Below are 288,358 nucleotides of genomic sequence, written 5' to 3'. Positions count from 1 at the left end.
CAGCAAGTAATCCGCGTGGTGGTGCAGTAATATCAAAAATAAAACAGAAACCCAAGTCCATACTGTCATTACCAACATTTTATTTGGGCACACAAATTTTCGAGCGATTTGAGCGACTTGAGAAAATTTGTGTGCCGTAATGAACTGTTGGTATTGACAGCATGAACTTGGTTTTTGTTTTATGTATGTATGTATGTATGAATGTATATATATTGTAACAAAATGATATTTATTTTACGGAGATGTAAAGTGCACATTAGTTGGAATTCATACGGTTCTTGTAAAGAGCGAAATTTGTTCATATCAATTCAGTAACACAATGTGGTTGTGGTTACTTTGTGCTGATATATACATGTAATAAGCTATGCAGTGTAAAAGAGTATCTGAACTGTTCCTTTAAGTCAGTCTTCTGTATTGATTATTATGTGTTAATTACTGTCTTTTGTGAAGATTCAGATGATAAAAAGTATGGATGATAAGTGCAGCGATAATTCCTACAGTTAGTTCAAAGTTGTGTTACAGAGGTTTGATACATACATTTAGCATTGTGTGTGTAAACGTGTGGATACAGGTTGGCCATATGACACATTTTAGACAATTAAGGATAATTAATTAGTAAACCTGATCAGTTATGGGACTGAATATGGTATTGATGTTTGGTTTAAATGATTTTAATCAAATTGTGAAGAGTTTAAAGGGACAGCTTAATTTTGTGTAAAAATAAAGCAATTATAAGGAGATTTTAGGGGAAATTAATAACTATGCCTATAATAATTCAGCGCAGGTACCAATAGCTACCTCATCCTCGTGCATCTCACGTATAATTTACGCGCTCAAAAACGCTGTCATACCCTTAGTGCTAAGCAGTTGAGAAGAGAGGCTGATCCTCGGGAAAGTATTGTCTGTCTAGTGCTCGGTACGAGTTCTGAACGTGAATTTGTACACATTTATACCTGTGTAAACACAAAGTTGGTGTTCCGGTACATCGCTTCTGAAGTATGATGCATTCGTGTTCAGTATAAGATAAGGGAATGAATGCTGATGGGACTAGGATGGTAACCGGTGGCTCTGCACTAGGAGACAATTCGTCCAGCAGCCTTTGCGAGCATTCTCGAGCGGGCTTTGCTGCACCGTGGGATGACTGAGTGTCTGGACGGACGTCGGAGAACGAAGTTCAGTACTTTGGAAAGGACAAGTACATATACGTCCGACGTACTTCCAGAACGGACGTCGGAGAACGAAGTTCAGTACTTTGGAAAGGACAAGTACGTCTGACGTACTTCCAGAACTGACGTCGGAGAACGAAGTACAGTAGTTTGGAAATGAAAAGTACAAACAACGTACTTCCAGGGCGAACGTCGGAGGACGACGTAGTCCTGGACTAAGGTGCAGAACGACGAAGTACAAAGGCGGACATCGGGAAACGACGTACTTTCTAAATGACGTCAAAGAACGACGCACTCTAGAAACGACGTCGGGAGTGAGAGTGAAAATTCACTTGTCAGTGTGTTGGGTGAATTAGATATGAGAGTGAGAATGTGCCTTTGAATCAGATGGTGTGAAGTGCAAGGTGGAGACTGGTGACGTACAAGTAGTGGAAAACATAAGGTTTTATCCTCTTCATAGAGTGATCGTATATTTCGATCAAACGGACGGTCGGCTCGGTCTGCATAAGTGCCAAGGCCCCGTTGTTCGCTACAATATATATATATATAATATATATATATATATATATATATATATATATATATATATATGCACATAATAGTTGTGTAATAATGTACAGCTATTCGTTTGTCTCTAGCAATTCTATCAACAACAGACGATGCTCATTGCAAGTGCTTGAACAAAGAGGTGTAAGAGAATGTACCTGCAGCTAGTTGCTGTTACTGGACAATCAGTTAAGATCGCAATCATATATTATAACGACGTATAAAAAAGCTGAAACAAACAATCAACAATCAATTTCACATAATCTTTCTGATTTACCGCTTCCATGTTTTATTGTCTTTTCTATAATACGTGCAAATGTGATTCTGTACACGTATCACTATCATAGACAAGTCGTTTTACCACCGCTGCTGTTGACATTGAAAAGTGACATTGAAAAGCGACATTTTCTCTCTCTCTCTTCTTTCGTTTTTTTAAAAAAAAGCGACTATCAGCATCTTTGAACGCAAACATAGTATCATGTCATCGCATGTTAAGTTTGGTCAAAAGGCAATTTTCTCGACACACCATACCCTCCTTTCTTGTATCTGTCATATATTATAATCAACGCAAGCATTCCCATGCATCAGACGGAATAAATACTACAAAAGTTTCTGCGTGAAATGTCTATAGAGTCACAATGACAAAAGGATTTATTGCTCAAGGATGTCTATTAAAGTTACATCAATAACAAACATGTTAGTACGTATATCAATACATGTTAAGACACAAGTATTGCGCGTTTGATTATATATATATATATATATATATATATATATATATATATATATATATATATATATATATATATATATATATATATATATATATATATATATATATATATATATATATATAGGGCCTATATAATATTGACACAAATGTCGTGATTGCTAGTCATTGTTCTTTCATTACGCATGTCGTCGCTTAGATAACACGTACACTCTCAGACCTATCAGAACGAATCTACTTTCTTCTCATTAAACACTGGTGAAAAATTTTTGAGCTATTAAAGACGTTTTGTAGACGTTGCGGACACTGCGTACAGAGCGTTGCCGAAGTTGTTTCTTTGGCCACCTATATTTTGTATGATTTAATTATGGCTCTTCGCTCCTCGAGGCTGAATGATGAAATATGTAGCCTCTTCATGCTACTCTCTAGATCCTGTTCATATCGTACGAACCTACAGCGTAGAAACAAGACGCTAAGTACTATTTCAACTGAGGAGTTCTCTACATGCAGAATATACCACAGGTCGAGTATGATCCTCAATTGCTCCATCCCTTTGGCAAGGCTTTATAGCTATTAAGTATGGTGAAAAAAGGTCATACTACAAAAGAATGACATTTCAACTGAGGGCGGTATCATCGGTATTTTTCAAAATTATAGTAGCCTTTAAAGGAGAACTCTAGATGATTTTAGACTTTTGCGTTTGAACATTAATAAATTGGTTACACTGGGTACTGGGTTTCAAATGTCTATTGTGATTGAGATGAGAAATAAGGATGTTTTCAATATTTATAACAAATCACAATGAACGAGGATGATGCCATGGCAGCTTCACCATAAGAATGCATGATAGGGTGCTCAAGGAAGCAAAACAAAAGAAGAAAGCATACTTTAAGTATACACTGGGGAACTTGTAATTGCAAGTGGTATTGTACAATGGAATTACATAGCTATAATACTGGAATATGTGAGACTCCTGTATATCATGCATTTTCCTCATTCAGTGTATTATTATTGTTATTATTACCATTATTATTGTTATTATTATATATATATGTATATATATATATGTGTGTATATATATATATATATATATATATATATATATATATATATATATATGAGTATTGGGTTATCTGCTCGGGGACCACAATAAATTCCACAAATCTATACATGACACTATTGATGTATGTATTACATGATATGAAATTATATAATTAATTTCGACTGTCCCTTTCAACCAAGTCACAAGTCTACGACAACCCATGCCTCTCTCCGCTCTGCGTTGTTGTTGTTGGTTCTTTTTTCTTGCTTTTCAGTACATGGTGTACGGGCGAGATTTTATATACGGCGTGAGTTGGGACTCGTCCATGATGGACTTGCAGTACTTCAGCAGCACCGGATAGGAGTCAAGGTATCCCTTGGCAACCAGAACGCTGTCCAGAAAGAAGTCCAGTATATTGAAGACCACCAAGTCCGCGAGTGTTATCTGTGTTTGTGTGTGTGTGTGTGTGTGTGTGTGTGTGTGTGTGTATGAATATGTATGTGTGTGTAGAGTAACGTGAGAATGATAGAGGAAAATAAGAGAGCGGAGAATGTATTAAGGCAACAAATACAAGCAAATACCAGGTCGTTTAAAGGCATTTAGTATACAGAGGTCATGCACCTTGACAAAATGTAAAATGCCTCATCGCCTGAATACTTAGTTCATTCAAAGGATGAACGAGCAGTGGCGACCGTTCAGGGTTGATGACTGATTCTGATGTGTAATTACACACTACGTCATTCTTCTTTGATGCTGACGTATACAAAAAGAAAATCGTATCTAAATGATGATAATAACAACTGCACTTTTAGTTCACTTACATGATGAAACTACAATAGGAGATCTTGCAGACATTTATACTTTTTAGGAAATTAAACACTTGATACTATAGAGTAAGAGTGAAAATCAAGAACACGCAGCATTTAGATTATCTTTGCCTGATATCTTTCAAATGAACAAGTATGATAATAGCCTGGATGGAAGTTTATTGTGATAGTATGGTACTTTCCTTTAAAGTAGTAAATTCCAAGGATCACGTAAGAATTTAATCTAATCTCATCAATATAATCGATGTGTACTCAGTAACTGAAAAGAAGAGAAGTGATAAAAGTCTTGATAGGATTTTTCCCTCGCCCTCTCCGCTTCCTATTAAAGCAAAGTACCTGCAAGACACGCTTACCCGATTTCCGATGAGATAGATCCCGTCCGACTTCTGTATATGGTCCGATAGGAACTCGAAGAACTTGTTCAGATTTGTGTCTCTGGACTTGATAAGGGCTGCTTCCTACAATCACACGAGGTTGAAAAATAAATCGTTTTGGTTGCCAATAATGTAAGTGCAACCTGTACTTATGTTCGTCAAATTTCTTTTTGTAAGTGTACATGACACAAACTTTGCATGCGCCTACAACCACGACAAAACACATATGTAGTTAAAATATAATAAACTCGGGCAACAAAATTATCTGAAACAAAGGGGTAAACGCGGCACGTCAACATACACGGTAGCTTTCCGATGTTCATGCTCTAATATCAAACAAGTTGCACATTATGTGAAATGATAGGAATGTTTCGACATTGTTCGATGATATCTCAACTTATCCTAAGAATCCGTCAGTTTATATCACGCCTTTGTTTCTGTACTCCTGTTAATCAGAATGATATAGCAACCTCATTGCTACACTGGTTCCCCTAAAGGAAAGGATAAGCGATCATTTCTTAATGAGATTGAAAAATCCGTTCATGATATCACAGCCTTCCCTAAAAAGACAAAACTACACACACACACACACACACACACACACACACACACACACACACACACACACACACACAAGCAAACAACAAGCAAACAAAATTGACTAAAAAGAGAACTCAGGAGAAAATCTCTCACTCTCTTTTCTGCGTCTTCTTCGTCAAACAAGGGCGCTATTTCGTTCTCGATGTCAGTCGCTATCTCACAGAGGACATCGATGTCCCTGTCTTCCTCGGCGTTGTTGCCATAGTAACCTGATCCCCATGAAGACACAAGAGTGAAACATATTACATAACTCTAGATTCCTTAGATTGGAAATCAATCAATAATATTGTGCAGGGGCGGTCCAGGAATTTCGTAAAAGGGGAGGGGGGGGGGGGCAAATCAATTTATTTACCACTCCCGGGTTTAGTTAGCTGACGAACAAAAAAAAAAGTGCCTTCTTCAATTTTTTCCTTTTTTTATTACTTTGACAAACACACACACACACACACACACACACACGCACGCACACACACACACACACACAACAAAATAAAAGGGGGGGGGGCGCTCGGTGGATCCGCCACTGTTGTCGTGAGAGACCAATCTAATATTAGATTGAGAGAGAAAAAAATGACTTCTGAATCTGTTAGATTAAGATTTTCAGTCTAATTTTGGATTGGTCCCCCATCTCAATACTCCCTCAATTCCTCAGATTAAACTCAATCCATAAGATTATACTAATTTTGAAAAATTTAACAAACTCAGTTATAGATTAAGCAATAAAGAGGCTTCTGAACATTCCGCAACAGAACCGAACAGCTATCTATGAACAACAAGGGGCTCAGAATAATTCAAAGTATAATAATTTTCAAAGTTGTCCTTGTCGACATGTCCAAGTCAACATGGATTCGATTATCCCCTTTAAGTTCTCATACCGAACTTCCTGGCCAGGTATCGATAGATGGCTCGGCTCTGGGGGATCACAGTGCCGTCGACTGCAAGTGTAGGGACCTGACCAAAGGGAAATCCTGAAGGGAAAGAAAAGAAGGGGAAAAAAGGAGGGAAATAAAGGTACAGTGTATTATGATCCCAGCTCACAGCTTGTCACCTTGAGGCGAGAAAAATTCAAACTGCAAATGATAGCAAACATGCACAATATATGCTATACACACATATATATATACAAACACAAACACACGCACACACACACACTCACACACACACACACATACATATATATATATGTATATATATATATATACACAACATATAAACATATACGTATAAATGTTATATAATTAATATCCTTGTTATATGACAAGTTGGATGAGGTATTACTGGAAAGCTATCTGAGATGATGGATTAATTTCAAATTGTTTAAAAATGACGCTTAACCTGTTTTACGATTAAAGTCTTCATGTACTCGTATGCTATAAATGTATTATAATAAGAGTCATACACATGACCTTTATACAAGAGAGAATACAGCCCTAATGGCATTGTGATGACGACCCAATTTTGAAGGAAACCAGGTAAACTTTACCTTTTCTGCTTACCGGTACACTATACCCCCCCCCCTTTCCCTCCCCGGCTGCTTTTCCTGTTATTTTTCGACGTTTGAGTGACAGAAAAACAACGTCACGTCTGCACTAAATGTAGCACGCTATCCCATGAAATGAACTAATAATAGAAGGCAAGGAGTAATCAACAAATCCTCAAATTGTTTTTCAGACTATCTGAGTAGTCAACTAAGTAAATCAGTATCATTTTTCCCCCGCTGACGAAAATGAAATTGTCAAGGTTGTTCAACGTTTGAAAAATACTTAATCTGACGTTGGACATGACGATATAAGTGTTGTATTCATTAAGAAAATCATTTTTCGCAATTGCTAAACCTCTCTGCATTATATCTAATTTGTCATTAACTACAGGTAATGCACCAGGAGCATTTAAGATAGCTAAAGTAATCTCGCTTTTGAAGAAAGGCGACTAACACAAATTAGAAAATTATCCTCCTATCTCTCTTTTACATGCATTTTCCAAAACCTATTATGGAACGAATTATCTAGAATAGATTGTACGATCATTTTGCTCCAGATCAAAATACTTGCTAAAGAATAGTTTGGATTTCGACTTTTTTTACTCAAGTGAATTAGCTCTTTTATATACCCCCGAACAAATTCTTGCTTCACTTGACAATAAAGAAACCGTAATTGTCTTGTATATTGATCTAATTAAAGCCTTTGATTTGCTCGACGGCAGCATTTTTCTGCCCAAACTGGAACACTGCATGCGGTGTTAGAGGTGTACACCAAAGTTGGTTCAGGGATTATCTTACAGATCGTAAACAGTTCACATGTGTTTGTGACACAAACTCTAATGCTTTATACCTTTAACAAGTGGGGTGCCTCAAGACAGTATTTTGGGTCCTCTTCTTTTCTTGATATACGTAAATTATATTCTAAATACATCCATTTTTTTTTGCGATTCATTCTGTATGCAGATGATATAAATATATTGTTCTCACATAAAGATGTAAATATTTTGTATAATACTGTCAACACTGAAAATGATGTACGTTCGTGACTAACTTCGAACCAATGAGCTACAGATGAATATATATTAATGAGAAAATATCGTTCTAACAGGAGTTTTCGACAAGGGGTTCCACTGACTTCGTTGCACACATTTCTTTATGTTATATAATGCCTTTATCTTGCCTCAGTTTGATTACTGTAGTCTGGTACGGTCTGGAATCTGCATTGCTTATTCGTTTTACAGAAAAAGGCAATTCGATTTTCTTGAAACGCCAACCATTCTGACCACACCGCTCCATTTTTAACAAGAATTGAATTACTCTCACACTGTTTGACGGTGTCTCAGTCAAATTTGGTCTTTTTATATGTAAATATTTGAATGTAGTTTTACCTGATATTTTTGATGGTTGTTTTACAATGAATAGTAAATTACATCACATCGAAACTTAAAATAAGGATAATATTGTATTGCTATTTTGTCGCCTGAGTATGAAACAAGAAAATAATAATCATCTATTTTCTACAAAGTGCTAAGTTCTGGTATGATTTAGACTCAGTTTTTAAGAATGTGTCCACTCAAAGTGCTTGTAAGTCTAGATATAAAAAAGCCCTTTTAAATGCCTATTAAGTTATATTAATGAAACTTATCCGTCAATCTTTGTTAATTTTGTTTTGTCTGTTTATCTTATTTGTATAGTGTAGTAGCATATGTTTCATATTTCATTTTATTTGTGTATGTAATTTGTAACTGTCATTAAGTACTCTGAATTCAACTCCGAATCTGTATTTGTATATATATATATATATATATATATATATATATATATATATATACATATATATTGTACTCAACTCTAAAAAGGGGATCACATTTATCACAAGCCTTTGGCTTTCTGTGTGACCTCCCCGACACATTTTACACTGTATATATTTCTGTAATTATGATTATCAATAAAGTGAATAAACTAGAAATGTCGCTTTGGCGACTGGTATGCCTCCGCCATAATGCATGATTTTCCCAATAGGTCTAGATAGTACATGTGGACAATGTGTGATTACATTTTCACAAAATTGGCAAAATATTGAAATGACAAGTTTGTCACAAATGTGTTGAATGTTCACCTTCCTCGACCTAGGTTTAATTGGATGAATAGGAGAGCATGTATCTAGGGATTTAAGGACTTTAACTCGACTTTGACCCATTCATACAGTTAGGCATTGAGTAATTTTCAAGGTACAGGTGTGGAGAAAAAGTGCAATATCTGAATTGAATAGTAAATTGTTACCATTTTCATCTGGCCCTTGACCCTAAAATTCATAAGATAATCACTTTCAGGTAGAACATGCATAATATGTACTAAGTTTCAAGATAACTTGAGCCACTTGCGTGATATGGAGGAAAAAGTTAGTTCAGCGCTTTCACTTGATCTTTGACCTTTTGACCTTTGAGGCAAAAAAAGAAGAAAAAAAAAAACTTTCCAGAGAATTTCGATCAGGTTACACATGTATGCATACACCAAGTGTAAAAAAAAATAACCCTGCTGGCATTGCATGATAGGAGGGAAATATTAAAATTTTGAAGTGTTGCACTTGACCTTTGACCCCTGACCTTTGACCCCATGAACCCTACATTCTCTAGATAATCACTTCCAGTCAGTATATGTATATACTATGTTCCATGAAGATACCTTGAACAATTTTCCAAGGTATGGAGAAAAAAAAAGTTTTAATATTTTTACTTGACCTTTTGGCCTTTGACCTTTTACCTCATGACCCAAACTTTCACCAGAGAATCTTAATTGGGTATTAAATACATGTATACACTAAGTTTCAAGAAAATATCTTCAGGCATTCAATAGATATGGTGGAAATAGTGAAATTTTATGTATTTGACCCTGACCTTTTGACCTTTGACCTTTGACGTCATGACCCCAAACTTTCACCAGAGAATCTTAATTGGGTAATACATGTATGCACTAAGTTTCAAGAAAATATCTTCAGGCACTGCATGCGTATGGTAGAAATAGTGAAATTTTACATATTTGACCTTGACCTTTTGACCTTTGACCTTGAGCATGTGCACCCAAAAGTTGATAGGCACAACTTCACCCCCTAATACACATACATGCCAAGTTTCATTAGGATACCTCAAAAGGTTTTGGTAGTTACCCTGTCCACAAAATTCATTACGGACGGACGGAAGGACGGACGGACAACCCGAAAACATAATGCCTCCGGCACCACTTCGTGGCGGAGGCATAAAAAATCATAAATAGAATACTATTCCAATCTTTCACTCTATCTCTCCTTCGGTCTGCCTGTCTGTCTGTCTGTCTGTCTGTCATTTCATACATCTTTCCTCCTCCCTGATCATACATGCATACATTATCATCTATACATATATTATGAAATACAATATATTTAAAACAAATATGATCGGATATTATTATGTCTGGGGATTATACAAGGAAAAAAAAAAAAGAGTAGTATACTTATAGACAGGATATCAAATATGTAGTTGTACAATGAAATACGAGAAATAGGAAGCCTGACGAGAAGCAGATGATTTGTTTTTGTTTTGTTTTGGTAACATACTTTCGGGGTTCTTTTTTTTTTTTTAATTATACTCAGATTTATTCACAGACATTCTTCAATATTCTGAGGTTATGTCCTGCTCAATTATAGGCTACAAAGCCAAACTGCAATTGTCCATAATGAGAAGAGAATGAACAGAGCCGGGTAAGGGAGAGAGGAGACTTTTTGAAAGTATAATATGGAGGAAAATGTGAAAAATAGGCCTATAAAGCGTCTATATTGATATTAGCAATTTTGACAATAGTACTGCTAGTAGACTAAGTTAAGAAAACGTTTCCATTAGATTTGGCGGTGGGAAATCACCGTAACCTCGAACTTTGAGCGGCTATTCAGTCAAATTGATTTGCATTGGCAGAAAAAAAAAAAGATAAAGGAGCAATCGCACGCTATTTTTTGAATCTTGATACGGTTGAGCCATTCTTCACGTCCGGGAGATAATAGTCCAGGATTGGGGGTTCGAGCTTGTGCAGTTTAGGAATACATACACAGTACGTTGTACATGCATACAACATTTTGTAGGTTCACAACAGTAGTAGGCCGAATTAAGGAAACTCCGCGAAAGACGTAAAGAAATTTCGCCCATCGGGCGTTGTCAAGTTAACGGCCCTATGGGCAAAATTCACTCAAACAACGTCTTTCCACGGAGTTCCCTTACTGTAACTGTATTTGTAACCAACATATTGTGAACCAACGTACGTAGGGCCTACACACACACATATGGACATACACAAATACATACATACACGCAATTATTTCATACATAATGTAATTGATCATTATCAATCTCTTTGAACAATTAAGTAATATGTAAATACAGCTGTGTGTTTGTATCGGGGACCTCAAGCAAAGCAAAGAAATATTGGCAAATGTCATTGTCAGGCAATAAAACAAAGGTCTATAATCACTCATTATTCTTCAAGGGAAAGACATATGTTTCGTCAGAATTGATAGGTTGTTCTCTATTTCGATCCGTGCTCATTATCCATCATACTGGGAGATGGAAGGGGTTACGAGAAAAGGCAGATTGGAAAGAAGGAACAGTTGCGAACTAACGTTGCTTAGGAAAAAAAAAGTGCAATCATATCTCATTGATGAAAATTATACATTGAAAATGTTGCTGCAGGAATACCGTAGAAATCGAATCGACTTATCCTCTCAGCATATTTCATCGCAATATTCTACAGAAGCTGTTACTTCTGAAAATACTGATCCAAAGAGCTCCCTTCTACCATTCATTTCAAGCGTCAAGACTAAAATTGAATTGTTCACCCCATGAGACCAACTTACACCTCTCTTTTCAAAGCGTAATTGATAAGGGATCACGATTAGAAGAACACTGCGTAGTTTGAAAATGCTGTATGGCTTTACATTGAAATATAGTCGGGTATAGTGCTCAACGTCTTTACATCACACACAAACGCATTTTACTTCACAATATTTCGTATGACCATCACATCATTGATTTCAGAGTGCTTCAAATACAATGTTATCACAAGATCGGTATGGCGTGCTTACGCGACTTGTCGTTCTTCATCTTGGGCCATTCCTCGCCTCCATACTTGAAGCGGATATCCTCGTACTTCTGTCCTTTCAGCGCAAAGAGCATTCGAGCAGGCTCTCCACGCGAGCGAGCGTCGAAATAATACAACTTGTAGGTCGCCATTTTCTTCTTGTCCCAGTCCAATATTCTCTTCACCAAGAATGAGAGACTCCAATACACTCTGCCGATAACTGATCCTGCTAGCAGCCAGCGACTGAACTTTGTAAGCGCTTCCGTGAAAAGCCAGGCCCTTCCAGTACGAGACTGCCTTTGCGGGGCATTTCCGGGAACAATGGGTCTGCAAATACTAGAAAAAATATGCAAAATTCCGTTTGTTATCTTTTTATTGGCACCAAACAAACTGCGAGGGCTAGCCCCCACATAGTCTGCGGTCCAGATATGAATTTTCTTCGATGTTTCCCGTCCTTTTGTGAATGAAATCAAGAACTATGTCTGGAAGAGAGTTAATGTAAATTAAAGTTATGTGCTAAAAGTTATGTTCTTGTGGGGGTAAATTAATTTCCTACAAACTTATACGCAATCAAGAACTATGTCTGAAAGAGAGTTGTTACAAACTATCGAGTCATAATATGCTAAATGTTACTGGTACTGAATAAAGAACACTTCAAAGAATCCGCTATCACTATAAATAAGTAGGTATACAGTAGTTCAAGACCTAATCTCGACCTAATGGCATTTATAGGGACTTACGTTGGTGTTTGCACAAACCATGGCAACTCGCAATTTTACGCTCATTGCCAGTAGATGACCTACACATTTTCGTCTGTCAAATTAAATATAAAAGCGATAACACTTTCCTAAATGAAATTCTTTCTTTGAATTTCATTCTATATCAGGCTCATTTTCACAATTAAATCAATGTGAACAAAAATAAGCAGCTGTATTCTTTTTGTTGGTGCTGCTCAATCGACATTTTTTTTTTTCTCAAACATAAATACAGTTAGTACCTACTAGATATATTTTTCTTTTGCAAGTCATACCCAGTAATAAAAAAATTGATATAAGATGTTGCATTAATCTCAGATAAAGCTATATTGATCAAACTAACCTCGCTTACCCAATCAAGCTAATCAATATCTGCTTCATAAACACACAAACACACACACACACACGCACACACACACACACACACACAGACTCATGCGCGCGCACACACACATACACACACACATCCTGCGAACGATGCTAGTACAGTGCAGCACACAGCAGAACTACTCTTCTATACATCATGACGATGTTATGATAATGAGGGACTGCGTCATCTTTTTATTTTCTCGCGGAACCAGAAAGAGAGAAAAAAAGTACCCTGCAAGTCTCTCATTGGTCAATAATTTGTTCTGTCGGACCAGTACGTGACGACATACAGAGCATGTTTGCTCTTCCCGCTGCCTTCAACACTTAATTCTATGATAGTATCCCCCTTCTACCCCCTCTTAATCTTAAAAGAATATAATACTTGTGTATCATAATTCTTATTCCACGATTAAGAAAATATATCTACCAAGCACCCCATCGACTGATGAAAAACAAATGGACAATAAAACTAAAAATCGACTATATATATATATATATATATATATATATATATATATATATATATATATATATATATAAATTATATTATTACTATTAAAGATAGAGAAAGGACGAGTAACAGAGAGAGAGATAGTCAATAGAAACCATTATAATGCTCTGTCTCATGTTCCTAAGTTTAGTTTGTTTAAAGTGGGTTTTTTTTTTTTACTTCAATCAGCACAACTTTGACAATAATTTCTGGCTTTATATTGTCAGACGGGGAAAGCATAGAGTAAAAAAAATAAAATCTGAAATCGAACAAAGGGTCGGAGGCTGAACTCATTATAAAGCAACAACCAGATGTTCGCAAGTGCGAAACAACATCTGTGTGTGCTCAATTGGATTATATTTTTAATTATGTTTAATTCGAACGTTCAGAACAAAAAAAACCAACAAAACAGACAAAAACAACAAAATAAATAAAAAAATAGCGGAACGGGGGAGAATCACAGTTCAGCCCGAGTCTGTTTATTCAGCAATGATTACTGTCATATAATTGGTCCATTATAATTAATCATGTTTTAGTCTAGTACGGAGACTAGCAAGAAAGGTTATAGGGTGATTTTCCTATTTGTCAATGTCAAGCGATCTTGACCCCGACCTTTCTCGGTGCTTGGTTGGTGACGTCCAGTCCTGACAGACTTACCACTGCAAACACGTTTTTCTATTTGAATGCAGGTTGGTGTGTGTGTGTATGTGTGTGTGTGTGTGTGTGTGTGTGTGTTTCTCCAGCGTGGCAAATTCTTGATAAATGCTAAATTTAAAAAGACGACTCTTCATACTATATTTTACTCACACTGCAGGGGGTGGGGGGGGGGGGGTGGCATGCTAAATACCGATTACATACGTAGAAGGTGACGACGCCCCGACGACGCTCGACTGTGATGACCGCCAGCACTACATGTACGTCCTATATACTATATCCAACAGTAAATGCTGTAGACAAACCGGGATTTGCTATCAAATAACCCTTCCGATAAGGAAATGAAATCATTCTGATTTTCTTTAAGGATTTGTTAAATCCTTTTAAGTAAAAATAAATTTGAATCTGAATATGAAATAAGGTTCGTTAGATTTGAAAACACACATCATGCCTAGATGTTCGTAAAATGAAATAGGATTTATTAATCCGAATATTTGAGGCGTTATTCGGAAGGTTTGTTGATCCGAAAATGAAAAAAAAAAAAGGTTACTTATTGCGAAAATGAAATAAGACTCGTTATTCCGAATACAAAAATAGGTGCGTTCTAGCGAACTTTCGAAAGAACGAACTGTAAGCGAAGTTTATCGCACTTAATCGGAGTTCCCGATTCCCGATTATGGGGTGAGCACCGTAAGAGGAGCGATTTTCTCTTCATGGAGCCTCATTTATAGAATACTGTGATCACAAATAATGACATTATTCTTTGTCTATTTTTCCTCTCTCTGCATACACACACTCAAACACATCTACACCCCTACACATACACACATACATACATACACGCATGTCTATCTAAGCTACATGTGTGTGGGTCTTCATGGTATGATTTAATTTGCGAATGAATGAATTCAAATTCGTAGCGGAAGTCAATGTTTTTCGCATGTTTCATTGAATCTCAAATATATCAGGTGTCAGTGTTTTCGACTATCCCGGCAGACATACACTTCACACATATAAAAAGCCCTCGTGAAAATTATATTTCGCAGCCCCTTTCAGCCTCAGTATAAGAAAACTGCTGAATTGTCGAGCATTTTTGTGGAGTGTCAACATAAAAAGAGCATAAATAAATCTGCACATATTCAAATCATATGCAATCAGATTCTTCAAGAGCATACACAACAAAACGTACGCACACTCTTGACAAAACTGAATCCAGCATAAATCACAAAATAAACGAAATATGTTAATGCCTTTATTACAGAAAAAAACATCAAACTACAAAAAGTGGGACTGTAATTGCAGCACAGTAATGAAAGTCTGTTTACAAATGATTAGCAATCTGATAATCTGAAAAAAAAAATACAGGTGATAGAGTTGTACATGAGACTTTCTTGCCGAAAGACAGCAAAAGTAAAACCTTTGGTCCACTTAAATGACGACAAATGATGATAATTGCTAGTTCGTCATGTATGACTTTTTTTTTTTTCGTCAAATAACAACACAAATATATTGAAGCATGCTAGATATAAAAAGATTAACATGATATAATACTCTGACTGCTATTACAAGCATTTATTCAGCCAAAAAAAAACAACACAAAAAACCAACAACAAACAAACATATATATTGCTAATGAAGCACAGAACAACAACAAAGCATTTTTGTTTACATCACTCAAGATTTGTGCGGCAAAACCTCTTCCGTTACAGGATAAGTACACATGAAAGGTTAGACAGAAAATGAATATACAAATTCAAAAGGCACAGCCATGTGGCAGATGACACAAACAAGATTTCACATACAGTACATGCTCTGAAGCTTTGAGCTGTATACATGGGGTTGTTCATACATGTATGTATAATTATCCATATACATATAACCAAAAATAAACTTTCATGGAATGTACAGCCCACTACCACTCTTCCAATAATATTTTTTCTTTTGTCAAACACACCAAGGTTTACATAAATGCAGCAAAAAAAAAAAGTTGCTCGTCAGCATTGAATACAAGGTTTTAAAACCACACCCTACAAACAGACATTTTGTTGATATCTATAATATAGTGAAAACATTATAGCAGGGCTCTACCTGAAACATACTGCAAAAACACACAAGGCATAGATTCCAATGCATCATTAGAGTAGTAGGAGTATCCTACATTCATATGCACATCTTTTCCGAAATGTTCTTTACGTGTCTGCTCTGCTTCCTGAGTCAAAGTCCCCCGCACTAAAATTCTTTGGTCATTATCAGCATGTACCTTCTGTTGTCTACCAGAAACTATATATATTATTATATATATATATATATATATATATATATATATATATATATATATATATATATATATATATATATATATATATATATATATATATATATATATATATATATATGTATATATAGGGGGAAAAAAAGGGACAGGAAGCATGTGTAAATGGATCACAATCATTTAGGGGCTGCCTGTCACTGCAGACGGTACATATCTGGGGAAGCCAGTGCAGGGGCGATTCGTTTTAACCCTTGACCTGCCACACGGATTACCTGTCCAAAGGTTTGTGTGTGAAATTTGTGCACATTTGGCTCATTGGCATGGAAACGGTTAGCCTTTAAAGGGATGGTATATACAGTTTGAGCTGAGATGGGGCTTTAGGTTTCCAACATTTTTTTTTTTTTGGGGGGGGGGATGATGATGATTTTTTTAGATACTGGTACTGGGAAACCTATCACAAAATGTGAAAAAGCATACAATTCTAGGAGGAATTCAAAATTTATTTGACGAAAACTGGTTTTGAAATGGCTGAGATATTCAAAACAGAGCGATCCTAATAAAAGGTGGGAAGCATACCTTTGTTCAACTTTGTTTTTGGACATCTTAGCCATTTCAAAACAGATTGTCATTGAATTAACCTTGAATTCCTCTAGTCTTAGAATTGTATGCTCTTAACATTTAAGAAAGTAGTTCCCAAGTATCTCGCAAAAATTTAAAAGGTGAATATTCACCTTAACCAATACAATAATAATACCATCCCTTTTACTAATGCCGTCTGGGCTTTAATATCCCCACGTGTCTGAATTAAGACTAATCGCGTTACAACAAAGATCCACATCGGAAAGTTCCCAGAAGTTCATATTTCTGGCTTTACAGTAATCAAATTAATTTTGCTGGTGCTATTTTGTCATTATCATTATCAAGCCATTGAGGACAAGCTGATTTTAATACAGTATAACACATATTTCCTGTAGACACTTGTCCTAGTATATGTATAACTAAACTTCAAGGAGCTAACTACTGTTACTATTACCACCATTACAATCACTTCTATCATCATCATAATCACTATTACTTTTATTTCTATTCTAATTATCACTATTATTATTACTATTCAAATTAATGACATTCATGCATTGAGTTCAGTTGTTTTCTTTGCAGCTGATATACCACTTGCCCTTCACTGACATAAATAAACATCAAATTCGTTTTTGTAGTAGCCATGATAAAAAAAAAAAAAAAAAAATCATGGCCATACATACTTGGGCTGGATTTGAAGCAACGACCTCCTGACAGACAACTAGTCTAGTCCCTCTTGACAGCTAGTGCTGGTTCTTTTTTGAATCATCAAACAATGAATTTGCCAATTACCTGCATTATCATTATTATTATTATTATTATTATTATTATTACCTCCACCAAGGAGGGAGGAAGTTAAAGTGATCATCAGTGTTGGTTTATCTGTTTGCAAAATAACTCGAAAAATTGTGTACGGATTAAAATGAAACTTGCATAGAATGTTGATATTGACACAAGGAACACCTCATTCAATTTTGGTAATGATTCAGGAATTTTTATGGATTTTTGAAGGATTTTTCATCTTTTGGCATATAAGGTCAACGAACTTGGGGTTCAAGTTGCGTGTAATGGAGGTTTAGATATGCGCACTAAAGCATGCGCTCTGCGCGGGCAAGGCACCGTGCAATGACGTAAACAAAAGGCTTCTATTTTGGGATATTGCATGCATGTAAGAGTGAAAAGGAGTTGCTGTATTATCATTTTCAGCTCTATGGGCATTGCACATTCTCTGATACACGTACTCACAATCTACTTGAACAGACATGAACCACATATCACAACTTTCAAATTCAGCCAAAAAAAAAAAAGAGGGACCAGCAATTAAAGACACAGAATACATGAACATACAGTATGTACCTAATCTAATACATAAGAGTGACGACTGCATAATACACACACACACAGACATGCACTGAAACACAAACATCCTCAAATCTACACAGCTAGGAATGAGTTATATTATATATGGCAGACAATTGGGAACTTGATGTTACAGTATTACTCATCATAGAGTATTGATGCTGATATCAGTTGCTGAAACTACATTTGTATATCCTGTTAATTAAATCATATATATTATACTATTATATAGATATATTTATCTCACAAATTTTATAAGCTGAAAGTATGCATTGCACAGAGATGTACAGCACTGAGTAGAAATGCAGTTCATGTAGTGACATACATGCATTCATTTTTTTTTTTTTATAGTTTTGAGTCAATTTTGACTATTCGTCACAAACCACAAAAAATTTGGTCACAGCTATGGTCACTTCAAATTTGATTTCCCGAGCTATCATCAGCGACACTCGATCTCATCCTGAGTGAATGTATATTGTTCGATGTCTCTACTTTACGCGTGCTGTAGAGTGAACTCTAATTAACCAAAGTCACTAGCAGCACTCATCAATCCTACAGGGCTGCCAAAATTCATCCATCAAAATCAGAAAGACTCCAAAGAGTAATCAAGGGCATACTTGCATGTTACACGCATCTCAATTGACATAAGTAAGCCTAAACCGATAAATCTGCCTCTTGTTAACTATATGGTCGGTAAAACAGTCAGCCCCTCACAGCAGGCAAATATCTTTCATTCACTCTTCCTTGCCGATTAGGAAACGCGGTACAAATTTCCCTTTTTTCGTTATAAGACATTACAAAACTTGGCATACATACCTTCATATCATACTCAAACAAGTCTAGCTCGCCAATTTCATGATTGATTCTTCTTATACACCATTTTGCGTGCTTTATCGGGTAACACCACCTTCAAACTCTGCTAGCCGTAGCCGCATTCAAACCACTGAACTCACGCTGTCTGCACAGCAGAGCGCACAGCAGAGCGAATGAAAGATATCTGTCTGTTATGAGGGGCCAAACATATTACTGACTGCACGGTTAACAAGAGGCCAGCAAACAAGAGGCAGATTAATCATTCTAATATGAGTCCTGAACCAGGGAAATTTTTATAATCCGTTACCTGGACATACCGAGATATCTAAGTTTTTACGGAAACCACCTGCAGAATCAGGGAGTCTTGGTGGTTCTGATTCTATATAAACATGATCGACTAATGCACGCTACACCAAGGCTCACAGACGGATTCTGGAATAGGAGATGAATGTCTCCCAAATAGGCTTAGTCATGTACACCTCTGAGGAAGAGACAAGAACTATCTTATAAGCTCCACATAACAAGAAGTTGGCAATGACCACATCAAAGATATTTTTGTTTTGAAACCACAATAATGACATATTACTAGTACATCAAGAAGAATAGGGAGGAGAAAAAATTTTCTTAATCATTACATAGACTGTTTTTTATTTTTTTATTTTTTTATTGTTGTTGTTGTTGCATAGCTGTTAGAGATGCACTACAGTCCACAGTGCCCAAAGCATGTCTCACAGGAGTTAACAATAAGTAGGTAAGAAGATGGTGTACCTTTACAAACATCTTCTGAGTATTTCAGTCTGATTTTTAAAAAATCAGTAAGTCTGATATTTTCCAGAATATAATGTTCCAAAACTTCAGTGCCAAGTGTTTTTATATGTTGCACAAAAACATAACTGAAGCCAGACTTCTGTTTTATATCTAAAGTTAGGAATAAGCATGTACTGTCTGGAGAGAAGATTGATAAAATGAGGAGTTTCACAGCAGCCAGCTGCTATTCAAGGTCACACAGCACTGAAACAGGAAATCCTGTTGTGTTTTGTTTTTTCTGCAAACACAGAGTCATATATCAACTAAACTAATGTCAAGTGTTTTGGTGGTCATGGCATACAAGCCCTCGATGGTGGCAGATACAATTTTTGTTTGAGACTTTAAACAAGAAAGCTCAGTACATACATAATTTTTTGCCAACACCAGCTGAGCAGTGAAAAGGAACATCTACATAAATACACCACATTAAATAAAAAACAAGAACAGCATTGTACAAATCAAAACCTGTACAGGAAAGAAATTCCGACACTACATCTAATTCAATTCAGACTGCCAACAGCCATTATATAATTATGCACTTGGAGGGAACTGTATATCCATTTTATCTCACCTGAAGAGAAGCGGGTCATCACATTTAGAAGTGAGCAAAATCCATCAACTGGCATCCATGGACCCACTGAGGAATACGTTTCAGCGCTCTCCTAAAGGGTACCATACCATACCATGCAAAAAGAGGACCACTTCCCGATGTGCTGCAAAAGCGTACCGTAGCAGCTGTTGACATGAGAAGCATGCATGTAATTTTCACAACGTCATAATAAAAAGAGCCCATTCTTTGTCAAGGATACCTTTGTGCATAGCGAAAGTGCACCAGGTGTAGGACCCTGTTGCTACATTAAGTGTGCATCTGACCCCTCTGACCCTGAGTAAAAAACAAAAACAAAAAACTCAGGAGGTACAATATCTCCACAAAGCACTCTAACACTCTCAATCTTGAATAGTACGGTGTGGTGCAGTATGGTCTGGTTTGGTTTTGCTTTCGAGTGCTCAAATACGGCCTATGCCTATGTGTGGCGGGGTACCCGAAGCAGCTGTATGTAGCAGAGGAAGAAGAGCCCAACGATGAAACACGCCATGGCAACGTGATTTTGCCACAAATCCCATTCCGTGTGGCCAATGTCCAAATCTGAGAGATACTCCTCTCCTGTGATGCTGAAAGATGAAAGAGAAAAAGAATCACATTCGAGAATCATATTTTAGTCATATAGCTAGTTTATAGGTTTCTATGGAGTTTTAATAGTAAGTCTGCTTTTTATGTATGAAAACATATCAATCATGCAATTTGTATTACTACATTTGGGGGAATGCACCCTACAAGCAATGCTCTTTTTTTTTTAGCATTCTCCTGTTTACATTTCTATATACTCAAAATATTTTGCTAACTTACAAATTGTGTTTATTGCACATTATAATGCCTTGCACTCGATTGCTGTAAAAAGGTATATGTTTCTGTAGGAAAGAGAATGCATGAATGAATAGTGGTTATATTTTAAGTGATTCTTAGTATCACTTATACACCATGGTAAAATTGTTTCAAAGGCATAGTGTACATATATATATATATATATATATATATATATATATATATATATATATATATATTGCATATACACACAATTTCCTCTTATAATTTAAGAGTTTATAACTGAACAAAATATGAGTTAATTACAGCACTTTCTCCATCAAAATATCACTCTTAGCATCTGAAAATGACTGGATGGTCCATGGCTATTGATATACTGTCATGACGTCCCAGCACCACCAACCCCCCCCCCCCAAAAAAAGAAGAAGAATAAAACAACAACAACAAAACAAAGGAGATGAATTTCAAAGACTTTGTTTAATCCTCAGTACTTTCTCACTTCATAGCCTTTGGCAATACCTCATGAAATCCTGCACTGCAAAGCAACTCATTTTTACTGTCTGTTGCACCCATCGTAGAGTAATATAGATTTTCACTGTCATTCCTGAAGAACATATTTCAAATACTGTATGACATGACGTAAAATGAAAGTAATAGGATGAGCTAAAGAGCATGAAAGAATGTGTATTTCCAACCGCCTGCAGGTCTCTCTCCACAAACTAGAGTGTGGGATACAAGATCTCCTTCCCTATTCATGCATATATATTCTTGTTGATACAATCAGCTGGCTATACACAGGAGACTTCACCCATCTCGTGATCCCAACTTTCTTTTCCTACATAGACTGAGGACACTGAAATATATTGTGTATTCTTTGTGTCTACAAACTCACCAGAATGTGGAATTTGCTCGGCAGAATGTCAGTCCCCTGAATTCATTGATACTCAGAGCCTGTGGGGGGGGGGGGGGGGAAATAAAATTGTGGCAATAATTGTAATGAATGCAAAAAAAAAAAAAAAAAAGAGAAAGAAATAATAAACATAAATACACTTTGTGATTGCATATTTGCCAAGAAGACAACAGTTTATGCGTTTTCAATGGGATTTTCACTGTCATTCCGGAAGAACATATTTCAAATATTGTACGACAAGACGTAAAAAAAAAAAAAAAGCCACAAAACAGGCCTCATTCTGTGAGAGCTACTGGATGTAAAATTATTATACATTTGCATCTGTATCTATTTTTACATGACCTGCCGTTTCGCATAATTTTTCACCTTAATTATTCAACTTGAACAGTGCAATTAGTCCTGGTATAATCACACCTTTTACAAGCTACCACATACTTCTTTGGTCTATACTGACAAACACTGGACAGATTTAGTACGTCCGGAATGCTGGTATGCAGTACTGTACAGCGCTGCAGTGGTGATGCAGACAAAATTTTCCTGTATGAGACACACACATTATCTTCATATAGCTTTCCCCTTCTTATATTTCACAACTAATTTTTCATCTGACACACAATCCAACATACTTTTTAATTGTATGGCCAAGACTGTAAGAAAGGTCTAAAATACATGATATGTCCATGTCAAAAAGGTGGTAGAGCATATATTTCATATGTGACTTACATTGAAAGCATATCTGATGACACTGAAGTACTTCAGCCACTCGATCCAGTCACCGACGGATGCAGTGTTGACCAACACGCCTCCAAACACCTTTTACAAACAAGGGATATGAATACGGAATATATGTTACTATGTGGAAATTCTTAGTGATGTCAGCCAAATTCCATGTGATTATCCAACACACACAATCATTTATTTTCTTGAAAGGCAGTTCATGGTAGTGTCAGAAAGATTAAATCCCTACCATATGCACACAATTTTGTTTAAAAAAGAAGAAGAAAAGAAACAACATTTTCCATGAATTTGAATCTTTGTACTGCAAAAGTAATTGTGACCGTGCATCACAAAACAAACAAAAAGTCGCAGCCCTTGATTTTATGTGAGGACTCAAAAAAGGTGAAATGTTTCAACCGAGTCAATGTTGAGTTTTTCATATTTTCTGAAAGAGCTGTCCTTCTAAATTATTCTTTAGTTTGGGATCAAGATATGAATGTGAAAGTGTGTTTTCAGCTTTTTTGGGGGGAGAGTAGAATGATCAGGTATATCTTAGAGGCCCCTTTTCACTTCTTGAAATCCTTTGCACACTCTTCACTTTCAAGTCTAATAACTTTTGAATGGATAATGCTACTGCTTTGAAAGTTGGCATTTATCATGGACAGAATGTGTTAATAAAGCGTGCCCAATTTCAGCTTAATCTTATAATCCCTTCATTGTTATTGCTCTAGTGGTTTACATTATGTGTTTTGTCCCTTTCATCACACAGCTAGCACAGCTTGGTAAAGATTAAGCACATGAATAGACCCTGTACTTCAGAGCCTCTTTTCTCAGTTCACACTTTTAGAGAGTGTGTGCTTTCTTTCCAGTATTTAGATAGGTTAGGGGAGTCCATCTGAGTTGAGCTATACATCATTTTAAAGCTTAGAGTCTGCTCTTTCAGAATCTGCCCTTAACTAAAAATCCATGTATGGCGACTTTTTGTTGGTTTTGTGATGCAGGGTCACAGGAGTTGACTCACAAACATGATGATATTGATGGCTGTTACAAAGACGGTGGCAATGCTAATGATTCCGATGGTGATTGCCAACAGGAACACGAGACCTGTACCACAAAATGTGGCCATCAGGAGGGTCAGGAGGAAAGTGAAGAAGGCAGCAGCATCGTGACGTAATCCTGCAGAAGGGGCAGAATAGGAGAAAGGTTGAATAACATCTGCATAGATTCTCCTTCATTAGCATGCAGTACCACTACTACCACCACCACCACCATCACCATCACCATCACCACCACCACCACCACCACCACCAACAACAACAAAAACAACAACCCTAAAATCAAATATTCATTATACAATGCATATCCGCCGATACAAACATTGATGAGAACATACACTATTTTCTTTAAAATCTTTTGAACATTAGCAACTCAAATGTACTTCCACCTGTGCTTGTTTCAAAAGTGAGTGGAAAAACAACTTAAAGGTGCATAGTCCCGGTAGTGTAGAAGGCGTTGTTGATGATACTGCCGATCATCGTTAGCATTGATACAAAGATTGCCGAAATTGAGCTGTCATCAGGAGTAAAGCATGTAGGTGTTGCTAAGTAACGTTGCCTTTGTTGTCTTCTCTGCGCATCATGCAGTCTGTAGTAATGCCAGGGTGCGTGCATATGTGTTTCTTATTATGACATCACAAAAGAAGTTTGCTAAAACTGTCATCCCCTCAGCTGAATCATGAGCCGAACTGTGATCGGACCACTGGCTACAGTGGATCGGACTTCTTTGGACTCGGGGAAGTGGGCCACAGCGTAAGCGCTAAAGAGGAGTCGATAGCGTAGGTCTCTACAGGAAACTTGCGCCTTGCGCCCGCGTACCCATTTTACTAAACCACCGGGACCAATGTACCTTTAAATGAGCAGCTCCCTCCCTGTCTTATACATGTAGAATGAGATATGAAAGAAATGCCGGAGAAATAGGGAGTGACTCAGTATGAGAATACTCTCAAAAGATAATTAGACCTTCACATTCAAGCAAGGATCATCATCATTTAACCCGTTGAGGACGGGCTGATTTTGCCACAACACACATTTCCCATAGACACCTGCCCGAGTATACTCGGGACTCGTCCTCAGTGGATTAAGGGTTTCTGATATCAGCAAGGCTTGTGGGGTTGTAGGGGGTTCTGAGCTCACCAATCATGAAGTAGTAGATGACAGAGAAGAGAACAGTGGGCACGATTCTCATCGGCACGAGGTCGCATGTCACCTTGGCAATGAAGTATGCAATGGTTCGGTAGAAGCCACTGTTTGTTTCGTGTCTGTGGTATAATTAAAACGAGTGGACAAAGGAGGCACGCTTTAATCAAAAAGACTTGCCATGCTTGCAACATTACATTTCATGGGAAAATGTTTAAATGTTGTAACTCAGGCACATGTGCTCTTTTATAGAAATAATAAAGATTATTAAGAAATGATCAAACACTGCAAAGTGTGATGTGTGTATATTTGAGATTTGGATACACACAATAAAGCGCCTGCTCTGTTCGTAGCACTGCGCAGCATGCAGGAAGCTGATGAGGTGAACACAAGGCTTCTTTATCATTAGTGGGATTCACACTTTTGCAAATCTCAAGATTTGGTTCATGACTGTTTTCTCGCTATTTTATATGTGTGAATGCGGTTATAGGGAAATTGGGCGATTCTTAGAATGCATGTATGGGTGGAAATTAGCTGCTTGGCATAGGTATGTGTTCTCCAAGTGCTTTCCTTATTTGTCAATGTGTACGACTCAACACTGGCTCGATCTCGTCAGATGATCATATGTTTCAATGAAAATATCAGAGCATAGTCCCTCTCACCAACTGCCATGGCAATATTTCATATGGTCTTCAAGAGCCATGAAGTTACTGATGGAAATAATACAATCAATAATCCTGTAGTGATAATCATTACATTTGAGTAGGTACTAATCGTTACAGACACAAACCCTGTCGCATTTCATTCTGATACTTGCTTTCATTTTGATTGTCCAGCAGTCCAACACACTGAACAATGTATCACTTTCAGTGGAGTACATGTATCACATCTGAGGAACTTTGGGATGAACTGGACTACTACAGTACAAATCTTATGTAAGACAGGTAAAATGAGACATTGAAAAACATTCTGTAGAGGCAGTGCCTCTACGGTTTCATAAAACTGCTGGGATTAATTGAAGGACTCACATGAATATTCTGCGTTCTTCAATGAACAGCTCCATTGCGGCCATGTTGCTGAAAATCATGAAAATGCAGCTGAAGAACATGGCCCCAGTCCTGAATTCATGCACAGAGAAGGATATAGCAAGACCGAGAGAAAAAGAAGAGATGGGGTGAAAATGCAATTAAGAGCAAAAAACATTAGTCCTGATGTTAGTGAGTGAAAGTGTGCATGACTATCTATCGATGGATATAACAAATCTCTAACATCAGAACTGACTTCACACAGGGCTAATCTCTGACTCGATCTAGGGTGCTTTGAGTGTTCACGGAGTGAACATACAGCTCGACAGTAAAAATGAAGAGAACGTATACCTTGGTACATTAACCCGTTGAGGACGGACTGACTTTGCTACAACACACATTTTCCATAGACCCCTGCCCTAGTATACCCGAGACTCGTCCTCAACGGGTAAATTGTTTGAAGAAAAATGTTCGAAAACATTTGCAAATATCTTCAACTGATGACTCTGAGGTATGATTAATACTACAGCTTGCCTGCTCCACCTCCCCCCCCCCCCCCCCACCCCTCATGCTCAGTGCAACCTGTTATCTTGGTCATATTACTTCTGAGAAAAAAAAATTATCTGTGGAAAAGGGCATGTTGTATGTGCAGTTAAAATGCTCAATGCTGAAATGCATTTCGGATCAATAAGACTAATGTTTTTCGGCTACTAAAGTGCATACATAATATAATATGGACTGGTCTTGAGGGGGATATGACATCTGTTGCCTGAACTATATTGCCAGAGTCAAAGACTCAGGCAATATAGTTCTAGTGAGGCCATTTATTTAATGTTGCATCCTCCAAAAGAAGCCAGTTCATATCATTATCAACAAAGTAAGACATCTAGACTGAAATTGGAAATAGCGATCGACAATTTATGTAATCACATCTTTACAACAATACTATCCACATTAAATAAATCATCATCAAGAGAAGTAACAGAAGGCTGTAAGGAGCAGATACTAGAATTTTGAAGAAGACTCTGCAATACATTGTGACTTGCATTTGCAGCAGGAGCTCGTACAGGTAGCAAGAGTAGGCAAGTTACTTCCGAGTGAACAATTTGCAGTAAATTACTACTTCACTTTATTGCCCTCTATTCTACACCCAAAATCTCACTGGCTTTTGTGAGCAGGCGATGAACAATTTTTCGTCCTGCAAAGTCGTTGTAAGTGGGGTAACAAATGAACAAATTGCATCGCTCAGATGTCTGCTATGGTTAAAAATCAAAATAATCTTGATTATTACCTGTTCTGGGTTCCACTGGGGAAGTCGTCACCAACATCCAGATACACGAGACCCATGATGGTTGCAAAGAAGACTGCCATGATGGGCTATGGGAAAATTAAGGGAGTGAAGAGAAGCAAAGCAAACACGGAGTGATTTCATATCATTTCATGTTTTGGCGAAAAACACCACATCAACTTGTTTTTGTTTGTTTTTTTTCCAAAAACCAGTACTTTCTAACCACACATTTCCTCTTTTTGGTCTTCACCCTTTTTAAAATGATTTGCATATCATATTTGTGTGAATTGATATGCATAATGAAAGGTTTGTATCCTTCAGTGTTGCCAGAATGGTATCATCGTTTTGACTTGGATCAACCCACAGTGCATTATGTGCACACACCCTTTTAATACCAACTGCAGGTGGGGAAAATCTATGTATACATGTGTTGATTTATTGCACACAAACAGATGCCAAATGATTGAAACAGCATGATTGGATGAAAAAAGAAAAAAGAAGTAAAAAAAGACAATAAATTCCTATCAAATAGGCAGTGCTGTCTGGAAAAAAGAAATGGAAATAAGAAATGTGTATATCTACAGTATTACCACTCACTGAACTTCACAAGCTCAGAACACCCCTACTGATGTATATGAGGTCCAACAGTAATACAGGGAAGGGAAACTGAAATAGATGCATACTATATTAGTACTTGACAAGACACAGTGAATTGCCTGTACACCACAAATTGAAACTATCTTAGTTCATACTCTGCAAGGAAACCTTTTACAGGTTCTGTGCTAAGTTTCCGTAAAAATAGTCAATGTTTTGCTCTGATAGCGCATCTGGTCATAGCAATCAGGTAGTAATAGAGTGGTTTAAGTTACAACACCTGTTATGCAATGTGAAATACATTTTAGTACATTGAGTTTTTTTCCGTCTCAACACTGCCTTCGTGTATAATGGAAAAGCTACTTCCACAGCCCTGGGGATCACACCACTGATCCTCACCTGGACGATAGAAACTTGAATATTCCGTTTGTAGTTCAGAAGAGCTCTTCGAGCAATCACAGCAACCTGAAATATGAGAGAAAAAACAAAGGAGGAAGAGTGTAAGTGACATGTGAAAGTGAAGGTTGCAATGTCAATTTTTAAAGAGGCCTTGCCATCTAAAGGTTGCACTGTCTTTCTGCAGGTCCCACGACTTTCCTATATTACATCAAACTTTTGATAAAACTTCTACAGTTATATTCTTTTGAACACTATATTTGCTACAATACAGTCTCACATGGGATTATGTCGCACTGCACTTTTGGAAAGTCAATTGTACAATGATATTGACCTGGGTGAAGAATCCGGTGGGGTATCCTGGGTTCTCCACCGACGTGGAATCTGCATTCTCACTCTCGTGGAGCTTCAGGATGTTGGCAGATTTCTCTTCCAGGTCGCGGTGGAGCTGCGACCGTCTGAACTTGTCGGCGAAGCTGCTAGCAGTCGGCTTAACGTCTGCCATGATGACGCTCTTTCCCTCTTCTGTAAAGGTGAAACAGAATTCTGTAAAACCCGGAGAGGGAACGGACAGATATGATGCGTACAGATTGCACAAATACTCGCAGTGGCCCAGGGCCACTAAATATTGATGCCGGGCCACCAAATGTCCAAAAAGGTGCAATTGGACAACAAAGATTCAAAATGGATTGTTATGTTACTTTTTATTTCTGGCCAATTAACTGTTATTTTTCAGGCCACCAGGGAAAAAAGTTAGTGTCGAACCCAGTTTAAAAATACAGAAATATGTCTATGATTATGTATATGTATATTTACATGTAAATCTACATCTACAATTGTATATTTATTTATCTATCTATTTATCTCTATCTCTCTCTTTCTCTCTGTTTTTATGTTTATGTTTATATATATATATATATATATATATATATATATATATATATATATATATATATATATATAGACAGAGAGAGAGAGAGAGAGAGATATGTGTGTATGAGTGTGTAGATACTTTATTTCTTTATTTGATACTATGAAGAAACAAAAAAAAAATGTTAGGAAAACTATATAGCTCATTGAATATGACAAGAATTTGTTTTTGAAAATACTGTGCACATTGGCCAAGATTGCAAACCTCTGCTTTACCTGCCTGCAGAGCTCCATCGGAGAGCTCGACCTGGTCATCAGAAGCATCAGCACTGCCAGCGCTCTTAAGTACATCCAGGAAGAAGTCTGGGGGGTTGTTGTGGGCCTCACATTCGTATCCTAGAGTGATCGATAAACAAATGTTTTATAGCATTGTTACAAATTTCCATCCATCTGCTTTATCAATCCCCTGTGTCTTTGGCACCTCTATCCAAAACCATCCAAAACAAAACAAGATGCAAACAAAACAAAACAAAAACAAAACAAAACAAATCAAAACAAAACAAAACAAAACAAAACAAAACAAAACAAAACAAAACAAAACAAAACAAAACAAAACAAAACAAAACAAAACAAACTACCTGATGCACATTAAAGAATTAACAAGTTGATTGCATAATGCAATTTCTAAATTGATTACGCTTTCCGAATAAAAACTTTTTTGTTTTGGTGAAAATTGCTACAAACACAAGTAAAAATTAAAAAAAAAAACATTCATATGGTCAATAACTGTCTGTTGCACAGCTTTTGTAACAAAATACTCTGACTTTGACAGTCAACTTTTCTATGACTGATAGCATGCCTACATCAGGAGAAAGACAACATACGCTGTCATTATTTGACCCTGTATCACAGAACGACCCGACAAATTTTTCAATTACCGTCAGACCACAAAATAGAAGATTTTCAGTTTTCAAATTACATGTACCTGTAATTCATCGATTTGATTGACTACAGCCTTCTAAAATAAATACAGAATGCAGTTAGGAAGGCCATTTCCTTCATGCGTTCCATTAAAGGGACTTTGCTGTCTATTCAAGTGCACTGAGTCACTTATAGCAAAGGTAAATCATCAGAAAGAGGATTTATATCTCTATGGCAACCACTGTAAAGGATCATCAGTTTGACCCCAAACCTGGTACATTCAGCAACAACCATCTGTTCATTATTAATGTCACAATAGCAACTCTACTGCAAACTGTTTTTGAAAAGACTCTGTGAGCTTTATATGCATGCATGCACGCTTTCATGTATTCCATGGGTGCGAAGTGAAAGAAAAGGACTTGATACATACAGGACAAAAACAAATAGGTGTATAAAGACTGGTGAACACACTATTCATACACAATTTCGTGTTCTACACTATGAATTTAGACAGACAAAGGTACATTATTAGGCAAAAAAAAAAAAATCTGCATTGCAAAATTCAGCTCAAGGGAACCAAACTGCACTTTTTCAGGCCTTCTGAACCATGAACCTGTGCAACTTTGATTTGCTTATGTGGTGACTCAAAGCAGGGTTACTATTACATCCTACACATCTTTGTCTAAGGGTTAGGGCAATCTTTAAAGAGACAGCTGAGCTACGGTGAACTTGCCGATGGATGCGAAGTAATTGAGCGAGTCCTGGGATGGCCCGTGGTACACCGTCTCCCCCTTGGCAAGCAGGTGCAGAGTGTCAAAGAGTTTGAAGATGGAAAAGCGAGGCTGATGGATGGATAAGATCACCGTCCTGCCCTTTTTGGCCAGTCTGAAAATCAGAACATAATCAAATAGCATCTTAATGTCTACTATATGCTTATCTGAAACAGAGCAGAGTCAACATGACATAGATGATGATTTTTGAAAGTGATTTAAACACGTGCTGTGAAAATGGAGACTAAGAGAGGAAAAAAATGTGTTATTGATCATCACATGGCATGACTTGCCATTTTTTCAGTAAATTAAACCAGATTTTCTCTGAAACCTTGCTGAAAATCAGATCAATCTAGGGGAATGTTTATGAAGTACTGCTCTTCTAACGTCAGAGGCATTTTTTCAAACCTCACTAAAACTTTACATCCTTCTGAAGTGTCTATACATTTTGGGTTCAACCAAATTCTATTCTTGGAAAGCGACTGTGTAAGGAATGACAAAATTGTAGTCACCAAAACTGAGTAAACCATTTGACCACAACCTGTAAGTGCATTTATGAATGACGCTTTTAATATAATGCGGACAACTAGACCATACCATGGTCAAGCTTTTCTAACATCAGAGGCATTTTTTCAAACGTCACTAAAACTTTACATCCTTCTGAAGTGTCTATACATTTTGGGTGCAACGAAATTCTATTCTTGGAAAGCGATTGTGTAAGGAATGACAAAATTGTAGTCACCAAAACTGAGTAAACCATTTGACCACAACCTGTAAGTACATTTATGAATGATGCTTTCAATGTGGACAACTAGACCACACCATGGTCAAGTGCTTCAGAAAGGACGGCATTAACGCTAGCTAGACAGCAATGAATGGGCAGTATTTTGACACTGCCTGTGGCCATGTGTGCCTGGCACCAGTATACATTTTTCAAGGATTCTCACTAATTCTCTAATCCTTGCTATAAAAGGAGAGAGAGTTTCTGGGGTCCAGCTCAAATGGGCTATTAGAGAAGAGCATTATCAGCTTCACCTCATCCAGCTAATCTGGAGGGATAATCCATGCTTGATGACACCTTGCTGGGAAAGCAAGAATGCTCAGTGGCCAAATACCAGGATATTTTGGTAGTGGAGCGTGCGTGCCCGATCCGAGGTTATTCCACGTGAGCTCTCAATCATCATCATGTTACATACCATGCAGCCAAATGTATACTGTTCCTATAGTTCATGTTATGAAATGGGTTCAAGAATGTAGCCAATTGGAAGCGCTGAAATGAGTCACGTATGCGTGCATTAATTTCTTCAGGTATGCACTAAGAAGAGCCTCTCTTCCACCACCTCCCTGGCCTGACGTACGTCACAATGTTTACACTAGCAGTGCGCACTCAATCAGTTGTTACAAGTGCGTCACGCGCTACTATACGCACTGTCAATCCTGTAAACAACTTCTAGTTCGGGCCGCGGGCTGCCACAACAGCCGGCGGCCTTTCTTGTGCATAACAGTACGTGGCGTACGTATACTCTTATACGTACGTACAGTACATATGTGCGGGATTTCCGAGTGCGACGTGCGTAAATGTTTGGGACGAACATCTTCGGACATCTTGACTTTTGAGCGAGTGCTACATGTAGCTGACTGGTATTGACCCACAAAGGTACGTAAATAATGCTGTTAGTTTTCGACCCATTTTATAAAACAAATGATGCACAGGATTATTTCGTGGCGTTAGTGAAGGTGCGGCCCACTCTCGAGTATTGACAACAGTTGCAAACATGCACTCGGCTGCGCCTCGTGCATGTCGCACCATTGTCAATACTCTCGAGCGCGCCGCACCTTCACTAACACACTCTATCCTGTGCATCATTTGTATAATACAGAACCACCTTGAGTATCATGAATGGTGTACATAATGAGTGCATGAAGTTTGTGCTCTTCCCACTATACATTGATATATAACCATATACACTGTACCAGTCTTTCCTCTGCAATATTTCCTTAATGTAGACAGCATGCACATGGATATGAATAGGATGTCAAAATCAGGGTTGGTCCTATGATGCATGACAACTTCTACTGAGTCTTATCAAGAATATCCTTTTATTCTTATGAATAGAATATCAAAATAAGGGTATAATTATAGTCCTGTGATAGATGATTATTAAACAATGTTTACGTAAATGTTGTTTAATAATCATTTATCACAGGACTATAATTTATACCCTTATTTTGATATTCTATTCATAAGAATAATAGAATAGTACCACAGAATGCAAGTTGACTTTCCTTCTATAAAAGTTCACATCAGAATGAACAGGCCCTCAAAATGGACTGCCACAATCACGTCAAAAGTACATAGCAATTGGAGGAGGAGGGTGGAGTGGCCGCGGGAAGGGGAAACTTCAAGGAATACTAGGTTTGTGTGCAATTGGTATGAGCCGATCGCTAATAGCGTCAACAAAGCCAGTATTAGAAAGTTTGACTGTTGCATCTTTTGGAATAGAGGAAAACAAGGCAATGTTGCATAACGCTTTTTACTGTAAATACAATGTGGGAGAGGGGGGCACTTTTTATTCAACAGTGGCACTGTCTTATCTGATTCCAGTGGCCTTTTCTGAGCAGAAAGAGTCAGGTCACAATAATCGGTCAGTTCAGCATAAAAGAAGGATTATTCTACTGTATCTTCAGGTGAGCACTAGCTGCTGGAACTTTGTCCCCGAGCCACTGGAATTCTTTACAGACGGTTCAATAGATGCTGCTATAGACTGAATGGGCAGAAACTTCTCGGCAAAGTGGCGAGTTGTGACTGAGAACAACAGCTCTCAGTAATAATGATCACCCATGCTCCAACTGCTCTTAACTTGTGAATGTGAAAGGGTCTCTGGGAAAGAGAGTTGGAAGTACTTACGCAGCGAGTCTGCTGACCACTGTGAAGGCCGTATTGGCATCTAGTCCTGTCGTCGGCTCGTCCAGGAACAAGACGGATGGTCTGATTATGAGCTCCATGCCTATGTTTGTGCGCTTGCGTTCACCACCGGAGACTCCCCTGAGAAACTCTGTCCCTACCTGCTCACGCACAAGAGGTATTGAAACACGTTTGCCGTGGAGAATGGTACAAATCACACCAATTTTAAAAAAAGTTTGGTCCCTACTCATACTGCAAACATAAAGTTTAAAATATGAGTTTGTAGAGGGACTTGTACACTCTGTATGTGAATAGCCGGTATATACACATGCGAAGGTGGGAATTATTTTCAAAGTTTAAATTCACACCATCATGCCAAATATTTCAAAAGTTTCATTAGGCGCGGTCAGACTGGCAAAAGATCAAGAAGTTTAAGATCCCGAAGTCTTCCCGATCTTTTATTGTGCGGTCACACTGGCAGCCAAACTTCTCTATCCTTGGATCGAGAAGTTTGGGTCATCAGTGCGTGCGGGCAAGAAAGAAGAAAGTGCGCGCCTTCTAATGGCTGGTGATTGTGCCATAATAATGCACATCTGTACATGACAGTGGCTTCACGCTTCGTGACAAAGATCGCAAAGTTTCAGTTTCTTGCGGTCATACTGGCAAAAGATCGAGAAGTTTGGAGGGGGTGGGGGAAAAACCCCTAGTTGATGTGGTAGGTTCGAGAGAAGTTTTGCGGGAAGTTTTGCGGGAAGTTTGCGGTCACACTGGCAAAACTTGGAGATCATAAAGACCACGATCTTAAACTTCTCAATCTTTTGCCAGTCTGAACGCGCCTATAGAGACATTCATCAGAATTACAGGGCATGAATGTAACTGAAACAAATGAATTAAGAGCATGAAAGTCAGAATTTTCTCACATGAACTACGTAGAACATAAGGCAACTGGATTCAAAGCATATAATTACCCCGTCATCTTTGTGCATATACCTTTGTATCTTTGCAGTCATCGAGACCAAGCTCAGTTATAATCTCGTCCACTCTAGCCCTCTTCTCTTTGCTGGAGATGTTGCTGGGCAACCGCAGGGCGGCCGAGAAGGCCAGATTTTCCCTCACAGTCAGCGTTCCCATTATGACATCATCCTGAAATACAACAATAAAATACAATATCAAATACAAGACATCACTTTCTTGCTTGCTAAAAAGATATCCCAATATATATACTGTATACGCCATACATATCTAACGAGTTCAATTCTTTCTTTTTTTGTGAATGACTCCCAACAAATTTGTCAATGATCAAAATCACAATTGTGGAGTGTACTCACATCACATATTTGTCAGGACTATAGTTAATATTTTTCTCATTCTTAAAATTTGCAAACATGCAGCACCTGGCTGGCGATAATTGCGAAAATAACAATCTGGTGAAATAAATGTATGTGGCCTATACAGTAGTTAGTCATTGTATTTCCAGCTAAGAACATTGATAAATTTCAAAAAGCACACTAAAATACCCAAACAGGAGTTCATTACACACAAGTTATCCCATTTTCACAAAGGTGCATGCCATTATCAGTATTTCTGTATTGTGTCCGTTTCATAATGGAGGCCTAGAAACAACCACCACACTGATGAAACCTGGTGTATTTTGAAGTTGGCACTGATTTAGAACCTAACACATGATATCTTGAGGGAAAAACTATACAGGGATAACATGCTGGGACAATCCGTTCTCCCTTTATATATTATATATATATAGTGTATGAGGCTGAATGCACTATAACAATATAAGCACCGACAAATTCTGAATTTGCCCCGAAGGTATGTTATATTCAATGAGGCCGCAGGCCCAACTGAATATGACTGCCTGAGGGCAAATTCAGAATTTGGAGGTGCTTGGTACTTGTTATAGTGCAATAAGATGTCATGCACTATGTGTTATATAAAGTAGCATACATACCCAGGTAAGGTAAAATAAATTGAAACTAGAAATGTCGCTTTGGCGACTGGTATGCCTCCGCCATAATGCATGATTTTCCCAATAGGTCTAGATAGTACATGTGGACAATGTGTGATTACATTTTCACAAAATTGGCAAAATATTGAAATGACAAGTTTGTCACAAATGTCTTGAATGTTCACCTTCCTTGACCTAGGTTTAATTGGATGAATAGGAGAGCATGTATCTAGGGATCTAAGGACTTTAACTTGACTTTGACCCATTCATACATTTAGGCATTGAGTAATTTTCAAGGTACAGGTGTGGAGAAAAAGTGCAATTTCTGAATTGAATAGTAAATTGTTACCATTTTCATCTGGCCCTTAACCCTAAAATTCATAAGACAATCACTTTCAGGTAGGACATGCATAATATGTACTAAGTTTCAAGATAACTTGAGCCACTTCGAGAGATACGGAGGAAAAAGTTAGTTCAGCACTTTCACTTGATCTTTGACCTTTTGACCTTTGAGGCAAAAAAAGAAGAAAAAAAAAACTTTCCAGAGAATTTCTATTAGGTTACACATGCATACACCAAGTGTAAAAAAATAATAACCCTGCTGGCATTGCATAAATATGAGGGAAATAGTAAAATTTTGAAGTGTTGCACTTGACCTTTGACCCCTGACCTTTGACCCCATGAACCCTACATTCTCTAGATAATCACTTCCAGTCAGTACATGTATATACTATGTTCCATGAAGATACCTTGAACAATTTTCCAAGGCATGGAGAAAAAAAGAAGTTGTAATATTTTTACTTGACCTTTTGACCTTTGACCTTTGACCTCATGACCCAAACTTTCACCAGAGAATCTTAATTGGGTAATACATGTATACACTAAGTTTCAAGAAAATATCTTCAGGCATTCAATAGATATGGCGAAAATAGTGAAATTTCATGTATTTGACCCTGACCTTTTGACCTTTGACCTTTGACCTCATGACCCAAACTTTCACCAGAGAATCTTAATTGCGTAATACATGTATACACTAAGTTTCAAGAAAATATCTTCAGGCATTCAATAGATATGGTGGAAAAAGTGAAATTTTATGTATTTGACCTTGACCTTTTGACCTTTGACCTTGAGCATGTGCACCCAAAAGTTGATAGGCACAACTTCACCCCCTAATACACATACATGCCAAGTTTCATTAGGATACCTCAACAGGTTTTGATAGTTACCTTGTCCACAAAATTCATTACGGACGGACGGAAGGACGGACGGACGGACGGACGGACGGACGGACGGACGGACGGACGGACGGACGGACGGAAGGACGGACGGACGGACGGAAGGACGGACGGACGGACGGACGGACGGACAACCCGAAAACATAATGCCTCCGGCACCACTTCGTGGCGGAGGCATAAAAAAAAATACGAAAGCTTAGATCAATTAAGACTTTACACGTGTCTAGACAATACCAGTTTCTCTGAACCTGTGTAGACAAAATCCTGAAGATCCAAATTCAACTATCGAGTCTAGGGTCTACATCTAGATCTAGATCTAACAGTGCAAGTAACAGTACGATTGGTTTGGACTAACGTTTGTAGATCTACGAGCGACAGAGCTACATGTAGTTAACACTAGACCCTAATGTTATAGGTCTATGGACGTTAGATGCCCTACACTGCACTGGGTCCAGGACCAGGACTAGATGATGTATTGTAGGATTAGGGATCTACTGGATTTAAACACAAGGCTCGTGCCAGGCATTGTATATGTAGGCGTTGACTTTCACTTTGTATAGCAAGTCACCATCATTGAAGTCACCATTGCTGCAAATGTGGATGCCGAGAGTGTGTTATAAATGTCGTTGTAAAAGTTCATAGCGTAGCGTGATCAAAGAGCGCTTAGCGTATACCGTACATACGCTGCCCATTTTTTAACGGCGCACTTCTGCGTAGAATGTACGGTGAAAGCGGCATGAATCTTGGTTGACTTAATTGCTCAATAACCATCGGATTGATTCCTTTTTCAGAACAGTAGGAGTGCAAAATTCATAGGGCGTACACATGTATTTGATGACATCCTTTGTTTTCTTTGTGTCCTTATCGTCTATAAAGATGCTGTTTATATAGAGCAGTCTCTGTAAAAGTAGCGAACCTGTTGTTTTCAGCTTCCATGTTTAAATCTACCGCTGAAAGTCTAGTCCCACACAGCTAAATTGCTGGCATAGCTAGCGAGAATCGAGAATAACGATTATATCGAGCAAAGCATATCGCGGTTGTGGCGCAACTGCGTCGATAAGATGCGGGATTCAAGTACTCGATGATTAAAGTGAGGGAGCAAAAACCGATAGTCACATCGACAGTGGGTTATCGTTTGCAATCATTACATTTTGTGTGCACTATAACTTTTGTAATGCACTGCCAGCCTGTATCATAAGTATGTATGCTATTTTGATTATATACAACAATATCTATATATATATATATATATATATATACATATATATATATATATATATATATATATATATATATATATACATATACATGCATATATATATATATATACATATCAGTTTTTCCCAGGAATTTCCAGGAAGTATGAGTTGTATACTTGATAGTTGATACGTTTCCTCTTGAGTCTCAGTCTTAATTGGAGACCAAATCTTGATGGGAAATATAGTATGTGCATAGCATATATATGCTCAGTCTTAACATATTTCATCAATATGATCAATTTGCTGTTATAAGTCCCTGGTCAGAACCCCCACTTCCCCCCCCCCCCCCCCCCCCCCCACACACACACACACAGCTGTCAACAAACTGCCATAATTGCTGTGAGCAACGTACTGATCGATGCACAATTTAGATCCCACTGATTTGCACATCAATCTCACCTGGACAACGTAGCCAGAGCTCAGCTTGAAGTTGCTTGGGAGCTTGTTGCCATTGACGAGGACCTTTCCCTTGATTCCTCTTTTATCTTTCCTTCCTGCAAGGGTGTCAAGCAGACTGAGAAAAAACAAACAAACAAACAAAAACATCAAATCACAGAAACAATTGAAGGAGAAAAGAAATGCATGTCATCAATGACATCATCCTACGATCATTAATGAAATCTTGTTCGTTTGATTTTATCTTTCCTTCCTGCAAGGATGTCAAGCAGACTGAGGAAAAACAAACAAACAAACAAAAACACCAAATCACAGAAACAACTAGAGAAGCACTCTCAGAGCGGAGACCTCCGCCAAGCATGCAGCTCATTTCCACCACTGATCTTGTTCTTCCATAGAGATATCAGTGATTTCCACCCATACATGTACAACCTATAGCATTGTGTGCTGAAAAGTCCCCAATTTCCCAACATAGAAGCCTTTGTTACGTCATAAACCCTCAGCTGCATGGCACGCCTTGCCCTAGCAGAAACTAGAGCACGCATTTTAGTGCGCGCATGCAAACCTCACATACGCGCAGCCTGAACTCCCAAGTTCATTGACCCTACCTGCCGAAATATCAAAAATCATTTATAAATTCCGCAGAAATTCTCGGATTACTACCAAAAGTTAACTGTTTGTTACTTGTGTCAATCTCAACCTGCAAGTTTCATCTAAATCCGTGCACAACTTTTTGAGTTATTTTGCACACAGACAAACAAACAATCGAACGAACACACAAACCAACAGTAAAGAAAACATAACCTCCTCCCTTGGCGGAGGTAATCAAAGGAGAAAAGAAATGCATGTCATCAATGACATCATCCTTCATTAATGAAATCTTGTTCGTTGATTGGTCTACACAGCGTCAGGTGACCACACATACAATGCAGCATTGCTACACTGAAGACAAAATGTTGATTGGGAAATATGTGCCATATATGCCATGATGTAATATTCAAGGTATATTAGATAGCATGCCTAAGAAAATGATATCTGTAGTGGCCCCGCAGACCAAAGTGTATATTCACATCCACTGCGCCATACACTGAATGGTTGCCTGTGCCCTTAAAATGTAACAAACAACAAATCTAGAGGAACCCTTATCATATTATGAAGTGACATTGTTCTGTGATTAAAAAAAGAAAAATTGTTTGAGGACATCAGACAAATATCCTACACGATTTCAAGCCTCTGGTAATATTATGGAAACCACTTTCACAGAAATTGCAGTATTTTCTTTGGGGCTATAACCCTTAAAAACAAAAAAACAAAAAAACAAAAAAAATTGTACTATATCTGTCACCCAGGAATCCATACCCGGTTTCAAACAGCATCTCAGTGCATGGTAGATCTGTTCACTATTCACCGTGCACATTTTGAAGTCATATTTTTGTGGTGAATCTCACATGCTGAAGTCATCTAGATGTGAATGTTTTGAAGAGCATGACATTTATTGTAGTTCAGAGTTATATGCTGGGACTGAAGAAACGAGATCGAATATCAGAAAGTCCTACGAGTCGCCTAGATTCATGTCAGTCACTACTAGAATTTACAGAACTGCATAGATCTAGTAAAGGAAATGGAATTATGTTTTTCAAGAAAGTTGCATATATATATATATATATATATATATATATATATATATGTACATGCACACATATGCAATTTCCTTGAAAGACTGCCCTACAAGAGAATAGTTGATTTTGATTTTTTTTTTTCAGAAACACACCAACATTTTGTAATCATGTGCCCAATATTTTGCAATGGAGACATCAGAGCATTTTCTTTCCATAGTACAGATACATGGCTAAGGAATTGATACTTTCTGCTAAATGTGTCAAATAGCAAAAAGTGCTGGTAGTGGATAAAAAGTGAATGAAGGCACTTACAAGTATCATATTTCATTTGAAGCATCTGAATTGAATGTATTTATACTGATTATTCTGGCAATCACCTACATGTATGTAGGGATTTTTCTGACCTTGTTTTTTTATACTGTGTGTGTATGTGTGCAATGCCAAATAGCTTGCAACCTAAAATCCTGTCCAGGTAGGGAAGTGTATGGCAGGGCTGAAGAATAGAATTCTACAATCTAATCACTGCACACACACAAAATAACATATGTGACTATACAATGTATATTGCATGACAGTCTGAAGCGTACTTGAACCACTTTAGCAGCCACGCCGTCAAGATATGCCAGAACTCCAGATAACTGTGCTCATGAAATTATGGGTCACTGAACATAGTTGATGGACACTGTTCAGTGTCAGAAGACCTTTCACAGGATACAAAACTCTTTGTTAGATGGTGAACAGACTCCTACACAATTGGCTTGTCTATGATGCAAAATCCTTTCATACGATTCTCACACGTTTCTTCTCTGAATATGTTGACAATCGGCATCCCACATCAAAGGCCACAGTTAGTTGTTGCTCCAGGATCTATTGTACATCAGATATCCTTATTGCACAAAAAGACTGCGAACCAATGACACCGTTGTGCGATCGTGTGTATCACTGTCACGCAGAAAATTGTAGTTATATCACTAGGGTGTTTTTTTTTTTTAATTCAGCCATAACTTATACAATATATGACACACAAGGCACTGACTCTTGTTACTAACCATGCATTCCTGTGTAAATAGAATAGTGACGAAATTGAATAATTACATTCATATCTATTTATCTAACAATGTGTATTTGTGATATATATGTATGTATGTGTGTGTGTGTGTGTGTATATTATGATAAATAAAAATGTTACATAGATTGTGTACACATCTATCCATTATATGCCCTGAAGAGAAAAGGGGGGGGGGGGGGTTATAGTCTACAAGTTTTATCTAGTGTCTTTATACACTTCACTCTTTCAAAATCATGTGCATATCTGAGTGATATTAGTTTCCAGAATAAATAGTTCAGCTACCTGTGAAACAACAAATATTGCATTTTGTATCACCCCCATACACATTGCTATAGTTCATACCTGCATATGCAAAGCTTCATGTGAATACCTACTATCATGCAAACTATCCCTGACTTTAAAAAAAATATCTATATCTATATTATATTGATTTTATTGGCAATCAGTCTTCAACAACATAAATAAAACAATGCACTGAGCACTCAGGAATGTAGATTAATGTGCCTACTAAATGTCAATGCATACAATGTAGTATCAGTTTCATGTATGAAGAATGGGCTGACACTGTGTCTGAGTTGAATAATTCATTATTTAACTCCTAACTGGCCAGGTCCACAGCTGAATGACTTGAGCTTGCAGTCATTTTCTGTAAAACACGAAACATTCGGAGCATGAGGCTTTCGCGACTTGAAGCAGGAAACCTTTGTAGCTGCATGAAACTTGCGCGAATTGTCGCAGGCATTTAATGCATTGTGAGGGCAAACACTTTCGTACGGCTTTCACATTCGCAAACATCGGTTCCTCACAAGATTTGTGGCAGTTTAATGCACGCAAAAAGTTCTATTTTCTACTTACAGTGAGCGTGGCATACGCAGCAAATGATCCAGCTGCCACCTCACGTGACCTTAGGATGCACTCTTTGATGGCGGGTTGAAATGCTGTTGTACTTGTTTTTGTTTTGTTTTGTTTTCTTAACTGTGAGGAGTCTGCGTTGTGTAAAAATGGCACGCATGACCGTTCCTTGCTCCCCTGACGAGGCAAGTGTTCACTGTGAGTCAGAGGAGCATGAGCTGTGTGGATTTCTTTTTGTGGTTTACAATTTAGCTTCGCCTGTACCCTTCGGTTATATCGGCATAACAACTCATGCATTGATCAGCATGGTTCATATGCCTTTGAAAAAAATGTAACTTTCAACCTCTCAATGAATTGAACCCTGTTACAGAATTATTTCTATTCTAAGTAGTCTTTTGTGTATATCTTTGTTCAAGTTGAGATGATTGGATTGTTGACAGCACCGAAAAAAGCTGCAATAATTTCTCAAAAGCGCTGATCATGAGATATGCCTATATCACAGACTCTTTGGAGCTGAACACCTAAAAAAGAGTCTGATGCATATCTCAACACCTGTTTGCCAGCTAAACTAGCTCATAAGCTTACACACCAGGCTTTATACAACAATCTGACCCACAGAAACATTTTGCTGAGTCACTGCACAACAACATATACTGGCAGTGTCGAGACGTTTACACTTTCAACTTCACAGTGCCAAACTGGGTGATTGTTGACGGTTGTTAATGGATTGAGTGACACCGGCCATCCAGGAAGACTTCCCATGTTTGGTTAAACTTGAGTGTCAATGACCATGCATCCCCAAACCAGCAACTTTTCAATACAGCAGGCTACAGGTGTAGGTGTACTGACTGTTTGACCATGCCCTAGCAGAAGGGAGGACATGCACATCCAGATTTATACCGGTACCCCACAAAGATTTTAACTCGCACAGCATGGTGAATCTTGGTAGGCACTTGTCACCTACTAAACTAGTCTTATCTCTTATTGGGCTTGGATTTACATTATATCCAAATGCTACTTTGAGGCACTGCACACTGCATCCCTCTCAACATGATGATAATGAACTCATCCAAGTATGATAGCAATTTTGACAACACAATAATAGATGTCATATGTACATGTACATGCACGTGCATGTACATGTACAATTCTAATAGCGGCAGGCGAATGTGATGCCCCAGAACACATATCCCATGGAGGCTTGTGCCAATCACATATCTCATTTCAAAACCATGTGCTTGCCCTTTCAGAGGAGAGGTCTAAGGACTCATTTTGCAATATATACTTACGACGTTTTGCCACTTCCAGTCGGTCCAAGCAGTGCGTTTAGTCCAGGTGCAAATACGCCACTACAGATGTTCAAAGTGGTTCCAGGGACAGCCAGACGCACAGATCGAATGATGCCAACATACAAGAGTGAAAAATAAAGGCATATTTAGATATCAATTTTCTTTGAAATTAACTTTTTTTTTTTTTTAATGTGTGTGTGCGTGTGTGCGTGTGATGTGTATGCCTTGAATACTTTGAAATGCATTTAATATCAAATTCAAGAAGCATAACATTGCTCTGGATTTCATGACAGTTATGTATGTTCACACGACATTTGTAACATTCAAAGTTGTACACTTTGATGATTATCTTGTACATGCAGTCCTGAACTACGATGTGCCTTCACACGACACCTAAAGTGTAACCTTTAAAGATTAAATTTTTGAGCTAGATCAGTCCCATTGATGATTAAACTACAGAACAAGAACAAATACACTTGTACACTTGTACACACACACGAAGCACTTGCCATAAACCTGATATGTGTGATGATACAGCGACAACTAATTATAATGGAAGATCGAAACGTCAAACCAATGTTGTGTGAATGTAACTATTGTGACAGTAAACTCTTCCTGCCTTAATGCCCACATCTTGTACTAAAGTCTAATTTAAAAACAGCTGCTACACACAGATCTTGACAACAGAGAAATGACATGTTACACAGAAAGAAAAAAAAATGTGGCATATGTCAATTGGCAACAACTTTAGGACATTATTTTGTCAGGATTACAATAATCGTCTCATTTGAGGTAGTGTCAGAAATAAACTGAAAAGTATACAATTTGCATATCTATGTGTGTGTACATACATGTAATTATCTACATACATGGATACATTATAAAACATACCAAATATCACACATACTCCGTAAAGACTGAGATAGGATACTACTTCTGAATTACAATTGAAAGTATTTATGGTATAAAAAAAAAAGGCATTGGACCATGAACAAAAATCAATAATGGAAGTGGTGTGGACATTCCACATTTTCTGAAGATTAGAAAAAATGTCATTGGCATACACTGTACATTCTTTGATCTCATATCTTTGTATATATATATATATAGCTCTTGAACTGGGGTAAAAGAAATTGACTTTGCGCTTACGTAATTCCCTTTAGGATTTCTTTCTCTCCCCCCTTCTTGCATCTTCCGCCAGTCTGCACGAAGTAGTGTACGTCATGACAGGAAATGGTTGCAGCGCTGGACAAGGTCTGTCAGAAACGATGAAAAAACAGGAAGGAACATCATCATGACTTCAATATAATTTCTTGCTCGGTGTGGCCTCACTGACCATCCAATCCACAATAATGTCCTCCTCACTAGGTACAGTACACCAACCAGCAGCCCTGAAGGTAAATCCTCATCGCTTGTGTGCACACAAAATACAGAAATACAGCTGTAGATTCAAATATGATCAATGAGAGTGTTATCTTATTTGTCTAAAAAAAGAGTGAAAGATACATTTGTATTGTTTCTATTGGGAGTAGTGATTTACACAATTTTTGAGCAGTCACATTTGATGCATACAATGTGACTGTAAGTCGGTTGTATCACAAAACATCCTACCACATAAAAATTTTGCAATTATAAGCCCAAAATAAGAGGAGATATCACTATCTATCTCAATAAACCATAACTGTAGACAGTTTATCCTAGAAACAATTTTCTTAAGGCACTAACACTGGGTTTTTGTTTATATACTTTATATTTATACGCTTATTTTCTCCTGCAATATTTCATTTTTTTTTTGTATTAAATGTATATATTTTATGTATGTATGGTATAAAACTTATGTTAACTTATTTCATGATTTATATTCTTCATTTATGCACCTCTATCTTTATGTATGTCCGAAAACAAATTTTATGTATATTTTATACATGACAATAAATTATCTTGAATCTTGAATCTTGAATCTTGAATCTGCAAATGGTAAATGCCTTTAAAATGTTTGGCCCGAAGTCATGAAGGTGGTAATGTATGGGGATCAAACCAAGTGCCACATGGCCAATTTCATTATAAAATGGTCATTTCGTCAACAAAATGGTCATTTCGTCAACGAAATGACTGATTTCGTAACGAAATAGGCCATGCCACACTTGGCGTCCCATACAAAACTACATATGTATGGTCTTTGTCCATGGTTTAAACCATGGACAAAGATTGTACCACCTTCATGAATTCGGCCTTTGTGTCTGGTGCATCTCAAGTGATTTTTTTTTTTTTTTTTTTAAATGATCCAATATAAAATCATACATAATTCATGTACAATGTACAATGCAAATATTAAAAATGTACATGCCAGAAATGTCACCAATACAGGAAAACATAGGGGGCTTATAAAATCTTCGTGATCGGAGATCTATTCAAACTTAGGGAAATAAAAATGTAACAACAACACGAGGACAAAACCAGACACAGAATCTACATTTGTATCTTTTTTTTTTTTTTTTCTGTATGTGCAAGGTTACACTTCTTCAAAACTGAAGTGTTTGGGTTTTTTTTTTTCTCCCTTCGGCCGTGACAGGCAGTGTTTGGCAACTTTATAATCTCTACTGCAGTCAGCCAAGGAGGGATAGAATTAGAAACACAACCAGAATTGGCTTATCATATTATTCTACAGACTACCAGGATGTCCTTGCTACTGTAAAAGTAGGTACGCCTTACAAAATTGTAGGACAGAAGTGGAGCGCGGCTAAATGGCTGCAAACACCATCATCTCAACTGAATCTTTAAGTTTCACTCAGTTTTCACTACAATAGTGCCACTTGCAGTTAGAGAATGGAGTCTACATGAAGCCATACATTGGGCACAACTCGGTGTTAAAGACCCAATAGCATGGGCATTCATGGATGACCCACTAAATTCGCTGACATTATAGTGACAACAGTGTGCATTAAAAGACCAGTCAGTGAATACATGCATTGAAGCGTATGCTCAATCGGTAACTATCAACTCCAATCAAGATTATTCTTTAGCTGTGTGTAGTGTACTTGCAATCAAAATTACAACCCCAACAAATCAGTAATGAAGCTGAGTACCGGTACACAAATCATTAGAGGGATTCTCAAATACATGTACATGTATATCTGCACTGGGCCAGCCTTCCCTCTCCGTGGATCCCCATCCCATCGAGTCCTTTAAAAATAAAAATAAAAAAACAAAAAAATATATATAAATGTATATATGAAGGGTTTGTTTGCAAAAACCGATAAGTCCATTTTTGAAGATTTTGAAGTACGATCTCTGGCAGAAAGTACAAAATAATACCTTTTAAATGATATATTCTTCTTTTTTTTCCGTGGAATACAGCCCAGTGGACTCTCCGTTTTGAGTGAATGTGCTCATGGACTAATATTTTCATAAAATATGTCTAATCATTGCTCTCTGTTCCGTTATTCTGAGATAGGTGTGCAGGAATGAAGATGTTCAACCTTTCTCATTGTACAGCTAAAAGAATTTTTTTGTATAACAAAAATGAGCTTGCACTACTGAGAGCATTTAACAGAGAAAAACACATCTATCAAAGTGATTAAAGAGAAATTATTGCATTGGTAAGAGAAACATGATAAGTACAAGTAGAATACCCATTGAAATTGGTTGAAGAACCAATCTAAATTTTGAAAATAGAAAAACAGTAAAATATAACACTGACTTACATGATTTTTCTTGAGCACATACATTGTACATGTACTAACTGGACGTTTTATCACATAATACCAATGTGTCTAACCAGATAAAGATAAACTAACTCGACAATGGCAGCTCATATTACAGTAATGTGACTTAAAGTGAAGAGCAGACACCTCTAGAGTAGGAAAAGTAAATACAGCATTATGTCTCTTCGTTCTATATTATAGAAAGAAGAGAAATAATGCTGTATTTACTTTTCCTACTCTAGAGGTGTCTAAAACTATAACTGACAAAAACGTCGGCACACACACACATGCATACCCTGACAAAAACATACACCAGCACATTAACAATACACAAGATGCCATTTTCACAAACACACCCCTATTATGCTTAAAGGGGAAAGCTAGTAACTGATCAGTGGGAATCAATGGAAATGCTGGGAGATGATTGTTCCAATCCTTCTGGGATTCATTCAAGAGTTCATTGTATATCTATTGTTGTGTGAAAATGATTTGCTTCAGAACGGTCTCATATTCAAGTAATGTGCAGATTAATGCTCCGTCACTGACCAGAGACGCTAACCTGGAAGCATTAAATTGCACATTACTTGAATATGAGACCATTCTGAAGCAAATCATTTTCACACAACAATAGATATACAATGAACTCTTGAATGAATCCCATAAGGATTGAAACAATCATCTCCCAGCATTTCCACTGATTCCCAATGATCAGTTACTAGCCTTCCCCTTTAAATCTCTTATCAATTCAGAATGATATTGATAACTACCATAATACCTTTCAAGTAAAATACGCTTGAAAGCTTTCTTAAAACATTTTACCGTCTTCTTACATTTCACATCAGAGTGGATAGAATTCTAGATTTGAGGGCCTTGAAAAAATGTTGACTTTTTGTAGGAGGATGTTCGAATCTGAGGGAAGTAAAAATTTCTACAATTTCTTGTGCCATAATTAAATGATTATCTTTGTCTAGTTTAAAATAATCAAGTAACGATACAGGTAAAATATCATTATAGCATAAGAACATCTATACCGCACTCTGTAATAATTATGTATCATACACATTTAAAATAGACAAAGTACCAGGTAAATTATTGGCAAAGAAGGCGCCCTATATAATGGTGAATGCGAGACTATTCTAATACAAAAGCTCGCTTGTTAAACAGTCTCTGCATATTCATACTCAATAGATTTCCCCCATGCTAAAATACAATAATTCAAATGTGGTAAAAATAAGGGTGTTAGAGATCTACTAGATCATATAAAATAACAAAGATCTGGAGTATGCAGTATATGACCGTAGTCTGTTTAAGATCCCAATACTTTTTGATATTTTGTCGCAGATGACACCAGTGTGTTCCTTCCATGACAAATAGTCATCAATTTCAGCCCACAGAAATTTTACATGAGATGGATGGAGGCACATAATATTATATTTTCATTTAATAATATGAATCACAATATAATCTTTATTTATTAGTTTATTTGAATACACCATATAATGTTTTATTTAAATTCAATGCCATTTTATTTACTTGCAACCATTCCGTAAGTTTACTTACATGTACAAGTATCTCATGTATACCCTACATGTAGAACATATAGTAAAATGTCAGAATTACTGTCGGACAGGAACACACCTGTTACTATGTCATCAGCAAACTGAATAAATTCAAGCTTGTCTGAAATATTCTTTGCACATATTTACAAAATATGAACAATAATGATTCATGAATGAAACTGCCCCTGCCACGTAAATACTTTTGGACCCAACATTAAGCACCCTGCTGCAAACAGGGCCTGTCAGGGGTAATTATTCTAGCTGTTCCTGAAAGAGAACACACCATTAGCTTTTAATAATACAGTGCTGGGGTACACTGTAGGATCTATAAACACTCTCATTCACAAGTGTAATAATCGTAAATCCGTAGTGGAAGAATCACCCCATTAACACATGAGGCAACCATCAAAATCAACCCACCGACACTGTTCTGCTAGACTATTGTCACTGACTGTACTCGTCCGGCGATACCCGGGTACTAGTATATGAACAGATTCAATAGTAGGCCTACCTGCCCCCGATCAAAAAAAAAAAAAAAAAATGAACTGACGTAAAAACACATGCCGGTTACTCACGGAGTTTTCAGCCATAATTGATTGTTTCAGTCCGTGCCTTGTTACCACTCGACGATCCGGTTCACTCTCGATGAATGAGAACAGCTGCTTCCGACGTACACACGAGTAGTATGCAGTCTAAATCTTCAGTAGATAATTCAATCCTACGATTGTTACGAGATGTAGCATACGGATCCGCACTCTGTGTAAACAAACACTGAAAACTGTTATGTCCTGTACGCAGCTGGAAGAATGAGCGTAAGATGCGGACAGCGCACGGACGCCGGACTACTACCGGGTATCTACCAACCACATCACTTGCACCGTTACCGGTACGCTACCGGTAACATGTATTGGAGGATGGTCGTGGCACGTGTGCGACCCTGTGCGACATCGACAATGCACAAGCTCGAGGTTACTCCGCGCGCGCCTGGAATACGTCGAATTCTATGCACAATGTGAACCTGTACAGTGATCTATCAAAGAAATTAAAACTACCGCACCTCATCGTTAGAGGCAAAACCTCAATGCTTCGAAAATTACCGTTTCACAAAAAAACAAAAACAAAAACAAACAAACAAACAAACAAACAAAAAACCCAAACGGTCACAGAACTTCTTTTGAAGTGCACGCAATCATGAGCCGAGGCGGAGAGTTTTTAGATTATTATTGTGTGTGTATGTGTGTGTGTGTGTGGGGGGGGGGGGGGGAGGGGAGCTGCTGCGGGCCAAATGGGGTTAAGAGTCACCCCACCCCCACCCCAATAGGGAGTTTTCGATTGGGTGAACGAGAAGGACGTGCCGCCGAGCGCAACCGTACGTCAAGGCGTCACGTCTGTACGTTGACCCGCTGCTAAAACACATTTCGATTTCGGGCGCCGGCGTCACGTCTCGTGGCGTGTGCAGGAGGCAACCAGGCCCTGTGCCTTGCGTGCATATAAGCGGATCGAATTTGTGACTCGTTTCTGTACTTGTAATATTGATTTTGTCTTTGACTAGATGCGTATCCTGGGAGGAATTATGTGGATTTTAAAACATGATGCATGGTAAGACTATTAGGCAAATGCACTGCTGCACTAGCTAGGCCAAAAGCACCAAAATCTGTTTGCGTACAGCATTACGCGTAAATGCATGTGTGGGACTACGGTAGGCAGTTGCAAAGTGCGAAACAGTGAAAACGGGCAAATAAAGTAGGTACCAGAGGCTGTAGTTTGTATGTCAGCGCTGCTGCTGTGACGTATCAAGATCATAAGCTTTCATGTAATTAGAATATAAATATTCTCTCGAAAGAAAAAGGAAAACAGGTGAACTGAGCACGCATTTCCCGAGAGTCATCGTGCTCTTTCGCACGATACCCGAGAGGAGTGTGACGTCATAGCAAGGGTGGGTTGAGCGCGGCGCAACCGATTTGGGTGGACGGTGATAACCGGGGTGAACGCGTTCGAAATTTGTGCGATGAGCCGAGGGTCGACACTCGCGCATGCGCAGTACGTAAAAACTACGTCATAACAGGGTGACGCCTGGCTCAACGTGCAAATCGAAAAGTCCCTAATATCAATGAAGAATCTCTTGGCGGAACCCTTTAACATAGGCTAAAGTCACAAGGTTTGGTTTGTGTGTGCTTTTTTTCTTCTTAATTTTGCACGCTTCCTTCAATTTATTTCTTGAAGCCGAGTTGAAGTAAAGTGCATGTGCGTAGGTGGGGGAGGTTGCAGCCCCAACCCTCCACTCGGTTCCACGGCATAAATACCAGCTGGACTTGTATAGGCATAATCATTCTCAAAGACGACTAATTTTATGACTTGCGCAGGTTTGTTAAAAATCTTATACAAAAGTATGTAAATTCATTTTTAACAGTTTATCAGATTCTCAGACACTAGGTAGGTCTATAGAAGGCTATACTAGAAGTTTTTTTTTAATAAGCACTTCTGAATGATAGATGCTCTGATGCTGATTGTAATAGACCTACATACTCTTTTATTAGGGATGGTACTTAATTCTTATCCTCCCTGTTTTTTTTTCCCCTCCTTTTTTCCAGATTGCTTGTTTTGAGCAGGCAGTGTGTGTGTGTTTTTTTTTTTTTCGTGTTTTTTTTCTTCGTAGAATTTGATGCATTGACATCATCTGTAGTTTAGGTATATACCATTTTCATGTTTTATATTCTTTATTTTACTTTGTTAACCCTTTGAAGACTAGTCATGAGTATACTCAGACAGGTGTCTATGGGAAACATTTGATAAAGCCAAACCAGCTTGTTCTCAATGGGTTAATCTACTCCTTATAAATATGTATCTTTTACCAAGACTATCGCACTGGTCTCCATGAACGGCCTTCCATAAACCTCTGTTACCAGACGAAAAGGAGACGTTGAGGGCGTTGAGGGAAGTAAGCTTGTTGCTGCCATAGAGTTATACTGAACTGAATTATGGTGTGCTGCAACATGGGTACTGTATCGCCTGTCTGATCACGGCCATCACGCATGTGTCAATGCGTAATGTTTCATCAGCATAATTTAATAATAATAATATGGGCAATTATAGTATGGAGCATCAAGTGTCGCATGGCCTATTTCGTTACGAAGTCAGTTATTTCGTCGATGAAATGACCATTTCGTTATGACGAAATGTTCTTTTCGTTAACGAAATGATCATTTCGTCGACGAAGTGCAAATTGTTCATGGTTTGAACCATGGTTTCAATTTATTGTACCACCTTGGCCATGGTTTAAAGCATGGTTTTAATTGTACCACCTTGGCCATGGTTTAAACCATGGTTTTAATAATTGTACCACCTTGGCCATGGTTTGAACCATGGTTTTAATAAATTGTACCACCTTGGCCATGGTTTCAACGATGGTTTCATTTATTGTACCACCTTATGGCCATGGTTTAAACCATGGTATTATGTACCACTTTGGCGCTCCACTTCAATTTGGCGCTCCATACAATTGTCCATGGTTTAACCCTATTCTAACTGGGCTATTTGAGACCAAGTTTTTACTGGGGGGGGGTCAATTTGACCCCCCCCCCCTTCAGATCTCGGCCGCCGATCGCGCGATCGCCGCAAAATTTTGCCTGAACATAGAGTCGCATGTCAACTATAAGATTACAAGGTCATACAATAGAAAAATGTTGATTTCATATTTTGTAATAAATTAATTATGCAAATTAACGCATGAAATCATATTTTCACCTATAACTCTATCAAAAAGACTGAAGGATTATTAAATATTTGTGTCAGACACATCAAACAATTTTCTTGTAAAAAAATAGCGCAATCAAAATCATTTTCTTTTGTTTTTTATTGTTGTGTTAATTTCTTATGTATTTTATTGTTTTTTCAATCTTTTGTTTTCTATTGTTTTTTTGCCAAAATTTGTTGGAGGCACTTTTCAAGCTTATCTACATTAGAAATGATTTATTTCAATGGTTAAAAGTTGAAATAATCTAATTTATATCAATTAAACAAAAAAACACAGTTTGCATTGGATTTGCACACGAAATCATGAATTCAAGCAGTTTTCTGGTTGACATGCATATGCAAAACATTGCATAACTTGAGAACGGTGTACCCGGACGTCGCAAATTTGGTCTCAATATATGCGGGAGACTTCAATGAAAAAAGTCATGACACGACGCGGCAAAATCTTTGTGCGTTGCGGAATCGTGGCGCGAAACGTCGAGGGGGGGGGGGGTCAATTTGACCCCCCCCCCCCAGTTAGAATAGGGTTGATTAAACCATGGTTTTAAATGTACCACCTTCGTGAATTTGGGCGATAGATTCATATTAAAAATACGAACCATGATTGACAACAGAAACATACTAACATAATCAATATCTAAATAATATCACATTCATTTAACGATACTCATCACATTGCTCTAAAATTATTTTCATTGTACACTAGCATGATACAAATTATGTAGCAGCATACGAGGTTGCATGGTTTATAAAATGTTGGTATACATGGTTTTATTATCATGGTACGTGTACTAATAAACGGTGCCGAGCATATTTAGTGCCCGGTATATTGTTAAAGTATCAATGGCGTTCCTCGCGATCACCTTTTCTCACTTGACCCAAAGAATAGTAAAATATTAAAATCTTTTATCAAAGCACCTTTTCTTATCACAGTAATCTAGGAGAGTGACGAATGATCACCTTAAGAAATGCTGAAAATGCTATTTTGTGATCGTTAGTGATGGCATTCCTACATACTTTCAGGATATTGGATTAAAAAAAAACTCACAGAACAAACAAAAAAAGACTACAGACACATGCAGTCTATATAGATCTAGTTTTATTATAACCCCTGAGGGATTCAATGAGTACTGTAAAAGTGGTTTCTTTCGCGGTGGTTTTATTTTCGCGCTTTTCGCGCTTTGAGGTTGAACCGCGAATTTAACATCACGCGAAAATGTTTTGAACTCGTCGCTTGTTACAACGCTATCATTACCGACCGCGAATTTAAACACACGCGAAAAAGTCGGCACCGATGGAAACCGGGAAAGTTTCTGTACGCTAAAGAAACACTTTTACAGTATTTGGCACTTGTCTTTGAAAATATTTTGAAAAATGTAGAAGAGTGGTCTTCTTTAGATATGACACATGCAAACTATTTGAAGATCTTTTTTAAGGGATGTTTGACAAACTTTGTGTACCTTCAATGTACCTCATGACACTCCTTTTGCGAATGAATTTCTAAGCCATTTAGTTATTCCCAGAATTTTGTGTTAATTTGATTCATAAAGTAATATATACGGCATTGATTGTATCAAACATGGTACACCAGAAGAAAATAAACTTATCACAACTAACGAGATGACAAGATGCCAATAGTCATGAAAGCCAAGCGACTGTTATAGTAAGCCCCCACCCCTTATTCGGTGTATCGATAAACCTGATACAACCGAGCTTAGTAATGATTTTGTATGCACATACACTTACGATGAACGTTAGGTGTATTTACACGTCGTTGCAAGTATACAGAAGATGCAAAGTATAATACACACTCAACTCTTAAAGCTGGCATTATCACATCTTCACTACATAAACATAATGTATATATATATATATATATATATATATATATATATGTATATGTATATCAATACGGATACATAAATATATATATCAATATACTAGTATATGTATATATATATATATATATATATATATATATATATGTATACATATATATCAAAACAGATCGACGTAAAGATATATATATATATATATATATATATATATATATATATATATATATATATATATATTGATTATATACATGACATTTATTTAGAACAAAACAATTTCAACAACGTGACAAAGTATAGGATTCTACTTATTCATGATGCACTAAAGATATGATCATGGAAAGTGTATATATGGAATTGCTAAAATGTTCAAAGTAATGAAATATTACCTCGATGTGTGTTTTTTTCTTTTGAAGTGATTTATAATTTTCCCTATTCATCGACGTAAATAAACACCGATTATTAGTATTGTAATATAGTAGCCATGATATTATATATATATATATATATATATATATATATATATATATATCGTGGGCATACATAATCGGACTGGATTCGAACAGGCGATCTCTTGATTACCGGACATGCGACGTATCCACGGGATCATCCCACGAGACCGACACCCACGAACCATACGGCCCACGAGACCGACACTGAAAATAGGTCCATGAGTCATACATCCCACGAGTTAAACAGCTCACGAGTCATACAGTCCGTGAGTTCGACACTAGGCAGAAAAAGTCAATGAGTTTGACATCATGCAGGCAAAAAAGGCTCACGAGACCGACACTACACAAAGAAGGCTCACGAGACCGACACTATAGGTTGACAAATTTCAATTCAATTGAATTCAATTCATCTTTTTTCATAATAATACAGATAAAACGAGTACAACACATACACTAACAAGTCATATAATTGTTAGCAATTTGCAAACAATTATATTTCTATAGAAACTGATTATATAAACAAACGAATCGAAACAATGCATACTTTGCAACTGTGCCAAAAAGTAATATCGATGGAAAAGAGTGGTCTATACCGTAAAGTGGAGCTTGTAAAGCGTGGATCACTAGAAAAACAAAATGACCAAACCAAACCACTCATTGTTAGACATTTATTTATCTATTCACAGTAAGGGTACTTTACGACAATATAAATGAAAAAAAAAATAGCCATTTCACAGTACTTAATCCAAAACTGTTTTTTAAGCATACAGTTCATACAAGTTCACAACACAGACACTATTTATTGAGCAGTGTATGGAAAAATAATGTGACAAAACAATACGAATAAACACACACAGTTGATCATACGGACAAAGGAAGAAAAAAATACAAAGATATTACAACATAAAGAAGGTCAAAGAGAAAGAAGAAGGAGTAGAGAAGCAAGAAAGAGAGGGGTGTAAAGACATTACTTCATCGTCAGGATGGATGAAGGTACGAAGGTCATTACATACACAATTCAATAAGTGATGTAGGTAGAAAACAAATATTGTCACAGTTTGTGTTCAATGAACTGAGAAGATTCATTTGTACTGTTATCTACGCTATTCCAAAATCTGGGTCCAGAATGAACAATGTATTTTGAGTGTGAACAGTTCAAGGAAAAATGGAATTCATTGGATCATCGCGTGGGATATGTATTGTTAATGTGTCTATTTCGTTGAAAATAACTCTTGAAATATTTTGGGTAGGTAAATCATTGCATCTATAATTAAACATGAACTGGCCAAGTTGAAAAAAGATACAAATCTTTTTTTGTCAAAATGTTGTGTTCCGAAAACATATAGCATCTGTATGTGCTCGGGTATTGAGGTTAAAAACAATTCTGAGTGCCACTGTGTAATAGAAAAGTTTTCCTTAACAAGTGTCTGAAATGCATTTCTCTTGACAAGAAGTTCGTAATTTAAATACGGTAATGAAAAATGAAAGAGTGTTTCGAAGAAAATGTCATTAATGCAGATGATGACAGATAATATGTTAATGTGTTCATGTCACCTATTTTACCCGAAGTAATTTTGCTGAAAATGTGTTATTTTCTCCATGCCTTGGAAATGCACTAATTTACATATAATTCTTTAGACTATTTAAGAGATCAACAAGGATAGGTCTCTGTAATTCTTAACATCATTCTTCTCCACTGTCTCATAAATAAAGATAACTTTTGCGATCTTGGTGTTGTTCGGCACAAGGTCAGTCGTACGCGGTAGGGTGAAAGTAGGTACTAAGTGATCTACTATTTGCTTATTTTCTGACAGATTTATAAATGTCAATTCTGTCATTGTCTGGGCTTTTTCCTTCTTTCAGATTCAATGGGCTTTTGCTTTTTTTTTTTCAGATTCAAAACAATCTCAATCATTTCATCTATTTAGAGCTAGTAGTCCTCACGTAAGATTGGGTCCTGCGACTCTTTGTTGGTTTTGTGAGGCACGGTCAATTTTTTCCTATTTATTTTTTTTTCCCTGTCAGTGATGATGCATTTTCTCGCTATAGTGTCATATAGCAGTGCTCTCGATAAAATAGAAAAACTGCTTATAGTATAGGCAATTTCATGTGTCGGTGTAGGTGACGGAGAGAGAAAAAAGAGATATGCTGGCAACATTCTTTACATCTCTATTGCAGCAGACAAATAGTCCTTTTCTACCTCCATGATTCCACTAAATGAACTCAGAACATGTGCAATATGCCAGGAACTACATTTTCACATGGACCTTCACCTAAACATCTTCGGAGAAAATCATCAGAGAGTGTTTGTTTGTTTGTTTGTTTTTTGATAGAAATCTTTATAATGAAAACACAATCTTAAACATTATATCTACGTCAAGTATTGTTTCATTCGTTTAGAAATCTTTTTTTCTTTCAGCCCAGTAAACAAAGTTTGAAATCTGTTTGTCTTTGTTGCTTCTTTGATCTGATAACAGGAAATGTGAGTGTCTCTATCACCAGTAATGTACATTGAACTCTGTTCAGTCCTGGATTTACGCTAACAAGTTATCATTAAATGTTGATAAAACACATTATATGTTATTTAGCAATTCTTTGCAAGTTATTCCTGATGATGTTAAGATTAATGATGTTAATCTAACCCGAGTAGATAGTACCAAGTTTTTAGGACTTTACATCGATAGCGACCTCTCCTGGAAAACTCATTTTAAATTTTTAAGCAAAATTTTGTCACGAAACACAGGAATCCTAAACAAACTGAAACATTTTTTTTCCCAACCATATTTTGCAGATTGTGTATTCAACCATGATTTCCCCATATCTTAACTATGGAATTCTTGCGTGGGGTAACGCATCCAAATACTTGCTGGATTCGCTTTTTCTTCTTCAAAAGCGAGCGATCAGAACTATTAATCATGCTGGGTATTTATCTCATACAAACGCCTTATTTCTGAAAAATAAGATTTTAAAATTGATAGATTTGTTTGATTATAACTTAGGTATTTTTACGTATAAATTTTCCTCAAAAGATCTTCCTGATGTATTTTTTTTTATTTTTATTTTTTTTTTACAGATGTTCATAAGAAAAAATTCTGTCCACCACTATCCAACTCGCCAGAGTGACGCTTATCACCTTCCACGTACTCGAACAATTTTCGCTAAAAACACAATTATGTATACAGGTCCAAAATATTGGAATGATCTCCCAACAGAAGTTAAAAGCTGTTTGTCATTATCATCCTTTAAGCGTAAACTCAGACAGCATGTATTGAATAGCTACAACACACAAGTGCACTAACATTCTTTTTTATTATGCTCATGGTTGTTCTGTTATACTACTCGGTTGTTGCCATGTGAACAGACTTATGCATATATATGTATACATTTAGTTACATGCTCTCTCAAATTCCTGCCCATCGGTGTTTTTCCTTCCACTTCTAGTAAGACCTTCGGTCGTGTCGCATAGCGTCCATAGTTTCCCCTTCTTTCTTTCTTTCCTTTTTTTTTTTCATGCGGCATTGCAGCTGGCTGGTATATCACATATAGGAATTGCAATTGTTCATGTTTTCCATTTTTCGAATCTTTCCCCGTGTTTACAGAAGCCGAAATGTTTAAACCCTAAAATCATGTCGTATTCACAATATCACTCCCATGTCAAAATTGCTATTAGAGCAACTGCTATAGTGTGCAGCATGTGGTTACTTGTTCTCATTTTATCACACACATGTGAGAAGAATCTTCTGTACCCCCGAATATTAATAGTCATTCTCTTTTGTTTATCCTTACTTTTGGTCTTTAATTTTTCCGTGCTCCTCATCCTGTACCCCACACTAGGCTTTTGTTGGGACCTACACTCAACAAGCTTTGCTTTTTAGTAGGTTCCATCGTATTTCTCTTTGCATCCTTTACTTTGATTGAAAATGACACATCGACCGCTATGTATTATGTTTGTATTCCTATTTCTTTATGTATGTATCCAAGCTGGACATTCTGTATTATCATATTTTGTTATATCATGTATTCTTCATCGAGAAATACGAAAAATAAAATTGAAATTGAAATTGAAATGATCACGCTTGACCATTGGTCAGCTATTGTAAGAAGCAAGAAGATAAGGAAAATATTAAGAAAATATTAGGATCCTTCAACAGGATGAGAAATGATGGCGCTGAAATACAATTCATGTCTAGAGCATCGGACATAGTTTTTGAATGATTTGTTGATATGATAATTAAGAAACACCAGCATGAGTTAGCGCTGCTATGTAAAAAGTAATGTCAGCAATAACAAAGACAAAACCGCCATGTTATTAGGTTTGTCGAATTCAAAGCTTCCTGCACCACTCACTTGAATGTTCAAGGGGGGACCGGTAGGACCACTGAGCTCTGCAACACCATCTAGCCGTTGCCAAGCTTTACACGTTAACGGTACGTTCCCAAAATCATGTCTTCTCACACTTTCAGATGAAAATTCTACAGATAAAGCAATGTCCATTATAATAGATTGATAGATGCCATTTACGCCACATGACAAAATAATTTCTTTATTGACCAAAGTGTGTAGATCGATTTCTATATGATCTTTCTGACTACGTTCATGGTGATGAGTAGAGAGTATATCACGAAGCACGGGGTTCGAAGAGAACCACGTGATGTTAGCTTCTGGTTGTGACATCAACGGATGTTACAAAATTATAAACAGTTGTTACAAAATGATAAACAGGAAAGACATGAAAGACATAGCAACGATGATGTAAGGTCTGCCGAGTCCAGAGCTTTCAGTACTGCTTATTTGGGTGCTACCGGGGAGACCGGCAGGACCACTAAGTTTTATAACTACATCATCTAGCCGTTGCCATGCTTTACAAGTTAACGATGCGTTCCCAAAATTATGTCTTCCCATGGTTTCAGATGAAAAGTTTACAGATACAGCAATGTCTATAACAATGGATTGATAGATGCTATTTGCGCCACAGGACAAGATAATGTCTTTATTGACCAAAGTGTATAGATCGATTTCTATATGATCTTTCTGACTACGTTCATGGTGATGAGTAGAGAGTATATCACTAAGCACGGGGTTCGAAGAGAACCACGTGATGTTCGCTTCTGGTTGTGACATCACCGGACACGTAACAGACACGATTAAACTGTCATTGATAAAGCCACACATCGGCGAAGCCGTAACAAGTAATGGACACGGGAAAGATTCTTGAATAAGGTCTGTGACGATACGCCCTTCGTTTATCACTGGAGCTGTGCAGATGCCATTTTGAAAAGTCAAATGATCATCAAGGCCGAGAAGCCATCGTTGGCTACAATCACAGAAGAGTGGGTTATCTTCTACATTCAGTGTAAGATAAAACAATGGCATATTCGAAACACTTGTAGGGACGATATCCTCACTCAGATAACGTAGATTGTTACTTGCTAAATCCAAAAAGGTTAGGTGCGAAAATATGCCGAAGTGTGGATTTTCATTCTTAAGCCCTAGGAAACCGATGTCATTCCCTATTAGTATTAGGATTTCGAGTGGATGTCTTATGTCAATCCTAGAACATTTGGACAGAAAAGTAATGCGATTGTAGGATAAGTCAAGGTAACGAAGCTGACGGTATAAGTACAAGATTCGGTCGCAGTCAAGGACCTTCACCAAATTTCCACCAAGGTTAAGAGAAGAAGCATTTGGTGCAAAGATTAATGGGATACTCTTTAAATTACTGAACTTGTACTTCAGTTTTTCAAGGATCGGTGCGTGTAAATCTCCCCATATTTCTGGAAATGAAAGTTTTGACTTCAACGCAAGTTTTTCAAAGGTGACGTATTGAACACCTCCGCTGGTTAGTAGTTGGATCAAAAAGCTGTCGGCGACAGTTACTTCCCTCAAAGAAAGATCTCTTAACAGAGGTATACCACAGTGAGTATCATTAAATTCTCCTATGACCGTCCCTCCAGTAACGCCGAGGGACACCGTTGCTGCTAGGGCAGCGAAATCACTGCAGGTGAGTTCCACAGATGATGTCAGAAACAGATATACAGCGCTTGTCTGCTCAAGAAAATGAAAGCTTTGAGGTGAGATTGGGTTCCCCTCGCTGCTCCCAACACACACGGTTTTTAGTGGTAGTCCATTTACGGCAACCAAATCAACACTTGTGATGGGGTTTCCGCATAGATAAAGATAAAGAAGTTCTGGACAAAGTCGGGCAAGATTTCGCGGAATCTCCAGAAGCTTACTACCACGCAGATTCAGGGTCGTCAATAAAGGTAGACGAAAGTCAAATACAGAAATACGGGTGTTTTCTAGATGTAGTTGAGTGATTTGTGGGGTAGTCGAAAACGCTGACGGATCGATAAAGAAAAGTGGGTTGTTGTTGAGATTTATAAGTGCTAGTCGAGGGGAGATGGGGAATCCGTACACTGCTTCAATATGGTTATATGACAAAAATAATGCTTCAAGACTAAACACTGCACCAAATGTGTTGATATCGACAAATGCCAGTTCGTTTTCAGACAGGTCCAGTGTCCGGAGAAGTCGCATATCTGTAAAAGGAAACCAACGCAATAAATGATTTCTGGAAAGATGAAGGAACTCCAATCTAAGAGGAAAAACTATATCTACGTCGGTGGACGATATTATGTTGTCATGTAAAGTGATAATTTGCAAATTTGGAGTCTGAAATTGCCCAATGATTGATGATATTTTGTTTTCCTCCAGGCTTACATATTCCAGACTGGGAAGGTCGCCAAAACTCAAGGCATGAACTGATGTGATTTCGTTGCCTGCCAGATCGATGATTCTGAGCATTTTTAGTCCGGAGACGACAGGTACAACGCTAAGTTGGCTGTCCCATACCCGAAGAAGAGACAGTGATGATAAGGTTGTGATATTGTGCAGTGTTTCGACCTGTGATGAGATCACGGAGAAGGAGCGAAGAAAGGAGTGGTTACTAAACGAAATAGATTTTTCGGCACTTTCGAAGACAACAAATGTTTCGAGAGAGTTGACGTTTTCCAGAGTTGACACAATCTTGAAATCTTTGTTTGTCCCGGGAACAGAAAGATAATTCAGCCTTCCAAGGCGGGACGAGATAAAGCGGATACTTGGTAGATACAATGTTTGCAAGTTAGGAAATCCATCGACAGAGTAGAGTTCAGTCAATCTATTTCCTTGGAGAGATAAATATGTAATGTTGCTGGAGAAGGCATCAGTTGAAACCCAGGAGATACGATTATCTTGTAAACGCACTATACGCAGAGATGGCAGTGAAAACGTTCTAGAAACTATGACTTTAAGTCTGTTCTTACCAAGTTCGATCGTTTGCAGTTCAAGGAGATCACTGAAGGACGATTTGTCAACCCTTTCAATCAAATTGGCATTTAAATCTATAGAACGGAGATTAAGTGGAAACTGATCTGCCGCGAAGCGCTTGATCCGGTTAAATGAAAGGGAAAGTTGCTCAAGTTTTGGGACATTTTCTCTTAGGTGTTTTCCAACATCCGAAATAGCGTTTCTCGACAATACGAGGGACCTTAGCGAGGTATTGTTGCTGAACACAGGAATCCCTGTCAACAGGATTCCTACAAAGGATAAGGTCTGGAGCTCTCTCATGTTAATGAACATGTCTGTTGGAACATTTCTGAGAGAATTTCTGTTGAGCGCGAGCAAATTGGTCGTTGTTAACTGTTCAAAGAGGTCGAGAGAAAGTGTTTCGTGTATTTCCACAAATGCATTCGAAGTGTCGCCCTCGAGACATGAAGAACACACGGGGATATTGAATACATTCACGCAAGACACACTTTGCCAATCGGAAAAGCATGTACATACGTCACAGATACTCTGCTGCGCAGGTACCGATGTCGAAGGACCACATAGCACCAATAGAGTCAGAAGAAATCTGGTAGCACACAGCCCGTTCTTCATTCTCGTCTCACAAGATTTCAGCATTTTAGTCCCTTGAAAAGTATAGAAACGGACAAAATATATTTATATTATATAACTATCATAGGGAGTAAATGTAAATACTACAAATAAGTGTAAATAAAAAGGAAATTAGAAATGAGGCATTTCACTCCTTTTGACGAGTGGTACATTAAATCGTTAGGCTCATATGTAGGATCAAGATGTTTCATAGATATTTTATATTACTGTAATTTAGAGCTTACATAATTAATTTACATTATTTAGATACATAGCATGCGCTTCTTAGAATATAGGACCATTAGCACAGCACCTATTCAGCAAACGAGGGTAAACACCTTGAAAAGATCTTTCACAAGACGGTGTATATAGCTTAACAGGCATGTATCACATCAATTCACCAATTTGCAAGTTTGACAAGTTCATGGAGGGGAAATTGCATAGGCCTATAATGTACAAACCTTGATAAAGACGTCGTGAGTTGGTTCCAAGAATTACCTTCAACGCTGTTTTTTTTTTTCTGCAAGTTTTCTAAAAATTGACAAACGAGCGATTATTTTCAGATGGCCTCCGTTTTCTTGTGCAAGACAAGTTAAACCCGAAGCTGACAGCAAAGAAATGATACTGTCGACTAGCTGACAGGCTAGAAATGTGTTTGCATGATATACATCTAAAACTCAACCAGCTGTCAACGGTTTTATAAGTGGTCTATACCAAAACGACCATGATCTACTCTTTATACATCAATTAAAGGAACCCCATTATAGTATGATTAACAGAATTCTGATTGATCTATGGTCAGGCAGGTGTGTCATAGGTGAAATCTTACCATACCGCACAAAGAACACCTCCAGCGGATTTCTGATGACGCTTCTTGACACTATTCGAGGAGAGTCACCGATCCGGGTTATGCGGATGAGGGGAAAAATCCAGACCCTGTTTTCATCTTGTCTGTGATCTCCGTGACGCAAATCAATCTTCATCCGTTTAAACAGAAAAAAATATAGATTCAAACATACAAAGATAGTCCTTAAGCTCAGGAAACTTTCGAGGAGAAGGTATCAATAGATGGAAGAAAAGCTTCACGAAAAACTCTGCTAATGTTCACAGTGAGACCTAAGCAATGATCTACAATGTTTTTGATTACAAAATGAAAGAAAATGCTGACAGAAATGTAAAAGTGATCCATTAGAATAACATCGGAAGTGACAAAAACAACAATAGCGTAACAGAATCAAGACCATTTCCATTATTTGTGATTTCTGACGCGTCGATTCACAATGAGAATGACACGCCGCACAAGAGAATGAATTATGTAAAAGAGGATTTAAAGGTCACAAGAGACATAAGCTGTCATGGAATTATTGAGTACTGAGGTTTGCCACTAGTGGATTTAGATATTATTCAAGGCATTTCGGATCACAACTCAGTTCGTCTGTTTGAATAATGGTTATTACAAAAAGGACAACTATAAACACATCGCATTTTATTCGATGTTTGATAAACAAAACTTATTTCCGTTCTCCCTCTGTCTCGTTCTCTCACTGTCTACATGTTTGTGTAAGATGTGATTATTATGTGTATAAATGTCTAGATACAGGTATGTTCTTATCAATACTTGCATGCGTGTGTTTGTGCATGTGTATGGATGTGTGTGTGTCTGTGTGCGTGTGTGTGAGAGTGTGTATACAGCATTTGCTTTAACGGGATGGATTGCAAATGATTTGGACATTGTGCAATAGATAGGCCTATACAACAGAGGGAAGAAATTAAAGCCATATGGTAATCGTCACGTCTTGAAGCATTTTGATCTCTATATGACACGGAATGTTGCTTTAAACGTGTCCGCATGTGCCAAGTGATTAATTCTGCTCTGCCGGATTTATCTTCTAAAGACAAATAGTGGCTGACTTCAGTGAAATACGTCTTATTATCATTATATTATTATTATTATTATTATTATTATTATTATTATTATTATTATTATTATTATTATTATTATTATCATTATTACCATTATTATTATTATTATCATTATTATTATTGTTCTTATTATTATTATCATCATCATCATCATCATCATATTTATTACCATCATTTTCATTATTATGTATTATTATGAGCAACAAGTAAAATTGGAACTCTTCAGGATCATCTTAAAAAAGAATCGAGCTTTAAATCCTACAGCACAATCGGCCCATTAAGATATTCAGATTGAAGTATCCCGCTTCTATTGGAGGGACCTTTAACATTTTTAGAATTGAAATTCAACGATGTGACGCGCACTTTTGGTTGAATATCAGAAAATATGCAACAGAGAAGTGTACATATATATATATATATATATATATATATATATATATATATATATATATAGGAGGTAACTGAGGTGTGGAACGGGGTTTCCCCAACCCCTCCCGTACCAGAGCTTTTGCATTTAAAGAATTGAAATAAAAATATCTGATAAATTGTCAATAAAAGAAGTCTGGTGAATCTACAGATGGAACTGAGCTGTGGAAAGGGTAAATTGAAAGATACCACCACACGAACTGAAGTAACAGATCAGGGCTCCATTTCATAAAAGATGTGAGGACAGCAACTCTTGCTGTAATAGAAACTTCCCATAGCAACATTCAATCAGGAAGTTGGATTCTTATCGTTACCATGACAACTGCCATTCCAGGAAGAGTTGCTATCATATGAAGTTTTTATGAAATGGGGCCCCGTTGTCACTTTTGTGGTGAAATATTTGCATATTTGTCAATCTTAAATATGTACTATTTCATGTTTGGAAGGGGACATAACGGAGGAAGCTGTGGGGCCGGTTGTCCCCCTCCCACGCGAGGAAGATTTTGCATTTTCAGAATTTTAATTCAACGATCTGGTGCACACTATTTGTGAAGTATTCGGACAGATTTCTTATCGGAATTGCTTTCGGACAAAATTATATGTTTGCCCCCCCCCCCCCCCTTGCCCTCCAAGATTGACGCCCTGGCATACGAGTGAGCTTTTGCATCTTTAGAATTAAAATGAAAATATTTCGTAAATTCATTCATTAATAAACGGAATGTGGGAAATTGTCCATCAAAATGTGTACGAAAGCTATATGGAGGAAAACTAAGCTGGGAAAGGGTTAATTGAAAGGAGCTATCCCCTTCCACACGAGGGAACTTTCGCATGTTTGAAACTGAAGTGACAGATCTGGTGCACAGGTCTGGTGAAACACTTTTGATCAAAATATTCAGAAAGCCGTCATTCTAAAAGTGTACTACGTCTATGGGAAAGGACCGAACGAAGAGGGTATGGAAGAGGTATATCCCCCTCCCTGCATGCGAGTCAGATTTTGCACTCTCAGAATTAAAATTCAACGATCTGGTGCACACTTTCGGTGAAATATTTACCCAGTTTTCTGTAAAAAGAAGCAAGAATTTGTTTCACATTTCGAGAATTATAAGATGTGTTGTCCCTCTCCCAAATATTTTCATGTTTCATGGGGGGGGGGGGGGGCAACTGCATCCTACCCCCTCCCCCATTAACGCCCGTGAGTTAGAAATATTTGCCATTTGTGAAGTCTTGATGCGTTTGGAAGGAAAAAACATCTTTTTTCATTTCTTTTTCCTTTTGAAAATGCTCAAACAAGAAAGAGCAATCAGCACAGTTCAGAAATATGAAATAAACATAGAAGGATATAACTGCCGAGCAGCCATGGAGGACAGAAAAAAAAATACGAAGAAAGCTAGAAGGAGAGATTGAAAAAAAAATGAGAAAAATTTGGCTTTCAAAAGTAATTAGCAAAAGGGGAAGTATTGAAAAGGGGAAGTATCGAAAAAATACAAAGAAAGTTAGAAAAAGGGATTGAAAGAATGAGAAAATTGGGATTTTAAAAGAGGACAAAAGAAAGAGTGAGGTAATGGTCAAGAAATATGGTATAAAAATAATGAGCAATAAGTCAAAGAGAACAAAGATAAAGAAGAGGAATATATAGAGAGATAGGTAACGAAGCAAACAGACATGATAAATTAGTAAAAGGACAAGAGACACAACATAAGTCTCGGACTTTTAAAACTTGTAAAAATACATTTAACAAATAAGGACTTGTCAAGAATTTACCTCCCTCTTCTTGAGAAGATGACATAAACGGTAAAATTGAAATAAGTTTATTGTACACACACACACACACACACACACACACTCTCACTCACACACACACACACACACACACACACACACACACACACACACAAATGAAGTTGGGCGAGTTTATCCCAGAAATGAAGTAAACGTAGGTAAATCTAACGTGACATGTTAATCATTGATCCAAATATAAAGAAGGATTTTCTCACTCCCTAAAATGACTAAAGCTTATTGTCCCAAAAATGAAATTAGACTCTTTTTTTTACAGTGTTGTTGATATCATTGTAGATTAGATCTGCCATTTAACGTTTAATGCAGATTTATCATTATTTGTCACTTGCTCTGGAATTAAGGGTTGCTCATACCTCGTATTCAAAAGACAACTATTTAAGGCATTGCTGTAGTACAACATTGCTTAGCTTCCTTGTCGGAATTGAATGAATTGAAACAAATGAGATACCGATACAAACACTCAAAACACACCCACACGCCAGGGCTATAGCTGGTATTTTCAAGGGTGTGTGTAGGTCAAGAAAACAAACATTTGATCACTGTGGAATATAAGGGGGGGGGGGGGGAGGGGGGAGGGGGGGGGGCATCAAGCACTGTCAACTGTAGCCCCAATTTTAAGTGTAATAGTTACATAATTTTCAGGCCAAAAAATGAATAGGATGACAAGGAGATATTTATGGACGATGTGTTCACATCATGATATGCGTGGTATGCTACTAAGGTTTATGAAGGTAGAATAGAGGAAAGATGTCCATTACAATAGTCCAGTCTGGAGAGAATGAGTGACCTAAATTGATGACAAGTGATTTGATAGATAAATTTGTCGAGCTATGAAGTATTCCTCAAATCAAAACTTTATCAATATGTATTGACATGGTCAGTTATATAAGAAATATGTTTCTTTGTGAAATAAACTTGAATTGAATTTAATTAGATTAAAACGCCCCAGATTCCTAATTGATGCTGATGGATCTATGAAATCTTCACCAACCATGCCAACTGCAAGTGTTGATCAATCTGGTGATTTTCCATAATTGTATGGCAATGCAACAACAAAAAGTTCATATATATTATACATATTTATATATACTCGTACTGTATGTATGTGTGTGTGTGTGTGTGTACATTGTATATATCTTATGGTCAATAAGTTCTAACTTGATTGCAATTCATTGTCCAATTCCTATGGTTTTTAGGATCACATGGTACATAATACGTGTAATTTATACATATATATATATATATATATATATATATATATATATATATTCATATATACAACAGTTCATGAAAATATTACTTAACAACCAAACGAAAGGTCCTAAATTTTCTTTGCAAAAGAAAACTCACAAGTTCAAAGTGGAAGTCCGGGTTTGGGAACCCATCGTTGTCAAATATATGGAAAAAAAATCAAGAACTTTGGTGATAACGGCCATTTTATGGCAGGAAATCCAATATTTTCATGGCAAACAATAATTTCCATGATTTCCCAATTATCAATAATTGGGTGTCATATTTTAATGAACTGTTGCAATGGCAAGGATCCAATTATAACTACGTTTAGGATTTGCATAATTTTGACGGTATTTTGTCATGGTGTGTTGGCAACCAATATGAATTTTTAAAATACAATTTTGTGTAGTCTCAAAGCCGGCTTTCAACAAACATTGCAATATTAATCTCGTCTCACTATCATTGGGTAGATATATTGATAACGTCATCTGGAATCTCCTCTAGATGGACTGACTAACTTTTGATCAAAAGGTCGTGCCAGAGAGGCATAAAAATTCATACATGTCGTCATGCGATTAACACATACTAGTACATTAGGTAAACATACAGGTAAAGAAATAATCATCTATGAGTTTGTTTATTTGTGCACAGCGTCATATGGATAGATAGATACAATGTAGTTGGATAGACAGGTATATCGATACATAGATAAAGAGCTGAATATAAACATTAAGCGCATCCAAACACATTCATATAAATTGTTTATACATTAATTGTGGTTGTGTTGGTATACATTTGCCATTGAAACAGCAGAATAAACAGTGTAGAAGAACAGTTCTAATTGCGTACTCCTTACCCTCTGCGCCACATATTGGTAATCAGATTCATAGTTATATAGTGGTTTTGCTCATGGGAATGCTTGAATATAAGGCATACGTAAAAAAAAAATGATGTTTAAAAAGATGTCGCTTTAAGGCAAATGTATGAGAAGTGTGTTGATAGCCTGCAAACAGCACAAACGTAATATACTGTATGTTGTCAAAGTTAATGTACGTGCAGTCGCGTTTTTACAAAATGAAACAAACTATCACATCACAAAGCCAGTATGCTGTTGGTGAGAGAGGTGATCACACAACCAAGCGCGCCGGGACACTTTTAGTTTTCTTTTTTTTTTGGTCTTTTTTTTTTGTGTGGGGGGGGGGGGGGAATCTCGACCGGGGCACATTTTATGTGACAGTGTGAGATCCTCGGTGAGGGAGCGAATTATGCGATCGAGAGGGGGAGGGTGTGGGAGGGGGAAACCGCCCTCCTACGGTAGGTACTTTTTGTAAAAAAAAAAACAAAACAAAACAAAAACAGAGTATAAAAGTTGCTTCTGGCGCTCTTCCACACGACGAACAATTTACTCTTAATACATCTTGTTATACTATGCATAAGAAAAGAATGTGTTCTTGTCGGCCCGACACTTTTGAATTCAAACAATGTAATAACAGATTGAAATGAAATGAAGTAGGCCTATAATACCAATGACCTCCAATTCTAGTTTATACCCACATGCTCCTTAAATGTACATAATTGACAGATTTCAATGCATATAAAAAATATGTACTCTTATGTGGGCCCACATTTCCGAGGGGAAAGCGACAACGCTGAGCGCTATGGCTATACCTTGGTTGTCTGTCAATATAGTGGCACTGGGCTTAACGCTTTTCCCTGTGGTTTATATATGATCTGCTTTAGAGACATCGACAATAACGACAATCTTTCAAATAGAAGGTAAAGTTCTATGTCTCCCATGCACTTGCCTGCTTGGAACACTTTGGCAAAAGTCATTGCAAGCATTCGCTTGGACTTTTTACTGTTTGAGTTATACATTCAGCCGCAATGCTGGTTTGCTGTTTATTTATATTCACTATTGTTAGCAAAAGTGGCTAAGCAAGCTTTTTAAACTCGAAAATGCGAAAGCCCTTGCATTCTAAAATCTTACATAAAAAAATTACACCTTTCGAGTGACTGTTTCTAAACTGGGCACGGATAGCGTTCTGTGCCACCTTTTCTTTCTTTTCCAATCACAATTGGCGTAATTCGAAGTAATTTAACATCTTCTTCAGTGGCAATTAATGAACTTATGATTTGTGTTTCAGCTATATTATGGCACGTCGTCTGCTGCTGTTGGATTGGTCCATTTTGTGACGTCAACAAAACCGTTGCAGAATTTTCCCGAATTCATCCGGAGTGTTGCATTACAGCAGACATTGTATGAATTTTATGACTTTTCAAATTTACGGAAGTGCCACTTAGAAGACTTCAAAATTCCTCCCCTTCAAGGCTGTTTCGGGTCCGAGGAGGCGAGATCAAAGATCTCCACTTTTCGACTTTTTTGGGGGTCCGAGAATACGAGAAAGCGAGTAGTCAGCTTGAATCCTCTCCAGTTTTGGGTCCGAGAAAGCTGAAACAAAGTAATTACCAGTGTGGAAATATTTCAAGAAATTGAAGGAAGTATTTAAAAAAAAAGTAACAAGCTATATTCAAAAGCTATATTCAAAAGTGGTAATCTCATTGGCCTGAGACTGTAAGTTGCGACCTCATGGCGACTTGAGTCTCGCTAGTTTCCGAGCCGTCTCCGTGACGAATCGATTTTCCCCGCTCCAGAAACTAGCAGGATGTTCGGGTTTTGGGGCTTTTTTTTTTTTCGGAGACCTTTTCCAGTCTCCAGCTGGTGTTGGAGACGGCTTGGCGACGTTTCCAACACTTCCTCGAAATTAGTTTTACTAGACGTCTCCGCAACCCCTCAAGGACATCTGAACAATATAAAGACAATATAAAGAGAATTCCAAAAAATAATAATTTTTCATGAAAATTACACATTCAATCAACTTGATACTGACATATTATGTTAAGGGTAGTAATTATTCCCTCTGCTTACTAAAAGCGGTTAGTTAGGTGCTCTTTCATTATGCAGTGGAAGTATGCTGAATTTTCTTTATATTTTCCTATAATTATATAGATTGTCCACACATGAAGACATAAACTTTAAAAATTCATAACTTTTGCATCGATTGTTCGATTTTCCTCAAACTTTCACTGATGTGTTTAATTAATGTTGCTGCTTTCACTCAATCCACATTTCTCTTTGGGTTTTGGGTTTTTTTTAAGCGGGGGTGGGGGCACTATTCCTTGCAGGATGGGAAATGATTGCACTGAAATAAGTCTAAAACTCCGCACAGAGGCTCTTAAATGACTTACCTAATGAGATCATTCAAAGCATCAAGTGTCGGCAGCTGTTACAAAATGATAAATAGGAAAGACATGAAAGACATAGCAACGATGAAATAAGGTCTGTCGAGTCCAGAGCTTTCAGTACCACTTATTTGGGTGCTGCTGGGGAGACCGGTAGGACCATTAAGTTTTTTAACTACATCATCTAGCCGTTGCCATGCTTTACAAGTTAACGATGCGTTCCCAAAATCATGTCTTCCCATGGTTTCAGATGAACAATTTACAGATACAACAATGTCTATAACAATGGATTGATAGATGCTATTTACGCCACACGACAAGATAATTTCTTGATTGACGAAAGTGTATAGATCGATTTCTATGTGGTCTCTCTGACTACGTTCACCGTAATGAGTAGAGAGTGCATCACTAATCAGGGGGTTCGAAGATAACCACGTGATGTTAGGTTCTGGTTGTGACATGACCGGACAGGTAACAGACACAATTAAACTGTCATTGATAAAGCCACACATCGGCGAAGCCGTAACAAATAATGGACAAGGGAAAGATTCTTGAATAAGGTCTGTGACGAGACGCCCTTCGTTTATCACTGGAGCTGTGCAGATGCCATTTGGAAAAGTCAAAGGATCATCGAGGCCGAGAAGCCATCGTTGGGTACAATCACAGACGAGTGGGTTATCTTCTACATTCAGTGTAAGATAAAACAATGGCATATTCGAAAGACTTGTAGGGATGATATCCTCACTCAGATAAAGTAAATTGTTACTTGAAATGTCCAAAAAGGTAAGGTGCGAGAATACGCTGAGGTGTGTATTTCCATTAACTCCTAACAAACCGATTTCATTCCCTTTTAGTACTAGATTTTCAAGTGGATGTCTGAAGTCTATCCTAGAACATTTTGACAGAAAAGTAATGCGATTGTAGGATAAGTCAAGGAGAGTAAGCTGAGGGTATAAGTACAAGATGTGCTCGCAGTCAAGGACCTTCACCAAATTTCCCCCAAGTTCAAGAGAATAAGCAATTGGCGCAAAGATTGATGGGATATCCTCTAATTTACTTGATGAGAACTTCAGTTTTCTGAGGTTCGGTGAGTGTAGATAATCTTGGTTTATTTCTGGAAATGAACGTTTTGATTTCGGCGCAAGTTTGTCAAAGGTGACGAATTTCACAAATCTACTGGTTAGCAGTTTGATCAAAAAGCTGTCGGCGACGGTAACTTCTCTTAAGAAAATATAGTTTACCAGAGGTATAACACAGTGAGTATCGTTGAATTCTCCTACAGTCCCTCTAGTAATGCTGAGGGACCACCTTGAAGCTATGACAGCGAAATCTCTGCAGGTGAGTTCCGCTGATGACTTTAGAAATATATCTACACATTCTACCTGTTCAAGAAAATGAAAGCTTTTCGGCGAGATTTCTATCCCCTCCCTGCTCCCAACACAGACGTAACCAAGTGGCAGTGCCTCTACAGCAGCTAAATCAACACGTAAATTCGTCATACCACACAAATCAAAATGAAGAAGTTTTGGAGAAAGTTGGGCAAGATTACTCGGTATCTCTGGAAGCCTGGTCCCACTCAGATCCAGTATCATCAAGACAGGAAGGTTGAATTCAAATACTGAAATACTTGTGTTCTTAAGATTCAGTTCAGTTATTTGTGGGGTAGTCAAAAACGCTGACGGATCGATAAAGAAAAGTGGGTTGTTGCTAAGATTAATAAGTGTTAGTCGAGGTAAGATGGGAAATCCGTATACTGCTTCAATATGGTTGTACGCCAGAAACAGTTCTTTAAGACTGTACATTGCACCAAAGGTGTTCCGATCGACAAATGTTAGTTTATTTTCAGAAACATATAGTCCCCGAAGGTGTAGATTATATGTAAAAGGAAACCAACGCAATAGATGATTTCGGGAAAGATGAAGGAACTGTACTCTAAGAGGAAAAGCTATATCTACGTCAGTGGACGATATCATGTTTTGATGTAAGTTGATGATTTGCACATTTGGAGTCTGAAACTGCCCACTGATAGATGATATTCTGTTTTCCGCAAGGCTTATAAGTTCCAGACTGGGGAGGTTGTCAAAACTCGTGGCTTGAATTGATGTGATTTCGTTGCCTACCAGATCGATGACTCTGAGCATTTTCAGTCCGGCAACGACAGGCACAATGGTAAGTTTGCCATCCGATACTCTTAGGAGTGACAATGATGATAGGCTTGTTACATTGTGCACCCTTTCTACCAGCGATGAGTGCATAGAGAACGAACTTAGAAAGGAATGGTTGGTAAACGAAATGCTTTTTTCAGCACTACCTACCACATCAAATGTGTTCAGAGTGTTGGCGTTTTCCAGAATCGACACAATTTTGAAATCTTTGTTTGTCCCTCCAACAGAAAGATGATCGAGACATTCGAGGCCGGAAGAGATGAAGCCAATGTTTGGTAGATACAATGTTTGCAAGTTAGGGAATCCATCGACGGAGGAGAGTTCAGTTAATACATTTCCTCTAAGAGATAAATGTGTCATGCTGCTCGAGAAGGCATCGGAGGAAACCCAGGAGATACGATTATATTGCAAACCCACTATACGTAGGGATGGTAGTAAAAACGTTCCAGAAACTATCCCTCTAAGTCTGTTCCTAGCAAGTTCGATCGATTGCAATTGGAGGAGATCATTGAAAGATGATTTGTCAATGTTTTCAATCAAATTCGAACTTAATTCTATGTAACGGAGACCGATTGGAAACTGATCTGCTGTGAAGTGCTCGATGCGATTAAAAGAAAGGTAAAGATACTCAAGCTTTGGAACATCTTCTCTGAGGTGTTTTCCAACATCCGAAATAGCGTTGTTTGACAATTGGACCGATCTTAGGGAGGTATTGTTGCTGAAAAAAGGAACGACTGTCAACAGGTTGCCTGCAAGCGATACAGTCTGGAGCTCTCTCAGGTTAATGAACATATCTGTCGGAACATTTCCGAGAGAATTTCTGCTGAGCACGAGCAGATTTGTGGTTGTTAACTCTTCAATACGGTCAAAAGGAGGTTTTTCCTGTATTTCCACAAATGCGTTCGAAGTGTTATCTCCAAGACAAGAGGAACATTTTGGAACATTGAATACACTTACACAAGACACACTTTGCAAACCGGAATAACATGTACATTTGTCACAGATGCTCCGCTGCGCAGGTACCGATATCAAAAGACAAGAGAGCAGTAACAAAGTCAGAAAAAATCTGTTACCATACTGCCAGGTTTCCATTTTCTCCTCACAGTATATCAGCAATTCCGTTTCTTGAAAAGCCAATGAAAGATAGACTCAAGTTGTTGTTGTTTTTTTGTCAGTGAAGAAGAAATGAAAGTGGGAATAATGAACGCAAATAGACGAAATATAACAAATGCCACGTTCCACGTATTTTTGTTTGTAGTAAACCAAAATACTCGTGAAAGAATTATCAAATGTTCCCTATAAATATTGCGAGTAGACGCCTCTTGTCAGTTGCTCGTTGAAGAAACAGAGAGCTATCTCAGTCCATGTCCAATCGCTGCGGAAGCAATTACAAACTTCCGCGACTCAACAAATTTTGGGCACATGTGCACGATTAGCATGCTGAGAGAAAGAGAACCACTATAACACGCTTAATTCCGCCCATACCTATACCCCCCCCCCAAAAAAAATACATATAACAAATGAATAAAATCCTCCACAAGGTTTGAAATTCGAAAAAAAAAAAGATTGAAGGATGTCGTACTTACATCTATTCATTGAAACAGTATTTCGAAGCATTTACCTTCAAAAAGTTTATTTCGGAGGGAAATGCATAAATGCACAAACGACGCGAGTTGCTTTCAAGACGTATATGAAAACATCTCTTCAGGTTGTTTAACAAACAAGGAAACAAATAACTGAGCACTTGCTCAGTTAAAGGTCCCCGATTCCACTGCAAGACGCAGGGGTGTCCACAGTGGATAGCCCAGAAATTATACATTTGACCGGCTGAGAAATATATTTCAATACACTTCTCAAATCGAAGCCTTTTTGTTTGTTTGTTTGTTTGTTGTTGTTTTTTAGGTAGTCCAACGTAATGACCATGTTTTGTTGGTACGAGTAATTTCAAAGGAACCCGCCCTGTCATCCTAGTGCGATTAATGTAATCCTGACTGATCTGCAATTGAGCAGGTTTGGCAATGGTGAAATCCCGTCAATCGGAATTCCCACAAATTTTCAAAGGTGCTTCTTACATTATTCGAGGATAATCATCGATCCCTGTTATCCTTTTACACTTTTCAGTTTGTCTGTGATCTGAGTGAGGCAAATTTACTATCTTCCTTCGGTACAAAGCAAAGGAGGCCTGTACAGGTATTCCTTGTACTTAAGAGATTATCAAGAAGGTTTCATTGGATGTAAAAACTTCATGATAATCCCACTTAATATTCAATTCAATGCAGAGACAGAAACGAACCTCTGTCATTTTTGTGAGTGATTAGGATAATAATTGGACGAATTAAATGGAAGATGAAACAAGTCCTTCACAGGAAATACATGTACGAGCAGGTGATGAGATGAAAATTTCAAAAAAGAAATATGTAGAATACTACTAGTAGATATGAATAAAAAAAAGAAATATAAAGAAATATAGAAATGAACAAAGACTGTGTAAAGCATAGATTCGAAAGCACGGAATCTAAACAGGTGAAAGGTGCAAGGTCATGTACACGCGATTACGCAAGTAAGTGTATAGGCGGAAAGTACAGAAGTACACAGAAGACAAATTCATCAGTTACTTCTTATTGAATTAAGATGTACACACACACACACACACACACGCACACACACAAAGCACAATGAATAGATATTAATACATGATAATGGTGATAATAAGAATGATAACAATGATTATAATAATGAATACTATAGCGCACTTGTCCACTTTTCGATGCTCATGGCGCTTCAAAAAAATGAATAAATGTATATTACGTACAAACATGACAACAGAGAATGAAAACAACGAACAACAGACGAACGCACATATCAGATAAATGATACATTATTGTTCTAATCATTATGAATTGCAGTTATAATATGATTCTCAGTATGACAGGAACAGATACGTTATGTTTGAATTTAGACGTTTCTGTAGATTACGATTGGCATAACTGAATATGTACGTATATCTGATTCCACAGTTTTGATTCCATGATGGTTAAAACATGATTCCCCGGTGGATAGATATATAATATACATAATGATGGTAATGATAATAATAGTTAGCAGTAGTAGTAGTTGTTGTATTGGTAGTAGTAGTAGTAGTAACAGTAGTAGTGATGATAATTACAATAATGATACTACTACTATTTGAAAACCGTAATTTAATCCGGGAACACTTTCACTTTCTATAGCTGATAGCAGAAATTGCTCATTCTACCAGAGACGAACCAAAATGATTTTTATTAACACCTTTTATGGCTCAATGCTGCATTATTGGTTAACAAAGTTTAAATACGAATATATACAACTGACTCGTGTTAAAAGTAAACGCCGTGGGGATTACATTTTGTATTCCAGTTCCAAAAGTATACTAACGTGTCTTGATGTGTGTTTCTACCTTCATTTATTTCTTAATATTTGTAAAACGGACATTATTTTGTATTGTGAGACCGCTGTCCTGTCTGCGAAGGATATTGTCCATATAAGGGCATACAGAAACCATGTAACATGAAAAAAAAAAACAGCTTTTGTAACACCACATATGGCCATGCAACATGTAAACATGTAACACGTTACAGCAGCTTTCATAACACAATAGTCAACCACATCACTCTTTAGAATTGAAAAAAAAAGAAGAAAAACAACATCAATAACAGTATAAGATGTATACAGAAAAGATCTTTCTTTAGACACGAGGTCTCCTCTGAGATGATTGATGCGTGTACACGAATTTTCATAGGACAACGTTAGATCTCAAAGGATAAAGACTTCGCGAGGAATGACTATTATACACTTTGATATACGCAGTATGTACAACTGTTATGTGATACTTTTGCGAATAAGGAATACTGGTTCAAGACCTTAAGCCTTGCCAACTTTTCTCTTACTGCCAAAAATAATGTGAACGTCGTATATAGAAGTTGTGATGATACGGAAATTTGTAATGCAAAATCTAAATATCAAGGAATCCAGTTAGTCGTAGAACCGGGAGGTACCGAGGTTACTTTGATCTGCTTGGATACTCGTCAAGGTATAGTGGATTTTCTCTCTTATCTTTTCACGCACAGTCCACGCCTTTTATGTGGTGACGCGGTCTAATCATTTGTTTCAATCTGTAAAATGAATGTAAATTATTCATACTTCCTTGTTTAAGCAAAAGGGCTTGTAACATAAAAAGATATTGAGCCCTTTTTCCTTTCTCCGTCCGTCCATTGTTTTCATAGAGTGAGAAAACATGTATTATGCATTGTAATGTTTGATAACGCTGAGAAAGTGTTCCATGCAGCGAAATGATATTTTGTTTGTTGTGACCGATCAGACATTTGTACATTGATATGAATGCTCAAACGTGGTTTTGAAAGATTGAGTTATCTCGGAGCACGCGCTTTCGCTTTTGATAACGCTAAGACTTCCCCTTGTGTTATTACCAAGGCCCCATCCAGCTAAGTAACGACACTTCAAAGTAAAACATTAAATCCGGAATTGCACAGAACTAGCAGGAATATACATAGTAGGGAAATGGGTAATACGTTATACTTTGTTAATACTGGTTTAAGACCTTGAACTTTTCCACACTTTCTCTCACTTTCCAACATGTCAAAAAAAAAAAAGATTGTTTTTGTTATGGAAGTTGATAAGTATGAACTTAATGTCAAATGATCTGATCTGTTATGGACTTATAGCTGGAGTTGCTAGTATACCTTGTAATGAAAGCTGTAAATGTAAGGCGAATTTTCGCAGGTAACATTTGAAATTGAATTTCATAAGGTGGTATTAAAGGAAACCAAACCCAGAGAGAAGTGTAGATTGAGTGAAAGCAGCAACATCAGTACAACACATCAGTGAAAGCTTGAGGAAAGTCGGACAACCGATGCAAAAGTTATGAATTTTTAAAGTGTTGGTGTTGGAACCGCTGGATGAGGAGACTTCTAGAGTTTTATGTCGTCATGTGTGGACAACAATATAAAGAAAATAATATTGAAAATTAAACATAATTTCGCTTTTCTAGCATAATGAAAGAGCACTTGACTTACCGCTTTCAGAAAGCGGGGATTATTACTATATTATGTAAGAATCAAGTTGATGGAGTGTGTAATTTTCATGATTTTTTTTTGTGTGTTTTTTTTGGAAGTCCCTTTATTTTAGAGTTGTCCTTTAATTAAGAGGGCGCTGAAATGAATGCGTGATCATCGCCACCATCTTTCATGTCTTTGCCATCAAGATCGACGATATGAGGGTAGGTTATTGTTAATCAATACAGACGTGGAGTAAACGTGTTGCGCGCGATCTTTTTTTTTTTTTTTTTTTTTTTTTTTTTTTTTTTTTTTACAGGTTCAACAGTCGTTAACAATTTGCTGTCTTTATTTTTTTCTATGTGCCAGTTTGACTGAACTGATAATATCGGTTTAACGTAGATTAAAATAATGATAGTCTTACACTTACATATTTTTTTCTCGGCTAGATAGAAAGCAACAATTACAAAGTAAACATTCCGTAGTTTTTTGTGTTGTTGTTGTTTTTTGTTTGCTATAGACCTACGCGTTACATTTCAAACATCGTAGAAATTTGGCATTTTCGTTACAAAATAAATTATGGGACTGCCATTGTGTCAAATTTCTAACCATTATAACATTACACAAATATAAATACGATACACATGAATTGCATTCAAATACGCATCACAGCCATGATTACATAATTGGAATCCATTATTGATTAGGGGTCAAACAAAAATTAAAAATGTATACATGCACAGATATATTACATACACATACTACATGTGTACATATACATATGAATACAAGTGTATATGTACATGTATTTCTTTTATTATGTATATATCAAACCATGCTTGTTTAATACGAGACTGACACACAAGAAAATAAAAATTGATATCGATTTATTTAAAAAAAAAAATCTGGTATTGTCTGGTCATGATTACAGCGCAAGGTACGAGCGAGACGCTCTTTGAGAGCAACATGGTGTATGCTGTAGGTCTACTTCCACTGAACTCAGATTTACAATAATAAATAGTAGTATAAAACTATCATAACACATCCCAGTACATCGTGCAACTATTTTGTTCAGGTAGGGTTTTCACTTGCCAAAAGACGAAACTGACTAATCAATAGACGACGCTCAACAGCTAAATAATCACATAAATGGACAAAAAACAAACAAACAATGTAGGCTATATAGAAATGTGACAATACAAACTTTCGACGTACAGTATGCGAATAGTCCAGTGGCAATCATAGAAGCATATTTACATGCTTGTTTATCAATCTGCAAATCCTTGCATTATGTCATCAAAATTTAGATAGTGTTACATGAAAGCTTTAGTAACCATACCGCCAGTAAATGCTTCACATTATTTTGGCAAATCCTTTGGTGTTAATTTCACAAGACTACCACCGACACAGGCTTCTGTTCTATCAAACAACTTCTTCCGCAGGAATCGTCATTATGTTATGGTTCATGCATCCTGTCAGCGTTAAAAAGTGCGAGTAATGTGTGCCAAAACAAACTAACTAAAAGACATCACACACACAAAACCAACGGCAACAATAAAATCAACCACAGTAATCGGACATGTTGTGGGCTTTATGGTGCGATGCTTATTTCACTGTCCATTTAGTGCATATCTGCCTCGTAAGGAGTGAGCAACTCGCCTGTGATCAGGCAAAAACTACATATCCATAGTTACGTGGTTTTGCCTGATCATTTATGCTGGCGAGTAACCGGCATTGGTCCGGCAAAACTACGTGTCTTTTAAAAATGATAGTTTTCCGAAATACTTGACAATTAATTAATACTCGGAGTTACATGACAAATACAGGTTCACTCCTTGTTATGGAACACAATTCAAAGCTATGTAAATGAAGACATGAGAAACGGCAAGCATTCAAACTTTAAAGGGAAGATAAACCCCAAGAGCAATGTGAGTTGAGTGAAAGCAGCAACATTAGTAGAACACATTAGTGAAAGTTTGAAGAAAATCGGACAATCAATGCAAAAGTTATGAATTTTTAAAGTTTTAATGTTGGAACCGCTGGATGAGGAGACTACTAGAGGTTATGACGTATGAGTGGACAACAATACCAAGAAAATATAAAGAAAATTCTGCAAAAATCCATTTTTCTTGAAAATTACAAATTCCATCAACTTGATATTGACATATGTTAAGGGTAGCAATTATTCCCCCTGCTTTCTGAAAGCGGTTGGTCCATTGCTCTTTCATAATTCTAGAAAAGTGAATTTTTGTTGAATTTCCTTTATATTTTCTTTGTATTGTTGTCCACTCATACGTCATATCCTGTAGTAGTCTCCTCATCCAGCGGTTCCAACATCAAAACTTTAAAAATTAATAACTTTTGCATCGCTTGTCCGATTTTCCTCAAACTTTCACTGATGTGTTCTACTAATGTTGCTGCTTTCACCCAATCCACATTGTTCTTTGGGTTTACCTTCCCTTTAAACGTGAATATCTCGAATCGCCAAAACCGTATTTTGCCAGATCACGGCCGAACTCATCTACGCACAGTGTAATGTCAGTTGATTTTGGCAATGAATTTTTCGAACATCTCGTTCCTTATGTAAACTTGCTCGTGCGGCGCCAGTATTTTCTTCAGCGGTGTCCAGATCTTGGCCGATAATAAACCTGTGGAAGTAAAACTCCCCCACTTCCATTGTGCGAATTAGATCCTACGAATATACATACACTTGAAGCTGTCGTGTCATACCCAGGAACAAGAAGAAAACTGTCAAAATGCCTGCTACAAACGATATTTGAGTTGACTCGTGCTGTAATCATTAGTCCTTTTCAGCCTTGACCGATTTTTCCGGATCGTATGGCGACCTCCGTTCGATGCTAACCTCGTAGTTTTCCAGGTGTCGCCCAACGGACGAATTTGTGATCACCGTGAGAAGGTTAACGCCCTCTTTCGTCGGTACTTTCTGAAAAGTGTAATTCTGGAGGAGCCAGGTGAAGATGAGGAAAAGGTCCGCCTTAGCAACGACCTCACCGAGACAGCTTCGACGGCCTGCTCCGAAGGGGAGAAAGCTGACGTTCGGCTTTCGAAATGCACCTTTCTCGTCGAGGAAACGCTCTTGAGTGAGATAGACACGGAGAACAGTATAACTCGAATTACGGTTATCATAGCAGTATTTATAAAAATAATGATAATAATAGTATGGAAAATTTACATAGCGCTTAAGAAAGACATGCTTCAAAGCGCTTTGCAATTATCAAAAGAAAACGAACATAATCTTATAAACCAACTGTGTATGAAATAATAAACAATGAATTATCAGCAGAACTGTTCTTGAAACAAATGGGTTTTGAGTTTCTTTTGAAAATGTCAATGGAAGTGGAGGACTGAATATCATGCGAGTCGACACAGATTTCTAACGGAAGTTTGTTTGGTATCTAATACATGTAGCTACTCATGTAAGACAAGTTGTTGTTCCGTGAGAAGGCCTAATGTACTTCATGTAGTATTTAAATTTAACCTTTGTACTACATCTAGGCATACGTTTAAATAAAATGACGCGAGCTCGTTGATACAATCTATTACTGCAGCCCTAAGTGCACGGAAAAGAAGCTCAAAAATCAAAAGATTGCGACCGTGACCCTAACAAAACCCTGCTTAAAACAGTTTGGTCATATGTTGCTTTTTTATTTTTTCATCGCTCTGATATAGTTGTAAAATCGACGATGCCGATTTAAGTAAATGATGCCGACGAAAATTATGATATACTAAACTAAATGAGTGACTGACGATGATAATAACAACGATATTGGAATGAATGATAATCATGATACTACTAATTCGTATTAACTACTACTACTACTACTACTACTACAACTACTACTACTACTACTACTACTACTACTACCACCACCACCACTACTACTACTACTACTACTTTACGACTGCTACTACTGCTAATACCACTTCTACTACTGCTTCTACTATTACTACTACTCATAATAATAATAATAATATTACAACAAAACAAATAGCTCAAATACCAACACCAATGAAAACAACTGAATATTGGATATCAAATAATCAAACTGCTGTACATGATCAATCAGCATAAAACGGTAACCGTGTATGTAGTGTGTGGTTCTCGTTGCACACGTGGTTTTGTTCATGTATTTACTTTTCATGCCGAATAGAAAGACATATTCTTACCTGGGAGAAATATGTTGGGTCTGTCCCAAACATTGGAATCAAAGTGCATGGAGTGGAGATTAAACATGGCGACAGTTCCCTTGGGTATATGGTATCCCCCTGGAGAAGTGGAACAGATCATTTATTTCAATTTTTGGAATAAGGCAGCGAAACTCACGAGATTGAAGTGAGCATTAATCACACCTTTTCGCTGACATCGAGAATATTGGGTATATGAAATTAGTAATTAGTGTGAATGTCTATATTCATATATATATGATATAATATATATTACTTAAACACACATACATACATACACACACACACACACATACACACACACTATACGAGCGCCCTGTATCGTTATCGCAAAATCGTCCTCTGTGCCCTGGCGTAATAAGAACCCATAATATCATACTTAATAATCTGAAAACGTATCTGTTACTCTCACTATGACGATTACATACCTGCAATTCGTAATGGTCAGAAAAAAATGTGTTTCTTTTAGGGTATTCGTTTATTGTTTGTTTGTTGTTTTTCTCTTTCTAGTTGTCTAAATACAGTTTTTTTTACTATTTTATTTTGAAGCGCCATCAGCACCGAAAGGAGGACCTGTGCACTATATAAATAGCCACTGCAATCCATTATATTAAACATAATAATAATAATAATAATAATAATAATAATAATGATAATTCTTATTACTATTATCATCATCATCATCGTCATCATCACTATTACTACTACTATTATATTATATAATTATTATCATTATTACTATTGCTGTTCTCTTTACTTACTAAAGCGTACGTCACAGGACGTCGCATGGGGAACAGCGATGGGGAGGATGGAGCTAAAGCGCATGACCTCGTACAAGGTGGCCTCCACGAAAGGGAGAGACCCGCGATCGTCGAGCACGGGGCTGCGTCGGCAACCGACGACCTCGTCAATTTCCGCCCTGATTTTGGCCTGAATGCTCTGGTACTCCGCCATGAGGGCGATACCCCAGTACAGTGTTTCGGTGGTGGTTTGTATTCCAGCTGAAATTTGGGGACAATTAGTGATTAATGACTGAGACTATTCATTTTTATTATCATGCATGCATGAGTAATATACATGCGTGCATAATGATATCATTATGAATATGATATCATTTAAAAAAAAAAACTGTACGGCACATTTGCACATATGTGATTGTTTACTATTTCTCCATTTTTTTTTCCTGCATGTATTTATTACTCTATGTTCGGCAAGCAATGCTTATTCGAGTTGAGACGATAATCAAATCAGTGGGATCAAGGATGAGCTAATTAGAGCACATGTCATATACAGGTGTAGTTCACATGAAAAGAATCGCTGCTTTGCTAAGTAAGGCAAGGCAATCACCGGTGGTTAATTTTTGTAGGTCGTCAGTCAAATAGCTATCTGAAAAAAAAAAGTAATAACAAAATCTGGCAAGTCCTGCAATAGTCTCCCAATAGATTTGCTTTTGGGCACATTGCATTATGATGACATCAATAGGTTTTCTCAATTTTGGTTCTTATTGAGGTAAGACTTGCAGATTATTATGAAGGAATATAAAGGGAGGTGACTTAGGAGAAAGAATATGAGAAGGAGAAGGGAGAAGAGAAGGGACAGAAGTGGGAGAAGGGGGAAACAAGTTGAAGTAAAGGAAGAAAGCTGAAGGAGAGCTTGAAAAGGCAATTTTTAGGAATCGTAAGGACTAGGAGAAGAGTAGGTGAAGGAGATGGAAAAAAGGAAAAAGATGAAAAAACAGGAAAGGAATAAGAACAAGAAGGCAATAACTATGAAGAAAGAAACGACAAGGAAAAATAAGAAAAATCGATATGACACACACAAAAAATAAGCACTGGGCAACAGGAACTAACCGGCAAACATGTTGCTAACGGTGAGCATCAGGTGAGCGTCGGTAAACTTGTCGGAGTCAGACCCGCCACCATCGCGAGCTTCTCGTTGAGCCAGCAGCAGTAGATCGACGAAGTCCTTTACGTGGTCTATTCATCGAAGACAAAACGAGTCACATATTACATAGCAATTTTAATTGTTACAACGACGCCTTGATATTGCCTATCAAAACCCCTTTCAGCCTTACCATAACACTTGTAGTGGGTCCCACCATTACCATAACGCCATCATTGTAACACACCCATTTTGATATACCATCTGAATCAAAAGGGGCAGTGTGGGCGTCAAGAACGAGCTTGGATCTTTGCAGAGGGCCAAAATGTTAAGCGAGGATTTTTTTTTTTTTTTTTTTGCGTTTCGAGTTCACAGCCCGATCAACCGTTATGTCCTTATGACGACAACAACACATACTTAAATCTGATCATCTGGACTTCCTTGCAAAAATCACGGTTTCGTGACTCGTCTGCCACTTCGTAATCTTTTTTTTTTTCTGACTGTCCTGCGAGCATTCACCCGTGATGGATGAATAAGCGATGTTACTGCCGGTATTGTTTAGACATCGATGAATTTTTGAGGACCACCGATTTGTATGTTCGTGAAAGGTTTTGTCGGAGTCCCCCTCCTCTGTTGAGGGTAGGCTACCAACACTCTTTGACAAAAATGGCACATCCCAAGGACAAGACTCCAAAACACAAACAGAACTATGTGACTTACTGGATTCAGTGTCAAGGGAAGGGTTGTAAAGACAATTACATTGACGAGACCAATGCAGCTTCTTCACAAACGTCTTTACTAGCACCGCAAAACCGGATCATCAGCTGGGAACGAATCAGCCTTGCTCCAGTTCACTTGAACAAAGCGGGACAACTTTTTTTTTTTTTTTTTTTTTTTTTTTTTTTTTTAAAGAAGTTACCATCCTTGACACGGAAACCAGATGGTTTGAAAGAGGAGTCCCTGAAGCCGTATATATGGACGCGGACATTTTTTCCTTCAACACAGGGGGGAGGGGAGGGGGACCTCCAACACAACCTTTCACCAACATACAAATCGGTGATTCCGAAAATTCCTCGACGTCTAAACAATGAAGGCAGTATTATCGCCGATATAACTCATCCATCACAGGTAAACGCTCGCCAGCCAGTCAGAACTGACGATAAGAAGTGACCCAAATGAGTCATGAAAACGTACTTTCCGTCATTTTCCCAAATAAGTCCAGTCGAGCAGATTTCTCACGACATCAAGCAGGATATTCGACAGCATGAGTCTTTGCGATAAAAGCGCTTGACTTGTAATCACTGCGTTGTTGTATCTTTGTCTATAAATCCAGGTTATTATGATACCGATAAAATGATAATGATGCTGCTACAACTATTTCTTCTACCAATAATGATGATGGTAATGACGATAATGATAATAATTATTTTATATCATAGCAATGATGATGATAATGAGAAGGATACTTGTACTACATGTAATACTACTGATTATTAGTGATAATGATAGCGAATTATACATTCCAAGTAATTTCTTATTCACCGCTAAGGAATATCAAAGCACATTAAACCCCCCACCCCCCCCCCCAAAAAAAAAATAAAACCGATAAAGTATCTTGTTCACAGCATTGCACGGAGCTAATATCGGTATGAATGAGCTCAGTCTGCTGAGAACGGTAACTGAGAACAGCTTAAAACTTGGATTGAACTAACACCAGACTTATAATTTTCAAAGTCATGTAATATCCCTGTGGAAGAACGAAATAAACTCTTGAAAAGCCATGTGACTAGTCTAGACTATCGGAGACGATTACCTCATCTCTCTGTCAAGTAAGACCTTTCCCAGCGGAAAATCCGGTCAGGCTCATGAGTCGCAAGGGCAGACAGCAAGATAGATTTTGGGGCCCGTTTGCTATCTTACCTGTTACAACGTACTGGCATTCGTGGTACAGTATCGCGTTTTTGAGGTCAGCCTTATCCCGTGAATTAATCATCGCGATGTAGTAAAACAAAATGCAACTTCATAGACATTGGTTAGGCACAGTGGATCAAGTCTTCGGAGAATTTGTTATCGCAGGGGGAAGGCGCTAATGAGAGCGGTTAAGCAACGGCCCCTCGCACTCGTGAACGAGATCCTAGCTCACATTGTTAGGAGTCAGTCACCATGGTAACACAACTTCTCCCAAAGTAGAGTCATCCTCGCGTCATTATTTCTATCGCTACAATACACAGAGTGATCTTTATGGATTGTTTAGAGAATATAAGCAAACTCCACTCCGTGTTCATATCGTCATCAATAAGGGAATTGCGAAGTCACACAAATCATTCAACGTTTCATTACAACTGACATGGACAAAAAGAGAAAACATTGAACTTTAAAACTTGAGAGATGGCCTCAAAACTTTCCAGCTAATTACAATGTGTTTTGAAACTCCTTCTTTTTTTATTCACAATCAAGGAATTATAACATCTTTATTGAATTCAACTCAAGAGTGACAAGTGCTCAATAGATAACACTCTAGAAAACGTTGATGAAAAGGAAGATTTATAATTTCCTCATAAACCTTCATCCTTCTTAGAGTGATGTCAAAAAGGGGATTAGTCGGAGATTTGTGTACATGCCAGAGGGTGGCTATAGAAAGGTGACTGATAAAAATAATATATCATCCAGTCTGCATAATTGAATGTAACTAATATCACTGTTACGTTCCATCCAAACATCAATAGAATACTTTCGTAACATTTTGGTCCGGTTTATTGAAACCGTCGCTCTTTCGTTTGTGTTGACCCTATTCCTGTCACCAAAGTCATCGAGAATATGGCGTTGAGTTTTCCCTGATTATACGACCAAAGGAGAAGGAATGACGGATGGAAGGAAGACGGATTACCTGGGTCAAAGTTCATTTTGTGGCTCTCCAGTTCATCCCAGACAAACTGGTGGAAGACATCTCTCATCCGGTACACCATTCGCACACCAGGAGTGGGCAGGTGTCTCGCCCAGGGGAAGAAATCTGCTGCCACGCCCATTCCGAACTCCTGATTTAACCGTTCGTTGTTTTCTTTCCACTCCAGTAGTTTCCCCTCCATAAAGTCGTAACTAAATAAAGGAAAAGATCATTAAAATGAAGTGCAAATCGAAAAAAAAAATGAGGAGGGAAAGTGAAATGGAATTGAAGTGAACAGAAAAGAAAAAGACGTGGAATTCACCATTATTACTTGCAATAAACATATCCCATCCTCCTTATGATATGAAGCCTAAAATATTCACACATTCACACTGGTTTCGACATTACTACAATATGTTGATATTCAAACCTTCGTGGTAGTCTTTTCGCTGCAATAGACAATGTATCTTTGCTGGTATGTTGCTGTTTCACGATTGGTGCCAGATTATAACTTCTAGGGTTCCAGGGTAGCTATAACGTTTCAGGCTCTTCCATTCCTCTTATAATTACAATAGAAAAAAAAAATAATGTTTTGGTTGGTTTTAGTACGTATGTAATGTACTAGCCTGAGTAGAATGTTCCCTATAAAATGTCGTGAAGGCAAAGAAGAAGATTATTTCATTTTAGGCTGGTTTATTCTCACTGACTTGAGTACAAGAAATAGTGCTGGTAAAGCTTAACAAAGTCGTAGAACGACTCGGGGGAAAAACGGTCCGCATCTAAAATAACTATCACTTGGCTGTTACAGCTTCCGTTGCTTCCGTCTTGCTGATAATTCCCTATCGTTATCGTTAGATTCTGGCTGGAGATGGCAGGGGCACCTGGTTGGAAATAATGTATCTAGTGACCGGCAGGGTAAATCTAAATTGCGCTATATATAAAACCAGCTATCATTCTCATCATCATTATTATACGCACAACACAACATTATTTGGGAGCGAGGTATTGTCTTATCCATCTCACTTTTTCCCGAAGCACATGGTTGACATGATGTTGTAGAGTAGCAGGGTGATCATCAGCTTCGGGTCGACCGGCTGGCTCTCGCGGTCTGCCAGGAAGCTCTCCAATTTGCCGAAGGCGGCGTGTAGCATGGTCTCAAGACGCTCGCCCGTCGCAAACTGTCTACAGAGACAGAAAATGAGTTGAAGCGACGAAGAGCTTATAGAATCACTTTTCACATGCTTCTACAACATCCATCTAGTGAACCTATGGTCAATGATTATACATGACTCACAACGATCAACACACCAGTCATACCAATAACCACGGTACAGCATTCATCAAATCATTCGAGTCAATAACCGTTCTGCAGGTACCATATCCATTATGTAAAACCACCCAATCCTATCCCTGCCTTACAACACTCCGATAAATCAAATCAGTAGCCTTCGAAAAGATCATTTGAATTTCAAATCAAATGGTTTCCATGCCAGAGGGGCATAGGCCTAAAGAAAGAAAACGAATGTGGATCCAATCTTAAAAAAAAGAGAAGAAATACAATAGCGATATTTCCAGTTTACTGCGAAGCAATAATAAGCTATAGAGCCGTCAAATTTGTTTCCATGACCGTAACAATGTATAATATGCATAATACGAGGTTCGATACCTTCCATGACGTCATTTGGACAGTCACTGCATCAAACATAACAGCATGCACGCTGAATCATCATATATTTTACAAGTGTGGTTGTACAAATGAAAGAAACTAGTGACATTTAGAGAATGGAAAACATTTGCGCAACTAATTAACTTGTGCCAGACATTTGCTGATCTTGGATAGGGAATTATTGTCTGCAAATATCACAAGACATTTTAGAGTGAATCACTTGCTTTTTTTTTTTTACCTGAGGGCCGAACTTGCCAGCTTATGGTGTAACTTCCATGTCTCCGAAAACGTGCTGAAAATGATATCCTTGAAGCCATAGGTAAACGCTCCAACTGACAAAAATATTAGCAATGAAAAGATATCAGGATATTATTGAGAGTAAAAGCATATCAACATAAACACACCTTGACTTTTTAGAATGCTTGATAGTTCACAACAAAACGAAGATTAGTCCCTAAAGAAACAGCATATCACACAATTGTTATGCCCCATCAAACCTCATAAATGTCATTGTTTGATATCATTATAGTGACACTAATATTCCTCACAAATCATTTGCTGAATGATATACAGAAAACATTCACAAAACATCAAGACTTCCACTATAATTATGAAAACACCGCATAGGCAGAAATGGCTGTTGTAAAAGGAACATAAAAACAAATTATATATTACAAAGACAGAGAAAGAGAAAGAGAGGTGGATATGAAGGAAGAAAAGGGAAATATTCGAGACAAGCGTGAGAGAGGGGGAATAACTGTTTACGTCACAGCAGATCGTTATCCAGTAAAAATACGTAGGCCCAATAATCAAAACATTTCACCTCTGAAACATTGTCTGAGTGATGCTATCCTTTACCGTTGTGAGTCGCACTGAGGAAGGTTTTTCTTTATCGTTTCATAGTCCTGATCACTTTTTCGATTTACCACTGATTGGAAAGGGCAGGGAAGCCAGACTTCTGCTTACACACACTGGAGAATTTAATGCACTTGCCAACTTCTCGTGCAACCGCGGCCGTCAAGGAAATGCAAAGCAGATGTCACTGTTAGTCAAGCTTGCATGTTTTGAAATAAATCACGGAGTTGCACTCTTGGTGACATTTCACTATTCTTATCATAACATGAACCATGCAAGGGTTAAAGTCTCTTCATTGTTTGCTTCAGAACTTAAAATAGCAATGAATAGTGCCATGCTTCAGTGAAACACTGAGAATTATTATTGACTTAATTTGATATGACACTCGCGCCGGTTCGTATGGACTTCAGTAACAGATTTTGCGTAGAAAAGGAGAACGTTTGGAAAGAATAAACTAAATAAATGAAGGGAAGGAAAAAGTCAAAAGAAAGGAGTGAAAGTAGAAAGCTTGAATGATTAAAAGATGTAGCCTATGTGACCAGCGAACAGATATCTAACAAACTTCTTCAGATTTTTGTTTTTTTTCTTTTAACTATAATGCAAATAATATTTACAATTTGTATTGTTTGGGCCTACACGTTTGTTCCGTTTCGCAATGATGACTATCATGGTTTAACACCGCAATGTATTTTTATGTGTTACTTTATTATCTGTTGTGCCAGGGTCACCATCTCTTGCTTGTCTGCAAAATATTTTTTTTTCTCTGCATCATGTTTGCGAAACAGCATGCCCCTCGTGTTGGAGATGACAATCTTAGACACAGAATGAAACAAAAGCAAGCAAAACAAACGAACGAAAGTATACTGCCACAATGTACAAATTTACATAACTCACGAACAAATAAGTGAGTAAATAAACGATAAATTTGTTCGATATCAGGAGTATAAAAAAAGTCGTGACCTTACACGAAAAGAAATCCGGTCTCCCGGCAAACTCCACTCCATGCTTGGTGAGAGCTTCCCTGATGGCGTCGTGACGGTTGATGACCACGATCCACCGCTGGCCAGCCTTGAACCCGAACACGTCGCCGAACTCCTCGGACCATTTCTGGAACACTTCCTCAGGACTCGCTGTCATTGCTGTAGGATGAATTCAACATAAAAGGAGAGATATAGAGAGATACGCCATAAAAATAACACGTTACATAATGGAGCAACTACAGAGAAATATCATATGTTACATATAAAAAGATATATAGAAACATATAGACAGAAAGAGATATTATGTTACTACAGCTCAGGTAGAGTATTATATGTATTGCGTACACGGAGAAAAGATATAAAGGTAGAGAAGAGAGATTATAACATGAGAGAGAGGAGGGTAGGGAATAAGAGAAAAAGAGATCATTTATGACTACATGGTTGATAGACATCACTTGAAAAAAATTAAGTGGGCTAATTGGAATGACGAACTGAATGTGACCATTTCATTGTTGTAAGTGACGACTCCAGCTATCCTATAGATTCAGTATGCCGCTGCACAATATGACAATGATATTTGTCATATGTGCAACAGACGTTGTGCTTGTATACATGAATATCGCATCACCGATTTATCTAGAACATAATTAGTTATATTAATCAGTATCTGTCATAACACTGTATGACTATACGGATATAGGTGTTTCTGACGGGAAAGAGTAAAAAGAGTACAATGTTTATGTATTATTTATAAGTAAATGTAACCTCGACCGGAGAGAAAAAATTGTTCCTAAGCCAAGAGTCGCTGATATTGATGACAACAGTGTGTCGAACTGTGACGATGCGCCTCTTTCATAGATCGTAAAGAGATGACATGAATTCAACGATGCTTATATAGATCAAATGATTTATTTCTCTTTTTGTACAAATTGAGGAGAGAGAAGTTAAACAATAACATTATCGCATTCTCTTATTACCAATGGTTTTGTGGATTTACGTGAAAATCACTTTTTCTTTCTTAAATTCGTGTATCTTCATTGATGCTTTCACCGATCTTCTTGTTTTTCTCTACTCTTTCTCTTTCCTGAATAAACTTTACCATAAAGTTGAGCTTCCCTTTAAAGAACCCAAGATCTCAAAGAAAGAAAAAACACAAAACAAAACAAAACAAACCCAGGCTGAAGTCAACCAAGCCTTACAGAAAATGCTCCCGATGAACGGAAGAGGGCGTGGTCCGGGCGGGAACCCCCTTGGGCGGGCGCTGGACCACAGAGCAAGAGACAATAGGCACACCAGGGCGCAGACTACAAAGAGAAACGTCCGGTCAGTGGACTCCAATAGATCTGTAACACTCGCCATGCCGGTCAGCTGCACAGGCGACACGCTAGATGATGTTCTGGACAGAAAAAAGGGGATGGGGAGAGAAAAGGATCCAATCTCGACATAGCGAACCCCTTAGAAATTGGTAAATAATGACGACCTTTCAATGGCAAAAATGAACGCGCGGGAACAGTTCATGCTTGACATAAAACGTTTAATCGAATGACCTCTTACTCTTGAGACGCCGTGCGAGACACTTGTGTACAGTGACAGGGCTGTGTATGGTATAAGGAGGAAGAGAGCATTTCTCAGTTACAGTATATGAACTCTATCATAATTGTCTCGCTGAGTGGGTGGGATCACGGAGGTGTCACACCTTAGTGGTGAGATCAAGGGAGAGTATGATATACTTCATATCACGAAGGTGTTTCACTAGCTCACCTTCCTGTTCATATGCAGTACAATGTACAATAATAATACTAAGTAATAGTTTCAGTTAGTCCAGGGCGAGGTGGAAAGAGACACGTACGATATAATATACCCACCTCCCTTGTCTTACATAACATTCAAAACCTTGGTTCATCAGTTCATGGGCATTTATTCGCACTAATGGTGTTGTGACACAGCAAAGTAACGATTCCTATACATGATTTGATAAGACCTGTATACTATATGGGATAGCCCCATTGGGTATTCTTACCTCTTCCAACTGATGGCTTGGGTGAGATGATGCCGATCTATGCATGTAATAATTCACAGGAGCGAGTGAATTGATTTATCATCACCTCGTTGTATTATGAACCGCGCAAAGTAGACCATTGAGCTGCACACATGACTTACTCAACTGATAAATTTGCAACTTGTTAGTCAATGCATGCAGCTAGACAGTGTCACAGACCGACTCTTGCAACTGCTGTAATGATGTTCACCTACCTTACTCGTCAAATATGCACGACAGAAATGCCTGAAGTTGTCAATGTTGAACACACTGTGTCTCCATCGCACGCATTGCCAACAAACGGCGGGTGTACCACGGGAGCTGATATCACTTAACAACGCACAATATCCACAGTTTGGTTAACGGCCATCTCACACGGAGTTTTTGTGTCCCTCGACAAAGGCAGAGAACTCTGACCCCATCCAAGACTCTCTGCTCACACCCCAAGGGGGTTATCAGGAATCGGTCGGGCCTCCCTCACCCCCCCCCCCCTTCTTCTACTTGTGCGTGAGCAGTTAACCAGCAAATATTGTTAACACCACGGAAAAGTAGAAAAAAAAAATAAGGCGTACAATTTACTGAACTATAGAAAGGAGAACGAAAACTGTCCGTGGTCTCTTAGGTACATACACGCAGTTGATGCGCATCGAAAATGTTTGCATGACATTTACAGAAATCTCTAAGGTCCAGTAAAAGATTGTTAATTAAGCCTCACGCCATGATATCATACGTTATCGTTTAAGCTAGAAAAGAGCCTTTATCGTACGTTATTTCCAAACTTCAAATTTCCTGCAGAGTGACTCAATCCTCTCAATTAATTCATCTTTGTTATCAAATACCAATTCATACATCAGTCCTCTTTTGGACATTGATAAGAGATATATATATATATTTTTTTGCCTTCATTTTACTTAATCGTCGATGCATGAGGCACCATGTTAAACACCTGAACCCTTTGTCTCAAAGAAATTTATTTGCAGCAGAATTATTTGATATAATTATGACAGATATATAACAAATTGCCATCGTTGTACAATAATATTTTTCTTGTTATCATAATTTTTATTTTTCATATTCATCATTTTTATCATGATTTTGCAGTCACATCCCTAACATTCTATACGAAGCTGTTATAGCTTAGTGAACCATAACAAATCCGCCATAATTTAATACGAAGGATTAAATTTCCTCTTTTTAACTTCACATACTAAATATCATGCAATGATAGATTAATTGCAAGAAGGTCCATACCAGGCATAAAGGGATGACGTCGTCATGGTAATTGTAAATGTGATCGATATCATTTTTGTTTTAAAACGTGTGTGTGTGTGTGTGTTTTTCTTTCTAATTTCCTTGATTCTCGTAAGATGGTAATGAAAATTTTCACATTCTGCTTCTATGGTTTTCCTATGTATCCCAAAGTCATGTTTGAGCTAGTAGGGGCGTTTCACTACAATTAAATTCAATTCAAAGTTCATTTAATTTCTCAATCAAAACCAATTACATTTCACTTTGTTTGGTAGCAGAGAATAAGGTAAACAAAACATTGTAGAATGAAAGATTATAATTGTGGAACCTAATAGTAATTATGCATTGATATGAAAGCTGAAGTGGTCGAGGATTTCTTCTGAGGGGCCCACATCCCTCAAGCTTTGTCTTTTTAGTGGGTCCCTCCATTTTTTCCAATTTTGCATATTGTTTACTTACTTCTAATCACTTGAGTTGTATGATAATGTATAATTATCGTAAGGTGCTACAGTTATTGTACATTCTTTATCCTACAAAGTTTTACGCACCTTATTTTCTGTTACCCCAAAAAGTGATGTCTATAATATGTTCTTGTCGAAAAATGAAATAGAAAATTGAATTGAATTGAAATAAAGTATAACAACACGCAAAGTGCGAAAATGGAGATACCGATTAAAAGACAGAGCTTGTAGAATGTGTGCCCTCTGATAAAGAACATGAATAGAAAGATAATTGAAGTACAGAAAAAAAGGAGTCTCGAAGCCCTCTGAAAAACAGAGTAACAAATAGACACACGTACACGTATACATTCACTTGTGTAGCTATGCCTGCCAAAGGAAATTAAAGGATTACTGTCAATGAGGAATTGTGAAGAGATAGATGATAATCACAATATATAGACGGAGAACCTTGTAAAAAAATATATCCTCTCTCTCTCTCTCTCTCTCTCTCTTTGGTACACGTAAGGATTCTCAGTTGTTGAGAACGAGATCATTGTGAAAAGAACGTGGTTCTTCTTCCACGCCGTGACCAATCAAGCGAGTCACTTATACCACGTGATCACTTCTTTAAGTTTCAATGGGCGGATTTGGGTAGTCCAGCATTCAGTGTATCAAAGTGTTCAAGCAGGGAGGTGGCCCACACATGCTAGCGAACGGACGAGAAGGAGGAGTAACCCCATGAACGGCAGGCTCTGGAAGAAGGAAATGCCTTTCAGCTGATCACTTAATTGGACGCTCATCAAACTCCCCCAGGTAAATCTAGCTTAACTCGGATTCCACCTGTCTTCTATTAATAGTACAAGGTCCTGTTTATATTGGGTATTCCTGTATTGATGGACCGCTGGATGCTCGCCATTGAACCTCCCATCTCTCGCGCTCCAAATTTCATTTTGGCTTGGGTATATGGAAAGAAATTATCCATTTTTTTGTGGGGGTCTCTGACGATGCGTCTCACATAAGAAGACGAAGAAGAAGGTAACTTAGAGAAGAAATTGGATAAGAGCACAATCCTTTTATGCATGGTGTTACAGCTTTACTATCAAATTCTGTTAATCAATAATTATCATCATGTGGTAAATAGTATGGAGCAAGCAAATATTCGGACCTTAACATAATGTTGTATCTAAGCTAATTTTGAATAGCACCTGATGTTCCATGTCAGCCGTTCATAATTTTATTCAGTCTTTACTTTATTGAGCTGTGGTTATAACTCTTAATTCAATGATTTTCCTGCTAAACAATTTGTACTTCCTGCCCTTGTACGTATCCACACATCTTGTATATCTGTGTATCTGTCAGACATGTGTCTCTAATCACACTCCCAATCTGTCTGTCTATCTATCTATCTATCTATCTATCTATCTATCTATCTATCTATGTATTTATCTATCTATCTATCTAACCATCTACCTACCTATATATCTTTCTATCTGTCTATCTATTCATCTATCTATCTATGTCATCTATCTATCTATCTATCTATCCATCTATGTCATCTATCTATCTATCCATTTATCTATCTATCTATCTATCCATTTATCTCTCTATCTGTCCCTCTATAAATCTATCTATATGTATTTACTATTCTAATTAGTTTGTATTTACTATTCTAATTAGTTTTTCCGTTATTTGCGGAGTTATGTGTCAAGTAGATGCATATACATTATCTTCAAGGTGTATTTATAATCTGTATCTTCAGGAGGCAACTTTTTGTCAGAATGGAAAACACGCCCAAGTAGCATGAAGAAGAAAGAAGATCAACGAGGGATCACCCCAGGGCAAAGAGATGACAAAGTCGACGTCGTCCCGGCACCGTCATTACCATACGATCATGGACTCGGCAACGAACTCCTGGCCGCTGTCGATGTCGGTGACCTACTGAAGGTAACGTCCTCGTGCTTCCACTATGGCACCGTCATCGTCTGGGAGATTTTTTTTTTTTTTTTTTTTTAATCAGTAGTGTCGGTTTTTCTTTATCTTTTTCTTTCGCAATGAATTTGTTGTCTCCAAATTCTGGTTCTTTGCAGCACTCACAAATTTCTGTTCAGAACATTAAATTTTCCATGTTATCAGAAACGTGACATCACAAAAGAAAAAAAAATACACAAACAAACATACATACAGCTGTATACTGCTTTTCCCACTTGTGGTGGAGATGGAGGTGTAGAGAACTCGATCGTCCCGTTGAACCCTCTATTAAGAGCTAAAAATAAAAGCAAATACCCACCAGAACATTGTCGTGTGACCTGTCGATATCAACAAATTATGTCATTAGATTTTTGGCAACCAGCACGAACCAGGATGGCATTGACACTGTGCTTAGGCTCATCATTCCCATTGTGGTTAGGTCTTTCCAAGAACTTCAATCGGATATTGTTTGACGATTTTAAGTACGCTTTCCGGCCATTTATATAATTACGAATTCTGTCACGTAAAACCTTAAGCATTTTAGTCCATTCATTAGGTGATCCGAGTATCCTCTCGGATCACCTATTGTATCTGTACGGATTCTTTCTTCTTCTTCTTCTTTATTTCTTTCTCCTCAAATCTTGTGCAGAGGTTAACTCAAAAAGTCCCCAACCTATCACTTTCAAACTTATACCATATATGTATCATGTCCTAAGGACGACAGATCTAGTGTATCAATGTGATCAGTTAACCGTGACGTCATTATGACGTCATTATCTGAAATCACGTTTACATCAATATCTCATTAATGGAACGGAATTTTTGAATGAAATTAATTTATCATATAGTTCAAGTCAAGGTCTATTGATATATTTCATAAAATTTAGTCACGTTCATAGTAAACGAGCGCGTACGCGCGCGTTGAAATTTTAGCATGCTCCAATCGAGCTCAAAATTGTTTTGCACACGTTTCAGGTCATTTGGAGTATTTCAGAAAAAATCGACGGACGCGTACGCGCGCGCGCATATACGCACGCACAGCTCATATGCAATAGAAATTTCCCGTTTTTTCACACGTATCGGATGTCTGAAATGTCAAGGAATGTTTCTACCAAGTTTCAAGTCAATCCGACTCAATATGACGTCATACGGGCCCGTCAAAGTTGAAATTCCGCGCGCGCGTCAATGGCGATATACAGTGCAACAATGCCAAAAAACCGCCAAATTTAAATCCGATTTTACTCGTCAGGATGGACGGTGACCCCCCATTTTCTTTACATATTCTGAAAGCTGATGAGTTGTACATGTCATTTCATGGGTTGGCGATGCTGGAAAAATGATTAAAATATATCAAATTTCTTAATAAAGTTAAAAAAGTAAATTTTCAAAATGACGTCATCAAATTTCAAGTTCATTCAAGCATATCTCACTTATTCTTTAGTTGATTTTCGTCCAAATTTCAATATGTTGTACCTTATTAAATGGTCTTTCTGATATATAATAACAACAATTTGATTGGATGACGGCATCACCTCGTAAAAAGGGATTAAAAGTAACATTGTTAAATTTGACCAGTTTACGTGTTATCTCTATGGGAGTGCAGTTTTTCTGGAAATGAAAACTGACATGACTATCTTTATCGAGCACTAGCTCACTTATGCTTCGGTGAATTTCTCCCATATTTTAGTATGTTGTAGCTGAGACTTTGGGCTATCGTGAATGTGCCCTTCGTTTTTTCATACGGAGTCGGCATCATGCCCAAAAACTTGGTTGAAATTAAAGCTTATCTTCCATGTATTTTCATATTCCTTTCTTTCTGCAACTTTCTTTGCAATAACTTAAGAAAAACAAGCTCTATCAGCCCAATATTTTGCACATGTTTAGTTTATGTCACGTACATTATTTCATAAAATAACAACTACTTGATCGGGCACCTTCTTGGGTATGTAAATTAGGGTCAAAGGTCAAAAATGTTTCATCCTGTATCTTGGTGAATACATGTCTTATCTTTCCCATATTTTGCATACGTAAAGACCATGTTACAAGAATCATTTCACAAAATAACCACTTTTTGCTCAGACGCCATCTTGTCTGTGCAAAGTAGGGTCAAAGGTCATATGTACTTCTTTCTTTATCTTCATTATGACGTGTTATCTCTATGGGAGGGAATTTTTCTAGATGTGAAAATTGACATGATTGTCTTTATCGACGACTAGCTCAATTACCCTTCGGTGAATTTCTTCCAGATTTTAGTATGTTGTAGCCAATGTAATACTCTTTAAGTTTTGTTTTATCAAAGTTTTAATCGGATGATGTCTTCACCTCGTGAAAATAGATATAATGTAACCTTGTCAAATTTAACCAGTTTACGTGTTATCTCTATGGGAGGGAATTTTTCTGGAAATGAAAATTGACATGACGGTCTTTATCGAACACTAGCTCACTTGCTCTTCTGTGAATTTCTCCCAGATTTTAATATGTTGTAGCTGAGACTTTGGGCTATCGTCAGTCTTTTCTCCAGTTTTTCATACGACGCCGAGATCACGTCAAAAAATTGGTTGAAATCAAACTTATCTTCGATGCATTGAGATATTTCTTTCTCTCTGCAACTTTCTTTGCAATAACTCAAGAAAAACAGTCCCTATCATCCCCATATTTTGCACATGTTTAGTTTATGTCACGTACATTATTTCATAAAATAACAACTACTTGATCAGACACCATCTTGGGTATGTAAATTAGGGTCAAAGGTCATAAATGTTTTAACCTGTATCTTGGTGAATACATGTCCTATCTTTCCCATATTTTGCACACGCAAAGGCCATGTTACAAGAATCATTTCACAAAATAACCACTTTTTGCTCAGATGCCATCTTGGCTGTGCAAAGTTGGGTCAATGGTCAAATATACTTCATTCTGTATCTTCGTTATAGTGTATACCGAATTTGGTAACAAAGATAGCAGACCTGACTCTCTTTTCTAAATGAGAATCCAAATATCACGAGTCCAATGTCTCTAAACACAGATGAAACCTATATGGTCATGCCTATTGCGATCAGGACTCGAATCATTGATTAAAAAAAATCGGATCACCTAATTTGTCAGTCTTGACAAATTCCAAGTCTAGTTAGATTTTGTTGCTGGCAGATGAGTCCAGTATACACATTGGTTAGTATCATCGGTTTGTTTGTTTGTTTGTTTGTTTTTTGTTTTTGTTTCTTGTTTAGCAGACGAGCTTCCGAATTACTAGGTAAATCAATATTTCATTCAGGAACCGCGCCTGAATGCCCATGAAATTGCTTGTATAAGGATCATCTGACAATAAATTAGAAACTTCTATAGGTAATGAAAATTCAAATCAACAAGGTAATGAACAAAGAAGAACTCATGTATTGCGTTATGTCTGTATCTTTTGGCCCTTTAAACAAACAGAAAGGGGGAAAAAGTAAATAAAAGCTTGGGGCAGCTGGGCCCTAATGGATCAACGGACAGATCTGGTAATGGCTGGAAAGTGATTTCCAATTTGATTTCGTTCACATAATAAACTCACTTGAATTGAATCAAGGATCTAAAATTGGTAAAAGCGGGTATCACGAGGGCAGAGCATTTAGAGATTTCTTATTCCTTGATCTCAAGTCCTCCATTTCTTTTTCTAGGTGGAAGACCTGCTCACAGAACTGAAGTCATCGGGAAGAAGTTTGGATATTCAAGACAACGAGGGACTGAATGCGTATGCCCATGCTATCAGTGAAGGTTTATTGTGTAAGTAGATTAACCATAGAAATGCACTTTCTTTGGGCAGAATGTTAGTCTGTCGGTTCCTTTAGTCTACAAACAGGATCTCTATGCAAAACGTTCATATATTCCATTTCGAAAATTCTCTTTGTAACTATACACACATTATTCATATTGATGGCTTCAACTCGTGTGCCACAGAACGTGATGTCGCAATAGAATCAAACATTCTGCATATTTGTATTTCTGATATCCTTGAGGTGAAGGATATCATATTTTCGAATCAATTCAAGGAAACGTATTGAGATCAGACAACGGAATGGCGACTGAATGCGAATGCAAGCTAAACACACACATACACCCACTTGCACACGCAAGAGCAATCGTCCCATAAACCGCCCCTCACGCAGAATTAATGTACTTTAAAACAAAGGCATGAGACCTGAATAAAGGTCCCAAGCTATAATGCCGCTTTCAGACGTACCGCTTCATTCTAACGCTGTTTCCAGTAAGGCCAGCATGCTTATGGTTTCCACTGTAATACATACACTGAGTTCGGCCTTTAGAGTAGTCCAGATTCTGGACGTTTTTTATCATTACGCATCTACCTCAGTGCGCCGCTCCATAGCTTATGTCCAGGCAGTGGACTACCTTCAGCGCTGAGGGCACGCCGTGGCGGCCTCTGAATTGTCTCTCAAGGTTGCGGAGAAGAACCGACCAGCTCGGTCCCTTTGTTGGATCATCACGTTGGCTCACTACATCCCATGCGTTTTGGCTGCTGGCGTCTATTGAAGCTATTGTTAGTTGTAACGCCCCCTTTACATTTCCTATGAAATGGTCTTTGAAAGAACCCACAGTTGCAGTCTATATGAACAGCTTTCGTACAGTACTCATTCGTAACCAACTGAATGTTGTTGTTGTTGTTGTTTTTTGTTACAGTCTCATTATTTTAGTTAGGAAGGATCTATCCAATGTGTGTTCGTAGGTCCTACCTTCTGGTCTCAGAACATAGCATTTTGACATCGCATAGTTTATCAAGGAATTATTGTGTGTTAGGTCACAAGGCATGAGCATGGGATTAGATAACAACCGTGAAACTTAGTAAGAGCATGTGGTATTCCGCAGCATGTGAAAAGAACGGGAAAATCATTGTATGGTTGTGTGCATGATGGTTGTCCCGATGTCTGCGCAAGACGACGCGCTTTTAACGGAACCGTTATCAAATCATTGATTGTTTATGTATGCTGAAAGAATATACTAGTTAGGCGTACTTGTCTGGTACTTTGGAAGATAAATGTATACAAACTGACGAACAGACAAACCAGCAATGAAACAACATTAATGTACCTCATGTTTGTTTGTCAAATAAAAGAGTGATCATCAACGTACTGTACAGAGTACCGCATGTAGTTATGAGGTTGAAAAAGTCAAATGCTCTTGTTGATTTTCTAGCTCTTGATCCGTGCTTCGATTTATATCCTGGTCGGATTCAAGCAAGGTCAACGTTTGAATAGAAAATCATTGACATAATAGAAATTCATGAATGGCATCTCCAGATGAAAAGAAGAAAAAAAAAAACTTAAACTCAGAAGTATATACCATTTTCAAATAAAGGGACCAAAATTGTATGTTTTGTATTCCCCTGAAATATGTTTCTTATCAACGACTGAAATAACTTGTTTCGTTTCATTTTGCGTAGTTGTCAGTTATTGTATTGCCACGTAAGGCATTCGATTTGCTCTCACCATCAATCATGAATCATTTTGATGTGGTTTTTCAATATGGATACAGCGTTTTTATTCAAGATATCTGTGTACCCGACTTCAAGTTGAGTTTCCACCTCTCTTTCTCATAAGCTGTCGTGATAAGCCTGCTGAGGGTGAAAGCACCACTCGGCGATGCTTTACTCCGAGCCACTGCTGCATCATTTGAAGACGCTGTGAAGGTCATTTGTTCATACACCAAGACTCTTCCCGAAGAGGTACGTGTACCAAAACAGACCCATATTTCAAGGAGAGTCAACAGACGGAAGTGCTATAGTCTCAATAGTTTATTTCATGTTCACGAGACTGATTTCAGGGGCGGATCCAGGATTTCGTAAAGGGGGCGCAAAAAGAAAATGTTTCTGGTGCCACTTTCGGGTTTCGTCGGCCGACAAGCAAAAAAACAAAAACAAAAACAAAAAACGATCCAACACTGGATTTTACTTGACAGTTTACAATGAATATTCAAAATTCTATACTCCAGTTGTATCCAAATCGCATTCGCATAAATGCCAATGTTCTTGATTGAACGTGGTTCCTTCGATGAAGTTTGTAAGCTTTAGGGACAAATAAAGTTGACCCAGAAAGGTTGTGCGTTTCTACACTTCTCTCGAGTTTTGAATGGCCTCGGCAGAAAATGAAAATCAGATCTGTCACGGTATAGAAGACTGAACGGCGCGCCGGGGTGAAATGGGCCAACAGATTCATCACATGTTTTCATGGCCTACCGAGTGTCGTTAACACCATCAAATCAATGGTTTATCTTGATTATTTTTTAAAAGACCGAACCTGATTTAAACTTGAAATGTAAAATCCCTATAGAGTAAATACTACTCGAATATCGAATCTAGAAATGACTCGATGAGTGTTTACTCTACACTCCCTGAATAGAAATAGGCTAACATGACAAATGCAATCATCAATATTCTGCTTCCTACGGAGCATTCATTTTGCTCTCCTTGGGCATGTTGGACAAAAGAGGAAGGCGTTTTGGATAAATGTCTTGATCAATAAAACAAGGGCATTCAGGGCTCGTTACTATCAAAGTAGAAAATTCTTACTTAAAACGCGTTGAGCAATCCTAGTCTCGACCAGGTATATAATGGCACCTTTCAGCGAGAGGACGAGCAATGTCGAATGTTCTTTTCTTGCAAGTTTAAGAACCACTTAAATCTTTATGTATGGGTCCAATAAAAATGTTTCGTTTTAGGAGCGAGAGGAGATTCTGGAATGCCACTGTGACAACGATGATTTCCATCGCTCCATGACGCCCCTCAAGATGGCGGCCATCAGGAATAACTTCGTGACGGTACAGGTAAATCCAAACGAATTAAAACGAAAATGGAGAGAGACGAATGTAGACAATAATGTACTGTATAGCTGCTAAGTGTTCAACATGCAATATTGCGTTTTGTTGACGGTACTTTTTGTTGTTGTTGCTTGGTGGAATGGGATCTATTGTCAAATACGCATTGATTCGATTGCCGTATCTTAGGAGTAACAAAAGCAGCTCACATCTTAAAGTTAACGAGTAGAATATCGGCAAACCTAATCTTCAAATAATCGTAAAAAGTATATGGCGATTATTTACGAGGCCAGTTTTCATATAATCCCATGTTTTGTACCGAAGTTATTCTGTAATGTATTGCACTGTAGACATCATGAAACCCTTCTTTCAAGGGAACACCTGACATCGTTTTGTCGAAATATTTATATTGATAAATAATTGAAAACACAAAATCTGTTTAACTTAACTTAAACACCAAACCTACACTTTATACACGCGCTCATGTTCAGGACCCCATTCGTACACAACCTGAAATGCATATAGTAGTTGAGCATAACGATGCATTACCGAAGAATGTTCAGGATGCATCTTTGAGTTACAGTTATAGTCTTCAACAAGTTGATGTGTCGTGTGTTCAAAATTAATTTTCAAGACTGTCTTACATGGATAATGCCACACATGTAAAGTATCAAACCCATAACGTATACAAATTAAATTGATTGTATTAACAATCTTGAATTTACACATTTCTGTCAGTTGCTTCTCTCTGCTGGAGCCCGTCCTATCGTCGAGCCGAAACTAGAGGGCTTGGCCGATGCAACTCTGTCCGAGGTGGTCGAGTATCTGGACATCTACCGGGCTCTGTCGAGCGAAGCGTATCTCGGGCTGGCCTACCAAAACGCTCTTGGGAACGCCTTCCGTCTGACGGGCAGGCTCCGGAAGATCGCTGGTGTCTGGGAGGCCGTCAACAGCGAGTTCTACGCCATGGCCGACGGGGCAGAGAAATTTGCAGCCTCGCTACTAGACTACATCGCAAACTCTTACGAGGTATAGATTGAATCAAGAAGCTTCAAAGCTCCTTGATTGAATTCGATGGCAAAAGCTTCTCTGTTCTGGAAACGACATTATATATTTCCTAAATCAAACCGAAAAATAATCATAGATTTCCCATCACCTCCCGTTGAGGTCTTTATTATCATCATCGTCATCGCCACGGTATGGATTAACACAAGAATGCTATATTGAATGTAGGGCCTAATTCACATTGCTAAATATAAATATCCTGTACTGCATTTTCATGTGGTTATTTTCTTTTCCTTTTTTTTCCTTTCTGTTTACACAAGCTCCGCACCTTGTTCGGGCAGAGGGATCAGAAGAACGTTACTCACGAAGTCTCACAAATTCAGACTGCAGTCGATTATCAACAGAAACAGGCGAGTCTCCATGATCAGTGATACTATTTGGCCTGAAAGTGGGAGTTTACACGTGTGTGTGTGTGTATGTATGTGTGCTTGTATGTGTGCGTGCATGTGTTTGTAGGTGTGTTTGTGTGTATTGGTGAAGTGTTTTTATTTTGTTAGTATAGTATACGGATAGGAAGGGTATATAGGGAGGTCAGCTTGGGAGAATTGTTTTTGGGGATGGGTTTTTATTTAAGATATAATGCACTTTCATTTTATTTCGTTGGTAATTGCTGTATATATTGCCACTTTTATTTGTTATATTGAAACATGAAAATGTATAACTATTTCAGTTTTTTTTTTGAAAGAATAATTCATATTGTGCAGTTAACCAAACTTAATTGATGTTTTTGTATTACTTGATTGGAAGTGAATAAATATTATATGACATAAAACGTGTATATGGGCGCGTGAAGAGAGAGGGAGAGAGAGAGCAAAAAACAAAACAAACAAACAAACAAAAAATACAGAACAGTTACAAAATATCGGCGGTATAGAGCTACCAAGTTTCTTACACGTATAATAATTACAATAATTATTGTAGTGAAAAATTTGTGCATGGTTTGTTCCCCCATGCAGTTTGTGGCCCATGCATACTCGCAAAAGATGTTAGGGAACGCCTACTATCGATCCCTGCAAGCCATTGGTCCCTTCCTCCTAAAGCTGGTCACCATTTTGAGCATCATAGGGTATCCCTTCATCTGCCTTGCGTATCTCCTCGTGCAGGGAGAAAAGCTGGAGGCGTTTCTCCGGATACCGTAAGTTCATCATCTCAAATTATTGTGAGACCACGTCCATTTGCACATTTTGGTTAAGTATGTGTATATGGTGTAATGTAAAGATGACTTCAAGAATAGAGAACAAAAGCTCGGACCTGATTAGCACGTAGAACTGAAGAAAAGATAAAAATATCCTCGTCATATACACTGCGTTCATTTCATTTCATTTCGTTCTTTTAAATGTTCATTTCCATGCGTTATACATCAATATTACAATTGTCAAAACAATATCTTTAATGTGACATAAATCAGACATAAATGCATCTATCCTGTTTCTTTGATCTTGATAACCTACTCAATCCCTCATCTCTCCAACAAATTATTACCTGACTTCAATCTCAATTCGATCACAAATCTATTCTGTCCTGAACTTCTATTCCGAAACGCACGCTGCAAACTGGAAGGCAAGCCAATTCCCCAATTTCTCAACACCCTTCCTTTGACTCCAAGAAGCACTGGCAGCAGCGGATTATTTGAGAAATGGGGGCAATCCCAACTAATGGCGACACTCGCCGTCTTCCTCAATGTATCCCTTTGCTTAACAACACTTGACCACCGCTTTCCATTGGGGTGTCATCCCTAAGTGATGTTGTTTAATGGTCATTCGTGATGACCAGTATGTGGTGCTAGAACTTTCTCCCATCACAAATTCATAATGTACCCGGATGCATATTCATTATGAATTCATTAATTTCATAAGTTTTAATTCGTTTTCTTCCTCTTTCTGTGTACAGTTTAGTTGTAGCATGTTGTATAAATCCGTGCCAACATGTCAGCTAAGGTGATCTTCCATCCAGGGATAAGAGCTTCGAACAGTTTAATCACCCTTCTAATATTTCTGTATCCGCTGAACTTAAAAATTGTTTTGTGTAAATTTCCCTTTAACTCAAAATATTATCTGCATTTCTGTGACAGGCACGTCAAGCTCTGTCTCTTTTTCGGAGCGGACCTCGCCTTCCTCGCCTGCACGTCGGCAGTGATCGTCTCCGACGAGGACAACGTCCTCCTGCTCCTTCTGCTCCTCCTCTTCTGTCTAGGTAACACCGTGACGTAGCTGTCATGGCTGTCACACTGCTGGAGACTTTCCGCCAGAGTTTGTGGCTGCTGTAGAAAGGGCGGGAATCCCACTGGCTAAAAATTCATCTCTACTTTAAATCTACTACGGTTTAAAAACATCTATGATTTAACAACAATTACGACAACAGCAACAAATAGAACAAGAACAACAAGAACAACAACAGTGAGAAGAAGGAAAAGAAGAAGAACAAGAAGAAGGAGGAGGAGGAGAAGAAGAAGAAGAAGAAGAAGAAGAAGAACAACAACAACAACAACAACTATACAAGTCTTGAACCATGCATCCGGATTTTACCGGACGCACGGCTCAGTGTGGGTCACATCAGTAAAGTCAATGCATGATAATTGACCAATCAGATTGCATACCGAGATTCTAAAGCCTATTTTATAAATCAAGCTTGCAAGCGAAGATAAGATATCACTTAATCATTTGGTTGTGATTATGTAACGTGTAATGTACAGAACAAAGTATGAATTGCCAGTGGGTCCAATTACGACTATGATAAATCACCCGTGACATTCTCCTAGATTGTTTAAGGAAAACAATTTTTTTAATATGTGAAATATTTCGGCAGCCGGGCGCCTTTGAATGTTCCATAGATAAATGACCCTACATAAATACCGTTGATCATCATCATCAACATCATCAACATCATCAACATCATCATCAACATCATCATCATTACCATCAACATCATCATCATCGTCATCATCATCATCATCATCATCATCATCGTCATCATCATCATCATCTTGTTTGTATGTACCACACAGCACTTAGCTGGAAGCACATCTGCGCAATGTTCCAGTTTGGGTTGGCGGACGTCACTAGTGACCCCATGAACGGGCTTGAGGTGCTTCTAGTTGGGATGACCTACACTGTCATGATGTGCAAGGGCATCAGCGGGCTCATGGTACGTTTACAGGGATGGTACACTTTTGGTTGAGATGAGCCTTGAGTGTTCCAACGTTTTTTGATGATTATTTTTGAGATAATGAAACACCTCTTATGTTACATGAAAGAACATTATGATTCCAAGAGGAATTCAAAGTTTATTAGATGAAATTGGTTCTGAAATGGCTGAGATATCCGAAACAAAGCAGTCATTATAAAAGGTAGGACCCATGTTTTACTAGGATCGCTTTGTTTTACTTTGTTTTCGGATATCTCATCCATTTCAAATCGAATTTTCATAAGATAAACTTTGAATTTCTGTTAGAATTGTATGCTCTTTATCAGTTCATAGGTCAAAAAGCTGTATCTCAACTCAACCAACATTACACCATCCATTTAAGTGCAGTTGAGAAGAGTTTTTAGCGAGAGAGAGAGAGAGGGAGAGGAGAGGGGAAGAGGGAGAGAAGGACCATTACGAGATAATTATTACATCAATCTAATGATGGACACAGAGCACAGAGGCATTTATCAGGGAGGTGTCCCCTCCATGTCTATATCGCGTGCCAGTACGACATCAAATAGAGACTCCTCGCGCTTTTTGTTTGAACAAGAGACTACTATGAAATATTGACAGTGTGGTAGCGTTAGGAGTATCTGTAGATACCACGTATATACAAAATATGCAAAGTGGGCAATTTCCCACAGAAATGTTTTGTGCCAGCTTTGTGGCGTCCACAAGGGGACGCTAACTTACATTAAACAATTTTTGTTTTTGTCTTTTCTTCAGGATATCTACCTCGATCGAACCCAAGAGCGGTACGACGATCGTTTGTCGCTAATCGTAAATCGCTCTGTGGTACCAGCCGCGAGACGCGACCCAGCGATCCAGGCCAGCCTGGACTGGGATGATCCTCACGTCATAGCAAATACCGTCTTCGGTGAGTGCAACTCTGTGTACACATCTACTTATTCATATTGCTCATGGTATATACATATACATATACATATACATATACATATACATATACATATACATATACATATACATATACATATACAACAACAACAACGACAACAACATTTACAACAACAACAACGTGATGATGATATATAGAAACACCTTCAGTAACAGGAAAAAAGGTGACGGTAGGGATGGCAACATAATTGGCTATAATGATCATCGGAATAAGCTACAACGGTGCTGAAAACTGGAATTTGACATATATTTCTTGATGCATGTATTCATGTCTCAGGTGTAGTGGTCATTCTGAGCGTGATGCGGGCCTTCAACACGATTTTGAAGACGTACCACGATATGTTCTTCATCTGGGAGGCGACAGTTGGCGCTGTTCGCGACATCGCCAAGTTCCTCATCATCTTCTTCGTCTACCTCTTGGCATTCTCTGTCGGGCTGTTTGCACTTCACTCCGTGCAGGTCAGTTTCTTTCACTTCGCTTTTGACTCAGTATCTCTCTCTCTCTCTCTCTCTCTTTCTCTTTGTCGCGAAGTACTACCTTTAACTCGCTAGAGCAGACGCCTCAACGAAGTGTCAGAAATGTAGAAGAAATGACACAACCATTGGCATAACATGTCACAGTAATTTACGGACTAATGCAAAAGAAAAAGTGATGATAAAAAGAAAGGATAAGAATCCACCTGGCAATACCTCGCTGCGTTGATTTCCGTGGAGGATATTATTCTTCTTGAGCTCTGTCGTAAGCCCTTTTTACACTTGTGTTTCTTAACCCCGGACTTTCTCTGACCCAGGACTATCGTTAGTCCCGTACCAATTTTTTCAGCTTTTTACACTGGCCAATTAGTCCCGTACTATCTCTTGTCCGGGGCTAAGGAGAAAAATGACCTTTTTACACTCGTATTTCTTAACCCCGGACTTTCCAAACCACATGAATATTCATGATTACGCTGTGCACTGTACACGTACACGCACGCACCGGCAGCACTTGATTACCTCGTTTCTGATTGGTCAGTGGGGTCGGACTTCGTCTCCGTCGCTTAGCCCCGGATTATTTTTTCGTTCTGTTTACACTCACTTGCTTGGCACCGCAATTGCGGTGCTAACCCTGCTATTTTGCAGGGCCAGATAGTACGGGATTATCGGTGGGGCTAGCCCACTTTGGCAAAAACGAGTGTAAACAGAAAGTGGGCTAAGGATAGTCCCGTACCAACGGTGGGGCGAAGGGTACGGGACTAAGCAAAAATTTACAAGTGTAAAAAGCCCTTGAGTGGGAACTTGAACATTTACGTCCTTACAAAATAGGCTTCCTTTATGTGACTACAAAACGCGATTAACGCCATTAATTAATCAATAAAATCAGTAAGTGATTCTTTTGTGAATGGCACGCCCACTTTCCAAATGAAACTTTAGCCAGAAGATTCCTTCAATTTGACGTGGATGATAAATTCATTGTTTTCTGAGGAAGAAACTTGAAAATTTGGAATGATAACTCTGCTTAAAGAGCACAACTTATGCAAATATCAATATTGCCGTTGATATTGTCATGCTTGTCTGACAGGTAGTTCTGGACGATTCGAGATGTGACAACAGCTATGAATACTGTGGACTTGCGGACCCTTCGTATCGTAGGTTAGTAGTGCGTGAATAAAAACAAAATGTTTACCTTTGATATGTTCTTAATGGGAACGGCATTTTGATAGTTCCCCTGAAACTGTAAAAATGGAACAGTGTCAAATTATGATATTTTGTTTTACTCTGGACATTGGGTTGAGATATTTTCAGTATGAAATAGTAAATGGGATTTTGTTTTCAAATAAGCCACTGTATAAGATGAAAAATGTCAGTAGTGATAAATGTTCTTTTATGAATGTGAAACTAGTAAGTCAATCTGGAATGAAACTGAAAAATGGATAAATGAAGGTTCTAGAGCACAGATAAAGTTGAGTCTGGAAAATACTATTTTTGTTTTTAAAGAAAAGAGAAACGACGCTCTAAATTGTGTTGTGATTTTGATTAAGCAACAACTGTTTGTATAAAAGTTAAAAAAAAAACAATGTCCCTAGGTTTAACTCTATGAAGAAAAAAATATTGAATATTATGCAGATGAGAGATATATCTATTCTGTATCGGGTACTCTCAACAAGTTCAGTTTAAAGTGGCAGTCACTCCAACATTTGTTTGTGTAAATGTTTACGAGAGAAATGTTAAGAAGAAAAAGAGATTATGGTTGAATATTTTGAGTTGTACTATGTTGACATGGAGATAATAAAATACTGGTAGTCCATGGAGGGCTGAAAAGTTTGAAAAAAAAAGTAGCGTGTGAACAATCTGATGAGCTTATCGCTCTACCACTTCCTCTCTCCCTATCTTCCGGTCTTTCTTTTTCTCTTTCTATCTGTCTGATCTTTCTTCAATCTTATATCACACTATCATGGAGAAATTTATTACCCGGGATATTTATTCATTTCTTTTTTTTTCATCCCCAACACACCAAAATTACAACATTTAATTAAATATTATTACATAAATGACACGACAATGTAATGAAAAACAAACAAACTGTAAACTGAGATACAATAATGTTGTAAATCTTATGACAAATACAACCCCCCCCCCCAAAAAAAAAAAAAAACAAAAACACACAACCCACATTATCTACAGACTTCGACATCAGCGATAGCCCAGGACTACTAAAAGTTGATGTCGGGCCACCAAACTTCCAAAAATAACCAGTTTTTGGAGCTTTTGGGGCGACTGAGATTCAAAATGGATCGTTGTTTCCTTTATCGAGCCACCAAAATACACTGCGTATCGAAAATATATTGGAGAACAATGAATGTCTCACTGAATGGATGAGATCTGCAATGAAAGTGATCAAATTATTTAAACAGAACTGCCTGCACGACTGCAGGTTTGTGTTTAGGGTTATTTCTAACCTTTCATGGTCCATAACCTTCAACATGGCCACATTGTCAACTTGGTCACTCCCACAAAAGTTAGCCCATTATCCATTTTCTCTCTTCATATTCAAGACATGGTTTGTTGCTGCAAGCTATGTGTTGAATACGAACAGAGAAAAATGGATTGTGTGGTTGGCCTCTGTGGGAGTGACCAAGTTCGATCAGGTGGCCATGTTAAAGATTATGGACCATAAAATGTTAGAAGAAACCCTAAACACAAATCTGCATTCGTACAGGCTGGCCTATTTACTTGGCCACTTTCATTGACAAATCTCATCCATTCAGTGAGACATTCATTGTTCTTCACGATAACATTTCAACTTGGAAAAAAGTGCAATTTGTCATTGTTGTCTTTAAAGTTCATGTGCTCAGTCATGCATGGCATTTGTCAATAACAAGTTATGATAAGTCATAAGTTATGATGAGGTATCAATGGAAAGAGGAAGAGTTTCCCTTTCCTCCCAAACAACACTGTGCTATCTATAGATGACAGTTATGAAATAGTAGCTTTCCAATTTGGATTACCATTATTTTTGATACGCACTGTATATATGATAAAGGTATTATCCAAGACGGATTGAAAATACATTATCATACATTAATGAATACAATTTTTGTGTATATTCCTTTGTAGCATAGCGGTGTCTATGCTCACCCTCTGGTGGTGGTTGAATGGCTTTGGTACTCGACCACCGTGGCTCACCAGCGATCTAATCGGCGTCACTCACGTTGTCCTGATTCTCATCTACCTGGTCGTCGTGCTCGTTCTCATCAACACTTTGGTCGCGATGCTGGGATCGAGGTTCGCGGAAGTCGAGGTCAGTTGGAAGGTGGTGGGGAGCGAGAAATGATGCAGCATTCGAGTAATGAGAGGCCGACTTTGAACGGTGTCATCAACAGGAAATACCCCATATGAATTAACTACGTTTTCTGTTAACTCGATGTCATTTTACAAGAATGCTGTTAAACGATCTCGATCTCGATCTCTCTTTGCCCCTCTCTGTATAATATATATATATATATATATATATATATATATATATATATATATATATATATATATATAAATGCGTGTGTGTGTGTGTGTATACGTGCATAGTGTATATACATTATATCAAGTATGCCAAAGGCCTAGATATCTCATATAATAATTATAATCTAATGTGTCATCATATGTTTTTGACACTATCAGTATATATACATTCATTTTCTATATGGAAACCTTACTCCTGAAGCCCCCCCCCCCAAAAAAAAAAAATAATAATAAATAAATAAATAAAAATGAATGTAATCGGGAAAAAAATGACTAATTTTGGACAGGGCAATTCCCAAATGGAGTGGAAATTTGGGCGAACGAAGCTGTGGCTGCAGTTTATTCGGACCGACATCTCCATCCCACCACCGTTCAACCTCCTGCCGACGTCAGGGTACGTCATCCAACGTGTCAAGAAATGCTTCACCAGCTCTACGAGTAATAAAGGAAGCAGTAAGACTGAACCGGAGGTGAGATATTTGTATATTTTGTTGTTTTTCTGTTGTTGTTCTTCTTCTTGTTGTTGTTCTTGTTGTTCTTGTTGTTGTTAGTATTATTATTATTATTATTATTATTATTATTATTATTATTATTATTATCATTATCATTACTGTCATCATTCTTATCATTATTATTATCATTGTCGTTGTTGTTGCCTGCCCATACAATCTGCCCAATCATTCCTTCCGTCTCAAAGGGCATATTCGTGATATGACCGTGCTATCCTTGCTAGTGACGTCACCAACTGCACCAGCTGCCTGAGCAATTATGTAAACGGGGGCACAATCTCGTAGTGATTTGAAACGCTCAGAAATCAGAATATTCTGATAAGCGGTCTGTTACCATCCGAGTAGACTTTGGTATGCCGTGTGTCAATTACTGAAGTATGGGCGATTTTTTTTTTCTTAATGGGAACTGCCTGAACAATGAAAATTGGCAAACGGAGGCATAATCTTGTATCATTCGAAAGGCAATAAATTGTTAAATGGGACTGAGATGGACTGTCATACCCCTAAATGACTGAAAGAGAAGTGACCCATGTCTGTGACTAAGAGTTAGAACAGAAAAACACACACAAAACAACAACAACCAAATAGCATATCCATGTCCTGTTTTTCTCCTGTTGAATTATTCCAGAAACCGTCAACACATTCTGACGAGGGAGATCCCAGGGTAAGTCTTGACTGCGATTAGTATAATTATCATCACATTCTCGCACCTCTCTTCCTTTTCCATCATCATCTTCACTTCCCTCCAAACATGCCAAAAAAAAAAGAAGATAAAAAACATATATTGACACTCATTATTCTCGGGATTCATGGATCTTTGCCAGATCGCAAAGATTAATGAAGAACTACAAATAAACAGTGAGTCGTGTCCAATATGATGATTATCATAAAAATCACTCGAAGAGAAAGACCTAATAATTATGCAATGGCTAAGTAAAGAGCTGCTCGTATGCGATTTGATGATTAACCGAAATTATAGTGTAAGGGCAAAGTTAAATTATTTGATCTGTTGTTCCAGATCTTTTTAATTTGTAATTTTATACCATGTTCACTTTGATCTCAACAATAAAGAATGCATACAGGCAAACAGGAGGGAAGAAATTGTATCAAAATCTCAAATGAATTGAGGACGTTACATTTGTCAAGTTTTCACCCTAAAGATAAGCCAGATGTTTATTTTGTAAAATGCATAAATCAAATCAAATCAAATTTGAAAAAAAAAGGGTATGTTGACTACTTTGCGAAATCATGTGAGACCAAGAACTTTTTAAAATCTAATTCCAGCCCAAATGATATTGGAAGTAAAATCTGAACTGAATTATGAAAAAGACAGAAAGAGAGAAAAAAAGAAAGAAAGAAAAAAAAAGAAAGAAAGAGAGAAAAAAGAAAGAAAGAGAGAAAGAAAGAAAAAAGAAAAAGAAAGAAAGAGGAATTCGACTTTGTTGAAATTATACTCATACCACTCTGATCGTCTGATTCAACTCTATCATGTCTACAGGCCAGAAAGAGACTTGTCCTTTAAAACTTCTCCTTTCAGGCCGTGATGAAGTTGATACTGAATCGATACAACACGACAAACATAGAGAAGCCAGCTGATGACGATTGTATCTCTTCTGATGACGTCAGAGCCATCAAGGAAGACTTTGCCACCGTTAAGTAAGTGAGACCAGCAGTAAAACTCTGCCAATGCGACCGACAAGTCCGCTGCATCATAAGTGACGATGGTATCAATTATAGGAGTGCACCCGCAAAGGTTGAATATCATCCTGGATTAAAGTCAATGCATGCAAAGTGATAATAAGGATGACATCTGAGGAAATGAAAAGTTTCTCACTCACTGACATTTTCAGTCGAGGTGTAACTGGAACCAAAGAAATGAGTATTTACACGGTTGTCTCGCAGTTTATAGAGCTTATATGAGTTTTCAAGAACACACATTATGTTTATACATATTTCGCTTGTATATATTAAGTTTTGCGTGGGAAGGGAGGGGGCAGTCACAATGATTTGGGCGTATTTCAACCCACAAAAATGCATCTGTATCTCATACCCTCACAAGAGTGCTACGAGAGCTCAGATCTTCGCCGAAGCAGAATAATCCCCAATCATGTCCGCAATGTCAAATATGCTCATATGAATACACGGCGGCGGAGATTTGCTGTAAGTATCCTCTGTCTAGATTCTGGACCAACCTTTAGCCGTGGCGAATGTACCACTTGATTCAGCTAACTTTGAAGGAATGAAAGGAAGAGAAAAAGAAGGAGAGAGAGAGAGAGAGAGAGAAAGGGGAGGCAGAGAGGTAAAGAGAAGGTGTTGCAACAGCAACAAGAAAATTGTATTTATAAAATTTCCCACTTCGCTGTTTTGAAAGACAGTAAACCGTCAAGATCGATTTTACATTGTCTCTCTAAATCAAAGTATGTACAAACATGCAATCACGTAGCCTACTTGTAACTTACTGGTCAAATCTTTTCTTCATTTGTAGCCTAGAATGCTATCCCATTGGCATAATTACTTCGAGATCTCGTTGAATTCTATAAAAAAAAAAATCTTCTACCCAGTAACATTGATCGATATGACACATAATTCTGTAAATTATGTATGTATGTGGCATTTGCGAAGGTGTCTTTAGCTTGTTTTACTTCAGATGTTCTTTTTTCTTTTGAATAATGAGTCGTTTCATATGTCTTGCAATGATCACCAAGATTTAACATCCAAACGCAACTCCGCATCGTGGAAGAGATGCTGACGGTCATCGAACTCCAGAGCGACGACGTCCTCTCGACCCTGCCCACCGTGGATGGCATCAACGATAGGTGCGGGTCGACCAGGAGTTCGCTCGGCGACATATACAGTCACGAGTACCCCGTCCTGGACGTTGATATGGATAACATTCAAGAGGTCATTTTGGACATCGAAGAGGAGCTGATGTACGAACCCAAGATCCCACTGCCTAAGATTCCATCAAAGGTTCCGCCGCCAAAGGACCCGCCAAAACGAGCCAAATCCTTCCAAATGCCGCCGAAGAAGTCACCGGATCTCAAACGTCAGGGATCGCTGGCACTGCTGATGGCTTCCATGTTTGAAGGAGGTAGGACGATCGACCAGGACCACGCAGTCAAAGAGGAACTGAAGATGTACAGAGAAAAAGGCGGCTTTCAGAGCAAAAAGGATTTGCTGTCTCTGTATAAAGATGATGACAGTAACTAATAATGAGCGCTTAAGAGCACAATATCTACTTTACTTTCCTGCTCAAAAGCGCAAATATTGGTAACACTAAAATAATGAGTTGCTTGCCTAACTGCAATACGTCTTGTCAGTCCCTTTGAGTCTTTTGATACATTAAAACTGTAGTGCTTGTTTTGTAGATGAAACCAAAGTTGTTTGTTAGTTGGTTCTTATTGTTTTTTAACCCAGGTAGTGCTTGCCATAATGTATTTCTAATGTTTTCTTTATTAAGCTTTAATTTTGATTTTTATCGAAATGGAAAACTCTAATTTAGCTGGGGTATCTACTTCTATTAACTTACCTGTATACACTCTCTTAAATTGGCCTCATAGCAATCATTCAACTCTGTTAATCAAGTGCAGAATTCATATTGTTTGGTGTAACATCAAACATGACTCTCCCTCACAGTACATTATGTCCTGCAAGTAGAACGACGCTGTATTGTAAACCTTATGATTGCTTTGACTCATAGATACACGTCAGTTTTCTACGAAACATGAATGCGTTTACCATGATTAGAGCGTACTACGGAAGACTTCAAAGACCATGACTTGCGAATGTAATGGTAAGCAGAACAGTTTGGCACGTATTTCTGAGTCCGCTGAAAAAAAAAATTGACATCTGGAACTGAGGAATATATATATGTATATATATATATATATATATATATATATATATATATTATATATATATAATGTTAACCATCCAACCGGGTGGATTTTTGCACTGTCATATTTCATCGTGCCTGTCAAGAGACATTTTTTTTTTTTATTACGACTGTGCCTAATTTTCTCTTTGTCACATCTTATGGAATATCTTATTCAAAACGACTGATATTCCGAAATTTCAACGGGCTTGGGTTTAGAGTCATTAATTTCAATAAACATACATTATTTGAATAACAAACTCTAATCTCATTCAGTTTCACTGCGTGTCTGTTCCATAAGAGTTAACTGTGTTGGATGACATAATTATAGCTCACCGCTGGATTTGTACTCCGAACTAGCATGACCAGTTTGTCTCGCTTTATTACACTTGAGCGCTCTTATAATCAACTGTACCCAATTTACCGTGGACTAAACAGTTTGCGCATGAGCTGAACGGTTTCGTTATTATGCCCGCATTATGACTTCATCCATGTCATGAAATAGTGATTTAGTGTGCTGCTTGCTTTGGTTTTTGTTTTTGTTTTTTAACTTAATCGGACAACAGCTACTGACAAAACGTGCATGCCGCATCTTGATGTAACGTCATTGTCACATTGTGTGTTTTTTTCTCTTACCTTCCGCCATATATAGGAAGATAGTTCTTTTCAAAAGACTGATTAAGTTTGTCATCACGCAGCGTCATTTGTACAGAGGGAGTATCCTATCGTGGTTCAAAATAATACAAAGGAGGCGTGAGGTGCAGCAGAGGTGGTTGCAGAAAATAGTTGGGGACATGGGAATAGAGGGGATAATGCTATTGTGATGGAGATGTTGATGATGATGATTGTCAAAATAAAATGTTACTTTTATGCTGTGGTTTCAGCCGTCAAGCTAAGACAGAGTAAATTGCTGTTTGTTTGGTTTCACAGTCAAAATGGGATAGTGCACTACATTCCGATCCTTTTCAACTTGCATACATTTTTTGACTGCAAAGAATAGAACAAGATGTTAAAACCGTCTAAATGAACATTTGGATTTTGTTAATTTTGATGATGATGATGATGATGATGATGATGATGATGATGATGATGAAGACGGTATTTTATGAATTTAAGAGTTCGACGTACACACTAAGCAAGTAAGGCCCACGACACCGACATATAAAGCCCCGTGTTGTATTGCCGAACTCGTGGGCTGTTTTTACCTAGTATCGAACTCATGGGCCTTATTTGCCTTTAGTGTCGAACTCATAGGTTGTGTGACTCGTACCGACTATTACTCATGGACCTTTCATTTCAATGTCGAACTCGTGGTTTGCATGACTCGTTGGTGTCGGTCTCGTGGGATGACCCCAAATTATGAATTTAAGTCACAAAGATTTAATCGTGCTCTTAGTTGACCATAATTGTCTTAATTTCTAAAGTTTGTTTTTCACCCTTTGACCTGTTGAAAATTGTAATTGAATTATGACATGACACACACACACACAAACAAACACACACATACATACTTTGTGTCCCGCCATTCAGCCTTGTTCTGTGCGTTAGAGTCAGTATGTTCAATCATAGAAAACTACAATTTGCTAAACGAGTAGGCCTACTTAATTGTGAAATCATGTGTTCATTACTCAACTTAAACGACAATAGAATATTGGATTTGAAAAAGAAAAAAATAAACTCATAATCATACAGCATGTAATTACATGTAAGTGGCTAATAGGATTGGATTTCTCTTCTTTGAGTGTCGACAGAAATGAAACTACTTATTCAATTTCGAGGCTATATTCTTTTCAGGAATCTATGATTAGACTACGGTGATATGATTTTTGTGATGAAATAGGAGCGAATATCGTAATAACTTCATACTATAAAGAGTAAGATGGCTATATTAAAGGACACGCAAACACAGCGATGGTCTTTAACACAAATTATAAGATTTCACTGGTAATTGATTTTATGACCCGTTAAATTTGCCATTAGCTTAGCTATTCATGATTAGAATGCGACTTGAAGCTAATCAATCGTAATAAAGCAATTCCCCTCAGAGGGGCAAATAAAAGTTGATGGCTGTGTTTTCGAGAAATCAATTATCTTCCTCTAAGTTTAAATTGCCAGTCATTACATGGAGAATAAAGTTTGATTTGAACTACGTATCCGCATCTATATAAGGCCCAAAATATTACTCGTCCGTAGGCAGTTCGAGAAGTACTGCCTATCAACCATCGTTGACCATCAGGTTGTATGTTAAGTTCGTCATCGCACAAAACCTCTGAAAAGATTTTTCATGGCGGTGGTGGAAGAACAGGTAACTGATGATGAGGTCACCTCTGCCTATGACGCGGGAAAGAAATTGTTCGCCGCGCTCGGGGCCGCCGACATGCTTCGCGCTTCGGAGCTCATCGGCGAAATCGAGAGGAAGAATCTGCAGGGGGATTACCGGGACGAGATCGGACGCTCGGTCTACGAATACGCCATCGAAGGGGGGTTCACTGGTAAGTCCGTCCTTGAGGGTGCAAATCGTGTAATTATATCCTGTAACCTGGTCATCGTACTATCTTCATTCGTCTCGTTGTTATGGTGTCTTTTAGGCCTAATAGTGGTATACTATTATCGGTGCTTGACTGAATCTTACGGTCAACTAACACTATTAATTAAAATCTTCTATTCTGTGGAAAATGTTCTGCCAAAACGCTTGTAATGGCCTGTTCATCGCTTGTCCCCATGCAGTTTCACATCGCGAAAGCAATGTTTTATAAATCGCTTATTCATGTTGATATTAATATGATTAGTAGATTTCAAAACTCAGTGGTCGTTGTGATGTGTACCCCTTTATCAACGACATTCAGTTTATGGCGTTTTCAGACGTCAGTACTTTTCGCACACCAATTTCATACAGAAATGCAAAGATAATGTTTTGCTGGACTGCAGACGAATGATACTCCTGTCCCCCAGCCCTGGTTCGTGTTTAACTTGTGCTCCAGAACTAATCATTGTTGTTTTCCTCTTTCTTCTTAAATCTTTTGAAATAACTTTTTGTTTATCAAAAGTGTGAGCTCGTAGAATGTGGCGATGAAATTATTATGCCAATGGACTTTATGGCTTTGAAGCTGCAGAAAAATGGTGAACCAGAAAAGGTATCATCATCTTGCTGCAGAAAGAGTCGCAACGTCACTTCGCTTCCCGAATACCGTTATATTTGTGACAATCAATGAAAATCGAAATTAATGAAAATGTTTTTAGGAAATCCCGCTTTTTTTCTTTTTTTTTTAAATAAATAGAGTCGTCTTTTCAACATGCAATGTCAAAGAAATATGCTGAGTGCCAAATCTATGTTATAAGTAGATATGATGAAGGACAGCAGCTTAGAGACAAGAAATATTGCTTTCCTTACTGTTTTTATACTCAAATCCTCTTTTCAGCACTCTTTGTCAGCATGTTGACCGCCGGAATTCCCTTACCCGACATAGCCCTTCTCCGATGTGTTGCCGCCTCCTTCGACTCGGGTGCGCTCGCGATTTGCGAGTACGCGAGAACACTGGATTCTGAGGTAAGCACTTTTGGGATTATCTTGTTTAATTTCAGTAAAAAAAAATCTGTTCTTGTTATCACACATCAATCTTTCTTCATTACACTGTTGATTTGAAAGCAGAAGTTGAAGTTACATTTGCTGATGAAATACAATTTATTCATGTTACTGTCTCATTACTTAACGCCCGATTTTGTAAAATCTGAAAATTAATTGTAAATGAACGGTTTTTTTTCTCACAATTTCCCCATACTATTCATAACAATTATCAAATCTTCCTTGTATAATCCTTGGATCTCACTGTTGCACTGCTTACATATAATGGGAGCAATATGCCAATATTGAGTGGAATATCAAATAGGTTTTTCACAAAGAGAGAATCATATAATTTGACAATTATCTTAATCAAGATTCAGTTGAGTTCAGTGCAGTTGAGTTGAGTTCAATTTCATTTATTTTCCATCCGACATCCAAGCAAAAGTGCAACAAAATTAAAAGTATGCATTACACCATCACATTATTAATCAGTTTGAAAAAGCAAATACATAATGCAATAAGAATCGTAAAGTATTTTTATGATAAAATGATATGACAAATGATAAATAACAATATGAGAAATAACCAAGAACATCGATGCCTACTTTGAAAGGTTGGCCGAAAAGGACGAAAAAAGAGTGATCCATTAAAAAGCATGGCTTGTAATACATGGATCACTCAAAACGTAGTAATATGTCTCTAAACAACATCATTTTAAACATTAATCGCTTAGTATCAAAGAGAAATGCAAGTTCAGACTAATCTTACAATGTTACGACCTGATGCAGGCACTATTCTCTGAGGTTAAAACATTTCAAAGGATATCTGATTTTGATTTCACTTGACATTTATTTCGTTTCGAGATGATATAGTTGGGATCGATCACCTTTCTCTAATGTCGAGTATGTCTGTTTCTTTTCTTGTTTGTGTATATAATGTTCGTGTGCCTGACACATGGAAGGACCGAGGGGCCATTTTGAACAGTCGCAGCGATATGGCTGGGTTCCACTCAGGCCAGTCAGCATTGCTACTTGCTGCTATGAGGAATAACTTTGTCATGGTCGAGGTATGTATATAGACCACAGTCTTATCATAACTGTATTACTCTCGAATTGTATTATGTTAAACATTTACGGTCTTATCGAATGCCTATGTAACATCATGTATGCAAAAGATCAACTGAAGCCTATAGTATATCAAGGTTTTTGATGCTTTATTTTGATCAATCGGACTTGACAGAAACGGCATGGAATTTATTTGTGCGGAACGAACAGTTGAAGCTATGGAAAAATATATTCTTCCATATCGCGAGGTATAAAAGTTCATGTTGAACAAGTTGTAGGACTATTCATATGAACAGCTCCCTTGTATACACACACACACCTTAAGAAAAGTTAAGCGCTAAAGCCTTTTGTCTCCTTGAGTAAAAAATGATAGTTCAGGGTTGATTTTAATTCAACCGTTACACAGAATTTGCTGGAGGCCGGCGCGGCTCCTCTGTGTCGACCAGCCAGGTGTGAAAGGTCTTCGAACGATCTCACCGACACCGTGAAACTGCTAGAATACTATCGTGCAGTCTCGTCCCAAGCCTACTTGGCCCATGCTCACGTTGATCCACTCGGCAACGCGTTCCGGCTAACTCGGGAGCTCAGAGAGGTGGCCCGCGACTTGGAAGAGTTCAACGCCGAGCTTTTCCGAATGGCCGAAAATGTTGAAAAGTTTGCCGCCTCGCTACTAGACCAAGTGTCATCCCCTACCGAGGTGAGAGAACACAAACAAACAAACAAACAAACAAAAGCAAACAAACAAAGAAACAAACAAACAGCAACTATAAGCAATCTTAAGAAATCCAAAATGAAAATGTGCGTGACTGAATAGACTCGGTACGAAGATGATAGCTTTTTTTTTTTAATTCAGAAAATAGAAATGAAATGAAGTACTCTTGAGGATGCATGATGTTTTCGCAACTTTAGACGAATAATTCTGGATGTCTTAACGCCTTGTTAAGTGCACTGCTCACGGCTTACTTTCAAGTTTGTCAAACAAGCTCCCGGCAAGAAAAGAAAAGAAAAGAAAAAACCAACAGCTAAACCCATCACCCGTTTGGTCCTTTGCAGTGCCTATTGCGATGTCCTCATAGGGAACGGGGTCATTGCACTTCTTATGTAGACAACGAACTACTCTCCCAGGATAAAACACACATGTTTTTCCATCCAGGGCTTGCGGCAATATCGTCTGGCCATTTGGATGACTGTAAAGCAGGCATGTTATGATTAAAAACAAAAAATGGAAATGGAGTATTTTGACTATAAATCGGTAATTAACCCCTGTAATTACAAGAAGGTACATTACAGGAACATGTGAATAATACCAGATGAGCTTCTCTGTAGGTTAAATCTACAGCGACTCAGTCACGAATGCTTTGCTTATTCAAAAGATGTGTGAAATAATTTGTTGTTTGCCGTAGTTGAATAAGTCGATAGCGTGTTAAAGCTGTTTATCTTTTTCTTTATGTATTTAATGAGGCCCCAAATATTAAGCTCTGCTCACTGGGGATCCTCCTGTATGGTACTTTGATTTTTTTATTACATCTCTGCTTTCACTCACAATGATTTCCTTACCTTTTATGTGCTAAGTCAGCCATGATTAATGATGAAAACGTGGATGTTTTCGAAAGTGATCCGTTGATTGATTATTGTATCATGCAGAAACAATGAATGAATGAATGAATGAATGAATGAATGAATGAAAATATGATTACACGACAGCAAGCAAATGTTACTGCGATCTGTTTCCACTCTGAATCTATCGTGATACCGCCTAGCTTTTTCTCCTTTAATACCTCGAATATCATCTTGTGTGCATGTTCTCTCTGATCTTGATCGCCATAGCTCCATACACTTTTCAAGCAGAATGAGAGTTTAACGAATCATCCACTTCCACTGATCCGATCGGCAATCGCCTACGAACAGAAACAGGTAAATTGTCGGGGCCCTGAGGGTAGTGACAGGCTGCAGTTGCATTAACAATTAATTGCATGCAAAGTTAAAAGTCAGTATTCTTTCAAGGTTAGAATTTCTCTCCATATTGTCTGCTTGGAGCATCTTTGAGCATCCTCTATCTAAAAAAGATGTGATGCATTTATTCTTGATTATTGAACATGAAACAACAACAACAACAACAACATATAAGTGAAATAGCGAGACAATCGATACACAAAACGAGTCATCCTTTTACCTATTGGTTGCTGATTTTTTTTCTTTTCGCAGAGAAATCTTTTTTTTTTTTTGTCGTTTCCAAGCAACTTCTGTTCAACTGACACAGAAGTCATCCTGGTTTGATTTTCGGGTAGTCCTTTCACTCCCTTTTCTTCTCTCCTCTTTATCCGTTTCTCAAGTTTGTCGGCCACGCCTACTCTCAAAAGATGTTGTCGCTGACGTACTTTAGATTCATGAGCGCGGGAACAAGTCTGGTCACCTTTCTAGTTGCATTCACAGTCGTCGTTGGATACCCGTTTCTTTGCTCTGTATACGTCATCTACCAAGCCGCCTTTCTTCAAAAGTTGCTTAAAACACCGTAAAAAACATCTTAATTAGTGTTTTCGTTTTCACGTATCCAAATTAAAAGTATAGTCGACACTTCAGCAAAAACATACTATAAGCTGTTGCTTTATTCCACAACGATAGAAACCGATTATGTTCTGTATTATGCAATTATGAATAGTAGGGCCTATTACTGCTGCACATACAATAAGAACCATGCTTTTAATAAAAAAAAAAAATCAAGAAAAATAAGGGAAACATGATTTTAACATAAGATGAACTGAAGCGAAATGTCATTCGCAGATTCTGAAGTCAGTATAGGCTAAGAAGTTTGATGCTCTCGTTGTCATGGTTACTTCTGGCAGTCATCAAAAAGTATGGTGTCCTCAACCGAAAGACTATTCTCTTTCCAAGACATAAGTCGAACCGTGTCGTCAATAGCTTTTTCTTGATCTTTTGCACTCCTCGTAATTGATGCTGAAATATTGCCACGTCAATCAAACACAATTCATTCATTCATTCGTTCGTTCGTTCGTTCATTCATTCATTCATTCATTCATTCATTCTTGTTTCATTTTCATTTCCAAACAATTTACATGGGTAAAACAGACGTAAAAAATGATGGTATATTTTTGTAACATACATAGTCATACCTGATAGTGATCAGTAGTGATCTATATGAAACATCTTGTTTCATATAGAGGTTATCTTTCCAGTGATTGAAGCGGTTCCGTATCACGATAATGCATGAAACCGTCTTGCTTGATAATGTTACTTTTTAAGAGGGTTTTTGTGATTTTTCTCAAGGTACATCAAGATGCTGATGGCTTTTAGCTCTCACGTGATGTTACTCATTCTGGTTGCCATGTACCCCGGAGTCCGTGAGAATGGATTTCATTCAGCAAGCATCTGTTTACAAGTTCTCATCTTACTCCACGCAACGGGTAAAGAGATAATTTTACCAAACCCCCCCCCCAAAAAAAAAAAAAAAAACAAGAACAGCAACAACAACAAGGGAAGTAAGGGATAAAAGTAAAGAGAGTAAAGTAAAAAATAGAGTTTAAACAGCTCTGGGATCCCGCACTTTTCCGTTGCTTTGTGCAACACTTCACATATTCAAACAAATATACAAATGAATCCCCATTAAACCAAATACGGAAATTTAAGTACTTAGGTTTGATTTGTGATGAAACTCTGAGCTGGAATCACCACATTGAAACTTTACTTCAGAAAGCTGGTAAAATGGTAGGATTTCTTGGACGATTGAGACGTTCGTTGAATGAGTCGCTGGTGAACTCGGTATATAAAGCCCTTATTTTACCATATTTTGACTATGGCGACATAATTTATGGCTCAGCCTATAATAAATATGTTGACAAACTTCAAAAATTACAAAATAGAGCGGCCCGTATTATACTCAGAGTAAAGCCTGAAACATCTGTATCTACTGCCGAAATGCATAATGCACTGGGCTGGAAATTCCTCGAAAAGAGAAGACAACATCATACTGTTATATTCATGTACAAGGTTATGCACGGTACAAGGTTATGCACGGTACAAGGTTATGTACAAGGTTATGCACATGTACAAGGTTATGCCACGTCAATCAAACACAATTCATTCATTCATTCGTTCGTTCGTTCGTTCGTTCATTCATTCATTCATTCATTCATTCATTCTTGTTTCATTTTCATTTCCAAACAATTTACATGGGTAAAACAGACGTAAAAAATGATGGTATATTTTTGTAACATACATAGTCATACCTGATAGTGATCAGTAGTGATCTATATGAAACATCTTGTTTCATATAGAGGTTATCTTTCCAGTGATTGAAGCGGTTCCGTATCACGATAATGCATGAAACCGTCTTGCTTGATAATGTTACTTTTTAAGAGGGTTTTTGTGATTTTTCTCAAGGTACATCAAGATGCTGATGGCTTTTAGCTCTCACGTGATGTTACTCATTCTGGTTGCCATGTACCCCGGAGTCCGTGAGAATGGATTTCATTCAGCAAGCATCTGTTTACAAGTTCTCATCTTACTCCACGCAACGGGTAAAGAGATAATTTTACCAAACCCCCCCCCCCCCCCAAAAAAAAAAAAACAAGAACAGCAACAACAACAAGGGAAGTAAGGGATAAAAGTAAAGAGAGTAAAGTAAAAAATAGAGTTTAAACAGCTCTGGGATCCCGCACTTTTCCGTTGCTTTGTGCAACACTTCACATATTCAAACAAATATACAAATGAATCCCCATTAAACCAAATACGGAAATTTAAGTACTTAGGTTTGATTTGTGATGAAACTCTGAGCTGGAATCACCACATTGAAACTTTACTTCAGAAAGCTGGTAAAATGGTAGGATTTCTTGGACGATTGAGACGTTCGTTGAATGAGTCGCTGGTGAACTCGGTATATAAAGCCCTTATTTTACCATATTTTGACTATGGCGACATAATTTATGGCTCAGCCTATAATAAATATGTTGACAAACTTCAAAAATTACAAAATAGAGCGGCCCGTATTATACTCAGAGTAAAGCCTGAAACATCTGTATCTACTGCCGAAATGCATAATGCACTGGGCTGGAAATTCCTCGAAAAGAGAAGACAACATCATACTGTTATATTCATGTACAAGGTTATGCACGGACTAACTCCCTCGTATTTACGTAGTGAATTCGACTTTGCTCCCCAACACTACTCTTCCCGACTAGGTGAAAAACTGCTTTTACCAAAACCAAGAACAGAATCCCTAAAGAAGTCTTTCAAATATCGAGGTGCGAAGGCGTACAACGCCTTGCCTTCTAATATAAAATCTTCTACTACAATTGATGTTTTCAAATCCAAAATAACATTAAAGAGTTGAATTTAAATTTGTTCATATGTTTGTTTGTTTGTTTGTTTGTTATTATCCTTTCAGCCCAAGAGGTAAAATGTTCAAACTATTCAAATACGGTGCAAATCTTCACCTTAACCACTTCATATTTCCTACTAGCTAATAATTATTGTAATACAACCCCCGTATTTGATTTTCTAATTGCGTTTTTTTTTTCAGATTTATGTCATACTTGTTATTCAAGTTTCAGTCAACTGTTTTCTTGAAGTTATCTTTAGATTTCGATGTGTTCTACTGTTGTTATATATATTTCTTACTTTTTATTCAAATCTTACTCAATTGTCTTTCATTAAGTATATATAATGTGATATAATCTGTTTTGGTGTTATATTATCTGAACTTGTTTCTTTTCATCGTAATGTTGCGATTGCATGCCCAGTATAAATTTTCAATTGTTTTATTTATTCTTTGGATTTGCTTTTGAAATGTTGTCATTTACCTATATGATTTTAACCTCATGTGAATAAGTATATACATTGTATGCAATCCGTATCAGATAATAATATCTTATTATTTTCGTTTTTTTCTAACAACTCATGACATATGAAATTTTGAATCAGCTCTTCAATTTATTCCATATTTCTAAATATTTCTTAAAACTTTTTACAAATTGTATTGGTTTTTATCAATTGAATTATTATTCTTTGATTTTGATACAATCATTATATACCTCACCTTTAATTTTCCGTAATTGACATATCACTTGCCACGAATTTTACTCTTCTTAAATTGTCATAGATTCATCTAAGTATTTAACACAAGTCCCCAGTTATTTTTTTTTGTTTCGTTACTACGTATTTTTTATCTAAATTTATCATAGTAAATATTCTACAACAATTTTTTTTTCTTTCACTGCATAGATATGTTTGAGGATTTTATTTTCAAACACTCCATTTTATATCTAAACATATTTTGATCTGGTCATTGTTATATCTAATTCCCTTTAAGATTTTTCTGTTATCGGTTGTTCGTTTTTCTCTCTCCCATTTTACTGTATGTGTTTCCACCTGCATGTCTGTATAATTTGTTTTGTACGTGTTCATAATATTGTACTCATTGTATGTGGACCCCATGGAAGAACAGCGTTGCCATGTTGGCAACGCTGAATATGGGCAATCCACCCGTTTTTATTTTTATACGGAAATAAATACCATACCATACCATACATATTACTGCAGAGTCATTATTTAAATCAAAGCTGTCGGACCTTCAGTAGGCTAGATGCTCCAACGCCCAGCTGAAATACGATGAATCATTCATGTTTGTATTGCAGGAATGGCTTGGAATCACATTCGAGAGCTGTACCGCAGCGGTTGCCGGCGATTTAGCAAACAACACTCGAATGTGCTAGAAGTGGTCATGATCGTCGTCTGTTACACAGTCGTTGCTTGTGAATGGATTGGACGAGTGAAGGTAAGATTTTCAATCAACACTTTATGGATTATTTATAGATTAACAAACCAAAGACTATATTTTCGAATAGATTCCACTCTGTGCTGTCTTCCTCCTTACTCCATGATGTATGAAAACTAATAATTTCCATGTCATCAATTGCACGAGTATCTTGCATTTTCCAAAGTGGTTGCTGAAGAATTGTGTCGAGGAGCGCATAGGGTATCGAAATCATGACAAACCACGAAGACGGTATAAACGTAGCTTTCAGAGATTATATAGTTTAGATGTAATGTTATCTTTCTATATCTTCCTTTTTTTTCACATACCATAAACAGACACACACACACATAACACATGTCCTTTGATACGATGTACATAATAATATAACCATGAATAAAGTCCCGTAATCCTCTCTCCTTCCCCCTTTCAAATGAAAAGTCGGTATCAAACTTTTGATATACCTGAAACAGATGAAACAAAACGACATGAAAGACATTTGCCATTGTCTAACTTTGTCATCCACAGCACACGGCCGTTTCGTCAGCACATACGGCGCTATACAGTTTGCACTGGCAAGATCCGACCGTGATCTCGAATACCTTATCGGGTGAGATGTCGATCCCATGATCTCTGTATACTTATGATCACACTGTTGATAGTGACAGTTGACGGATGGTATCGTAGGTAACATCGCTATGTTGTAATTGCTGTATTTGGAAAGACTTTTTGATATTATTGATTCAGTTTGATTCAATTTGAATTGAACTGATTTAATAGGACTATATCTTGATGTATTTGCTTATGAAAACAAAGAATTCAAAATTCAAGCAAATACCCATGTACCCAAATTTCACTGACATATTGATGAAATCTACACGTCTTTTAAAAGTAATTTTCTTTTTGTCGTATATCTATCTATCTTTCTCTACATACACACATACATACATAATATTTCGTATATCATACATACATTTTTTCTCGCAGGCGTCTTAGTAATCCTCTGCATACTGCGTGCTTTTCATACGATCCTGACGAGTTATCACGCCATCTACGTTATATGGAAGTCAACCATTGGCGCCGTGAGAGTATGGGAAAGGTTTTCCATCATCTTGGGGTGTGTACTTCTGTCGGTGGCAACAGGAATGACTTTCCTACATCAGTCGGAAGTGAGTTCCACAAAATAATTTTCATGCAATCAGTTGCTCAACACATACTTCAAGAAGAGTGAATTTCAGTAATGTTTTTTTTTTTCTCGCCAGAATAGTTAGTTTTATCATTAGAAAATTCAGAGACATCTGACTCAAGGCTTTGATAATATCATTGTAGTTCCTAAAACACACACACACACACACACACACACACACACACACAGAAAATCCACACATTAAAAAAAAAATGATCATGAGTGACAACAAGGGAAAAGACGTACATACACCGTTCTTTTATTAGAATAAGCTGAATATTCTATAAGTCCTTTAATCTTTTGCCTTTTCTGTAAACTATTCCAAGCTTTACATAATGTAAGTGTCCGAATACAACAAACTTGCTCCTCTCCACTGAACGAGTGAGTTGTTGTGTCCGTTTAGGTGACATACACAACAACGACGCAAACTGCAGGGAAAGTGATCACAATGATAATAATTATCATTATAAAAGTGAAGTGGAGTTAAAGTCAAATGCTGATAGCGCCCACTTGGTATTTATGTATCGATATTATGCCCATCACTGAACACTCTCCATGTAAATTCGTTTTCCCTCATCAATGCAGCATGGAACTTCATCCGAACTTTGTGGCCAGGACGCTCAACACCAACGATGTTCGCTGGCACACAGCCATTTTCACACGTAAGAATTACGGCGAGTCATATCACAGCCAACTTTTACTACTCTTAGTAGACAAAAAAAAAAAGAGTAGTCAAGGCTGCTATGCTTCTTTTAACTATTTTAAGATTACAATGTATCCGTGAGATGTTCTTGACATACCCACCATGAAACTTCATAACATTGATGTAAAGAAATGTATTGTATCCTTTCTAGCAACAAGCACTTGCTAGAAATGATCTATCGACTGAGATCGATTGCAGACATTTTGAACGTAAATGTAAAGATACAAACTGTAGAAATACAAATAGACATAAATTGTATGAAAAAGAATCACGGAAGCTAATTTCAAGGCACGGAACGCATAGAATAATAGAACAAATAGAAATAGATAATCAGTAGATAGATACATTTAACTGTAACATTGTAATTACCTTTCATAGTTGTACAGTTGTATCTCCAACGTGAATGAACATTATTTCTTTGTTTTTCAACATGACAATATTATCAGTGTCCCGAGCTCAATCCTAAATCTGTACTGGAAGCTGTTCCCGAACCCAAGCCGCACGGTGTTTTTCTACATAGACTCGGACAACACGGTGCTCATCTACACCTACGTCTACTCTCTTTTCTTCGGTCTCTTCTTTGTCTTAGGGGTCATTGTACTCTTAAACCTCTTCATCGCCCTCATGTCAAGCCAGCTCACTGAGGTCCAGGTATCAAAGTTCAAAGTTCAAATTTGTTTTCATTTCCTTCATATAAACAGAGAAACAATGTACAGTATAAGCTGAACATATTTGTAATAATTGCAAAAACATAAGTCAACAAATGTGATAATGAGTAACAAAATGAAGAAAATATCATTGTATTTTTTAATATATACACTTATGCATAGTACAAACTAAATAGGGATGGGAATGGAAATGTAGGGTCCAACTAAAAAGAAAAAAATTGTATGATATGGGACCCTCAGAAAATGCATAAGAGAACGAATAATGAATTAATAAAAGTACAAACAGATATAAAACAAAATCAAAGGAACCAATGTCAACTGACGTGAGATCAAATAAGGAAGGAAAAAAGAAGGGGGGAAAAGATGTTGCCCTCCTCCCCCTTCTTATAGCCTCATTTTTTTCCCAATAATAACCCATCTGAAGGTTCGAAATATTAGTTCGTACTTCTTTCCTTTCCTTTTCTCTTTCAACGACCTTTCTTCGTATCAATCACTTTCAGAGATCATCTCATCTCTTTTATATATTTTCTCTCTTTCAATTTCATACTCTTTCTTTCTCATCTTTATGTCTCTATCTCTTTCTTTGAAGGTTCAGCGATCAGATTATACAACTCCTTCGCACTCACTTCCGCTTTCCGACACTTTCTACGCAGATTTAAAAAGCTTGCCGTGTCCCATTTGTACTGATTTATTTTTCGCAGTAGTATTGATATTGCTCGCGAGAACGAATATAAAGGAAAAGAAATAATGACAAATTAAACTAATAAAAAGGAATACCTATATATTTACGAAAGAGTCAGAAATGTATTTTCTAGATTGACAAATTTCAAAAGATCCCAGAGATGTAACAATAACGCGAAATAGTGATACGGCGCGCAAAAGACATCCACATTTTCCCTGTCATATATTCGAGATTACATTAGACAGAGTGCTAGCAGCTTCTCCCAACTAAAGTGATCACAATCGTTACGACGGGTAATATATCTAGAATTCAAAACGTTTAGTGCAGTTCGGCTTTATTTCTCGTGATGTGTGGAACTGCATTATAAGAATTTTCGTGGACATTAATTTTTTCCTTTCCATTAGTCATATTTCTCGATGAAATAATGACAGTTGGAATGAAATAAATGCCTCTCATATTTGGTAGGAAATGTATCAACAGTCTATTTCCCGCGAGTCATAGCTCCCCCGACAATAAGCGCTGTTTCTACCAACCCCACTTTAAGAGGTGCAAATCTTGACATCTACACTATAATGGCGTGCAATAAACGTGTGCCGTGTAGAATACCCATGCGTTAGAAATAATCACTGGCAATTTTCTGCATCATTTGGCACTGCAGAGTGAATGGCGTGTTAATGAGTCTATTAGGTAGTTTTCCAAACAGTCAATTTTGACAGATGAGATGCTTTACATCATTATCTATTTGTCTCTTTATTTAGGATGTAGTGATTAGGCTACGTCAAAAGGAAAAATACAAAAATGCACGCTTTATATTTTGCTTTATATTTCCGTGTGTCAGACAAAATGCAAATGAAAATAATGCAAGGTTAGATTTGTGAATGGTATGAAAGCAGTTTTACTTGGTCCCTTATAGACCTATCATTATTATCTTTTTATCATTATTATCATCATTATTGTTATTTGATTTTTATTACTATTATTATTCATATTATCATTGTTATCATTATTATTATTATTATCATTACCATTTTCATTCATCATCATCATCATCAATTAATGATCATTATTGTTATTATTATTATTATTATCATTACCATTATATCATTCCTACTATTACTATCATCATCATATCATCATCATCATCATCATCATCATCCTTATTATCATTTTATCTACTGTACATGGCAGAGAAATAGTGATACTGAATGGAAGTTTGGCCGAGCACAGTATTGGCTCCACTTCATGAAGCCAGGGGTAGCTCTTCCACCGCCATTCAATCTGCTCCCGACATCCAGCTGGTTGCTAGGCTCGGCCAAGCGGTGCTTCAAATCCCGAAATACCACCAACAGAGACGAGGTAGGCCTATATAGTTATGTAGACATCGACACAGACATCAACCAGTCATAACTATTTTCACCAAAAATACGTAATGATAACTTAAAACTTATGACTTATGACTAAAAAAAAATACATTAACACAAAACAAAGAGGAAGAGGAGAAATTGAAAAAAAAAATCCACAGGTATAAGATGTTGCGAAAGAACAAGAAGAAGAATGAGAAAAGAGAAGTAATGCTAACAAGAAAAAATGAAGAAGATTGACGATTAGGTGAAGGGTGAGGAGAAAATGTAAATCAAGTCGATGTTGCTAAAAGTCTCTTAAAAGTTGTGGGTGATAAATTGTAATGTTACGTCCTATTGCGTTAATCAACAAGTCAGTTAACCACCACATTTCTTTAGTGATATTCTCAGATTTAAACTTTCATAGATTGACCACTATGTTCCATATGTTTGCAATATTCTACCATGCTTCCTAGGTGGATATCATGTATTATTTCATTTTGTTATATTTGATGTATTTTTATATTAAAATTATTCATAGTGAAATAAAGTGAAATTGGAATTGAAATAAGAAACAACGAATTGCAACGACATCTCAGATCAGCAGTTTGGTTTAATCGTGTAGCTACCACCCCCTCTGATTCTCTGACTCTAGCAATTGTCTAGAGTGGAAGAGTTCACTCGTAATGTCAAACATGATGGAATGCAGACGACACATTGGTCCATTGACAATCATTGCTATGTAAGAACATAGTTGGCATATTTCTATTTTTCTCCTCTCAAGATGGAGATGACCTCCACGCGCCATGTGACAGCCGCAAAGGTAATTAAACACAACACTTTGTTTTTCTTCATTTTCCTCCCACAACATGTGAAGAATGATTTAATAACGCTCCGTTTCGCTGCACAATAACTGTCAATTAGGGCCCGATTCGCAGAGTCAAATCGTAAACGTGAGAATTTCGGTACATACCAAAGCGTGCCTCCATGCCACTCACTCATGAAACTTCAAATGTTAATGGTGTTTTTCAGTCTGACCTTCGAAGGATAAGATGTATCTGCTGGGCTCTGAGGTACATTAATGATACCTCAAAACTCGTAGGCAACTTCGATTCCATCTTCGAGACGGCGCGTCTGTTCTTGGACGGGTGTTATCTCTATAGCCACTGGTGTTAAAAAATACCAGGTAGTGTCTGGGTACTCATATTATTATAGGGAACTTGGAGAGAGAATTGATGACATTGATTCTGCTCTCCTGGCCAAGAATGTACCATATTATCATCAACATCAGCATTTTCGCAAAGAAAAAAAAAAAACCCACAATCATACAAAGTTAAGTGCGAATGACCCCAACTAGCTGTTGTTTCTGCCCCCTCATCCATTAAACCCATCAAAGATCACAGACCTATAGCTGTTCCAAATAACGAAGGCAACTGCACGGGGATTTTGCCTGTGGCCATTATACTTCATTTCAACCATGAATGCATGTCTTTATAGGGAAATACATCATATCATTTGCGGCGTGCCTTACTAGTATTGGTCATGAAGATCAATTTTTCCAATCTTTGACGGCATACTATGGCGGGAGACGAAAATTAATCGGTCGATTTACTTTCTGGCTCATTTATCAATGGAATAACGTGAGTGGAACAGTAAGAATAAGGGTTGATATAAGCCCATATAAGCCCATGGAACAAAATACAATTTGTAATAAACTCTTTCTGACTCCAGCCTAATGTGACTCTACGTCATTGCAGACGATCACCCTGACGTTGCTTGATCGCTTCAATGAAAAAAGGCGCCACCCTCTGACAGAAGACTTTGCGAATTTGAAGCAACAGTTCATTTCTTTGAGGTAGGAGAAAGTATACTAATAAACAAACAAACCTGAAAACCGTTGAGCAATGGTTGAAGAAGATCATCTCATTTAACAGTTATCATATCTATTTAGGCCTATCTCTCTTCATTTATCATGACTCCATCTGTCTATTCATCTGTCTGTCCTCCTATCTGTATATCATGTTCATATGGATGCTAGTGTTTGTGTTGTCTGTGTGTATACTGTGTGGCACTAGAAATATCTAACTTTACGCGCAGATAAAAATTTCTCTATACAGTACTCGACTTTTTTAATAGATATGAGTGTGTGTTTTTTTAGATGTGCATAGTACTTTATTCGATTTGAATCAACATGTTGTTGTGCTTTCAAAACTCCTCGATGCTATCACATAGAAAAAGAACGCATTCAAATCCAAGGTTATGTCAGTATACACCACTCGCATACCGGTACCTGTATGCATAAAGCGATGTGATATAACGTATTGGAAAACAATAAAACTTTCAAGCGCTCGAATGTTCTAAGCTTAATGGGAGACTATCGGAACCTTAAATGTACCAAAGAAAATGCTCAATATGCAATGAGTGATGTGCCTTTCTTTATTTCTACTTTACCCTCCCGAAGACACTTGACACAGCTGAACGTGCGTTGCATCGAGCAGATGGTTTCGGCCTTGCAGGAAACCGTCGACGCTCTCGCATCTCGGGTGGCGAAACTCGACGACATCGATTCCAGACTGGACAATGTCGACGGTGCTCGGCTGCGAATTCAGGAAGACGACATGGAAGTCATGACGGACGACGTCGAGCAACTGAGGAAGGCCGCGTCGCGGGCAATGGCGGAGGCGCAGAAGACGGACCTCGTGCTACTGATGGCAAGCATGTACAGCGAGGGGAGGACGGTGCTGGAAGACGAAGAAGTGAGGAGCAATCTAGAATCATACCGGCAGGACTTTAACTCTTACGCTGCCAATCTCTACGCATAGGAAGGTCGAGAGGACAGCTTTCTTGAGGTAGGGTTGGATGAATGAGGACAAACAGCAACAATTTATGTTGAAATCAGATTCAAGTGTTCCAATCATACGAATACCAATAAAACCAGCAAGTTATTACGATTTCAATCGAGGGGTCACCTATACTTTATATTGTCTGGAAATGGGTATTTGTGTGATTGATTTACACAGGAATATGTTACTGAAGAGGACCTTTCGGAAGACCTCGTACAGGGAACTGCAAATAAAACGTTTTGACCTTCTTGTGCTTTAATTGCGTCCCCGTGGCAGTCATCTTCAAGCACTGTTAAGTCACCTCAGGACATGGCCTTACACAAGGATCTAAGGTGAAGCTTCATGGTGAACCACACCACTCTTACGCATGGAATAATATCCAAGCAACACGCGTAATGAACTCTTCTTTCACATGAGTACTCTTCTATAGTATAGAGTGCAATTTATGCTTACACAAATATAAGCTTTCATCGATCTTTGCCATCATGGCAATTGAGCTTGAAATTACTTCAGTGATACGTACGACTTGTATTCTTCAGGTCTAGAAGGGTTTCGTTGTTATTTTTGTTTTGTTTTGTTTTGTTTTTGTTTTCAAACTGCATGTGTCATCTTATATGTATATATGTATGTGTGTATGTATGTATGTATGTATATTTTCTGTACAACATTCTATATTATCATGTCAATAAACATGAGCGAAGCCTAGGCTGTTACCTGAAATTAACAGGAGACACAAGGCACAGACAATAATGAGCTGTAGTCGTTGACAAATCATTACTCCGTGAAGAAGAAAGATATGGTCAAAGGAATTCAAGTGGACGTGGAAAAGGACAGGCAGGAAGAAATATGAGAGAAAGAAAAGATATATACATACAACTGTATCACTTATATACATATATATATATATATATATATACATATATATATATATATATATATATATATATATAAATATAAGTGATAGGGAGAGAGAGAGAGAGAGAGAGAGATACATAGGTAGGTAAATAAGCAGATAAATAGATAGACAGACAGATAGATAGATAGATAGATAGATAGATGGAGAGAGCTGAGAAGGGGAGAGAAAGAGTTAGGATTGAAAAAAGAAATACAGATTTAGAAGGACCTCCCGTATGCTGCGTCTTCGCCACGTATACATCAAAGGTGACAGTGCTTTCTGGATTGCAAACAAAATCCACGGGCCTGCTGATTGCGGATCAACACAGATCCCAAATGAACACGCAAAGCACGTGCTTCCGTCAGGCGTTTCCCAATTACTTGCCCTTCTCCTTATGTCGTCACCTCATTTTCTTGATGCGAAGGTGTACTTGATGAAATCCCCCTTCCGAAAGTCTCGCTCCTGATCGCCAGTGAGCGAAGGGCGACAAAGGCGCTGGGCATGGGTTTGGTCTCCGGAACACATATACGTAACCCCTCCTATGATTGAGTGTTACCTAGCAACTATTCCCGCGTGCAGTAATGACATCTCATTTCAGTTGAGGAACCCGCTACAATAGGTGAAGGCATGTTAGGATACGTTCAAATCATATCGGAGCAGTTCTTAATATTTTCATAAGGCAATTACACTTTGCAGGCGAAAATGGGGCGCGGTAAATCCATATACAAAATATGGTTTCTTTGGTCGATATGCTAAAGAAGGATTAGTGTATCAATACAGGAGGGTTGTAGTTGGAGGGCTTAAAATAGTTAAAGTTCATAATCAAAGAAGGTATTTTTGATGTCAATGTCTTGGCAGAGGTTTGTTCGACACTCGTCATTCCAGCGCATATATACTAGTAGTTATTGTGTAATAGTTTTCATACGGGATGCAGAACTAGTTTACCTTGACTTATTACTAGCATTGAGGTATATTTCCTGCCTTTGAAGAATATATATATATATATATATATATATATATATATATATATATATTTATATACATACATATATATGCTTACATGGAATGAAATGAATTGTCCCGCCGAATTGGACATCTTGCCATAATTACTGAAATGTGAAATGAAAGTGTGTTTAAGACGATAATACCCCAAACTTCTAACAAGTTTAGAGTATACACACATTGTCAGATCTTTATATCTTTGTCAAGCAGGAAGAGGAAGGAAGAGAAGAAGAGGAAGGGGGTGATGCGGAAAAGACATGCACAGATGAACCAAAGTGTGAAACCTCTGAATCTCACTCAAACCATGACTTATTCTCCATCTTAGAAATAGAGTGTTGATAATATGCATTTTTCAAAATCTTTTTTTTTTTCTCGTGAAACCTCAGGAAGCACAAAACGTCACACACACACGCTTAACACACGAATAACCCTTGATTAAGTTATCATAACAAAGTAGGAAATGGCTTTTGTGATAACTCGATATTTTGCTGAACTAGCGAGGGTAAACTTTGCCAGATGTTGCTGCCGTCTAATTCCCTCATGTACACACATCTTTGTTTGTTTGTTTTTTCGTGTATAGAGTCATTTCTGTCAGCATCTTTCAACGTTTGTTCATGTATTTTTCGTCTGCGTGTGTCTCTTGCATAACCATTTAATACAAGAATGTACCGATATGCACAAACTGATATATTGTGTCTATAATGTGTGTGTGCGTGTGTGTGCAAGAGTGTGCGTGTGTGTCTGTGTGTAAGATTGTACGTGTGTGTGTGTGTGTGCGTGTTTGTGTGTGTGTTTCTTCGTTTGTTGTTTACAAGTGCGTATATTATTACGAATATCGCATGCTACAATACTCCGGTTTCAGTCTAATAAAAAAATAGAAAAAAAAAAAGAAGTGGAATCTTCTACCTCCCTGGTCTGACGGAAAGCGTGTTATGGCAAGAAGCAGAATGAGATGGGAATCTCGTGCGCGTAATCACAGAGCACGGAGAAGACAGAAATCTCTCTTCATCGTTGTTTGTTGTGTTTCCTGCCAACAGCTGCCCCGTCACCGCCATGAAATTGATATCACCGGCTACGCCATCCCTCCGTCTGCCATCGCTCGACGCGACCAACCGTGCAGACAACGGATCATCGTCTTGGGCTACCTCGCGATTGACATTATTTTCCCGCCAGATTCTCTCTGTCGTCTGTTGGCGCACGGACACCACCCTCATCGTATATAGCAACTCCACAGCGGTGAAGTGCACGCAGCTGTGGGCCTAACTTTACCTGTGATCTCTGAGGATCCCCGCGAGACACTCTCTAAAATTCTATGCGACTTTTTTTTTTTCAGATGGAATGCATTTTCGAGACAAAATGACACCGATCGTGAGCAACTTTAGAGGAGGATAAAAAGACAGTGCTCAAGTTTGAGGGTCTATTTTTGTTTTGTTATATTTCTCTTTCATCCGAGGAATTTGAAGCATTTTGAGCTTTCAAAATGATGACAAATGCGAGCCCGTTCGGACGTCGTAAGAAATCTGCTGGTCAGACGGACTTTAAACTTGCGATTACCGGAAAACAAGGTGTTGGCAAAACAGGTCAGTATGTGTGCTTTTACATATGTATGTATGTATGTATGTATGCAGACTATGTACATATAAATTATATATATATATATATATATATATATATATATATATATATATATACATATATGTATATATACAGTATCCAACAGATGTGAGTACACCCCACATGAGCATTTGAAAATTCGAATGTAATTCTTCAAGTTGTTGGTTTTAAATAACAAGTCTCACAGAGATTGTAAAAAGGACCTGGCGTGATAGGAATTGAGGCAAAAAATAGTATTCATAACCTTAATTATGAAATATTATGCATATTATTCATGAAAACAGTGGCAACGAAAGTACACCATGTGCAATATCTGCATTGAAATATGATCAAATCTGGAGTTTAATGGTCCTAGCATTTGCCATAATTTTCCTTAGCATGAAAAACATGTTGATATTACATGGTAGTGACCTTGAGTTTGTGTTCCATGCATGTAACTGCTTTTCTGAAAAGTTAGCAAGGGAGTCAGATGCATGTTCGATGATTTCTCCTGACCACACTAGTCACACCAGTAGTAGTGCACAGAGGAATACAAGAATTAAAGTGAGTCAAACCCTGACCACTCCAAGAAGTCATCAAACAGGAGTGAAACACAGATAAAAGAATGCAGAGGGGCATTATAAGGCAGTGACATGTCATATCAACATGTTTTTTGTGTTAAGGAAAATCATGACCAGTGCTGTTGACCATAAAACTCTAGATTTAACCATGTTTCCATGCAAATAATACACAGGGTGTACTCACTTTGTTGCCATTATTTTCTCAAGTATGCGTAATATTTCAAAATTAAGGTTATGGATAATAGTTTTCTGTCTCAAGTCATATCATTAAATGTCATTTTTACAATCTGTGAGACTCGTGAGATAAAACAAACAATTTAAAGAATTACATTCAAATTTTTAAATGTTCACATGGGGTGTACTCATTTCTGTTGTATACTATATATATATATATGCTCTGTGTGTGTGTGTGTATGTGTGTGTGTTCAGCATGTGTAAGCACTGAAATGGTATTCAAAAAATCATTTCTTGATAACTGGAAAAAAAATATGGTTTTGATTTCCTTTTCGGACATTACCGTTACTTTGTTAAATTCTTTTTTTGTGAACAACGGAAAAAAAAAAAACCCTTCTCTACCTAGAAAAAACCAACAACAACATACAAGCACCTGAAAGAAAAATACAACAACAGCATTTGTTTGATAAACTGACATAAATCATGTAATTTTCGTGAAACTGAACACAGCAATGATTTAAAAAAAAAAATACCACTGAAGCTGTTTCAGCGTGCCCGTTGTGCCCTATATATACCTCTCCGTCACATTGGCGTCCAACTGGTCCGGCATGCTCGCCATGTTTATACCTACCTAAACTCCGATGGTTTATTTTTAAACACTGCTTATTTTACGATCACGTCTGTCATTAACTAATCCAGCATTCAATCTTCAAGATGGACAGTGTGCGGGTGGGTTTCCTGTTTGTGTGTGCCTCCCTCTACGTGTGCCATGTGTGTGTGTGTTTGTGTGTGTGTGTGTATGAGTCTTTTTCTCCCTCTATACGGGTGTATTTTGTGTAGGTACGTATGTATGTATGTTCGTATGTCGGTTTACTCACTTTTAAAGTGCACGAATTGAAAGAATAAAAAAAAATATCAAAGTGTTACACATCTACTTCAACTTAAATTTAGTTGCAATAATACTGTGAGGTTCTGTTTATCAGTAGGAGCCGGATATCAATGTCTTCCTCCTTTTTTGTTTTTAAAGGGGTGCCTTTAACAAAATCCAGGTTTTCGAATAAATTGATGTGAATTTACATATGTAATTCATTTATAGATATAACTTAAACTTATCAGTTTTCTGTTCGTTTGTTCTATAAGATTGCTTCCCTTTGGACTTAATTCTATCACAAGTACTGAAAACGAAAATGACGTCACAGGTGCTATTGATACCGAGAAATGTTTCATCATAACGAAATTCCCTATGTGGTTGATGGTGTCACGTGACTTTAAACGGACACGTAGGTACCGGACTTGCACTGCAAACATTTCGTGAGAGATCAGTGTGCACGGTTTTATTGAAATAACAAGAAAATTAAGTCCATGTTTTCACTTGGCCAATGCGAAATAAGCACATCTTCAAAATATGACACATACACATCCAATAAGTCATCGTATAATGTTCTTGTCTATCAAAGTGCGAGAATCGTAATTTTGAATAATTTCTGATGATTTAAAGAGACCACACATACACACACACAAACACACAAACACACACACACACTCACAAATCCGTAAAACCCCCGACACACAAGAAAATCCTGTTAAAATGACCCCTCGGTTACGGAGATGAATGACGTGATGATCGTGTTATTTATCATCGTAATGACCCTCCCCTGCGTGTGTATGATGTAGGCTGTTTCTTTGCGATTCTCACATGTTCTCCACACTCCTAACTTTTCGTATGGAAAGCGAAATCTCTCAAGCATGACAATGCATCTCGCGTCAGCATACTTGAGCGTGACACTGTCCTTGAGACTCCTTAATGAAGTGCGAACTGTCGTGTTTGATAAAGCGGTCTTGAGAAAGTTCATTGCCGTATTCGTGTAACCAGATACGATATGAACTCAGCGAACGTTGACTCTGGCATTATCGCATGAAGTTTCACCGGTGCCATAAACTACACTGTATGCAGGCAGGGTATAGGTACGCACCATTGACTATTTGTCAGCTTCGTGGAATTACGTTGGTCATCCTATATTTCGATGCGAGGTTGAGTCATAACGCGCGGATGTATCCAGAAATCCCGCGCACCATGACGATTCGTAACGCATTCGTTACGCGTACATGCTTCAGTTCATTCGTTCATGAATGTTTTAAATAAATAGTGTCAATCAAGAATTCTACACAACCCAGCACACCCACGAACATACAAGCACACATCCTTATTCTAATTACGTTTCGCTCAATGCATGATTTAGGGTCAGCAGCTGCTGTTTATTCGGCATACCGCTTTCGGAATGGCTACGCTAGAGAGACCTTTACATCTTCTGCGAGGTCTATATCATGACTGTATGCACAGTGGGGAATGCGCAAGTTCAGAAAGATAATGCAAATGACTTGCAGTGGAAATTCAGTTTGACAGGTAGTGCAAAACATAACTAATCATACGCTCAGGTACTGAGTGACGAATTGAGACAAAGACAGAGTTAGACACACACACACACACACACAAACACAAAACTCCATCCACAGTTCAACATTTTCATGAGATTACGAATATTGCTCCAAAAATTTCTACAGTTCGACATCTTCGTGAGATGACGAATATTGCGTGGTAAATGTCTACAGTTCAATATCTTCATTAGATGACGAATATCGCCGGTAAATTTACTAACTGAATTCCAAAAAAGGAGAAAAAATGCACAAAGTTTGGGATCGGAGAGGCAGGAGTGTTGTGTGTTGTGCAATGTCCTAGATTCAAGTCGTTACTGCATTTGAAAGACGGCAATAAATCAAAACTTTTTCTGCTCAGCATGGAGATATATACTTTACGTGCAGCCTGCTCTTCGCTCTAAGTTCAGAATGACTGTTATTTCCTCCGAAACTCAATTAGACATACGCATCCGCTTGGCATTCTGAGCTGCTGTTATTTAAGGGGACATAAACACTTGTCAAGCAATCGATCAACAGTGATCAAGATTTCCCCCTTGTTATTACCAGTGCGTGATACTAAAGTCGCCTTTTTTCGGTTTCCTTTCTCTTTCGTGTTCTTGAGAGTAGACAGAGAAGGGGGGGGGGGGGAGGAAGTGAGAGGGAGAAAAAAATATGATTGGGTAAAAAGACATGAAGGGATGATGGCGTTTTTACAACGCGCGACTAAGTCGCGACTAAGCAATTTCCGGAAGAGTTGTATAGGGGCTGGTTGGCTGATCATCACAATATTTATTTATTTTTTTTTTTTCATGAAGGAGTTTTCTCTAATCACGGAAGCAAAATGAATGATTGTAGAGCCGATTGGCAACAAGACTGATAATTGTCACTGAGGATCCTAACACGCCATCCTCCCTATACCCCCTCCTTTTTTTCCATCAAACTCTCTCTGTTTAGCTCTTGGAATATTACTGAAGGCCAAGATGTCCTTGCTGTACATGTTGTGCGTGGTGCGTTTCGCAGCCACTGCTCCTGAAAATATTAACAATAAAAAAAGAAATCAGCCCAGAGAGAGAGAGAGAGAGAGAGGGGGGGGGGGGGGGGAGGGGGAGAAAAATCTTTCCCATCTCCCCACTCAGCCAATGTACGTACACTGGTGACACTCCTCTCTCTAATCCCCCACCTTCCCCCTTTGCAACAAAGTTTTGTTTTGTGACGGAGTCATCTTTTTATGTATTTACGAGAAATTGAGAAGTTCTTATTTAGCCTCATCTGTCAGTTTTTGTCCTGTTTCCTTGACGCATGTTTTGAAGGATTTTGCTGCAGAAATTCAAGATAAAACACATTTACCAAAAAAAAAAAATACTTCTTAGCTTCTCCCCCCCCCCCATCCATTTTCATGAACAAAAACGAAAAGATCAGAAAAAAAGGAACAAAACAAGTCTACATAATATACAATCATATACTACAAAAAAAAAAAAAAATCCATCCAAAAATCACCCGTAACGCATGACCACCCCAACCTGCGGATCTCAGACCCCCTCCCCTCTCCCCCTCCCCTTTCAATTCCATCCGATTCCACCCCCTTCAAATCCGCATCATCAAACAGGAACTGTGAGGGATGAACACGGCGACGACAATTCGTCCACGTGACATCCTTGGCTTGAGGCAGCGAGTTTATCGGTCGGGACGTGACGGGGCTAAAGGGGCGCCTGCCTTCCCGAGCGTGATATATCATATACGCCGTCCTCTCCAGCAAACCGAATCAGATTTACGACGGTTCCCCCCAATCAATCCTTTCTGCCCAGACAACCACTGATCTTTCTTCTGTGAAGTTGAAGATATATGAATATATCACCACATATTTTGTTCTCTCATCAAGAGGCTGTTCAGGAAGTGGCAATCACTCCTCTGGTGCTATCTATTTATATACGGTAATATGTATGTATAAGCAATGTATATAAAGGATATGTTTACGTATATACTTCAATATGTATAGGCCTACGTATATTTTACACACACACACACACGCACACACACACATATGTATACATATATATATATATATATATATATATATATATATATATATATATGTACATTTATTTATTTGTATATTTTCATATATTTTTTTCTAGACATGATAATTACTGCTTGGGGGAGGGCAGTTGAAGAATTTGCAGGTGGCACGAAAGTAAGTACAAAAGGTGCCGTGACCATCAATTTCATTTCGTGATCTTTTTATTTTCAGTTTAAGAAAAAGTACATAAAAATGCATTTGCAGCCAAATTGCAAAAGAAAGAAGTATGATACTGGCAAAAAAAAAAGAAAAAAGTAATGTGCCTATCAATACGGAAGAGCTATATAGAAATGTCAAGAAATAAATGTTATGCCACAACGTGACACAAATCGTAGAATCTATTTAAGTGTAAGCCACTTTCATGATTGCATTAAGTAGAATGATAAAAAATAATTGTTGAGGAAGTTAAGGTGACGTTACAGACATAATATATTCAGAGACTTCATTAGCACAACGTTGTTCTTGATATTGAGAGATATTTGAAACACGCAACACTGTTTTATTGTTTTTAAAGATAGGCATGTCTGAATACAAAGAGAAATGGAAAGATAAAGAAAGAAATATCGTATGTACTCACAGAGCTCATTCTAGAAATTTTGGTTGATGAGCATGATCATGCTTGTAATACACGTTCCTTGAAGAAAAAAATATAAGCACTAAAATGGCATGTTTTTTAAGTAATGCCGTATAGATATTGAAAATTGTGGTTAATATACGCTTCTTTTGTAAAGAGGGATATAACATACTGATTTTGATTTTGAAAGCGTACCTTTTCCTTTTGTCATACAGTCACTTGATTTTCCATATATCAGACCACGAAGTAGATCAGGAATGGCACCCTGCGAGGAAATCAGAGTCTTACAAGGTGTTCTGGTGCAGGAAACCAAATTGTAACTATACAACATGCACTATAGTTAGTGGATTTTTAAACAATCATGCACAAGTATTTCTACTCATAGTGCTGCCGACAGGGATCGCACGACGTGCATGACGATGTCTGTATAAGCCTGGTAGCGAGTGTACAATATTGGAAGAAACCATAATGCTCCGGAAGGCACTGAACTTATTCTCGACATTCACAGTGAATGCCATCAGAAGGGAACAATCGTCTTCAGCAAAATGCTTTCAGGTAGAATTATGAGAGACAGAGATCCATTTCAAACACGTATCCTTCTTCATCGTTTCCTATCCATGCACAGCTCCCTACTATTACAGAAGTTGCCCGGGCAATAGTGCATGTCGTCTGGAGGCAGCGTATAAAGGCGCGAATGTGGTCTCGTCCAGGGGCTACATATTGAGTTATTAAATCTAGAGGATTATATCTTCCTGACTCACAGTGAATCCTTTCTCTCCTGGGGTTACGAAATTTTCGCACATGCTTTTACGGATTTAAAAGGCAAGGTTAAGGCACAGCTTTAACATCAAAGCACATATAAATATACTGAATGTCATGTATACATCTGTGTGTACCTATATGGCGAAGATCTCTCTCTTTCTGGACGTCCGTCGTGTCGACGAAGACTCGTGACTATTACAGTCAGAAAAGTTATGACTCTAATGCTGGTTGGTGCGATGGTGGACATAACTATTATGGACACATATGAGCCAGTCTGGGGTTCCACTTTGAGCATGAGCAGAAAAAGGTCATTTGTACCAACAGAGCGTGCTGGCTTTTAAATTCACATATATTAGCACCTGGACATAATGATTATTCAAGTAATCCTTATAAATGTTGCTTGCCGGCACAACCACCTAGCCGCAAAAAGTGGTATCTGGCGATATCAATAGAAAGAGTTTGTTGATACATTCAATGCAAAAAAAAAAAATAATAATAATAAATAAATAAATAATGAAATGGATGCTTTCCAATGTGTTCATTGACAGGCCCTTCTGATCACCTGATCTACGCAAGTTCATCATTCGTTTGAACATGATTGATAAATTTCATAAATGGTTACGTCGGGCAAGGTTAGGGATTTAAACGTGGCTTTGAAAACGCGTGAAGCGCCTAACCAACTGAGGAAAAAGGAAAGGTCATATTTACCCACGTGCGCATGAGCTAACTCCGAAGTGGCTTATTCTTGAGTGACAAAGTCTGCCACACACATCGCAGTTAAAGACATTGTTTGCAGGAGCTGGACCTGCTTTGCTAGCTGTTGCTGTTGATGCCAGTAACATCAAGCACGCTTGTTCTCAGCAGCAATTCTTCTGAATTCTTCCAGGCGAGCCACACCGGCCGGCTCTTACTGTTTGACGCCAGTCAGTTCTGTGGATTGTCTCGTCTTCCCAAGTGTGGGGTCGCTGTAACGCCTTTTGAAGGATGCCTTTAAGGTGCCCTTAAACTGTTTTTTTTTTGTGGTTTTTTTTTTTTTTTTTTTTTTGCTGCCCTCTTACAGATTACTGTTTCCAAGGTCTAGCTCCAGGCAGAAGACATGTTTGGGCAATCGGTCTTCAATATACCACATGACCTCTGGTGGAATTTCTCCAGGGTCTTGATGTGTCTTCTGTACACTGCCCATGCCTCACACCCATACAGCAATGATGACAGGACGACAGATTTATAAACTTTGACCTTGATCTTAAGTTCGATGTCATGTAACTTGAACATCGTCGAACGCAGTCGACCAAACGAGGAATTAGCTTGGTTGATTCGGTAGTTGATTTCGTCATTATTATTGTATGGTAGCGTTGAAAGACAAAATATTGCCAAGGTACTTAAGGATTGAACAGAGTTCAAAGTTTTCTCGTTCAAGTTAATGCTTTGACACCTATACTTAGAACGGGTGCTGTTCGTTATTCCGAAGGTTCGTTAATCCGAAACACACAAATTCCCTATACGTAGAGGTTCGTTAATCCGAAAATGAAAAAGGGTTCGTTAATCCGAACAATTGTGGTGTTATTCCGAAGGTTCGTCATTCCGAAGGATCGTTAATCCGAAAATGAAATCGGGTTCGCTATTCCGAAGGCTCGTTTATCCGAAAATGAAATAGGGTTCGTTATTCCGAAGGTTCGTTGATCCGAAATGAAATAGGGTCCGTAACGAACCTTCGGAGAAACGAGCTTTGTTTTATTTTCGGATTAACGAACCTTCGGAATAACGAACCTTGTTTCATTTTCGGATTAATGAACCTTCGGAATAACAAACCTTATCACATTTTAGGAATAACGAACCTTCGGAATAATGAATCTTCGGATTAACGAACCTTCGGAATAACGAACCTTGTTTCATTTTCGGATTAATGAACCTTCGGAATAACAAACCTTATCACATTTTAGGAATAACGAACCTTCGGAATAATGAATCTTCGGAATAACGAACCTTCGGAATAACGAACTGTAACGGAATTGATCAGTGTTTTTAGATCAATTCAGTGCTTATTTACGTCGATATAGGGCGATTTGTCAATCAGTTGCAATGAAAATATCTCGACGGAAGAATTTCATGAATTTGAAAACATTGCTTTGTAAATCATGAGCTCAAAGAGCTTTCTGAAGTGAAAATCCTACGAACCTTTGTGCTTACTTTGACATTTTGCGCAAACTCATTCCGCTTACTACAGGCAATCAAAAAGGCGCGACCTGCACGTTTATCCTGTTTTCTTTAGGCTATGTTTTCCGCTTGCACATAGCAACGAGGGCTTTTCCCCACGAATAAACTATGATCAATGTATAGGTAAATAATAGAGAAGTAGATAAACTTACATGAAGAGAAAGGGGGATATCACACAATCAGATAAAGAACAACATTTGACATTGAAGTAATACACACAGAGCCCCCCCCCCCCTAGGAAAATATCTCAAAACAAAACTGCTTAATTCAATGCCTATAGACGTTCATACATCGTCATGCCTGCACATGAATAACACTGCACCGTCCCGTCACATACAATCACAAAACATTTCGTAATGTACGCGCGCAGAGCACGTATCCCGACCTGCCGAGCAGCCGCGGACCAGATAGTTATGACCGAGGTTGATGGAGGCGATGTATCATTACCCTCCCGCGGGAATCCCATTTAAGCAGTGTCGCATTTCGGGGTAAATCTGCCTTGCGTGAAAGCCTCTCCTGCCACGAGAAATAGCGTCTTTCAAGACGTAACAATCAAGACAACAGACGATACATTTTCCAGATGTCTAAGCCTCATTCTGGAATATGTGCGTGATAAATCAATGACTGCTCCGCTGGCCGTGCAATATCACGGGCGTTGACTAAAGTGTGTCGATTGAGGTCTCATTCCTGCCTTATTTACCGCGATATCTTTATCTCTCTTTCTTTATCTCTCTCCCTGCGCATACACACTCACGCACGCACATAATGACATACACACTCACACACGCACATAATGACATACACACTCACACACGCACATAATGACATACATATTCGTTGACCAGATGAGGTATTCTTAAAAAAAAAAAAAAAAAACGACGCGCGTAAAGGCTCTCAGAGTACTTGTGAAAAATTTGCAGGTTTCTACGTAATGCTCGTGACTTGTGGAATTATCTTTTTTTTTTTCTGGCGCCATGACCGCCATTTCATTATATGGCACAAGGAAGTTATCACAGGGTCGTACTTTAGATAAATTGTGAAGCTTTTACCCCTCAAGATAGCAGACTCAAATCCTAAGTGCACAATTTCATCAGGGTCGTTTGTGTGTCTGTGTGGGTTTTTTTTTTTTTTAGATTTAGATTACAACAGGTTCCACTTGTTCGTTCTCCATCACTTAGAGCAAATTCACGCACATACACAAAACACCACATACATACGCACACACACACACACACACACACGCACACACACACACTTTCATTGAAATGGTGCAGCCTATTATGAGGGAGGTGAGACGAAGTATCACCTTCCTGCAATTATATAAAGCACGTCCTACCGTCAGTGGTGTAGACTTTAATGTTTCCCCTTTTTCACAGATGATTGCGTGCTCCCGGTATATATCAGCTTTCCTCCTTCCCCTCAGATAGTTCTGGAATCTGTATTTATAGACTTGGCAAAATGGCGAGGACGAATGGGATGGCAATCCTCGTATAATCACGAGGAGGGTCGTATTGCAGATGGGCAGAGACCTCTATTTTATACAGGTAGCAGACTTACGACTTGAATGACCCGTTAATGCGATGTAATTGATTCGAGATCTGAGTCTCAAAGCCACCACGCTGCCTGGTCATCTCTTGAGGGGGAAAAAGTATGCGAACATGTTGGAGTTTGCATTTGTGTGTATGTGCGTGTGTGAAGCTATTCGTCACTTATTGGGGTTTAATGTGCACTATTACAGAACATCGCCTTTTAAGAGGTGCGATGTAATACTTTCCATCCACACGGAGTTATACATTCCCCCAAGAGATCACATCAAATTATAAATCATTAACACATTGTCTCGCCGGGATAAACCTCCCAATGGATTGTCAAGTGTTATATTACAACGATAGACAATTAAATATTTGTTATATTGTATGGTCCACATAAATATGCATCATTTCACCTACTGCCTACTATTTCGCAAATTCAACCCACCTATGAACATGGAAATAGTGATAGAATTATCAAAAAAAAAAAATCTGCTGTAGTACCAAAAAGGTTATACTATATATACGTAGGACTTATGACCATAATCCTTGTCGTTGTACATTACGTTTGAAGCTTAATTGTTTTAACAATTTTCTTTCCCTATCATGAAAGTATAAATCCACCAAAACCCAATCACAAACAAACTTATTCTTGTCTAATGTTGTCACAAAGGAAAGATTTGTAGCATCCAGTGAGATAAAGGATTAAATAACCAACAAGTTGTTAAAGCTTAGGTTCTACAGCGAGAAGTCATGTGTGTGTGTGTGTGTGTGTGTGTGTGCCTGCAGCTCGATTCCGTAAAACTATCTCTCTCACACACAGGACCAAGAAACATAGGGCAGTGACTTACCTATATTATGATCTATATACTTAAGACGATGATTATATCTCCCTCGCTCCCCCTTCTCTCGCGCGCTCTCTCCCTCTCTCCCTCTCGTTCTGTCTATATTAATAATCTCTCCTTTGTACTCATCTCTCTCTATCTATCTATGGATATGTTTATTATCTATCTTTCTACTCCTCTCTCACTCACTCCCTATCTATATGTCTATGTACTCATTAACAATGATATACATCTTTCTCTCTCTTTTTCTCTCTCCCTCTTTACACACTCTTCTGTGTAGCTATAACGGTCAGGTATCTCACCAAACGCTTCATCGGGGAATACGGCCAGGAAACAGGTACGCCCATATATTGCTGTCTACAGCAAACATACCAAATCTAGTGTTCACTGATGAAAACATTGAACATCATCCTTTACATAGAATTGATATGACTATTTGCACAGCATTTAAGGAAATGCAATATACATATGTACCAGGATGTGGTATTATCTGTGTTTTTCCTCTTGATATACATTACTATGCCTGCATATATCAACCCTCGCCATAAATACATACAGAAATCACCATTTTAAGCTACAACAAAGTGCTAAACTTCTAAGGTCAGTTATTCGTCTACAACACAAACGCAAGAGTTCCATCCCCGTTATTGTATCAAAGGCATGATAATTCCGGAATGGAACGGAATTCCTTGTCATAGTTGTGGTTGTTTATATCCCATTGTATAGATTGCATGTACACCTGTGTGAACTCCATGTCGCATCACTATCAACGTGCAGAATTTAACAACATTATTATCTTATACATTGATATCTTCTGAAGATGTGAACATTATAGTAACATGAAATACTGTGATTCTCCGTGATCATTCCAGTATTTGGAATGATAACGGAAAATCACTGCATAATAATGTTACTTTAATGTTCACATCTTCATAAGATATAAATATAGAAAACAACAACGATATTAGACTATTATAACTAAGGATTCTAAGTTATGGTCTTTTCCCCCCTGTTCGATTTGTAATGAGATACAAAACATCAATCTTTGTTTCTATTTCCTTCAAGCTATTTCCCTTTCTTGGCCTTAATTTACCTCCATATAGGGAATACCAGAGAAATCATGGAACAAAAATGATGAAATATGTGGAAAATGTACACACCTTTCAGCCTGCTTTTCACCGTTATGTGCACGCACTTCTTATATCACTATTATACCTTTTCCACATTTTTTAACCCGTACAGAATGCAGATACCACCATCAGACGAAGATCGACAATGACTTGGTTTCCATGGAAATACTGGACATGGGACCAGAGGTACACGATGCTGCAGCATAACTGTCTCATTGTTTGATGTATCTTTTGGCGAACTATATGTGGCATTCTATATTTTAGCTGACAGTCTGTGCTACCTTTGAAGCGTATGTTAAGTGTGCACAGTGAGTAACAAAACAACGACATGAATGTGTTGTGATGTGATCGTCAGTACCGCTGATGATCCATCGGAGTTTGTGACCAGTGTGATCAATAAATCGCTTTCATTTGAAAAGAAGGTGACAATTGGGTAATATTGGCTTAAACTATTAAAAAAACCTCAAACATAATGTCACACAAACACGCACACTTTTTGAATTATATTCTTTATTTGAATGTCATTAAATACCAGGCTCATTTTCACAACGAAATGAGTATGAACAAAAATAAGCAGCTGTATTCTTCTTACCTGTGCTGCTAAATCATACGCACACAGGTGCACACACACACACACACACACACACACACACACCCACGCACACACACAAACACACACACACATTATACTATTATACATCTAAATCGAGGTATACATTTGAAATTAATTTGAAAGAGGTTATTATGATGCGCTGCGATGCACTCGGTTGGAGGGGTCTGTCGACCATTTCTAGATGCACAGCGTGTCCGTGATGGTCACTCTATAGAAGGATCAGTGTAGTAATAATCTAATTTGTAATAGAGCAAAGATCTAAATTTAGTGCCTCTTCAGCAAGGTTCAAAGCACTTTAAGAAAGTTACACCCTACTGCATGGACCCAGATACCCAAATGAACCCCAAATAGCCTTGCTTTAATAAGAGTAGGACCTATGTACTTATTTGTATCTCTCTCCGTACAATACAAAATAACCAGGTAATGGTAAGAAATCGCAGACGAGATTGCAGTGGACATGCTGTAAGGATGATACACTGTGGATGATGAATAAAACAGTAACCTTTAATTCGAATCTGTGCCACTGAACTTGCAAAACCTCCCGCAATGTAACAATGCTAGAGACATCTGTCATATAATGATAATGCATTCCATCAGTTATCAACGTAGATAAGTCTTCATGTTGACTTCTGCTAGTCTGTTTACTGACATATTTCCTAGGGTACGCAATCGGCCAAATATTCATGTGAATCTTACCACTACCACTATCTTATGATGTCTTTTGTAGGCATGTAATGCAGTGGTAGTGAAATTTATGGGGGGGGGGGGTTCATTTTCAGTTTGATTTTATTTCTGAATTTTTCAATGAAAGTAATTCACGATTTAACTGAACATGTAAGCCTATTGGAACAAAAATATAGGCCCTACATAATATATTCACGTTTTACGATCACGATACTCTTGAAAGTTTTTTCTTTTTCAAACAAATACGATGAAATCAAATTTATCAACCATACGCGCTCATTTCCATTTTGAGAGAGAAAACAAAAATTCCAGGAGTCTGTCATCTTGAGCAAATGTTTGATTGTGATGACGGCCTCAGAAAAAGCAACAACAAAGAGAAACATACACAGAAATTATCAATTTGCCACTGAAACGTGTATTGCGCTAACTTTATGGAATCAACAAATGAAAGCGAGTGGGAAAAAAGAAAAAGAAGCCACGTGAGAGGCTAGGCATGCTAAGTGTGCATATTGGGTGGTAGAAGGCTTTATGGTGCATCACATTATTCTTTCATTTGTCTTTCTTGGGTATGTTTGTGACCCTGAAAAGGACCTACCCAGTCCCGACGTTTCGGTAAGCATGTTCTTGCCCGTTTTCAAGAGAACATGCTTACAGAAACGTCGGGAGGGGTAGGCACTTTTCAAACGTACCCATAGAAAAAATATGTGGTGCACCGTTAAGCTATCTACCACCGAAAGTTCTATCGCCAAGGAAGCCTTCAAAGATTTCATAAGTGTGTAAAGTGGTGTATTTAGTGAATTACTAGTAAGGGCATTATTATGTGCTTATAAATCATTACTGAAGATCGATGAGAATGAATTGCATGAGTGGAGTTTCATGAGTATAAGTCGTCATGTATCTTTTACGACAACTACTCGGTATTTGCTCTCCCTGTCGACTCTCCAGAATGTCTTAAACGAGGAAGTAGTGAATTGGGGAGACGCCATTCTCCTGGTCTATTCCATAACGGATGACGACAGCATGATGGCGCTGCAACAGTTGAAGCAAAAACTGGAGGAGGCGCGAAACGCCAAGGCGGTGCCTCTTGCCTTCACCGTGGTAGGAAACAAGTCCGATCTCATACACGCCCGCAAAGTCAGCCAATTGGAAGGTACGAGGAACCAATCAATAAATGTGAAAATCCAGTCAAACCTGTCTATAGCGGCCACCAAAGAGAGACGAAGCCGCTATTGACAGATGGCAGCTATGGACATGGTCTTCAACAGACCATTTTTAAAGGGATTTTTTTTTTTTTTAGTGGCCGTATACGGCAGGTGGCCGCTATAGACAGGGGTCGCTATGGCAGGTTTGGCTGTACTTACATTCACTACTGCACACGCAGGTTTACACTCACACGCACAGAGTCCTATACATAATCTCTTAGGCCCTTTTTCGGGAATCATTTTTTTTTTAATTGTCTTCTCTCTGAATGCCATATCAAGTGTCAATAGCCAAATAATGACTTGAATCCAGTTTTTAGAATGAAAGACAGTAGATATGTTGCGATTGCATTGCTTTGCAGATAGATAAGCAATCACAATTAAATGAAAGTGATACTGTTTTGAAAACTACAAAATAAGCCAGTGGTGACTCTGTTGATATCTTGAAAACAGTAACTGTAATTATAATACTTTAAAGTGTATCGTCACCAACAAGTTAATACATTGTAATGTAAAATGTATTTTTTCACCTTGAGCTGATGGACACAACCAACAACAACAACAACAACAACAACAACAACAACAACAACAACAACAACAACAACAACAACAACAAAATCAAAACCAAACAACAAAACATCAACGAAGTATAAAAGCGAACATTGACACACAGGGTCACAATATCGTGCACTTTATTTCTTACTTATCCTTGCGATGTCCCATTAACTATATCCCATTTTTTTTCTCATTTTGTGTCTGAAGGAGAGAGGTTCGCCAAGGAGCTGGGTTGTTCTTTCGTCGAAATCTCGGCAGCCGAGACGTACCAGCAAATCGTGGACGTTTTTCAGGAACTCTACCGCGAGTCAAAACTCTACAAGTTTGGAACCAAATCATCGCTGTTTGGTCGGGTCTTCGGCCATGCTAAAGAAAAGAAGACGATGACACTGTAGCATTACGTAATACGTTGCGGTATCTGGGCCGCATAATGATATCAATGTATAGCTACGGACAAACATTAGATTGACGACAATTTTACTGCCATCTATACAGTGTATTATACACAATGTATATTTTGAGACATCTTTTAAGATCTGTACGAAATGTACAGGTAATTGGATTACATTGACACTGTAAGTCCTTGTACTCAAAACATGCTAAATGACAAGATGACGTCAAGGCTATTTTTTTTTTTTTTTTTTGGGGGGGGGGGGGGGTATGCCGCTCTTACAACTGCACCTGGCATGGCTGTATCGAGCCAACAGCCAATCACCTCAAAGCATGCAACAGTAACTGATAACCCTGCCATTATTGTACAAGCTCACACAGATTGCCAAGTTTTTTGACAGGAATTATTTGAAGAGACAAAAAAAAAAAGAAAAAAAAAAGAAACGTAAAGGAATTACACTATTTCCGGAATGAAATAGATGACCAATGACACTGAGTCAAACATACAGGAGGATTGTTTCACTTCTTGAACAAGTGTTGAGTGATTGTGTGTGTGTGTGTGTGTGTGTGTGTGTGTGTGTGTGTGTATGTTTGTGTGTGCACGTGTGTTTTTGACAGAATAGCCCTCCAAGCAGGCAAAATTTATGCGTCCCTTGAAATAATCATTCCCAAAGTCTTTCCTGCACCCGCGTGCCAAAATACCTGATACAAAATTTGGTTACACTATCTGATAAGAACGAGCCAAACTCGTAAAATGTCTTTGCTGATAAGAAATAAACATTACTATTTCGTTAAGATAAAACTTGGGCCTATTTCAGCCTTAACCGTAGTCTTCTTTCGGTGACGTAGGCGTTCTCCATTCTGCTCAAAGATAGTAGCCCGCCCTCATTTTCAAATCATTAAAGTCAGCGGTCACCTTTAACCAACATAAATAACAAATATTTGTCTCCGTATTGCTTACCATTACACGTCATATCATGGACATTATGCACTTGTATATCAATTTACAGTCGCAGCCTGTTTTTCGACCATACGATGCGGCTTATCTAGTTCTGTGAATGCGACTGGGAGAATGTAACTGGAAGACAGTGGTATACTGTATAAGCTGTTATTTTCGCGAGGGTTTAATTTTCGCGAATTTCGCGAATCACTCCTGGACCGCGAATTTAACAACACGTGAAAATGTCGCCATACGCCAGGCAAAATATTCAATATACCACTTACGGTAAGCATCGGTGTCAAATCGCGAAAACACCTCTCGAAAATGTCCCTGGGCTCCCCATTCGCGAAAATATCTGTTTGCGAAAATAACAGCTTTATATACCGTATATGTTTAAGTGCAAATAGAAAGGAGTTGTCCATATTTGCATGTGAAAGAAAACGGGTTGTTAAAGTGCAAAATTACACTGTTATAGATACGAGACAGTTTAATCACGACGTGGTCATATTCATGCAGTGGCACAAATTATACAGATGGACCCGACGTCCACAGTTTTTTTTTTTCTTGTTTTTTATTTTCCTTATCCATGTCAGATACTTATTTGTCCGTCTTTGTCAAAAAGGGACAGATCAATGAAAAAATGATATCGAGTTTGCGGGATATTGCTAAACCGAGGACATTCACCTCGCCTTGTTCCCTCCCATACAACGGCATCTTCATAAATTTCTTTATTAGATGACGAAAAATAAGGGTCTGCTAGTGATCGCTTCTATTCTAACATCTCTTATCATGCCAGATAATGCATAGTGACGATGGAAGAACATTCTTCTACTCTGCTTGACAGATGATTAAAATTCTGTTAAAAAAAAGAATTATTGTAACCGAGGGCATATTAACGTTATGGGAATTGCATTTTAGCTTGAAACAACACAATTATTGATGTGGTTTTGTCATTTCTACATCTTGGATTCGTTGCCAGAGAGCATTGGCCTTATCTTTAACTGTTAAAGTCACCGGCAACATAAATGAGTACGATATCCTTTTCATGGCGTTTAAAGCTGGTGGACCCACGGGGTTAAGAGAGCTCACCATGTTGAAAATGATCTTTTGGGGGATGATTCATTGTTATCATTATTCGAAGGACAAACGTAACCCATATGGTCATTAAACTAGACATAGACTTATTCCTTTCCATGTCAAAACAAAACAAAACAGAGTGCTCATCAGTTTTGTGATTGATGTAGCTTATGGTTCGCACGAAACTTTTATGTATATTTCTATGTGTATGTATAAAAGCGTATTAAATTGATGAAATATGTGAAAATTACAACAAATGCCGCAGTAAAGTATTGTATAATTTATGGGAATTAAGTCTCCAAGCGAGTTGGCAGCGAAGTATATGAGGTCGCAAGAAAATAATGGTTGACTCGTCACTTGTGTGACGTAAATTGGCAACCTGTCTGGAATGATCCCCAGATAGTTTAATGAGCGCATGCGCTGATGTTCGCTGGAGGGAGATCTGTGCGAGGGAGTAAAGGCGACACAATTGCATCAGTTTCGGCATTGCTATATCAGTAAGTATAAGGTAGTCGTCTGCTTACAAAAAAACAAAACAAAAACAAGGTGCAATCACCATTAAATCCTTCTCGATGAGAATCCCGATATCAAATCATTCTTGGGAAATGACCGAATTGATACCAGGTACTTAAAGGTGCCTCTGCAGAATTTCGAAGGAGCAGGAAATACAAAGCGTTTTATCATCCATTCGTAAACAGGGTTTGTACTATTTCAACTGTCATGAACTATACAGGCACTTCTTTTGCTGTAAAATCTCCGTTAGAAAGGTTGCATGTTCCATCATATGACATATAGATAAACACTAAAAAGAAGGAAGCAGAAGGTGACGGGTTCAAATCGCAGGTTGGATTTTCTGTTTGTTTTCATCTGGTCTATTGTGAGACGGATTGAACTTATAATCATATACTTACGGGGAGTAACAAGGAAAGATACGTCAATCGCTGTTTTTAAGAAAAAAAAAACACACAACACTTTTCAACTGGTAGATCCAATGACGATAAGCAGATAATAACACTGGACGAGTTTAAGAAAATAAGGACTAATTGAGACTCAAGGGTGTGCTTGATTTTCAGCTTTAATTCCACAAAGTATACTTCACATTACGAAGTCTTTAATCTCGAATGACATGATTATTGCACTATAATTCAGTATCAAGTATATATCATGACAGAGAACTATGAGGTACTCTAAGACAAGGCTTAAGTGTAACTTATCTTTGTTCAGAATAATAAATGATGAATATTAGATTGGTGGGCTGTTCCTGATTGTTAATGGGATGTCGCCACGTGTAAGACCGATGACGAAAATGAAATAGGTAACTTTGAAAAAAAAATAAAGGTAGGGACATTGGGATATATGTCACTCTCCTGGTTCTTTTTCTTTTAACTTGGTTTCAAATCACATCGATTAATTAGTGCCATTTTACATACGAAGAACTGCAGCTGTAATTTTTCTTTTTAACATTCATGACACAAAGCTAGTCAATTCAAGGTGAAAATTAAATGGACTTACACGTTTGTCAATTTAGGATTTCAGCATAAATCAAGACATTGAATGGCAAAGGTAAACGTATTACATTGCGCTACACGCACAATTGAATGATTTAACATTCGATGACTATGAACTTGATGATAAAAGATGTGTTTCATGATTATCACTGTTTTGACAGTAGATAAGTTGTAATATTACACGAGATGTTTCAGAGTGCAAACAGAATGGTGGCTCTAAAATAACATCGATTTGTTTGCTCTGATTTACGAATGAACAACAAGCCTTTTATTCCGATTGACTGACAATCGCTGCAAAGTGATTTCGTAAAAATCGCTGCTTTGAGAACGTTGATTCTTATTTTTGTGGTTGCAAACCTAATGGCGGATAAGTGAAATTTTTCCAATAACATTGTCTGGAAAAGTTCTTTTCGGGCTCAATTCAACCACGCGCCTATTAGCACTATCGCCTGGAGGCGTGGGTGTCCGACTCTGTCTTATCCAAGAATGACAAAGTTGCAGAGACTTCGCGACGCAAACCAAACGCGTCTACACGTGGAGCAAAAGGGTGATATTTCTTTTATAATTACTCAACGATGGTAAGCACGGCACTCTTCAAATTCAGTCATCATCTCAAATTTATGCTTTGCAGGAAAAAAAAAAAGCCAGGAGACGTTTCGGATTATCCTACTGTGTACCCGTATTCCATGACAAGACTTCTGAAATCAGCACGGCAGAAGTTTCAAATTCTCGTAAAAGCTGTCTGCCACGCAGGACTCGGGCAATAACTCGAAAGAGTTACTCTGGTACATTTCAATAGATTTTCCCCCAGCAGGTAGATTATTTTCCACTCCTTAATGTGAACTGGAGCAGAATCCTCGACGTCCAACCCAAGTTATTTCATCAAAAGCAGCATATCATTTGGCACTAGTCAGCTGCTATATTATGTTGTTGAAATTTCTCGCTGCCAAGGTATCCAATAGATATCATCATTCCGCATAGGGTCCATCACACCCTCGTAAAACACGTTAACCCGCTCCATCTTGAAATTAAGTCTACTGCACGAGATGTCAACGGTGGTATCTGGTAATGGTCCTGACGGGTTAACGTAGCTTTCACAAGCTACACTCGTAAGGTTTTGAATGCAGCAATCACCGCCCATCAGGGAGACGCGCGTCCGTTTATCGCGAATGGCGAATGGGCAGAGTGGTTCCTCCTCTTTTGACGACCTCAGATGAACCCTTTGGATTATGCATCCGGGTCAGAGTTCATGATTCCACACTCCCCTTCTACTAGTCTGATAGATTGTAATATATCACCGACTCACTTTGTGTCCTGCAAAGAAATAAAGAATAAAAATAAAAAAGGAACAAATAGAGATACGCTGTCATTAAAACGAGTGCCACGAACAGACATCTAATAATACATGTATCTCACTGAATGACTTTGAGTTGAAAAGACGAGTATGTGGGACAGGGTCTCCTTCTCCCTTAAGCGGGGAGCAGTTACAGTTGCATAATGGAAACTTTAACATTCATCGTTTACTGGATTAACCGTATGTCATCTCCAGAAAATTGCGCTTGAAAGGAAGGTTAATGTTGTGTCGCCGCTTCCCGTACAGATACAAAATGATTGTGCTTGTCTGTGGCTACTAACATCATTAAGTTCACCAGCTCGATTCGTTTGTGCTGCTGCGCCTAGTGCTGTAAGTGACGGGTTCGAATCTCACCAGATGAAGTTTTCCTCGAATTTCATCTCGTGGGTTTCGAATCCGTCACCTGCAATACGTACTGAGAGCAGCGGCACAAACCAACCGAGCTGGTGAACTGGATGGCGGAAGTAGCCACGCTCGTAGCATAATTCTGCTACCCAATAACTGATCTATCAACAGAGAATCTGGTCTAACCCACCTCTGCAGCGTGCCGTGTGATCTCGCTCTCCCGAGCTGTCTGGTGAGTGTCCTGCTGCACCGGATGATTGGCGGGAAATTGTACGTGTTGCTTTCTGGTCTCCTCATATGCGCTATTCTGTTGTTGAGCGAGTTGAGGTAGGACGAGTACTGATGATGGGAGGGGTTCTCGTATTCGTTCTCCGACGTGCGACGATTACGTAACTTCTACCGAGAGAGCATATTATGATATATGTTGCCAACAAAAAAGGAAATATGCTTTTTCATTAAATGCGATGAAATTAAAGAGAACATGTTTGATTTGATAATACAGCTGTTGATAATAACATAATCTATCTATGGTAACTAAAACATCATCATAACATTTCTCAGAGAGAGAAAGATCTTATGAAGGAGGACATCAAACAGAACAACAGTTTTTTCTTTACCCAGACAAATCTGCAATATACCATACCCTATTACAAAAGAGAGAGAGAAAAAACTTCATTGCATGTGTAAAATGAAGGACTAAAAGAGTAAACACTTGGAAAAGAGAATATCTACATCACTATGATATCGCTCGCATCAAAAAGGGTATATAGAAACAGATTAAGTTTTATCACTATCCATAGATTTCCTTTACCCTTTTTTGGGATATAAAATTCACTTTTTAAGCACGCATCAGCAATAAACTGTTGACTCTGAGAATAAACGAAGGTCGGATAAAACCTGCTTAAACGTCTGAAGTGCAAGAAATGCAATGTCAAGCAGGGAAGCTCTGTTCAACATTCTTCCTTTTATATCTTTGTTTTTTTAAATACTTATTCTAGTGATTATCGTCTTTCGAATACTCCATGAATGTGTGAAACTGCATTCTCTGATTCGACATTGCCTGGCAGTGCAAGTGTGGGCGTATTTTGCATTAGGTGCCAATGCGGAGAAAGTATACTGACATTATGACTGTTTAGAAATTGTTTGGTGTGGGGGTCCTTTTTGAGCAATAAAGCGAAGACGTATGCTTGATTCATCAGATGATTTTCAATCATTTGACTAATCATATTTCATTGATCTTTAATAAGATAGTGGGTACTGATACTTACTGCAGGTATGTTTTTGCTGACGATGAACACTGCTAGGAATGATAGTACACAAAGTAGTAGGGCGGATCCGAGAAACCCACACGCTATAAGTGGTGATAAGCACGATTTTTCTGTCAAGACCAATTGAATGAAAACGGAATGAAAAAAAGATATTATGAGAACAGTATGCAAACACGGACATAAAGATGATTTAATGAGTTTTGCAATGATGCTAAAATAATAACCAACACACTGACATCAGTGTGCAAGAGTATGATGCTGATCCTCTGATTAGCGACATGAAAATCTTACAAGACGATCACACCTCCGCGATCATTGTGAAGAAGTTGAACAATCGATATGATAATTTAGCATTATAGTGACGCGCTCATATTTAGCTTAGTACCTGAAATACATAACGATTATTCGTATGACAATAGTAGCCCATGTTTTCTCATTTCATTTACATTTACGTCCACAATAAATCATATAGATGCATTGTTCACTGACTTAAAACAGATGATAAGTTTATCACTTTTTCTTTGGAGAGAGGAAAATGTATCATTGGATTTAACAAAAGTTTCTGTTGGGATCTTCTTTTTAACCAAATTCCTTTGACATCCCCAGTTGGTGTGTATATAAGTTGGTTGTACGACTGCAGAACGCAGGCAGCATGCACTTGTAGAGGTTACTAGTTTCTGTTTTCCTTGTCTGATGATACGTAAACGTTCTCTGTAGATGCATGCAGTATATTTGTCACATGTTTTATACCTTTGAGTTTATACATTGCTACCGCTTGGTCTTTCCCAGGGGTTATCTGCAAGCTCTGGGCGTTGCTGTGTAATTTTCCCGTGGTCGTTTTGATCGACATCGTATACGTCTTCCCTTCCGTCAAGCCTGTGAAAGTGAAGACGTTTTTGCTCGTCATAATTGGTAGAGACTTTTGCATGTGCTTTGGCGTGGGGCGAAAAGTGATTTCGTAGCGATCGCGAGGTCCGATGGCGTGACTCCAGTGAACGGTTGCGGTCGAATGTGTTATGGCCGAAATATGTAGGTCCGCGACTTCTGCCGGTCCTGGAAGAGATCAGAAGAGTTTGTTTGTTATTGTTTTCGATCAAGTGAATGGCAATGATGATAGCTACTCGAATAATGTCAATGGTTATTTTACAATGATTATGGAAATACAATAATAGTTCTACTAGTATGACTTCTGCAGATAAAGGTGCTGATGACTCATCTTAAGGTATATCAAAAGATATCAATTAATTTCTATAGAAGAAAAAAGTGCTTGTTTCTCTTTCCAATCGTCATGAATAATTTTTATGCGTGTGTATGTGCGTGTGCTGCTAAACAGCTGTTCTGACTGTCAGTTTTGATACTCTTGGAAACATCACATTTCGTTACCGCTTAGACTTAAAAGTATCTTGGGTACAATGTTGGACACAGCCTCATAATACAAACTATCATGCTAAGGTGTCACACTACTATATTGACTGGTAGTCCATTATTTGCTCATAAATTCACTTACGCATTACACTGATTTCGTCTATCTTAATCAAAGCAATACACCTTCAAAACTACATGCAGGCATGAACGGTGCCGAGAGGGCCATCTCTCGCAATAAAAATCACACGTTTTCCCCGAACCAGAATTTTGCCGATTCTGAACGAGAGAACTGACTAGACTTACGCGTAGTCGCATTGGCTTCAAAGGCGATTCCGTTATGATTGTTGACAGCCCTGATCGTGTAGCTGGTGGCGGGCTTCAAGCGAGGGAAAGTATAGCTCCAAACATCGCGGAGGAATATCACATCGGTGAAGAGATCCGCCTTGTCCGAGTAGATGAACAGGATGCTTGCGTGATCGCTCGGCATCGAGTGATGCTGTGGGTCGAGGTCATCGTCATCGTCGTCATCGTCTTCTTCGTCTTCCTCTTCATCAAACGGAAGCAGATTTCCCATGATGGTGATGGTGTCCGATGTTATTTCCTGGACGAGAATTCCAGATGTCTGCATTGGTTCTGTTTAAAAGGGATGTAGTGTTCAAGCATATAGTGTCAGAATACAAACCGATTCAGGATACGCGCACAGGCTTTGAAGAATGAATGATCTTAGGCCATAATATACTGCGTTAGGGAAAAGAGGCTTTCGCGTATTAAACGACTGTATCATCCATGGCAGAACACCGACCAGTCATCTGCAAGTAAATCAGTTGTTACTGAAGTAAATATAATAGCCACATGATATCAACGGTTCTGATGCAAGGCCTTGCTTTTAGTGTCTTGTCGGGACAATTCGCAGTTGATCAACCAAAGTTTGATATCCTTCGCTCACTAGATGACGGTGTTTGATTTATTACTGACTTTGCTAAAGACGCGATTGTACCGAATTAAGTTAGTTCAGTCCGTGATCTGTTAGGGCCGGTTTTAGTTGGGCTGAGTGAATTCGAATTGAGTGAATCCTTAGTGGAACCAATGGGCAAGCCCCTAGTACCTTCTTGGTCGAACATAAAACCTCGTCATGATGTTTAGAACACTTGAGTCGCGTGGTAAGTGAAATCTTTGTTTCAGAACAGCAACAACATTAACAACTCCCTCAGCAACATTAAAGACTTCATTTTAAACAACACAATACCTCCTGCTGGATTTACCCTTAAAATCATTGACTTTTTGTGTAGAGAAATTTGAATTGCATTCAATCCATGAAGAAACAAATCACTAACTGGAAGAAAGCAGAGTCCTAACGAACTTTACTATCTCTTGTTAACAGCATAAACTGCGTCCATCCTCACCAGTTCTAGCGAAGATGGTGACATTCTCGCTTCTCGATGCGTCGTCCGAGTATCCACTGAGAGCGCAGACAGATGTTTCGTACATGGTATCCGGTTCCAATCCCGAAACTTCTAAGTAAGTGGTCTCCTGTCCAACGGTTGTCTGAAGAACAGCATGATTATTCGACGTTCGATGGACCGAGATGGTATAGCTGGAGGCAGACCCCTTGCCGGGTTTCCAAAGCAGTGTGAACGCAACTGGTGTAAGAGTACCTGGTTTTATGGACACGCTTTCTGGAGGCATAGGTTCTGTAAGAAAGTCAAATTTCAATCGATTAACATATTTCAAGCGGTGTGCCATCAGGAGAAATTTGTGTTTGTTTGTTTGTTTGTTTGTTTGCTTGTTTGTTTGTTTGTTTGTTTGTTTGGGGGAGTCGGGGTAGGGAGTATTATTTTGCAGTGGTGACGTCTCTACGCAGACAAGGAGTAAACTCTACTAGGAACGGAGTATTAAAACGATCATCACTTCACGCCTCGTCATTCAACACTTGGAATGCTTACTTCTTTGCATGTGTATGAAGAACATAATTGTTGGTCTGTTAATAGCCTGACCAGACGCCGTGCGAAGCGACACTTGTGTACAGCGACAGGGCTGTGTATAGTTAGTCTGTTAACACATACAAGTGCATTCAAATAGCGAAGTGAAATAGAAAGTGGCTCTGTGAAATGGGGACAACAGTCAAGGAATGAATGTACGGGAGAGAACCAGAGTGTCTAGGAAGGGTTATTGATGAATACTGCAGTGATAATTTTTAGATGCGTGATTTATTGGTAGGATTTATGATAAAAGATAAAGGTGCCTAATAAACCGTTTGGTTGTGAAATTCAAATTTTTGCCTCATGGCACTCACCAGTTGCCTGCGTGGTTCTCAAGATCTTGTCGGTACCGGATATGGTGACTTTGACTTTGTATTCCGTTCCAGGCAAGAGCGAATCCACCCGCCTGGAAGCGAAGCCCTCATGCCGATTGATCGCCTGATACAGGTGACTTGAGGCCGGAGGTTCCGACTCCCCGACCGGCCAGACGTAGATAAGGTAGCTCGATGCTTTCACGTCCTCGGTCTCCGGCCAGGCGAGCTCCAGACTGCTGGTGGTGTAGTTGCGGATGAATATCTGCTTGTCTGGCATCCTAACTAGTAGAAAATTTGTCGGAGATAGAGATCGCAAGTCCAAACAGCTTATCGGCATGCCACCATTTCCTCCCTTGTCTTATAGTTACAAGGACTCGTGTTTACTAGTAAAGGGAATAAGTGATCAAGATTAGGTAGAGCGCCCTCTCAGGTAAAGACATGGCCAAGGATACACTTCAAGGAAGTCACCGGATAGAGATCAAGATCCAAACACCTAATAGTGTGACATTTTAGCCTTATTTGGAAAGGATTGAGGTTCAAGCAATATCCAGTAAAAAAAGAAAGAAAAAACGGAATTTAAACCTCCTCTCCTCTCAGCAGAGAAAACCGTGTATTATTAAGTACAGGAAATGAGCTGATAAATGTCAAGATCTGAAAGACTAGTCATATATTAAAGTGATATTTAATGCAGGACCGGTTTGAAGGTGAACTGGTGAAGAGTGATTGAATGCCCTTTTATCAAATCATGACATTTATCTGTTAATGTTTCCAACTGAGGGAACTGCCATATACTGACGTCACAATCATACACATTTGTTTTCGAGCACGACACACCACTTGGCTCGGATCCATCATTAGATATACATGTAATCTGAAAATACTAAAGAATATTGATTACCCTCTGTAAATATTTCATAAAGTAGATGAGGCAATGACGGGGAAATAATTATTGACTAGTTTGTGACGGGCCTATCTTGTAATTTACTTGGCAGGCAAAATAGCAGGTTTGTGAGAGTATGAGATTTGGTAGGGTTATTTTTTTTTTTTCATTTGCCACGTTCAGAAGTAAAAATTGTTTTACATTTCTTATACCGTCAGCGTTGAACTGTACATTTAATCTAGCCATGATGACGGTAGGCTTACGGTATCTTATGTGTGTCATTATTATTGTAAGATACATTAATTAATTTCATTTCATTTCATTTCGTTTCATTTCATTTCATTTCATTTCATTTCAATTATCAAACAATCTATTTAAAAAATATTGCTTTACAGTTTTCGCAGTCAAACATGTTTAGCACAAAACTATGGGAATACACTTATGAATGTTCTTGTGAATTTAGTACCAGCACTTGCCCTTTCTTACCCCTGAGAATTATGGAAAACGAACACGTCCCGACGTTTCCCCAGAAATCTTCGGCCGTGTACATCACATTCGTCGTCCCAAGTGGAAACATCGCTCCACTTCGGTGTGTCGAAGATATTCGGGCGATGTCCGAATTGTCCCGAGCATCGGGTTCGGCCCATTTGACGTTCTGGTGAGTTTGTGTCGGATCTACGCTCGTGATGATATTTCCTGGGCATTGATGGAATGTCGGGTTTTCTCTGTCTGCACGAAAACAAAATAAATGGATAAATAAATATATACAATGATAAATAAATAAATGAATATATATATATATATATATATATATATATATATATATACATATATATATATATGAATAAATAAAATAAATAAATAAATAAATAAATAAAGACATACTATTGGTAAAAATTGGCTTAATCGGTAAAACATTGGTAGAGTAAGAGTGAAAATGAAACAGTGGATAAAACTATGGCATAGTGAATAAAACTCTTGACTTTCAACCACAGGTCCCGATGCCGAATCCCGTCAAGTGCCTACGTCCTTGGACAAGATGTTCTTACCCACCATGTCTCTCTCGATACAGGTGTATATTTGGGCACCTGGTAACGCCAGGGAAATGATAATGGCTGTTTTGCTCTGCTTAGTGCAGTGGCAACATTGAAGAGGATACCCTGTTTAAAAAAGACCATGAATACTATTAAAGACGACGAGTAAATACCTACAATTCAACACTATTCACAAGTACTAGCCCCTGTACAAACGATATGATATGCTTGAATTAACAAGGTTACCCCCTTCAATACTGTTTGAGTATCGCTTTTTATACAGGGTCTTGCTATTATTACTGTCCCAGTATTGTCAGGTCCTTTTTTGTTTTCTTTTTTTACACATGATTCTTGAGAGGAACATCTTGTCCACGATTTTACGTGTCATTCAGGATTTGAATCGTGATCTCGCGTCTTTGAGTATAGAGCCTTCTTCGCCATACCAACAGCGCATCCACATGTCCACTTTCTTTCTCGCACGCATTTAGCGATGCCACTTAATGGATTGATTACTGCATAGTTCTTATCAGCAACGATCTTGTAGTCAAATTCTGTAATATCTAACATGCGCCCAAGTACAAAATTGGAAAGATTCAGTGAACAAGATGCCATGATTATTGCAATTTGAATTTGATTATAAAAAGTTTTAATTCAAAACTATGCAAAGACGAGGGATGAGAAATCGATGACATCGAGGGAAGAATCCGAGGGAAGAATCCCTCAGAGATACCCACATAGTAGAAGAATAGTCTTTTGAGTGGGTACCTCCACTTTTTTTTTTTCGCAGAGGGTATAAAATTAAAAACGATTTGCATGTCTCTTTTTTGTACTGATCATGTAGACATGAACATGTTGTTATCCCTGGTTGGCTATGTATATTCTCATCGACATGCATGTCAGATTTTTCATATTTCTTGGTACATTCTGTTGAAAAATAAAAGGTGAAAATCAAGTATGAATTTGAATTTGAAACCTACCTTCTACTATAACGTTAAAAGTGCATTCGGCTCTGTTTCCCCGCGGATCCAATGCCCAGTAGATCACCTTCGTAACGCCTAGAAGGAAGCGCGCCCCCATCGGTGGACGCGAGCGAAACTCCACCAGCCGAACGTTGTCTGCGGCGTTCGGGGGATCCCACATGACGGTGGAGGCGAACTTCTGGCCGGGGTCCGCCACGACGAAGACTCGCTGCGGACAGCCTTCGATGACGGGTGGCTCATTGTCTGCGTGGAAAAAAAAAAAGAGGTCTTAATGTTATTGATGATGACATAATAGTCTTATTTACCATGGATTGCCTGTGCAGTGTTGGCACTGCTTTTACTATTCGAGAACATTATAATCATTAATTGAGTAGAGCAAGGTGCCCATTTAGTTACATTTTAAAGGTCAAAGGAACATGGCCAGATGGCGGGTAAAATCATTTTGACTATGTGAGCCCCAGGCAGGATTCGAACTTGAGAATTTAAAACAGAGCTGGTAACTTTGCCATGTTCTCCTTAGGTGGCAATATTTTTGTAACGCATTCGATAAATGGGGATCGTGGTTTAGACAGTAAACCCAGAAGTAGTTCTAACCGGGAAAGCAGTAGCAGTACAATGTTTTAGTTATAGAAATGGTGATGATGGTAGTTGTAGTAGTCGAATAGATAGAATAGCAACATTAACGAATACAAATTAAAATAGTGTAGGGGTACTAGCAGTTTGAATAGTAGTAGTAGTAGTAGTAGTAGTAGTAGTAGTAGTAGTAGTAGTAGTAGTAGTAGTGGTAGTAGTAGTAGTAGTGGTAGTAGTAGTAGTAGTAGTAGTAGTAGTAGTAGTAGTAGAAGTAATAGTAGTAGCAGCAACAACAACAACAACAGCAGCAGCAACAGCAACAGCAGCAACAACAACAGCAACAGCAACAACAACAGCAGCAGCAGCAACAACAACACCAGCAGTAGTAGTAGTAGTATTGGTAGTATAGTAGCAGAAGTAGAAGTAGAAGCGGAGGTTGCACTTGCGCACAATCAGGGCAACTCGTTGATAACAAGGATGCCAAAAAAGTGCATTGACTGTATGTGATCGAGATATATACAAGATACTGGCTATCAGTTATAGTTGAGTGACCCGCACCTCGTCATAGTTAATGTTTCTGCATGTTTGAATCACATTTCGTCACTAAAATTCAATGAAATCACACTCACATACAATAAAAATGCTGAAGATTCCCATGGAACCACAAGTTTACTGTTCGATACCGGAAATTTGCAGCTATCGTCGTCAAACGCGAACGATGCGGAATAGTTGTGCGCTAAGGAAGGGGCCCGCACCTCGTCACCCCGCGCTTCCATAGACAAAGCACGTAAAATACGTGTGCATGTGACCGTGATGATACTCATAACACGTATTCCTAATATAAATATAAGATTTTCAGGAAAAACTGTTCGGTTTTCAACTCGGTTTGCTTGGTTGTGGTAACTCTGCAAAGTTGCAAGCGTGGTGAGCAGTCCTAGGCGTACATTTTTGTTCAGTGCGCTTAGGTCAGCAATTTTACGCAGGATGACGGTATTAGGGCCCCTGAAGAGGTGCGGGTACCTCACTATATGAGAGAAAGTAAAATTATCATGAAGGAATGGATCTTTAAAACATTCTCTATCAATTCCCTTCTTTCTCTCCAGCCAACAACCTGTCAACGCTTTCCTATCTCTCATCAGTTCAATTCCGCTGAAAATTTCCCACCTTCATAAAATTGCTGTACACTCAGATATCCTACACGTAGATGGCGAGTTACTTTGACGAAATTTCTTGGCAACGAAGACCAAGTGAAATTAGATGTATATCGCAATACCTAGCTCACTTTATTAATGCCTAGTTACTTCGGAGAGGACATTAATATCCGTTGGCCCCGGTCGTCATTTTGCTCATAAGCATTTAGGTGCTTCCTTATATGTAGGTAACTACACAGAATGAATACAAACTGACTCACAATTATATCGGTAATAAATATGATGGCGTACTTCCAATATCAAGTAAATGCATGTGGTACTTGTACATGTATCAGTACGACACTGCACGAGGCAAAAAGGGTGGGCTGGTTTCTTGTTCTTTTCTTTTTTCTTTATCTTTCGGTCCTCTCCGAATATCAGATGATTTGACTGGTTGTACACCAATTCCTTTCCAGCATCTCAACAGTCCAATCAGTATCCATCTGTTTTAATGATAATCCCCAAACGCAAAGACACACATAGACAGACACACACATACAGGATGTGTGTAATACGCTTACATATACACGCACATACATCACATCAATATTGCACAAGAAAAACAGGGTATATTGAAGACAATTCAACCGTCATTTTCCTTTGGCACACACTCGGTCGCATCAACGAGATCGGGAAAACTGAATAGAAGTATGATAAACTGGCTGTAACTCCCTCGAATGACTGCTTTCCTAAAAGTTCTTGTTCCCACTCGTGAATCATTTCCCTAATTATGTCTATTCACACTTGTATCGTTCAATGAAGACAGGTGCTTGCATGTAGCTGATTTGCCTTGTGGCACTCATAATTGATCATAAGAACAAAATAGCTCATAGATTTACCTGGTATTCATACAACTAATCAAAATTTGCATACCTTGTACAGTTACCTTGAAAAAGCACGTTGCCTTTGACCCCATGACGTAGGCAGTGTAGCGGACAGTCGTTTCACCCAGGAAGAATCTGAAACAGTCATAATATATCGATTCGGTTAAAGTGTATTGTACGCATAATCTGAAGTTTGAGGTGATGAAAAGTAAGAGATCTAATGACTTACGTGACTTAGCCTCATATTCTGCAACCCTTGATAACTATTATGAACAAGAGCATTTGTTAAGTCAGTTTCACACGTATGTATAATGATATCATGCGAATCAGTATGCAAAATTTAATGCTCAACATGTTCTGCCAATTAGGTAAGTTGATTGATGCGTTATATGTCACGCAATTAAACAGCTGTTTTCTGGAGATTTCATTCCTCTATAGTGAAACCAAAAAAGGAAAAGTTTCGATATGTTTTATTGTCTTAAAGATGTGCTACATCATCCAAAAGTTGCGTTAAGGGAAGTTTGCAACATAAGTTAATAACTAACAGTGACAGTGTGACAGTGACAATAATATTATCTAATTGAGGGTCTTTACACAAGACTCTAATGGATTTATGATACTAATATAATACATATCTATGCATAATCAAATTGCCAGATTCACAAGGATGGACTGGCCCATTCTTTGATATCGATGTTTCATCTTGATACAGGGGAGACATTTTCGATGAGTGATATATAACTTTGGTTTTACTAATAACTTTCTTGTCCAGTTTGTGACACATGCACTCTGGTAGCACTATGGAGCATACCGTCACATGAATGGTGTAGCTACTCGCGACACTTTGCACGCCTGTCGTCTTTTATACATGTGTGCTTGCTGGGTTGGGTGGAGTTGAAGAGGATATATCAAGAGTATATTACACGGGAATAGAGAGGGGAGGGGAGGGGGGTTCTATGACTCACTTGTCACCGGGTGAGTGCGATCGGATCGGGACCACTCTCTGCTGATCGCTATCGAGGAACTTTGGCTCGGACCACTCCACGCTGGCCGCGCTCTGTCCGGCGTCGGTCCCGACGACGAGATTCCCAGGGCAACTCCTGACCTGGATCTCTGGACCTGACGAGTAGGAAAGTGGCATGTGTATAGACTTTTAATTTTATTTTGCATATCCCGGAGAGAGCCTGATAATCTTTCTAATAGTATCACTTATAATTATGTTATTCTAAGTTTATATTTTTTTAGTATATCATATATTTATCACTATTATGTTATACAATCTTGTAATTAAATGTTCTTTGCAAAGAAAGAATTGATTAAGTGGATTATTATTTTGAGGCCAATTCTTCATTTCTTCTTTAGACGTGAATACAGAGCATACACACGAACACACAATAAATCTCAGTGGGATTTGGAATTTTAATAAACATACCGACTGCGTAGGCATAGGTGATGGCGGGTACCACGAGGATACATATTTTCCACAGGAAACCAGTCATGATAAAACGTCTGGGGGATAGGGAGAGAGAAAGAGTAAAGTCAACAGTAACAATAGTTTATGTCATTCAGTTTTGTAGTACCACTTTTCATGTACAAAAGTAGAGGGTCAATGATTGTTTTACTATGCTGAGGGGAAATGCACCCTACAAGCTTTGCTTTGCTTTAGCATTCCTCCAGCATTTTCAATATTTCATATTTTTTTGTGATTTTCTTTCCCGCTTACCTTATTGATGATTATATTCTTATTATTTCACTGATCATATTTTGTAATGTCAATATATGTGCATTTGATACATCTGTAAAAAAAAAAAAAAAATCGCATTTACATGTTAGATGGATGAATGCATGAACGAATGAATGAATACTTGCAAGCATTTGCATCATGACTACCATGTGGTATTCATTATAAACGGATTGAAGATTCCTGTCAGTGAACTTAGGAGGGGAAAAATAAGTTGCTAAGCAACAAAGAGATATGAGACATACAGAATCAAAGTATCAAGTTAATTTCATATGAAGGCAAAGGACAATGTCATCGTTAAATATAGGAAGCTAAACTTGGAGATGGAATATGAATGAATGAATGAATGAATGAATGAATGAATGAATGAATGAATGAATGAATGAATGAATTAATTAATGTTAATGAATGAATGAATAAATGAATGTTAATGAATGAATGAATGAATGAATGAATGAATGAATTGATGAAAATTGCCTTATTGCATTATGGTGTTCTGTTTACTGCTTTACATACTAGAAGTTTCACATCAAAATAACTTATTATCAAAATTACTTATAAATTCCACATCCACTTCCGGTCTGCGTTTGGTTAATTTGTTCAAAATTAGCTCTCGTTTACAAACTTGCAAAAATCAGGAAAGAACAACGATGACGACTTGAATTACAACATCGTCTGAAATGTATGCGCAGTTAGCAAGTCAAGATGTCAAAACTCCGAAGGCCCCGTCGAGAACGGGGGCGGGAATAAATATGGCGAGAAATGATTCATTGCTGTATACGCATATTTTGAGTCCTGTTTCTACCATTGCGTGCAGTCCATAACGTTTGGACACGCAGAAGACACGTGACTTACACTCTTAAAACAACCGAGTCAGAACTGACCCGGAACTGGGTCCGTTGGGGTCACACACCGTTCTGGGTCAAAAATGACTTGGAATTTGGTCATGAAGACCCCGAATGGGGTCACCCTGACCCAATTCATGACTCTGAATGGGTCACATCTGACCCCATTCCTCGTCATTTCTGACCTGGAATGGTGTGTGACCCCAACGGACCAAGTTCCGAGTCAGTTCTGACTCGGATGTTTTAAGAGTGTATATGAAGAGCCAACAGCAGATTACATAGGGTCATGCAGATGTGTGTAATTTTTACTTTGTTCGTTTGTTGTTGTTAAGTAGTCCTAAATTATAATCTGATTTTTCCGACTATCCCCCTTATCGAATTGAGAAATGGTTTAAAATAAGTATACTTCGCGACTCTATCTCTTCAAGATATCAGTTAATGCTCAATATCATTACTTGAATGTTATCGCATCATGATACGATAAAAATCTATCTTCGCTGAAACTTGAGTAGGATGTCTCTTGAGTCGTGCATGATGTTAATGACTCACGGATCTATACATAGTTAACTCTTTCCCTGTCGAATCATGAAGATCCCAAGTAACATTTTTTTTTTTCGACATGATCGCGTATAGGTTTCCGTAGGACCGCTATCTCCCCTTTTCTGAGTTCTGCATATAACACATTGACACATTGTTCACTCTTCACAAAGTGAGACCCAACACCAGTGGCGTTGTCAATCCCTCCCTATTTCTAGGAATGTTTGACTAAATATAGAATTTCGTGTCGGGACAGTGCGTGTTAATATCAAACTCTGAATACCGACATGTTGGGGGGGGGGGGAAGGGGGGGGGGGAGGAAGAAAAACACTGGTTAGATTTTGTTCCCCTATCTATACAGGGATTTTGAAAGCAGAGTTTTAATCAAATTTTCGCTGTACAGATTGAATATTCTGATAAGTTAATGAAATACAAATTGCTGTTTTTAATGCCCTATTTGGTATTCAGGACCTCCCACTATAATTTCGAAAGTCAGGCAACCTCTTAGGCCAAACTTAAATCTCAAAGCAGACTGCATTTTGATAAGCAGTCACGTAGGAAACATCAAAGTAAATCAATGGTAAACCTATCCTTGATGTCGAACCCAACCCCCTATAAAAGAAAGAATTAAGAAATCGAAAGCTCTGAACGTTATCTTAGAGAAGTGATTATTTGTCACACTTGTATACATGCATAGACAATGTAGATGGATGATGATACTATGCCCTCGTAGGCTCCCATTCATTTGTTTTCATTCAATTTTTCGCTGTAACATTTTGTTGTTTTACACGAAATCAAGGAGATCAAAATTGCTGTTACCGTCAAGCAATGATAAAATTAATGATGAATCTGTGAAGGGGTGGGGCGTAGACGTAAAATAAAGGCCCCTCCCCTCCCCCCACAAAAAAAAAAATCTTAAAAAATGTTAACATCATATAAACCAGTGCGAGATTTTTTGTGAGGTAATGTAATCTTCCTTGTTATATTTTTTTGCTTCAATTTCCATATGACATCAATCAATATGACCAATCAATGTTCGCAAAAACAATATAAGTTGAATTTACACATTTGTTTTGCTGTTGTTGTTGTTGTTTTTGTCTGATATAAGAGTAACTTTCAATGTTCTGTTGGTTGTATTCCAGTTCTATGAGGTCAACTCGAATATGCTGGAGCAGAATCATAATGCGGTATATAGCAGTTCCCATCGCACACGGGACTAACGCAGGTTAACCCTTTACATACCAGATTTATGGTAAGCACTTTGATGAACATATATGAATGTACATGTATATATATAGAATGTACCTTGCTCCTGTACACAAGGGGTTAAATGTTATTACATCAATACAGAGGTCCATTTCATGAAAGTCTTAGGAGAGACTTTTCGCTCATAAGACACACTTATGAGAGACTTCATAAAATGGATTTGAAAGTCTCATGTAGCTACTAATGAGCGACTTTGGCTATTCTCAGATTTATGTAAAGACTTTTCTGTGATGACTTCATGATATGGACTCCAGATGTGTGAAACCATTGTGTGCATTTAGTTTACAAATGCAGAATTTTCACCTATAGCGGCTAGACACTTGCAATCACTGCTCTCAGAATGCAGTTTATACGAGAGCTCTGCCGAAAAGGAACCTAATTTAAAGTACTTTATACCTTTTGTAAATGGCACGATGTGCAGGTAAGCTTATTGAGAGAGTCTGTTAATGTATACTCGTAAGTGTTTTTCGTATTGCAATAAAAGATTAACTGATAGTAACTGGACATGTCACAACAATTTTCAGGCAGTGTGTCACTGCGTATGGTTGACGACCTGCCTCAATGATAAGTTACTGTTAATAATGATAACATAATCATGGGTTTGAAGACCTTTCAACACTGCCAAGAATTAAGGTAAGATGGTCACGTCCTGCGTTTAACTGAACATGAAAAGCGGCATTATGCTACGCATGGGCCCCATTTGGTTAGGCACGTGGTATATGACAAACAAGTTCAATCGGCATTCTAAGCTCGGTGTCTATAGGCGGAACTGGAGAAGAGCCAACTCGAAAATAGGATAAGAGGTTTACTTTTTTTCTTTCTTTCTTTTTCCCTACTTTGTACGTATTCCAGGTAACGGAAATAATGAAAGACGTCACGCAAAGTTTTTGGGAAGTCATGGAGGTGCATTCCAAAAACAAGAACCTACTTCGCATATCTTGAAATTATCCTAAAATAAACAGCATAACAGCGTTTGTACAAAGAGCAGAAGGAGATGCAAGGGTATGACTTCAACCTCCTATCCTTCAGCACTGAAAAATACTACGACCATGACTTTGATGACTAAACTTTTTTACGTACTTTCGTGTTAAAATTCACTTGAAGAAAAAAAAAATAGAGACCACTCAGCCATCTATCATGGCACATCCATCCCCATCCCCCTCCAAAAGGTGGATGTATGCGTGGACTTTTTAGTTGACATTCTGGCGGTCAATGACCAGCGGTCATGGTTATACGACAAACAAAACAAGAAATGTGTCTTTTATCAGCATGCATGAATTACATGTTAAGACTGGGAAAAAACAACAACAACATGCAAACAGTTATGTTAGAACGCACGAACACGAACACGGTCAAATCTAACAGATCTAACTAATCTTTGTAATGGTTATTTTTGTTGTTAATATGATGTTTTGTTCTTGTGTTTCTTTTCCAGTATACGCTACGTCTATATTCCAAACCTCTGCAATTTTATCCTATGTTTTATTGGATATTTTTCTATCAGAAAGAAATTCATTGTAAATGTTCTCGATTCTAAATTGAAATTCATTACTGTTTACCACTCTGCGATCACGTTGCTGGATGCGTGTACTCGCAGCAACAAGAACATCATCATCATCAACAGCAAAGAAAAACAAATAACACAATAAAACCCACTCTAAAATATGCATTGCATGTATTCCAGTTACATTGTTTGTTAATTTGTTTGTTTGTTTGTTTTTTCTCACAATCGCATTATCGGCCGATTGTACAGCGAACGGAATTGTTAACACTAACTCAAGGCGGGATGTTCATTATTGTTTGCTTTGATACTTGGGCTTCATGTCTGGAGCACGTGTCCTGGTTTTACAGCGATCATCTCAGTTCCCCTAGGTCAAGTCCACGGAAGTAAGGCCCTCTCAGAAAGCTTTCAAAAGGAGTTCAAGGCTAACACTGTTCATCACAGAAACGTCGGAACTAGGTTTGTAGGCCTATACTATAACGGGTCATGGTCGATGCTTTGAAGCTTCGAGAACGAGGGTACAAGTTCGCGCCGAATATTACCTCAAAACTCCTCCTTATTGTGAACCAATCAACAGCGTAAATTGCCAACTTCCCGATAATAGGGAGGCGGTTGAGTCGCGCTTCAGCCGAGTTCTGCGGTGCGTGAAAGTAGGGCCCTATTATACGCTGACTGACAAGCACAAGCAGCCCAACGTTTGTTCAAAATCGCCATTACCCCGAAGGATGTAGTTGGCATAATCATTCAGATGATTTGAACGCATGCGCAATGATACTCATGGTTACTCACTCAACCACTAATTAGCCTAATGAATTGATTGATTGACTAATCACGCAACCCAATCAATTAAAGACAGAATAGAGTATAGGATAGATATTATTACACCATTTGAAAACACTTCACTTACCTCTTACATCGCACATCACAATGATAACGAGATTCACTGAAAGTTCATTTTATACAAGGAGAATCATTTTCACACTGAGGACAAAGTGTCTTTCTAATGGAGTGCATATTCACCAGAGAAATAAGACATCGCTATATGCGACTCTTGAAAAGTGGAAGGATAATCTGGAAGAAGACTTTTGACCCTGAAGAGACTCCACGAGGTAATGAGCTGATGAGACAGGTTTTATTTTAATGATAATGATGAAGATGATGATTATTATTATGATGATGGTGATGATGACGATGATGATAACAAATAGTAGAAGTAGCAGCAGCAGCAGTAGCAGCAGCAGCAGTAAGTAGTAGTAGTAGTAGTAGTAGTAGTAGTAGTAGTAGTAGTACGTAGTAGTAGTAATAGTAGTAGTAGTAATAATAGCAGCAGTCGCAGCAGCAGCAGCAGTAGTAGTCTAGTAATAGTATACAAATATACCAGGCCTGAGAGGCTCTGGTTGAAACTATGCGCATGAGGTGACTTCAGTAGCACTATTTTCTGAGGGGCGCAGCCCCGAAGAAAATAGTGCTACTGAAGTCACCGAAGGCACATAGTTTCAACCGGTGCCTCGAAAATTGGCCTGGTATATTTGTTTTATATCCCTCCCAATGAATTTAAGAACATTCGACTGCTGGTATTCTGTAATTTACCTCTTTTTTAAGAGCATCTTGCTTTACTTTTCAAGAAGATCTAGTCATTCACGCTCGCTCGGGAAAGCAGCTCAGCAGGAGGGCAGCGCGTACGCGTACTATGAAGAGACAACTGCGCGCTCAGCCGCTGAAGTGTATGTACTCGGTGCATTGCTGTACAATGTACTGGTAAACATGCGCAAACTGCAAACTCACTACGCGCTTCATACATGCAATACGCCTATCCGATCTGTCAACACGTTCGGTTGGTTGCCAGTGCGGTGATATGATATGTGGGTGCTCGAGCTGATCAACGATGTGACTGTGAGCTGCAGTTGATTGTGTTTTCTGTCGTCTTTCTACCTAGCTGTCTGTACATGAATATGGACTATCATTTCCTGTTAAAATGCAAGTATACATTGTAAATTTGGGTAGCATTCAGTAACAGCGTTTATACAACGTCCAAGTAGATCCTTGTAATTTGATTGGAGGATTGTTGGTGACGTGATATTAAATAAGTACTCCATTCAACGCGCCGTGCAATTTTGGTTCTATTTTTGCGTGCAACTTGGTTCGATTTTTTCGTTCTATTCCACGGTTCGAGAAATTGTACGGTACTGCGTGTACTGTGTGTTGCATATTGAGGATCGCATGCAGCTAGCGCAGGTACGTGTGCGGTACATTCATGCGCGTACGTAGGCCTACGTAGTGCTAGTGTACGTGTTATGAGCGCTAGTATAGCTAGCTGTGACCTGCACTGATTGCATTACAAGCCAGAAAGAGAATCGCAATGGATCCACATGTAAGTATGGCTATATTTGTCGTAGAACCGTTCTACATAATAGACTTCTAGGCCTACTTAGACCAAAAAGATCTACTTGGACGTTGTATAAATCAAATAGTGTATGGTCTTTACTCGTGCAATGGAACGAGATTTCGCACTCGGTGAAAGATGAGGCGCACTATTCAACTCGGCTTCGCCTCGTTGAATAGAGCACCTCTATCTTTCACCTCGTGCGAAATCTCGTACCATTGCACTCGTGACCATTCAATATTTGTATAATAAGGTTATAGATTAGGCACTGGAAAAATTCTAGCAATTAAAGCATCGAGTGCCACTGCAAATTCGTGTGATTCGTACGGTGTTCTAACGTAGTGAACAAGTTAGACTCTAACTAACTGAAACTCGTTAGACACTCTAAAAATAATTATTAGGAATGAGATTACGGGAAATAGGGCCTACTGTTAGACAGGTAGAACTAACGTTAGGCTTAACTAGCGCTAACGTTAAAGCAGGCCTACTATCTACTGCAGTTTCGTTTGTCAACATCTTTCGGGTGGGTCGCTCGTATTGGTGAACTGCGAGACCAACTTTCAAACGGCGAAGCATGAACTCCCCAAAGGCCTACGGTACGTCGAAGAACCCTAGCTTGCTTATTGTTGTCTAATTATAGATCTACGATATCGCCTACTCTGTTGTAACGTAATGCAATTTTTTCTTTTTAGGTAGAATGACGACTTTATAAGAGTCTCTAGTAACCCGTGTCGCATTGAGTGTATGCGTGCCTTGTGGTTCTCGCGAAGTGCAGTGATCTAAGGCGCCGCGATACCCATTCATTTGTACATGAAATATCTCGCGAAGCAAAGGTGCTGCGATACCCATTCATTTACACGTGAAATATTTCGCGTCGCGACGCGAAGCAAAAAAGGCGCGAAAATCACCAGCGTGGTATAGTTTTTACCATTTTCCCTAGGGAGAATAGTCATACGCGTATTTGTATGGTAGAATTATGTTTTGTTGTTTACAGTGCTCTCGACCAATCAGAGGACGAGAAGCAATTTGTGAGGGATATAATAGTAATAGTAGTAGTAGTAGTACAATGTAATAGTAGAAGTAGTAGTAGTAGTAGTAGTAGTAGTAGCAGCAGCAGCAGCAGCAGCAGCAGTAGTGGTAATAGTAGTAGTAGTAGTAGTAGTAGTATGATAGTAGTAGTAGTAGTAGTAGTTATAGTGTGCTTGTTAGTATTACTGTTATCGTCGTCATTATTGTTATCATTATTATCATCACATTGTTATCAGTATCACCATCGTAAGTATTACCCACTACAACTATACCACTACTTTTTCAGTCGTTTACACTGATTCGCAGAATGATCACATTACAAGTAGTTCGTGTTTTTTTTAATTCACTGTTTTTTCTTGGTGCTTATTGCAAACTTTGCAAATAAAATCAGTGACTGTGCATGGCCTTGATTTGTTGATCTTTACTCTTCTGCAGCAACCCGGTACTCTGCGACCTTTAAATATATATGAACAAGTGTTGCACTTTGGAGATGCGAAAAAAAAAATCGAACAATGTACCATTATTTCGACACTTTTGGACACAAGGGCTCTGAATGTCGAATCATATGCTGTGCACTGTGGATCCTATATTTAACTTGACCACGAAAAACGTCGAGGGAACGACAGCAAGAATAGAAGCGACCTATCAATGAAGGGGGCATCCTATTCATCTTATAAGGGCAGTTGGTTCGAAGAATGCGTGTTATCTAAAGAGCGCCGGAGACCGTTTCATTTCCAAGGTGATATTGCCAGGAGGTTCCCTCCACACAGTTCAGGAAAAGAAAATCCCTCACTGAGCAGTTAGTATTGTCCATTTGATGTACTACAAAGTAATCAACGTTCTCTTTCTCACGTAAAATGGTATTTGGATTAGGCGCCACTCCCGAATCTGAGTATCTTTACGCATAGTACAATCGATCCCTTGGTTTCATCAAGAGCAATGTTTTATAATAAAACCACTGCAGACGATGCGTTGTGAAGCACTGCGAGTTAGCCGGTTAAGACGCGCTCCAAACTTCTATTGATAAGACGTTCTCACTGACCCCTTCAAGTAATGTTTCACTCTTTTTTCCTCACCCCTTACATCTCGACTTACTTCTTTAATGTCCATCTTGTTAAAGCAAACACATGGTTCACAATGATTAAATTCGCGCACTCAATGTACGGAACTAAAAATAGATCACACAAACAAACAAACAAACAAACGGGAAGACAAACTTCTCCGAGAACGTAAATAGTTTCAGCTGGAAAGGAAATATAAGGATAAATCCAAGGGGAGTTATTATTATACATTTTATGAAAAAGTGCCTCAGAAATTCAAGTGCAAGGTAAAGCGATGACACATACGCGCATGATTGCATAAGTGATAAACACAGACACTTAATGGCAAAAATTAGAATAGCAAAGAAGGGGTGAGAAACGCACGGACACGCGCACACACAGACACATAGACACACGAGAGAGAGAGAGAGAGAGAGAGAGAAAGAGAGAGAGATGGAGAGAGAGGGAGAGAGAGGGAGGAAGAGCAGAAATGACGCCTCTATAATCGTTGCCACTTTTCACCGCATTATGTTACTATAGAGGAGGGAACCGTTGTGTTGTATCACGCAGCGAAACGCTAAATCTCATCACAAAAAAGAGAGCTCAGTTTGAAGTATATCACGAAATTAAGGAACTCAAAACTGAATACGCATGGATAAGATATACGAATAAAGAAATTGAGATGGAATATGTGCATATGACAATATATCCTTCTGTATAATATATACGTATAAATGCACACGTATATGATATATAATATACAAATATAAAATAAATATCAGTATGTCTGTGCAATTATTACATACATATAACACACACGTTTACATACAGTACGCGTGTATGTAGAGCTTGCTTCCGAAGGGCGCTAAATCCATTGAAAATATGATGGATTTAGCCCCTTTTGGAAGCAAGCTCTTCATATATATATATCTATATCTATATCTATATCTATATCTATATATATATATATATATATATATATATATAAAGAGTCCAACATTCGGAAGCGATATTTGTTTGAAACTATGTCGGAACTTAAGAGAATTAATCAATACAGAAAAAAAAAAACAGTCATGAATTTAAGCACCTAAACAAACACGAAGATACCAATCAAGTGAATTATGCCATCTCTATAAAATTCCACAATCCGAAGCATCCGGGCATTTTCTTTGATTGACGAAAAACTTTCAGGACTAACATCTTCAGAAATAAATGGAAGTTCTATACCCTTAAGATTAAAATGATCTGCAGACGAGCAGATTGACGTTAATTGAAACTCTGGCCTTACCTCGTCATCTCGTTCCAAGACAAAGCGGGACTGCAGGACCTACGAAATAGATTCCAAAACGTATACGTCCTCAGTGCGAGATATTATTTTCCAGCTAAAGCGATATCACCCACGACACATCACAAAGAAGCGTAGCAACTCTCCTGGTTTACACTTTATGTTGCACAGAATGTTGTCCTTGTTAGCGCGATTTCTGCGTTGACAACAAAGGAAACATTTCGAGCAATCGGGGAACGATCATTTAGCCGATTTTCTTTTACCCGCCTTCTTCGTCTACTTCTTCTTCTTCGTCTTCTATTCTCGTGAGATGGTGCGAGGCATTGATGACGCAGAGTCAATCGGATGCTATCAAATCCTAAGTAGTTCCGGGCATAGAGACGCGGTCAAGTTGGACATACCCAAGAGAACATAAGCAAGAAACAGACAAAAACTCAAAGGAAAACAAAAATAATCTTGAGACAGTCCAAGTCATTCAGTTAGCTCATGCTGCGACCGTAGGGGCATCGAACGATGGTGTGTGGTGGTACTACCCGAGCCGATGGCTTCAGATCTATTCTCACTCGCCACGCACGGGCGGAAGGAGGGAGTTTCAATCTCTGTTTTGCTAGTTGTGTGTGTATGTGTGTGTGTGTGTGTGTGTGTGTGTGTGTGTGTGTGTGTGTGTGTGTGTGTGTGTGTGTGGAGGGGGAGGAGGAGGGTAGGGGTCACGTGACATAGAATCGAGCTATCCGAGGGCAGGGAATGCGAGGTATGATGTCACGACTGAGGCCTTTCTCACGAACATGAACCTTGTCGAGAAAATTTCAACACGGATTTGTCATCATCCTGAAATTGTTTTATGGAGCTCAACGCACTTTTAATGAACAAAGATTCCAGCTTCAAGGACAAAAATATTTTATTCGAATTCACACTTTCCTTTAAGTATGATAATATGGCGCTGCTTGTTATCTATTTCATATTTTCTATGATTCTGTTTGCTACATGCCGTTTCTTTTGAAGTCACTCCCGTGTTTAAGTTATGTTTCACCCTTTCTGCACAATACAACGTCATGTATGCGTGGGACTTTAAAAACGGATGTAATGTTTGTAAACAATATCTATGATTATCGGATACAATCATGACACCATAATTATTTGTTGTTGTTTTTTTTTTCAATTAAGGATGCAATACAATCATATAGAACTGATATAAAACTGGGTATGAGTAAACGAATCAAGGATCTACGTATTGATCGTTACCTCATCATTTGTGTATATAGTAGTAGACGAATAGATGAATCAAAGATATATTTATAGATAGTTACATCACCATTTGTGATTGAATTGCCTAATTGTCATAACTTTAATGTGTTCTATATACGATGGAGTACGAGTGCATATGATAAACAAACATGCAAATAGAGGAAGTTCCTTGTCATTTGAGATAATTGCATTGTACCTGACGTTCAGCTCACACTTCACCACCACCTGTTGCTTGGGCGCGAAACATTCAGTCATCGAATGAACCAGCTGTAGGGGGAAGAAGCAGCTGCTTGCCCCTATCATACTTCATAATGAAACTTCACTGATCGCTCAGATTATTACACTGCTTGATAAGTGGGAAGAATTTTCTGCATTTATACCCCGACAACCCAAATGGTGATCTACTTATTCCTTCTTTGATAAGGGTATGACAGCCTTTTCTACACGCTTATATCACACTAAGTGTTGACTGCGAAAGCCCACCACGGGGGCAAAGTATTACGGATTATCCTCAAATCTGGAGCGGGGGGAACGCTGCGTCCTTCCTTGGGAAGTGCAATTCATATTTATCTACCCATTACCCATTACCTCTGATCGCCTTAATTTCTGCGTATCATCCCTTCGTTTCTATTTTCAGACAGATGCCAAGCAGATGTCAACGCTACTTTTACACGCTTTCAAACTCGTAAGCTCCTGTCACTTGAGATAGTCAAAACAACACCCGAGTGGTTTTTAACTCATCATTTCTTTTTACTTATCAAATTTGTAAATCATCATCACAGACAATAATCACCTTAAAGTACTGAAACCAGAAAAAGTGTGTGTAATCACTGCTTATGCAAATCATCACCTGGAAAGATTTACAATATTCATAAATCTACAAAAAAGTTAGCTCATTCATTCGCATAAAAAACGTCTTTTTCATTACCTGATTATACATGTATCGATAGATATATCAACGTGATGATGTAACAACGTATTGTGCTTATATTAGTATTATCCTCATGATAAATTAGATCTTAATGTCATGACAGATATAAGATTGTCTCAACTTTTTCAGTCGTATAACTTGTATAAAAGACAGAGTAAGAGAAAATGAGATAGGCAGTGATAGGTGGAGTCGGTTTGGAGTAAAGATTTTGACCCTACAGCTGTCAAGGTGGTTGATTATTATTCACTTGAACGGTATTACGAGGCATTACGTCGTTGAGCCCCATATCACTCGTGGATTGATGAAACCCCGAACTACCGAGGGATTTTTTTTTCCCCAGGACGACTTTCGGTAACTCGACACCATGTACCGGCGAGATGAACTTGCAGACTCCAGACGGGAGCAGTCGAACTCCTTCGATGGGCGGGTCGAGAGCCGCACGAAAACATGACATTTGCAGATATCGCAGATGAGCAGTCATAAAAAACTGATGAATTCTTGAAGACGCTGGATTATCCTTTCCGAGCCTAATCGTTTCCGCGACTGATCACCGAGTGCAAGAGAAAGATTTCTGCAGCACGTACAGACAGCTTGCCCGCAATGTTTCCGAGTGCTACCATCTTGTATTTTCATTATAATTCATAATATACTAAAAGGGGAAAAATTTGATCATAAATCACATTTGCATCTCTCATCTCTATATAGACGATGAATGACTTGTCATCATCATCATCATCATCGTCGTCGTCGTCGTCGTCGTCGTCATCACCACCACCTTGTATGCAGTACTCAATATATCGGCGTTTTGTAATGCCTTCCAAAAATTCCCCTTTTCCCGTTTGCTATTTTTTTTTTCAAACTCCAAAATACAACAACTGGGACCTACAAGTGAAACTTATTTGAAATGCACAAAGTGGTGGCATTAAAACCACGTAGCCTTTGGAAGACAGACAAAACACATACGCACACACAATAGACAGTGATAGAACGATTAAAACCATTTGAACAACACGTTTCACAAACAGAATAAAAACAAGATACATGTACCTGGCAATAAGGAACGACAACATTCACATTTAAAAGTTTATGTATGCCTTGTTTCAAAGAACATGCTTATCGGGTGTGTTACTTTCACGCTGCGTCTATGTTTATAAGAGTTTACTAGGAAATTCATCATATGAGAAACTCTTTAATCAGGGTGATTTTAAATCTTGAATTTTAATCATGGATGGTGATGCAAAACTCCGTCTTTAAGGGCATCAACTTGATATGCAATAATGATGTAGAAGCGGATGGAAATATTCAAATGTTGACTGAAAAGGTTTTCTGCATAGACATTTAATACTATATACTTCTCACTTTAGTACGTAGTTTTACATTTTCCAAAATCCAGCATAGGGTCTACTCAATTATAACAGCATTATCATTATCCTTTTTATTAGAACGAATAAAGTTTGGAATTCCATGCAGATGTTCACTATAAAATGCTGTGTTTTTAAATATCTTTTGGGATTGTTGAGAGCTGTAAATTAACCATGATGCTTCCATTATCAACTTTGCTTTCTCTCGTAAACTGATGAATCCTAATGTAAGAACACAAAGTATAGCTCCTATCATATGATCACGTTGGCACTATTAATCATTGTTCTGTCTGCGCAACCATACGCGCGTAATCGTCACCACGTCTTGTCAACCAATGTTCGTCAATCGTTACGATATATGGCACCCACGGATCAGATGCAATCTTTCAGCAAGAAGATGGGGGGGGGGGGGGCAAACTCACTTATTTTTAGTGAGCAAATTGTGTTTGTGAATGATCTTATGCTCGAAGTATGTTGAAGCGACACGAAGTGTCACTGATGATCAACTTGAACCGTTTGCCTAATCCAATTTGTCGCCGTAGACAGTAGAACCGTTAAGTGATTATCGCCACTCGCCAGACCTTCTTACTCAGCTCTCGGCGAACCGTGCGATAAACCTCCGCTCGCACTTGGGCCACGTTGACCCCATCATATAGACCCATTCACATTAACATTATGAAACTATGGTCGTGTTAGGATTACCCTCCAGGATCATGCTAAGAATGTCTCGATTAGACATTTATGGTGTCAAATGTCGTATGTAAGTATATAGCCCCTAGTCGTAGGTGGATATGATGCTTTTATTGAGAGTCACATGAAGTAAATGAATCAGATCAATAAGTAATCTCGCGGGTGAGAAGCTTCCAGAACAAAAAAAGACAGATAAAAACTGAATAAGTAAATCGATAAACAAATACATATTACATAATGAATTTTGGCTGTTGATTCAAACACCCTGACAATTTGAGGTAGAACTGGTTACCTCTTTCTGTTTTGTGCTCGTTTTGTTCACTTTTTTTTTCATGTAGGAGATTGCAAATCTGTCTGGGAAAAATCTTCGATGCATTATATCAGCCGTTGTCGGAATACAGCCTTAAACCTCAAGGAATGGTTTCAGCAGTGAAAAATGAGAATCATTTTTGTATTTCCAGTCATTTTTTATGGATTATCCAAAGGTGTCCTTTCGCAGTTTTCCCGTGAGCAAAGAGTCTACTTTGATACGCGGAAAAGATACTTCCAGACCACAAATTCTTGTTCTTCGGCGATAGTTAAGCATTAGACCTTTGAGTGCGGTTTGCAATTCATGCCTGCTAAACCTGCAGCGAAAAGACTCTCTGGTAACACTTCTAAAAGGAGGTTTCGGCGGCATGACACGCATTAGAGACGGGTCAAACATCTCTTTGGCCCGCATCTGTTCTGAAATCGTCTTAAACTCTGAATTTAACTACTTTTGCAGTAACAACAATTCCGCCTTATCATGGCGGCTAGTGTAAAATGAGCGTTTGGCTGAAGACGTCTCAAAATTAAAGTTGTTCCTTCGGATTATGGCACTCTTATTGATGGAATGTGAAAGGGGACCCCATCTCCACTCTAAACTTAACACGCATTTGTTGTGACATACTGAGGAAATGGCGATTGGGGCTATCAAGACGCTGCACAGTTCACACTCAAGTTCAAGCTGTCCGAACGTGTCCACCGCCTCCACATACGGGGAAAAATAGATTGTGACTCATTGCATATGCGTCCACTTAATCACTGTCATGTTTCATGACTTACCGGCTCGGAGGATGACGAGGAGGTGCTGTAATTCTATATTTTATCTTTTATTCCATAACAGTGAGCGAGAGATGCAAATGATCATAAAACAGAACTCTATGAACACAAACAACTGAAAATAGCTTTGTTACTGAGAGCAAATGAGATTGTCATAATTTGATTTAATCACGTGAGACGCTTGAAGGATTTTTGTCAAAATGATACACAGGATAGTATGAAAATAATTTCGCTCTTAAAAATAGTCTTCAAAAGGATTCACGCAAATCACATAATTGTCTTGCGCATCTAATATCCATCCATTTCATTGATTTTTCTTTCACTTTCGACAGACAAAAACATAATCTGCGCTCATCAGCATGGCTGCAAAATAGTTCGTCTCCACTCATCCCAACTGGAATAAAGTGGTGTTTGTCGTAACGGTCTGAATGCATGTTGTACATTGCATCACATCTTCGAATCACTTCTCAGTTTCAAGCTCCCCACAGGATATTTATATCCAATTTCATACGCCACGGAGGAGAAGAGCATAATCATATACACACAAAAAAAGTAGCCCCCTCCCTCCCCCCCCCCCTCCAATCAAAATAGAGTAAATTTTTAACGAAATATATTTAGCGACATAATTTAGCATGGGTTTTCTTTCGGATTCTATACCACTGTGACTGTCCTGCTTTTCCGTCAACTCGGCTGTGTTTAGGTAACGAATAGTCTGGTATTTATAAAATTAGGTAATGGTTGCCGTCGTGCGTATTGACAGTCAAATGGCTTCCCAAAGACGCACGAAGCGCCCTAGCGAAGAACAAATTATGACAGTACATAAAATGAGCAGTACGAAATCGAAAATCATACTTGAAACAATTTAGTGCTATTACACGATACGATGTTATTAGACAAGACAGGATACCTTCAGAGCCAAATTAGGTCTACTGGCATCCACTTATCATTGAAGAGGATTGCAGCTCATGATTTTGGCCTCTGATAACCTAATTTCGCGTTAAAAGAAAAAGGACTGATACTGCTCTAGAAAATGGGACCAATGACTTACGTATGTTTCCGCTGAAATCTATCTGGACGACAGACACGAAGACACTCCGTGGCATGTAAGCAATCCGTGGATCATCTTACCACCACCGTATCGCAACCTTCCGCTGCCTGCCTGCTGCCTGCTGATTTTGTTGCAACAAGTGCATTCCCGGTACAATCTCATACGTTATGCTTAAGCTGTCATCGATAAATAAAGATAAATCAGATAGAAAAATTGATGGAAAATTCATCAAAATTGGACACTAAGATAAGACATCGCTGGATCTTCAAATTTGCACACCGTCTTTGAAATCGCGTGAATGTAAGAGGCGACTCTCTCTACATGGTAACACAAAGAAGTAATCTGACAATCATATCTTTGGACGATGATTTACACATTTCAATATCTTTTCTCTTTAAGACATCGTAGCTAGGTTATTACAATGTGCACACTGGTTTGATGTGAAGGATACACTTTTGTCTTGTTGAATCCAGATAAAAAAAGAAGGAAATTTAATGACGATTTGTGCACCATTCATTGGAAGACTTGCGACGTGATAGCCTCGTTATCTCGGCAAATTTGATGAGGTGGTGTATCTACGAGTAATATCATTGATTTGTGAAAACATGGGAAACTTTATGAAGTTTCAAAACTTTCTTATTCTTGGTTCCGATTCTAAAGAAACCTCTCGCCATTCTGTTCGTATGATTTAATCTGTCTTTAGAGCCAACTAAAAAAAAAAAAAAAATACGTACAATTGCACTTTTAGATCACAGCAACAGAATCTGTGTCTTCTCCATACAGGAGCAGGGAAACACTCCTATCACGATGTGTATGAATTGGGATAATGTCTCAAATTGTGCATGTGTGCATGAGAACACTGAGTAAGTGAGAAGTCTTGACCAAATTAATAATCAAGGGAATTAGTGATATATTGGGTCTAATGCATCACCTTTGTGTTTCTTATTTGGATCCAAATACACAGATTTAAAAAAAAAAATATGGAGAAAAGAAAAAGTCTCTCTGTTTAAAACAAACATCTAAATAATATGATTTAACATTATGGAAATAATGATGCTGTGTTTGATGCATACTTGTGTTCACATTTTTGGGCGCATAAAATATTCCCAATTCCATGTGTGAAACAAAATGCCGTATACATACCAGCATCAAATCTAGTTTGGTCTTTACAATGCATAGCTCACGTTGTAAAGAATAATGATTGTAATGTTCGCGGGGTGCTGATTTCCCGCCGTTACTGAGTCGCTGATTCGTCACCGCTGCAAAAGGCACACGCCTTGGCGGGCCAAGGAAATTGCTCGTTTGCTCTCGCCTATTGACCGCCTAGCTGCGATGACGGATGTTGAAACCAGTGTGAGATGAGTGGCGGCTATGACTAAGACATCTTCATTTCCAACAGCACTTAACGTTGTTTATTCTCAGTCTTGGTTTGGTTTGCACTCAGTACAGTCGTATGGCGTAGCAAGCTTCCCCTCACAAGTTCTCATCCCTAGTCCCCCCTCCCCGAGCCCGCGCTCGCGCACGCACACACACACACACACACACACACACACACACATACATCCCCCACACGTACACACTCACATAATCTGCTCTTTTTTCACGTATAAAACTATAGAAACTTTGGTAGCCCAAGACCCATTGCATTAACCAAGGCATCTAGTTATACCAAGGAGGTACCTCCTTACTCCTGGGTCGGCAGGGACATCGTGAAAAAATATCTCGTCAAGGGATGAATGCACGAGGTGCGACTCGAATCCAGAACTGCATGCAACTCTTTGTGATAATGAACCACAGAACCACTTATTACAATAAACTGTGTTATAACGATGATTTCATATTTTAGTTATGTCAGAAGTAGCAGTATAAACGTATAGTTGTCGTTCTTACTTTGTTTCAAACAATATGTTATTTCGATTCCATAATCCATTCTTGATTACAATTTAACATTCAGTTATTTTTTGCTAGCTGCGTGACATTTCAAACATATTACAAAATATTACAAATTAAATCTTGGGAATGTCATTGTGCCAAATATGTAATTATTATACACTACAAAAATAATACACAGTAATTGCATTCATGAATACTCATCCCCGCAGTAATTATTAAATAATGGAATCAATTACTGTATTGATAAAGGGTCAACAAAAAGCCTATACACACATACAAAAGCTGTACAAAATGTACATAATGTCTGTACATATTCCATAACTATAGAGAACATTACCCCTCCATCGCTCACCCGAATCACCTCATCAACATTTCCTACTCTAGGCACACCTCAGGCATACCTCACTCAAGCATAATTGTTGTATACTAGGGATAGTGACGATTGTGGCCGTAGTAGTAGAAGTAGCATAACATAGTGTGGTGATTATAATTTCAGACAATATTTTACAAGGACTGCTAGTTGTTTGCGCCAAAAACATAAAATTTTAATCATACAATACCATCATATGGACTGCTAACTGTTTGCGCCAACACAAAATTGTAATCATACAATACCATCGTCATTATCACCATCATTAACATTATTAGCATCTGAAATAACTTAGCTGTTTTGACGAAATGATTAAATGCTGCTGGTAGACATTGTAGAAAAGTACAGACTAAAAAAGGAAACAAAGCAAAACTTAAAATTTGATGAAACCTGGATAGAACACAGAATTTAGCTTAATCTCATATACGTCAATGTAGGTTTGCCAAAGCACACGCAAAACAGATTAAATATGTGTGATAATATATAATAATAAAGAAATGCATGGCTCGGCAATGCCACGCCCACTAGACACGCTAAACACTGGGGCAAAGTCAGTTCATTATGATTGGGCGTGGAGGCAGTTTGTCAATGGCCACGGATTCTCTGGCTAAAAGGGCAAAAGCTCTACACAATAAGATATAATGCATTATATCACAGCTCTGAATCAAAACAGATTAATTACTTTCCATTCCAAATCAGGACAGAAACAGGAATAAACGCATTTAAACAGATAAATTAGGTTTATCTATGAAATGAGATACTGTTTGTGAATTTCGAAATACAGTGTCCTGGATTGATAACCAACTCTATCCAGTGCTTTTGGCAAGAACAGGCAGCACTCGCGTTCCCAGATTGCTGAAATCCTGTGATGTCACGTCACATATTTATGTGAGCATCTCACAACAGGATTAAATGTTGTTCACGACAATCGTCTACTGAGTATAAATGTCTGATGGAAATGCTTATACAATGTATTATGGGGAGGGGGAAGGGTACAAGCTTCTGTGCATGATTTGGTTGAGCGAAATTCCCTTATTCAGTTAAATCATAAGGACACCACTATGGAACTAATAGGACCAGATGATTAACTGGTATGCACGCTTCAAAACATAAATGAATATGTATTGTTAAACGAACATAGTCTATGAACGAAAACTACGCATTAACATCCGAATATATAGGCATACATACATACATTAATAAGATAAAGAAAAAATAAAGATAATCAAATGTGATTTTATATAGGGTTTTGTTGCCATGACAATGCATGGAATTTTTTCTGTACAATGTATATTTACATATGTATTACATTAACATTATTTGCATGCCACAATGTCTTTCTATCATGTAGACACCATTACGACTTGTTAATACACAGAGTTCTTTCTTCCAACCGAGCAAAATTTGTGCGACCATTTCAAAGCACGGTAAAACAAATCTGGAAGAATTATTTGCAGCTTGTCGAGAGCTGCGATGGATAAGACAAGATAAAGATGTTAATACACTTTCTAATTGGAAAAAACATGAGTGGATGATATTCTAGGGCAGTCAGCATGAAAAAGGTGTGTAAAAAACTTTGTAAAAATCGACTGAAAGTTCTCGAGTTTTTCAGGAAGCACACCCTCACTCACACATTAACTGTCCTCATAAATCATAACTACTGGTTGCATGCAATACATTTGTCTCTCCTCATTAAGGTGGAACCTAGCTATCCTCAGACAGCGCAGTGAAACTGGGAAACAGCACCACCTTGAGTGTGAAATTAAATTGGCCTCATGCTGCATATTATCATCATATACACATAGAGCGGTATAATTACGAGTAGATTCACTTCCCGTGACAGTCTATGCGGAATCGATGTATTTTATCACTCCACTCCTGTTGCTAGGCGAGAGAAGAAGACTATGGTTCAGTTCAACTGTGAACGTAGAAGCGAAAGAGCGCATCTATCAACACAGCAGATAATAACTGGGTCTCGGTTCACAGTACGGCTCATAAATTGAAATATATATCTAAATCTATATGTAAATTTAATATATATATATATATATATATATATATATATATATATATATATATATATATATATACATGTATACATATATACTATATATATATATATATATACATATATATATATATATGTACATACATATAATATATATATATATATATATATATATATATATATATATATATATATATATATATATATACATATATATATATATATATATAATAAAGAAATAAACTAGTAATGCGTTATTTCGCCAATAAAGAATGAGTTTATTGTACTCAAATTTTCGGTGGCCTCCACCTTCTTCAGGAGTCTCGACGGGGAGTCTCCTGAAGTGTCTCTTCTTCTTCTCCTGCAGAAGGTGGAGGCCACCGAAAATTGAGTACAATAAACTCATTCTTTATTGGCGAAATAATGCATTACTAGTTTATTTCTTTATTCTTCGTATATTGGAGCCAATACGTGAATTCGCAATGTATATATATATACATACATACATAATAATACTATATATATATATATATATATATATATATATATATATATAATTTCTCATTCAGTCAGGGGGTGAAGGAGATGAGGGAGGTGGGGGTGGGGGAGGGGTGGAAGGGTTGATCAACCCGTTTGCAGTGAAGTCCCGGATGTGACGTAAGTTGGTATCTTGTTCGTCTTGAGAGGACACTCTTTTAATACGCCCTGACTTCACGACAGCTCCCCTGTGGAAGACACGATACTTCCCTCGGTGGATCCCTACTAGGCTCGGAGTGCTCCTTTCTTTCTCTCCTTCGCTCTTTTCCTCTTCTTCTTGCACTTTTGAATCAATCTTGAAAAGGACATACAAGAACCAATTTCCAATTCACGTCTGATAATGACGTCAGCTTGATAATAGCAATAATAATAATAATAATAATAATAATAATAATAATAATAATAATAATAATAATAATAATAATAATAATAATAATAACAATAATAATAATAATAATGATAATAATTATAATGATAATAAAGTGTTGGGGGCCAAAGGGGAGGGGGGTACTATGGAGGTGAACAAAAAACTAAAAGCTTGAATCTGAGACTTTTGTTATTTCTACATGGACGATCAAGGATGTGTAGATGGCATCGTAAATCTGGTCTCTAGGGCACCACAAGGGTTGACGGAAATGTATCGCATCATCACAGAAAAAGCACTTCAGATGAAATAATGAAAACGGTTGCCAAATATGCAGCATTCTTACGAGTTCGACACCAACAAGTCATACACAGTCGACGAATTCGACAGTGCAAAAAAAAGGTCCATAAGTCACACAGCTCATCCCGAGCCATACAGTCAACGAGCTCGACACTAGGCAAATAAGGCTCACGAGACCGACACTGGACAAAAAAGACCTACGAGACAGACACTACGTACATTAAGCCCCGTGATGTTATGTCGGTCTCATGGGTCTTTTTTGCCCGACAACTGCTTAACGTCGAGTTCAGCCATATGAGCCTAGTGTTGAGCTCGTGGACCGTATAGCTCGTGGGCCTTGTTCACTTTAATAGTGTCTAGCTCGACATGTTCGTTGGCTGTACAACTCGCGGTCTGTATGGCTCGTGGGTGTCGAGCTTGTGACGTACAGCACCGTCCCGTTATTAATTTGTGTCACATGATATGAAAGATAATAAGCTTTAACATTAACGACTTACTTATTGCCGAGAAATGCCATCAGTGCCAGGGCGCCCACTGTGCCGATCCCAAAGACACTCGTCTCTCCACCAACTCCAGCTCGCTGATTTGAAGTCTGAAGTGGTTGTACAACTGGAAGAGATGATGTGTACGTAAAATTGATGTAGATTGGTGAGCTTGGAAAGAAATTTGACTCAAAGTTTATAACCCACACTGCACAAGACACTTACGGAAATAACATTTTCGGCAAAGGCCGTAACCATCAACAGTCGGTTGTGAACGATTATCTAAAATGGAAAAAAAAAAACAAACACACACAATAAATTTCGATATTTCTGTGTGAAAAAAAAAAATGTTAGGAAAGGAAAGGATGGATTTATTTGACAATTGCAGAGAAAAACACGTAAGTAAGCAACTAGGTACGGTGACACCATTGGAGAATGCAAAATGATAGATGTGTGAATGTTACTGATTTAGAAAGAAAGATCTTGCATTTTAGGAAGCCCGTTTTTCTCATATTCACAGCAACTGTCCTCGTAAATCATGACATCCTTAGTTATCAATTTTCTCTTCTCACGCACGCAGTCGAATTTCTTCTAAAAGCCGCTAGAAAGAAGCATGACGGAAACAACAACAACGTAGCTATAAAAGGGAACATTGATGACTCATTAGTAACGAGTATGAGAGAATTGCATCGAAAGCTACTCTGTTTCTATCGCGAACGCCACCTCAGTGTTTTTGTTTGTTTGTTTGTTTGTTTATTTTTTGTAATAGGAGACGGCTGTTCGTAAGAATCATAACTTACAATAACAGGCAAAAGGGATTTTAACACCCCCCCCCCGCCATGTCCCAAGCTCGTGCTATTAATTGGGCATACCCGAGGACGTATGCACACGAGTTTGTTTGTTTTTTTTTCTACCATCGCTAATACCCGAAACACTGAATAATCGGTCGTTATTCACGTCAATAAGGGGCAGTATATCTATCATTTGCAACAGCGTTTTTTAGTGCTAGAACATTTTCCTTTTATTGAGGGGGTAGTCACTACTCTCGACGCCAAGAATCCCATAAAAAACAATAACAACCTTTGTTTGCACTGTCTGGGGTACAGAATTCTTATCCCATTGTACACGTGGCGTATTAACCACTGTTTACCTTGTTGTTTACCTCAATCATGATTAATTGTCATCAAAATTATATACACTCTGAGAAGAGCCCTTTTCATGCCGCAGAAAGACGTATTTTTATTACAAGGATGACTTATTTCTCAACATCTGCTCGTTGTGAAAGCCCTTTTAACTACCTTGGCAAATTCAAGTGGCTTTTGGATATATCAAACGCCCCAAAATATCCTTCTTACCCCATTCTTCCTCTTTTTGTTTTAATCCTCACAACATTATGTATATACACGCCCTCTTGCGCCTTTCAGGTAATATCCTTTGCACATGACAAAAGAATACAGTACTTCATCGTCATAACACCTTCACATGATACACTGTAATACAGAAAATTGCTTTACTTTCGTTTGAACTTTGGTTTTCAACCTTCTGAATACAAAAAAAAAGGGGGAGCAAAACTGTGATAAAATTATGATAGAAGAACTTCCATTTCGGTAATATACCTGGCTCAAGGTAGACAGTGCTGGGTGTATACTTCTTGTCCTACAAGATATGCGCGCATGAGAAGGATTCGAATCCAGGATCTTCTAATTAAGAGCTTTCAGATTATAAATCATCTACACCTTCAAGCTCCAATGTCTGCCTCTGTCAGCCACTATATTATCACAGTCAATGAAATGAATGAACTTTCAGCTTGGTGTCAGTGTTCCGGTAAATGTTGTCCTCTTACATCAAGATGTGACCTACCTTGGTCGTACATGGGGTAACGCATCCTGTTGCCATACGGCTGTTGGTAGGGAAAGTTTGCCTGCGGTGGTGGTGGAGGAGGTGGAGCCGCCGGCTGTTGTTGTTGCTGTACTGTAAGAGATTGTCGTGTTAAAAACGAAATGTTAACAGGAAAGCAAAAATGGTTGAAATTCTACGGTCTTATGGACAAGTCATGATATCTTTAAAGTCGTCTGCTTTAGCCCCCCCCCCCCCCGTAGTCATTTTTTTCTTTTTTTTTTTTAGCGTGGAATATCGTACCCATCCTTGTAACGAGCATGAACTGATATTGTGACGTATAACCAGCATGACCAATCATCTGGAGGAGCTAGCGGTAGCCATGACTACAGGAGACAAGAAGTTTTATGTCTCATAGGACGGATAACTCGTGCAATCAATTACCCAACCCATAAACAGCAAATTAAAAAGCACCAATAACAATAACACAACAAAATTTTTAACATTTTGCAAGAACACTAATGATGTTTATTTTCACATATTTTTTCCAGTGTACAAAATAAGTCATAACAACAAAAAACACAAACAAATTTGTCATCTTTGTCTGAAAGAAGGTGGCGATGAATATACATTTCACTCTCATATTAAAGTGGGTTGAGATAAAGTCCAAAAAACAAAGAATGCTTGTTGGTATCCGTGCTTGAAAGACTGATGTTTCGGAGCTTTCACTCGCACCTCTCAGTGTGCTGAAATATTAGGGTGTGGTCATGATGGTAGCCATGCAAAATGATGACATATTTGCTCCTCCGACAATAGTTTCAGTCTTCTTTTCTTCAAGGACTTGGAGAAAAGAAGGGTTAGGCTTGTGATAGGGTGATAGGTTTAGTTTGATGTTACGACTATTATCAGGGTTAAGGTTATGTTTGTCTTTCCTTGCGGATATTCCAAGGGAACAATATTATTGTCGCAGGAGTAAATATCATGGAATTAATGCGAATTACCAAAGCAAGGCAAGAAAATGTGAGATCTGCATATAGGGTTGCGTTTTTATGCAAGATTTTATGGGTTTACAATTCTCCCAGCTAGTATTCTCCGTGTTCAAGTGTTTTTCATTTCTCTCTCTCTCTCTCTCTTTCTCACTGAGATCGATAAATGACAATGAACTGAAATAAAACAAAAGTTCCCCGTCACTAGTCTTGTCAGCCTCCCTGCCCACGCAAAACAATTTGAAGGGCATTTGTAATATTTCCCAGAGGCTAGAGGTATAATCAACAACTTCCGGATAACTTTGCCAACCTTCGTTACCTGGAGCGGGTACGGTGGCCACTTTTGGCGGCGGTGGCGGTGTGGCGACGACCACTCTGACCGGTGCCGCTTGCTGAACGTTGGCTTGGACGCGGGGGACGACAACTGGACGACTCTCTTCTTGAAGCTGCCCGCAGCCGTCCTGCTCGCAGGGAACAGATTGGGATGACTTGCCGGGACAGGCCTCAAGGAAATCTGTCGGGTGTGACGTCACATCACAGGACATGCGAAGGAGAACATTGCCACTTTCACTGCAGATGACATTGTCACTTTAATTCATACTCGTGACTAATGTAGAACCACACACGTTCACACACACGTACACACAATATTGTGCTTGACAAGTTGCAAACGATAATCAGAGGATTACATATTTGTGTATGTCTGTCTGGTCTGATCGGGGAGGTGCTAATCAATCATCCATACTTCGCAGCTAACGCTCATAACAGAGAACATAATGTAATGAATTGAATATTAATTCTTTCTAATTATCGATAACGTCTAGGTCAGACTGATACCCCATAATCACACGTTTAAGTAGAATTAAATCTGGAATTCAATGTATTATTGCGATTACTAAGATAAAACTTATTTGTTCTTCTTTTTCTTTTTAAGCACTACCGTTGATGTCTGAATCATGCTTATGCTGTAGTATATAGATATTGCTTATATTGTACTCTGTATATGCTATTTTGTTAGTGCTGGTGCTGTTGTTTTTAGTTATACCACTATCCCAGCCAATCATACTCCCACAATGGGGAGAGGAGAAAGTTTGGATGTACAGTAAAGACTTGGAATGTTAAAGGAGAGGTTTGTGATATAGGAGATAGGCAAGTTTATGTACATCTCTCTCAGTCTATATAAGTTTCAGTCCGGTCTTACTCACCTGGGTCAGAGATGCCGTAAGGACATTCCCGATATCGGTAACAAAACCTGACCTCCGGCTTGCACCTTGTCCAGTAGGTCCATTCACCCCAAGAAAGAAGACCTGCGGAAAATTGAAGTAATATAACTTGGTTATCAACATATTCATTTGCATGACCGATATCGACTAAAAGAAAAAAAAATACAGGCAAATTGGATTGAAGCCCTCACAGGCAAAACTCAAGAGACCCCCCCCCCCCCCCCTTCGAACCAATACTTAAAGATATAATCCATATCTTACGCACTGTCGCTTCTACAATAGTAAGTCTTACAGGAAAGTAATACAAATCGAAATGGAAGATGAAAGAAAATTCAACGTATTCCCATTTTTTTTTCACATAACAAAAGAACACTAAACTTCTCTCTTTCAGAAGGCAGGGGGACTGATATTACCCTGAACATACGTCAGTAACAAGTCGAAGAAATGTACACAAAAAAAATAAAGTTTGATGAAATTCTCTGTTTATTTTCCTTATATCGTTGTACGCATGTGACACCATACAATATTAAATGGGTTAGTCAAATACCGGTTAATGATTGGCTAAACACAGTCACGTGATGGAGGAACATTGGTTATGTTCGCCCATGGGAGAACATTTTTGTGATGTTCTCCCATGGGATATTTTCACGTAACAAATGACAGAAGGACCCGCGCACAGTGAATTTGGCTCTGCGCGAGCGATCGAGTGCGTTGTGCTGGTGGTTGACTTTGACGTATTTGACTAACCCATACAATATAACAGATGAAGACTTTTGTTGTTGGGTTCGTCTCGGGACTTATAACCTCCCTCAATAGCATTTCAAACCCTTCGGGTGGAACATTCGGTATGTTCCCTCCCCCGCCAGTCATCATCTGTATACTGTAGTAGTCTTCTTAACCAGCAGTGACTGGGCAGATACTTTAAAAAAATCATAACTTTTGAACGGACTGGCCAATTTTCCGCAAACTTTTACTCATGTGTTCTAGTAATATTGTTGCATTCACTCAAACCACATGACGAATGTGGACTTTAACCACAGAGTTACATTCGACTATGGGTTAACCTATTGGGGCAAATGAATAGATGCACATGTCACGAGCTGTGACATGTGCATCTGTTCATTTGCCCCAATAGGTGTCTAACCTATACGAGTCACATTTCCCTCGAGTCACACAGCCAGGAGCTACACAGCTCACGATTCATAATGCCCACGAGCTAGGCACTAGCGAACGAGGCCCACGAGCTCGACATCAAGTAGGCTTTGACCACCAGGTATACTGTTCACGAGCTAGAAACTATGAGACTTATAGTGCTCTATATCCGCTAGACTACTTAGTAGTCTAGCGGATATAGAGCACATATAGGGTGAATCATGCACATTATGGTAAAAGCACTATACTTGGTACACATGTAGACGATGCCAATACAAGTCATTTCTGATATGGAAACCACTCTGATTCTGCCAGTGGCGGCCGTGGGTCATTTTTCAAAATGGCCGCCATGTGATATAGCAATGCTGTGTATTTTGCAAACTATAAGTCCGATTGTCGTGATTCTTGTATCAAAGTATAGGTTTTGAGGGCCAAGGATTCCAATAAAATGATTTTTTAGAGGATAAAACCATGGCAACCTACTTATTAGCGGCCATTTTGAAAAAAAACAAACAAATATGGCTGCCGCTCTACATTATATCTTTAAAACCAATGGATGCATCTTCATGATTCTGGTGCAAAAATATGTTTTTGAGGTTCAATTATTTAAATGGATACATCTTTTCGTGTATACAACCATCACATCTTATGTTTTGGCTGCCATTTTAAAACATGGCCACCGCAATATATACTATACTGTACGTTTTTGAAACTAATTGGGGTCTATGAATATAAACAAGCATTTGTTGATGAATAGAACTAACACATTTCGTTTTCATGTCCATTTTGATAAATATGACTGCCGCACTACATAGAGTATGCACACACAACACACACACACACACATTATATACAGTGTGGCCTAGAATTAACGGAAACGCGAGTTTTCGCACATATTTGCACATTTGCATTGCTTTGATACCAAAATGAATGACATAGAGTTATAGAGAATTTATCTAGAAGAAGAATGACACCAAAATCATCCGATTTGGTTGAGTAGTTTTCATTCTACAGATGTTTTTGTAAAGACGGGTCGAGCGGAAATTTCTTAGCTCATTTCAACAAGTTTCAGCATCGAACAAAAGCCACTGCCTTTGGAGACTAACTAAGAAATGAGGCCGCACATCACAATGTGGAATGCTTACATAGGATTATTGTCGAAAATTGACCTTCAATTGTTGGGTAGTCTCCGTTGCTGAGCTTTGATAAAATAAATTAAGAAATTAATGATCAACAAAAACATGTCCAGAAAGAAAATTACTGAACCAAATTGGACAATTTCGTTTTGGTTTTGAAAAAAAAAATATTCGTTTCCGTTTTCTGAGGGACCACCCTGTGTATAATTATTATATATATATATATAATTTATATACACCCTCACTTGCCATATGCATTGTCCCATTGACAAGAATCGTTCACCTATTATTGGTAAATGAACCTCCTTTGTTGTTGCGGCGTTTAGTTCTTTATTGTTCATTGATTGTTGTTAATTGACCATACCTCTATCACATTCACTATTCAAGTAGGTATTGAACATCACATAAGTACAATTATTGTTGCATACCTGGAATACTAAAGATAATTATGTTGAATATCAAAGATAGAATAAATGGTGAGAATGGAAGATGGAATAGAAGACTCCCCCCCCCCCCCAATTTTGGATGCATAGACAGGAGAGTACAATTAGTGTACTGTCATAGTTTCCAGCCACAAAGACATGATTATTGCAGTCTTATAAGATCTACTGATTTCTAAAGTTTGTTTTCAGTTCTTGTTCATTATTTTATAGGTATGACCTTGTCAAAAATGTTACACAAAATTATAAGGAATCATATGAAGAAATCGAATGAGCTCTGACAATCCAAAACAATTATTGTTCCTGATCATCCATTGATGAGCGGAGTTGAACGTGAATGCATATACTGTATAGATGCAGGTGCTCTTCAGAGAACGCCTTCAGTATTTCTACTGGTGCCGGTAAGTAAGATCGATTTACTGAATATTTTATTCTGCAGTTTTATCTTCCAATAATTATGAACCCAAAAATGTGTATTTCTTTGAGGTTTTCCTTAAATTCATAAATTGGCATAATTTTTCTTGTAGTTTATATTTTGGATGGGCGCTGTTACGTTATAAAATTGTGTTGAAATGCCCACTGTCTATTTACCTGTACAAGTTGCTTTTTAATTATGAAACCTTAATCCTTATTCCACATGAGAATGGCAAATACATCAAATATATATTTGTATAATTTCTTTGGGGTTAGGGTAGGGTGAAATTCAGTTCAAGAGGCTAAAATCATTGATAAAAATTAATGCATAGATAAACCATAACAAGTAATGTCAGAGTAGAACTACACACAGAAACAGATAATTTGATTTTTCCTTGTTCTTGTTCTTTACAAATAATTGTACATCAAAAGGTAAATTCACAACCACAAATCCATTTAAAGAAAATGTTTATCACATTTTTAGAAAAAATGTACACATTCAGTTTTTTTTTTTTTTTTTTTTTTTTTGCTTTACCTCTGTTAAGCACATTTACATAAAATGTTACCTTTTTAAGTAACTGGTAATTGGGTTAATTTGTAGGATAACATGGCTTCAAAAGTAAAGCTCATTTCAACCGAGAAACCAGATACCAGGAAAGAAACAGATAGGACCAAGTGCATCATATGTCAAGATGATGACACAAAAAACCTATCATGTCCAGCTTTTTCTAAAAGAAATGATGTTGGTATAGGATACAAAACTTTGGCAGAAGATCTGATTTCTTTTCATGAGGCCGATTCTTTACCCACTCCGCTGCAAATGACAATTAGATGTAAATCTATAAAGATGTATTGTATAATACCTATTATATTTACTTTATCGTTTGATGTATAAGATTCAGTGTAGTTGTAAGTATAAGAACAGCCTGGTCAATCATGGATTTGGACATACATATAGTGTGTTTACATTTGATGTAAGTGACCCAAGAAATTTTAGAAGTTTTCTCACACTTTAAATAGTGTCATGTTTCCAAAGAAAACAGATGTACTATATTGGTTGGAAACTATGATTTTAATTCTATGGTCCAGGGACCAGAGAAAGCGAGAGTCTATATTTTTAGAAAATGTATAATCTTGATTAATATGTACTTCAGACATGAAATTGTGAAGATCATGTTTTTCATATACACTGTACACACAGAAATCCTATAAAGGAAGTTGAGCATATTTTCCAAAATACTTACAAAGTTAACTATGCCCAGATGTTCCACATTAGAATACTAAAGATGAGTGAACAAGTAATTGTTGACCCCTAAAACAAACGTTTACACCAGAATCAATCCACAATGGGCATCCCGCTTTCATAACACTCGTACGCTGTATAACTGAGGGAGGCCATATTTATTAAATGGCCGCCAAAACAAAGGATGTGATGAACCTATTCACTTTGCTAAAACATTATATTGAAAACCTTCACCCCAAAACTATACTTTTACACTTGAATCGTGATTATATACCTTTTGAGTTCGAAGATATACAATATTCATTATCTGTTGTATGGCAGCCATATTTAATAAAATGGCCGCCAAAATGTAGGATGAAACGATTCATATTCACTTACAGTTGAATTTATTGGAATCCTTGACCCAAAACATATAAGTTGGTACCAGAGTCATGACCCTTTGTCCATACTTTTTAAGGATATGTTACATCTAGCATGGTTGCCATATTTTTTCAAAATGGCCGCCAATGAGTAGGTTGCCATGGTTTTATCCTCTCAAAAATTATTTCATTGAAATCCTTGACCCTCAAAACCTATACTTTGGTACAAGAATCACGACAATCGGACTTATAGTTTCTAAAATACATAGCATTGCTATATCACATGGCGGCCATTTTGAAAAAAAGGGCCGCCACGGCCGCCAAAGGGAGATTGGCATCATGTACATGTGTACCAAGTATGGTGCTTTTACCATTAAGTGCATGATTTTTTCTATATCCGCTGGACTAAAGCAAAAAAGTTCAACAAACTTGCCATTACATCGTGGGCTTAATTTACATAGTGTTGAGCTAGTGGATCATTTTTGTCTAGCGTCGAGCTCATGGACCTTATTTGCCTAGTGTCTAAGTCTTGGGCCTATTCTATTTAGTGTCCAGCACGTGGATCTGTTTTACTTGGTGTCTAGCTCGTGGGCTATATAACTCGTAGGTGTCTAGTTCATGGGATGACTCCAAATGAACAACAACCTTTCCGAGAAGATACCGTATAGGTATATGTAGATATGAACGGAGAATTGGTGGTAACTGCTAGACAATCTTACCTTGCTCCTCATTGCAAAATTTGTCCGTGCAGTCCTCCACCTCCTCGGCACTCCCCTCGCAATTACCGATGCTACTCAGACATATACGGTTTCGTGATCGAAAGCCGACGTCGCACGTAGTGGAACAATCCGACCACGAGTTCCACGCTCCCCAGTCTGCAGAGATACGAATTAATCAATTGATACAACCGGAGTACACACGTCCGCTGATTAAAATGTGACGTAAATTCATATGAGACGTAGGAAATGTGGAAATTCATGCACATTTTACATTCAGCACAGTTTCATGGGAGAACTACTTTTGGTAAAGATGAATCAGGTAGTTGAGCCCACCTCCCTGGATCAAATATGGCGTTGTGGAGACTTTCTGTTGTTGGTAATGACTTATAAGTCTGTATGATACCAGTTACGTAATTTAGGCACTAGGCACTTTGTGCACTCGTTCAACGGCCACAGAAAAAAATAGTCCATGCCCTCATATCGTCTCGACTTGAGTTTATGGTAATGCAAGTCTGTGTCAGCTTTACCACAATCTTAACTTTAACGGTTAAAAAGAAAATACAAAATTTAGTAGCCCGTATTGTTACCCTTACTAGAAGAAATATTCATATACCCTGTTGTACCTTCACTGCATTGGTTACGTGTTGAATCTCGCATTGTAATTGTACATCATTGTTTGTTTGTTGTTGTTTTTTTTTACTACATACATGGATATGCCCCATAATGTTAGTTTGTTGATAGCTTATAATCCTCCAGGTGTTTTAAGATCATCCGACTGTAAATTGCTTGTGGAATCAGTTGCCTCAAGCTATCCGTTACATTTTTACTGTACAGTACTGGTTGAGCTGGGGGTTCAGGTTTATAACATTCCTAAGTGAGATAACGAGAAACCTTTTATGAAATATGAAAGAGCATGTAATTTAAAGAAGGATTTAACGTTTATTTGATGGAAATTGGTTTTCAAATGGCTGAGATATCCAAAAAAAGTGAAAATAATAAAAGGCCACAGGCCACGCTTTTTATTAGGATCTCTTTGTTTCACCTTGTCTTTGGATATTATATAGACCATTTCGAAACCGATTTTCATCAAATAAACTTCTGATACCCCTTAGAATTGCATGCTCTTTGACATCTTTTAGAGTGGTTTCTGCATATCTCGCGAAATGTTAAAAACTAAATCCTCACCTCACCCAGAACTGCACAATCCCTTCTATCCGTTACATTCGTTTAAAACTACATTTCAGTACATCTATATGTTCACTATGTAATTTCTTATTTCCCGTTATTGTTGTTCTATTCTTACTTACTTCCATGTACATACGCTTGTAATGATTTTGTATTTTATGATTCATACTGACGCAGCAATATGTCCAAATTATCGAGAAAGGCACATCGATTTCCCGTGATTGCATGGAGGCACAAATATTGTTCGTTTTATGTAATTGTGCAAATTCACGTAAACCGTGATTACTTATTCCAAATTGATTCGTGGGAACTGCGAGTGACGTCATACATACTTACCCCCCACGGCGCTGTCGGTCTGACTCACGATGGTCCTCGCCAGACTGTTGACGTCAACTCGCAGCCATCGCTGTTCTATACCGAGGACAGAAAGTGATGGCAATGGATCGGATAGCGACAAGAAAGGCAGGGTTGTGATGTCACACGCCAGTCGAAGGAATTGTTAGGAAAAGAGGGGACGATGAGAGAATGAACAAAAATGATTTTAAAAAATGATGACGATGAAGGTGATGGATACTTTGGTGGAAGAAGAAAAACGCAAAAACGACGAAGTAGAAGAAGCGGTGATGGAAGATGAGGAAGAACAAGGAGACGAAGGAACAAAAAAAAAAAAAAGAACACACACACACACACACAGAAAGATGAAAGACGAGGAAGAAACCTTTTTTTTTCGAACATCCAGCACCACCACCGCCAATAACAGCAGCACTAATCTACCTTTAAACTACACTACATAATAAAACCGAATGCAATATATTACAGCAAAGCTTTATTACCCATCTCGTACGTCTCTTTCAAGTGAAAAAGACGAGAACAACCATTTTCCTCTTTCTATTTCGATATCGTTTTGCGGAAAGGAAACGGGTCAATCAACGATGACGACAACGACACCACCAATAGCAAAATAAAAATATATGATTACCCGATGCGGGACAGGACATGATGTTGCAGTCAGCGTAAATGATGAATTTACCCTCGCAAGGGTCACCGAACGCTTCCGGGTCGTCGGTGTCGTAGACGCAGTTCCGGGCTTGGATGAAATGTCCTCCCCCGCAGTTGTACGAACAGTCTGTGACCTTTATCCAGGGTCCCCACTCCCCTTCGGAAGACACCGAAACAAACTTTGCAAACGCAACACAGGCCCATAAGTGAAAAATGATACGAAAAAAAAACCTACCCTTGGATTGTTTCCACTGTCTTCGCTTGGGAGGAAGTAAAAAGTCACCAAATTATTACAGCTCCCATTCCTGTTTCCCCCCAGCAGACTCCAAAAATATCAAGTTTAAGGGGGGAATGAAGGTGAAATATTGAATGCGCATGTTACATGCAAGAAAATGAATAGAATACATCAGTGAAAGTTCTACAAAAATCAGCCGAATAAAAAAAAAAAATAGAAACCCCAAAAAGTATACACTCCTTAGACTTGTTACTGATAGTGATATACTGCTAAGAGTAATGTCTTCCCCCTGCTTTCTGAAAGAGGTTAGTCAAGTGCTTTTCATTATGCTGGAAAAATAACAATATGTTGAATTTTGTTTAATTCCTCAGGGCGTTGTCCATACGTAACGGCACAAAATTTCGTAGTCTTCTCGTTCAGCGATTACGGCACCAAAACTTTTAATATTCAGAACCCTTGAACGGACTGTCCGATTTTCTTCAAAAATGTTCACTGATGTTGCTGAATTCAGTAAATCCACGTGATAATGTTTGAGTTTTATTCTCCTTCAAATAGTGAATACAAAATGCCATTCGCTTCTATGTACAATCGTGATTTCAACGTATGAGCAGTAGGTCTATATCAAGAATTATTATCTGCGATGATAAACAACTCTAATTGTTCTTGATTCACAATCCTGATCTGATGTTTCCCAGAGTTCAACTGACTTGACTAACTGGAAGTATATTTTGGAAGCCCCTCAAATAAAAATGATTAATTAGTGATGATGGTTTGTTGTCAAAAATGCTAAGAAATTAAGATGATTGCATAAATTTCTTTACAGTCACACCAGAAAATGTTGAGACCTGAATGACACACAAGATTCAAACATTGCCATTTGTCATTCACAAATTTCGATGAACACATGGGGTCTGCTGCTGCCTTTGCATTACGGCACACATCGTGGTTGACTCGGAGTTACCGTCAAGTTTGCATATCGGTCCGTTGCACTCCGTGTGTTCCTCGTCGGAGCCAGGCCCGCAGTAGACGGCGTCTTTGTGATCGCAATCTCGCTTCCGCACGCGCCTTCCACCGTAACCACACGACACGGAGCAGGCTCCCCAGGGTTGCCACATGGTCCACGTAGGCATGGCTGGCAAAAGATCAACACGTCCGACATTTTATAAGGCAACGTGGAAAGTAAATAATATAATACTGCTGCATCCCAAGAGTAGTATGAGCATGATACGGATGAATACTTTGATAAGACGAGGGTACGTAAGTGTAGGAAGACTGGCTTTGTGATATTAGTGATGACGATGATGATGATTATGATATACACAACAAAAGCAAAAAAAAGTTCTAATATTGGAGAACTTTACGTCTTTTTCTTTTTCTTTTTCTTCTTCTCATTCTTCTTCTTTCTCTTCCTGTCTGGCACAGTCCGCCGCCGGCGTATTATCGTTCCTTGAATGAATTCTCGGATAGTTGTTTATTCGAGACTATCAGAGTGACTACATAGTAGTATACAGGATAAGGATCTGGGCTTTAAGCACGTCTCTAGTCCTGAGCTCGAAGCAGGCCCAGCAGGCCCATGGCTTACATTCTTCGACACGGTGTTTTACCCACAACGTCTTTCTTCGCTCGGGTGTGATTCTGGATGGTTATACCATTGCAATGTTAGGGCAAATATCCTATGATAACAGAGCACTCTTAAAGAGCACTGGTAAAACACTTTTTTAAGTGATGAGATCACAATTAACCAAAACCAATAGCAGTAATTCAACACGAGTGAAGGGCCGGACTACTTGGGTAGATCGTTTTTCGTTCAATTCATACTTACGGTCGGCACACCTGTCGCCGGTCCACTCTTCGGAGCAGATACACGTGCCCGTCTGCCCAGAGTCCGACTCCTGACACTCCCCGCCATTCAGGCACACTATATCGTCACACACCTGGTCCCGTCTGTTGCAATCACGCCCCTCCTGCTTCGGGTCATCTACAAACAAACAGAAGAAGAAAAACATACTTATACTCCTTTGAAAGACAAACAAATAAACAAACTAAAAAAAATGAATGAACAACACCAAGAAGAAAACGAACAGGAGCAAAAAGAATGACAAGGTTGATACAACAAGAACAAGCACAACGATATTATTGTAGTATCATCATTATTATGGGAAGGTGAAGACGAGAAAGGGGAAACAAGAACATGAAAGATTACACTTGATTCATGTTAGTCACGAATGGTTCTACACTTGAGAATCTTTCTTGATTGTGTTTAGATGCTAATTGTATTTGGAAATATATTATATAGATATATAATTGGAATCACGGGCTGTGCAGGAAGTCTAGCAGAAAAGACGCACAACACTGAGACGCAATGCAGAGAGGATATAGTTGGTGAGTATCACTGTCGTTCATAAGGGGTAAATCGTTGAGCCTTCCAGTCACGGATCGATGCATTTTTAATAATTATCCCCTCTAAAAGAGCAATAAACATCATGAAATCATCTTTCTTTCCATCTCCTTGATCCCACGACAGTCCCCTTTCTTATAAACGGTTTTACTGAGAAAAAAAAAATAAAGACGACAAAAATATAGCAAAAATCGACAAACTGTTCATAATCGATTCAGTCATACCACCCCATCCCTCCATACAGTTGCACGACCACGTTCTCTGCCCGGCGTGAGGGGTGCATCGGCCGTATTGGCCGCACGGGTTGTCGTAGTCCACGCACGCGTCGTAGGGTTTTTCACACCTCGCACCCATCCAACGACGATCGCAGATGCACACGTGGTTATATCCGGCTTTCTCCTTCAAAACGGGAGAAAAGATGCACGGAGGGTGAGAAACAAGATGAAAGTGTTCTTTGCAATGATGCAGAGGACGTTGATAGGAAAAAAAAAACACACACACACGCCTTTACTTCACATCAGATATCAATCTTTCATATTCCTGATGTTGTCTCGTAATAAAATCTAGGCTTGTGACGTCATGAACCGTAGGAAACTATTCCGAACTTGAATCATCTACCCTTTCCTCGTGTTCATTACAATAGTGATGATTATTGTAATGTGTTCAATGTGTACGGTAGCATTGAATAATGATCCTCGGAAGGTTAGTCTCAATGTTATATAGATATAAGCAAAACGATGTGTTTCAATAAAGGCGCATACAGTGTATGCAGTCGCTTTTAATTTTATTTGAACATGCAACAAGCTTGACACTTGCGTAGACTTTGACCATTAATAATTTGACAGACATTGATAAGACAGCTATTCCAATTCCTTCTAACGAACTGTCATCTTTGGCCATGACACAATTTATATGAAATTCGTTGTTACAAGTCATTATTGTAAATGGGTTAGTCAAATACCGGTTAGTGATTGGCTAAACACAGTCACGTGATGGAGGAACATTGGTTATGTTCGCCCATGGGAGAACATTTTTGTAATGTTCTCCCATGGGAAAACATTTTCACGTAACAAATGACAGAAGGACTCGCGTACAGTGTAAATGAATTTGGCTCTGCGCAAGCGATCGAGTGCGTTGTGCGTCAGTGGTTGACGTTGACGTATTTAACGTATTTGACTAACCCATATAAACAGATGATGACTTTTGTTGTCGGGACCATGTACCAAACGTTCCACCCTCAGGGTTTAAAATGCTGTTTCGGGAGGCTATACGTCCCTCGACTTCGTCTCGGGACTTATAACCTCCCTCAATATCATTTCAAACCCTTCGGGTGGAACATTCGGTATATTCCCTCCCCCCTCCGCCAGTCATCATCTAGTAATGTTGCTTACCACACATTCGGCTGTATTTGCTCTGATACACTTATCCCTGCTTGTTCCACAGACATCTACGTCTGAAATAGAAATACACAGTTATTCGTGAGATGGTCATAATCTTATCCAATAAAGAGAGAGAGAGAGAGAGAAACAATAAACAAACACACACCTGCAATGTTGATAGTTTTCATGAGTTCATCTCATATGTACTCTCGACGTGCGTGCTAGCTTAGCATTGTTTTACGCTGACGTAGAGGGCGTAAAGCAAATATGGAATTTAATATGTCATCAACATGATCGAGTCTAGTCCAGATACTGGACGATTTTAATCCTCCGCATTCCCCACACTAACACATGCATACACATGCATGCACCCACACAGTGCGCCCAACCGCTGATTGCGACACTCCACCAATTGGTACTCAGGAGGGGTGATCTTGTTTAATACAGTGTACATACAGACACCATCAACGTACGTCCGTACGTCACTGCATGTCAGTGTATACATAATGCTACGAATACAGTCCAGGAAGTGGACTAGATCGAGTCCAGACGAGAAGCCTTATCTTTTGCTACCAACCGCAGAACGATTTCCACTGTTTGATAATGTTAACGCAAGTCCATCCATGGCTTCGCAATTGGGTACTTCAAAGGCTTTTTGTTAGTGGTTGAATCTCTGAAGAAAACGACTACCAAGACAAGTAAGATACGTATTTTAGGTATTTTAAAACGCTGAAAACAATAAAAATGTCATGTTTTGAAATTGAATTACGCACATGATCGAACGCAGTGTCCTAATTTACGTTGCTCGCTCCGACACATACACACACACACACACAAAAAAATTCTTTGTGTTCGAAACTGAACTATTGTTTTCAACTGCTAATACTGAAACATTAAAAAAAAAACAAATATATATATATATATATATATATATAGACAGAAGTATTGGAACAAGTTCACTCGGTTGACAGCAGGTTCATCCGTATTTTATTGCTACTCGGAGTTTCATGCCACCTTCATTTAGGGGCAACATGCCACTCTTCATAGAAGGATAGAATCACCAAGTGTATATATATATATATATATATATATATATATATATATATATATATATATATATATATATATATATATATATATATAGCCTACAAACGCCCACAGTCTGGGGGAAAACAACTTTCATGATCATTGACAAAAAGTTTTAGATAAAAACCAGAGGTGAACTATATGTTTTCAACTCTCTCTCTCGTCTTTATCATCTCTATGAGATTAAAAAAAAAAAAAAAAACCCACCCAAAATGTAGGCCTCGATGGGTCAAGTAATGAATCAAAGTTTCTCCGATTTTGATGTACTTTTGAATAACATTCTAAATCTTTGAAGACATTTTCCGGTTGTCTTGAGTTAAAAATAAAATGTTAATTACCACATATAGATTTCGCTCATCGTGCTCATGGACCAACATAGGTCTTCCTGTGCCAATGAATCAATTAATATATGCACAAATTTCTAGCACATTCCCATGGACAGGGAATTAATGTGCCATGCAGAGGGTAAATAAAAGAGTATGCCATAATATACGAAATTTTTATGCCAGTGCGAAGATCATCATAATTATCTATTCGAGACTCTCCGAGTGATTTGTAAATCAGGGTCGTTGCCTCGGAAGGGGAATGATTTTTAGTGTTAGGTCAGTGTCTCAATACCAAGTATGATTTCTTGTTCACATACATGATCACTTCATAGCAGTAATCAACAAAGATATCTAAACTTCGTTTACTATCTACACAGATGAAAAAAGAGCCACCAGTTAAGGAATGGTATAGTTTGTGTTGAGATGGAGTTTGAGTCTTCCAATATTTTTTTATGCTAATTTTTTTTTTTCAGATAGTGAGAAACCTTTCATGAAATATGAAAAAGCATATAATTTTAAATGAATTCAAAGTTCATTTCATGGAAATTGGTTTTCAGTTACTGAGATATAAAAAAAAACCCAGTCTTTATAAAGGTGGGACCCACCTTTTATTGGGATCGTTTTGTTTTACTTTGTTTTTGGATATGTCAGCCATTTTAAAACCGATCTTCATCAAATAAACCTTGATTTCCTTTTGGCATTGTAGGCTTCGTAACATATCATGAAGTGGGTTGTGAAGTGAAATTTCGCAAAAAGTTAAATAATAGAAGTTGAATTCTCATCTCAACTAATACTATTATCATCCCTTGAACACAAGAACAGCGTAGTGCCTTGTCACTGATTATGTCGGACGTTTGAATACGTACGGCACGATGTTAGTTCCATCGCCGTATCAAAAGGCATGATACCCGTCGTGTCTTAACCTATTGTCGACACTACACATTTAATTGAAAAATTACCATCGCACTTCTTGGTTCGGGTGTTGTATCTGTATCCCGTATTGCAAATGCAGGTCCAGGACTTGTTGATGTTCTCTCCGGTCTCCTTACACGATGCCATGTTGGGACCCCTGCACGGGTTACTCGTACACGGTTCTAGCCAAAAACAGAGAGCGAGATAGTTAGAATAAAAGAATGATATGCATATAATATATTTCATACATTAATGGACAAAAATATACAACTGTTATTATTCAAATATATTGTAGATTTTTTTTTTGACAAGAAATTCGCACCAAAAAGAAATAAAAAAATGAGAGTTGAAGCATAATATATATCTAAAAATCCCTCAAAAAAGTCCTGCAATTCCAATTCGATATATCATATTTCTCTTAAAACTACATCATTTCATTCAATTAATGTGACATCATAAGAAAGCCTGATTAATTTTCATTACAATGACAACACACTTGTTTACATTATGCATTCCTGGAATGCACAGTACAACTGAGTATGAGAAAAGGTCAAAATAATATAATGTGAAATGTTGCAAAATAGAGCAAACGTGCTATGTCATACAGTGTAATTCCCATTTGCTTTGTCGTTTCAGGGAAAGAATGTGCTTGAAAGGAATGCATTGTGAGATTATCATTAGATTCCAGGCTTCATCCATGAATTAAAAACTGCAGTAGCATCTGCAGATTAAAATTAAACATAAAGGTTGACCAAACAGTCATCTAATGTCTAGGAGATGGGAGTTTTTGAAAGTGCTCTCATTTCAGCATTGCTTATTCTAGTGGCCTTTTTTCATCAAAACTGTACATTATCAATAGCAGAATTGTTGCGACTTTTCACTTTTGATTTGTCCCCATACTCAGCTGTTTTGCACATTCCAAGAACACCCAGTCATAGCAAGTGAGGTGTCATTTTAAAGACAATTAATCAGGCTTTTTTATGATGTCATATTTAATGAAGATAATGCGGGTATAAGAGAAATATGATATATCAAACTTTAATTGCAGAACTTATTTCGAGGAGTTTGTATTATATAATAATGTATATGTAAATAAATATATGTATATATATACACACACATGTATATATATATATATTTCAGACTTACTTGGACAGTTGGCGCGCTTGACACTGGCGTCGTCGACTCGCAGGCAGTTGATGTACGCCATTGCGGCACTCTGAGGAGAAAATTTGAAGATAGAAACGAAAAATAGCGCGCCCCCACAGGACTGACACTTAACTGTCATAACTCACTACGACTTCTGATCAAACGTGTATTGTGGTGTATGTTTGTTTGTGTGTGTGTGTGTCTGTGTGTGTGTGTGTGTGTGTTGTGTTAGTTTGTATGTGGGCATGTGTGTGTGTGTGTGGGGGGGGGGGGAGTGAGTTTGTTTGTTTGTGTGCATACTTTTTCTCCAGGAAGCGTTGAGGTATACGCTAAGAATAGCTATAGCATAGCCGCCACTGATCTATAGTATCTCCATTCCTTCAGAACTCATTATGCCTCTACTATCGTTGTGTGCTTTCTCTTGACTTCTCGGAGATCTTTTCGTCTTTGCCTTTTCTCCGTCACAATGTATTTATTCTCGTTTTTGGTTTTCAACAAATTTGCATTTTCAAAGCATTTGCTTCCAACATTACAGTCTCACTGAAAGGTGGTGTAAAATGGTCAATTTGGCATCATGCCTGTAAGTAAGGGGGTATCTCACTGAGCGGCGAACGTTTGCGAACGTAGCGAATTTGGGAATTCGCCAGGGTTCGTAAACGGTTGCAAAAGGTTCGTTAACATTCGCAAGAAATTCGCAAACGGTTTTTATTGTCGCAAACAGTTTTTCTTGTCGCAAAGAAATTTTGAACATGTTCAAAATTTCTTTGCGAACCTTTGCGAATTTGTATTTTCGCTAACAGTTGCAAACATTCGCAAACATTCGCAAAACACTCGCAAGAATTCGCAAACGGTCGTAATACGGGGTCGCTAACATTTTTATATGATTCGCCACTGCTAGCGAACAAGTAACAACATGGTTCCTATATAAAAGCTTCTGAAACAGACAAGGTTCCACTCTAAGAAAGTTCTTGAAGCTCTTGACATCTCCATCATGACTGTAATTGCTTTAAAAGCTTTTCATATTGACTAAAGTCTGTCCTCTGCAACAAGCACTCTCTGACTCTCTTTCTTTTCTTCTTCCTTTCTTGTTTTTCTTTATTTTATTTCTCTTATGCTGCACAATTTAGCTGTAGCAGCAGCCTGACAAGGCAGCTCTTCAAGGATAGCAACACTTTGAGCCTCTTCTTGGCAGAAATTTATTTCCATATCCTGGAAATCCATCTTGAACGGTTGTCACAAGAGATCTGAATTCAGTGGAAGGTTTTATGTCGTTTTATGGGTCTTACTATACACAATCGCCTGGTACTTTTCTAGGTCCAAGAACATTCGCAAAATTGTCGCAAAGGATTTGCAAACAGTTGCTAATATTTGCAAAACTGTCGCTAACATTTGCAAAATTGTTGCTAACATTTGCTAACATTCGCTAATAGTCGCCACCTGTGTTCGCAAACACTTTCGCAAACATTCGCTAAAGTGTTGCTAATTGTCGCTAAACATCGCTAAAAGTCGCTAACTGTCGCTAATTGCAGAAGCGAACTCTGATTTTTCGTCAGAAAAGTTGGCGAATCTAAAATTCGCTACGTTCGCAAACGTTCGCCGCTCAGTGAGATACCAGCTTAAAGGATCACAGGGCGGTGAGTTGGCTCAGTCGGTAGCGCGTCTACCTCACGATCACGCGGCCCGGGTTCGAACCCGGGTCTGGACTGAGCAATGTTGTATGTAAGCATACACTGCAAAAAGTCCGGTGTTAAATAGTGAACACCGAGCTGGTGTTAAATTTTCGGTGCTCATTTATGGTGTTAAATTAACACCCCGGGTGTCATTTCCAAATTTTAAACTGTTTTTTTAAGAGTTTCTTAGTAACTGCACTTCTTGTTGATTTTTAATTTAAACAAGACGATCAGGAATTTTACATTAAAATACTAAATTTTTGAAAAAATGTGAAAATAAATTTACACCAAAGTAACACCAGCTGGTGTGGTCCCGTATTGAAGCTGGACGGGTGTTAAACCATTGATATTAACACCAACAAATATCAAATCAACACCATGTGGTGTCATTTTTTAATTAACACCAGTAAAGTGTCAAAATAACACCAGGTACAGTGTCAAATTAACACCACGAAGTGTCAGGTGAACACTTTTCAACACCATCACAGTGCATTTTTAACACCGGTGGGTGTGGTCCTTTATTGAAGTTTGATCGGTGTTAGATTTAACACCCGTGGTGTTAAATCTAACACCCATGTTTTTACAGTGTACCGTCCCCTCTAGCAAGAGGCAAAACACTCTGTCCCTCGGATAGGACATAAAATTGAGGTCCCGTGTATGAGAGAGTAACAACTCATGCACGTAAAAGATCCCGCTTCATTCATCCATCGCAAAGAGCAGGGTGTTTAACCCGGAGAAGTGGTCCCACCTCACATCCAACTGGACCCCATGGAAGACCAGCTTAACGTAGCTGAATATGGGATATCCAGCCATCTTCTCAGATGGAAATGAACAAACAAACAAACAAAGGATCACCGTCTGAACGTAAACTACTGTGTGTACTCACAGCAAACTCATAGGTAAAGCCATCTCTCACGTGGCCTTTGTGAGTTTCATACACCTCTTCCCAATCGCAGTATTTCCTGAAGCGTTTCCTGCCCAGAGGCCCTTCAAAGCTCATGCCCCGCTTGAAGACGCACATGTCCCAGAAGTTGACAAACTGACGGAGGGAAGAAGACAAACAAACCAACTATTGATGAACACATATTGATGAACAAAAGTGTATTTAGACACGAGCTAGACACTTTTCGAGTTTTTATATTGCTTTCATTTCAACTAAAATATCTACCTATTTAAAGTCCTTGATTACTTCTTACTCGGCCTATCACTACAAAACACAACATTCTCAGAATAGCACTCTATCAATACCTTACCCCAAAAACCAAATATAAGAAATATTCATTTTCTTACATCGGTAGCTCTCTTTCCAACAAAATCCCCATTGCAGTACAACTGTCTTCGTCTCTGAATATATACAAAAAAAATGTTTAAGATTCATCCGCATGCTTCAATTTTTTTTCTCCCCTGAATGCAACAAACCTATTTTCTTTTTCATTGTCACACTCACTAGACTTTTTTTTTTGTACTCTCCCCTTTTCCAAATTGCTAAGGCCCTACTTTTGATGTTTATAGTATAGTACAGTATATAACAGAGTAATGTAGTTAATTTTGTTTTCTTTTGTTTAAGCCATTTTGTTCTGCAATTGTGTGAATCATGTTACTACAAATGTATTTTCATTTTATTTTGTGTATATACAGGGCGCCATTGTAAAATACTTAGCAATTGAATGTGCCTACCCTGTATTTTTAAAAGAAAACATGAATAAATAAAAAGAAAATCAGTCTCAATTTTGATTTCCAGCAACATAAACTAGGTTCCAAATCTAACATTCTTCGTTACTAACGGATACAACGGAAACTCTGTTGAGTTAGAACTCGGGTGTGCAATGATGGATGACATTTTCAATAAGCTCCACGCGATTTTCACATAGTAGTAATCCATTGAAATTTGAAGATACGCGTCAATTGTAATTGACGGTGACTGTGTAGGTGCGGTATCGTCATTTCGAGGCAAAAGACCCTGCCCCCTGCATGCGAATTTTACTACGGCAGATTCGTAATGACAATCGAATAAAAATCTAATCGATAATTCTGTAATACTTGTCTGACATAAAAACAATCGTGTACTCTGTATTCAGACGATCATTACTGTGATCGCTTGAAGAGTAGAGAAAAATCAACAAAAATGTGAAAACATTATGGCCCGAATTCACGAAGGTGGTACAATCTTGTCCATAGACACGATTGTACCACCTTCGTGAATTCGGGCCTATATGGAGTTGGTGCATTGTTCAAACTTGAACTGTCTACTGCCGGAAACAAACGAACGCATCTTTCAATATACCGGAATAGTACTCTATCTGATTGACAATACACGTATTCTGTATGCTATAAGAGATGATAGCTTTTGTTTGTTTGTTTGTTTGTTTGTTGTTTTTTTTTTCTAGAAGTTTTCTTACAACTATGTAGCTGTTACTCGATACGTACCGTTGGAAACCATTCAGTTCGCTCAGGAAAGCCATACCTGAAGAAAACACAACGTGTGAACAAAACAAGATACTGGTTAGCAGATCTGCGACAATGGGTGCATGTTGAGTTCGTTTGTTTCAAATACAAACATTTTAACAGCCCAATTATTTCTGAAGTGAATCGGCCTTCAGATCAACATTATTTTGCATTGTATGTAACTTAGGTAACACGTTCCTCGAGGTGTTCATTAGTGAAATTATTGCGTAATAGCTAAACTTCATCTAAAGCGTGAGTCTAAAAACGGCAAAAAGGGTGCACCTCCGATGACGTCAAAATATCTATGTCGTTATGTTCATAATCGACTGCATTTAAATTTGTCGTTCCATGGTGGAAAATGAGTTTGGGTGGAAATGAACGGAACAGAGACTATGCTATGAATCAGCAAATTTAGCAGTGCAGCTGCGACTACCATGATTTAGGCAGAAAGGATTCATACAAAACATAAGTGTGAACAGTTGGAATATTATACACGTTTAAGTGTTAGCGCTTTTGTTTCGTGCTTTTTTTTTTCAGCAGTTCATTAGTGCCTGCGATGCGCAGTTCAAGTCCTCGACCATTTTTCGTATAGAGCGCCATCTATAGTACATGTATCATACAGCGACAAGGCTGCCAATCAATGGCGGCACACAATAACAGGGAACAAAGCGTGATAATTCATCCTGAACAGCAGATGGTGTCCCAACTGTCCATTTGATACAAGGCTCGTCCAGTTTTCTGTTGATTTTTGTTTTAAGTTTAAGTTGTTAAGTGACCTTGTACAAACAGTGTATGGGAGGTGTTGCTTTTCTCGCTTAGGTATGAACTAGATGAAAAATTCTGGTATAATGCATGACCGATCACACTAAAACCCGCCAAATGGTGTGCGTGGAAAGAGAAGCACTGAATGAAATTAACATCGTATTTGTAGAATCAAATTCGATTCAGCATTTGTCAGGGTTTATAGTGACCTCGTCTACAGCCACTATGTCTATTTTCCAATTGGTCTACTGGCAAATCGTCTATTACCGATTCTTCTAATACCCATTTGGTCTACAACTTGTTTTGTCCAGTACCCATATTGTCTAATAGTCACTTTGCCCACTACCCGTACTGTCTAATACCCAACTCGTCTAAGGAGCATTTCGTCTACTAAACAATTGATCTAATAGCCAAATCGTCTACACTCACAATGTCTATTTGCCATGTCGTCTAATATCTATTTTGTCTACTACTAGTTAGTCTACTCCCACCTCGTCTACAAGTCATTTTGTCTACATTCACTTTGTCTAGTTATCATATCGTCCAACCCTTAGTTTGTCTATACCCAATATGGTCTATACCCATCTGGTCTACTCCCAACTCGTCTACTCCCAATTGGTCTACTCCAAATGGGTCTACTCCCAACTGGTCTACTCCCAACTCGTCTACTCCCAATTGGTCTACTCCCAATTGGTCTACTCCCAACTCGTCTACTCCCAATTGGTCTATACTCGTCTATACCCAATTGGTGTACTCCCAACTGATATAGTTTTACTCTCAACAATTTACCTAAACTGATCATTTCCATCTGGTCATGCTGAACAGATTTGAATACTGGGTGGCGGGGCACCTTTGAGCTTATTTAGGGTTCCTCGCGAAACGTGTATTGAGTACATTGCAGGCAAGTAAATTATTCATCTTAGTAGTAGCTATATATTGTACATGGATCATATTTTTTGTGTATATGTTTCAACCTTTTTTTGTGCATTTAACCGTTTACATACATCAGTACGTGGCAGACAGAATAAAGAATACTGATAATGTACTTCTAATGTGTTCCTTTTCATTTTTACCATACTTATGATTGTGTATCAAAGTTGAATGGATGGAGTGTTGAAGTTTGGACATACAAATGCTGCATGATTGCTTCTGATATAAATTACACATCCACCACAAAAATAACACAGCAAGTTTTTCACAAAAAAATTGTCATAATTAGAACATAAAAATTTAAACCAAATGGGGCACCAAGAGTGTTCACCCTATTTCACTGGGAAAAAAGAAACTGGATGAAGTATACTTAAATAACAAAAAAAAAAAAAAACTATAACTAGTAGACCAGTTGGGGAGTAGACTAGTTGGCAGTAGACGAATTGGCAGTAGACGAGTTGGCAGTAGACCAGTTGGGTGTAGACCAGTTGGGAGTAGACGAGTTGGGTGTAGACCAGTTGGGTGTAGACCAGTTGGGAGTAGACCAATTGGGAGTAGACGAGTTGGCAGTAGACCAGTTGGCAGTAGACCAGTTGGGAGTAGACTGACTGGTTATTAGATTAACTGAGTGTTAGACAAGGTGGTTGTAGACCAATTGGCTATTAGACAAAATGAGCTGTAGACTATTTTATTCATAGACTTAATGATTAATAGACGAAATGGCCAATAGACATAATGGGTGTTAGACGAAATGTGACTTAGACAAATTGGACATTAGATAAAATGGTTAGTAGACGAAATGACAATTAGACTAAAGCAACGTTTACACTTTAGCGAGTTGGAGTCGCGAGTCGTGCGCGAGCTGTGCGAGCTCCAACTCGCGTTAACTCGCACAAACTCGCGCGAAATGTAATTTTTTTTTCTGGAATTTGCATGAGTGATATAAGACTCAACGCCGAGTTCACTACGCTCGCTGTACGAGTGAACCGAGCTCGAAACGAGACATACCGAGCTTAGTATGAGTTGCAGTGACCTTTATACGACTTAAAGCGAGCTTTAAACGAGTTGTCAAGATTTTATTACGAGTAATAAGAGTTTTATACGATCGAGGGGCGGGAAATGCACATTTTTGGCGCTCAAAGATGGATGCCAGAAGCATTTTCGCTCTGCTTGAAGAAGAAGAGACCCTGATCTTCTGCACGATTGGTGCGACCCTGTTGTCAAGGAGGCGCCGCAGAAAAAGAGATGCTCAAGAGAGGACCAAAATGCTTCAAAGGAGGTTTTGGACAAGACCCTGGTTGTTGAGGAGGCCAAAGTACGGACACTACGAGACGCTGATGGCGCGGAATGTATTGAGAATCCACTGATCTCTCTCACTGTAAGGTGTGTCTCTGGTTCCCTTTCCAGACTTTGGGTTCGTCAGACGGCTGTACTGTGTCCTCATAGACTTGAGGAAATTGTTCAGCTGTTCAACTGAAAAAAAAAAAATCGAACACTGGGAATTTAGATCACATAAATTAATGGAAAGAAACAAATAACTTTATTAAATTCTTGTTTCTCATACAGTAAATTATATAGCTAGCTAACGGGATAAACGAAATGTGGGGGTCAAAATTTTCAGGACTAAAAAAAAAATATTATGCATGTCATGTTGTCAGTTGCTTACAGGATTTTCGATAATTATGGCAATCATAATAATAGTAGTAATCATGGTAATGAATTCAACAAAATATATTGAGCGAAACTCCGTTTTACCGCCAGAGGCGCCCCCCCCCCAAATAATAGATATTAATATTCATCTTCACTTACCGGAGCACACCGGATCGTACTCCTTGGCCTTCTCTTCGATTAGCGTTGTCTTCTTTGCAGTATCCTTGTATGACTTTTAGTCGCCTGTTATACAGACAATCGTGATCTCTGTACCACTCTGCTTATTCTACTTCTTGCTCTTCAGTGAATGTGTATGCAGTGAGGTGTTTTTCGCCGGTCTCTTCGGGGTGGACTTCTTAGGGGTGGACTTCTTGTTTGGGGTGGACTTCTTTGTTCTTTTTTTTTTTCGTCTTCCCTGGGGTGCCAGACGGAGAACCTTGTGAGTGGAGAAAAATGGGTTCATTTTCCTCCCCAACCAGTTCGACAGGTGAGGCCTGATGCTCAGTAGTTTGAGCTTGGACCTGGTCTAGTTTGGTGTCTTGTTCTTTTACCTGTCTCTGCTCGTCATTGATCTCCTCTTCCGTCTCCATTCTCTCTTCCTGCACTTCTTCTACTTCTACCCTTGTTTGAATGACATTATTCTTTCGGTGTTTAACTACCTGAATGGCCACAACTCTTGGATCTCTTGGGTCGGGGCATATTCCTCTCCTATTTTTGCTAGTTGTAATAATACAGTGACAATGGCCGTTTTAAAAGTACGTGTACATGCGTGGGTCGATTAAAATGTGCTCTCATTTTAAAATATATATGGAAAAATATAGAACACTGGATATTTATTATTCAGCTGGCATGTCAATGTGCATTTGCAACGCAATCTGACTAAACTCATACGAAACTCGCTGTAACTCGGGGTGCTCGATCTCAACTCGCGCTAATCTCGCGGGCACCTCTCCTTCACTCGTAATACGATCGCAGTGCTCGTATCTCGCTCTAGTAAACTCGGAATGCACTCGCGTATACTCAAATATGGCGAGTTATTACGAGTTATTACGAGTTTATCTCGAGCTTCTTTCGAGTTATTGCGAGTACCGCGAGTATATAACGAGTCTAGCTGAGTTCAGCACGAGTTACAGCGAGTTAGCAAAAATTTTGAACATGTTCAAAAATTTTGGGACTGTTCACGACTTCAAGGAGAGCTGTCCCGAGCTTGAACGAGCTCCGCCGAACCATGCCGAGTTGTCGCGAGTTATCCCGAGTTACATGGTGAGCTTCACGCGAGTTATCGCGAGTGCCTCATTTTGGCAACTCGCCTTAACTCGCCATAGCTCGCCATGTCAACTCGCCAAAGTGTAAACGCTGCTTAATTGGCATTTAAGCAGCGTTTACACTTTGGCGAGTTGACATGGCGAGCTATGGCGAGTTAAGGCGAGTTGCCAAAATGAGGCACTCGCGATAACTCGCGTGAAGCTCACCATGTAACTCGGGATAACTCGCGACAACTCGGCATGGTTCGGCGGAGCTCGTTCAAGCTCGGGACAGCTCTCCTTGAAGTCGTGAACAGTCCCAAAATTTTTGAACATGTTCAAAATTTTTGCTAACTCGCTGTAACTCGTGCTGAACTCAGCTAGACTCGTTATATACTCGCGGTACTCGCAATAACTCGAAAGAAGCTCGAGATAAACTCGTAATAACTCGTAATAACTCGCCATATTTGAGTATACGCGAGTGCATTCCGAGTTTACTAGAGCGAGATACGAGCACTGCGATCGTATTACGAGTGAAGGAGAGGTGCCCGCGAGATTAGCGCGAGTTGAGATCGAGCACCCCGAGTTACAGCGAGTTTCGTATGAGTTTAGTCAGATTGCGTTGCAAATGCACATTGACATGCCAGCTGAATAATAAATATCCAGTGTTCTATATTTTTCCATATATATTTTAAAATGAGAGCACATTTTAATCGACCCACGCATGTACACGTACTTTTAAAACGGCCATTGTCACTGTATTATTACAACTAGCAAAAATAGGAGAGGAATATGCCCCGACCCAAGAGATCCAAGAGTTGTGGCCATTCAGGTAGTTAAACACCGAAAGAATAATGTCATTCAAACAAGGGTAGAAGTAGAAGAAGTGCAGGAAGAGAGAATGGAGACGGAAGAGGAGATCAATGACGAGCAGAGACAGGTAAAAGAACAAGACACCAAACTAGACCAGGTCCAAGCTCAAACTACTGAGCATCAGGCCTCACCTGTCGAACTGGTTGGGGAGGAAAATGAACCCATTTTTCTCCACTCACAAGGTTCTCCGTCTGGCACCCCAGGGAAGACGAAAAAAAAAAAGAACAAAGAAGTCCACCCCAAACAAGAAGTCCACCCCTAAGAAGTCCACCCCGAAGAGACCGGCGAAAAACACCTCACTGCATACACATTCACTGAAGAGCAAGAAGTAGAATAAGCAGAGTGGTACAGAGATCACGATTGTCTGTATAACAGGCGACTAAAAGTCATACAAGGATACTGCAAAGAAGACAACGCTAATCGAAGAGAAGGCCAAGGAGTACGATCCGGTGTGCTCCGGTAAGTGAAGATGAATATTAATATCTATTATTTGGGGGGGGGGGGGCGCCTCTGGCGGTAAAACGGAGTTTCGCTCAATATATTTTGTTGAATTCATTACCATGATTACTACTATTATTATGATTGCCATAATTATCGAAAATCCTGTAAACAACTGACAACATGACATGCATAATATTTTTTTTTTAGTCCTGAAAATTTTGACCCCCACATTTCGTTTATCCCGTTAGCTAGCTATATAATTTACTGTATGAGAAACAAGAATTTAATAAAGTTATTTGTTTCTTTCCATTAATTTATGTGATCTAAATTCCCAGTGTTCGATTTTTTTTTTTTCAGTTGAACAGCTGAACAATTTCCTCAAGTCTATGAGGACACAGTACAGCCGTCTGACGAACCCAAAGTCTGGAAAGGGAACCAGAGACACACCTTACAGTGAGAGAGATCAGTGGATTCTCAATACATTCCGCGCCATCAGCGTCTCGTAGTGTCCGTACTTTGGCCTCCTCAACAACCAGGGTCTTGTCCAAAACCTCCTTTGAAGCATTTTGGTCCTCTCTTGAGCATCTCTTTTTCTGCGGCGCCTCCTTGACAACAGGGTCGCACCAATCGTGCAGAAGATCAGGGTCTCTTCTTCTTCAAGCAGAGCGAAAATGCTTCTGGCATCCATCTTTGAGCGCCAAAAATGTGCATTTCCCGCCCCTCGATCGTATAAAACTCTTATTACTCGTAATAAAATCTTGACAACTCGTTTAAAGCTCGCTTTAAGTCGTATAAAGGTCACTGCAACTCATACTAAGCTCGGTATGTCTCGTTTCGAGCTCGGTTCACTCGTACAGCGAGCGTAGTGAACTCGGCGTTGAGTCTTATATCACTCATGCAAATTCCAGAAAAAAAAATTACATTTCGCGCGAGTTTGTGCGAGTTAACGCGAGTTGGAGCTCGCACAGCTCGCGCACGACTCGCGACTCCAACTCGCTAAAGTGTAAACGTTGCTTTTAGACAAAATGGTTGGTAGACGAGTTGGTAGTAGACGAAGTGGGTTTAGACGAGATAGCATTAGACTAGGTGGACAGTGGACAGGGTGGTTGTAGACGAGGTGCCAGTTTACCTATGTGAGATATTTGTATAAGGATAAAGGAATTGATTCATAAAGACAGAAATGTCTGGTGCGCATTGACATCACTTCAATGAAAGAAAAAGAAGCAGAAGACTATAGAGCTATTTTGATCAGCCTAATCAAGCCAACCCGAATGTGCCTTATCACTCACACACCCAATAAGAAATTTGTGCTACTAAATCACTTTTTTTAACTTAACTTCCTTCTTTTTTTCTTTTTTGCAGAGCACACGCTATACATAGTGTATCGGATAAAGTTTAACTCTTAAAAGGGAAAACAATTTCTTGATCAACTTGATCAGATTGCTCAATATCCACTTCATTACATGAATTCTCTTACACTCTCTTGAGGATACAGCATTTCCCGAAACGTATCATAAAAAAGCATTCTTAAATTAACCGAACAAAACTCATCATTTTTATATAACCTATCTACCTACCCCCCCCCCCCGTACAAAAAAATAACGCTATGTGTATATTATCAAAACAAACCATATTCCTGCCTAGCCCCTTAACCATTACTCTACTATTAGAGTAATGGTTACTACCTTCACGAGAAAGTACACACACACACACACACACACACACACACACACACCTTTAGAGATGTGTCAACCATTGTGGAATGCACAACATGTTTAAATATCAATAGGTTGTCCTTACCTGAACTTATTGAATTGGGCTGTATTGAGATCAGTAAGGGGCAGAGGTCCTTTGTCCGGTAGGTAGGGTCGCCCCCGAGACCTTGGACCAGATCAGTGAAAGAGGAATTATTCTAACAAAAGAGATACTGCGGATTGACATACAACTTAAAAAGCTTATAACATCTACCTACCTCCCCTCTTTTTTTTTGGGGGGGGGGGGGAAGGGAGGAGGGTCTGCATAATCTACTTGATGTCCTGACTAGAATTATAGTTTGTTTTGTGTTTGTGTGTGTGTGTGCGTGTGTGTGTGTGTGTGTGTGTGTACAGTGTATGCGCGTCTGTCTGACTGTCTGTCTGTGTCGGTGTGTGTGTTTGAGACTGAGCCCTGATATGAACAAGACAGGTTGATAGATAGATTTATTTAGGATGAGTTCGACATCTTATTGATGGTTACACATTAATAGGGAATGTACTTCAAACTCATAGTAGCTATCTTGGTCACTATGTTATATTCTTTGATTCTGGTACATTACATTACAATAGAAATAGAGGCATGTACCCAATGACTGGTCAAGAATCTTTGTATTGTTTACCTCCTTTTCATCCTGGAATAAAGGAAAGAGTTACTCTCTTCCTTCGATATGAAAGCACTCTCACTAGAAAATTGGAGCTCCTCCGCTCCATCTGCAGGGAACATCGTATTGTTAGATGAATTGCTCATCTGCTCAACTGGTGTGATGTGATCTTCATCCTCCCTAGCGAAAGAACCCCGGATGCTATAATCACTCCTTTCGTTGGGGAGACTCGATTCCTCGAAACGCAATGGTGCCTCGGACGCAATTTTAATTTCGCTTGGCAGCATTCTGTGCTCTTGTTCCGCCTTTTCATCCGCCATACTGTAAACATACTCGAAGTCTGCTCTAAAAGTGTGATGCTTCGTTGAGCTTTCTTTGGAATTCTCGTCGGTCGGTCTTTCTGCAGGCGACAAATCTGGTGTACGGTTCGTCGCCACGCGGGATATAATCTCTGACCTTATCGGTGCCATAGCAACCGTCTTGTCTTCTTCCGGCTCGGATATATTGAGAGCGGTCGACTCATCATCCGACTGCCCAAAACGTCTATCACTAACGTGACCACTTGGAATTTTAGCGGTTGAAACGTTCACATATTCTGCTTCCGAGTAGCTGGTATTATGGGTAAAAGATGACGTTTGGTGATTTTTAGAATGGAATACATGCCTTCGCAACCATGCGGGATTCGTGTCCGTGCCATTGATGGGCGTGAATGAACGCGTTTTCTTTCCTTGCCAGGGAAAATCAGCCCATCTTTCCTCCGAAAACAATGGGCCTGCAGTGTCGTTACAAGATAAGAGAACATCAGTCTAATAATGTTGACCTCTAAGCCAGCTGATGCATAATTGTTTATTTTTTTTAATCACTGTGGGGAATCATTGGGCACATGCAAGCTATATTTTCTTTCCTTCTCTTTAGCCGATATGTACTGTGTGCCTTTATTTACGAATTGATCTAATGCCTACCCACAAACAGTATAGGCCTAAAGTTTTGCAAATATCGAATACATGGTGTATCACCTAATGGTATTAGGACCACAGACTTTTCCCGAAGCATCGCCGGTTAGTGACTTCTGCCCATTCTTTGGGAACAGTTACAACCCAATAGACCGAGGATCCCATAAACCGGGGATTATTGTGTTTTTCAAGTGTAGATACGCGCTTCAAGAAAATGTTGCCTTTCTTATTAAGGGGAGGGGGGGGGGTGCTTTCTCCCGTGCAATAGCATCGGTCATTGATTACCCCTTCAATGGGAAAGGGGACATTTCTATTGCTTTCCTGGTGAGAAATGAACAACCTCTATGTCCCTAAATAAAGACTGGGGGGGGGGGGGGGGGAGGGACATGTGCTGTAATGTATGTGACTCCAGGTGGAGCCCTTAATGTGCCATTGCAAAGTATTGTGTAACAGGCTATGGCAACATACACAAACACACACATGCATTGTAATAATACACACTGGCTGTATGATAGCCATAAGGAACATGGCTGAGCAAGAGAGTTAATTGTTCTGAATAAAGTATTGTCTGTTCGCAATCATGGAGTAACTGTCTGGTATTTTCAACATGCCTCCCAAGCTAGCTAAGTTCCCGTCACTACACTGCAAAAAGTCCGGTGTTAAATAGTGAACACCGAGCTGGTGTTAAATTTTCGGTGCTCATTTATGGTGTTAAATTAACACCCCCGGGTGTCATTTCCAAATTTTAAACTGTTTTTTGAAGAGTTTCTTAGTAACTGCACTTCTTGTTGATTTTTAATTTAAACAAGACGATCAAGAATTTTACATTAAAATACTAGATTTTTGAAAAAATGTGAAAATAATTTTACACCAAAGTAACACCAGCTGGTGTGGTCCCTTATTGAAGCTGGACGGGTGTTAAACCATTGATATTAACACCAACAAGTATCAAATCAACACCATGTGGTGTCATTTTTTAATTAACACCAGTACAGTGTCAAAATAACACCTGGTACAGTGTCAAATTAACAACACGAAGTGTCAGGTGAACACTTTTCAACACCATCACAGTGCATTTTTAACACCTGTGGGTGTGGTCCTTTATTGAAGTTTGATCGGTGTTAGATTTAACACCCGTGGTGTTAAATCTAACACCCATGTTTTTACAGTGTATGTAACACAACTCATCTTGACTTGGTGGCAGCGGAGGAGGAGGGGGAGGGGGTACCATTGACCCTGACCCCCATGCCGCAGCCCCTGCCAAATAGTGGTAATCTTACCCACTTGGTAACTGTCGTCAAGAATATTGGATGTGTCAATAATTACCTAGTCACATTCTCACAATCTGTGTAAATTTGCGGATTCAGCGGAAGATGTAGGTGAACAGTCGTCAAGACATTCAGAATGTCCCGCACAGTCAACAAGCCCAATGTGATGCTTGACATCACAACTTAGCACCGCCCCTTGTATTAATTGGGATCTTCCCCTCGGCGCTGAATGCGAGTAGAATATTATCAAGTAAACAGAAAATCAGAGGGCCAGACGTAAGAGCTCTTTGATTTTCGTAACAAATTCAAACATTTTCACAAAACTCGTCAAAGACAGAATTTGTGGAGGCTTCAGACAAGCATTACCTAAACTTTGAACGATCTGCCTCTTTGTGTGGTACAAAAAGAAAGAGGACATGTTGAGTTTTATAACATTTGTTTTCCATTCTTCCTGAAAGAAAGGATGCTTTACCAGTTTTTAGTTTAAAGCCGCTTCCAGAAGCTATACACTTTACAGGTGAAATGAAACATGTTTGTGAACAAACTATGTACAGTTGATAAAACACTCCACTCGTTTAAAACAAGGAGCTAATACAGTGGTAACTGACATGCATTGCCATAATAAAGAGGCAATAATACACGCAAAAATTGCAAAGGCGAGTTGTTACAATACCTACCATGACACCGGAGTCCGACAAACAAAACAAGGGAGAAAATCCATAAGCAAATTGCCACGCCTTCAAAGTAAAATACTATCATTGCAAAGCATGATATTTATGGCTCTGAGTTTAGGCCAACATTTAACTGTCATTATTGCTAATCTTGATTCTACCTGCATGAGTTACTAAAGTTGGAATAGATCTAAACACATCTACACACCGCAAGAATACATCTTCATCACCTTCACGCACCTTTAAAGTCAGACAAGTCATTATGCTAATTATTTACCCCTTAATGTGTATTTATGATCACTTTATTTTCGAAATACGGTTCGTTCGCTCTCCTTAAAGTATAGGATGTTATTGAAAGCAAATTCAATCACTTTCACTCTGAAGGCGTTATTTAAGTCTTCTGACAGGAGAGACTGTATATTATAAGGAACTCTTCTTCTAGGTAACCTTCCTCCGTCAACATAACACTTGGTATAAGATGGTTCCTAGAATCGAGATGACATAACACAGTCTAAAAGTAAGCAAGACAACAATAGGTAGCAAAATATATCATAGAATCTTAGATACCGGTACTTACGCTGGTTCTGATGTGTAACCGTTTCTCGCACATCAAAAAGGGTTTGACCCTTCACCTTGGCTTTGACCTTTCTTAGGAAACTTTTCTTTCGTTGTGTTCTGACGTTCATCGAGCGATTAGCAGTGTTCATTTCCGATGGAGAATTAACCACGAGAGTGATGAATAGAGTCATCATAAACGTGATGTATCCATACTTAGTAATGACTGCTACGTCTAGAGTAGCCATAGCTTCCAAATAGTCAACGAAGGTGTATGAATGATAAACGTGAATTAATTTTGCATTCGTAAACAAAGGTGGCAACGTGGCAACATGCGGTACACGCTAAAAACCGGGGCATGCGCGCGCAAGGTGCGCGTTGCATCGCGTACGCGCATTTCTGGATTTGAAGAGCACATTTTTCTTCTTCTTCTTTTTCCGCAGAGAGGAAATCATTGTTTAGACAGTTACTTTGTACTTATAGCACTTTCAAAATGGAACAATTATTTACTTATTTCCTCTTTAAGTGAAATAATTATTACAAATCGCTTTATCATGCCCACATAACACATAAATAACTATGAATAAATGGTTCTCGCTTGGTGCATTTTACTTCTAATGGCGTCAAAGTCTTTACTGCCAGTAACAATGCATGGTGGCGTGAAATATTCATTTTCTTTTTTCAATTCTGTTAATGACTGATTCCGGTTCTTCTTCTTCTTCTTCTGATTAAGTCTGCCTCCTTCAATAGACTGAAGATTCTTGCAGACTGGTGCTATTTACATTATAATACAATTTATTTACAGATATTTACGAGCACATAGAAAATTTGACGAAAAAAACTAGCCACTGCGATCAACCGTTAGACGGTTTCGAAATGATCCCACAGATGGCGCTGAAACAATTCTGACGACAGGGAATTCCAGTTCCTTACAGTTCTTGGGAAGAACGAATGGCGATGCGATTCCGTTCTCGAATATGGTACCTGATAGGAGTGGTTGCGAGGCTCTCGTTAACTGAGTAGCCTGTTTGATAATATAGTCCTGTGCTGAAAGAGGAGTGAGATTACTGTGTATTTTGTACATCATAATTAACCTGTCATTTTCTCTGCGCTGTTCCAGAGTGGTCCAATTAAGTTCTTGTAGCATTTTGGTGACATTCGAGGTGTTATGGTAGCGATTTAAAGTGAATCGCGCAGCTCTTCTCTGGACCATTTCCACTTGGTGGATTAGGTTCTTGGTAGATGGGTCCCAAACTGTGGAAGCATATACTCAACAATTGGTCGAACCAACGTTTTGTAAGCTGTGGCTTTAAAGGGACTGGGGAGGAGTGTTGGAACCCAAAATGCAAAAGTACTATTTCATGAAGTGAAACAGGCAAAAACAAGGGCCAATGCCTATGAAAGGACTAAGCAATGAAAAAGAATCGATGAAAAATACGGCATTATGAAGATATCTATGATTTTGTGAAGAGCGTTACATGTAACGCTTGTCAAAATCACAGGGGGTCGGCTTAGAGGCTCTCCGTTCAAGTGTTGTTTTTGCCTCCCTCTTTTGTCCGATTTTGGCACAGCGTTGATTTGTTGCCTTCTCCTCGGCGAAAAGCAAGCCCAAGATAGAGTGTACAGCTGTACATCGACGCGCCGCGATCGCGAGGCGAAACCCGGGTGCCTGTACACTGGCTAGCGAGCGTTATCGGTGCATTTCCCGGCATCCGCCCGGCAGCTAGCTAGCACGGGTCCGCTCGAACTCTGCTGGCTGCGTTTACAGGCCTACTTACCGTACCACTCCATCCACACAACAATGGAGCCGCAGGAGGAGAGCGAGAGATCTGTCTCCAAGAAGAGGAAGACAATGAAAACCAGTGACACAGTATGGAGATGGCGACAGAAAAATAAAATGAAGTCAATCCCAATTCCCCTCAAGACACTAGGGGCTGAACGACAGAGATGTCATTTCACTTCTGCTGGATCGGTAATAAATTTGTGAAACTCGAAGACTTCATTCAGTTCAGTGTGAGTAACAGTTAACTTCAGTTAGGACCTACAATGTTAGTGTAACATTGCTGATAGAGATGTCACTTAGAGGATCTACACACACTATACTATTGTTATGAGTAGGCCTAGATTAGTAGTTTTGATAGGTGTCCTATGCCCCACCTGGAAAGAGTTCCTTATGTCCCCCCCCCCCCACCAACTTGCACAAAACAAACCAGGCCTACCATTCCTTTTTACCGATAATAAACTAAATAAAGGTTATGCCATTTATGGGAAGACTTCCCATATTATTTTAAAACCTTTATTTAGTCCACCATCAGCAAAAAAAAACAAAAAAACAACAACAACAACAACAGCAACCTATCTAACCATTATTTGTGCAAACTAGTGGGGGGGGGGGACATAAGGAACTCTTTCCCCACACCCTAACTTGTTTCTATTATGGTAAACTAAAAGATATATCACAATTTGCCTGAGATTTTACTCACATTTGTAGAAAGGCCACATGCAGATTCACAAAGCCAAAGGTGGTAGGTATCCTAGACCAATGTTCTACCATTCCTAGTCCGAGGCCCTTTTTCTCTGCCAATATATTAGATAACTGGATTTTTTTTTTTTTTTTCTGCGTAATGACATATCCCAAATTTGGCTCAACAGTTCTCCTTTTTGAAATGTGCTTCTGGCAATTGCACAAAATCGCTGTTCACATTAAGAAATGGCACGCTAAAGTGTTTTGCATGTAAATACGCGAATTCCTATTTTACCATATTCTGGATTATGTTGCCCTATTCTACCTTCATGTCAAATTATGGGTCTCAAAATTTCGAAATAAGAAAGTTACGACACATCAGAACTGCCGTTTGTTACAAATCGGCGATAGGCGAGAAATCCAATTTTACGAAACGACACTGAATGAGTGAAAGTGTCAGCGAAGAGCTGCGTAGAGTGTACATCATCTGGTCACTCTCGGTTTTTACAAATAGTTTGTGGAGAGTCAACCGTGTATATGTTGTCACGGCAGCTATGATCGCGGACCAAAAACATGAATTCACATGTTTGGTAAGGTACCTAATTATTGTCTCCGGTACACATGGCATTGCAAAAATGTTGATTGAAGTGTATCTATTGTGCGTATACATACGTGGCTAATGGCGTATATGCATTGCAGCGCAGTTCACTCAGTCCCTAGTGTAGTGGTTAATGGTGTATGCTTTGTAACACAGTAGGTGCTAGTTGTTGAGAAAGGTCTGTCAGATATTATTGTGGCAAATGTGGGTATCTTTTGTAGGGCAACAGCCAGCATCACATTCAAGGACCATCCTGACTAGGCAGCTCAGTGAAGCCAGTGACATCCCCTCTTGTCAGTTGAGACCAGCCCTCCCAGCTACCGAGCTTGATGTCAGAAGCCAGTGAAATTCCCTCTCGTCAGTTTCGACCAGCTACCCAGCTCGGTGAAGCCAGTGACATATCCTTTCATCAGTTGAAACCAGCCCTCCTAGCTAACCAGCTTGATGAAGCCAGTGACATTCCCTCTCGTCAGTTTCGACCAGCTATACCCAGCTTGGTGAAGCCAGTGATGTCCCCTCTCATCAGTCGAGACCAGCCCTCCCAGCTACCCAGCTTGATGAAGCCAGTGACATCCCCTCTTGCCCATTGAAACCAGCCCTTGCACTGGTACAAAAGGTTTGTACAAACTGTCTTTAATTACCTGGTACATTTTGTTTTAATAAACCTAGATCCAACAACTGTTTTGATCCTGCAAATGAAAATTAATGTTGATATTTAGTAAACAAAACATCAATAAATTGTTCGATTTAACTCTGTGTTCTCAAACGATGCTGTTATTATTCTTGCTGTAATAATTGATAACATTTTTTTTTTTGAACCCATAGCTGTGGTAGTGGTTAATAAGATTATGGTTGTCTTGATCATTACTTTTAGGGTTACAAGTTACATAGTTTGTACATTGCAGCCACATATAGGCCTCCTATATGATTGTATGTGGAATTACAGACCCCCAAATCCCATGCATGTGGCTGGATTTAAAGACATAGGCCCTATATGAGCTTGTATACATAGGGCCTACTTTGTAGATGCACAATGAGAGGCTGAGGTCATCCCAACGTCATGTGCAGTGTCAACTCATCAAAAATTTGGCTAGGGTCTGTAGGTCTTATTTTCCTTTTTGCTATTTAACTTCTACAGTAGACAGTCTATTTCTAACATATTTCATGGAGTTTTCTCTGTTGCATATATGTGAGCACTACAAGATATAGCTACCTGGTAGACTCTACACTGAAATAAAAGGGATAGCAAGTTCTGTGACTGAATTTACAGAGTGGTGAAGATCTAATGCGACTATCCTAATTGTAAGTCAGTGTTAATGCCTTTCATTGTGTCTGATATACAGATGAACTCCTGTCCAGATGCCCCTGTGAAATGGAAAAGGACAAGTTCGTGAATGCCGTTGCCTTCTCCAATTAGTTGTGGAGGAAAATGCTACTCTGAGGAAAGGACTTGGGTCAGATTGAAGTGGATCAAAACCTGGTTAGAGTGCTGACAGATATTGATTTTATCAGAGCCTGGGCAGATGTTAGAAGATAACAGGTTAGATGATGAAGACGTCCCTTTGGCATGCATATTTAGGAATTTTTATGTAAATATCATAAATAAAGTGGGCTACTAAGTATTTTCATTGGACTTTCAGCATCTAACATAATTACTTTCATCGGTACTAAACTTGTCATTGCTTGAATGTTCGTCATTAAAGAGAATATTTACTATGTGTAATACTGAATAGTTAATTGAGTCTATATGAGTAGTAAAATAATTTTTCATTGTAAATGTGTAGTAGTTACTATATTACCAACATTCAGTCATTAGATGAGAGATCAATAGAATGTGCTTGTTGGCCTCTATTGCAGTGGAACAGCTAGCATCACATCCAAGTGCCATCCCAGATATCCAGGTTGTTGAAGCCAGTGACACCCCCTCTCGCCAAATAAGACTGCCTCTTCTAGGCTACGCAGCTCAGCAAGACCTGTGACATCCATCTCGCCAGTGGAGACCAGCCCTCTCTACCACCAAACTCAGTGAAACCAGTGACATCCCCTCTCATTAATCAGAACCAGCCCTCCCAGCTACTTACATGTAGCTCCATGAAGCCAGTGACATCCCCTCTCATGTTCTTCTTTGTGGCTGGCAAATGTTTGAAAACTGAACTTGGATGACGTCAATATCATAATTATGTTGAGTGCATCCAAGTGATGGCAATGATAATAGCTCTGACACCAGCTCTTCCTGTAGGCCTACTGTCAATTTATGCCTTCATTGTGTATAATAGCAAAAGACATGTTAGTAATGAAAAAGCTGCACCTTTGTACCAGGACTGTTGGGGATTCTGATAAATACACATTGAACATGAATAACATCAATTCCAATCATAGACCTACATTCATGTGATGGCAATACTAACTGATATGACACTACATTCATATTTCTGAACTCTCTATTTCTGTCTTTTCTGTGAGGTAACAACAAACATGTTAGTACTCAAATGTGTGAATCAGAACAGGGAGGTGAGACAAAATGAAACATTGAATTGATTGCATAGAAAATTTGTTCTTTCCCCATGTGGCAAGTAGGGAATATAAATCCTGTAAACTCCTAAACTGCATGTGCTTAAATTGTTACTGGAAACTGAAAGGGCTGCAATATCCAGGCACAAAGTGTTTTGTCCTTTTATTTTTTCATTTGGTCTTTTTTCCCCCTGTGTTTCCCAGGTGTTTCAGTGGTGAAAAGCCACAATTACTCCGTTACAATAAAATATTGCATCAGTGTTTTAAAGTGAACTTAAGCAGGGCTGTCATGCACAGCAGTGTACATCACTGAAAGGGCCTTTCACACATTTCATTATTGCTCTAATTGTTATTATTATTACTACTACTACTACTATTGTTGTTATTGCTAATGTTTTTATTACTATCATCATCTTCATAATGATTATTATCCTCATCATCATTTATGTGATCACTGATATCATGCCATGTGTTACATTCAAGTGGCACAGCAGGTCCTACACAGTAGCATTGTCCATCAGCATTTTGGAAGACACTTTTCAGCACATAATTTTGTGATAACTCTATCAAATCACATTATTATGAGGACAATATTTTTGTGGTAAATGGAGTTTGTGCCTTTGTAATATTCATTGCATCTATATTTTATAGCCAAAAATAGGTATGAATTTTGATAAACAAATGTGTTGGAAGTACTTCAAACAAGATGTTCAGTTTTCATTCACATAGATATAAAAATACATTGTAATATACATTTGGTAGGTCCCTACATGATGTTCTACTGATATAATTGTATACGCTAAAACCCTAAACTGAATGTGTTTTGACAATGCAATATGTAGAAGGTCTCCACACTGAAATAGTATAGTGTTCTTTGTACTTGAAGTCATTAAACCATGTGACATTGATTCTTGGACCTTCACTTAATTTTTTTTCCCCTGCAAATGTGCAAGTTATTTGAAAGTGGTTGCATTTGTTAGGTTTTTTTAATTTACATGTTATATTATTGTTATCATAATTGTTCAATATGATAGGAGTATAATGTGTAGATGCCAAAATTGCCTAATGACAGAATGCTGAGCAGTGTTTTTTTTTTTTTCAAATGACTACCTTACCTGTGTAATTGGCAATCTTTGCCATACAACTATTTCTATTATGACATTTCATATTTAAAAGATATAGGCCTACATGCAAGTCGTCAGCACAGATTTGTTATCTCTACATTGTATATCACATCACATTACTGTGAGAGCAGTTTCTACATGTAGCACATTTGCAATTAGAACCTGTGCTCATGATGCAACACCAAATGCAAATATTCATGCAAAGATAAAAGAAAATGTAAGGTCAGTGTACCCTGGTACACACAACTTCTAATGTAGGTCCCATGTACACATGCAATTCATATGTACACATGAAATTTGTATATGTATGCATGGTAGTATAACGTACAGTGTAAGTGTAGGGATTTACTTTGAACCATTTATTATAAGTGTATCCCCCTTCTGTTATAACAGGTAACACCCCTCTACACATAAATACGTCAACCCACACATACAGTAGTATTCACATTTACATTCATCCACGCATCCCACCTATCACAGACACACCACATATCACATGACATTTTCCACTCTTTCACTTCTCACCCATTGTTCCCTGTAATACTGAAATCATGCCTAAATCACCCACGCCTACACACCATTTACATATTATGAATATTTAGTTTTAACCTTTGTTTCCTTATTTGCATGTTTTGTTATGTTGATTAAAATTTTGTGTATGAATATTTGTTACAACCCACATTTACATGTAAACCCATGCCAAATTATGTGTAGAATAAACTGGCTACAAGTTAGTTAGCCAAGAGACTCCTTCTAAGTAACACGTGTGCTGCCCTAGTTTGCTTTAAGTGTGACGAATGCTAGAGAGCTAAGCGAACCCGAGCCCTTACATAAGAAATGTGTTAGATTTTTATTCACTGAAATATCAGAACAAGATATTTATACCTGTGTAGGTCTAATTGTTAAGCATCAATTTACCACTGAGAAAAAAATGTGTTCTGATGATAAAAACCTAATCAGGGTTCTAGATAAAACTGAGTGAATGTTGTTGGCCTATGTGGAAATAATTGACTTGAACAGATTATTTCTTGTGTCTTTTCGCCTTGTAGGTGAACGAGACATATTGCATCATGCGTGGTTGCATTGCATGATGAATAAGAAAATGTGTAAGGTAGCCTCAGAAATTGCTGGATTAGTTATTAGACTATTACAGGTGTCACATTATTCAGTCTAGAAGACTGAAAATGATCTGATTCCCAACATTTTTGTGTGTATCTGTGAAATAATTCCAATTAACCCTATTCATACAGAAAAAAAGGTAGGCCTAAGCCATACCAATGACCAATTTTCTAACCTATTCAGTGCATGTGTCAGTTGTGAAGAAAATCATCCACAATAAATGTTACAACTAAGTCACATTTGAAATTACGAATACATGACAAGTTGTACCGGTAATAAAAATGAACTATTGGTTAGATCCAATGCAAGTTTAGATATAACATGGTACCAGCGTACCTGGTACTTCTCTAGCCTACTTGTGTTTCAAATCTTTGAAGAACCAAAAAAAAAAAAAAAAATGGGTTTGCCATGGAGATTGCATTTCTTGACAATGTGCATGAAAAGTTTAAGATATGTATTGAATTACATGTACATGTAATAACACAACCCGTTTGTGTTTCGTGTAATTGTAATCAATAATTGAGATTTCGTTGATTTTTTTTTTCTACGTAGCCCGACCAGGGGCCCGTTGCATAAAACTTACCGTTGAATTTCAATGGTAACTACCGTCAAAATTAGGCATCACAGCCAATCAGCATCAAGGATTATAAAATTTACCGCTAATTTGAAGACTTACCGTTAGAAAGCAGCGGTAAGTCCAGCGGTAAGGGTTTTATGCAACAGGGCCCAGGTCACCAGACGCCGTGCCAAGCACGGTAGCTACTGTAACTGCGTACTGGGCTGTGTCCTTACCCGGAAAAGTTTCTACGTACAGCTACAGGCACAGCCCAGTCGATCGCTGTATAAATAGCCCGGCGTCTCGTCGGGCTACGTAGTACCGCGTTCACCTATCCCGCTTTCGGTACTCGTACTTCTCAATGAAGAATCTTGTAATGGAGTTTGATGGCTTTTAGGATACGTAGCCTACCGAGTCTTCCGACGATAGAACTATCTCTCATAGTATCTTGGAAGAAGGACATGTGAATCAGAATCGGAGGATCTAGGAGTCCTTTGATTTTAGGTTAGCGCTCTCATCAAATGAAAACACAACGCGAACTCATACACTCGTACACAGCATGCAAGATCGTACAGCTAGCTAGCTAGCTCTCGAGCTTGCACTGCTGCGAGTTATGGCAAGTGATGCGGCCAGCCTGCGCTCGCCGCCGCGCCCATAGGCACAGCCAGCCGTCAGAGCTAGCTTGCTCTAACTAACGTGCTCTAACTACTAGTAGTACAGCTGTAGTTCCGCAGCTCACTCGGCATGTTGGCTTGATTTCGCTGTAAGTTGGCTTGATGTCCGCAGTCAACAAGCAGTATTCCGCAATTCAAATACGTATCGCCATCGTATCGAAGGATCTTTTTCCAGAAAAGTATGTTTTGTTTTTCGCTTTTTAAAACATTGAGAAGATTTCGATTTCCAAGATATTTTGACACATGTTAAGTTAAATATCTACCTTTCATTTTATACCCAAAACACCTTCTCTTTCGCATGTTTTGCACAACCGAACACTCCTCCCCAGGCCCTTTAACATCAGAATATTTTATGCGAAGATTGCGTTTTAGAAATGCAAGCACGTTATTGGCTTTATTGACAGTATTGTTGATGTGTTGGGTCCACTTCAAATCAGAAGTGATGGTTACACCCAAGTACTTCACGGATTCAACAGATTCAAGAGGGGCGTTATTTAGATGATACACGTGTTGCACCCTACTTCTTTTCCTGGATATTGTCAAAACCTTACACTTATCTTGTTCAAGTCCATCATTCATTCTTTCGCCCAGTCACCAATTTTGTTTAGGTCCTCTTGAAGATTTTGCGTATGATGTTGATTGTCGATGGTCATGTAAGAAATTGCATCATCGGCAAAAAGGCGAACCTTTGACGCGAGACCATCAGGCAAGTCATTGATGTAAAGTAGAAAGAGGCAAGGCCCAAGAACCGACCCCTGAGGCACTCCAGATCCTACCGCTACTGAAGAAGATTTAATACCATCCAAAACGACCCTCTGACTTCTTCCATTGAGAAAACTTTGAATCCATTTCAGATCTTTCCCCCTGATACCGTAGTAGTCAAGTTTACGTAAAAGCCGCTCATGTCCAACCTTGTCAAAAACTTTTGAAAAATCCATGACTATAACATCTGTTTGACGCTCTGCATCCAAGTACCTATGTAAATCGCTTGTGAAACCAAGTAATTGTTGTTCGCATGACATGTTCTTACGGAAGCCATATTGCAGGGGAAAAATGATGTTATTTTCGTCCCCGTGCTTCATAATTTTGCTGGCTAAAACGTGCTCCATTAGTTTACAGCAAATACATGTCAGAGAAATGGGGCAATAGTTTACAGGAGTAGATCGACTACCTTTCTTGTAGACTGGTACAACATTTGCTTCACGCCAATCATTTGGTATTTCACTTAATTCATACGACAACCGGAATATATTGCAAAGAATGGGAGCCAGAACTTTTGCCAGCTGCTTCAAGACTCGTGGAGTTATACCATCCGGTCCAGGGGCCTTACATGTCTTCAAACCACAAAGCAACTTCTCTACACCCTTTGATGTAAACAAAATATCCTCCATTTCTTCAAAATCTGAGGTTTCCGGTAGTAAGTCATTCGGTATGGGAGTTTCCTTGGTGAAAACACTTTTGAACTGTTGGTTCAATGCTTCAGCTTTTGCAACTGGATCAGTAATCGTAATACCATCACTTTTCAGTTCTCTTATTCCTGTATTATCAGTCCTGTTGTGTTTGATGAAGCCCCAAAATCTCTTCATACTCTCAAATTCTGTGGTATCTTCATCGATAGAAAAAAAGAGATTCCACATAATTCCAATAAGCCCTCCTTAGCTCCTGTTGTAGTGATTTCTTAACTGCTTTCAACTCTTCCTCCAATTGAAAAGGGACTACCCCGTGGTTTCTCAATTTCATGTTCCGACTTTTTTTGTTCGACCTATCTCTCCTTTTGATCAACCTTTTAATCTTGTTTGAAATCCAAGGTATGTCATTCTTTTTGGATGTCATCTTATGTGGAACAAACTCTGTCATTCCCTTCTCTATTCAATTCTTGAACATAACCCATGCCTCATTCACTGAGCAAAAGTCAAGCTTATCTTCAATTTCCTTGTCTACACCTTGCATGAAATCAGCAAATTTCTCCCAATCCGCTTTGCTGTAGATGTTGATTTTCCTTCTTACTATCTTCTGGCGAGTTGGACAACCAGCAATCGTGAGAATTGGGCAATCATGATCTGAAATGCCTGGTACAACTGAGACATCAGTGACTAACGTTGGATTATTTACTAGGAATAGATCAAGGACGTTTTCTTTCCTGGTTGTTTCCGTAACTACCTGCGTTAACCCATGGTCATCAAGCATTGAACCAAAAGCATGATGAATCGCTGGGTGATGACATGCTTTCACCTGTCTGGTTTCCCAATCCCATCCAGGTAGATTGAAATCACCTCCTATGACTACCATGTGATCGCGATTCAATTTACACAGGGATCGTTGAAGCTCTGCAAGACTCTCTTCGTCATTTTCATGAGGCCTGTAGTACGCAGCTATATGTAGAATCTTACATCCCGCCATATTTAATTTACACCAGAGAATTTCACAATCTGTTTCAAGTTCGATTTCTCTTGTAGCTAGAAGTTCTCTCTTAGTAGCAATAAACACTCCACCATGAGGATCATTAGGTCTATCTTTTCTCTCAATATGATACTGATCAGTTGGGAATACCTCATTATTGTTGACTGATGACGATAGCCATGATTCAGTACCAATGACAACTTCTGGATCATGTATTTGCGTCAGAAGATGGCAAGACTGATTTTTTTTTGGCGCGAATACTTTGGCAGTATTATTCGGTTAAGCCGAATAGAAATAAAACATCAGATTGATAATTTTAAGTTTAATGATATTGCTTGCACGGATTTGCTTTTTGTTTAAACCATAATTAGCGACAAACTATACCTTGCAGGTCACCACAGTCATGCAGTATTTTGGTTGGCACAATGGATCCTTCATAGCAGATAGCTAGGGATGCTGTCATCTTTATTATGACGTAGCTCCCTCCTCACTTAATAATTGGCCGGAAGTGAATACTCGCAGAGAGCGCTACAGCATCCGCCTTTATCACAACCAAGCAACGCGGAACTGTGGGTTTTTGTCAGGGACAGTGTGGTTCCTCCCTATACTGGTGTGATTGAGTCACAAAATTCCGGAGCGAGATTCAGATCATTCTCGTGTGAGTTCCATCCTGTATGACATCATGCAGTTGTCATCCCCTTGAATAGCCATCTCAACCTGAAAACCTCTCCCGAAGACAACAATTCTTGTATCATCCGCAAAGCAAACTAGAAGTAGTATTTCGATTGTAATTATTGCATGATGCTGTTTATACGTTACAACGTAAATATTCGTACTTATTCGCATGTTTTCTTGAAAATATTGCATTGTTTTGTACAGCATGTTGTTACAGAACGAAATACGAAACTAAAGTAAACTAAATTAAACTAAACTAAACTAAACTAAATTAAACTAAACTAAATTAAACCGAACTAAACTGAACTGAACTAAACGAAAGTAAAGTAAAGTAAACTTAACTTCACTTAATCTAACTAAAGAAAAAAAAATGAAGAAAATAAGGAGTGACCAGAAAGTTGTTATGGCGTCAAAAAGTTGAATAATACAAAAATATCATAATATTGTTAGAGCATAATATGCAATATAACTTTGTGTTTCGTCACTGACTTCTGCCTAATTCGCTTTCATATCTTTCGACTGTTCGGTGAATCTCGACATCTTTACTCCGTTGCCATTTTGATAGGATTTCCCCTTGATTTTGTTTGCTTCTCAATGGGAAACGCATTGTTTGTACTTTGCGTGGTTGTTCCCATTAAGGTATTGCAGTGTTTTCACATGTTATAGCGGGATAAAATAATAAACTATTCTAAATTGAAATAGCTCATAGCTCACACACTGAGGGACATTGTGACCCCCACACAGCGACCACTACCACCACCACGAACACCACTACCACCACACCACCACCACACCTACACCCCACATCCTATATCTTGAGAAAAATACAGTACATCAATGTAAATGATTTTAAAGTAGCAGCAGCTTTGTTTGAAATAATGTTGATCAATATGATGTATTACTAAAGTCTTTTTAGCATGAATATAACTTTGATATAAGTATCCCAGTTGGGTTAAAGATAAAAATTATGTAAAAAAGTTTAAGCTAAGTTTGTTTCTTAGTTATGTTTCTGTTTAACACTTTTACTTTCAAAAGCAGCAAGAAGGGATTTTTTTTTCTCGTATGTCATCACGTCATGACAGATAAATTCAGAATATTCTAAATAGCTCATTGGATAACCCTGTACCTTGCTAAGTTACATAACATTGTATCATATTGAGACTATACACTTTACCACATTGCATTAATCATACATATACATTCCTTTATCAATGCTTAGTACATTAAAGATAATATGCTGACGACTATGTTCCTTTGACTCTACCGCAAACTGAATACGAATAAAAAAAGAATATCCACTAGTGTAGACAACTAAAAGAATTTGCTCTACACTGGGCAGAGTTCAACTGGAATAAAATGCAATTGTATTTGTGTTGTCATAAAGTGTTCAATGTGTGTATCTCACTGGCCACTGTGTAATAATGAATAGCACTGTAAATCAGGTCGGATATGTAGTCACGATTGTACAGGGTATAACAGGCATTATATCTGACCGAGGCGTGTACAAAAGGGGTTCATTGGAGCGTGACCATCTAGCTAAAGCAGCGATCTCAGTTGTCTTCTGGACTCCCCCGCGTATTACGACGGTATCATCGTGTGTGAATACTAGTACTCTTCCGCCGATACATAAGAGGGTGTGTACTCTGGGGGTTGGTGCCAACGTGTGACGCATCGCGCAGTGGTATCTTATACTACGAGCACACCTGTGTGTCTGGCATCTGTGTGTCACACTGCATTCTCTGTGCATGTGTTGTGCGTGTGTCGTTGGAGTACGCCTTCTTTTTTACTTAAAAAAGACTCTCTACACCTGCCGGCAACAATCTCGTGTGTGAGCTTAAAATTCTGAACACAGCTGAAATCTCGTCAACGTTGACATCAACAGGTAAGTTATTTGGACTTGTTTAGCTCTCTATTGACTTTTACGCAGAAGCCAACGTCTACTCATGATTATGGCCCGATGTGTTGTCAATCCGCCTCGCCGACGCCATCCCGTCGGTAGGCTTTTAAAGGCATCTTCACATCGAGGCTGTAGAATCAGGTGTGATTGCATTTGCCATGGCAACTCACGCTCAAAAAGAGTTGATTGGTGAGAGAGAAAATGAAACAGGTATGAAATGTAGGTACAGTTAGAATACAAACAAAAAAGAATATTTATGGATAACTGTTGTAGAGATGGAATGGAAGAGAGAGAGGGGGGGGGGATGCGTACATGTACGTGTATTTGGATTTCCGTTTCCAAAAAGAAATACTACGCTGTAATTGATATTTATTATGACGTGTAATCAGATACCATCAATGCGAGCAATTTACGAGGCATTCACACTCAACTGCAGTAGGGTGTACTCATATTCAGGCACAACAACTTCATGTGCGTATTTTGTGACACAGTGATCACGCCTAGGTCGTGGCGATGATAATTATGGCTTCGGTAGAGCGTGGCCCGGTACTCTGAAGCTCGCTGTTCACAGTTGAGAAGGGTGGCTGAAGGCCACAATGCCATTGAAACCCTTGCAAAACATTCTCTCACTTGCATGGAAAATTCGCTACTGTAGTATAATTATGATGGTGTGTGGTTGATGTTGACACGCACACTCCTATATTTTTCTGCATAATTAGTCCGAATATATTGATGCTAACATGCATCTATAGCTCCACACCTGTCTGTGTTTAGATATTGTATCTACTGTATTAATTATCTGTAATGTGCACAGTGTATGTCGGTATGTTGTGTATTGTATACCATCTTTATATGTATGTTGTATAATACACGTATATATAAATAAATAAATAAATATATATATATATATATATATATATATATATATATATGTATATATATATATATATATATATATGCACCCATATAACTCTTGCATTATGATCGATATGATATAATATCATCCTCTCTTTCTCTTCAAATCTATCTTTTCATATCATGAACATATCATTCATAGAAATGCTGTGCTTTCGGTTTCTAAGTATTCATATTTTTCTCCAGATAGCGTTAAATATGTTTCCTCTGTATCCCTGTCCTTGCAAGCCACACCCCTCTCTTTTGCTGGTAACAAAGGGAGAGCGACTGGAAAGCAATGCAAATTAAGAGAGTAATAAAACGGGTTCAGCAAATCTTGTCTAATTAATTAGATCCGTGATATAACGGAAACAACAAGGAGAACGACATGAAAGCAAGACTGGTAACAATGATTAATGAACAGTAATTAGCATTCTCGAGTAACTATGATGTAGCGATAAACGAAGTACATTCATATTGATATAATACACATGATATATACACATCTTCCATTCCTTTCAAATTATTTTGGTATGGTATATCATAATTACCATATTATTATTATTATTATTATTATTATTATTATTATTATTATTATTATTGTTATTATTATTATTATTTTATTATTATTATTATTATTATTATTATTATTATTATTGTTATTATTATTATTATTATTATTATTATTATTATCATTATTATTATTATTATTATTATTATTATTATTATCATCATTATTATTATTATTATTATTATTATTATTATTATTATTATCATCATCATCATTACTATTAATATCATCATCATCATTTTGCATGATAGACACACGCCCGAGTCTACATGTTGTTCGTCCTTGTCTGGCACCAAGCCAGAGTTAATCCGATTGTTTTGATCCCAGATATTATCAGCCTGATGGTTCCTTGTTCTCTTCTTTTCTTCGCTTTTTTGCCATTTCTTTCATTCCTCTGCTTGTTAACAGCATACAGCCGTAATGGAATGCCGAAATCATTCTACCGAGACACACACCTCTCAACAACAATGAATGCAAATGGGGTTATGGAATCATTCCAGGGGTTTGGGGTCACGAAGATCGTCTTACTGATGTTGTTTTTTTTCTTTCCCAACGTGGTATTTTTTGTAAACCTAACATTGTGAATAAGAATAGAAAAAAAAAATTGATTAGTACTGGGTACACAGTCCCGTTCGGTGCAGGGGTTCACAGTCATTGTATACTGCAATACTCTCAGAAACTGCAGTTACCGAGAGAACAATTAATTAGCTTTGAGCATCTAATTATTGGTTGTTGCTGCAGAAACGACTGCCTTTACAACGTATAATAAAAACTGCAAAAAACTCGTTATGAAAATGCCCTCAGAGAGTCGGGAAACCGATCACAACAGTGGTATCGATTTACCCTGGTTCTTTCGTGACTCCGCGAGCTATACACAGGGCTGTGTTCTCCACAGAGGATACTCGCAAGTGGATTCATGTTCGTCTGTGTTGCGATATGTCCCAATCTGTATATCTATCGCATTTTCACATTTTTTTCTATCTTCTTCTTCTTCTTCTTTTTTTTACATCATAATCACATTTTGTTCTCTTGGATGTGTGGGTTTAGATTCTCCTCTTTTTCCACTAATGTTCCCCCCCCCCCCATACCATCCAGCAGGGCTGTACACGATTCTAAATATTTGTATAGTGTTACGTAATTAGTTCGCACACTCCTAAACTTGAAACACACGGACACACACACACAGAGGCTTCTCCGCCCTTCGTTACCATGGAAACTGAGACCACGCATTGTGCTAGATTATGTGTTGTGTGGACAGGATTTGTGACAGCTCCTTGACATTACAAGTAAATCTGTGGCCATGGTTATCACACTGCTTCAGTGCGTAAAGTCTCACGTTTAACTACGATATTTTTTTACTGTTAATGAATCAAAAAAAAAAAACCCACAACAACAACAACAACAACAACAACAAAAACAACAACAAAAAACTATGAGCCATACTAAGTCTGCATGCATCAATATCCTCGATCCAAAATTGTAACAGTTGTGGATGATTATCAATGGTTAATCATTTCTGGTTTCTGCGCGGGAGATACTTCGATTTAATTTGTTGACATAGAATTGGCCCAACGCCAAGCACCTGAGGCATGTGACAGGTAAGTCAAAATAGAGTTGTGTCATGTACGTCAATTTTATACAGCTTTTCAGGCCGTGGGCCTGGCATTGGAGTATAGACACCTCCACGTCGTGTGCATAATAGACATATTATATACAAGGTGTAAACATCAAATGCGCAGGTTACCTACATGTGAGTGTGGTTTGGTTTGTTGGCATCTATTGCTCTGATTTTCCCATTCCGAACCTACTGGAGAGAACTAAAAGGCAATGAATTTGGTCTTACCTTTACGGAGGGACACAAAATGGAAAATCTTCACACCCCGTTCCCTATTCTTGATGACAGATCTTTACACCTGCTCCCCAACTCTGGCACCAACCGCACGAAAATGTTAGAAGTATCTCGAAAAGATGTGACTTAAGTCCAAAGTTTACCTCAAATTCATGATAAAGTTATTTTGAAGTTCTAGGTGGGTAGTAAAGAAGAAGAGTATTTTGGAACGTGTAAAAATTAGTTTGGACTCTCGTTCCGAATATCAATCTGGTTAAATCGTCTCTCTTTTTTTTTCGTGGAATAAGCAATATTGCCCACTAAAATTTAAATGAAGAGGTTCATAAAAATCGACTCTGTACTCTTTTATCGAATATCTAAAGAAGACAGTGTAATGGAGGAGTATTTTGATTAAACTGGATTATACTGAACAGTCAACTTAATGCAGATTTAGATGTGGAAGTCATAGATTACCTATAACCAAGGGTAGTTATCTCCCTGACCTAATACCCCAATGCTATACTGTATATACCACTGAAGATATAGGTGATAAGTTTAGTTTTCTCTTTAAGTTTCCGACTGGTTAGCCACTAACGGAAGATTGTCATTACAACTGTACTTCATTGTCATTCTTCTCGACCAAATGTTTTGAAAATGTTGAAGCTTTTTAACTCTAGAAATGAAGCGTCTGAAGTCATGCAAGAATACATTTGTGTCAACAAAATCAAACAGAGTTCCCACGCTTGGGTTAAACTCAATGTGACAAAAATGTTTTATGTGTGAAGGTCGAACTTTTTACACTATTATACTCCGATTATACCTCCTCGTATTGATGCTCCCTTTCTCTGTGGTCTGATACACTGAACTCATAATGTCAAATACAGCAGTGTTACTGTCGAATTCTCTGTCAAATTAATTATATCGAAAATTTGCGATATACTATTTTTGGCATATAATTTTTCTTTAAGCAACACAACAAGCGTTTCCAAACGGAAGATAAATTTTATGCCCTGAAGGCACCAAATTTTAATTAATTTGATTGAATAGAACTGATTCGGACGTTCGATTAGATCTTTTTTCAAAATTTCTGCCTTGATCTAAATTTGTACATCCTTTTCAACGAGATTCCTTAGGGGTATTAGGAAGAGAAAGATGTTCTCACGGTAGATGCTGATTTTCATTCTATTTTATAGTCAAGCCTAAGGGCATTAATCATGGTTTTGACATGCAACTGAAATCTAAATATAGATAGATAAACGTGTAAATTGGTTTTTCCAATACACACCCTTAAAGTACGGCTGACTTACGTAAGCAAAGAACAGATAAAGGGCTTTACATACAGGTATGCACTGTCTGTTGATATGTAAACGTGGAAGTCTTGTTTTCACAGAATATTCCTGGAGCACTAAAGCTTGCAAATAAACGTACTGATCAGGCAGAATGCATATTATGCGTATTGATTAAAAAACAAACCCAAACTCCACCCTCTATGTTAACAGATACTGCAGTGTATCGTCAACTTTATGGTATAACCATCCATGTATATACCTCTTATACAGATGTATCCCCCAATATACCGCCTGTCACCCCTTGTATACCCAGTTCATGCCCAACTGATCAGTCAGGCTATACCAATCGGACCAGGTAGCTGGGGCGTTGGCGGTGCCCCGTGTTGATTCATCACTCACTATTGGCGCACTTATATACCGCACCAACATGTATTATGTACGGGGAACAAAGGAGAGCTTCCAGTCTTGTTGTCAGCTATAATATACCCATTATTCGTGTATGGAATTTCGCCACGCATGAGCACATACACACTGAAGCTAGGGTCATTTTCTCTGGGTACGAGCTCTGCAATGAAAGCGTGGCTCTGAAACTTTAGAGCACGCGTTTCCAGGAACCTGCGATGGTAATGAAAGTGAACTATACTCCATGCCACGCCCACTTTTCCGATCCTCCTCCGCACCTTCTACATATTTTGCAGCTGACTCAATCACATCTATCACAACTACTTTCACTTCATCAACCACTAGTGCTATACCTCTACAACAACCACCGCAAAAACCACTTCTACTTCTGACACTACTACTGCTGCTGCTGCTGCTACTACTAATACTACAACTACTACCACTACTACCATGTATGTTCTGTACTACTACTTTCTACTACTACTAAACTATTATTATTAAAGGGGCACTCCGGACGATTTTCATAATTTCACAACTTGAAGTACATAAATCAACAGCTCCATGTATAGATTCGTGGAATTTATTGTGGTCCTTGAGCAGAGAAACCAATAAATTGAAAATCTTAAACAAATTTCACTGAACAGTGTTGATGACATCAGAGCCTCATATATTTCATAAATGTAGCAGTGTAATTCCATTACAATACCACTTGCTCAACAAGTTCACCTGTGAAAAATCTATGCATTGCTTCTTCTTTTGTTTTGCTTCCTTGAGCCCCAACTCATGCATTCTTATCATGCTTATGGTGAGGCTGGCATGTCATCATCCTTGTTCATTGCAATTTGTTATAAATTTTGAAAACATTCTCATTCCTTATCCCAATCACTATAAATTCTGAAACTCTGTACTCAGTTTAACTGATTTAAAGTTGTTCAAATGTAAAAGTCTGAAAATCATCCGGAGGTCCCCTTTAATATTACTACTACTACTACGATATTACTCCTACTTCTACTCTTACTACTTCTACTACTACTGCTACTACTACTACTACTACTACTACTACTACTGCTAAAAAAGTATTACTATAACTACTACACGTACTACTACTACTACTACTACTACTACTACTACTACTACTACTACTACTACTATTACTACTTCTACTACATTACTACTACGTCCATTTCTACTTTTTCTACTATACTGCTACTGTTACTACTTCTGCTAATACTTCTTCTACTATATAGTAGTAGTATTATACTGCTATTCCTCGACAAGATATTGGTATAAATTTTCCCGTTATCATGATAACGTTCTGACGTTGTCGTTATTGCTTCTCTTATTGCTTTTCAGATAAAGGTTTTTATTACCGCAGCCTTAGTCTCCTCACCTTCTGTGTTGTTACTATTCGAATATACACACAGCTATTAAACATTGTTACAATTCAATTAAAGATATGCACTTACTGTACTATAATGCTGGTATTTTATATGTTGAATGGTTATCTTTACATGAAAATGTATAATATAATGTCACCGTACATGTGTATCAATGCATACCCTTTTAAACTACTGAGATACAGTATTATTGTTGTCAAGGTTTTAGGCCAGAAATAAAATGTTTTCGTATGTTTAATGATATCATATATGCAACTTGAAATAGAAAATAGTATCTCCAGATATCTGGACATAATAAATAAACACTAAAGACGATGATAGCAGATAATCTCCTTAATCATCTTCCGCATTTCAATCAATAGTCATTCTGGTTGTTGTTGTTGTTGTTGTTGTTGTTGTTGTTGCTGTTGTTGTTGTTTTTTTAAATATGAACAGAGAACAAACGTGACTTTAAAGGGTGTGTACAGTTCTGGTCGAGGTGAGGATTTAGCTTTTAACGTTATGCGAGATATTCAGAAACCACTCTATGAGATGTCAAAGAGCATGCAATTCTAAGGGGTATCAAAAGTTTATTTGATGAAAATCGGTTTTGAAATGGCTGAGATGTCCAAAAACAACGTGAAACAAAGAGATCCTAATAAAAGGCGTGGCCTGTCGCCTTTTATTATTATCACTTTTTTTGATCTCTCAGCCATTTGAAAACCAATTTTCATCAAATAAACGTTGAATCCTTCTTAGACATGTTAGAATTGCATGCTCTTTCATATTTCATAAGATGTTTCTCATTATCTCACTTAGGAATGTTCAAAATATGAATCCCCATCTCAACCAGTAATGTAAAGTCCCTTTAAGCTGCAGTAGTCTGCATACACAGATCTTTACCCATAAGTAAATCTGCAAACCGCGAATGAGAATGTGGGAATATGTACACATTCGCTTGATGTCGATAAGTGGTCATCGAAACGTTAACGATCTAGAAAGCGTATACAATGCTTGAGAAGATGAAAATGCTGCAACTGTTTATATTGATGAGTGCTGTGAACTTGGTCACATTTGTATATCAATATAAAGAAATTAAAATTCCAGTTATTACACCACAAAGTTGGCACTTCATTGCTAACACAATGCAAGTCGTGAATCTCTGCATCGGAAACAGTCAAGACCATGCACCTTGCATACAGTGTATTTCAAGAGTGATACGAAGATTATGATAACGGCGTTGAGGTTTTAAATAGATAATCCACAATCCCCAGTTAACACATTGTGAATTTTGTATAATCATATCCTCATTTTTTATTTGTTCTTTACATAGTATGTGTGTGTGTGTGTGTGTGTGTGTGTGTGTGTGTGTGTCTTGGTCGGAAAGGAGTACAGGTGCCTTTAAACACTTAGAGAAAATCTTTCTCTTATTTTTAATCTATACTCAACTCTGTGTCAATAACGAAAAGATTAGGACTGAGTTAAGGACACAGTTACATAACCCCCAAATCACCGGGCCCGTCCTTTCAAATAGATGTCATCGTTTATACCCTCTTTCAGAGGAGGAGACCTTTGGTGTAAAGTACCTCTCATTCAATCCTGTTTAGAGAAGGGTTTCAACCGACTTGTATACCCTTATAGTGAGCACTCCACGAGAAAGGCTTGTGTATTAAAGGAAGCTTATGACTGCAACCAAGGAGCTACTATTGTAGCTCCTTGGTGCAACAGAGAAGACTTAATGCAGCCAAGAAGGTGAGATCTCGAAACTTGCCTTTTCCGACCCAAAAGGACGAAAAAAAAACCACAAGAAATTTGTTGAAAAGATGTTGATTAGAAGCGGAAGATTTGTTTGAAAGTTGAATTTCTGATAGTAATTATTACGGAATTTATCTAAATTAATGAATTGAGTGAGATATATGTAAGATGTATTATGAATAGAACGGTTATTATTTTTATTTTCTGCAACAAGTATTGCAAAACATTTATGTTTCATGTTATTTGTAATCTGTGACGCATATGTTGTTCTTTGAACAATTGCTATCTGTTTGTATCTCTTGTGTGTAACGCTGTGGAAGGCGCATTTCCACGTTCGCATTGTGGACAATAAAACAATCAATCCAATTTAATTCAATTCAATTCAGTTCAATTCAATTCAATTCAATTCAATTCAATTCAATTCAATTCAATTCAATTCAATTCAATTCAATTCAATTCAATTCAATTCAATTCAATTCAATTCAATTCAATTCAATTCAATTCAATTCAATTCAATTCAATTAGGAAGCAGCAGTAGCCCTCACGTCGCTTCTTTTTCCAAGCGTGTAGATTATAGCAGACAGGCGTGTTTCCATGAAAAGGCAAGATTAACATTGCCATTTTCGCACTTGTTCAAATCCTAAATGTAGAGGCAAAGTATAGAAGGTGCCATCAAAAGTTCAAAGTTGTTTTCTTGTGCCATCGAACAAGTGGTATGTGCATTGCGGAGGGGGCGCGTTCTGTTGAATTAAACATTATTTCATCTCCGTCTGACACACAGTAAAAACCTAGCATTGTCGAAGTTTTGCTTGTGAAGGAGGGGGGGGGGTGCATTATATTTGTCCAATGTGCGTGAATTTTAGAGTGCTGACAGGGTGTCTTTTCAATAGTTTTGTATCGCTCCGTACGCTGGGACCACAATCTGTGAATAGGGGATGCGAATTCCAACGAATCCAGGGCACACGAAGTGGAAATATTTCACAATGTGAGGCGCGGACATGTATTCAATGCATTCTCAAACGTCTTGTTCCACTGAGCTATAACGTGCAATTTGGTTGCTGGTTCAACATTTCATCGCAGTACGCAATGGTTAAGTGCGACCCTGTAATAATTGGCTGTTGTGCGGATGATACCCACTTGCAGTTATGAAACCCTCATGTGATTTAAAAACAAACCAAATGCTCAATTCAGTCTCTGTAAATATTGCTGCGTGTTGTTTGTTTTACCATTTTTTCATGCTTGTTTGCTATTTGTTTGTCTCTGTATGTGTCTATAAGCGTGTAGTATGTGAACTCTTATATGCGTGACGGGGGGGGGGGGGCTTGAGGAGGAGAAGAAGTTTCTAGGGTCGTGTTTTTTTTTTCTTTTAATCGGCTTGTGCGTAGACCTTTCTCAACATGAATATGCATCTAATCCGATTAGACGTTTTGAGAACTCTAAAAGAAAAAATAAGCGAATGTCACTTCGTATTCTATCTTTAGAGGGGACTCTCACCGCAAAACCAGGCAAACAACAAATAAAAGTACAATCATCGTCAAGAGAAATAATAAAGCCAACGTTGGCTTACCAAATAGTGAAACGAACATTGCTAATTGCTGCAGATCAAATGTGCACATTGGTGCTGGAATTCTTTTTTTTTTTTCCTTCTTCTTTTTTTTTTTGCATTTCATAGACATGTTATGGCTATTAATTGTTGCTGTTTTGGTCAACTTTTAAGCTAATACCATTCTCGTTTATATGCATAGCAGTTGAGAAGTTGCTTATGAAATTCATCTGTTGTAGATCAATAATGTGTGATGATGTCATTATAAAGGGATGGCATGGTCCCAATTGTTTACGAGTTGAGGTTACGGCGTATAGATTCCGAGAAAATGACTAATTGTTATGAAGTATATTACGTGATGTTAATAAAAAGAATAAATTATCAATTTTGTGACGCTTATCGTGCTCCGTCTGGCCTTCCATCATATTTCGCTCATCTTTTGATCCATTCAACATCCTTTTACATCCCACCTGTTGTTGTTGTTGTTGGTGTTGTTGTTGTTGTTGTTGTTGTTGTTGTTGTTGTTGTTGTTGTTGTTGTTGTAGGCGGTGGTTAAGTGGCGTGTCATTCATGGATTGATACGTTGCCAGTATAACTATTATATATACAATACACACACACATATTTATATTCCTTCAAAATATCGCTCATTTTTATTCTCATGATATTCTGTGAATTTGAATTAACCTTTTTCTAGAATCTGTATGTAATTTATTCTCTTAAAATTTGGTGCGTGGTAGTTGTCAATCCGAGTAACAAAGCTGGCTGTTTGAAAAGTTTTTTCACCCTAGCGTTATCCTCCTTCTGAAAAGTGCAACGCAATTACCGTGACATAAAGGCCCGAATTCACGAAGGTGGTACAAATGAAACCATGGTTTAAACCATGGACAAAAACCATGGAGCGCCAAGTGTCGCACGGAATATTTCGTTACGAAATTGATCATTTCGTCGACAAAATGACCGTTTCGTTAACGAAATTATCATTTCGTGGACGAAATGTTCATCTAGTTACAAAATGTTGTCATTTCTTAACAAAATAATCATTTCATCGACGAAATGACTGATTTCGTGACGAAATATTCCATGCGACACTTGGCGCTCCATGGTTTTTGTCCATGGTTTAGACCATGGTTTCATTTGTACCGCCTTCGTGAATTCGGGCCATAGGGTGTTATGTCCCGGGAAAATTCGTTCCACTGTTATATACCCACAAAACTCTTAAGAGTTCTGTGTATATACCTCGTCTCGTCTGTTCGAAAAGGATTAGCCGCTTCAGGAAGTCGACAACATTGTTGCAGTTTTGGTCTCAAATACCGGAGAGTATTTGCGTCGAGATGAAAAGGAAGACAGTATACAATCTGTCCAGCCAAACGTGAACACACGTTGCGTGCATAACATAAGCCGCGATGGTGGCAATAAATAGACCAGTCTTCTATACTACTTTATGCTCAAATTGTTCACATGTACAGAATATACAGCAAAGGCTATATTAGAAACCATACAGCTTGACTAGGGGCTTTCTCTATATAGCAACAAGTAACCTTACAAACTGATCGGAAGTATAGGGTAATAAGAACATGCATGAAGGATGCTCGCTACTGTATACGTACATATTGGGGGAAAGAAGTTACACATGACCATGAAACTATTAAACGACAAACGCACTTAATGCACCACTGTAATTGTACTCTCAAGTATTCATCATGGTGAAAGAGACACGGCATTTCTTGTTAACTGCGTAAATCTCATTTAACAGCACATATTTGTGTGGAAAATGTTTACCTGGTAAAACCCACTCTAAATTGAAAAAATTGGATATAATAGCACGGAGTTCTTTCTTGGCCTTGACAAGAATTCGACAATAAATGATACTCCTAGCTGGCAAATTCATAGTTTAATTAGGGTATTTATTCTTTTTTCATCTTTATGGAAAATACACAAACATCGCATTCCACTGTCACATCGCATTTTACTGTTAACGTATTGTGTCGGTGCAAATTGCTCTGTTAAATTCAATACATGCACCTTCTCTGCCAATCGTGTACAAATGTATGTGTATATTTTAACATGACTGATATACATTGTACTAATACCACGTTAGAAGTCAAACATTCCGACAAACTTTGCATAGATAAAAAGAACGACCATATTTATTGTGGTTTATGACTTTTTGAGGAATGACCAAATTTCTGTATAAAGTAAACAATTCCATGTGTGTGTCTTTGGACATCCTCTTCAGGTGGCGAAAACCTTCATCATACCGAGTAGTCGCCGGTTGAGTGTGACCAAATAACGACACATCTTGCAGGCTCTCGTATACAGACGGGACCATTCCGTTCGGGAGGAGGATCATAGCATTAAGGGGGAGAGGTCGGCCCATCAGCAATCATGACTGAAACGGTGTGGCAGGAACACATCAACCATCTCAACCGGCTCAACGTTCCGAGAATCGAGAGGAACCGGCAGTCCGTACCGAAAGAGGTTTGAAACACTCATTAATTTTGGATTCGACTGTCTGGTTGCATCAATACCTGGCTAGTCACTGGACTATAGTTGCCACTGTTACTACACCGATGATCTCCCTTGATTCGATCAAAACATTTGAAAAGCTCGACAAATCAAAATGAAGTCAAAAGTTTTACAAAAACGTTTGCATGCCCTGTACACTGATGTGCACGGGTTCCAATGCCTCTTCTAAGATGAATGAGAAATCGATTGATGTTATGTCACAGAAGATTATGCAACTTTGATGTTACGTTGGAAATCTCTTCGCGAGAATATATCAGACATAAAAGAACTCCTAAATATCACTGGGCAGTTAATTCCATTTACTTTATTGATAAGAGCTAAAGATATGGAATGAAGCATATCACATGTCAAGGATCACGCTGACAGGACAGATTTAGGCTTCTCATCGACTTATTTTGATGCAAAGATAAAGAAATATTGCTCTGTCCCTTTGATGGGCAGTGGCGCAACAAAAAGATGACCCCCAAACAAAATTTTTACCCTCTCTCTCTAATCTTTAACATTATGACATCCTACTGCCATAATTTTATAGAACTTCTCACAAAATTTGAGACTTTACTACTTATATCTGAAATATATCTGGAATATTCATATATATTTACTTATCTATATTTCTGTGTTTTTATCATAGGGAACAAAGGAATATGTTCGCATTAATCCGATAGCAGCCAAGCTTGGGACAGATATCGATTTCTTCGGCGACGTTCACACACTCAACGACATATTCCAACGAGGATTGCGACTGTCAAGTAAGCTTGTCCAATCAACACACAGACAGACAGACAGACAGACAGACAGACAGACAGACACAGACTGTATGTGTGTGTGTGTGTGTCAGGTGGAGATAGAAGGAGAAGGAGAGATACTTCGACATAATTAAATTACTTGATTTCGACTGAGGCACAGACATGACAGGATACAAGCCTACTGTCAAAAAGAACACAATGCCATTTTGGCTCAGCTGTTTCCTCAATACAAAGAAGATTTATGGTAAATGTAGAGTTATCGATGGCACGTAGAAACGAAAACATAGTAGACTATATCATAAAAGTATAAACAATATCATAACAACCTTGTAAATGTATATTTATGGTCTAAATATGTAAACAAGACGTCTACCTCCTACTAGTGGATCATGCTTTGCAAATGCTCAACGCAGGTCGGTACCTGCCCCTTGTTGCAGGGATGGAACCCCGAATCAGTGGGGCTATTGTATCGTAGATTGAATTGAAAACTAACATTTTGTTCTCGCCATACAGAAAGAATTTTTGAAGTTTGTTTAATCACGTAATGTATGCATCTTTTCCTCCCTACTACATATCTTCTGTAGATAATGGACCCTGTTACGGCTGGCGTCCGAAGCCAGACGCACCCTACCGATGGGTAACATACCAACACGTGAGCTCACATTACTTTGTATTCCACGCCCACACTTGAACCCCTATTTTGTTTGGTTTTTTTTTTTTTTAGTATATAATGTGCCGCCTTCACAATTTAACTTCATCTCAATGATAATTACTTAAATCAATGCTATAGACAGGAAACTGTTCAGCCGCAACTAATAGATATAGATGATATCTCTTTGCAAGCGTTAATTAAAAAGGAGGTTGGGTGAGGCAGAATGAGCGCATAGGCAGATTTTATTGTCGCAATTCATAAATCCTGTAGCTTAAGTGCGCAAAGATGACAGTCTTATAATTCCATAAATGTATGAATATATATTTATCTATATATTCTCCCTTGCCGGTACATTAGTCAGCAACATCTCTGAAGTTGCAAATTAACCCGATTTATCCCAAGCCGATAGGCAGGCTGTAGATATGACATGGATCAAAAGGGAAATGATGGTAAATATAGTAATACAATGATTTTGATCATAAAAATTATAATATTTTAGATGTATAAACTGTATTTCTAGTTCAGTTAATGTCGGCTCGGTACCCGAACTTTGATCTTCATAATATGCAGTCACTTCAGATCCATCCCAGAAGGAGAGAGAAAAGAATCCGGAAACAAATCACAAAATCAAATCAGTTTAAAGTCAACACCACCTTATACGTGTTGCTAGCGGTGTTTGTTCAGCAGATTTAATCCTCTGAAGAAGCATTTGCAAATCGATCTGCTTAAAAACATTTGTGGACTGGTTAAGAAATATACTTACGAATTAACTATATGTGTATTGCATGTAGGTAGTAAAGAGAGTTCTTTACTTTTGTGCTGATGAGTTATTACAACAAAGTTCACCTCATGTATGTTATAGAGGGAGAAGGTTAAAAATGTTACTTCAGTGCTGCAAGCCCGCAAAGGTAGAATACCTCTGAAAAAATTGAAATTTTATTGCAGTTTCGTGTGAGAAACGGCAAGAAGTTTCAGGAGAATCATACGTAAAATCCTAAGTTGTCACATAACCTCGACCAAACGTGTCGACTGTGTTATCAATGAGCTGAAAAGTACCAGTTGAACTGGATCACTTTACATTGTATGCCACCTTCTTCCACTGTCCCAAACTTATATCCTCAATTTCAATTATAAGAAATGTATACACAGATATGTTTATCATATAATTCTTTGATTATGTATAGCAAATGTTGATCTACTTGCAGGTGTACGAAAGAGCGGCAAACTTTGGATCCGGTTTGATTCTTGACGGAGTCACTCCAGGCCAAGACACACTCATTGGATTGTACTCACAAAATCGAATCGGGGTAAGTAGCCACGAAGGAAACATAATACATTTAATAACCAAGAATCTAGTGATGTATGAGGGAGTCATCTTCCGTGAATGAAAACTAGAGAAAGCAGCTGAACAACTTTAATTCAGTCATTGTCATTGCCTTTGAGTTGTAGTAGTTGTAGGTGTAGGAGAAACACCAAAACTAGATGTTGCTTCATATATTATATCTTTCCCAGTGTGACCTAATCTTTACTTCTCTCTTGTTGCATACAAGGATATCCGTTTATCCGTTTCAAAAAAAAAAAACAATCTTTAAAAAACTTACATTATTGTTGTTGATTTTTGTTTTATTTGTACACGATGAAATTTTAAAGAAAAGGTGTAATCAATCAAAGGCTGCCATTGCTCGATATGTTAACATTGCGTTATGGCGTCTCGGAGATGCCGACACACTGATCTCCCTCCCTTGGATGCCCTCTTAGTACTAACCCTATTAAGCTGGGAAATTCGACACCTTTGTGTACTGTATACTGTCAAGATCTAACAGAGCATTTTGACACGTTATGGACGATTGATAGGCCCTCATGTTCCTCAATGTGAAAGTAGATTTTTTTTTCTAGCTTTGTTTTGTGATGTACGAGTTTATTTTACATTTATCTCGCATAATACGGAGAAGTAGGTTTTAAATACAGAGCGTGTATGATTCTGGAGGCTATATAAGACTCTTAATTGTGTTATACTCTCGATATGTGGGTCAAGTTCGATCACGTTTTACAAAAAAAAAACAAACAAATAAACAAACAAACAAACAAACAAACAACAGTTAGTATAGCGGAGTGTATCCATCTATAACACGGTGAACACTTTGCTCTGTTGTGATAACTCTTCATAGACATTTTAATCAGTTTTTCTTCTCTTTCCCATCTATCTTTCCCTGACAGTGGAGTATTACGGAGCAGGCTTGTAATCGCTTCTCGTTCGTCCTCGTACCCCTCTATGACACCTTGGGTCCCGATGCCTGCAAGTTTATCATCAACCAGGGTAAGATGGCTGTTGCCACATCGATGCTTAAAGGCATAATTTACCATTTGCAGAATAAACAAAACCAAGCATTTGTGCTTCGAAATAGCTCTAATATGTGAGTTGAGAATAAAAACAACCAATGTAAAAAAATGAACTAGTATAATTGATGTTAAGTGTTCTTAAATATACAAAGTGAGAACAATAGTTATAATAAAAATGTTTCCAGACTAAACCATCTACAGTTATGGTTTAATGAGAAAAATAGTGATATCTCCATTTATTTTAGACTTTATTACAAAAATCTTTTATGGTAGGATGTTTTGTGATACCACTGACCTACATAATTATTGATATGCATCAAAAGTGATATCTTGAAAATTGTGTATATCACTGCTCTCAAAGGTAAACAGGACCTTTAATATTCAGTCAGCGCTGTACTTGTGAAGTAAGTCGAAACCAAAGAGGTTATGTATCGAAAAGATTTAACCTCTTTGGTAGAAACAGTCCACGCATTACATTGTGGGATCAGATCGCGTAAAATATAGGCATCCCAATTTTTATTATGGCCGATACAAACGGTCGATCTCATGGATTACATGAGAGTACTTGATCACGTAGGGAGGAAGTGGAAAGGGAAAGGGGCTAGAGGGAATGTTTGTATGATAACCCATCATGCACTGCGAGCTCTAGATAGTTGTGTTCACTCCTCTTATTGGATATACTCTGATATCAACGGTGTAGGCAGCGAATTCCCAACAGAACAAGAAAACAACATACGCAGTAGAGAGAAAGATGGAGGGAGAAGAGGATGGGCGGGAGAGAGATTTATATTATGTCTGTAATACAAACATGTTTGTTAATGTTCAGTCAACATTTATCACACTCAAGTAACACATTTTTTAAAATTTCGAAAGATGTTTACAGTATGGTCATGAGGCAAAACACCTTAAAACTTCCAAATGAGGGCACCAAAAACAGACACAGATACACACTCACACATACTTTCCTCCGAGACATATAACACTACTAAGAAAGAGATGCTAATCGGTGTTGTCCGTGTCATCGAAAAGATGCTTCCAGGACTTCCTGTCTAACATTCTTGTTTTTAACGAACAATTCGTATGCAGCTGACATCAATACGACCGTCTGCGATACCGAAAAGCGCGCCAAACTTCTCCTCGATCAGTCAGCCGACATGCCCGGCCTGAAGCGGATCGTTGTCATGGGAACCATCTCCGAAGAGCTGATGGCTGAGGCAATTGGGAAGAACGTGAAACTTATGCAGTACAGAGAAGTCGAGGTAATACTCCTCTGCCTCGTGATCCTTTCTCACCCGACGTCAAGGCAGACGAAGACGATGACGATGATGTCTAAGTTTGTGAAATGATTTTGTTGTAATCTTTTGAAACAAACCTGAGTAACGGAAATGACGGACTTTACAAGATGATATGAGGAGTTTGAAGTTCATCAAAAGAATGTATATATCATTGTGAGTAAATGAACATATCACGGAAATGGGTAGGTGATAAAAACGCCCCCAGTTAGCATACGTGTCCCAAATACAAATTTCTTGTCAGACTCCATAAAGCCCTACCGGAGGGGCGTGATACGATATATCAAACGGTTTGTTCCATATAACTACGGTTTTGTCAACGACAAACAAAGACATATTTGTATTGTTTTTATTACGTCTATTGATGACATTTTCATATATTTGCCAAGAAAACATCACTTTGTTAATCTTCATGTTGCACTCACTTGATGGCAGAAATGCAATGTTGAAACATTCAAATTACAGGAAATGGAAATTCAGAAGACAGTATAATATCAGTGTGATTTCATTGACATCACAGCTACATATCTGTGTCTGTTAGTTAGTAAATACCTACACATACTCAAAGGAGTGATTTTAGAAGGCAAGTTGTTCACGCAAAATCTTCCGTGAAATTCTTATTTCTTTGCAGAAAATGGGATCCCAGGATCGGCAACCCGATGTGGTAAGTAAAAGCCCGTGAGTATTTATTGTCTTCAACAAATTAGAAGTAGGAAAGAACAGCCGATAGAATTGGACCATCAAATATAAAAAAAAAAAAAAAAACTGTTTAAATTGTATAATGCGTTTATGATCAATACCATTAAACCCGAGTCTGGACTGAGCAATGTTGTGTGTAATCATACCGTCCCCTCTAGTAAGAGGCTAAACACTTCGTCCCTCGGATAGGACATAAAATGGAGGTCCAGTGTGTGAGAGAGTCACATCTCATGTACATAAAAGATCCCACTTCATTCATTCATCGCAAAGAGCAGGGTGTTAAAGTAAAGTGGTCCCGCCTCGCAAAGAGCAGGGTCTTAGTGGTCCCGCCTCACATCCAACTGGACCCCATTGAAGACCAGCTTAGCATAGCTGAATATGGGCTCTCCAGCCATCGTCTCAGATGGATCAGTGTGGATAGGGAACAAACAAACAAAACAAACCATTGACTATTTCGACTGTGAGAACACTTGGATCTTTAATGAATGTTAAATTGACAGGTGACCCTTGCAAATTGGCAAGCACAACAAAGCCCTCTCGTATTATTTGAATTCAAATTATGATACTCTACGGATGATAAACCCATGTGTCAAGATAGAGTGCTTTACTATGGTAATAATTATGACTTAACAATTTCCGATTTTTTGCTAAGAACAAACAAATAATAGGACTATAAGTGCATTTTGGCATCGAAGGAACAAAAACGAATATAATGTTCGCGATTAAGAGAGAAAGAGAGAGAGAGAGAAAAAGATAGAACACGGGGAGGGAAGGTATTTCTTGGTATGTCCCCCAAAGCATACATCACAGGATAAAAATGTGGAAGGTATACAATATCTGCCCCCTCCTATTGAACCGTTGATAGAATTAACTTGTGCTATGTTTCGTTTTTGTTTTGTTTTTGTTTTTTGGAAAGAAAAAAAAAATCATGTAAAAAGAAAAGTCGTAATAGGCAAAATAAAAGAATGTACCCCGAAAAGTAAAATAAATCGTATGAGCTATGTACTGGTACCACCAGGCGGAAATATCGCCGAAACAGTAATGCAAACTCATATATCTTCCTTCAAACTTCCTCATCACGATCTTGCCTTTGTTTCTTTGTGCTCCCCACCACCACTCCACTTCCCCATCACATTCCCCAGCTGCCGAAGAAGGACGACCTTTGCACTGTGTGCTACACCAGCGGAACGACCGGAAACCCCAAAGGCGCCATGTTGACCCACTGGAACGTCACCGCCAATGTTGGCGGGCTTCTCACCATGCTTCACGTTAGTACTTCGTTTAACTTACGACTTGTGCGTGAAATGTACCTGTATGAGATGGTTCTAGGGCAATTATCCCCTTGACAACTACCCCAGACCCTTCCCCCGACCCTATCCACTCATAATCCTGAACCTAATCCTAACCATAACCCAAACTGTAACCCTAAACCTAAACCTAACCCTAACCCTAATCTTTACTCTAATCTTATCACCAACCAGTATTTAGCCGGGAAGTAATTATCCTCGGGAATAATTGCCTTGATACGGAATGCGATGAAATGCTTTATACCGTGTACTCCCGTTATAACGATAATGATTTTCTTTCGTGATTTTCTTTCGTTAAATCGAAATTTCAATATAACCAATCAGTATAACTTATAAAGATATACTGATTAAATAATAAGTTTTGGACATACATTTTGATTTCGTTGTAATGAAAATGTTGTTATAACCATGTTCGTTATAACGGGAGTGCACTGTATCTATTTATGTCACACCTTATCATACAACATCATCGAAAGCAAGCTTTCTCAACTTTCATTACGATATCGTTATCATTATAACACTTGTAACCAAAGGAATATTAACTGGCTTTGACGTTAGGATTTTATGGCTGTACTCCCATGAAGAGGTTTCGTTTCTATAGACCCAGTGAGACCAGGGCCCCATTTCATTAAAAAAAAAAAAAAAAAAAAAAAAAAAAAAAAAAAAAAAAAAAAAATTGACACGATAGCAACTCTTGCTGGAATGGCAATTGTCATAGTAACGAAAAGAATCCACCTTCCTGATTGGCTGTTGCTATTGGAAGTTGTCATTCCAGCAGGAGTTGCTATCAACATCTTTTACGAAATGGAGCCCTGGTGAGTAGAGCTGTATGTCGCCCCGTTGTACGCTTATGGACAAACAAGAACAGTATAATGCACATCGTACTGTGAGAGTTGAAACGAAGACGTTTCATCATATTATGGTATAATCTTCGTATATCATATACTATATACGATATATCATTATGTATGATATATAATATATAATATATTGTATGTTATATATTATATATTATATATTCTATATTCTATATTCTATATTATATGTTATTATATATAATTGTTTTGATCTTGTTTTGGCCTACCTTGCAGTGTGAAAATGTGATAGCTTAGTATAAAAGAGACAAAGGGTGCTAACTTGCTGGTTAATCCATTTTCACATACCTCTTCTTGTTATCTTTGCTACTTCTTCTAGCGTGATGCACCGATCCAGAGCCAGACGCATTTCTCTTACCTCCCATTGGCCCATATTTATGAGAGATATGCTCAGGTACGTATGTGTTTGAGAAGCCCATACGTCTCTGTCTTTTTACGATAGCCATCAAATTGCATGATAGTAAATATGTATTGCCAGCTGCCATTATTTGACATAAGTTTACTAATCTTGTTTCTCTTTTTAAGGACTTTTCAAATTTCATATTTTCTCATAAAGGAAAGACCAAGTCCATATCAGGGATTTTTATTCACGCATGGTTTTGCCACATCACACAAAGAAGGAAAAAATATTAATGGACATTGGTCAAACCTTTTCACCAGTTTCTGCACTATGTATTAGCATGGAATACCTCAAAGGTTCAGCGTATGATGTTGCTCATCTTGAGCGAGCACTAAATGTGTCAGAGTACGCGTGAATTACTGTAAACTCAATATCACTTGTGATCTTACATTTTACATCAAGTATTATTCTTTTTACATGTTATACCAATTTCCTTTGTGTGACTCCAACATAATAAAGCGTAAATTGTTTTTGCCATTCTACCATTTTGTCAACAACATAGCAAAATAATTGCCCGTAACTTATTGAAGTAGCAACGTAGGTTGTATATAAGATTGCTATCAAATACGATAGGCTATACTGTACAGATGGAATACGTCGAAATGACGCCGAGGGCTGAAGACTTTAGAATACGTGTAATCTCGAATTACTTCGTGCTGAGTTATTAAAGTGCGCCATCTATTGATTAATTAGGCCCCCTTTTAAGATCATGAATGATTCTGTAAGGTCTAACTGCCTGTTCTGTTCCCTTTTTTCCCGCCAGGCCCTTGTTCTTGCTCACGGTGGTCGCATCGGCTATTCGCAAGGTGACATCAAGCTAATATCAGACGACATAAAGGCACTCAGACCCTCCATCATGCCCCTCGTACCCCGAGTCATGAACAGGATGCACGACAGGGTGAGCCCTTGCACACACACACACACACACACACACACTCACACACACACACACACACACACACACACACACAAAAATGGTAACAGTAATTAAGTGCAGACGAGATGGCGAGCTATCAAAACTAACAACCAATAAGCTTATAGGACGAAAAGACGAGGGGACGAGTTGCCGGCACTCAACCAGTCAGCTTGTATTGAACGAACAAAAGAGTAGACGGATTGATAGTCTTGCCATCTTCTCCTCTCGTCGCCCGTCACAGACACTTGCCCATCTCTCCAATTAGTACCCTCGTCCTCTTGTCTTGTGTAGTCGACATGACGAGATTCCTTAACATGCTGTCTCGTCGTCTGCTTGTACTGAACAAGACAACTCCAAACTCTCCCTTTGATTATGTAGTACCGACCAAGTCGACTTGCCGAATTCAAGCATCGCTAAGTCTTTTCGTCTGCATTTTAGAAGCTCCCTTGAGTCACTTATTTATTATTGCTTCATCATCATCATGTCGAATAAAGTCTCCCGTTTTGAATTATAAATTTGATTTATGTAAATATCTGATGCTCTGCGTGGCCGCTGATGAAGCAATGAATCAACGCTTGTAAGCAAGCAACCGTTGGATGGACGGATTGGAATCCCCTCGAAAGGGCTAGGCAATGTATAGATAAAGTGCCTTGCTGTACGTAGCGGGGATTCCTATGAGACTGACACCTACCAGTCACGCAGCCCATGAGTTCGACATTGAAAAGAGCTCCATGAGTTATACAGCCCACGAGTTCGACATTGAAAAGAGCTCCATGAGTTATACAGCCAACGAGTTCGACACGAGGCAAATAAGGCCGACAAGTTCGACACTAGGTAAAAACAGCCTAAGAGTTCGACAGTACAAATTAATGTGTCGTGTCGGTCTCTTGGGCCTTGTTTGCTTAGTGTCGAACTCATGAGCTGTCTGACTCGTGGGCTGTATAACTCATGGGTTGTATGACTCATGGCCTGTATGACTCGTGGGATGTATAACTCGTGGGTGTCGAACTCGTGACGTGCACCCGTTGTAGCCAGGGGACTCGAACCACTGACCTCGTAATTAACCATCGAATCACAATAGCTTCTTCTCCACTGCTAACCAGTGCGAATTTTTCTCATAAAAATATGTTGCTCCCTCGATTTACAAATCGTTTATTTGTGAGTACCATGATATCATGCTTGTTCATCTTAAATATTGTGGACACTCATAATTACTGTAAACGGTTTCTATCATGACTCTAGAAGAAGAAGTAGAACAACAACAAAAATACCTAGCGGACAATTCTATGTAACTGTCATATATGATGCACCCGTTTCCCTCTAAACTTTCAACTTTTCCTTTCAGATTCTACTTCGAGTGAGCGAAAAGGGAAAACTGAAATCCAAAGTTTTCCACTACGCCTACAAGAAGAAATTGGCCTTGCTCATGAGGTGACATAAGATTTTTCAGGAATTTTTATATTTACCTGTCAATTTCCTAATACATCAACTTTGCATAATACAGTTGTATATATCTTTTTCAATTTCAATTTCAAGTAAAATTTATTTCAAATAGCACATTTCTGTTGATACAAGTTCAATGGGAAAATGCAATGTATACAACAACAGATGTATACCGATTTCATGTATAATTTACCGATTTCATGCTGTAGATCAATATCGATTCATCGTATTTCATTTCTTTTTTGTTCGTGTTTTAATTGTACTGAAGCTATAGCCGTTCTGTTTAATCATATTGTAGCAAACAAATCAACTCTCATTTTGAATCAGATATGAGTTTTCAGGACTATCAAATGTCACTTGACTTTGGTATTGTAACCATTTTCTTCATAAAAACCCCCCAGAAATGTTATAGCTGGCAAACTGATCAAGAGACGTAATTAGGATGAAGACGATCTGACTTTGTAAATCATATAACCGTCAAATTGCGTCATCAGCTGCATATATGCCAATTTTTAGCTTTGTAATGCAATCAATTTCATGCCCCGGGGGATTAATATCAATATCTTGCCTATGAAAAAACAACAAAACAAAACAAAACAAAGCAAAAATAAAACAAAAACGAAACAAAAAACTATGCTGGTTGAAAGTCCATTGGATGCACAAACGAGAGAACGAGGATACTTGTTAAATCACTTCATGAATCTATTCTTCAGTGTTTTTCGGTCTCTTTCATATATTTTTGAAGAGCACTTTCAAATGTTTCAACTCGATGATACGTTTTGGCAGGAATGGAATGGCAAACGCTCTATAAGCTCAAGTGATTCCAGATAATCTAAAAATAAACCCATTGGTTACGGAATTCGGATGCTGTACATGCACAACGGTTGTGACTATGAATACAGCAGACAACGGATTGATTTAAATTTTTAAAGAAGTCTTTCTTTGCGTGGTCAGAGAGTATTTTGATATTGTTGCCTCGAGCCCCCTTCGCGAAGTTGATATGAAGATTCATATAATTGTTGTCACTGGATCAAAGTCCAGTTACAGAAAGAAGAGGGAAAGAAGAAGAAGGAGGAGGAGGAGAAGGAGAAGAAGAAGAAGAAAACTATTGTACAGTGAAATCGCCTGCTTCAAATACATTGAGATTGCAATGGACTCAGTATTTTTCCTTTCTTTTTTTTTTCTTTTACATGTTTCCCCTAGGATCATGCCAAAATGATTATTCCCCCTTTTAAAGTGGAAAGTGGTAAATATATATGACAAAGCATGATGTCTTGAATGTTGACTGTTCCACAATTCTCCATCTTATTCATTACCAGGGGCAACACTCGAAATGACACGAAGTGGGACAAGGTCTTCCGACCTGTGCGGGTAAGTTGCCGCGTTGGCATGGTATGAGTTTCCGCTCCTTACATCCTGATGATGCGATACTGATGTTGTCTTGAGGAGAGGGGGTGCGATTCAATATCATATGTTGTACCAGTACAAAGCAAGTCACTAGATGTTGCTGTTGATTCTCAAGTCTTGCCATTAACGTCAGTGCATTAAAGAAGTGTGTACGTATCAGAGTAGGAATGTTGTTAAATCAAAATGAGCAAAACAATAGGATTGTTGAAGGGTTAATAGCGGGGCAGATATGTGAAAAAGATGCTCACATCCGGCGGAAAGTACGAAATTTTGCATATAGGGGTATTTTGGGGCGCTGATTTCAAAGATTGCGGGATCCAAGAGATCTGACCACGGGGTCGGCCGCCATTTTGAATTCCAATATGGCCGCCATCAAAGATCCCTATCTTCAGCTCTGAATGGCATAAGCCATTGAAATTTGATACATAAATGTATGGTGATATGATGACTTCAATAACAGACGTGATATGTCTGACAAGCTGCAAGGCAGCCAATTTGAATTTTCCTACATAGTTACCATGTTGGAGTGTTGAAAATCTCTATCTTGGGTTTGCAAATTAGGCTACCTGATTGAGCGCGCGTTTGTAACTGATTGAGTGCGCGCTGCTGTATTTACATTGTGACGTCAGTGAAAGGTGCATTATGCTTCATTTTTGCTGCACTTTTTGGCATGCCCGTGAATGTAATAGTCGTGATGTTTGTCTTCGCAGCCATATTGGAATTCAAAATAGCTGGCAGTGCGTTTGTCAGACACATCACATTAGTCCGCCATTTCTTAACTCAGTATGTTAAAATACTTGTTTGCACCTAATTTCAGCGTCACTCACACGTAGAAGTCGAGGCGGCCATATTGGAATTCAAAATTGCGGCCATTCGATGTTTGTCAGACACTTCAAATTAATCTGTCATCAAATTCAATATGTCAAAACGCTCTTGTGTACCAAATTTTGGTGCCACAGGTCATTCAGAACTGAAGATAGGGATCTTTAAATTTGTTTTGTGATGGCGGCCATATTGCAATTCAAAGTGGCGGCCGACCCCGTGGTCAGATCTCTTGGATGCGGCAATTTTTGAAATCAGCGCCCCAAAATACCCCTGTATGCAAATTTTCATACTTTCCGCCGAATGTTAGCATCTCGACCAATTTTTGCTACATATCTGCCCCACTATAAGTATTCGTGGAGTTGGGACAATATTAGGGAACAACGTATGAGGCAGTGGTAGCAATGTGTTAGTGCGGCAATTGTAACAACACGGAATAGTAGGAAGTCGGTGGATCATACATCCATGATCCATACACAAAATTTGATTTGTAACCACCACTATCGATCTTCGTGGTTTTTTTTTCCTTATTTTTACTTAAACTATCCTTATTTTTGGAACTGATGTTAATGCACACAATCCACTTACGTCGGCAAAAATGATTTCATTACATAGGTCGGGCAAATTTCAAACAATCTCGTTGTATGACGTGACGCTGAATGTATGTTATGCGTGGCATTGTGGCTTACTGAATGTATCCGTGTGCTCTCTTTATGTTATTTTTAGGAGATGTTCGGCGGGAACATAAGCTTTTTGACGACCGGATCCGCACCAACTACCGAGGAAGTCAAGAACTTCTTCCGGGTCGTTCTAGGGGCTACGGTAAGGTTTTACTGCGTCTTGTGTTGCTTTTCATGATTATATGTAATCATCTCACAAAACATTACCGTAATCAATTCACCGGTACTATCTGACACACACCTCTGTACGTTTTGTTCGAGCTCCACAGAAACAATTGTACATCTGTTTTGGGAATGTGACGCTACCCAAAGGTTTATTGCTCAAATACAATAAATTATGTTACAGAATAAAATTCAAATTACTAAAAGTTCCTTTATACTTGGTTCGACAGAAAATCCAAAATGTTACAATGTAGTTTATTTGTACGCAAAATACTTCATATTTTCTGTAAGAAATAAAAAGAAATCGTTGCATTTTAGCCAATTTTGTCAATTTTTAAAGCAAGCAAAGAAAGTAGACGAATATATGTCTGAGAAAACTAAAGGTTTTGTATCTAATATTAATTGGAATCGCATTTACATTATTTAATTGTTTCGCAGTTGCCTGTCAAATTTCGATCATTTGTCTTTATGTACTGTATGTGACATTTATTTTGTACCTGGATGTTTATATGAATAAAATTTCTTTGTGAAAAAAAAATCACCGGTACTTGAAACTCATTAGTAGATCCATGCAGCTAAGATCCAGCTAAGGCACGCGACTGGTTATCATTCATGACTCTCTGCCCCGAAAAGGGATATACGCACATAGAGGGTTGAAGAATTGGTCCACTGGGTAATCGAGCTTGAGTCTGCCTGAACCACCATGAAGTCTACATGGCGAGCGGTGAAGGCGTTGGCGTTCCATGTCAGAGACCCGGTTTCGATTCCCGGCGGAGACTAATTTTTCAACTCGTGCTCTTTTTCCAGAAAAGGATGAACAGTAGAAGGAATAATAATTCCAAGCTACGCATCATCTTCTCCTACTTTGTATCTCATAAGTATATATATATATATATATATATATATATATATATATATATATACTTAAATGTATATGTATATCTAGATAGATATAGATATACATATAAGTATTGAGAAAGAAACAAATTATTCATGGGGGTACTGTGGTCGAAAGCTGTGGCTCTGTAATTAAGCAATAAGAATGGCATTTTTTGTGCATAGTGCGATATTTTGCCACTGCAGAAGAGAAAATCGTTGATTTAGGGGAAGTGCTATTATCTAATGGGGAAGACGGTATACTCGGCGACCCGGGGTATTAGGCCTACCGAAGGCAGATACAAACGCTCCGGCACTGGGGTGAAAAACGATCGCGCGGTGGCTTTCATTAGAATTGTTTGGCCTATTTTCTGAGGCCAGTCTGTGCAAATTAACACAGGAGTGACGTTAGAATAAATGGGGAACAACAGGCGCAGCGTTTGAGATGCGGCGTCTGGAAATTGCGACGAATGTATCCTCCCTAACCGAAAGTCGATGATACGATTTCACTAATTTCCCAAAGACACAAATCATTTGCGTAAATGGGTCGTGTCAGAAGGAAACAGCGTCATTCGCCCCCACCGTCTCTCTTTGTCTTTCCCTCTTGCTCTCACACTTGTTTTTATCTTTATTTTTGGGGATAAAATCCGATTGTCACTGGATATTCTGGCATCCTTTTGTCAAAGTTTTGTTGTTGTTGCTTTTTCACTTCGATGGTTATTTTTTTTATAGTACAACCACTAGTGTGTGTCACATAATGTAAGCTTGAGAGTGATGAGGTTGCTTGTTCATCAAGTTTCTGTCGTCTGGACTGCCCGTGGTTTTTGTTTGTTTGTTTGTTCTGTTGTGTTTGTGTTTTCAGAGCTCACCTGAGCCAAAGTCTCAAGTAAGCTATTTTGATCATTCATCGTAAGTCGTGCGTCTTGCTTAAACTTTTTACATCTTCAGCTTCTCCTTGAACACCCCATAACGGATTTTCATCAAACTTGGCGGGTAGCATCCCTCGGGTGATAGGATCTCAATTGGTTCAAATGGGCACGATGCCCCCCCCCCCATCCCCCTCCAAATTATGGAATCTTTACAAATCTTCCCTAGAACCAGACGTAATAGAGATTAGTTACACTGGTGAGTTAGTATTGGTTACTTTAACTTCACGTTTGTTCGTGGTGGATCTTGGGATGTCCCCTCGGGGCCGGGATCAAAATCGGGTCCGATTTACACATTTTTAGCTTCTTGAAAACCCATGACGGATTTTCACCAAACTATATAGACAGCTAGCATCCCTATAGAGTGACAGGATTTTAACTTGTTTAAGTGTTCAGTATGAACCCCCCCCCCCCCCCACCCAAAAGCCCCCAAATTAAAGAATCTGTAAAAAACCTTCTTTTGAACCAGAAGGGATAGAGGACGTATATTCATGACTGTAGTTTGAAGTTTCTTGAATTTCGTTGAAATTTTCATCTTCTTGAAAATACATGGTCAAATTTTCACCAAATTTGGTAGGAATTTTTTCTAGGAGGTAAAATAGACGCCATGTCCCACGTCGGGGACCTCAGTGGACTCAGAACCTCAAAATTAGAGAATCTTTAAAAAGAATTGTCTTCTTTAAAATAAGAAATTATACTATTACTAATTACAATGCGCGTTAGTGAAAGAACGGTCTTTTTTTTTTTTTAATGTGAGATCCACGGATGGACTCCCCACCCCCCCCCCCGGGACCGGGACAAATTGGAGGCCAGTTTTTACATTTTGATCTTATTCTGAAAACGCATGGTCAAAGTTTCTACAAATATGGCAAGTATTATTGTCAGTGTGATGGAATACACCATGCCCTCCTCGAGATCCCAAACCTCCCCACTTTTACTACATGCTCTTCTTGGGTAATATAAGACTGCAAGGTTGTGTTGATGGTAAACTTGCGATACTCGGGAGAGCGCGTGACCCTCGGGTTCTTTGTTTTGTTTTGTTGTTTTGTTTTATCAAATTACACAATTTGTGAAATATTTGTATCACCCCGTCTGGCACTATTCTATTTCATCATCCCACACAGTCGTGTGCAAAACAAACAAAGAACTAAAACAAAACAAATTTTTAGACTTCAATCGTGAATTCGATGACTCCTTCCAATCTTAACGCCATATTCTTGATGTACATGTATGCTGTGAGATTGTGACATTCATCGAGCGATGTTGGCTTTCTTTATATTCCCTTCTTAACACGGACCGTCTTGACCAAACATGAAGCTCCTGGAGGGTTATGGCCAAACCGAAACAACAGCAGTGGTTACCCTGGGCTTACCGGGAGATCTCTCGCCTGGACACGTTGGGTCCGTCATTCCCTCCGTGGAGATGAAGCTTGTGGACGTTCCAGACATGAACTACTTTGCGAAGGACGGAAAAGGGGAGGTAAGAAGCCACTTTCCCTCCCTCTTTCCATCTCTCTCTCTCTCTCTCTCTCTCTCTCTCTCTCGTAAGTAGTAGAAGTAGTAGTAGTAGTAGTAGTAGTAGTAGTAGTAGTGATAGTAATAGTAGTATAGCAGTAGTAATATTAGGAAGTAGTAGAAGTAAATATCGTGTGGTAGTAGTGGTAGCAGTATACTGTGGTAATGGTAGTGGTAGTGGTTGTTGTAGTAGTAGTTGTGGTAGAAGTAGAAGAAGTAGCAGTGGCAGTTGTAGTAGTAGTAGTAGTAGTAGTAGTGATAGTAGTTGCAGTAGTAGTAGTAGTGGTGAAAGTAGTAGAAGTAAATAGACCTATAGTGTGTAGTGGTAATAGTACAGTGGTAGTAATAGTGGTAGTAGTAGTATTAGTGATAGTGGTAGTGGTAATGGTAGTGGTAGTGGTAGTGGTAGTAGTAGTGGTATTGGTAGTGGTAGTGGTAGTAGAAGTAATAGAAGTGGTAGTTTTAGTAGTAAATAAAATGTGACGTTTGTACCTGTATTAAAAAAAAAAGATACGCCTGTCTTCCAACCATCACATCAATTACTAAGACATCTTCCAGTATAACACTTCCTCATATCACGACCACTGCTTCCCTCGTATGCCTACTGCCAAGATCACCACTTGATACTTCTTCTGCAAACACATGGGATAACTTCCACTCTCAAGACAACCACTTGGCGCTTTCACTAATCTTGCATGGTCGATATTCACTCGGTCAGCTGCCGCTACTTCTCTTCTGAAAACTCTCCCCCATTCTAGTCGTACTCCTACCACTACAACTGCAATTTATTGCTGTCATCATTTCTTCCTCCGCTACCGTAAATATTTGAAGAGTTTTATTGGAAAATCAGCTAAGCGCCATTTTTAAACATTTCAAAGTAAGTTCACCATCAGATAGAACAAAATTAAACCTTTCCAGTAATATCTCACTTGTGACATAACAAGGAATATTCTAGAAGTTATGATTTATATCCTGTATTTTCTTATTATTTTCCTTGTTTTTAGCAGCTTTAATCACAACTTTATATTTCAACTTAACAAGAAAGGAGTTAGCTCGTTTCTACTACTCCCACTTATTCGCTACCAAAGTCGCGATCACGTTTCACAGTCACTACCTCTACTTGCTCCTCAGATCTGTAGCCGAGGTAGCACCATCTTCATCGGCTACCTCAAGGACGAGGCGAAGACGAAGGAGACCTTCGACGAGGACGGGTGGATGCATTCGGGTGACATCGGTCAGTGGCTTCCGGTAAGAATTTCTGTGGTCCAGACCCTGCAAGCCGGCAATTGAATGAGGCAGTCTCTTTTAAACCAAACCCATGGTGTAGTTATAATCCATAGATTAGAACAAGGGGGGAAATGAGGCGCCTACCTTTCATTTATGTGCATGTCAGCACGCGTTCATCATTGGCTGTCTGTGGATGCATTACGCGATGTGTCACGTCCACTTACGCACACTGAAGCATAATCCATAGGATAGTTGTTTTGTGGGGTTTTTTTAACTACCAGGGCCCCGTTTCATAAAAGATGTTAGGATGTCAACTCTTGCTGGAATGACAACTTCCCATAGCAACAGCCAATCAGGAAGCTGCATTCTTGTCGTTACCATGACATTTCCCATTCCAGCAAGAGTTGTTATCATTATCAACTTTTTATGAAATGGGGCCCAGGTGCCGATAAATATAACCAAAACTTTTAGTTTCCGCAATAGACTCTTCCGACACGAAGCTACAGAGAGCTTTTACTCTTGTTCATGTTGAAATTATTTAGATAGGCATGAGCCACAAGAATACACTTTTGTGTTGGTATGCTTGATTGCATTTGTGCTTTCGTTTGTATGTGTGCGTGTGTGTGTGTGTGTGTGAGAGAGAGAGTTCTTCGATTGATTGTACTTTTTACCACACACGGTCGCCCCTATAAGCGTAAATTACAATGCTTCTGTTTGAACCACCGTCGATCTCCAGAATGGCCAGTTGAAGATCATTGACCGGAAGAAGCACATCTTCAAGTTGCAGCAGGGCGAGTACGTGGCCCCGGAGAAGATCGAAACCATCTACCAGAAGAGCGAGATGGTGGCTCAAATTTTTGTCCACGGCGACAGCTTACAGGTAGGTGTCAACTTGTAACAAGGAATAGGGGAAACAGTATATACACATGATAATACTATAATTCATCTGCAGGGAGGAAACGAAAATTTCTTTTTTTTTATTTTTTTTTTTACAATTGCATAAACAAGGAGAGAAATAAAATACATCATATATAGCGCACAAAGTCAGTGCAAGTCCATTCACACCAAGGAAGAGGCATGATGTGCCGGTTCTTGTTAGATTACAGCGTGTATCTATTTTGACGGTCAATGCGTAATGTCTGCTCCCGCACTAAAGAAAAACGTGTCCCGGTCTTAACGATGAGTACGTGATGTCACAATAACACTATGCGGAGAAAGGACACCTCTATAGCAAGCCAAATGTACCATAAATCGAAAATCTAAGTTTATCGGTTGATAAACGGAGTTTTTCGATTTATGGGACATTTGGCTTGCCATACACACGTCTGTCCTGTCGATCAGAATGTATGCACAAACAAAGCAACAACAGAAACAAAACTTTGTGCCATATGTAGTTCTTGTATTTACTGTACATCCCACTATAATAACACCATCCTTCAATATTGTGTGTAATTGCATACTCATGGCATATAGGTGATCGTATAGTTAAGTATTTACAAGGTTTATTCATGGGACCATAATAAACTATGCAAGAACAAAGGCAAAATGGAAGTAAAAACGTGTGTAGATTTTACAACTCATTGGTTGGTCACATGAATCATACTCTTGCCAGGGGTAAAGATGAAATATAGGAGGTTATCGGATGTAGCAATATCTTTATGCTGACATTTAAACAGACAGAACCTTGATCTTTAGCGAAAAAAATAACATGTTGCTGTTTGTTTCACAGAGTTTCTGCGTGGCCATCGTTGTGCCTGACGAGGAGATGTTGCTGCGTCACGCCAAGGCAAAAGGCTTGCCACAAGACTTTGCGCAGCTCTGCAAGTCATCGGTACGTTTCAAGAAGCAAGACATAAATGATTTGTTGTTGTCGTTGTTGTTGATGATGATTGTTTTTCTCTTGTCAACTTCAAGATTATTTTCTCAGGAGGATTCATCAAGGAAGCTTGAGATTCGTGAAATGAAAAACTCGCTGCTGTTGAAAACACTTGAACAAAACGTTGTCCTTTACTTACTTTCCTATTGTGTGCGACCGAATATCAAAAGGATATTAAATATTGTTGTTGTTGTTTTTCAGAATTCTGATATCATGCGCGGAATAACAAAGCTAAGAATTGTTTATAATCACAAAAGATAGTATATCTAAGCTCAATTTCATAAGCCACATAACAGAGAGAATGTTAGGCTTTTTCCCGGATCGTGCAAGAATTCGGCTTTTGATGCACCTGAAATGAAGATGATGAAGTTTGACGTCTAAAACGTACTGCATTATATGAATGCAATTATTTTATTGTACTTCTGTTTATTGAATGTTTTAATAGTGAGAATAATATTCGATATGAATATCTCTCCCAAAATACATGGTTTCCAAGTAGACACAAGAAAGGGTTGTTGAATAGTGTCCAACTATGTGTCCGTTTGCAGCATTCTTTAACGTCATCCTGATGGACTGCTTGCAGTGGTTAAAAAATAAGAGAGCTATCAACAACAACAACAACAACAACAAAACCATGACATTTCATGGAGAGTGACGAAAAGAACAAAACTGAACCGGAAGATGGTATTCAGATTACGACCACTAATGTTTACGCCCTCTTTGTTTATCTACCCTTCTCACTCACAGGCAGTAAAGGAGATGATCCTTAATGACATTCAGCGAGTAGGAAAGACTTCCGGACTCAACTCCTTTGAGCAGGTACCGTATCAAGTACTCACTGCGCGTTCAGATGATAACCCTTTTGTCACATCAACCATTGTAACACATACGAGAGTATTTACTCCATTTTAATTCAACAAAGGACAAACTACAACTATTAAAGGGATGGTATAGTATTGGTGGAGATAAGGATGGGCTTTTATTTATTTATTTTTTGCGAGATACCAAGAAACCACTTATGGAAAAGTGCAGTGAAATACCATTTCAAGAGGAATTCAAAGTTTATTCGATGCATATCGGTTTTAGAAACCTCTTATGAACTGTGAAAAAGCATGTAATTCTAAGAGGAATTTGATGAAAATTGATTTTAGAATGGCCGAGACATCCAAAAACAAAGTAAAGCAATGTGATCGCAATAAAATGTGGGTCCCACCTTTTACTAGGATTTGCTCTGTTTTGGATATCTCAGCCATTTCAAACCAATTTTCCTCAAATTCTTCTTGGAATTACATGCTCTTTCATATTTCATAAGAGGTTTCTCATTATCTCCACAAAAATGTTAGAAACCTGAAGTTAGGTCTCAAACTGAATTATATGATCCCTTTAACGTTCATTACCTGCAGCAATATGCGTACATAATTCATCTTTTTTTCCAGCATCGAATATTAGACAGAGGTTCTCCTCATCAAATGTCTGTACCGTCGAAACTTGGTAGAGTGAGTTAATTTCAGACAGAGGACAATGCAAGGAGTTTAAACGTTTTTGCTCGAGTTTAATTTGCAGCATAAATCGTCATTTCACCGTCCATATGGAAGATGTGGATGCCTGCATAACGAGATATGTATACGCGAATATCTGTTATATCAATTAGATGTATGTATTTATAGTACAATATCACTTTTATCCTTTTAGTTTAGAGAATAACACCTCCCCCCCCCCAAAAAAAAAATAACTTCCATATGCTGAGGTGTAAACGCTATAGATATCATCAGTCCCCCTTCCCCACGAGTCTCTATGACGTGCGACACATGCTAAAGTTTAATGTTTGATTTGTCAGCTCGTAGAGAAAACCAAAAGAGTCACCAGAATAGACTAAATCATTGGTTCTTATTTACTCCTTTCGAATACAGGCCAAGGACATTTTCCTGTGCTCAGAGCTTTTCTCTCTCGAAAACGGTCTCCTTACTCCTACCATGAAATCGAAGCGTCCTGTGCTGAAGGAGTATTTCAAGGAGCAGATTGCAGCTATGTATAACATCAAGAAGTGAGCACCGGTCTCCTGACGATAAATCGCACGCACGCGCGCGCGCACACACACCCAAGTAAGGGCCTTCAGATATCAGAAAGGCCATTCGGTATCACAGGGACACTTCATGATACGCTTCGTGGCTTGATATTGTATTCTTAAATTTGTTACTTACATGTTTGATACATTCATATCTACTTATGATATATAAAGAAAAATTGAAATCCTTTTTGAAGTCGAAAGTCGTAAATAGAGATGATTCTTTATTAACAGACAAATAGCTACCTATCAGAACCACCATACATCCTTCATTGAAGCAATACATCCTAGAGCGCAAGGGTTCGCTTGCATGAAATTTATCAATTATCTCCATTGGATATCGACTTCTTTCCGCATGGATGGCCCACTTCTTTACTTTTTGCAGAAGGTTTCGATTTTAATGGTGAAACGGAAAGTAATCACACTCCATAATTTTCCTTCCCCGCGGCAGGAGAAGGTGTGAGATTTCGCTCTGTTTGCACACACAAGGTTGGTGACGTGCGAAGTGTAAGATTTCAGTCCGAAGTAAGTGGAGTTTGATTATTAGTAACTTAACAGTTGAGCAGTAGGTCAAATTCGTGTCTGTGTAATTGTCGGAGCTTGTTTTCCAGCCGCATAACGTTTCGAAGAAACACAACATGTCTGGTTGTTGTTGTTGTTGTTGTTGTTGTTGTTTTTGTTTTTGTTTTTGTTTTTGTAGTTGTTGTTGATGTTGTTACTTCCTCGTATGGCGTGAATGCTACCAGACGTATTCATCGAAGTGTCAGTCGGTGTTATTCACTATAACACGCAGCTCAAAGATTCGGTGGGAGGAGCCTAAATAAAGGATTGAAACGTTCAAGTACGGTGAAGTCAATTGTATTTTCGCGATGTTTTTTTTTTTTTTCAGCAATTTGAGCCCAAATTTGAGCTGTGTTCTCAGATTCGATCACAGTAGAAAAACCCGCGGACTGTATTCTTACACTCTAAAAAAAAAAATGAAATGGTAAATCAATATTCTATATTTTGTCACTCCTCCAGCCTTTGATTAAATGATTCATTTAACGCTCAAAATGACAAATTTAACACTCATAATTTTTGAACTATCATATCAGAAATTGTAAATCCAACATTTTAACTGACGAATTTAACATTTACAAAAAGGTTAGAAGAATGACAACTTTAAGAATGTTGCTTTGCCATTTTTTTTTAGAGTGCAGTGTATAGAAAATTAATGCTGCACATTACATCATCTTCTAACGTTGAAATACTGATAATTGCTTAAGAGATATATTTTAATAATGTAGAAGCAGAATTTGGATTTACCCCCAGCGTTCAAGTTTTCTAAGTCTTTTTTTTTTTATTTTCTATTTGATACCATTTTATAGGTGTGGAGTAAGATGACTATTATTTTGAATTTATATGTGTCAAGTTTTTGATATAATTATTGGTGTTGGGTCTTTAATTATCTCCTTACCTCTAATCACGTGTTGATACAGTTGAGGTATCCTTTGTAATATCATGTAGTTGTGTAGAATCATGAGTAGATAGAGACATTGGCGATAGATTTGTTTTGTAATTTTGATTTGTTCGAGCAGTCGTCGGTCTTGACAGGGCGAATAATTCGACTGGACGACGATGCACTGAAACAATGCACGTTTTGTAAATAATGCAGTATGAAAAAGATGTTCATGACGTTTTTTTTTAAAGTTTTGTGAATTATAAACAAGCCACTGCCCATCTCACTAATAAAATGATGTAATAAAGCAAGCAAAATTTGGGTTTCTTTGTTGTATGAAAACTTCAAGGATTTTGCAATTCATTTCTTTTTGCATAATCTTCATTTTTGACCTGCTGTCTTCATGTCAAAGACAAACAAACAAACACAGCACAAAACAACCAACTTTAAAGATTTCGAGATAATTGTGCCTTACCATTGTGATATCAATACAGGAGTGTATTGTTAACTCGATGCCTGATCCTTCGACGCATCGACCACACGTCGCAAATGTCATTTGTCTCGCGTTCGTCTCCTCGTGTGAATGAAATCGGTGATAAGATTTCAAACCACTAATTACAAGACGAGTGCTGAGGTATATACGTGGGCGTATGATTAAAAGAGTATTCAGCCTAAGCTGGGAATTTTTTTGCAACTCTTACCAGTTTGTATATCATATTTGATGTTGTATTCTGATGTGATTCATCAAGTTTTTGAATATATGGAATTATCTGGAATGAGGGTATACACCCATGAATCTTAATTTAATGAAGTCGAGATGACATGTGATTGATTTTAAAGCAAAAATACCTCTAGTAACGTCTTTCTTCGATGAATATTGTTTTCTTTATCTATGTTTTATCCCATAGCAAAATGTGACATGATCGGCATTTTTTACTGTGTATACAAAATGTATTTCATCATTATATAGTTCATGTTTCTTCTGCAAAATAAAATGATATATTTCTGCAATCCCTAGACTGTATCAATGTATGAGTGCATTCGTTTTTTTTTTAAAGCTTGGATAATAGAGTTGAGGAAAGGGTGATGTTGGTTGTCAACGGCAATTTATAAAAGGACTAAGGCTGATTGAAAAAAAAAAGTTACAGATCACCGAGACTAAAAAGCAAAACAAAGCAAAACAAAACAAAACAAAAATAAAAACTCAATGACCGTCAAGCCTGTTCTCCTTGCGGAGTCGTCGCATTAGATTTCGCGTTTAAATTTTTCATTCCATGCTCTTCCCACCTGGAATGATCGTGCCCAATTAGAGTAGGAGTTTGACATTTTGCTCACAAGGAGGAGTTGCGGACAGCAAATAAATAATCTATGTTGCTCACGTATTCAAGCATTATCAGTTGAGCAAATGACCTCCTTTTATGATATTAGAATAGCTCTGAAACAGCACGTTTTTTGTTTTTTTTTGTGTGTGTGTTTTTGGCCATAATTGTGATCCTGCTGATCAGCGGAATATATTATATGACGAGCCATTATACCGCGTTTGTGTAATCATCTCGATATGGAACTGGATAACAACCGACAGGACCTGTAATTTGCAGAACAACTTCTGCCTACCCGATCCGGTGTTTCTGTGTTTGTAGTTCATATTTAACCGTCGAGCAGTATCTTGATTCCGTTGTGTGAATGGACCGAGTGTCAGTGTGTATATATCTGTGCTTGTGTGTTTGTTTATTCGGTTTTTCGATTATCAATGTGTGTTAATGTGTGTGTTGCTTTTGTGTGTATGTATTTGTTTGTTTTTTCTGTACCTCTTTGGTTTTGACGACAGGACGAGATGCGAATTGATTTAGCAGCAGGAAAATACTCAAGCTTACTTTGAATAATTATAACTTTCACCCTTCAGATATTTGCATTATTTCTACGTCAGTGATTTAGTACGTCAAAGTGTCTGATCCTAAAATACTCATAGAGCACAGACACCTTGAGCACTTAATGAGAATGAGGTAGAATTTTGACGAAGGATAAGAAAGACCTCTATAGACAAAAACTGGAAATGCATCAGAAGTCCTAATCGAGCCATGTCATCTCATTGAATTTGGGAGAGAGAAAGAAGAGGGGAGCGTGAGAGACAGAGGCAGGTAGATGGACCGAAATTAATGATTGTCCTTGTTTACTTGTTTGATATTTTGTTAAGTTTTGTCAAGATATTTTCGGGTTCATTGCCTCGAAAGGAAAACGCCCTCAGGGTTATTGCGCAACGCCTCGGTTTCTCGGCCACTCACTGGATCGTCAGACGAATGCCAAATTTTATCATCTGCGAAAATCAAAGAGGAACTCCGCGTTACCTTTAATTTGACCTCCGTATGTTACCGTGCATCACAAAACCAGCATAAAGTCACACGTGCCGATTTTACGCGAGGACTTAAAATAGGTGAAATGGGACAGCAAAGTCAATCAATAGTTGTTGTTTTCTTGATATTTTCTGAAAGAAGAATTTTTCTACGTAATTCACAGTTTTGGATCATAAAAAGACTAGGAAACTGTGAGTGTGTGTGTGTTTTTTTTTTGTTCCAGTTTGTTTTTTCTAAAACAATTCTGTTGTGTAGAATGGTGTCATTAAATGTGTCTTAGAGGGCCCTTTTCATTTCTTAAAGAATCCTTTACACATTTTTCACTTTCAACCCTTGCCATGCTTGGAAGGATAATGATAGTGTTTTGAAAGTTGGCATCAGTCATGAATAGAATGTGCTTATAGTTTGTACAAAATTTCAACTTAATCAAATAATCTCTTCCTTGCCATGGTTGCCATACAGTTTTACACCTTATTTTTTTTTAGTTGCCCAATCTATTGCAGAGCACAGCTTGGTGAAATAGGCACTTAGATATAACAACCAAAACTTCAAAACCTCTTTCTCAGTAAACACTTTTCCAGAGGGTGCACTTCCTTTCCATTATTTAGATAGGTTAGAAAAGTTCATTTGTATTGAGTTATACATCATTTTAAAGCTTGGAGTCTGTTCTTTCAAAATTTGCCCCCTATCAAAAAGGTAAAATAATTATGTCTGCCGACTTTTTGTCGTGTATAATTATATATGAAGACCTTTCAACAAAAAGGCGCTAAATCCACTGAAAAATGATGGATTTAGCGCCTTTTGGAAGTGTGTGTGTGTGTGTGCGTGTATTGTATTAATATATGGATGTATATGTATTTATAGTAGTAGTAGTAGTAGTAATGATGATAATAATATGAGTAATGATAAATGTTTGTGTGTGAATGTGTATAATACATAAAGTAACACACGAACAGAACTGAACAAATTTTGTTCAAGCTATAATAGAGACTGAGGAAAGCCTCTTGAGTCAATTACAATGCCAACACCTAAGACAATTTGTTATTCTGTCGCAACCAACATATGTGCACGGGGGACTACTCTTCTCAAAGGGGATACAAAGTTCAAATCTATAGCCAAATGCTTAATCCTTCGACATGATGTTTTTACTCAACGCCGCCCATCTTTGGTCCAGTGTATAAATGAGTATATACCTGACAATGCTTAGGAGCAATAATGATGGCAAAGAATTCTGGTAGAAGGATGCTGCCCTAGGCAACCAAGATCACATTATATCATCAATATTTTGTCAGTTTATATATTACCTTTGAAACTATAAACTCCCAGAGACTTATTTTTGTTGCACTTTTTAATTCTTTGAATTTACTCTAAATAAAGTCAACTTCAGAATGGGACGCACTTTCCCTTTAAACTTTCAACTGTCACTTTAGGAGTTTCCGCATGGAGTAACGTGCAATCTAACAATGCCCGTGAGCATTATCTCTCGTCAGCTTTGATACTTTCGTCCCGCTCTATTGCATCAGAGAGAAGGGAGAGCTAGAATTGCTAAGTGATATTTTCCCCGGAGCATTCTTCTGTAGGGATAGGGCATAATAGAGTGTCCTAATCACATTTTTGCCTTATTTCTTTCTTTCTTTTTTATTTCTGAACGGCGTCGCATCGCCTGACGCTATTATGAGGTAATGTGGGTGACTGACCAATCGTTCTGCGCCTCTATCAAAAAACAAACGAAAGAAAAAATCAAATAAAAGTTCTCCTATGCTATTTTCATATGCTTGTTCTTACAATTATGGGGTGTTTTTTTCCGATCACTCTTGCCATCGCATCGTCTAAAATGATGTGGCTGCAGTCACCTGTTGTTCCTCGGGGCTGAGAACGGGGAGATTTGTGCTTGTGTGCAATAAGCTCACCGTGATGCTCAAAGTAATTGGATGTCGCCAGAGTAGATGCCATTATTTTTCAATCTTCCACGAACTGAGACGGACCGTGCGCATAAATTATCACAAAGAAGAGACGGTAAGGCGGAAAGCGTTAGAAACACAGTATCACTCCGCGTCAAGACGGTATCATAGATCATGGATGTCTTCTCTCATAAAGCAGCGAGAGAAGTAGGACGCGACTCGAGAACTGCTTTTTCATCTATTTTCAAATGAACTTCACTAATGTTCTCGGAACACAATAACGTAATGTTTGACAGTGTTTGATTTCATACATGTCGTACGTAATCAGCGATTTGGGGTATTTCAGAACAGAATCAACTATTAAGGCGTTTCGAAACATTTTCCACAATGAACTACTATATGCCTTTCAGAAATGACATTGCGATACTGGTAATGATTTGCAATCATGCTGACCCTTACAAACAGCTCTGACATAATAGTGAAAAACAGTTTCCTGACATAATTATTTGACTGCTTTTGACTTGTCGTCACAAACGCCAAATCAAGCTGCAAACCATTGTATTTCTTTTTCTATTTGTTTTGAGAGTGGCCTCTTTCACTTCTCCGGGTTCTGAGCTCCTCAATAATACATCATTCATCTCACAATAATTCTCCCATTGGTACCTATGAATGATTAATTACATAGCACAAGCGCTCTCCCTGGAAATAATCTAGGAGCTAAATCTTTTCCCTTGGCAGTGACATGATTGGTCACTTGTTCCAACTCTAAAAAAGTTTAATGGAAAGGTTATGCTTTATATATTCTTTCATGTGCAAAAAAAATAAGTTAAGATTGATAGATTAAGATTTATGCACAAGCTAATGGCAAACTTATGAAGTTATAATATCAAAATGTGATATATTCTGAGAAAACATGAAACGAAAGAAAAAAAAAACCTCAATAATTGTTATTTTTCTGTCAGAATTAATTGAACTTATAAATTTATTGCTAATTGGTACTCTATATAGGACTTTATCAAAGTCAAATCAGACATGGAAAGGATTGTGATTTTGGGGGTCTGAAATGTTATCAACGATACTGGTTATTCCAAACACATTGTTCAAACAGGGACCTTATGTGCGTGCGCCTGTGTGTACGCGCACATTATGTGTGATGGACATGTATACGTATACATTCTAAATATTCACCCTTGTGACAGACGTGAATATGTGTAAAAATGACCGTATACATTGATACTTAACAAACTTACCGGTACATTTATATACATATTATCTATATCTTACATAATAATGGTTATTTTCGTGTGTGCCTGTGTGCTTGCGCAAACGTGATTGTGTGAGCGAGCTTGCTTGTGTTTGTAATAATGTACTGCGCGTGTCCATGAAAATGAAGAAGGTAAGGCTTTGTGTAAGCATCTTAGTTGTGTCTTGATTTCGTTCATGAAATGCGAATAGCCTGAGTTCCCCTCCAACGAGAAAACTCTTGGTTTGGCAAATTGTAAGTAAATATCGTCCGCAGAATGTGATACTTCAAGAACGCTGGTCGCTTCCTTGACTTCTCGGAGTACGTGGCAGATATCCCAGTTTCTGTGGTTGATCCCATCTTCCCTTACTCCTCCTTCTATCTCCATATCCCCCACTCCACTCTTCCGTTTTTTTTTTTGTTTTTTTGTTTTTTTTTTGGTGCCAAACAGAATTCCTTGTCCTTTTCACTATGTTTCGCTGGCTTTCAAGTTTCAAGTATTCACTCGGTTGCATATTTCATAATGGAAGGCTGCGCATTAACTTTGCATGAACCGCTTCGTCCATCATTCACGTAATCCTCGGCCCAAACTCCTTTCTCCACCGTTTCGCCCATTAATGTAACGCGCCTCCACGTTGTGAGAAATCGTGACGACTTCGAGGCGCGCAGTCTCTCTCCTTGCTTGGATGGCTTCTTTCTCACGCCTTATACCTAACAATGAAGCTCCTGAGGCGCAACTCAACAATAATGCGTTTGTGGTGATGTGTGGAGTCTTCTCATCAGCCAGTTAACAATTAAACACACACTGACACAAAGACAGGAAAACTCACGTACCACACACACACACACACACACACACAACATTGTTTATGTCCCATATAAAAACTAAATTGCCCACGACTTCAGAATTATTATGATTGACAAGGTGTGTGAATATATATATATATATATATATATATATATATATATATATATATACATATATATATATATATATATATATATATATATATATATATATACATATATATATATATATATATATATGTGTGTGTGTGTGTGTATGTATGTATGTGTATGTGATTATATGTACATAGGTGAACAATTGATATATATGAGTGTATATATGTATATATATAAGTATATATATATTTATATATATATTATACTTATATTTGTATCTACAAAGTCGCAAACAATCCATGTGTGATTCAACTGCCACGCCTGCTTGTAAAACATGTGACATCGGCCTCTAGTTAATGTTGAGGCATCACCGTCCTCATAAGGATCTAACAATATAGATAAAAGTATTTGTTGTTGTTGTTACAGACCTTCTTTACATTAATTCAAGTTTTATACGGTAAACAAAGAAACAATCTAATAGGGTCATGCTTATTTCCTACAGCAGCGGGATCTTATCATGACTGTCAGATAACTTTCGTTAGACAGACCGTTGTAAGTAGAAAACAATAAATGTTTATATAATGTCACAATGCGATGTACTACATACTGTAAGAATAATCATGACATGTATAGTTATAATGAGCGTATCAATTAAATTGCCATCATTCCATATGGAGATTCTACCAAGGGACAAGTTAACTAATGTAGATGTGGAAGGCAAGATATTTTGCACAAGAAATTATGTTAATACATGTATTCAAGAGATCTTAAATGCCACAAACAAACAAACAAACAATGAAATTAACAAATCACAAAAATCCTGGAAATTGAGAACACGTGCGTACTCTTTAATGGAACATAGATATGCCTGGACGATCATCACGATAAAACATGAATGCAAATACAAAGGTAACTCATACATTGTACCAGAACATCATTTTCAAAATGCAAATTTACTGAATGTTTACCCTGATAGAAAAAAGTAAAATGAGACAGAGAACTTTCGCTAGAATAGCAGTTTTACGTATTCTCAGCAAACAGTAATCGTAGTGTTCATAGATTATTTTTTTTTTATGTTTTTTGATATCTGATCTTAATGAAACATTCCCTATTCTCCTTGTTAGAATTTGTTCCATTCTTCAATATCAACGTAAACAACAAGTCTTTGACGTGACATTAGTTAAGATAGCTTACAATACTAACAATATAATATTCCTATAAGCTCACTTTTGTCGAAATACTGAGTAGACATTCTTAGTGAGTGTTACAGACATCGCGAACCATCTACAAAGGCAGTACAGCAACACGTCATCTTTGGAAAGTTCAGATGACTTTAAGAAATAAGCAGGATTTTAAGATTAGACATTGCAATCGATAGATAGATTATCAACAATCGATGTTATTATTCAATTCAATTAGTTCACTTATCTAGCAAGTGACACAACGAATAGCAGACATGTAGAAGTGCAGGAAAGTGAAGGAAAATCTCTCGTGACTGTGTGTGTGTGTGTATATGTGTTCTAATGAATTCCCTGACTGACAAAACACACACACACACACACACACACACACACACACACACACACACACCAACACTAACACATAGACCAAGCTCAGTTGCAAATCTTGATCAAAATTGAGTTCAATAAATTACATGCCATTCACACACACACACACACACACACACACGCAAACGCGCACACGCACACACACACGCACTATCTCTTTTTTTCTACATTATGCACAACACACACACACACACACACACACACACACACACGCACACACACACACACACATACACACACAAACCCAAATATTTGTATTAGTAGATTTATACATCGTCAGCAGTGTATACAGCACAAGGAGCCACGAGCCTTTGCAGGCTTGGTGATTTACACGGTTGCTTGAAACTGAAACCTAAATCTCCGTTCTCCCTTCAGGTACTCATAATATATTGTTGGACCATAAAAAAAAACAACTTTGCTCTGTCTGTGTGAATACCAAATAAGCGCCGCACACTGCATTTTCAAGGGTTTGCGTCTTCATAATTATATCAGGTATCCACGACGCACATACAGACTGCGTAAGATACGGCTACATGCCAGAGGCAAAGTGCAAAAGTCGCCTTACATTATCTACGGCTAGGTGAAATTGATACCAAAATTGAAGACACAAGCAAAGAATTATTCTCTTCTATTTTGAAATCCTCGGCGTACGTGCCGAGTGCATGAGTGCGTCGTATTCTTAATTTTCACTTTAGAAGACGTTGTTTGATTTTTTTTTTCAAC

The 288,358-nt window shown here is 38.3% G+C and overlaps 10 protein-coding genes and 1 long non-coding RNA gene across 12 annotated transcripts; 6 read left to right on the top strand and 5 right to left on the bottom strand.

Moving 5' to 3' along the window:
* Window positions 1–3,754: 3,754 nt before the first annotated feature.
* On the bottom strand, window positions 3,755–12,020 carry LOC140229309 (glutathione S-transferase 1-like). Its single transcript, XM_072309584.1, has 5 exons — window positions 11,873–12,020; window positions 6,161–6,253; window positions 5,379–5,494; window positions 4,665–4,769; window positions 3,755–3,928 (listed from the first exon to the last, which is right to left on the bottom strand). The coding sequence occupies exons 1-5, from the start codon at window positions 12,018–12,020 to the stop codon at window positions 3,755–3,757; spliced, it is 636 nt and encodes a 211-aa protein (XP_072165685.1).
* An 8,924-nt stretch (window positions 12,021–20,944) lies between these two features.
* On the bottom strand, window positions 20,945–51,840 carry LOC140228853 (broad substrate specificity ATP-binding cassette transporter ABCG2-like). The gene is made up of 18 exons (XM_072309124.1): window positions 51,736–51,840; window positions 50,433–50,444; window positions 44,770–44,876; window positions 43,621–43,680; window positions 38,795–38,909; window positions 34,932–35,084; window positions 33,945–34,102; window positions 31,000–31,151; window positions 29,622–29,741; window positions 28,810–29,000; window positions 28,479–28,544; window positions 27,489–27,574; window positions 26,201–26,290; window positions 25,170–25,294; window positions 23,999–24,153; window positions 22,984–23,073; window positions 22,243–22,301; window positions 20,945–21,139 (listed from the first exon to the last, which is right to left on the bottom strand). Exons 1-18 carry the CDS (start codon window positions 51,838–51,840, stop codon window positions 20,992–20,994), a joined length of 1,992 nt encoding a protein of 663 aa, XP_072165225.1. The 3' UTR covers window positions 20,945–20,991.
* A 29,320-nt stretch (window positions 51,841–81,160) lies between these two features.
* On the bottom strand, window positions 81,161–93,514 carry LOC140229308 (steroid 17-alpha-hydroxylase/17,20 lyase-like). Of its 2 annotated transcripts, none has more exons than XM_072309582.1 (10): window positions 93,401–93,514; window positions 92,347–92,543; window positions 91,133–91,306; window positions 89,551–89,644; window positions 88,670–88,828; window positions 87,650–87,858; window positions 84,732–84,857; window positions 83,643–83,882; window positions 82,864–82,962; window positions 81,161–81,771 (listed from the first exon to the last, which is right to left on the bottom strand). In XM_072309582.1, exons 2-10 carry the CDS (start codon window positions 92,504–92,506, stop codon window positions 81,476–81,478), a joined length of 1,557 nt encoding a protein of 518 aa, XP_072165683.1. In that variant the 5' UTR covers window positions 92,507–92,543; window positions 93,401–93,514; the 3' UTR covers window positions 81,161–81,475. The 2 variants fall into 2 exon arrangements, with proteins under 2 accessions (XP_072165683.1, XP_072165684.1); XM_072309583.1 differs by lacking the exon at window positions 93,401–93,514 and adding an exon at window positions 93,168–93,234.
* Window positions 93,515–96,673: 3,159 nt separating this feature from the next.
* On the top strand, window positions 96,674–117,167 carry LOC140228852 (short transient receptor potential channel 1-like). The gene is made up of 17 exons (XM_072309122.1): window positions 96,674–96,817; window positions 100,498–100,603; window positions 102,433–102,557; window positions 103,550–103,654; window positions 104,384–104,674; window positions 104,971–105,060; window positions 105,667–105,845; window positions 106,782–106,903; window positions 107,715–107,854; window positions 108,623–108,773; window positions 109,089–109,270; window positions 110,370–110,440; window positions 112,406–112,589; window positions 113,092–113,274; window positions 113,942–113,977; window positions 114,851–114,969; window positions 116,019–117,167. Exons 1-17 carry the CDS (start codon window positions 96,674–96,676, stop codon window positions 116,521–116,523), a joined length of 2,733 nt encoding a protein of 910 aa, XP_072165223.1. The 3' UTR covers window positions 116,524–117,167.
* Window positions 117,168–120,601: 3,434 nt separating this feature from the next.
* On the top strand, window positions 120,602–128,541 carry LOC140228851 (transient-receptor-potential-like protein). Its single transcript, XM_072309121.1, has 5 exons — window positions 120,602–120,734; window positions 121,711–121,815; window positions 122,220–122,510; window positions 123,641–123,727; window positions 128,464–128,541. The coding sequence occupies exons 1-5, from the start codon at window positions 120,621–120,623 to the stop codon at window positions 128,539–128,541; spliced, it is 675 nt and encodes a 224-aa protein (XP_072165222.1). The 5' UTR covers window positions 120,602–120,620.
* Window positions 128,542–130,354: 1,813 nt separating this feature from the next.
* On the top strand, window positions 130,355–136,607 carry LOC140228850 (uncharacterized). Its single transcript, XM_072309120.1, has 6 exons — window positions 130,355–130,402; window positions 130,952–131,122; window positions 133,010–133,177; window positions 133,946–133,984; window positions 134,919–135,016; window positions 135,623–136,607. Exons 1-6 carry the CDS (start codon window positions 130,355–130,357, stop codon window positions 135,981–135,983), a joined length of 885 nt encoding a protein of 294 aa, XP_072165221.1. The 3' UTR covers window positions 135,984–136,607.
* A 2,683-nt stretch (window positions 136,608–139,290) lies between these two features.
* On the top strand, window positions 139,291–155,241 carry LOC140229307 (ras-related and estrogen-regulated growth inhibitor-like). Its single transcript, XM_072309581.1, has 5 exons — window positions 139,291–139,481; window positions 150,946–151,002; window positions 151,908–151,981; window positions 154,038–154,242; window positions 155,054–155,241. The coding sequence occupies exons 1-5, from the start codon at window positions 139,382–139,384 to the stop codon at window positions 155,239–155,241; spliced, it is 624 nt and encodes a 207-aa protein (XP_072165682.1). The 5' UTR covers window positions 139,291–139,381.
* Window positions 155,242–160,032: 4,791 nt separating this feature from the next.
* LOC140228847 (uncharacterized) lies at window positions 160,033–184,042 on the bottom strand. Its single transcript, XM_072309119.1, has 13 exons — window positions 183,936–184,042; window positions 172,300–172,376; window positions 171,833–171,986; window positions 170,917–171,002; window positions 168,278–168,523; window positions 166,753–166,995; window positions 165,387–165,668; window positions 164,497–164,784; window positions 163,397–163,726; window positions 162,479–162,781; window positions 161,729–161,838; window positions 160,651–160,856; window positions 160,033–160,075 (listed from the first exon to the last, which is right to left on the bottom strand). The coding sequence occupies exons 1-13, from the start codon at window positions 184,040–184,042 to the stop codon at window positions 160,033–160,035; spliced, it is 2,475 nt and encodes an 824-aa protein (XP_072165220.1).
* A 9,647-nt stretch (window positions 184,043–193,689) lies between these two features.
* LOC140229306 (adhesion G protein-coupled receptor B3-like) lies at window positions 193,690–208,637 on the bottom strand. Its single transcript, XM_072309580.1, has 10 exons — window positions 208,556–208,637; window positions 207,695–207,865; window positions 206,479–206,655; window positions 205,836–205,910; window positions 204,315–204,470; window positions 198,834–198,935; window positions 197,948–198,142; window positions 196,667–196,777; window positions 194,822–194,933; window positions 193,690–193,955 (listed from the first exon to the last, which is right to left on the bottom strand). The coding sequence occupies exons 2-10, from the start codon at window positions 207,861–207,863 to the stop codon at window positions 193,886–193,888; spliced, it is 1,167 nt and encodes a 388-aa protein (XP_072165681.1). The 5' UTR covers window positions 207,864–207,865; window positions 208,556–208,637; the 3' UTR covers window positions 193,690–193,885.
* A 24,575-nt stretch (window positions 208,638–233,212) lies between these two features.
* LOC140229305 (uncharacterized) lies at window positions 233,213–235,176 on the top strand. The gene is made up of 3 exons (XR_011901283.1): window positions 233,213–233,479; window positions 234,207–234,343; window positions 234,721–235,176. It is a non-coding gene; the product is annotated as an uncharacterized lncRNA (long non-coding RNA).
* A 20,654-nt stretch (window positions 235,177–255,830) lies between these two features.
* LOC140229304 (long-chain-fatty-acid--CoA ligase 6-like) lies at window positions 255,831–278,835 on the top strand. The gene is made up of 19 exons (XM_072309578.1): window positions 255,831–255,958; window positions 256,638–256,755; window positions 257,337–257,404; window positions 258,610–258,711; window positions 259,622–259,721; window positions 260,831–261,003; window positions 261,668–261,700; window positions 262,878–263,003; window positions 264,237–264,311; window positions 265,081–265,215; window positions 266,579–266,664; window positions 267,996–268,047; window positions 269,632–269,727; window positions 272,867–273,028; window positions 274,195–274,311; window positions 275,027–275,170; window positions 276,020–276,121; window positions 276,914–276,985; window positions 278,077–278,835. The coding sequence occupies exons 1-19, from the start codon at window positions 255,866–255,868 to the stop codon at window positions 278,212–278,214; spliced, it is 1,992 nt and encodes a 663-aa protein (XP_072165679.1). The 5' UTR covers window positions 255,831–255,865; the 3' UTR covers window positions 278,215–278,835.
* The last annotated feature ends 9,523 nt before the right edge of the window (window positions 278,836–288,358 follow it).

The sequence above is a fragment of the Diadema setosum genome, chromosome 5 (genome assembly GCF_964275005.1).
Source record: "Diadema setosum chromosome 5, eeDiaSeto1, whole genome shotgun sequence".
Classification (NCBI taxonomy): Eukaryota; Metazoa; Echinodermata; class Echinoidea; order Diadematoida; family Diadematidae; genus Diadema; species Diadema setosum.
This window is presented reverse-complemented; position numbering and strand designations above follow the sequence as displayed.

Excerpts from the sequence above, each read along its gene's own strand:
- LOC140229309 (XM_072309584.1), bottom strand. The coding sequence starts at position 12,020 with ATGGCGACCTACAAGTTGTATTATTTCGACGCTCGCTCGCGTGGAGAG. Across the intron at positions 6,254-11,872 it reads GATGAAGAACGACAAGTCGC|GATTTCCCTTTGGTCAGGTC; the intron begins GTAAGCACGCCA and ends CTTTCCCTTCAG. Across the intron at positions 4,770-5,378 it reads AAGAAGACGCAGAAAAGAGA|GAAGCAGCCCTTATCAAGTC; the intron begins GTGAGAGATTTT and ends GTGTGATTGTAG.
- LOC140228853 (XM_072309124.1), bottom strand. The coding sequence starts at position 51,840 with ATGGCAGCAACAAGCTTACTTCCCTCAACGCCCTCAACGTCTCCTTTT. Across the intron at positions 38,910-43,620 it reads ACTGGAAGTGGCAAAACGTC|TCTGCTTGACACCCTTGCAG; the intron begins GTAAGTATATAT and ends GTTTTTTCTCAG. Across the intron at positions 34,103-34,931 it reads ATGACTGCAAAGATACAAAG|GTAGGGACAGAGTTTCTCAG; the intron begins GTATATGCACAA and ends GTGCGTGAGCAG.
- LOC140229308 (XM_072309582.1), bottom strand. The coding sequence starts at position 92,506 with ATGGCGAGTGTTACAGATCTATTGGAGTCCACTGACCGGACGTTTCTC. Across the intron at positions 88,829-89,550 it reads CTGGCAAGTTCGGCCCTCAG|ACAGTTTGCGACGGGCGAGC; the intron begins GTAAAAAAAAAA and ends CTGTCTCTGTAG. Across the intron at positions 84,858-87,649 it reads CAAAATGAACTTTGACCCAG|ACCACGTAAAGGACTTCGTC; the intron begins GTAATCCGTCTT and ends TTCGATGAATAG.
- LOC140228852 (XM_072309122.1), top strand. The coding sequence starts at position 96,674 with ATGAAGAAGAAAGAAGATCAACGAGGGATCACCCCAGGGCAAAGAGAT. Across the intron at positions 96,818-100,497 it reads ATGTCGGTGACCTACTGAAG|GTGGAAGACCTGCTCACAGA; the intron begins GTAACGTCCTCG and ends TTCTTTTTCTAG. Across the intron at positions 102,558-103,549 it reads CCAAGACTCTTCCCGAAGAG|GAGCGAGAGGAGATTCTGGA; the intron begins GTACGTGTACCA and ends GTTTCGTTTTAG.
- LOC140228851 (XM_072309121.1), top strand. The coding sequence starts at position 120,621 with ATGTTGACCGCCGGAATTCCCTTACCCGACATAGCCCTTCTCCGATGT. Across the intron at positions 121,816-122,219 it reads ATAACTTTGTCATGGTCGAG|AATTTGCTGGAGGCCGGCGC; the intron begins GTATGTATATAG and ends ACCGTTACACAG. Across the intron at positions 123,728-128,463 it reads TCGCCTACGAACAGAAACAG|GAATGGCTTGGAATCACATT; the intron begins GTAAATTGTCGG and ends TTTGTATTGCAG.
- LOC140228850 (XM_072309120.1), top strand. The coding sequence starts at position 130,355 with ATGGAACTTCATCCGAACTTTGTGGCCAGGACGCTCAACACCAACGAT. Across the intron at positions 130,403-130,951 it reads GGACGCTCAACACCAACGAT|CTGTTCCCGAACCCAAGCCG; the intron begins GTTCGCTGGCAC and ends CTGTACTGGAAG. Across the intron at positions 133,178-133,945 it reads ATACCACCAACAGAGACGAG|ATGGAGATGACCTCCACGCG; the intron begins GTAGGCCTATAT and ends TCTCCTCTCAAG.
- LOC140229307 (XM_072309581.1), top strand. The coding sequence starts at position 139,382 with ATGATGACAAATGCGAGCCCGTTCGGACGTCGTAAGAAATCTGCTGGT. Across the intron at positions 139,482-150,945 it reads ACAAGGTGTTGGCAAAACAG|CTATAACGGTCAGGTATCTC; the intron begins GTCAGTATGTGT and ends TCTTCTGTGTAG. Across the intron at positions 154,243-155,053 it reads CAAAGTCAGCCAATTGGAAG|GAGAGAGGTTCGCCAAGGAG; the intron begins GTACGAGGAACC and ends TTGTGTCTGAAG.
- LOC140228847 (XM_072309119.1), bottom strand. The coding sequence starts at position 184,042 with ATGATAGGGGCAAGCAGCTGCTTCTTCCCCCTACAGCTGGTTCATTCG. Across the intron at positions 171,987-172,299 it reads CACCTATGCCTACGCAGTCG|GTCCAGAGATCCAGGTCAGG; the intron begins GTATGTTTATTA and ends CCTACTCGTCAG. Across the intron at positions 160,857-161,728 it reads TCAGCAAAAACATACCTGCA|AAGTTACGTAATCGTCGCAC; the intron begins GTAAGTATCAGT and ends CTCTCTCGGTAG.
- LOC140229306 (XM_072309580.1), bottom strand. The coding sequence starts at position 207,863 with ATGCCTACGTGGACCATGTGGCAACCCTGGGGAGCCTGCTCCGTGTCG. Across the intron at positions 198,936-204,314 it reads ATTTTGCAATGAGGAGCAAG|GTCTTCTTTCTTGGGGTGAA; the intron begins GTAAGATTGTCT and ends AATTTTCCGCAG. Across the intron at positions 198,143-198,833 it reads TTACGGCATCTCTGACCCAG|ATTTCCTTGAGGCCTGTCCC; the intron begins GTGAGTAAGACC and ends CACACCCGACAG.
- LOC140229304 (XM_072309578.1), top strand. The coding sequence starts at position 255,866 with ATGACTGAAACGGTGTGGCAGGAACACATCAACCATCTCAACCGGCTC. Across the intron at positions 255,959-256,637 it reads GGCAGTCCGTACCGAAAGAG|GGAACAAAGGAATATGTTCG; the intron begins GTTTGAAACACT and ends TTTTTATCATAG. Across the intron at positions 274,312-275,026 it reads ACATCGGTCAGTGGCTTCCG|AATGGCCAGTTGAAGATCAT; the intron begins GTAAGAATTTCT and ends GTCGATCTCCAG.